This window comes from Leptodactylus fuscus, chromosome 10 (genome assembly GCF_031893055.1).
Source record: "Leptodactylus fuscus isolate aLepFus1 chromosome 10, aLepFus1.hap2, whole genome shotgun sequence".
Classification (NCBI taxonomy): domain Eukaryota; kingdom Metazoa; phylum Chordata; class Amphibia; order Anura; family Leptodactylidae; genus Leptodactylus; species Leptodactylus fuscus.
The window spans coordinates 23492333-23697625 of record NC_134274.1 but is presented as its reverse complement, the minus strand read 5'-3'; the positions used below and the strand labels follow the sequence as shown (position 1 = coordinate 23697625).

The 205293-nt window shown below is 42.7% G+C and overlaps 3 protein-coding genes across 4 annotated transcripts; 1 reads left to right on the top strand and 2 right to left on the bottom strand.

Moving 5' to 3' along the window:
• Window positions 1-7078: 7078 nt before the first annotated feature.
• WBP1L (WW domain binding protein 1 like) lies at window positions 7079-47166 on the bottom strand. 2 transcript variants are annotated; one of them, XM_075257563.1, is made up of 4 exons: window positions 46978-47166; window positions 14689-14791; window positions 12572-12733; window positions 7079-10613 (listed from the first exon to the last, which is right to left on the bottom strand). In XM_075257563.1, exons 1-4 carry the CDS (start codon window positions 47041-47043, stop codon window positions 9904-9906), a joined length of 1041 nt encoding a protein of 346 aa, XP_075113664.1. In that variant the 5' UTR covers window positions 47044-47166; the 3' UTR covers window positions 7079-9903. The 2 variants fall into 2 exon arrangements, with proteins under 2 accessions (XP_075113664.1, XP_075113665.1); XM_075257564.1 differs by lacking the exon at window positions 46978-47166 and adding an exon at window positions 22717-22921.
• Window positions 47167-69894: 22728 nt separating this feature from the next.
• SFXN2 (sideroflexin 2) lies at window positions 69895-101108 on the bottom strand. Its single transcript, XM_075257567.1, has 12 exons — window positions 101019-101108; window positions 92880-93059; window positions 87030-87200; window positions 82987-83085; window positions 82089-82164; window positions 80106-80191; window positions 79206-79266; window positions 76798-76864; window positions 75885-75934; window positions 75200-75249; window positions 72293-72340; window positions 69895-70104 (listed from the first exon to the last, which is right to left on the bottom strand). The coding sequence occupies exons 2-12, from the start codon at window positions 93038-93040 to the stop codon at window positions 70005-70007; spliced, it is 969 nt and encodes a 322-aa protein (XP_075113668.1). The 5' UTR covers window positions 93041-93059; window positions 101019-101108; the 3' UTR covers window positions 69895-70004.
• Window positions 101109-101262: 154 nt separating this feature from the next.
• On the top strand, window positions 101263-124121 carry ARL3 (ARF like GTPase 3). Its single transcript, XM_075257584.1, has 6 exons — window positions 101263-101390; window positions 106861-107004; window positions 107642-107758; window positions 108799-108849; window positions 110316-110501; window positions 122886-124121. The coding sequence occupies exons 1-6, from the start codon at window positions 101388-101390 to the stop codon at window positions 122931-122933; spliced, it is 549 nt and encodes a 182-aa protein (XP_075113685.1). The 5' UTR covers window positions 101263-101387; the 3' UTR covers window positions 122934-124121.
• The last annotated feature ends 81172 nt before the right edge of the window (window positions 124122-205293 follow it).

The following is a 205293-nucleotide window of genomic DNA, read 5'->3' as shown; positions in this document are numbered from 1 at the left end:
AGATATTTTTTGAGAATTTTTAAAAGCAAAACCATAGAAAATATTTTTTCATACGATTTTTTACAGCCATTGAGGCATTCCGATAACACAGACTGAGCCATTGTTACCATGCAGCGATAAACCACTGAAGACGCCATCATTGAGTTGTCACAAAAGAAGAATGATATGACTATTATGCAATAGGCGCACCAAGGCCAATCCAATTTGGACACATTATTCACAGCATGTAATGAAAGGCGGATGATATAACCCAGACCGCCGACTTCTGAGACCGCGTTGTTCGTCTCTTCTCATGTGAATTCTCTAAATCTAGTTTGAAGCAATCACGGAAACCGAGCAGGATGGTAAATGACAACATGTCCTTGTTACACGTTCAGGTTTTCTAGTGCGTAGCGGCAATGGCTTCAGGGGGCTTTAAATATTAACTCTTTGGTGGCCAGATACTGTATTGCCAAGCACAGTCTAAAGGGTTTTCAGGGACATGCTTCATTTTCATGTAAAGTACAAACGGTTCTTTGGGCAACAGCTATAACTCATGACCCCATATGCTAATGCGTGTCTGGGTGCCCGGCAGCGGCATGCATTAGCAAATGAATCAGGCGAATTGAAATTTAACAAACACAAATCGGTCGTGACACCGCACCCCATTCACATTAAAGGGTTTTCCAAAATAAAAATATTGATGACGTATCCTAAAAATATTTCACAGAATTATCAGATTGGTAGGAGTCTGAAACCAGGCACCGCCATCGATCGGCTGCTTCTGCAGAGAATGGAACAGGAAGTGGACAGCTCTGTTCTCTGTGTAGTGGTGGAACTGAGTCACTGCAATACCTGATCTGGCCACTGTAGAGAGAACATAGCTGTCTGCTTCCTGCTCCATTCTCTGAACATCAGCTCATCAGCCGGGGTGCCGAGTGTTGGACCCGCACTACAAATCTAAAATCAATGACCGATCATTAAGAGAGGTTATCATTGGCACCCCCATCAATCAACTGCTTCATCAGCTGATACACAGAGAATAGAACAGGAAGCAGACAGCGCTGTTCTCTGTGTAGTGCTGGAATTGAGTCGCTGCCACTGATCTGCAGTACCTGATCTGGCCACTGTACAGAGAACAGAGCCGTTTGCCTCCTGCTTCATTTGTTGTATGAGCTGCTAATCTAACATCAATATTTTAAAGCCCAGAGAACCCCTTTAAATATTCTTGGGTTCAATTGACATCCATTTAAGGCATATGGACTCAATAAATGACTTACTAATAAACATTATTGATGAAAACTGCCCTTAGCAAAGAGAGGGTTACCTAAAGGTTAAAACCCATGAGCTATATCTATAGCGTTGAACTGACATGCTGCAGGCCGAAAACTGTCAGAGCAGCATGTGGATGAGATTTTGTAAAATATGTGCCTACAGCTGCCTACAGTGTCTGCCTCGTGTGACCCCGAACAGTGTCAAAACCTAGGACCAGAGGATACTCTATTACTCTGCTAAATTCCATTCTTTGCAAAATGATAGAAAATATCTGAGCGAGTAAATACCCAGGGGGGTCATGCTACCTGGGGAGAGGGCCAATAAGTGCTGGAACCTTCTGTCCTGTAAAGGGTAAGATGATGACCTTTCCTCTGTTCGCAGCATTATTCAATTATTACAACAAACATGATGCTAGGGACACCGAGTATGGCTGGTTATACAATAAGTATACTTCGATGTCTTACTGACATTAGGTACACCTCAGTTTTTGTGGTGTAAATCGAGTGTTTGCTTTTGCTGACTCAGGCGCCTGACTCACCCAACTGTGTCTGACAGGATCAGATTCCATTTACACAAAGGCGTTTGTGTTGTCTCATTGCTATACCTAGAAAGCCTAAAGAATATCTAATGAGATTCTAAGAAAAGAAAGATTGTACTTTGTAGTCACAGGACATACTTATTATCAGTGCAAGACTTTCAATAAAACCCTAATGTAACAGGCGTGCAAAGTGGCCCCTTCAAAAGGTACTGTAAGTGGGAAGTCATATCATATTCATAAGCTTATACGATAATTTTAATTTTTTATTTTTTTTGCAGTTTTCACTCTGGCCAGTAGAGCAGTCTCAAAGAGAAATACGCTGTTTCCTGAGGTTCAATTGTCAGCTTTGTTGTACAGACTGGGACAGAGTCTGCAGATTGTTGTAAGTAGATAAGACTCACTATGTACTTTAGCCACTCTGGCCAGTAGAGCAGTCTTAATAAAAAGAAATACGCTGTTTCCTGAGGTTCACTTGTCAGCTTTGTTGCACAGACTGGAACAGAGTCTGCAAAGAGTTGGAAGTAGATAAGGCAGGGTCTATAAAACTAACTATGCACTTTAGATACCTGTAGGCTGTCTGGCTGTCAACTAACCTTGTCTTCAGACCCCAGATTATAATTAGTGGAGGTGTGGAAACAAACAATTATGCTCACCTCTCCTGAGCATCCTCAAGACGTCTGTCCCTCCCTCGGGGGCCTTTTGTGGCAAGAATCACGTTGAATCATCCTGTGTGACACTGAGGCCCAATCACAGACTTCAGTGGTCCCCTAAGGGTGAGTGACATCACCCAGGAGGCCAGAAGAGACCCCGGAGGGAATGTTAGATGCCACGAGGATGCCCAAGAGAGGGAAAGTGAGCATAACCTGTTTCTTCATCTCCACTCATACTCTGGGGTCTCGAGAGGCCAGAAAATAAGTAAGTAGTTTGTGAGTGACAAACCGCCAAAGTTTCAAGTTTTGGTTGGGCTTAAAACTTTTGGGAAATTTGAGTTGAATTTCTTTTTCTTATTTCTAATAGGATCCTATGATTATGACTCTGCATTGAAGAATAATAGGCTATGTCTTCACTACAGATAAATGAAGGTATGGGTTTTTTTTTTTTGTTATTGTAGCAATATCAAACTGTAGTGATTGTTTCCCTTGTTGGTTTCTAACAAAAAACACATTTAAAATCACATATGATGATGAAGAAATAAATGCAAGAACCACCAACCCAAAAATACTTTACAGGTTCTACAGGCAAGCTCACCTTCTTTGGTTCTCCCTCTCCCCCAACGGGTCTGCCTCGGTTTTCCCCACGTTAAGTTCCTCTGCCGATTTCCTTGCAGTCTTATGTGCATCTATTAATTTACTGTGCAGCGCCTTTCTCTCCGCATTTTTCATGTGGAGTGGGGAACAGAATGACCTGAACACAGATGTGAACCGGGCCTCATAGAAATATTTGTGACTGTTCTGTGTTTTTAACCCACTCCTAGTTTTGGCACACAGTCACTGAACCAAACACTGACTGTGTGAAAGCAGCCTAATAAGTATAATAGGGAATTGCATTAGGAATAATTCTCTGATACTGTAGTTACCAAAACCGATTTGTAAATGGGAATTAATAGTGGAGGGTTTTGTAAGAAGAAAAAAAAAGTCCCTGCTGCCGCTCCTTAGGACCGTCACCATATAAGAGGGCCCCAAGAAGTGTATGGGATGTCATAGTACAGCTCTATACAATGAGGTTGTCCAGAGCTGCAATATCTTGTGTACATGATTTATAGCAACCTTTATGAATGGAAGGAGCTTAGAAGCAATTATAGAGACATTAACTGCTTCCATACTGGACCAGTCAGGGCTGGGGCTAGAACACGTAATAATGGTGTTATTGATGTATTTATTTTAACTTTTTTTTTTTTTTTTTACATTGTGTCCCCACAAGGTCATAATATATCTCTGGGGGCATCTGATCACTTTTTTTTGTGGGGGAGGCTGATATCCCCTGTAACTGGGGCTGGCACATTCAGCATCAGTTGCAGTACGTATACAGCCTCCTGCACCTTACTAAAGAGCTGATCTAAGTCCTGTAGGACTCAGCAGCTCTAACAGGCTCTGTGATCCCGACAGATCACGTGACTGCTGGGTCAGAGAGTGGCCGCATCATGGCAGCGCCCATAGCTGTATACACAGTGATCGGGTAGGCAGGGATGATAAAACTTTCCCTGCCTTCTCTCTGGGAGCTCCAGCTGAGGTTACAGCCGGCTCCCCGTTTCAGCAGCTGCACAATTTGTTTATATCAAGTTGATAAAAATCAGTCCATGGTTATGTAATGAACACACAGCTCGTTATAGTCACAACACATTCAGACATCTGCCTGGTAACGAGTTGTTCACCGCACCTGTGTGTACATCACATGACCATGGACTGATTTTTTATCCATTAGGAGTAAGCAGAGTGAATGACAACAAGCAAAGATCTAGAAAACTGTGAAGAATTGACAAATAAAGCATATTGGAACTTTTTATTATCCTAACATTTCTCTCAAAACTTATCTGAAATTTGACAACCCCTTAAAAAAAAAAAATTCTAATCTCATAGTGACTACTACATAGGTAAAGTTTCACTTAAAGGGAAGCGGTCATATTGATTTGCCAGCATTATGTTATAGAGCAGGATTTGCTATGTGGATTGATATATTTTATGGAAAAAGTTTTGTAGAATTTTTATTTATACATTCCTGCTCATATTGAGCTTAGGAGTCCAGTGGGCAGTCTTAAAGGGATTCTAGCACTAAAGCAACATTTTTTCTAATTACCACATCGGAATAGCCTTAAGAAAGGCTATTCGTCTCTTACCTTTAGACATGGTCTCCGCGGTGCCATTCCTTAGAAATACCGGTTTTAACCGGTATGCAAATGAGTTCTCCGCAGCAATGAGGGCGGGCCCCAGCGCTCAAATGGCGATGGGGGCGTCCCCACTGCTGCCTGAGAGCTCACTCCAGCGCTGCCTCCATCTTCAGCTGCAACCCTGCCTCTTCTGTCTTCCGTCTCAGTCCAACTTCCGACGCCTGCGCAGTACGCTCCTGTATTGAACTACAAGAGCAAGAGTGGCCTCCCAAAAATGGCTGCCGGCCACTCTTGCTCTTGTAGTTCAATACAGGAGCGTACTGCGCAGGCGTCGGAAGTTGGACCGAGACAGAAGACAGAAGAGGCGGGTTTGCAGCTGAAGATGGAGGCGGCGCTGGAGTGAGCTCTCGGGCAGCAGTGGGGACGCCCCCATCGCCATTTCAGCATTGGGGTCCGCCCTCATTGATGCGGAGAACTCATTTGCATACCGGTTAAAACCGGTATTTCTAAGGAACGGCGCCGTGGAGGCCACGTCTAAAGGTAAGAGACGAATAGCCTTTCTTAAAGCTATTCCGACGTGGTAATTAGAACAAATGTTGCTTTAGTGGTAGAATCCCTTTAACTACTGAGTACAACCGCCCACTGGACTCCAAATACCAGAATGAGTATTAATTTAAATGACCACATGTCAGGTTCGCTTATATTTTCCTACATACCTATCAATCTACTCAGCATATCCTGCTTTTTAGCCTGCTGCCTGCAGCTCAGCTTTCCTTTATACTGTAAGACATAGAATACAATACTGGAGATCCTGACAATATTTCATAGGTGACCCCTTGTTGAGAGCCGTCAGTCATTAATTTGCTACATATCCTGAAAAACAAGCAATGTTCAGGGTGTCTGGGACATTTTGTTCTATAGAATCCAAGCTATGTGATCGCTTCCCCTCCCAGTCATCTCAGCCTTCACCGACACTGGCTGTTCAAGGTACAAAGTGATGTCTGTTCTTTGGGTTGCATGTGAACTTCAGACGTGACCTTCAAGTGAACTCACCAGACAATTATATTTTTGTAATAAGGAAATAAAGTGGTTTCCCACGATGAACACATTCAGTACATTCTTGCACCCGAGCAAGTTTTCACGGTGGGCTTCGGCTTTATAACAGGCCAGCAGGGGGATTCCGAAGATAATGCTCATTTACTTAGCACCATGAACTCAAACAGTGTAACACAACAACGCAAAACATCCTAAAAATACATCTACCACAGGACACTGGATAACCTGCCGATTGGTGGTGGTCCGACCATGGGACTCCCACTTATAATAAGAACAGAGGTCCTGTCCTCCCATCTGGAGTGACAGAACAAACATGCATGCTGAAGTTCCATTCTCTCTCTATTGGACAGTCCTTAACAGTCAAGTTGTTCATAAAATTCTAGGAAGAGTAACAGGAGCAAAGGCTCAACACAGCTTTACACCCAAATAAATCAAAATCAATGGGACAAACCCGCTTCCCCCATGTATTTAAGAGGACCTTTCACTTTGCCGGTAGGCACCCTGGTGCTGGAGATAACAGTGCCTTTAGATTTGGCACCAATATCCCTCCACTGTCAGAAGTGCGAGCCTTACACCCTAGCATCATCACTGGGCTGTGAAGAACTTTGGAAGAGTACTGTCAGGAAGGAAGAGGGGCGTTCCTTACCGCCCAGTAATTATGCTGAGTTGTAAGGTCCTCTCTTCTGTCAGTGGAGAGATACCAGTGTTGAAATTAAAGGCACCATTATCTCTAGCACCATCAAATGTAACCTTTTGGATGGCTTTCAGGATAAGTGGTTGTGTGCATACATGAATAGCAGCATTATTTCCCACCATTATATGGCACTTTGTGCAATTTACCCCTCTGTAAGCTTTCTCTCTAATTCTTGGATGTTTGTAAGCTGGGGAAGGGGGGTGAGGGGAGGGGAATTGCTTCCTCTAGAAGTCTCAAAGACAGTACATGAAAACCAAAGTTTCCATCTATCTCTAGCACAACCTCATAAATAAGAACATAGAAGACAACAGTGCTGATGAAAATAAAGCACTTGCAGTGAGATAAAATACTTACTATTGCTGCAAGAGCTTCTCTTTTGCATGGGCCCTCCTCCCCCTCCATAAGCTTCCATGGGAAGATATAATTTGATACTTAAGAGGCAGATGTAGCAGAAATTCCTTAGTGAATATCAGTTTAGGATGGAGGGGGAGGAAGAAAAGACCATGATCAGTGGAGAAAGTAGCATTTTTGTCTGATAACATATTGCAAGGTCTCTTATATTATCTTGTACAACTGATTTATGCAAGGGTTGTCGAAAAGATAGTGACCATTACACATTATAGCACCTTATCTAATAGTGTGCATGGTACCCAGGGCTGTGAATCCTCAGCAAGGACAAAGCAACACAAAATACAATGCACAGTTTTAATCTCAAAAATTTCATTTTATTGTCCAACAAAATGACGAAATCCAGTGCAAGAAAGTTGTCAATGTTAATCCATGTTGCCACAGATATTTTAAAGCAAATATCAGAAGTGCACATTCGTTTACAAAATAATGTAAAACTAAAAATTTTCCCTAAGCATAGAGCAGACAATGCTCAATATAGAAATCAAGAAAAAAACAAAAACAAAAAAACTTGCACTTTCCATGAGGCAATTTGTAACATTCAACCTTCTTAATGGTGTCGGTTGACAGTAACAAGTGTAGAACGGTGACAATCTTATGGATATAGACCCCTCGAGTACATTTTCTACAGAAAATTCCCCTCTCCTCTGGAATGGAAGGGAATGTTCAAAAAAAAACAAAAAACAAACAAAAAAGTCGTCTATAAAACTTACGTCCTTAACTAGCAGTAACATCTTAACCTTACGGCATGGAATACATACTCACATAGGCATGCATTTCCATAATAATCACTTTGTGACCACACTACAACATTTTTACCCTTTTCATTTAGTGGTCAATGTAAAAATTGCATTGGCTTTTACATAACACAAGAAAATACTGCTCCAAAAAAAAAAAAAACAGAAGTTGCTGTGCTCATCTTGGACAATGGATGGAGAGCTGGTGTAATAATCGGACATACAGTGTTGGCCAAAAGTATTGGCACCCCTGCAATTCTGTCATATAATACTCATTTCTTCCAGAAAATGATTGCAAGCACAAACTCTTTGGTATTAATATCTTCATTTATTTTGCTTGCAATGAAAAAACACAAAAGAGAATGGAAAAAAAAGTCAAATCATTGATCATTTTACACAAAACTCCAACAAATGGGCCGGACAAAAGTATTGGCACCCTCAGCCTAATACTTGGTGGCACAACCTTTAGACAAAATAACTGCGAACAACCGCTTCCGGTAACCATCAATGAGTTTCTTACAAGGCTCTGCTGGAATTTTAGACCATTCTACTTTGGCAAACTGCTCCAGGTCCCCCCTGAGATGTAAAGGGGGCCTTCTCCAAACTGCCATCAAGAGATCTCTCCCCCACAGGTGTTCTATGGGATTCAGGTCTGGACTCATTGCTGCCACTTTACAAGTCTCCAGTGCTTTCTCTCAAACCATTTTCTAGTGCTTTTTGAAGTGTGTTTTGGGTCATTGTCCTGCTGGAAGACCCATGACCTCTGAGGGAGACCCTGCTTTCTCACACTGGGCCCTACATTATGCTGCAAAATTTGTTGGTAGTCTTCAGACTTCATAATGCCATGTACACGGTCAAGCAGTACAGGCTGACACTGTTGTACCCTCGGACTGCAGGGCAGCTTGAACTTATTTGGATGTTAGTTGAGGTTCTTCATCCACCATCCGCACAATCTTGCGTTGAACTCTCTCGTCAATTTTTCTTTTCCGTCCACATCTAGGGAGGTTAGCCACAGTGCCATAAGCCATAAGACAGTTCTTTGGTCTTCTTTCTTTTCTCCATACTCAATGTGGTACTAACAAGGACACAGGACAGAGGTTGAGTCAACTTGAATCCAATTAGTGATTTAGTTATTGCCACCACCTGTTAGGTGCCTCAGGTAAGTAACAGGTGCGTTAAATACACAAATTAGAGAAGCATCACATGATTTTTCAAACAGTGCCAATACTTTTGTCCACCCTCTTTTTATGTTTGGTGTGGAATTATATTCAGTTTGGCTTTTTGACAATTCTGTTTGTGGTTTTCCATTGACGACAAATTAAATGAAGATAATAATACCAAAGAATTTGTAATTGCAATCATTTTCTGGAAGAAAAAGAGCATTATCTGACAGAATTGCAGGGGTGCCAATACTTTTGGCCAACACTGTATTAGCCAAGTCCGCTCTAGGCAAGAACCAATGCTGGATCATCATCAATGTGACTTCGAAACCATGCAATAATCTATGTGCGCTACAGAGACCACGTGGAGGGAGAGGCATCCATTGTAGGTTCTAAGCAGACCAGCTGCTCTGTATTTTAATATTACGTCCATCTGAGAAACCCAAAAACTTGCAGCTTTTTTTTTTAATTTTTTTTTGTTTTGAGTAGCAAAATTGGGGAGAAAAGCTTATAGTTAAGGCTAGAAAATGACCCATTTTGTACAAGAACTAAACATTACCTACTTGGAGGTAAAACGTACATGTGGAATTTCAAGACGTAACCAAGGTGTCAACTCTTGGTGGACAAGATTCGATTAGGTTACTTGTAATTGATAGTGTGTGCAAGAAAACCTCCTCCTCCCCCTTGCTACAGAAACACTGATATACCCACAGCACCTCTGGATTGTAGATTTTTTTTTGAGTACTACACTGGTGTATACCCAGTACCCTTCTTCTGTCCTAGCCACAACTCTTCCAGTTTACGAAGCTCCATTTGCATTGTCTAATCTGGGCATCTACTCTTGCTTTCGATTCAACGGAGGAATCATTACGATGATTTCTTCTTCTTACAATAACCTGTATTACGAGCGATAGAACCAGGAGACAAAACTTCTGGTTATCGATTAGAATTACATAAAAACCAGACGTTCCTCAGGCTGAAGCCTCCACCTGTACTCTTCGAGCCCCAGCTTCTGTTCTTATTGTCCTAGTCTTCCATCACCAAAATTATCCTTACCAAAGCCCATCTAAATAAAGGCATTAGTAAAGCACTGGGCGCGTTTCCTTACGTCAGCTTTGGTAGATCATTTCCAAGTCTTTTAAATGTACAGGGCAATGGAAAAAAAAAATTAAAAAACTAAAAAACAAACAGGTGGAACAGTCTCTTATTCTTCTGTCTTTAAGGACATTGCTTTAGCCACGAGAACTGCTACTGTTATGAGAATTTGGAGAGTCCTGTTCATTAATCGTGTTTAGCAAGCTCAAAGGCTGACGTGGCAAAGGCGGTTGGTCATTACTATCACAATGATCAAAAATCCCTTCTTCTTCGTCTCGGTGGGGACGAGCGTCGCAAGAATTGCAAGTGTCACAGAAGTTTTCTCCCGTGTCATCGATTAAGCCATCGAGCTCTTTAAAGTCATCGTGATGGCCTCTATTGCACAGACAAACTTCAATTCCAGAGTCACCGGTGAACCTCCGGTGTCTCCCAGGGGTCTTGTCTTTGCCATCAAAGAAACCACCCTGATCAAAGCTGTCAGAGCTGTAGTCCTTCAAGAGTTCTTTAGAATCTTTGTCTAAAAAGGACACTTGATCGGCCATTTCATCTAACTCTGCACCACACGCAGGGTCGTTGGAATCATGGCCATTTGGCTTGTTTGCTACTCTTTCCAGACACGTTGTAGAAGGTTCACTGTCCACAACGCTGGGTGGTCTGGTGCCGCTACAACCTGCTGCAGCTGGAGAACTTGTTTGGCTGTTCTGGCTGTTTCGCACAACATCGGCAGTTCCTGTACTCGAACATGCTGCGACACATTGTTGGTGTAGAACAGTGTATGGTGGAGGTGGGGTAGGAGGTCTGTTCACCACTTCTTCATAAGGAGGTAGCAGATAATTTGGCAAGAATCCTATGGACGGAAAAGAAACTAGCGTGAATAATGTACAGTAGTGAGACATCAATGGTACACAAATCCCAAAGTGAACATGCCAAGATAGCCATTATGCAAAGTCTATTGTCCAGAAGTAAATAGGGAGCCTGCTCCGGACCATTGTGTCTATCACCCATGCTCCATCTCCAAAATACAAAATGTCACAAATTATTTTAGGCTTAGTGGTATGAGTTGGAATTTCAAGATTAAGATTTTCTTTTTAATGTAGATAAAGCGGAAAATCATCACCGAAAATTCTTGAGAATATTTAACATAAAAACTTGACTTGAACAATTCATCACTTGTTTATGACACTTTCCCTTTGAGACAACACCTTGCATGTGATCCACTCCAGAGTATCTCTATGAATTGTATTCTATATAGTATTATTTAGTGACCCAGCTCTGCAGAATTCATTTTTCTGATGCCTAACCTGCACAGACTTCACTAACTTGCACAAATATGTTTGCTGAAGCCTCATACCTTTGACCGGGTCTAAGCAGATCATGAAATTTAGACAGGGCAATACTTTAGCAAGGTCATAATCTGATCCAGTTTACTGCATACCATGGCAATGATACCAAAGGGTCACTCCAGGCAAGACTGATGCATGGTGTTATGCCTAGTACAGGGCCAGAGGGAGTGCTGCGTGACATTTCATCTATGGGTTATGCACCACTTCCCTTCGGCCATGTACGAGTCATAATACACTGTTTTGCCCAGACAGACCTTTCAAGACAAGTTAGTTAAGAGGTAACCAAGTGTTTAATTGGAATAGGAATCCTGTCACTTTGCACATGGTATCAGATATGACGACCGCATATTATATAACAAAGAGCGTTGAGCAACTTCATATAGTGTTTTTTTGGAAAAAAATAAATAAAAAGAGTATAAAGTGTATTTTGTTCACCTAAATCCCTTCTCTTTTTGTACGTAGGAGTCCAGTGGGTGGTCCCACTACCCCACCAGACAATGCATACAGTCAACAGTCACTGAAATTATTAGTGGGCATGACAGCCCACTGGACTAAGCATAAAAGGCTTATTCATCCCTCCATTGTCCCCTGCAACACTTTGCCCTGTGCCCCCCCACCCATCCCCAGTCCACCCCCAACTCTGCCACTCACAATCCAGAGTCAGTCTTCTCCATTCACCTCTGAGCTCATGAGCATGGTGGCTCAGTGGTTAGCACTACTGCCTTGAATCTGGGCTACGTATGTATAGAGTATGTTCAACTCTGCGGTATCCTCCATGTACTCCGGTTTCCAATATGGCAAAAACATAGAGATAAATATAAAAAAAATAAATAAAAGAACAGTTGACCCTTGTGGGTGTTGTGGGAGTGGCGCCTATATAGCCGCCACTAACTCCCCTACTCCTTTGTGTGTGTAAAGTGCATTACAAATATTTGTCTTTAGGTCATACCTTCCCATATGTAATCGCCAACCCTTCCAAGACTTCTCCTGCACACTCTCCATTCTACCCCCATCTACCATCTTCATCCCCCTTCCCTCATATAGGGCTCACAATCTACATTTTTCCCTATCAGCATGTCTTTGGAGTATGGGAGGAAAGCCACACAAACACTGGGAGAACATACGAACTCCTTGCAGATGTTGTCCTTGGCAGGATTCGAACCCAGGACCCCAGCACTGCAAGGCTGCATTGTTAGCCACCATGCTGCTCCATTTTTGTGCATTTTGTATGTAAAACACCATGGAATAAATAGCGCACTAAAAAGAGGAGGGATTTAAATGAATAAAATAGACTGAATTTTGCCCCATAAAACTAGATATCAATTTGCTCAGCTCCTGCTCTATGACCTGCTGCCCGCGGATAAGAATGGATGTACAACGTGACCGCTTCCCTATAAAAGTTTTTAATGGCCAAATGATTCTGAGCACAAGAAAGCTAGGATGAATGAAAGAAATGACTTACGGAAGTAAAATGGCACAGAAGAGTAGCTGTGAGCTTCCCGATAAGCTATGAGGTTGATCTCGTGCTGCCGCTGCTGTGCTTGCAGCCTGTGCTTGGCTCGCCGGTGATGGCATACACAGCAACAGCTGAGGATTATGATTATTGTCCACACCAGCCAAAACCCTGGAAGAAAGAATAGAAAGGTAAATCAATGGAAAACAAAGGGAGAGAAACTGCGCTTAGTTATTAAGTGTCTACGATAGGTGGGACCACCAAAAACCCCAACGATATGCAACTGGTGGAGGTTTTATCTATAAGAATCCCCTTATAAGCAGCAGTATTAAGGGGGCAGACAATCCGGGCCACATCAGATAGGACAGGTCCTACTCCTGCCCTATTTTGTGGCCAATGCTTCTGTGGCTCTTATTCATTCAATGAAAGAAGCCGTGGAAGCACAGGCACCACACAAGGACATCCCCGTGACCGCGGAGCTTTTATCTCATGGCAGGCCAATAGCAGCATGGCTATTTGCAACCGGCCTAACTCATATATATGGTGTAAACAAGTTAAATATGTCCCATGGCAGATCAGACATAATTTTGGAGCATAATGCAAGTGTACGGCAGAATCAGAAGGAATAGCTGTCAGCTAAACGGGCCTTTGGCCAAAGCTACTTTTGGCTCAGTTCACACTAGCATCACAGGTTTTTACAGAATCTGTGTCAGTACTATTTTGTTATGGATCCTGGAGTGTCTATCAGGTTTTTCTTGTTACTTTTAGTTGGCAGAATAAGGACTATGCTACTCTGTCTAAAAGCAACAAAAACCTGATGGAACTGAACCTAACAGTGTGAACACAGCCCTTCCAACAACAGTATTTGTAGCCAAAGCAGGCACGTAATAGAATGCTATCTGCTAGTTATGTAATGCTATTTATGTAAGTAACTTGGCTTTCTGTGTAACCCATCCCTAATGCTAGACCAGATTGACATTTCACCAATATCTACTATATGTCCTTACAGCCTCGTATTACTTGTGGGTTGATGGAAATTCTTCCACATTAAGCGCAGACTCTACTTTTATACCAGACATCCACCTGCTGGCATATCATATTCTTTAATCCGCGGTCACATCAATGTGATTTTTCGCCTTGCTGATACCTTCGCAGAGGAATAATATATTATTACAGGGAGCGTGTTTATAGCTGGATGAAGCTGTTTGCTGATCATGAGCGATGCCTGGAAGTGTCAGGTCTTGTTTACTACATCTGAGCATCCAAATACTTTCTACACCCACCACAGATGGAAGCATGGAGGGGGGGGGGGGGGGTGCTTAAAACGTGCCCCAACTCACTTTAGATCATGTTACATTCTGCCCAGAAACAGAAGGGAAGTTTAGGAACTTAAGCGGACACAAACACACAAATAATATAGTACTTGTACCACAGTAGCCTAATGAATGGTGCCTGATAAATACTGTATATTACATACATGAAAAGACAAAAACAGAGAGTGAGAGATGAGACAAAGCAGGGGAGCATGCGAAGGAAGGATAGAGAAAGAGAGAGCGCAAGCATGCCAAGGACAGCGAGCGAGAGAAAGAGAGCGAGCGAGAGAATGCATGCCAAAGAGGGATAGCGAGCATGCATGCCAAGGATGGATAGCGAGCAAGTGAGCATGTATGCCAAGGAGGGATAGTGAGAGAGTGAGCATGCCAAGGAGGGATAGCAAGTAAGCATGCCAAAGAGGAATAGAGAGAGAGCACAAATGCTAAAGAGGGATAGAGAGAGAGTTAGAGCACGCACATGCCAAGGAAGGATCAAGAGTGAGAGAAAGAGAGCACGCATGACAAGAAGGGATAGAGAGAGAGTGCGCGGGCATGCCGAGGAGTGATAGAGAGAGAGATCATGTGAGAGAGAGCGAGCGAGCAAGTGATAGAGAGAAAGATAGAGAGCGAACACGCTAAGGAGGGATAAAAGGAGGAGTGTGCGAAGGAGGACAGCAAAAGAGAAGGCAAGAGGAGGAAGAAAATGCACAAGCAAGAAATATTGAATTTAAAAAAAAAAAAAAAAAAAAAAAAATTTGATATTGGTGGAAACATTACAATTTTAGGGAGTAGAAAAAGGAGACTCAGACTTACACCATAGTTCATAGTAGTAGTTGCAACACTGAGATTGTCCGCAGCAGTGACCCGTTTCACATATGTAACTCTGATTGTTCACTCCGATGCAGGTTTCCTTATCCTATAAAAGAAAAAAAACCTCAACGTAAATGTATGGATATAAAGAAAAAAAGGATTGTAGGAGGACCTCTCACCACCTCCAACAAGTCTATTTACATTACTTAATAGCTGCTGCTCCTCTAATTCTAGCACAGTTGAAATTATTTCCCTAGCCCCCTCCATTCCTGAGCTATCAATGCTTTTAATTTTGGTGCCTGTTATGTTACTTAGGCTCTGTAGGGTCAGGAGGGCAGTGTCAGGCAGGAGCAGACAATGGGTGTGATTCTGAGCTCTGACACTGGCTGCCTCTGATTGGAGCTCAGAGTCACGCCCCCTACCCAACACCGCCCACCCGATATTACAGAGCTTAAATCATGCATCGGCCACCAAAACTAACGGCAATTGTTGCTCAGGAATGGAGAGGGCTAGAGAGAAAATGCCAACTGTGCCGGAATCAGTGAAACGGCACCTAATAACAGATGCTAAATACTTAAATTGAATAGTGAAATGGAAATGGTGAAAGCTCCGCTTTAAAACACAGTAAACACAGGCTACTAAGGACTTGTTGGCACAACCATATAAGATTACAGCACCAATAACAAGTCCTACATGGATGCATCAACTAAGCTCTGCACTTACTGTATGGATTCATACATAAGGATTTTTGATTCATACATAAGGATTTTTAACAGAAAACAAAAAAAAAAATCTTTCAAGCATGTTGTAGAACAAGCAGTTTTGTAACACGGATGTTTTATACAACATTTACATACTGAATGTTTTACGATGATGCTTTCAACTGATGACAAAGCCTGCAGGCCCCAGGGGAAGGGAACGGGGCGGGTAACAAAACAACATAAGACAACAAAAATAAAAATCCCACACATCACACTGCAATAATCTTAGGAATAAACAACTGAGTTTTCCAATGGCATCACCAGCAGACTGATGTGCGTCAAGCGGAAAAGAAACGGCTCCCTATGGACGTGGCCTCTGACAACGTAAGAAAAAATAATAAATACAGAACAGCAAAAACAAGCAATTTCATGAAACAAAAAAGGAAAACTTCAGCTAAATAATACAGAGCCATAAAAACAACACCACAAAATGATGTTTTCCTGTCCAATTCCGTTATATCAAATAATAAAACTGCGATGAAATGATGGAAGGCAGTGATCCGTGTTTACTGGGCCCACAGGAAAAGAAACACTATTGTTCTATTTAGTGGCTGGTTTACATAGTTTGGTAGGGCAGTATTATCTACCACCATCATCTAGCACATACCAGCCAAACCTAAGGCCCTATTCACATTCAGGTAGTCCGCTTGGTGGCAAGTAGCACTTTTCTCTCCACATGCTTCATGCAGAAAACGCATGGTCTATGGGGTCCACAGGTTTCCAGAAAGTCCCCAAGTGGACTCTCCAAGTGGAAACCCAAACGCAGATGTGAATCAGATCCAAGACAAGCACCGGTATACAACCCTGTCTTGAAGTGCTTGCCCACAAGATCAGGGTTAAGGTTTGGTTAGATGAAATGCCTTGACCCGTCTTGGAGGGGGCGCCGTTTCTCACCAAACCCCAATACAACAATGTTTACAGACTGATTTTTCAGTCAAGTTTAATACTTTTTTTGATCAAAAAGTATTAAACTTCTCCATTCCATGTAGTGTGGTGCACGGGTCTCCCCTGAAATGCTATGGGGGGTTGGTTGTAAAGTTATAGATGGTTCATGAAGTGTAGAAGCCTGGTGAAAATGGAGAGAAAGGCCAATCAAATCCCGGTTCCTGGTGCTCAGAGTATCAAGGTTCAGTTGCACATGTGAGAAGATGAACCAAGGACAGCCCCAAAAAACAGAGTTAGGAGGAGCCCGGAGTGAAGTCAGGAGAAGGTGTACATGTTCTAAACCAGGGGTAGGGAACGTACGGCTCTCCAGCTGTTGCAAAACTACAACTCCCAGCATGCATACTTGCCCTGCTGTTCTTGGAACTCCCATGGAAGTGAATGGAGCATGATGGGAGTTGTAGTTTCACAGCAGCTGGAGAGCCGAAGGTTCCCTACCCCTGTTCTAAACCATTGAAACATGGCGAGCTGACCATTGGGTTCCACTGGCCCAAACTTAACACCCAAGGAAGAGAGAGACTTCAGAGTTTGGGACAATTTTGGGTGGTGTTGGGAAAAAAAAAAAAAAATTCAGACGCAGCAAAGATCCTCTAATTTACTTTCCAATGAATTAAAGGGGTTGTCCCATCACAAGGATCCTATCTATACTGTTTGTTAATGTGGATGTAAGACTTTTCCTAAATACACTGCTTCAGCAAAACTGCTTTGTTTGTCCACTATCTCACTTTATTCATTTTTTTGGGACACATCCCTTGACTTATCTGCTCATAAGTCAAGTGATGTATCTGCTGCTCTGAGGGGGAGGGGCTAAGTGCACAGGAGCGAGCCTGGAAGGGGGGGGTAGTTTACCCTTTGGGGGGAAGGGGCCGCCAATGTAGACCAGCATCCGCTGCAATAGAGAGGCAGATGCCGGGGACGGTTAGATGCCGACACAGGTGCCTGCAACATCGCTATGCTTCTGCCCTGCATGAAGCCAGCAGTGGCAGGAGCGATGCTGCTATTCCAGGGGGGGGGGGGGGGGTTGGAGGAGCGGAATAACAGCATCGCTTCTGCCGCTGCTAGCTTCATGCAGGGCAGAAGCATAGCGATGTTGCAGGCACCTGTGCCGGGATCTAACTCCCCGGCATCCGCCTCTCTATTACAGCGGATGCCGGGTCACATATTCACATATGCACAGCCAGCGGCAAGATGCCGCTGGCCCTGCGTGCACACTCGTAGACCAGTCTAGCCTTCACAATGCGAATACAGACCCGGTATCCGCTGTAATAGAGAGAGGCAGGTGTCTGGTCTGTATTGTGAAGGCTAGACTGGTCTATGAGCATGCACGCAGGGCCAGCGGCATCTCACCGCTTGGCTTTGCATATGTGACCCCGCCCACCAATGACGCAACAAAGCTGGAAGACAGAAGATTTTATAGCAACGAAGACTGGTGAGTATGCGACGTGGGAATACCCCTTTAAAGGATCTTTACTGCTTCTGACCATGGCTGTTGGCCATTCATGAAGAAGTTGGAGTCAGGCTGTGGAACATAGAGAAGTCAGAGTAAGGGTGAATTCACACTGAGTAAACGCTAGCTTATTCTGAACGTAAAACACGTTCAGAATAAGCGGCGTCTAAAGCAGCTCCATTCATTTCTATGGGAGCGGGGATACGAGCGCTCCCCATAGAAATGAATGGGCTGCTTCTTTCACTCCGTGCAGTCCCATTGAAGTGAATGGGGAGTGCCGGCGTGTACGCTCCGGCATGAGCAGAGCTTGCCGTATACGCCGGCACTCCCCATTCATTTCTATGGGGAGCGCTCGTATCCCCGCTCCCATAGAAATGAATGGAGCTGCTTTAGACGCCGCTTATTCTGAACGTGTTTTACGTTCAGAATAAGCTAGCGTTTACTCAGTGTGAATGCACCCTAAGGCTGGGTTCACACCCGCGCTTAAACTCCATTTGGGGTTTCCCTCCCTAAACCAGAAAAATGCGGAGAGAAAATCCTTTTTGGGTGCAAACCCTTCAGACCCCATTATAGTCTATGGGGTCCTCAGGCAACCACTTTAAGTGGATTAGATTTGTGTTAGGGGGGACCCCAAGTGCACCCCCTGAAAAGAAATCCAAATGCAGGTGTGAACCTAGCGTCAGTGGTTTGGCCTACCAACTCCAGTTTCTACGCTATCAGTTTTCAATTTTATAGCCCGTTGTATCTTTCCCAAATTTTGGTAAAGAACTTTAAAATTGTTTTGTTTTTTTGCCCCGACATCCATCTCCGGCACATTCCACTATCATGGTGGGTATAGAGGACAGCAGGATGAGAGTCGTGATTGTTACATGGTAGACACGTGACCACTGTGGAGTTCAGTGACCTTCTGAAGGGCAGCGTTCGCTAGTTAATGGTTGCCAACCTTTGACCTAAAAACGGGACAGAAGCCTGAAAACAAAGCACCCACACGGCTACATTTTTGCCATACACGATCTGATTCTTGCACTACAACAACCTGTAGGTTTGCCCTGTTTATTCTATATGTTTGTTCTCGCGAGTAGACAGGTCTTATACAATTGTAATCTTTTTTGATTGAAGAACCTTGTAGTATAAGCCAGTAAATAAGTAGAAACATGCACAGAAACAAGGCGGCCTGCTGAGATGTTATAGGCGAGGAACTTTATACTGAAGAACATGTGTTAGGGAAAGTATGTCTGATAGGAGGGCTGGAAAGGGCTGCTGTGCTAAATGTGCAGTTCAGAGAAGGTTCGGGACAAATACTTGGCAGGGATCCTATTCCCGATTGGGAACCAGCAGAGTCATTCGCTACTGTTCCCCTCGCAGGCCACGGCCTATAAAATTATTTACTTTCTTATTTGGATAGTGGCTGCTGAGCTCACCGAAAGTCACAGACGGATCACAGGGCAAGGTCTTTCAGGGTGACCCAAAGTGAGGTGTTTCGCTTCGTGAGGGCTGTTTAACCCTTTGCTGCCAGGATTATGTTAATATGATTTAAAAAAAAAAAAAAAAAAAAAACAACAATGTAGTGTTTAATGGAGGCACGCTCAGATAACTTGACTCTTCTTAAAGGGACACATCAGCTAACTGCAAACGTCCACCGAAATTTTTTTTTAAATGACTTATGTAAAAACACATTTTTGGGTTTCTGTCAAATGGGTGTAGCATGGGTGGGACCTGTAACTTGCAGCTGTCTAGGGAGGCAATTTTGTCTTTGTAGATCACATGTTCGCCAGGTCAGACTCCAGTCAGATTTAGGGCTTGCTTTATATTCTTATTCATAACCCACTGAAAAAAAATAAAATATATATATATATATATATATATATATATATATATATATATATATATATATATATATATATATACATATACACACACATATACATATACACACACGCACACACTTGAGTGGTAAAAGTACCCTAATAGCTGCAGTTTTTTTGTTTTGTTTTTTGCAAAGTTGCCCCCCCTAGTGTATTTATTATTATGTATTTTCCTGTGTAAATTCTGCCAATTTGGCCAATCAGCACGAGTGTAAACTATGAATGCGAGGCAAAAAATTGTGGGTCAGATCAGACTTTCCCAACTTGCTTTCATCTATCAAGTCCACACGCCCTTATCGCTGAAAAACAGCCTGTGAAAATGGATGATAAATTAAAATAATAAAAAAATCTGTGTTTAGAGGATTAAATAAAAGCACAAAAATAGATAAGGTCGGGTTATATCAAACTACAAACATATACCAAACATTTTACTGTTGCTTAAATGACAGCATGGATTTTTAGGGGACACATAGGGGCACCTTTATTATGCCTCGTACACCAATTGTCTGACATACAAGGCATAAAAGGTCACCAGATTATGCACAAATTATGGTTTTTCATATCTACGTTATCTTTGCCGCACCCCTGAAAAAAGGGCAGTTTTTTGATTCACGGCCCCAGAAAAGTAGGGCCCAGAAGGGATGCCCCATATTTATGAAGACGCATGCACCTGATCAAAAATGAGGTGCACCCACCGCTGTCTGAGACGTTCTGAAGAGTGACATCATAAATCCAATGTCGTCATATGTAGAAGACATATCAGTGGTCCTGGGGTAACAATCCCCATTGTGACTGTCACCAGTGATCTGTGTACATACAGTAGACAATTCACATTTTCCCTGCAGGTCTCGGAGCTCCCTCTGCACTGAGAATCTTGTGATGTCACTGTGGACATTATGGGATTCCCTAACATCCATCCACCTCTGTGCTGAGAATCCCTGTTATGTCATTACTGACATTATGGGATTCCCCATCATCTGACCAAGCGCGAAACAGCACGGCACTCAATATGAGCGCGGTGTTCAGGTTGGTGACAGACAGCTTATTATTTCAGTCTGTGTACCAACTTGATCCGACCCAAGACACTGGCTCAGATTAACTAGCTGTTGAACCGTGTACACTTAAGCAGTGTGAAAATACAACACCAGTTTCATCACAGTGACTGATACCGGATGTTAAATCTGGTGAAACTTTAGGCTGTCTAGTCTACCTTTAAACCAGTTATTAGTTGGGTAAGGTAAGGAATGGCCCCTTTGACAGTACAAGGCTACGAACCATATTCTCAGGAGAGGCGTATTATCAGGAACGCCCTTCTGACAGGGAAGAGCCATCAGTAACTGCACTTATAGCTCTTGCCCTGGGGCACAGAATGGGAAAGCCAATAGAGCGCTGAATTCAGCGCACTGTCCACTTTCTAGCGGTGTATAAAACAGCATGTGCCTGAGGACATGAAAAGTCCTCTTTAATGTCCGTTGCTGTCATCCGTCAGAGGATGACGGCAATGGACATTAACTGCAGCAGAGTGACTGACACAGAGCAAGTCACACTAATATAAAATAAGTGGACATTTTCTTCCATCATCTTTGCTTACTTCTGTAATAGAAGAAAAAGTCCTGAATAAAGGACGTTAGAACATGACAAAAGAAAACTTCAGTCATGTATTTTGTACATCAGAGTGAATGCAGAAGGACACCCATCAGAGGAGACTCTTATTTAATGCCCGTTGCTCTTATCCGGTATGGTAGTGTGAACCCACCCCAAGGCTGGTATTAGACTTAGGTGGACAAGCTGAAAACTGCAAGATATATACACACCAGTGTTTAATAGTGACCACTATAATAAATCTGGACTACTGTATACAGGAACACACAGCGCCAAACTCAAGCACAAGGACCCGTTCCTTTAACCATTACGTTATGTGTTGTTATTGTCAAAAGAATCAAGAGCGAGCATCTGTCATGGCTCCAGACATGTCCGTTTTAGGAAATACTTCTACTCCCCATAGAATAAGCATTAAGAACTTTCCAGCACCGTTTCTTAGAATTCTGCATTGTGCTGTTCCTCTCTTGTTCATCCTAGAAATTTGTTACAAGTTGGGGGGCGTGTCTCTATAAAGTCTCACAACGTCCAATCAGACTGCACAGGGACACACCCCTTTCACAAGGGTAATGGTAATGCTCTGTGTCTACGTACTCATACATTTCAAGGAGGAACAACTGAGGAACGGCAGCACCAAGAATTCAAAGAGAAGACAATTAGGATTGTTATTTCACCGGGAATACAAGTACTTACTATAAAAGAGGGGCGAGAGTTCCCCTTTAAATAGTGACCACAATCTCAGCCAGGAAGAACCACAATGCAAGTAACCCCTTAGGTATAGCACCGAAACACATCTCCAAGAACATTATACATAGAACATTAGCAAGGCTCACCGGCGCCCCCTACATGGCGCTAACTGTTGAACAGGCATATATAAAGAACCTCGTGTGGCCTCCTCGAGCTGCCATTTCAGTCTCCTACAATTCTGAGAAGCCTTTCCATACATAACTGTGAAGGATGAGCTCAGCAGGTCTTTTTATTCTATTTTCTTCCATCCAGATTTGCACTTTAGGATCAGTGTCCCTTTAACAGGTCGGCAGGATCAGGTCATATAAGGGCAAGTTGTTCGCAAGTAAAAGCAGAAGACGGCGGTGGCTGTAATAAATGCAAGAGCTGATTTTGCAAGATGTGAAATTACAGATGGAGAGAAGACGTTCTTGTAATGGAGCCAAAACCTATGCATTGTATTCCTATTATTGCTCAAAAACTGGAATAAGTAAGATAAGTGCCTACAGACAAGTGTCTCTGTGACGGCAGGGGGGGGGGGCGACCAGAAAACGCTTGCTTATTGTCTGTGTACGGCGGAGATGGCGCAAACTTCCCTGAAGTTTAAAATCCAATCCGAGTCCGCAGGGCGACGCAGACGGTTTCCGAGACCTCGAGTCTTGTGTAGTCTGGGGGGGATGGGGGTCCTTACCTGTCTCAGGCCTAGAAGAAAAGGCATCCTGCAGTCTCATTCTCCACAGCAGCGTGTGATCTGACAAAGACCTCCAGCAGCAACGTTTCCTCATGTGTACTGGGCAGCCGCGCCGCCGTCGTATTTAAACAAGGCCTTTATTGGCAGGCACTATTAAGTAAACAGGGTCCCGGGACACAGTATGCACTGGCTGTACTCCCCTCCCTAGCCTGACAAATCGGAGACAGCTGCCAAGCTGGAAATGACATCACTTTAGAGGCCAAAACAGCTGTTCATTAACCGCTTCAGGACCAGCGCCGAGAAGACAAGTTATCTAACACGTGCATGCGGAAGGAAACAAGGGGACTGGACGTTCCCATAACCCGGCTCGTTGCAAATATCACTTACATAACAAGGTGAAAAGTAATAGTGCTTATGGCAAGCTAAAGGAGCCTTCATCCCAAACACTAGAATATTAGATATAGACATATTATTGGTGGTACTGAAGGGTTAAACAGCCAGAGTCCGAATTATCAATCATAGCTACTCTCCAGCAGCTTGTGAACAGAGCACTAAACCCAACCACTATATACATGCACGTGAAGTATGCGGCAATATACTGCTCATACATGTACAGAAAGATGTGGGAAGTAAAACAAAACAAACAAAAAAAACAAGAGCAGACCAGAAATAAATAAATAAAAAAAAAAGTTTAAAAGGGAAACTTTTATGGAGGATTTAGTCCACTACTGTAATGTATTTAGCCGAGATATAGAATAGAATATATACATATACACACACACATATATATATATATATATATATATATATATATATATAAATACACGCGCACACACACACTATATACAATGTCACAGGCACAATATACTCTGAACCCCGCACACCCTCAATGCAAATGGCTTTCCAGGAGTCATAGGAGTGGAGGCCTGATTCCCTAATAACACCCATTCCAGCTTGACTAACAGGGCAACCAAGATAATCAGGGGCATGGAAGGACAAAGACGGATTGGCATATTTGTGGTTATTCAGTTTAAGTAGACCTTATCACAATATACGAACACATGAAAGGACAGAACACAGTGCACAGACGTGATCTTTTTACTCCTAGGCCAGTGACAGTAACAAGGACACATTCTCTATTCCTAGAGGAGAGAACGCTTCAGAATTATAGATGGTGACTCTTTAGTGTAAGAGGAGTGACATGATGGTCCTCACTAGCACAGGATGTGGTGATGGTGGACTCATCGTGCAAGCTCAAGGCGATCCTTCAACGGAAAAATATATCATTTTAGACTTTTAGTAAAAACAAGTGTATCCAGGGTTTTATACACGTTGACGGATTTGAAGTTGTGTTGGAAATATATCTCAGTACTAGAGGTAGGGATTCCCAAGAGGAAACTCTGTATGATTCAGGTGACCCTATCCTATCTATTGATATGGACGTTCTGGTGAATAACATGGGCTGTGCCATCAAGTATATTAAACCCCTTGCCACAGGATATGGAATAAGTGTCTGATCACTGGGGGTCCGATCACTGGGACCTCTGCCAATGAGAAGAGAGCATTGCCTCCTCCTAATTTTATTTGTACAAATTTGTGGTTAATGAGGACATTTCACCACCTTCACCCATTCAAGTTACTGGCATCTGTTAATAGTTGCTGCTGCACGGATTCCAGGACAGTTGGAATTTTCTTTCTATCCCCCACCATTCCTGAGTAATAAGCACAGTTAGTTTTGGTGTCTTTTGTGCCATTTAGGCTGGTCTTACATGGCCGCAATGCAAGTCCGCAAATAGTCCGCAATTGAGGGTTTTCAATTGCGGACACATTATATTCAATGCGGCTTCCTACACCACTGGATATTTTATCTGTGGTGTGGCCAGGCCGCAACCGTGGCCCGCAATTTATAGGACATGTCCATAATGGCCGTGAATTGCGGCACTGCACGGACTCGCCCATAGAACTCTATGGGCGAGTGTGGCAGGACACGGACGTCTGTGGAGTCTATATTGCCGATCAGCAACTAGCGGACCGTACATTCAACACGGTCGTGTAAGACCAGCCTTTAAGGTCTGTAATGTTAGAAGGGCGGGGTCAGGCAGGGGGTGTGACTGAGCACTGACACTGGCCGACTCTGATTGGAGCTCAGAGTCACACCCCTTGTCTGCTCCTGCCTGACACGGCTCCCTGACAGTACAGAGACTAAATAGTATATCAGGCACCAAAATGAACAGCATTGATTTTTCAGGAATGGTGGGGGCTAGAGAAAAAATTCTAACTGTGCCAGAATCAGTGGAGCAACGACTATTAAATTATATAAAGGCACAGCATTTCCCAGATCAAGCTACAATATTATGGGTCCACATCAATGAGATCCATATAATATGGCCATGTGCTGACGTGTACAGGTAGAGCACGTTGTCCTCTCTGGTCCCGAGAGGAAACGGGGACCTGACAAAATACTAGCGAGTACCGTTCCCTATTAGAACATCTTATGGGTCCTTTCTGGTGACACCAAGTCAAGTCAAGGACACATCTAGCTCCTTAAGGGTTTCCAGGTACCTTTGTTTCTAGTATAAGGTTCAGTACATCTAGTACAGGCCCATTGGTTCATACGAGGTCACCTGGTGGAACCATTTGGTTATACAATAAACTTAAAAAGGTCACATCACACCAAACAATGTACAAAAGGTCAAGCATTAGGTGTTGGTACAAACAGTCCTTTATAGCCTATAGCATACTAGTTCTGACATGCTAGATTTGGGAAGGCTTTCATAGAGGGAAAAAAAAGTATTATCACACTCATAAACAACATGGCAGGAGACGGGAACAACAAAATAGCTGACTGGATTAGAGAGGTTGGTCGGAGTTTAACACGTATACCCTATGCATCAGTTCACAAACAACTTTCTGCATTACATGTGCATTTTCCACAGCTAAATCCCAGGAATGCATAAGACGACCTAACAAACCCCAAATACATCAACATGTTATGAAAGCGATATAATGAGGGCAAAAAAATCCTATAAATCACGTGGAGACTGCGTCAGAAAGACGGCGAATGTTGTAGTGAAGGGTCCTGGTTATGAGATCAGGGCACTAAGAATACGGGGTTAAGACCGTGGCCAGTCAGATGGCATTGTTCATACAGTGTGTGCTGCTCCCCCAAAATGTACCCTATATTCAATGTCTGCTAAGAACCTGCCCAAATGCCCCATCAAAACTTGGATCCCAAACTGAGAGATCGTAGCTCCAGCTGTTTATCGCCACGTTTAGGCATCAAAAATATTGCTTCCCGTATTTCCTTGTGGTGAAGGGGCGCTGAGAGAGTATCTTTTGGACATGACCAACCTTAGAGGAGCTACTTTGTACTCTATAGATAGTAACCACTAAAGAGTTTGGAAAAAAAGTAGCTGCTTTCTATTAAAAACAGTGCTACACCAGTCTACAGGTTGTATGTGGTACTGCAGATCAGTCGCATAACCCGTGAATGGATGGGATACAGTTTCTGGAAGATAGCTGCCATGTTTTTCCAATCGTAGATAACCCCTTTAAAAACGGAGTAGATAAGCTGTGACATTGTCATCAGTAGTAGCTGCAATGATGGAGCACTATGGGTATTATTTACAGAAGTCTTATCTTCTGTTGTGATCCTCTCTGATCCGTTTGTAAGGCAGTAATTTCTGCAATGAAAATCCCTATGGAATTCATTAGGCCCTGTTCACACGGAGAGTTTTGGCGGATTTTGGTCCAGAGAGTGATGCGGGCCAAAATGCGCCTGCCACGACTGTTGCGGCTTTCAACAGCCGCGGCTTCCCTCTCCAGAGTAGGCTCAAATGAATGGGCCTAGTCCGGAGGTTACTGCCATGAGGCGGACGCCGGGGCTGAGTCCGACTGAAGAAAGGACAGCTCCTCTCTTTTTTCGAATTATGACGTGAATTCAGCACCATAATCCGCCGCCTCTTGCCCCGGGGCCTTAGTGTTTCTATGATTAGGCTTAGTGGCCAGAGTGAAAATTACAGGATTTAGTTCATTTTTAATATAGATAGTGACATGTAAAATTAAAAAATGAAATTATCGAAAATTTCATAAAACATCAGTCATTAGTCCTGCTTGGAGCACTTTTCTCTATGCATGTTTCGTGCAGAAACCACACGGACCCCATTATAGTCTATGGGGTTCATGGGTTTCTCCAGTAATGCGTATAGGTTTCCGTCCGAACGCAGATGTGAATGGGGCCTTAGTTTACTAAAAGCTAAGTTTACACACAATGAATTTTTTTTTCACCGATTTTACTTTGTGAAGAGGCTGAAAATCACTACAGATATTGGCCGCAAATCCACAAAATATACCATAGTGTTTTCCGCAGATGACCTAGAACATAAAATCCACACCAAAAATCTGCACCAATTCTGCAAGCAAGATGGTGGTAAAACTAGTTCTGTATCTACATCATCCAACATGTCTGGGTATAGATTATATGCACGATACAATGTAACAATCTTATCTTGATGAAGTGTATTAGTACCTACATGTTATGGCAAAACAGAAATTAATAACAAGTACAATGTCAGAGACGGATTGAGCGAGAGGAGCGCCTGTTATGTCAATAGAGGATTGTTAGATTGGGCGTCCTGAAATAAAGGACAGTGCGTAGCCAGCTAGCGCGACAACGTGTGTAGCCACAATAAGGTTCACAATGGATATTTATAGAGAAAACATATTTGGAAGTCCTGGGAAGTTTCCAGTAAATATTTAACAGAAAATGAAAGGGGAAGGGAGGTAGTCACCGACAGGAATGATAACAGAGGATAAATGGGCACGGCCATGAGAAAATCAACTGGACGAAGGCAAAACAGCGATTGTGCCAGCTCGCAGCAGGTCCCCATAACAATGCGAACTTTTATATGGTTTACATAGAGCTAAAAATAGAGGGCATGGATGGCCATAACATCAGACTGGGGTGGGCCATCACCGAAATAGGCCCCGTTACATCAAGGTATGATACGGTCTGTTACTAAGGTAATGGCCCTGAAACACCAAAGTGGGCACTGACATAAATAAAAGGAGAAAAGTAAAAAAATAATTCAGTTGTTTCGCCCCTTGGTATAAAAGGCAGAAATTGAGTCCGGGTCAGAATCATGGAGTCCGGGCCAGTTTTCGGTAACAAAGGTTATCAATTCAGACTTCGAAATACGAAGGTATCTACAATTACAGATATTGTATAACTAGATACATAAGTTGTGACGTGTTTACTGCCATAGGAAGACAATCGCTTGCTTTACTGGCCATATAGGAGTCAGAGTCAGTGCTCCAACCTCAAATGGATTGTTAATACTGATGACCTATTCTGTGATCTGTGCAGGTCCCACACCTGGCCCCAGCACAGATCAGCCGCCAGGCGCAGGAAGCATTTGCATTCTGCTTGTATGCAAGTAATAAAAGCGGAGCTGCAACCCCTTCCACAATATACAATACAATATAATGGAGGTTGTGAGGAACATCTGACCTGTATGGGGTCCGGCCCCCCCAGATCACACATATAAAATATCCATTTGGGGCCAGAAAATCCCTTTAATAAAATGAATTTACAGTCATTTTTTCGTCTATTTTCCTATGGCATCACACAATATCCCTTCTTTGTTCTACCTCCTCCATGCCAAGATTCCTCCGGAAGAAGGTGACTATGACACCGCTCCCGACCGTGTGGGCACAGAAGAGGATGTCGTAATAGTCGTTTGTTCCCACACAAGGCCACTAACAACCACTTGTATCCACATAAAGCCACACAAATATTTGTGCATGTACACTCTTGTATTCGGTACATAGTAATAGTATTTTTATATCTTGGCATCGTCATTGGATTGCACAATTATTATATCCACGTGACGCTACGTCCGTGTGTGAGCCTATGGCAGCATATACATATAAGAAGTCCCTACATATCATGCGTACCGGTCACTAATATATACAGGCATTTATCGTATAGGGTAATTGTGTCCCATAAAACAGAGGAAAGTCAGACATGATACAACCGAGTCCAGTAATAACTCAATAGACAAGACGGGTTACTTAGTAGCTAAATACCTGTTCTGCCAAATTACAGGTAGGAATGACGTAAAGCAATGTGCTGCAGGCGCTGTCTAACCACACGGGCACTAAGTCATGCCGCATTCAGATAACCACTTGTGACATTTGGCGATTGAGTAATGTCCATTCGCACAGTGCAGGGTTGGCCGGCTACAGGAATTTGGGAATCTCACGCATGGAAATATAGAAGCATGGGCTGCCGCAAATTTTTAAGATGAATGCTCAGTCCCTTCCTCCCGAACCAACCCCTTGTGACAGCCGAGTGTTGTCAGCCCCACTGCCTACAGGAAATTATTCAGATGACTTTCTAGTTATTCCAAATAGCAGCATGCCCCATGTTAGAGCCACGACACACTATACACTCCATGGTTATTCCTCATGGCCACGTCCGTGAGATCTTCTATTTTTGCATATCCCATACACTAAACAGGACATCAAGGCACCTGTGACATCATAGGGATACAAAAGTGAGGACAATTATGTCAGGAAGGGCAACTGGGTCTGGTATTGCATAGGGGCTGCGGCCTGGTCTTTGGAGGGAGCTCCAAAATGTTGCAAAGGCTGAATCACCTTTCAGCATCATCCCTTACCCCTCGTTCACTTCTGCATTGGTATTCCGTCCAAGGAAGTCTGCATGGGGATCCCCCCGGAGGGAATATCAAACGCAAGTGCAAGCGCTGGTGCAGTAAAAGCACACGGACCCCATAGACTATAATGGGGTCCGTGTGCTTGCCGCAAGATCTCCACAGGTGTCTCTCTGCGTTCACCCCAATATTCTTTGTTCTGAAGTCTTAGGATATGGTGTTGAACCCGACCTCTCTGCTGTGAGCGTTCTTAGTCCTGCTCTAGCGGTTGAGACGACATTAGTGTGACTTTGGGACATTAATCCCAGTGGAGGGACAGAATAAGGACATCGAGATCTTGACTACTGCCGTTAACTAGGGTTGATCCGATCTTGAGATTTCAGGATTGTTTTTAAAATCTGACTTTCGATCACTTTCCAGCTGATCCCAATTGCGATCCTGAAATTTGCTCGATCGGGATCCAATCTTTCCCGATCGCTCAAACCTAGGCAATGCTTCTCTATGGGAAAAGTCACTTTTAGGGTTGAGCCGATCTTGAGATTTCAGGATCGTTTTTAAAATCTGATTTTCGATCATTTTCCAGCCGATCGTGAAATTTGCTCGATCGGGATCCGATCTTTTCCGATCTTGATCGCTCAACCCCACTGTTATCTCTTCACCCCATTGGACCCAATTTGCAAATAGAATCGGGCTGGGTTCTGTTTTAAATCCCATTATAGTCAGTAGGGTCCATTGTACACTGTTGATGTCCGTTGTTCTGACCCTCTGACGGACCAGAACAACTGACACTGCGGCCGTGATGTGGCTTGTAGATAGTGGCAGTGGGCTGGCGTTACAAAGACACCAGGGATAACACACGCAAGGCACTTTTAGATACTAAGGGTGGTTTTAGGGGTGAAAAGATGATGACAGCATGGGGTCCATTTACTGTACACCCCGAATACCCTCCATGTGATACAGTCCGAAATGAATAACGTTTGCAAGGTTCTGAGTCACCAGCTTTGCAGTTAAGAAGCAGAAAATGTAAAATCTTTAATCCATCTTTATTAATTTTCTTTAAGTTTTTAGTTTGATCATTTTTAAGGGGGAAACAGATTTACTGTATTGCAAAACAAGCAGCTGCCGGTGACCAGTCTGAATAGGGCTTTAGTTTTGTTCTAAATCTGATGGGTGTGAATACCTAGGACAGCTCAACTTATTGACTCAGGAATAGCTGGTGCTTTTTTTTTTTTTTTACATAAGAACTCTCTAATAGCCTGGTAAGCATACTGAATGTTTATTTAGGGGTTTATTTACGTCATAAATTTTTTAATAATTAGGTTTCATGTTGTGCCCCTTAAGCAGACGTAGATGACTGTAAGTCAGTGGTGTCCTACTGATCGGGCACTACAATGCTTCTGCTTAGAAATGAAATTATGACCCAGATGAGGGCACACAGTCTGAGACTAGGTTCACATCAACCCTGGCTTCTACATCCTCGGGAATGATGGAGAGCCCGATAGCCAAAACAGCGGTTACCTACGGACATTGACAGATCCCATAGACTATAATGGGGTCCGTGTGCTTGCTGCGCACTGCCTTGCAAGAATCATGTGGATAGGACAGTAGATGGTGAGCTACTTTCCTGTCTGCAAGATCCCTGAAGGAGGGACCTCCCTCTGTGACAGCAAGACAACAGTAGTGTGAACCCACCTTGAAAGGTCACGGCACCTTCGGGTTACCCACATCCTTAATTCTATTATGGTACATTTGCCTCCATGCCAGATTTACAATAAGAAGGAGCAGTGAGAAGACTTTCCCTACTCGGCCAACAATGGTTAGTACAAACACAGAGTCAGCAGACGTGTAATGAGGTTTGAGGCATTGCGGCTATTTCAGCGATATTGCCTCATACTAAGTGGTTAACAAAAACCCTCCAAGACGAGAAGACAATAGTCAGGCACCAAGTCAGTAAAGCCACATGATAGCGACCACGTCATAGGGTATTACTCAACACAGGACGCCCGAGTAGGAAGAGGGATGGAGACAAGAGACTTTCTACTGAAATACCACTTTATACACACACACACATTATATATATATATATATATATATATATATATATATATTTATATTTATATTAGTCACACAGTAACTACACATACCTAAATATACACAGAGACTATCTATATACACACACACCTTTGAGAACAGCACGGATTTTCAGATTTCTATATTAGCCAGCTTTTTTGGGATTTCCTGCATTTACTTCTCATATGTAATTACTACAATAAAGGATCTCCTTCAATAAGTCTTTGAAAGGTCTTCCAAAACTGCAACATTTTGTGAAAATTGTGACACAGCACCCCCACCGATCAGCTCAGACAGCCACCACATCTGCCCAGTGTAAGGAGATGAACCCCAGTGATCTGAACTACATGGCGTATCTTAAGCATAGGATTTTGTTGGTTTTTTTTTAACAATAGGACTCCGTATAGGTACTAATTACAAAAAATAAATAATAATACACGACTACACACATGGTAAGGTTTTGTTCAAATCTGCGTTGCAACTTGCATCATAATCGCAATCCATTCTGCATGGTCAAATCCTTAGTGTGATGGATCCCATTCTTTTACATTGGGTCTTTCCAATTGCACAGGTGCCTATTGTTTTATGGTAACGTTTTATTGTGAGGTGTGAACATAGTCCAAAATAAAGACCTCAGATCTTTGTAATGCAGAGATATGTAACAACTGTGCGTTTCATGTAGCCTGAGGTTGTGCAGTATTTATGTAGACACCATCTTGAAGGAAGAATGGCAAATACTGCAAAGCAACCAGGTAAAAACAACCAATCCCCTATGGAGTGCTCCGCACCAAGTGCACGGCAGCAATAACCGGATACAACCAGAGCATGATATCAAAGCGTTTCCCTGAATCCATAATGAAACTAGACATAATATACGGCAGGGAAGAAAGACTATGAACAAGAGCAAGTTATTCATTTATATACCATGGACATGGGAAGAATATGCAGATCTGACTTCCATGATGTAATTAGGATGCCAGTGCCTCAGGCATGCACACCAATAGGGGGCGCTCACTGAGGATGTGCAAGTCTATCTACCATGATGTAATTAGGAAGACGGCCTCAGTCAAGCAATCCAATAGGCTCCATCATGGAAGATAGACTTGCACATTCTCAGTGAGCGCCCCCTATTGGTGTGCATGCCTGAGGCACTGACTTCCTAATTACATGATGGAAGTCAGATTTGCATATTCTTCCCATGTTCCTTTGCACAGTGGAGCACTCATGGCTTAATAAGACTCCACACACCTAAATGGTGGTCTCTCCCTATGGAGTTACGATATCCCCCCTCCCATACCATGGACAGTAAGTCAGTCCCATAGACCGCCGATCCATTCAAAGTAGTATGGGATAGTCTTTCTAGTGTAAGGGTAAGAAAACTACAATAATAATAATTCGAAGGGCTGTATGGAACTTGCTCAGACCCACCAGCAGACGCAGCTTGTATTCTGCTGACAGATTTGCAGGGTTATTATTAGCGCTCTCGTGTGGTTAGCGATGGCTTCCAATAACATTATCATTCATAATTGATATTTACACCACTTCCTCAGGTTATCTGGACTAGCTTCTAAGATCCAATTGTAACTTGGGTGGACACTTCCCACAAACCACAACACAACACACCTATAAAGTTTTGTTTGCCACCACTATATCCATAAGTCATCTACTTCTCCTTCTAGATCCGAAGTGTGACATCCATTGTAGATTTCCCAAATTTTCCTGCCTTGCACTTCTACTGTTACCATTTAGGCTCAACACCGTGCGCCAGCTGGAATGGAGCAATGGTGTCGGATACACACGACTGTGGTAACCATCACTCAATTCAAGGCGGGGACACAAGAGCCTCTTTTCATGATTGCTGGGGATCCCAATAAAGAGATCCACTAGTGATCCGGTACTCATCTGATCGCTGATAAAGGGGTTGTACCGAAAAAAAATGATCACGCCTTCCGTGCACTGCGACAAGAGGGTTCACCACACCTGTCCGAGGTGGTTTCTTATCCACAGGTATATTAGGTTATTCCTAGTAAAGGTGACCTGTGAAGGCATTGACGTCCTCGACCTTAGTCCTTGAAGGAGCCTGCGCGGTACTCTTGGCACACAGATACAAGTCGCACGCCCACATTCTGTTTTATTCTAGAGTTTCATCACTTCTGTTATGGCTTTCAGAACGTTTCCAGATGGTCTTGTTTGTGTATGGAAGCCGAATATTCCACAAAATCTGCTGCTCTAGTTCAAGATGTTTTTCTGAAACATACAAATAAAGGGGGGCACCACGAGGAAGCTGTCGCCGGTACAGAAGATGTGCACTTTTATCAGCTGCCATGAAAACACGAGTGTAGTGTAAAAGAGAAAAATATAAACTGATCAACATCTCACATCACCCGATTCAGACTCCAGCAGAGGAAAGATCTACGAATGACCAGCCCACCCATATAATGGCTAGCACACGGACCCTCCATGGTCCCATACACATGCCCATGGGGGGGCTCCAAGTCCAAAGCAAAACTCAAGACAGGTCCTATTATTATATTGGTGGCCAGTGCTCAGTAAAGGAAATGACTGAGTCCATGCAGGGCATAGACGACATGTGCGTGTCATCCATGTACTGTCCATGATATACTTCCACATACCCATACATGTAAAAATTAAAAAAAATAAAAATGATTCTCCCTCAGTTTAAATACATCAGTTTGATACAGAAAACTTTGTAATATATTGTACTAGAGATTTTTTTTAAAAAAATGCTTCTTTCTCCACTTATCAGTCTCTTTTCCTCCTCACCATCCTTCCTAAAACAGTTACACTCATGCTGAATCCATCTTGGTCTCCCAAGATGGACTGTCAACTCAGTGAAGGTTCAAGTTACATGTCTATGGAAAGGGGGGGGGCAGAGATAAGCAGACATAGAAGCTTTTGCAGCTACTAGTGAGTTTTCTAGCTCACCACAAATGCTTTATCCATCAGTACTTGGATTGATAGTAGGTGTTGGGGAGCAGAAGATCTCTTTCCTTTGTTCATTTTACTGCAATTAAAAAAAAAATAAAAATGCATGCAGGTCTTAATTAAAAATAGGCATGCAGTTACTGATTAAAAAAAAAAAAAGCACAGTGTGAATACAGCCTTAAGTTATTTCCATCATAGTCCTTGAGGGGTCCGTATATCTCACCATGCTAGAACCACCTTCCATCTCCCCGACGGCTTGTTCTGCTGAAATAATTGATGAAGGGTTTGCAAATGTAGTCGCCAGGGTGCACAAGGGGTGTTGTGTGCATTTCAAAACAGTACCTTCACTTTCTGTATTAATCCAAAGTAGTCGCAGTCATGTGTAACATGATAAACAATAACAGACATGGAAAAAGAGGAAGAGGCCAAGAAATGCTTGCGCTCGCTTTTATACAGGCGTTGGTGTTATAATCATTGGCACACCAAGAATGGGGGGGGGGGGGTAACGGGAGTGTCTACGGGATATCCACGCCAGCTTTTGGGAAAAGACCCATCAATAAAGCCAAGCTAGGTAGGGATTGCAATTGTGGGGATCCCCAAACCTCAAGATGGGAATACCCACTTTAGAAGTCTGTAATGGACAGCAGCAGACCCACCAGTGGCAAGAACAAGTCGACATTGGCTAGATTGTGCTGCAGGTTTCATGGGAGATGAAACTACAATTAAGGCCTGGTTCACATCTGCATTTGGGGAGCCAGCCTGGGGATCCCCCCCAAACGGAAACCTATACACATTAAAAAGCGATTACCTAAGGAAACCCACAGACCCCATAGACTATAATGGGGTTCATGTGGTTTCCGCACAAAACATGTGGCGTGAAAAGTGCTGCTACTCGCTGCATGTTTAGTGCAGAAACCCAGCGGAAACCACATGGACCCCATTACACGGAAACCCGAATGTAGATGTGAACCGGGACTAATATGCTGCTTGTTCAAAACCCGGATTTACAGGATTTTTGTGCAATATGTGGATGGGATTTATAGAAATACTTCGCCGCTAGCCGGTGGCGTGCAGTCCTTGCCTTAAAATGACATGGTATTAGAAGGTGGACCTTCACTTTTAGGGTACATTGCAAGATCATAGTCATTACAGTATGGCAATGTTGCTATTAAAGTGTCTGCTATTGGATCTCATCCATAAAGAGTAATAAATCAGAATGACATTTATTGGACGTAGGCGCTTTGTGTTGTGCTGTCCGGTATGTGAGCAGACGGCGGTGGTGTGCACTCGGTTGTGAATTGATCCCATGGTTGCACTGCATCCTCAGTTGTTGGGTGTAGACAGCCTGCTGGATAATCTTCTTTGTAAACATGAGCCAAGTAAGAAGAGAGTAAGCAAATATGCCCTAAGCAAATCCACAACAAATCATCTCTATGCCACAAACTGAAGACTAGCACGATCATGTTGCCGGTCTTACACCATCCGCATACACAAAGCTACATACAAAGTCCAGTGCTCCACCAAACACGAAAATCACACCTTGAAGCTAGGCCATGCATTGGAGAAAGAACAGCTCAAAATGGCCTCCTGAACGCTGGAAGACCCTGAGCCGGGTCCGCAGAGATCGGACACTTATACCCAACCCACAGGGCAAAGGATAAGGGGTCATAACAGCACAACCCCCTTTAAGGTAGACATGCTCTAGTAAAGGGAGCCCAATTGTACTCAATTGTCAACAGCATATTATAGGACACGTCTTAGCTCTGTTATGGAGGTCACTTTTGTAAACTTTTAAGTTGTATGCAAATGAGGCAGTTGGTGCACTGGGGGCGGGCCTTCTGCTGCCTGGAGCGCTCCTATCTTAGCAGTGTCCCTGGGGCTGAAGGCCACCCCTGGTGCACCAATTGCCTCATTTGTGAAAAACTTCAAAGTTCTAATTCTCCAAACCTACAAAGTTGACAGAAACAAATAAAGTTTATCACTGTAATGCAATATTGACAGCTGAATATACTTGGAGAAGGTGGTAGACTCCCTTTAAGAAGCAAATAACACCAAGGGTCGCCCGCTTTAGACCCTCCTCTGTGTGCCAGAACCAAAGGCTGTCACCATAAAACTATGAAACCAATGGCCACCTTGCGTGGGTGAGTTTTGGTGGTGCCAAGTTAACCCCTTTAAGAGGACCATTCGTATTAAGCTTCACTCGGCACAGCCAACCCATTCCAGTGGGACCATCAACAATCTAACTTGTATGGAAACAGACTGAGGCTTCTATGACAGATCTCAGATTAGACGGAACAGGTTGGATTGTAACATTTTCGATCCTTCGTTCGCCAGCGGGATAAGCAACTCCAGATGTGTCTGACAGCCACTAAGTCCCTATTACAATAAGCAGGGGAGCATGGCTGTCCGTCAGACACTACTGATGTGTATGGGCAGCTTTAACCCTTTCCACAGCAGAGCACAAACAAGTAGGAGTATAGCGGCATAATCAGCTTGTCCCATTCTTCTTCCTCCCAACACTTTTTTTGTACTGTATATTAAGATCATCCTATATCATCCGCTCATTGTATGAAAGAAGGAGTTCTTTGACTCTTGCCTTAAGTAACGTGATGTACAATCTGAGCTTTGTGTCCCTGAACGCGGAAGTATTTTGATTGTTGTTGTGGAAACCTGTGATGTCGTAATGACATCACGCATCTTCCAATGTTACAAGGGGCAGAGGGAGGGGGGTTAGAAGGACACAATCTACATATATACATTCATTTCTGATATACATGTTTTGCATGGGCATCACGCCCCCGTCATGATAACTACCAAGTGCCCTTATTATTGTTCCTGGAAATGTACAGATTTTTGGCATATGCTTGCTTTGCATATACCTGGGTCAGGGGATAATAACACTCCTTAGGGCACCTTTGCAGGCGTATGGAGACTTACAAGCCATTTTTGCATATTCCTGTCATTTTTGGGAATGAAGAATTACATCTATCTACATTGGGGTACAAAAAGAGCACCAAAATCTACATAGAATAAAGATCCTACGTAAGACTTTTTGAGCCAATTTGACGCATCAGTGACCCGCCAAGCAACTAGACGACTGCCCTAAAAAGTTAACATTTTCTCCCATTATCTGGAAATTCTTCAGCCCTGTTTTCATGTAGTTCCAAACCGACACAGCCGCCATACCTATGACGAGTACCACCACATCAACAATCAACCCTAAAAACACCAGTTTGGTGTGACTGGCCCATATGTAATTTTTTTTTAGTCCGAGACCACAGGTTCCCACTGTTTCATACATGTTTGTCTAGTTCAGCCTCAACCCATCCCACCGGCCTCCACAATGCTCTTTTCAGTTTGACCAAACGACCCCCATCTCCAAACTTACAAAGGAAGGGCATCCATCACTGTCGCCTTATCACCTCCCCCATGTCAATAAAAGAAGGAGGTCTGTTTACAATCCCATTATTCCTATTTTTTGTCAGTCCCACACCCAGATTTTAGTTGCCTTTCCCACGACAGAGACCTATTTAATGAGAACCCACACAGATTAAGAAATCCCATAAATGCATGAACTAAACAAGGACCCTGGAACAATATGCAAGATCCTTGCTCAATAAACTACAGTTCTAGGGCCTCATTCACAAAATGTTTGTCAAAATATTCACAAATTGTTTTTTTTACTATAAGTAAATGTAAGAAACTTCTATAACATGCAACATATACATAATATTAATGCAATAGATCCTGCTGCTTTCGTCCCTCCAAAACTGACATTCACCCTGGAGTTTACCAAGAGATATATTAAACAGAAGTCTATGGAGAGAAGAGTAAGCAGGAGAAGAGTGAGGGTCCATTCGCCCGGAGGAAAAGGTAAGGAATTTGGTGTGGAATTTCAGTGCTAAAAAAAAAAAAGCCTCCCATTGACTTCAATGGGTTCCTTTTTTTGCACGGAACCCATTGAAGTCAATGGGAGGCTTTTTTTTCAGCACTGAATTTCCACACCAAATTCCTCCGTGTGAATGGACCCTGAGAGAGGAGAGACACAGGCACAGACAGAGGATGCTGGTGCTAAATGTTAGGTTTCTATCTCACCCCAAGTGCTTTATTTCCATCAATTCATGTTAGCGGTGCTCTATAATGCCGTATAGGATACTCCTGCTGATTCTGTGACTTAGACAGGCAGATTCACCTTGACTTTTTGGGTGCCGTCTATGGGAGACAGCTATTCCCTACCTACCAGCTCAGGGAAAACTGGCAATTAGATATGGAGCCTGTAGAGGGGAATACGGAGAATCTGCAGAACACAAGGTATATAATGGCCAGAAATTGAGTTTTTTCCTATACACACACACACACACACACATATATGTATATATATATATATATATATATATAATATATATACACACACACACACACACACACACACACACACATTGTACTATGAAATCATGCAGTTTTTTGAAAGTTTAAGGGGTTGTCCAAGAATTGGACAAATCACAGTGGAAGCCGGAGATGGAGAAACATTAACAAACCCCCAAAAAACATATCATACTCACCTGTCCCGGTGCTCTGGTGTCTGCTGCTGTTTGATCAGGTGTTCCGGTATCGTTTACCACCAGAAGTCCTGCACGGCATGTGACCACTGAGGCCAAACCATATCCTCAGCGAGCACAGCAAAAGGACGTAGAGATGTATACGAGTGACATAACCGGGTCCTTCTCGGCCACCCCTGACCTCAGCAGTAACACGCAGCGCAGGCACAGGGTGCACCCAGACAGAAGTGGCAGACATTGGAGCGCCAGTGCGATATCACTTTTTTTATGGTTCAAGTTCCTCAGACTCCTGTGTTTTGGCCAATTTCTAGAGAACCCCTTTAAGCACGCTTTTAAAATGCAGGGTGTTACAAGCTTTATCACTGGTGTTTTTCTTCCTTAAAGATTTATAGTGTGAATAATAGTGAACACAACCCCCAGAGATTCTGTACACCATTGTGAGAAACTGAAGCGGTTATGAAAAAAAATTATAATCCAGAGATTTGCGGAGAGAGGTATGCACAAACAATATTAAATGTAATCTTATTAGGCCACGAAAATTGTGTTCACAAAAATCTGAGGCGGATTTGAAGGGTAATCGGAGTTAGAAATCAGAATGGATATTTTAGCTTTGTTTGGAAGCATGGATGAAATCCGCACGCAATCTGCTTTCAATAAGTGACATCACTTTCCCCCCATGCCTCAGTGGTTAGCACTGCAGGATTGCAGCGCTGGAGTCCTGGGCTCGAATCCAGGCAAGGACAACATCTGAAAGGAGTATGTAAGTTTTCCTTGTGGTTGCATGGGTTTCCTCCTGCACTCCAAGGAAATATTGATAAGAAATTTAGATTGGGATCCCTACTTGGGACAGTGAGTGATGACTACACAATATCTGTAATGCGCTGCAGAGTATGTTGGCTCTATATATGCAAGCAAAATAAATACGCAGGCATCATGATTCCCACTTAAAGGGGCTCTATCAGCAAAATTATGCTGTATGAGCCCCACATATGCGTGAATAGTAGAGATGCGTGAGTACTATTCGAAACTCCAGTTTCCAATAGCACGCACCCATAGGAATGAATGGACGCAGGGGGTTAAGCGGCCAGCCGCCAGCAAAGACTACAGTAGCTCCGGAGGGAGCAATACTGCGCACGCTGCAAATCTGAACCAATTGGATTGGAACCACCGGAAGAAGACGATGAATCTGGGGAAGAGCCAGGACCAGAGGGCGTCGCCAAAAGAAGAAGAGGAAGGTGTGCCAGATGATGACAACAGATCGTGCACGACCGCCACGCGTGCACGCTAAGGTATGATTTACATATATGTTTTTATAGTTCTATTTTAAAACGGGGGGGGGAGGTTTAAAACAACATTTGCGGTGCCTGAATAGCCTTTTTAAAGGCTATTCACGCATATGTGGGGCTCATACAGCATAATATTGCTGATAAAACCCCTGTAAAACAATACACAATGGAATATACATAAGAATCCATGTGTACATATACTTAGGCCCAGTTCACATTGCATTCAGGTCAATCCGTTCCTTCGTGCACAGACAAAAGCTTAGCAGTTTTGTCTCCACATTATTCTTGCGGAAACCACATGGACACCATTATAATCTATGGGATCCGCTGGTTTCCTAAGGTAACCACTTTTATATTAGGTTTCTGTTTGTGGGGAGTCCCCAAGCAGACTCCCGAATGGAAACCCGAGTATACTGCTGTATAAATCTGACAGTAACTAGTAACAAAACCATCTACAGACAAGAAAAATAAATTACATAATGAGCTGACATAAGATAATATTTTCATCATAGCCTTTGTATACACAACAAATATTACATCTGAACTATTTTGTTTGTCATTTTGGCTGAATTTGCAACAAAAAGTCCTAACAAAGTCTATGATGCAAATGTGAACATACCTTAGGCCTGGTTCACATCTGCATTCGGGGAGTCTTCTTGGGAACCCCCCAAACAGAATACCGAAAGCATTACAAAGCAGTGAGCAGTGAAAGCACACGGACCCCATAGACTATAATGAGATCCGTGTATTTTCCACACGAGACAAAAGTACTTCAAGCAGCGCTCTTCTCTCCGCATGATTCGTGCGGACACCGTGAGGAAAACACACAGACCCCATTATAGTCTATAGGATTTATGTATTGTCAGTGCATTTAGTATTCTGTTCAGGGGTCCCCAAGTGGACTCAATACCGAACGCAGATGTGAACCGGGCATTAGACATCGTGTTTTCTGCAGTCATAGCGGATCTCCCCTGTGATCAGATACGGGAACAGGACGACGCATTATTCACTGACACATTGTAACAAATTTTCAAGGAAGGAAGGAACTTTGTGATGTGCATACATTTAGCACCCAGAGGACTGTCTGGATAGGATACAAGCCTGTGCATGCTCGGTACAGGAGATAAACAAAGTGATCCGGGGACTACGTCCATAATACTGACTATAAAATGTAGAGATAAAACTCAAGGCTGGTCCCATACACAGCTATGCTTTGGTGAGTGAGAAAATATGATCCTGGACTGCACAGTGTCAGGAGTCCTGGACTCATAGTATCAAAGAGACTCACAACATTGTAGATCCCATATGCAAATCTGGGTCACCACTGGATGGTGTGCAGTCTGGGAAATATAGACAATATAAAGATTATAGAGTTCATTTATGAAGACTGGCATTACTAACACCAGTCTTCATAACCCCAGAGTTGGAAGAGGATAAGCCCCATGTAGGATGAGGTGAACGTCTTCTCCTAAATGCAGTGTAGTCTGCCAGATTTCTGGTGTAAATGATGAAAAATTCGCATGCCAATGACCATGTTTTTTTAGTGCCAAAATTTGCAATCTTTTATGCCTTGTACATTAAGAAACTAAATCAGGGCCTATGTTTTCCATATTATAAATAGCCATGGGCAACTGGCCTAAAGCCAGGGCCCCGCGTTGTTAATACGCAGCATTTTAGCTGCGGCAGAAATACTGCGGCAAAAAACGCTGCATATTACAGTACCTGCAAAGCGGATGGGATTTTGACTATTCCCATCCGTGCATTGTAGAAAAAAAAAAAACTGCATTGTTTTTGTAAATGGCAGCATGTCAATTATACTGGCGTTTTCTGTATAGGTATAATAGGGACTAGTTTGCAGAGGAAACCGCCACAGACTTTATGTGGAAAACGCTGCAGAAAAAAAAAACAAAAAAAAAACAAGATGAGTCTCCGCCATGGCCTTTTCAGATGTGACTCGCTACATGGGGCCTTAGCTTAAAGGAGATTTCCTGGACTACAACACTGATGGCCGATCGGACCAACTCTCGGCACCTCTGCTGATCAGGTGTTTGGATAGGACGTGGCTTCAAACAGCCCAGCAGTCATATGAATGGAACATAAATTGGCTTGCTATCCATAGGATAGGGCATCCGTGATTGATGTTTGGGGGTCGGATAACTGGACTCCGCACAGATTAGCTGTTTCAGTAGCCGGTGCCCACATTGTTGATGAGGTTGGATAAAGACAAAGTCCAACCTATAACCCTACAATCCCTACAGTGTTGATCCAGGGGAAGGCAAAAAACCCCCATGAGGCTCATGCCAATTGCCCTATTTCAGGGGAAAAAATTCCTTCCCGACTCCAAATCTGGCAGTCAGTATAAAATCCCTGGATCAACGTGTCCTTAAAATCTAGAATCCATAACCTGTTATATTTTTCTCTTCAAGAAAGGCATCCAGGCCTTCTTTGAACTTGTTTAATGAATCCACCATCACCACTTCCAGGGGCAGAGACTTCCAGAGCCTCGCTGTTCTTACTGTGTTCTTCTGCTCTGTGTCCACCAAAAGTTGCTGCAGTGGACACGGAGCAGAAGCAGCTCAGCTGCTATTCAAGAGATGGGAGCAGATCTGTCTCTTCTGCCCAAACAGCTGATCAAGGTTTTGGACCCCCTCATATCAGATGGATAGATCATCAATAAGAAACATGCACCCCTTTCAGAACAGGGCCACATGTGGCACAGTCACAGTGGGTTACCATCAGCAGAATCACCAATATGTAATATACAGCACCAATGCAGTGGATAGGATTTAAAGGGATTGTCCTGTATAGGATACGGATTGCTGTGGTCTCCATTACTTACCAAGCACAATTCCGTACATTGTATACTAGCTGTTATCAGTCTCAGAACATTCATTGAATGGGACCGAGCTGCAGTATGGCCATATTACCAATGGGTGTGAGAAGAGGAAGTGGAGCTCAATATCACAGTCACAACCCCACTAAACAAATCTCATCCACGCACTACTGCAATGGTTAAAAACCAACTCAGTTACTGGAGTAAGGTCTCATTCACATGTCCGCTGCTTCCTACCTTGCTCATATGTGGGCGATTGAGACACTTTTCACGTGAATTTTTGAGACATGAGGTATTCCCATTGTTTTATGTACAGACCCACAGTCTGCGAAAAACCACTGTGATCTGAATAAACACATTAAAATGGATGGGTACGCATGGCGCCCATGAAAACTATGGATGCCCTATGTGTGGACATGGCCTGAAACCTGCAGAGAAAACCGGCCAACTTCAGTTACTTTTAGTTGCAGGCAGAACCCATTACGTGTGGCCTTAGCCTAAGGCGGCTTTCCCACATCCATTACACGGGAGTATTTTTGCAACTTTATGCAAGCGACCTAAGCCTCGGCAGATTGACCTCTAAACACACACAAGCCATCGGCCATTTCTTCAGCTGTGCAAAACAATAGGATGGACTTTAGTGCTGATGTGTGAGCTTTACACAGCGCGGCGGCCCACACGTACCTAAGTCATGTGGTCTCCTCTCCTGGTACATACATCACATAGGGCTTCAGATATCGTCATAAAAACATCTCCAGAAATGCAACGTAAAATAAACAATGGCTTAACTCTTTATTATAGTCAAACACGCCGTATCACTGAGTCCCAGAACCGGCTGATGCAAGATATTTGCACTGGTCAGTGATAGGGATGTGACCTCCACATAATAAGTCCCTGCACAGCCCTGCACTCTATCAAAGGGAAAAAAAGAAAACTGCAAGAAAATTAAAGGGGTTTTCCGGACTTATCTTAAACAAGTGTCAGATTACTTTTTAATAAACTTTTAGTTTCAATTTCTTAACATGTCATCTTGTTCTGTGAACTAAACAGGATGATCCCTTGTACATGTACACGGTGACAACTAACTTATCAGGCCGGGTCACATCTCCGTAGGAAACGCCGCCAAAAATCGGTAGAGAGAAATCCTGCACGGAGTACTTTTCAGGATAAAAATGGCAGAAACTCCATGCTCAGGTCATGTCCACCTCAAAAACATCTCCAGAATACGCCGTTTCCTAACCATGGAGACATTAAAGACACTTATTGTTGCGAAAATTCATTCTCACCTTGACTACTTACTAATCGGTCTTCCCCTCACTAAACTCTCCCCTCTACAATCTATTCTGAATGCAGCGGCCAGGCTCATCTATCAGGCTAGACGCTACAGCGAGGCCTCTGGTCTGTGCCAGTCACTACAGCGATGCCTCGGGTCTGTGCCAGTCACTACACTGGCTGCCTATTCATTATAGAATAAAATATAAAGTTATCCCCCTCCCCCACAAGGCTCTCCATAATGCCGCAACTCCCTACATTTCCTCCATCATCTCTGTCTACTGCCCAACCCGTGCTCTCCGCTCACTCAATGACCTAACACTTACATCCTCTATTATCAGAACCTCCCACGCTCGTATACAAGACTTCTCCTGAGCTGCACCACTTCTCTGGAATGCTCTACCCCGGACAATCAGATTAACTCCCAATTTCTACAGCTTCTAGCACATCCTAAAGTCACATCTTTTCAGACAGGCCTATCCCAATTCCTAATCTAAACCCTTCCGCAGTTAGAATCCCTAAAACTAACGCTCCCAGATTAAACAACAGGATAGAATAGAATGCTCTAACAGCAATAACATATGGAGCCCGGTGGGAAAATCTCTCCGTGCAGGACTTTTTCGTGTAACGATTTTACTGCGACAGAGACTGCGATGCAGCCTAAACTAACAGAGGATTATCTAGGAAGACTAAAACTTTAGCAACCCTTTTCGATCGCAACTTACTACATGTAGCAGGTTTGGATTTTCTACCAATGTTGGGTGGCGATCTCAGCAACTTACAGGTTGCAGTCACTATAAGCAATGTAGTCGAGAGACATTGAAAACCTATGTTGAACAACTACCGGTCACCTTGTAGTCTTGGGCTATATTCACACAGCCAATGTCCAAAAATGGACATTTATCACTTCATTTTAGTATGGGAAGGGGGGGCTCGTTTTACATTGGAGTGTACGTGAAAATGGACATGTTCTATTTTGTCATGGTCACGTGAATAGCCCCTGAGCCCCTGTTGACATGCACTGAATTTAATGCAGTCATGTGATGACTGTTAAAAAAAAAAAAAAAAAAAAAAAAAAAAAGCACCATCACACTGTCATGTGAATATAGGGTTATAATAGAGGCCTTTCCTCCTATTATTAGCATAGGTTGTGTATCTGGATGTAAAGAAGAGTATTCACATTTACTGACAGCAGAGACCTTAAATGGGTTATGTCACGAAACATAAGATACAGGATAAGTTGTTGATCGGTACGGGGCTGACCACCGAGACCCCCACTAACCTGAGAAATGGGGGTGAATGCAGCAACAGGAGAAGCGGCAAAATCCCTGTTGGATGCATATGCACCCCCAACTCCCATTCACTTCAATGGGAGCGCCAGAGGTAGCGAAAGCACAACACTTGGCTATCTATGGCACTCCCTTGATGCGGATGGGAGCGGGCGAAATCATAATAGGGGGTAAAACCCCCCCTGTTCTCAGGATCGGTGGGCAGTGAGACCCCCACCAATCAGCAATTTACCCTATACATAGAGGATACGTTTTGTGGCATAACCCTTTAAAGGGGTTTTCTGGGTTCAGCATATTGATGATTTATAATAACCTATATCTGATCGGTTACGGTCCCACTCTCGGCACCCCAAGCAGTCAGCTATTCAGCCATACAGAGAATTATAGCTTTACTTGTCCCATTCAAATGTCAGGTCTGCTCTCTCTTTCCCGTTTTATTCTCGTCCATCAGTAGTCACCTTCCTTGGTTCATCAGGGGTTGAGGTCACCCCATCAGGGGTACGGGGTACATGAGCATCCAGAGATGGTATCAAACATTTATGGGGCACCTGACATATCAGTATACATACTTCTGTACTCCAGTAAATAGCAATACTGGAGCATCCTCTCTGAGAAATCTACATTGTGCAGTTCCTCTGTTATTCCTCCTGGAAACGCATGAGTAAACGGACAGCTGCATGTAGGGTGTGTCTGTACGTTCTCCAACCAGTATCAGACTGTGAAGGGATACGCCTCCTTTGACAAGAGGAGTGGTAAGAGGAACGATAACAGTTGTCAAGGTATACATTTCCAAGAGGAATAACAGAGGAACAACAAAGTTTTAAAGGAACTTTAACTTCCAGAATTGTTATTTCATGGGGAATGCAAGCTATGTAGTAACAAAGTCATATCAGGAAAGCGGACAATCCCTTTAAGAGCCAATATAGAAAATAAAAGCAAATGTTACTGGTACTAAATACGCAACACAAAAATATAAATAGTCACGCAATAGAAACCACAAAGCAACGACACAGAATAATCACACGCACAATATGGCGGCTGAAACTTTGACGCAAAAAATAAAAAACACGGTTAACGGTGGCGACCCTAGGAATGTACAGAGCGGCAAAGTTTTGGTCAAAATTTCCAGTGGACAGCACCACAAAAACATGGAATGTCACCAAGGGCTACGTCAAAGGCAACGGTATAGATGGGGATCCATCACCAACACAAGCCGTCACGTTGTACAAACCATCATGTCACCCCCAGCCTGACACAAACAGCCTGCTAACACTGTGACATTCTGTCTGCCTGTAGAGGAATGTGCTGAGCTCTGTCCTCTGCACCACTTACCTGGGGCTCCATACTGCCAGACGTGCTGCTGGGGACAGCCTGAGACAGCAGGACAGACATCTTCATGTCCTTTTCCCTTTCTTGTCCCTGGCTCCAGTCCTTCCTGTGCGTGCTGCAAGACAACAGCCCGAGCAGCCCGAGCAGCCCTGCAGCAGCAGCAGCAGCAGCACACAGCCCACAGAGGCCACCTAACTTGGACCTACACTCAATCACCGCCCACTTCCCCGATCGCTGACGCTGATTGGACAAAGCCGGGGGATGCATTTTAAAGCTAACAAAGAGCGCCTCGCTGATTGGTGCGTACCGGCATGGGAAGTTACCGTTGATTGGCTGTCTTACTATCCCCGTTGCACCGCCATATTGAAGGTGGCATATGAGGTGTTTTTGAACGATGTTTATATTGACTTATTCGTAATTGTTAGATGTGTGTGCCTCTGCGTGCACCCATAAGGAGACTGGGTTACCTCTACCTCAGGACGTGGGCATCACGTCACGCCATGGTCTTTATTAAGGCGTTTAATTCACACGCTGCGTTTTTGGTGCGATTTGTGCCAAGACAGAAGAATATTATACAGTCAGCTAAAAATATAATAAACGTGTGTGCTAGGGCATAAATATGATATGTAGATTTTCAATAGATCAGGGCAAAGACACTGGGACAGATTTAGCAATGTAAGTATAGTGTACAGACCAGACGCCATGTTTGTGAAGCCCCTGTGCCATAGAAATGTGTCGGAAATAGTGGGCACAGCTGGGGTTTTTAGTGAACATCTGAGTCATCAGGGTGGGCACCCAGGTATCGAATTTGCAACGTGTTGCACTGAGGACGAGGCAGGGAATCGGCCTCTAATACTAGAGACTGGCTCCGTAACATGATGGAGGTTTGGGGAATGGCGTTATTCTTGCTGTCGAAATGGTGGCAGCCTTGATGGAACCCAAATGGGTCCAATTATAATTCAGTGAGGCCCAATGGGGGTATTTGGATTCACGGGTGTTGTCTTCTGTGTGTGTTATTTGCTAAGGGTTTCTGCAGGGGCATAACAAGGGGGTGCAGAGGGTGCAGTCACACCGGGGCCCACAAGCCTTAGAGGGCCCATAAGCACTGGCATCAGTATTGAAATTGCAGCTTCCATCTCGCCCATAAGCCAAGGAGACCCACAAATTCCCCTAACCACACTAAGGTGGATTAAACTCCTTAGCACCTGTAACCATCACTATCAAGAATTCGCTGTAGGGATGAGGTAGGGGTCCACAAGACTTTAGTTACACCACTGGGTATCACATTTGCAAAGCTACAGCCCAAGCCACATCTCATGCAGTAGTCACCCAGCACTGCTGACATTGGATGCCTAGTCAAGCCAATCCGTAGGCACTGCCAAGTATCCTGCAGCAGCGAGTTTATCGTTAAGAAAGGATCAGATAAGTGGCGGTCTGGTTTTCAGTCCCCCCTACCAATATTAATATTATAAGGAACTGCTCAAAGGGGTCAGAGGTGAATACCCTGCAACACCACTGTATGATGGTACGCTGTGAACAAGGAAGAGACTGCCGCGCCAGAGCCCCTTCAAAGGACAGGGCTGCTAGAGTCGGACCCCCCACTTAGTTTCATACTTATATGGCGCTAACGTATTCTGCAGTACTTTACAGATATTGTCAGTAATTGTCCCATGTAGGACTCACAATCTAATGAGGCCATCAATATTCTTGAATACCCCCCACCCCACCCCATAACACCATTACCACCGTGTTTGTCTGTTGGCATGAAGTTGTTAGGGCTCATGCACCCGACCGAGTGTGCATCCAAGTTAGGGACTGAGTTTATCGTGGAATACAGTTGAATGATTCACGTTTATGGGGCTTCTGGATCCACTCCATTCCGATAACACAGAAGCCCCATAGACGTGAATAACACAGAATGGAATGGATCCGGACACCCCATAGACGTGAATGCCTCATGGAATGCACCCCGAGTGTCATCCAACTGCATTACTTAATAAACTCAGTCCACAACCCAGATGCTTAGGCCTGATTCACATCTGTGTTCAGTATTCCGTTCGCAGAGTCTGCTTGAGGATCCCCCGAACGGAATACCGAACACATTAAAATGTGGTGAGCAATGAAAGCACATGGACCCCATAGACTATAATGGGGTTCGTGTGCTTTCTACACAGTGTCCGCACAAGTCATGAAGAGAGAAAAATACTTCATGAACTACTTTTCTCTCCACATGATTTGTGCGGAAACACATGGACCCCATTATAGTCTATGGGGTCCGTGTGTTTTCATAAACTCACCGCTTGTCAACCGTTCGGTATTGCATCCCCAAACGGAATACCAAACGCAGATGTGAATCAGGCCTTACTTGGTTGTGTGAATGAATTTCCTACAGCTAAATTCTGCAGCATGTTCCTTTGCAATAAACTGTGGCAAAAAAAAAACACCCAATATTGTGGCTGCGACTCACCTGCAGGGTTCAACCTTTACACAGCAATAATGGACATAATTGACACAATAAGTGTAACTGGGTAACTAGGTGAGATAGTAGCGGCCTCTCTGCTGCTTTCCAGGAATCTCGATATTGTTAATATAATAACAGCGTTTATTATTACAGTTATATTCATTCATTCTATAGGGCTTTACCTTTGAAGAGGGTTTATATGCAAAACACCCCCCAAAAAGTACAATAGGGTAATTTATTGACCAACACAATAATAGAGACCCCTGCCCACAAGGATGTTCTTTAGGAATCTTCAAGATATAGCAATTTTTTTTTCTCAATCACAGATAAGATAACGTATCTCTTAGACTGATATATTCTAACATGTCCTTTTCTAATCTCTTCTGGAATTTCTTTCCATCTTGACACATTATTCTCTACTTCATTGCCTCGGTTCATTAACCAGGGAGGATTAGGATCTATTTATATACCTTATTTGTAGACCATGTGAGGTTCATATATACAGTGTTGGCCAAAAGTATTGGCACCCCTGCAATTCTGAGATAATACTCTTTTCTTCCAGAAAATGATTGCAATCACAAATTCTTTGGTATTATTATCTTCATTTAATTTGTCTTCAATGGAAAAAACCAAAATGAATTGTCAAAAAGCCAAATTGGATATAATTCTACAGAAAACATAAAAAGGGGGTGGACAAAAGTATTGGTACTGTTTGAAAAATCATGTGATGCTTCTCTAATTTGTGTAATTAACAGCACCTGTTACTTACCTGAGGCACCTAACAGGTGGTGGCAATAACTAAATCACACTTGCAGCCAGTTGAAATGGATTAAAGTTGACTCAACCTGTGTCCTGTGTCCTTGTGTGACCACATTGAGCATGGAGAAAAGAAAAAAGACCAAAGAACTGTCTGAGGACTTGAGAAGCAAAATTGTGAGGAAGCATGAACAATCTCAAGACTACAAGTCCATCTCCAAAGACCTGACTGTTCCTGTGTCTACCGTGCGCAGTGTCATCAAGAAGTTTAAAGCCCATGGCACTGTGGCTAACCTCCCTAGATGTGGACGGAAAAGAAAAATTGACGAGAGATTTCAACGCAAGATTGTGCGGATGGTGGATAAAGAACCTCGACTAACATCCAAACAAGTTCAAGATGCCCTGCAGTCCGAGGGGACAACAGTGTCACCCCGTACTATCCATCGGCGTCTGAATGAGAAGGGACTGTATGGTAGGATACCCAGGAAGACCCCACTTCTTACCCAGAGACATAAAAAAGCCAGGCTGGAGTTTGCCAAAACTTACCTGAGAAAGCCAAAAACATTTTGGAAGAATGTTTTCTGGTCAGATGAGACAAAAGTAGAGCTTTTTGGGAAAAGGCATCAACATAGAGTTTACAGGGAAAAAAAAGAGGCCTTCAAAGAAAAGAACACGGTCCCTACAGTCAGACATGGCGGAGGTTCCCTGATGTTTTGGGGTTGCTTTGCTGCCTCTGGCACTGGACTGCTTGACCGTGTGCATGGCATTATGAAGTCTGAAGACGACCAACACATTGTGCAGCGTAATGTAGGGCCCAGTGTGAGAAAGCTGGGTCTCCCTCAGAGGTCATGGGTCTTACAGCAGGACAAGGACCCAAAACACACTTCAGGTCAGCACTAGAAAATGGTTTGAGAGAAAGCACTGGAGACTTGTAAAGTGGCAGCAATGAGTCCAGACCTGAATCCCATAGAACACCTGTGGAGGAGAGATCTCTTGATGGCAGTTTGGACAAGGCCCCCTTCACATCTCAGGGGGGACCTGGAGCAGTTTGCCAAAGAAGAATGGCCTAAAATTCCAGCAGAGCCTTGTAAGAAACTCATTGATGGTTACCGGAAGCGGTTGTTCGCAGTTATTTTGTCTAAAGGTTGTGCTACCAAATATTAGGCTGAGGGGACCAATACTTTTGTCCGGCCCATTTTTTTTAGTTTTGTGTAAAATGATCAATGATTTGACTTTTTTTTCATTCTATTTTGTGTTTTTTCATTGCAAGCAAAATAAATGAAGATATTAATACCAAAGAGTTTGTGCTTGCAATCATTTTCTGGAAGAAACTGAGTATTATCTGACAAAATTGGGCCAACACTGTAATATATATATATATAGTGCCGAATGTGGGAATGAATCCCATCAGGGGAAGTCACCTCAGTGGTCTTTGCACATGTAGCTTACTAATATAAAATGGGCATAATCATTTATGATGTGGCCGTACACGTATGAGCAAAGTCAGTCAAACCCAATGATTTTGGTGTCATTGTATTACTATCTTATGTGTATGGGGGTGTGCTGACTCTCCGGTAAGATGCTGAGAAAAAGATGGATTGAGCATGTTGGGTTTCAAAGTGGAGAGAAGCCACTGCCGGAGGACAGGCGAGTTATTTCCTTCTTCCCATTGAAAATACATGTACACTTGGCTGATCTGATTGTGCATAACAGTATGTGTATAGGAGGATTGGGCAGAGGTGTCACTTGCAGCACCTGGGTTCCAGTGCAAAAATTGTAATGGGGCCCCCAGTAGTCATGTCCTATCTATAATGCTGGCATCTTCTTATATTGTAGAGAGGCCTTTGGGCCCTCTGAGGCTCCAGTAGCAGTTGCGACCGCTATACCCTGGTTATATGAGTGGTTGTATAAGTATCTTGACTCCACATTCAACTTTTTTTTTATGCAGGCAGGAATCGGAGCTGGCTTTTTTGCAAGTAGTCCTAGGCTTGTGGTATTCTAGTAATTGGGCACTGACATGCCTCCATCAGTGCTGGGTTGGGGTGGCCATGACACCTGGCTTTGCAATGTGGATGCTTCTCTGTTGTAGATACCATAGTCCTCATGGACTTAATTTAGTTGCATCCATACAGAATCATTGGCCGATTCGGCTTCCAGAAAGGACTTGAACACCAACTGTGCGATGACCTGCACAAATTGAAGACACACACATGTATATACTACATCGTAACACATGATACAGCATAACCAATAACCCTTACCATGCCAATTGTGCATGGTGGTGCACTAACCTGCTACTTATAGATGGAGTCAGACCAGGGATACCCTGCCATTTGCAACGGACTATTACTATTCAAGGTGTGCATCTGTATCACTTTATACTCTAAGCTAAACATATGCCTTAATGACACGTGTACACCAGCCCTTGGCTAGTAGATTGCACTCCTCTCTATTGTGTGCTTGTCCTGCATGATGATAAAATAGCACCTTGATTGCCTCACATTCATTGCTTCAGTAGATCCACATGGAGAATTGTGCAAGATGCTCTCCCAGGATTCCTGGAATTACTCTGGGCTGCATTCTCGCTCTATCCCTCACTTAAAGGGGTAGCACTCCTCTCAAATTTCAGATTACAGAAATACGATCAAATTTAGGTATGGTAAAGCACACTGTTAACCTTGCCAGTCCTCCTTCCCCTTACCACACTTGTTTCTACTTAGTCTCCTTGTGCCTCATAGAATACACAGGAATGTAGTCTCCTTAGTGTCCCTACACAATATCATGTCCCCTTAAAGACCCCTACACAGTATAATGCCCATTTGGTTTCCCTACACTTTATGATGCTCCAAACACAGTGTCAACTATCTAGCCCTCCCACACAGTGTAGCCTCCACTCAGTATAATGCCCCCATACTGGGCACCAACACATAGTATAATGCTCCCTCGTTGACCTCCATGCAATGCTCTGTTAATGGGCCTCACATGGTATAATGTCAATTGGGCCCCCCACAGTGTATAATGCTCCCTCAGTGACCCCACACAGTACATTGCTCCCTGGCCCCCACACGGTGTAGTGCCTCCTTCAAGCTCCTTAATGCCCTCTTAGTGGCCCCTACACACAGTATACCTCCAACTTATACCCCATAATGATAAACCTTCAGTAAACATAAAGCAATACTCACCTTATAGCAGGTTTTCTCCTCTTTGTGACAGCGGCTTGGAGCAGCAGGCACAATGACATCAAGCTTCACGCTGTAGAGACATAGCGTGAATGGTGGAGCAGGGAGCATCACTGTTGTGGTCAACGCTTATCTGCGCCCTGAGAAATCTGAGACGTATGTACTGTAATCCTACTATAGACAAGCGTCGCATATGCTACAGGATATACTATAAATGTCTGATAGGTGCAGGATACAATTATCTATAATATGAATACCTCTTTAGATCTTTGCATAGAACACCAAGGCAATGACTGACAACAATCGGTAGAATTGTGCTTCTCAATAATAATGATCTATCTACTAGATTTACGAACCCTAGTACTATAGGGCTGCTGGCGTGTATCTCAGGGCTGTATTGTACAGTCACTTTTTCCATGGCAACACATGTACCTGTCAATCACTTCTTCTACTATTCACTCGGCTGAGGTTAGATAGGCCAGTGCAGCAGAGTAGGCTGCAGCAGCAGAGCCTGGGCGTAGTCGGTTTGTTTTCTTGCAGAAATCAGCTGACTTGGTTTAAAGGGACAGGATGTGGGAAGTCCTGTTTAGCTATTTTGCTTCCCTATGAAGAGTTTTGCATATGTGCAGACATAACACAGCAATGGGGCATTTCCCCCTGTGTATAAATCTGTCTGCCCTGAAAGCTTCTGTTCTTTTCTATTGCTATAGGGCTCTGCGTTTGCTGGATGATCCATGCAATTTAATATAGACCTTGTTCACGCTGCAGTCTATTATTATTCTGTATAGGTATTCATCAAAAGCAGGAGAGAAACCTACAAAGAGAAATATTATTATCGGTGCTGCCGTCCTATCGAGGCTTTCTGCTAAGCCTATATTCACACTAATGTGGTGCAAAATTGCTCTGAAAAGCGTCCAATTGTTTGCGATCGTTTTGCACCCAAGTGAGGCCGTTTTCATGGACCAATTATGCATTACAGTGTATGGAGCGATCCATGATAATGCACAAACTAGAGCATGACCTATTGTAGACGCTCCGTTACAAGGGACTGTCAAAATATCGGTCATGTGAATGGCCCCCATTCACAGACAAGAAATGAATGCAGCCGTGTGAATATAGGGTTACATATATTTTAACGTTGCATTACAAGGGACTGTCAGCATCAGTTGAATGAACAGCCCCCATTCACAGGCCGTGTGACTATGGGGTTATATATCAGCACATCCAACCCATTCACATGCACACTTGGCTTGGTCGAGCATGCATGTGTTCTCAATAGGAAGAGGAGAGGAAAGAAAGCCGTGGCAGATACAACTAGCAGCAGCTTACTTGGAGAAATCCAACTGCACAATCCTTATTCATACTTGCAAACTCTCCTTGGAAAAGGGGTCACACCTCAGCATCCTGTAAAAGTGGGCACATTCTGCATACCCAGTGGAATGCTCCTATCATGGTTATGGCCATATTATGTATGACACAGGCACTCTATGTGTTGGTAAAAGGTATAACCAGAACATGTTGAGCCCATGTCACAAACAAGGGACAGTTCTTCCCCCAAAAGGCCCATGACCCAACCCAGATTTAATAGGATTTTTATTGATTTATTAATATTTTGTTCTACACTGTGTTTTATAGATAGGTTCCTAGGAGCCCTGACAGTGTCATACACTATGTTTTATAGATAGGTTCCTAGGAGCCCTGACAGTGTTATACACTATGTATTATAGATAGGTTCCTAGGAGCCCTGACAGTGTTATACACTATGTTTTATAGATAGGTTCCTAGGAGCCCTGACAGTGTTTTATACTATGTTTTATAGATAGGTTCCTAGGAGCCCTGACAGTGTCATACACTATGTTTTATAGATAGGTTCCTAGGAGCCCTGACAGTGTTATACACTATGTTTTATAGATAGGTTCCTAGGAGCCCTGACAGTGTCATACACTATGTATTATAGATAGGTTCCTAGGAGCCCTGACAGTGTTATACACAATGTTTTATAGATAGGTTCCTAGGAGCCCTGACAGTGTTTTATACTATGTTTTATAGATAGGTTCCTAGGAGCCCTGACAGTGTCATACACTATGTATTATAGATAGGTTCCTAGGAGCCCTGACAGTGTTATACACAATGTTTTATAGATAGGTTCCTAGGAGCCCTGACAGTGTTTTATACTATGTTTTATAGATAGGTTCCTAGGAGCCCTGACAGTGTCATACACTATGTATTATAGATAGGTTCCTAGGAGCCCTGACAGTGTTCTACACTATGTTTTATAGATAGGTTCCTAGGAGCCCTGACAGTGTCATACACTATGTTTTATAGATAGGTTCCTAGGAGCCCTGACAGTGTTTTATACTATGTTTTATAGATAGTAGCTTGTCAATTATACCTTTGTAAATGCTGTTTTTTTCCATATATAATATTTTTCCAAGTATAATAAGGACAGAAACTCTGCAGACTTTCTGTAAAAAGCACTGCAGAAAAAAACCAGACACGTTTCCAACGCAGTCTTTTCCATAAGGTTTTTCACCTGCGGCTTGCTATTTGGGGTCCTTAGCTTTAAAACAATTCATACCAAACTTGTTTGTCCAAACCTGAACACAAAACGAATCTTGAGAGGTTCACCCATCTCTGGTGTATATTGGAGAATGGCTATGTATGGAGTTTCCTAATAACTAGTATACTGTAGATTCAGCAACGGTGAACCTAAAAGATTGTCAAAATGAAGTAGTCCGTTTTGGTTGTCACATAAAATCTGAGGTTGTAAAATATTGTTATAGCCATCTTTTTTTGTGTAGGACATAGGTGAGTCTGGTGGGATCACTTTGTCTTACATCTCTTCTCTCTCCATAGTGTTGTCAGCATTAGAGGAACAAGGACATATTTTGCTTGAGTCTCCTGGTTGCTGTTCATGGTGTACTTTATCAGACGTGCAGCTGTGTTATGGCCCAGCAATGTATTTCATTGCCAAGGCATGCAGGAAACAGGAGACGTGAGGTGGGTGTATGCGGGACCATGTGAAACCCCTTTAAGTCATCCATGTATGTCCCTATGGAAGGTTTTTCATGGAAGTGGTAGAATTTATCAGATTCCACCCATAACAGAATGTTTTGTTGGAATTTTTCTTTGCAGCTGAATTCTTATTTTTCTTTCCCTATTAAGATGTACTACAAAAACAAAGCCAAGAATGGTTACAAATGGAATTGGACAGGGTCGTAACTACTGGGGTACCAAAGGGCCCGGGACATTAGGGGGCCTGGTGAGTCCCCTGATGTGTTTTTTTTTTTTTTTTTAAATAGGCAGGTACTGAGCCCTATTTACTTACCAATTTTCTCTCCTTTCAGACCCTGGAGTATAATGATCAGAGGGACAGGGGAGATGAGGAAACATATAAAACACTGTTACATACCTCGCCTTGTGCTCTGGAAGCTTCAGGTCTGTTTGGTGTTCCAGGCCATCGTCATTATGCGTCGCGACACCAGCCTGGGTCAGGTAACGTCTCGTGCAACATTAAGGGGAATGCGGCAGAGCCTGCGAGAGGTAAGTTACATATGTTCTTTATGTTAGCCTCCCCTGGGTCTCCGATCATTATACTCTGGGGTCTGAAAAGATGAAAAGACTTCACAGTATAATAACTGTGGTCCATAATGGGATATAATAGTGTGCAGGGGCTACTATGGGGCATAATACTGTGTGCAGGGGCTACTATGGGGCATAATACTGTGTGCAAGGGGTTCTATGGGGCATAATACTGTGTGCAGGGGCTACTATGGGGCATAATACTGTGTGCAGGGGCTACTATGGGGCATAATACTGTGTGCAGGGGCTACTATGGGGCATAATACTGTGTGCAGGGGCTACTATGGGGCATAATACTGTGTGCAGGGGCTACTATGGGGCATAATACTGTGTGCAGGGGCTACTATGGGGCATAATACTGTGTGCAGGGGCTACTACAGTATATTGTAAAATCAGTTCCAATAACTTTGCAGACAATAGAGAGATCATATATAGGGCAGGCACACATCAGTAAATAAGCTTCTATAAACTGTACGCTATGTATACTCATTATATTGTCTATATACATGTCATGGAGTTTGCTAATGTCTTCATTAAAGATTCCACGGCTCTGATTTTGCTCGCAGACCTCTTTTTACGAGCAACTTGATAGGACACTTCACTGGAAACGTGATAGGTGTTTAGTCTGCAGCATGTTGTGTAACTGGAGTGCAATGTGCTGCTTATTTTTGCCAAACACCATTTCACATTAAGATCACTGGATATTTATACAGCCCCGGCTGGGAAGAGGTGTGCCGCTGGTACAGGCTGCCGAGCCAGTTTCCTTAATTAACAAAACATCAAGTAAATATACAAGATGTCCCAAAGTGACATATAGATAAAGGAATACATAACACAATGCACCGCACAGCACCAAGTCATCAAACTGGAACATTGAACTTGTATGTTTTTGTTTACTTTGGCGGATTGAAATGTTCCTTTTTTAGTGAACACAATTATTATTATTATTTTTTGTATTCAGTTCAATTCTGCAAAAATATGATCCAAAGGGAGTGAATCTATTGTAACCCGAAATTCCCCCAAACCCATAGTAATGTCATTTGGGAGATTTTAATATTAGCAGAAATCTACATTTGTGGCCACAAACCGATGAAGCAATGCAGGGATAGTCATTGTTTTATCAATATGCAAATCAGCCTGCAAGTGCATCAGGGGCGGGGCCTTATTTGCCAGATTTGTGTACACACATATGGGTGTCTGTAGGCAAATCAGCAAAACAGGCTTGCCCCCAGTGCACTTGCAGACCGATTTCCATAGTCATAGGAAGATTATTATCTCTGCCTTGCTTCATGGGTTTAGTCATTAGTATCTGATAGGTGGGCGCCCGACACCTGGAGCCTGCACTAAATAGTTAATCAGATGGATGGCGCTGGAACAGCTTTACTCCTATACAACAAAAAAGTGCAGAGCTGCAATTCCCGACACCACCACTATTGAGTGAATACATACCACCCACCAAATTTCAGGTCCTGTCTTGCTGTTCCAGTTGGCAGGAAGTATGTTCCGGTTTCAACTCTGGTGCAGGTTAGTTGAATACAAGAATGGTAAAGCAGAGACTATGGGGGCAAATGGAGGGGAGATTAAATTATGGGGGCAGCTGGAAGATGACAGTAAACTGGGTGCAGATGAAGGGAGACATTAAACTGGGAGCAGATGAAGGGAGACATTAAACTGGGAACAGATGAAGGGGGAAATTAAACTGTGGGGGGAACTGGAGGGCAATATTTAACTGGGGGCAGATTGAGGAGGACATTAAACTGGGGGAAGCTAGAGGGGGGCATTAAATGGGGGGTAACTGGAAGAGGGCATTAAACTGTGGGGGTGACTACAGGGTGGCACTATACTGTGGGGGCACCAGGAGGATGACATTATAATGTGGGGCAATGTCATGTTAGGGTGACTGATAGGGCAATATCCTGTGTGGGGACACAAAGAGAAACGGATGAGAATGGGCGGGGTCAAAGTAGAAGTGGGTGGGGCTAAACTTGTCACATGACACATTCTATCCCTCTTTCTGTCCTTTGAAAGTTTGGAGGTATGTGAATGGGGCTCCAGCTCTGTGCCTATTACTTGAAAAGGAGCAGAGCTTCTTCCATTCCTGCCCTGTGCTGTAACTTTTCAGCATCAGGGCATTGCCAGATCAGCTGATTGGTGCGGGGTCCGGGTGTCGGACCACCAGAATCACATACTGGTGACCTATCTTGTGGATAGGCTCATCAGTATAAAAAGGCATGTAGGAGAGAATCATCTCTGGGATGTGCGGGGTAACATACCTGATGAAAAGTCTGGCAGTGGCTTATTCCCAGTTTTCCGCTGAAACCAGATGCATGCTCAGCTGAAGCTGCACATATATAGGAGTGTTAAAAGGAATGAGTGTGAACAAGGGTTTGAAAGCTGTATTGCATCTGTGTGAACGTGTCCTTATTCTTATAAGCGTATATAGCAAATACTTTTCCAAGCCGCACACTTTGGGCATGGCGCTCCTAAGCCTGGTGGTGACGCCTGTAATCTTCTATCACCTTTCTGTCACTGTCATGTTTGTGCCCCGATGTTATTCGAGTAAATGTTCCAGCACCTACCTTTCAATCATCCATCAGATATTCTGCATTGTTCCGTATCCTTAAGTCACCTGTACAACCCATGATACATGAGTCATAGAGAGAATAGAAAAATAGCATCATCACCCAGTCATCTGTCAGGCGATGCCTGCAGCCCAGCCGGTAATATGCCAACCAGCCATTTATCATCCAGCCAACAATTACTGAATGTTTACCATGGTCCGCCTAACTATGGAGACAGGAATTGGTTGGTAATGTATTAAAATCTGCTGAATGATCATACATACTGAACGTTCATTTATGGGATGTAGATTGACTATAAAATTAAAGGGAGTCTCCATGTAATCATGTAATAATTTATAGGGCGCTGTTCAGACTCCTGAATATATTTGGGTCACTGCTTAAAAACTGAGGGCACAGTCTTTGCTCTAGATCTAATCCTTTCAAACTACACTAAAATGTTGAGAGTGGCTATTGATATGGCCAGGGGAATACAGCAGACTTCCAAGAGGTAGAAGGATATGGGGGTGTGTAGGGGACAATATCAGGGGGTATTGCATGGGGGGCATATTGTGGTGGGTGTACCTCTGGTTGGAGATCCTCCCACACACTATAGTCCCTCCGGGTCCCACACAGTATAATGCTCTGATCAGGGCTGTTTTTATACATTAATGCCCCCTCCCATAATTTAATGTACCCTCCACATAATGCCCCCTTAGTGACTATTTATTGAATATATTACATACAAAAAAATAAAACTTATACTCCCCTAAACCACATTCCCTTGGAGATGTCTGCAGGCTCCAATTGCATGGATCTCTCTGGCTCGGTACTCATCGTGCCTCCCTGCCATAGACATCATCAGCCGAAGCTTGACTGGTGCAGTATGAAGCTGATGGCTCCTGCTCCACCATTGTATTCAACTTTATCTGCATCCTAAGAGTTAAAATCGCTACCTGCTGCCCAGAACAGTGGGACAGCACTGGAAAAACAGCACAGTCCTGCTCGATCCAGGCCGGATGAAGAAGCCCCACTACCATATGACCCAATGCACTGTTTGCCCTATGGTTAAAGTGTCCCTGATGGTGCAGCATGGTACCAAAGTACTATTGCCTCCCCTTGTTGATAAATAAGTAGGCCCGAAGCCTGCTGGAGCCCAGGAGAGGTAAGTAACAGTGTTTTTATGTTCCTTCACCTCTCCTAGCCCTCCGATCATTATAATATAATGAGTATAATGATAGTGGGGTTTGTGGGGTTTGCAGGCCTTACTTACCGATCCTGGCTCCTGATCACAGCCACCTCTGCAGAAGGGGAAGTGCAGGCGGCCATGAGCAGGAGTGAGGATCGGTACAGTAAATAGGGCCCGTTACCTGCTGGAGTTACTCCAGCAGGTAACGGCCTATTAAACAAATCTGCAGTGGTAGCAGCTGCCATCGGGCCCCCTAATGTCCTGGGCCCTGTGGAAACTGCTACCGCTGCTACCCTGGTAGTTACGCCCCTGGACACAATCTACAAGCGACATGTCCTGCTACAGGTACTCCATTGACTTCATGCCACTGTTCTCCAAGACTATGTGGTGCACCTCCAGATGGCAATGAAGTTGAAAATGGAAATTTATCTTCTTGAATGATGAGTTCCACTTTCGTCCTAGACACAAAGATAGTCAGAGATTGGACTGGAGACCAGAGGGCAATGCCATAAAGAAACTTTCACATGGGAAGGTTACACTGGTCCTACTCCTAGGATTAAGATGTGGAGTGGCATAAGGTATTGTAGTTGGACTAGCCTAGTCTTTATTTCAGGTACAGAAATACCTTGGCATTACATTGATTTGGTCATGATACCAGTGGTACGGTAAAGAGTTTCAGGACCCTTTTTCCAACGAAGTAACACCTGGCAGTCTGCATGACCTAAATATGCCACCATGGCTTGTAACATCTCCAGACTTGTCTCGCATTGGTTGCCCATTGCAAAGGGAGCTGCCAACAGCTATGGGTCTCCTAGGCTTATGGGACAGATTGAAGCTGCAACCTCAATACTGATGCCAGTGCTTATGGCTAAGGCACCTAAGGCTCCTGGGCCCCAGTGCAACTGCACCCTCTGCACCCCCTCACGTTACGTCCCTTTGGTTGAAGACTATATCTATCATGTAGGCAACTCTCTGTCCTGTTATAAACAGCCATTCCCTACACCAATACGACACATTTTAAGAAAACACCCTTTACTCAAAAGTCAAATAAGTTTGGACTTTAGCACTTTGAGATTTCTTGTTTACAAGCCATGTTGTTCTGGGATGTCAAGGACACATCCTATGACATCAATGTATTAAAGGTCCTCTGTCAAAATCAATAATTGTAAAGTCAGCCTCACATTATAGAGCCAAAACCTATAAGATTATAAGAATTTACTACGAAATACTAAGCAGAGCTTTTCTGGAATGAAATAGATGATAAAATATTCGTTATAAAATGGCTACAAAATGTTATTTTAGTTGGGAACATATTGGAGAAGTCTTGTTAAAGCAAATAACTTACTTTACTGAAAGAGAGGACAAGGCCCCTTAACCATAATAGGTACATTGGACACCATAGAGCGCTATTGATTTCCAATATTTTGTAGCAATATGGGTGGTAAGATCAGATTTCACGTTTTTTTCATTGTGTTCAACATGACATGAGCCATTGTGTGCCCTGCAATAACACTGATACAAGAGCAACCTGCCCGGGGGAATGAGTCATGAGCACTTATCGATGTCAGCTGTCATGTTGCAGCAGTGTCAGTAGTTACTGCTGAATTGAACGTCATTGCATTCTTTGGTACAGGTTGAATGGGTTTTGATAATGGATACCAGTCCTTACTTTGTTATGGACTAAATACAATGACCAAGAACTGCCCTACATATTTGTTGTGTGATGATGTTCCCATATAGTTATACAGGGCAGATCTAAGGCTTGACAAGATGCAGATTTAAAGGCGTTTTCCAGGAGGAACAATTTTATGGCCTATCCTTAGGATAGGCCCGATGCTATCTGGTCATCTAAGTGATTAGAGAGATGGGGGCTCCCTTTATCGTTCCAGCACCACCTTCAACTCCCTTCCCTAGGAGATGTTTGCAAGATGCAATGAGTTGCAAGTCAGCTTACCAATGATGTCCAAGCTTATTCGGTAGACCCTAATATACATAATTGGTATGAACACATTATGTATCCCATACGGTGCTTACTGGGGGAAAATAGCTGTTCTAAGTTAATCGTGTATTAAGCGAGCAGCCCAGTTTAAGGTGGACTGGAGGCGGGTGAGGGTGTTTGCTGGGAGGCCATGGAGAAGGGTGTTGCAGTAATTTAAGCGGGAGATTATGACGGTACGGACTAGCATTTTAGCAGTTTCTGGGGTGAGGAAGGAGTGGATTCGATGGATGTTCTTGAGTTGGAGGCGGCAGGAGGTGTCGAGGGTTTGAACGTGCAACTTTAAGGATGTTTCAGAGTCCTGGGTTATCCCAAGTCAACAGACCCATGGGACAGGGGTAAGTGTGGTTCCATTAACTTTGATAGATGGGTCAGGTAGAGGGGCCGTACAAGGTGGAGCGAAGATGATGAACTCTGTTTTCTTCATGTTGAGTTTGAAAAAGCAGGAGAGGAAGGAGGCTACGGCCACTAGACACTCTGGTACTCTGGCCAGCAGAGAGATAATGTCTGGTCCAGAGAAATATATTGGGGTGTCATCAGCATAGCAATGGTAATGAAAACCATGAGATTCTATGAGTTGGCCCAGGCCGAGGTGTAGATGGTGGAATCTGCCCCAAATCAGCATCAAATTCCCATGTGTAAATGACCCCTAAGGCTTCCTGCACACAACCATAGTGGTGTTTACAGTCACCAATACTGCAACATGTCCACATGTCATCTGCAATCATGGATGTGCTAAAATACTTGTCAGATCCCTTACACTTGTCTGTGCCGCAATGCGGGCAAAAATAGTATATGCTTTATAATTTGTGGTCCTTCAAGGCCACGGACTCACAAAAAATGCAGATATCTATATGGGCCCATGGAAATGAATGCATCTGTGCTTTATAAAGGAGACCTAAGATGTCGTGAGACGGCAGGTTCTCCCACGTACCTGACTAGCAGACTGATGCCTTCAAGTATCGTGATTTAGCAAATACTTGTACAAACTAAAAATAATACGTGGCAGACATTACCAAATGTTACTAAGAGGTAACAGGCACACAAAGTTCTTTTTTTAGTTGTCAGTCAATGACCAAGAAAGTTTATACCACTATTGAAATGGCCAAATGGCTGAGGGCCATGATTCTGTTATTTAGCAGGCTGGGAGATCTTGGTGTACAGGTACATTGTAGCTGACATTGCTGTCTGGATCTCTGGCTTCTTCTTATTCTCTTAAGAAATCTCCAATACAAGTTGGAACAGGTGGTATCTCGGAGCTAAGACTCATTCCATCTGGACTGCCTGAGGACTACGTCTTAGTAATAGAATTGGCTTTTCTTGACTTCCAACTAACACGAATGGCCAAACATGTTTCTAGATGTTATCACTTGGGCTGGTGAGATATAACAGGATTACACAGCTCCAAGACTTGGTGAAAACCACAATGTCCTATATGTCTGTGCAAGGAAAACCTCAAATATCTTCATAGACTACAAAGTCCACATACTCAAAAAATCTTATATGGTGCCTGTAATGGAGCCCAGCATGGGAGTTCTGCTCCGGGTGACACTGGGATATTGGGAAGGGGAGTACAGAGGTAGCAATTGCTACCAGGCCCTCAAGTTTCAGGGGAGCCAAAGGCTTCTCTGCAACATAAGAGATAGACAGCACATGGTAGGAGTGGCTCCATTATATACATTACATTGAGACTCAATAGCTTCAGGTTATTTCCCGGTCTACGACATTGTGTATTTTGCAGAATATATGTATCACAGTGCCGTTTTCTATATCTATCTTGTAGATTTTTTTCTTACTTTTTTTTGTAGACTGTTGTGCTCTTATGCATTTTTTTTTTCACTTTCTGCTTTTTGATTCTAATTGGTCATGCTAGGATTTCACTTCAATCTTTGGCCAAAGAACATGGCCTACTTCTGCTAAAAATGTAAACCAGATCTTAGATCTTTTTGAAATATTCATGTTAAGAAGGATTTCTGTTTGCTTTAGATTTCAGATTTGTAGCAGCCACAAAAGACTTATTCAGCGATACAAAATTTTATATAAATCTATTATTTCATCCGGGGTTGTAAAGATCCCACAAGAAAGATCCGGAGTTCAGAAGGCAGGTTATTTCATGTGAAAGCTAACAAGCTCAGACGCTTGTTGGAGAGGGAAGATCTTAGACTATGGAAGGTCATTGTCTGAATACATTTAGGAACATCATATTTCTGGAGATAATGAGGAATGGTTTCCTTCTCTGATACGTGTCATGAAGGCCTACCTAGTCTTTCTAAATATATAAAAGCATATGCAGGTCGCATTCGTCCATTGAGGTATTCTTATCAAACACAAGGAGAATAAAAGGGATGACTAAGTTCCATTAGACTTAGTGGGTGGGTAGGTGGATAGGTATGTACGGGTGAACTAAACAACCGCCTTGTCTAGGAACCACACGATCTGGATTACTTGGAAACTTTGCTTCTGAGCCAGTATATCCAAGGCTATATTAACAACATGTTAGATATTTCTACAAAAAAATTTAGAGATCTACTTGCCTGGTCTAGAACTTTTCAACCAACTTTGTATAAATAACCAGTACACCGAATATATATAAGCGTCGCATAATATCTTATAATAGAAAAATGCTCTTTTCTACACTTATCAGGCTTCTTTCCACCAACCCCTGACTCCTAAGCACTTCCCTTTGAGATCTCTGCCGAATTTTATTTCAGTCTTCCAATGCAGAGTGTTAACTCAATGAAGAAACAGATTGCATGTTTCCATAGAAGTCTATGGATGAGGGAAGACTAATGTGAGATATCAGCAGTAAAATGGTGCTGCAGCTAGTAGTAAGTTTTCTCTCTCGTCCAAATTTTAATCATATCAATACTGTTCAGAACTTCTCTTGTATCCTCTATGCTACTTCATAGTGAGTAAGGAGCAATTTCTCCTTGTTTTCTCCATGTGCAGTGTATGGGAGACACCATAGCAGCTAGTCTCCAGGGATAACATAGAATAAGGAGAGCTTGCATAGAGGAAAAATGCTAAAAATGAAGAGTACAAGTTATATTATTGCTATTATTACGCCTCATGTATATACGTGACAGTTTATTCCGAGCAGTCATCGGAAAGTTTAGGTTTAATTAGAACAAATTAGAAATGGAGGGCAGAGTTTCTGCTATGCCAAATCTTTTCTTTAACCAGACACATTATAAGCGCGTTCCCTTTTATCCTTATTCGCCCTTTCCCAATATCCACTGATACCATCAGAGAATATAAAGCAGATGTTTATCTACAAAAGCTTCCTCCTACTTTACTGATGATTCAGCAGATCCCGGAGATGGTTTTACAAGCCAACTCTAATATATTACCTGAGGTTTAGTCACCAGAAGGATTACCAGGAGTCTGATACTAGAAAATCCACAGGAAAATTCTAAATGTGGGCAAAGGTTTATCTTAAGTAAATATACACTGCGGACTATATAGAGTCTATATCTTCAGTGCCCACTATATAGACACTATATCTACACTGCCCACTATGGAGACACTTCATTTGTGAAACGCTGATATTCCATTTTCAAAAATTTGTCAAGGACTTAGGATTTTTTCCTAATAGTGCATATATGTTGTGAGAAGGTGACAGGCAAATCCTGGGAGTGAGTGGAGGTGCCTGGGTCTGTCCTGGAGAGCTGAGTTTTGGTGAGACCCAATTGGGACTTGTTGTGTTTTGTTTTGTGGCCAAAGGAAGCCACTAGTGCATTTAGTCTTACTCTGTATTAGTTAGAGCTCGGAGGAGCAGGACTCCATGGTGGTGGTGCCATTGGCTGGATGTGTACATCTAAGTCACCATCATCTCTGACATTGTGAGGTTTTATTCCAAAACTGTGGCAAAACTGCTTTTTGGAAAATTACAACAAAAACAAGAACATGACCACAATGTGCAAACCATGCACAGCAGGCAATCCATACTGAAAAATCCAATCCGTACATTGGGCAGATTTCCCATTCCGAACCTATTCAGGAAACGTGATTCCTTGCATTATAGTGATCTATGATACTTGGAGTCCTTCCGGCTCAGTTTTCTGCACTATGTACAGTACAGGACAGTAGAGCCATGAGAAGATGGGGACTCCCAGCATCACACATCACTATCATGGATATTTGGATCAGAAAATCTACCTGAAGTATAGACTGGATATTCTGGTCTGGATTGCCCCCATGGTGTCTTATGGTGCAAGATGCGGCAAAGGAAGCTGCACCTCTACCATATGTGGCCTCCTGAAATTCCAATTTTACATCTTTATTTTCATGTAATGTATTAGTTTAAAGGGCTTATCCACTTTGCTTTGATAACCTATTCTTTAGATAGGCCACCCCTAGCCTGTAAACAATGCAGGGAGCTGTAGTCCTCTGAAAACACCTATTTGGCGGGGGTCCAAACAATCAAATCCCCACCAGTCTAAAGCTGATGACCTACTTTAAGGATAAGCATCCAGTTTAAAAAAAAAAGAAAAGTGGATAACCCCTTTAATAAAAGCCTATAAGGCACTGAAAAAAAAGAGCTGTGGATTTTATAAAGGTGCTGCCATCCTATAATGTTATATCCCTATTACGCATGGTGCAGGAGAGTGATGTGTTGTAGTTTACTATACAGGTGCCGTGATACGGTGGTGGTTCTGGAAATGAGACCCCCACCAACCAGGGATACGTCGGGTGGGAAAGCACCATTATATAAGCTGTGGCTTCTATACTGTCTTCTGTACCATTATGTAACCCAATATGATGGAAAAAAAAAAAATCTGAAAGCTTTTTCTCATTTTTATACATTTGATCAAACTCAGTAATTTCAAGTAACTCAGCAAGTTGCGAGCTAAGAAGCTTTACAACTAACTAAAACCCAAAGTACAAAATCCCTGTGAACACCGCTGGTTTCGCCTGCACTTGAATGCACTTTCTATGCTTTTTGCAAAAATAAAATAATCAGTATTATTTAAGGGCATTAAGAGTCACATGACCTAAACACGAGAGAGAAAAAGCGACTTTCACAAATCTGTACGTACAACTCTCAGGATTCTGTTATACTAGATACTCCTGTTACAGGACATGTAAACATGGAGGTCAACGATTCCATTGTGTTCTGGGAATGGCCTTAAGAATATTTGCCAAGATTTGGCCAGGAGCTCCAAGGACACCATTATGTTCAGGATGCCCCTGACAATAACATGCCCCCTTCTAAAGTGTAACACACTACCTTTATTGTGTGTGCAGGAGGATTACACTGGGCCCAGGAGATATGCTGACTCTTCTGGGACCCTGTGAGGTCATCCTTTTTTTTGGAATAGGGATAGTTGCCAAGTATACCTATAAAGAGAACCTGTCACCAGGTCTGAAAAGCCCAATGACTTGCATTACCTGATCGGCGCTTCCCAATCCAAAAACATTAGCCCTTTTATTGTTGCTGTGCCCCCAGAGAAACCATTGTGTTACTGCCCACTTGGCTAGTAAGCCCTAATTTATATCCACAAGAAAAGGGCCTATATCTTTGGAATGACTGAACAGATTTGGATAAACAAAGCGCTAAAATGCTCAGGGGGACAGCACTTGTTAGATGATGTATGTCATTGGATTTTTCTGATCTGCTGACACGTCCTCTTTATAATGGATGTCTCCTGCCGAAGGGTGTAACTACTAGAATAGCAGCGGTAGTGGCTGCCACAGGGCCCAGGACATTAGGGGGCCTGGCGGCAGCCACTACTGCTGCGTATTTTTATTTGCTCTTTTTTTTTTAATAGGCTGTTACCTGCTAGAGTAACTGCAGCTGGTAACAGGCCCTATTTACTTACTGATCCTGGATCCTGCTCACGGCTGCCGGGGCTTCCTCTTCTACTGAGGCGGCTGTGAGCAGAAGCCAGGATTGGTAAGTAAGATCACAGACTCACAAACCCCACAGGGGTAAGTAAGGTCTTTTAAGACCCCCAAGTATAATGATTGGAGGGTTAGGAGAGGTGAGGGAACATAAAAAGCACTGCTACTTACCTCTCCTGGCCTTTGGCAGGTTTCGTGCCTTCGGGATGCAAGACCAGCTCAAGTGTTATCTCTTCCATCAATGAAGATGGCCACCATTAGCAGGGAGTGCGCCGTAGCCCGGGAGAGGTAAGTAACAGTGTTTTTTCTGTTTGTATCCTCCCCTGGGCCTCTGATTATTATACTCTGGGGTCTGAAAATGTCATGCTATGTCAAATATTCACTTTGAGGCCCTGCCATTCCTAGTTACGCCACAGCTCCTGCCTTATGAAGTGGGAGAAAGATGTGTAAACAAAATGCTAACATAACAATGCGATCCAACGTGCTCCTAAAGCAGTAACACTGAACTCAGAACATGGCCAGCTATGGGGCCCCATAATGCAAACAGCTATACATCTATATATCTCTACTGATCTTGGGACACCCAGAAGGCCTAGACAATACACAAGCATATGTCACAGACCGTAGTACATTACTAACCAGTTCTGGCACTATCCAGTACACTTACAGATGAAGACAAGGCCAATACACTTCGGTTCACTGCACATGCACAGGAATGCAAGCAGATCTGACTTGACTCTATTTTGACCATAAACAGATGGTGGAGTTTTTGGCCGGCGCCCAAATCATATTGTATATGCCTAGGTGGTTACATTTACAAAGGAAAAGCAGAGTAATTCCAAGAAGAGAAAGGTCATTTTTAACAGCAAAGTGGGTTTGTCAACCACAAAGTCACGATGGATTGCAACCAACAAGTGGGAAGGGTCCACACTTTAATGAAGTATATGACTTCGTTATTTTAGATGTCCATAAGGACTGCATTGTTTGTCTATAGCAGGGGTCAGTAACATTCGGCTCTCCAGCTGCAGTAAAACTACAACTCCTAACATGCTCCATTCACTTCCATGGGAGTTTCAAGAACAGCAGAACAAGTGCATGCTGGGAGTTGTAGTTTTGCGACAGCTGGAGTGCTGAAGGTTGTCTATGCCTGGTCTATAGTTTCTGCAGGTCCTCCTGATGGCAGACGGATTCTCACAGCATCCTTGTCTACTTGTGACCTGTACATCACACCATACATACAGGTAAAGCATATACTGATCAGTAAATGGCCTCCTTAGATAGACAACTGTTCCCAAGAAAAATTGCATTTAATACTCTTGGTATTGTAAAAAGAATCTTGTTTTTTGTTTTGTTTTTTTTGCATATTTGGTCAATATAAAGAATGACACTTCCTTCTATAACAAGACCATCATTTTATCTTCAGAAACAACAGGTTTCCCAGTTTTTAGGAGTTTATGTCTAGTGGTTACAAGCCTTTATTAAAATAAACAGATTGAATATTGTCTCCATATCGGTTCCGGATGGAGTCTCGAAGCTCCGGTTCTAGACTGTTCACGGCCATAGAACTGAAATAAAATAGAAAAGGTGTAAAGTACTTTACTATCTAACTATGCGCAAATGTCTTAAAGTGTTGTTTTTTGTGTTTTTTTAAAGGAAAGGAATAGCATAACACAACATAACATAACACAAGAACCAGTAGAAACCTACAAAACCCCTGCCACTCCAGTAGTGCCACTCTCATCTGTGTTTACTTGGCTGGAAAAACTTCTATCTTTACGACCACTGCAGCCAATTGCTGGACCTAGAGATATTTCCGATAGACAGACGGGGACGTCATCACTGCAACCACCAGGGACAAATAGAACAGAAGTGTTTAAAGAGTCAAGCCAATTTGAGACCCTAAATCACCCTCAGGTCCTAATAGACCTTATGGAAGGGGGGGGTGTTAGTGTCCCAAATTGCCCTGTTAATTCCCTCCGTGCCCGCAATTTAAAAAAAACCAAAAAAAACCCTTTATACTTACATAGAGATATGAGTTTGATGCGCCTCAGACTCCTCTCTAGTGTCTCAGGCATATGCACTTCTTCAGTGAAGCTAAGGTTGTGTTGCGAGTGGGACCAGAGCCTCCGCAAAGCTGTGTAGAGCTCAGGCCCTCTCCTTGCTACGCTCCCAAGTTCCCTGCTTCCGGGTCTCAGGAGGTAGGCCGGAACTTCCTCAGTGATGTGCAAGGGTTGCCAGTCTCCTCCTGAGCCAGAGTCGGGAGACTTCTGGTTTCGGCCTAGCGGCGAGCCAGAGCCTATTTAAACCTCTGCTGTTACCGACTCAGCCTGCCTGACATATCCTTTGGATTTCCAACTGTACTACGCTGCCCTCTTGTTGACGACCCAGACCGTACGACTATGATTTACTCTCTGCTGCCACCTTCTGACCACCCGCCTCAGCCTTCTACATCCTTAGACTTACACCGCAACCCGAAACATCTGATGGTAAGAGATCTCAGTGTGTGGTTTACCATAATTTGTGATGCGCTGTGTGTTTGGTGTTTCCCAACCTGTACCGCTCTGTCTAGAAGTGCAGCAAAGTCCATCCCCACCATCTGGGGCTCTGGTGAACACCATTGTGCGGTTGGGGTTGGTGCAGCCTGGGTGGTGCTGGACACACGGCATTGTGTTAACCATTTAAATCAGTGTATCTAGTACTGGTTCTCACTTTAGCTCTCATCTGCTATCCTAACAGGATTAGAGATGAGCGAACACTGTTCGGATCAGCCGATCCGAACAGCACGCTCCCATAGAAATGGAAGCACCTGTGACGCTGACTTTGCCGGCGGCCGGCCGGCGTCACAGGTGCTTCCATTCATTTCTATGGGAGCGTGCTGTTCGGATCGGCTGATCCGAACAGTGTTCGCTCATCTCTAAACAGGATGTATACCTCGGCTTTACTGCGCAAGCGCTGGAGGTATGGGACATGCGCACTGTGCCGGTGTGAGGAGCACAGCAGCAGGATGAAAATATAGCTTTTATTTTTATTTCGGACACAGATGACTTTATTACAGGGTGATCTGGGACACTAAACCCATGGTCCATAAGGGCGTGTGGTTGGTTTAGTGTCCCAAATTGACCTGACAGGTTCCCTTTAAGAGGTAGGGGAAATTTATGTTATACCATTTACTTCTTTTGTTTATTATCACAGAAAACTCCTTTAGGTTAAAGCTCCACGTAGCGGGCTGCAGCAAAAAACGCATAGAGAGAAAAACAGCATTGGAAACGCATCACAGTTTTTCCCGCAACGCTTTTCACGGAAAGTTTGCTGAGTTTTCCACTGCAGACTTTCTGCTTCAATTATACCTATAGGGAAACTGCCGGCGTTTAGGTCATTAATATCAGATCGGTGGTAGTGTGACACTTGGCACTACAGCTGATCAGCTGTTCTCAGCACCTGACACACAGAGAATGGAGCAGGAAGCAGACAGCTCTGTTCTCTGTGTAGTGGCCAGACTAGGTACTGCAGATCAACTCACAATCCCTTGAATAGGAGCAAAGCTGCAGTGACTCCATTCATCCACTACACAGAGAACGGCGCTGTCTGCTTCTTGCTCCATTTTCTGTGTATCAGCAGCTGAGAACAACTGATCAATGGGGGTACAAACAAAACTGAAAATAATAAAATTAATATATAACAAAAAAATCTTTAAAATAAATGATATATGTCAAATAGAGTCACAATCTGATGAATTATTAGAGGAAAGGTTACCATCGCTGTGGAAACAAGGAGCAGGCAGCAGGAACCATGAACAGCAAGCTGTAAAACAAAAGACAGGTCATTACAATGCAGAAAAGATCCCATCTGCTTAAAATCCTATCTATAGGGCAATAAAGAATCCATAAAATGACAAAAGTCAATATCACAGAGCCACAAACGTTTAATCCCATGGCTAATAGCTACGTAGTGTGACTTGAGGAGTCCTAGATCTGGATCTACCATCTACTGGGCAATGGCTCAAAATTTCTGTGTTCTTACATAAGATTAACATATACTGGAATTATTAGTATAGTGAAGGTAGATAGACATCATTGAAGCAGCGCTGCTGTACCTAAACCCATCGCTACTAGAGCGAGTACTATTCGAAACGGCCATTTAGAATAACACGCACCAATAGGAATGAATGGACGTAGCTGGCACGCAGAGGGTTAAGCGGCCGGCCGCCGGCAAAGTCTGCATGCCGGCCGCTTCCATTCATTCCTATGGGTGCGTGCTATTCGAAATGGCCGTTTCGAATAGTACTCGCTCATCTCTAATCGCTACGCTGAGCAGTGCAGATCCCGGCACGGTACAGCTGATCTGCACAGGCCCTGGGTGTCAGACCCCTTCAGACCTAATATTGATGGCCCATCCATAGCAGAAACTGGATTACCCCTTTAAAGGCATACCGCAGTTTATAGTCCTACAACAGCTGATGGACTCATATGGTCATAAAGCAATTATTCCCATCTAGAAACATATTCACTAATTCTATATTTACTACGGCAGGAAAAATCTATATATATAAAACTCAAAATCTGTATTTTTCCGCTCTATACAAATCCACAGTTCTTGCCCGATTTGGGAGAAATTTGTCACGCTCCCTCTCTACCCACAGGAGCAGAATACTGCGGACGTCACATCTCACTAGCGTCCTCCTGCCATGAGATTGGGGCCCCCAAAGTTAGGCCCTATACATATAATGGGGAAATAGGAAGGTAAAAGTGCTGAGGGGGAAAACAACAGTTGTGACTGACAAGCACGGATTATAGCGACGGCGCCAAAGAGTCGCTGCTAAAGGGGCCGCAGCACCACACACAACACACAAACACCATATAAACATCACACAGACAGCACACATACACCAACCCACAAGCACAACACCACACAAATACTACAACACACAACAAAAACACCAGAGCACTCTAGACACACACAACACAAACACCACCCCGCAAATACCACAACACGACCCAATAAATACCACATGCACACCACACACAAGGACCACACATGCACGCAAACACACTCAGATGGGTGAACCCTACGCACACGGATGCACAGAACACATGCGTACTCACACACAACTACCGCACGGATGGACACTTGCACTGCGCATGCACAAACACATGTATCACATGCGCACATACACCCATACATATGCACGGCTCACACACATGCATGCGCACACATACATACATACACATGGATCACACACATGAACACACACATACACGTACACATATACACGGACCACACATGTGCATGCGCACACGCATACATACACATTGATCACACGTGTGCACACATACATGCATGCGCGCACACATGCATAGATATACATGGACCACACATGCATACATACACATGGATCACACGCATGCACACACACATACACACACACGCACTGACAAAACACGCCTGGTATCCTTAGTGGCTGCTTACACACTATAGTATTCTTCATGGGCCTCTCGGCCATGGATTTGGCGGTTCAATAGACTAATTTGTGGACAAAGCTGTGAATTTTGCAGTCTCCATAGAAGTCTATGGAGCTGTAGAATCCACAGTTCGGAGACCCATGAAAAATCCTATAGTGTGCACGCAGCCTTACTGAGCAGCCATACTGGTCAGGAGAAAACTGCCCCATAGTAAGGGCTCGTTCACATCTGCGTTCTGCTCTCCGTGCTGCAGGTTTCCGTTTCCTGCATAAAACAGAGGCAGGAGACGGAAACCTGCAGGAGTCTCTCTCACCCATTCATTTGAATGGGTGAGAAAGCTGTCCGGCTGTGAGCGGCGGTGAGCGTTTTGCGCTCTCCGCCACGAAACCGGGTTTTTTTAATCCGAACACAGAGTCGGACATGCAGTACTCTGTGTCCGGATTAAAAAATCCGGTTTCGCAGCGGAGAACATAAAACGCTCACCGCCGCTCACGGCCAGACCCGGTCTGTGCTTTCCGTCTTCTTGCATGCAGAAGACGGAAACCACAGAACGGAAAGAAGAACGCAGGTGTGAACCCAGTGTAAGACTGTCATTATTATATGTGAAACTATACAGGAGCTTTCATCACTGAGGTAAAGTGAAAGCTGAGCTCTGATTGGTTGCTATGGGCAACTCCACAAGTCTGGCTGTGAGGCGGCTCCTTCAGGTCCTAGTAACACTGTGTGAGAAGAAATGGCTGATTTTAGCTAGCATAACCAACAAGCTCACATATTGTACTGGTCAGTAATAAGAAGCAAATCCAATAAAAGAGAGTAAATACCACTAATGACAAAAGCGTATACAAGACCAATGCAATGTCAAATAGGTACAAAGTCTAATGATATGGATTTTAAACCTACTAAAAGCTCAAAGTAAAGAGGCCAAGGCTGGCGAATCCTACAATAAAAGGGTGTCCCAAGTTTCGATCAGACATGACATAATCATTGGCTTATGGGTGAGGGAAGGCCGACTCGCAGCTGAGATTATTCATTGAAGGTGAGAAAACCTTGTAGGTCTTATGGTCGGTATATACAGGGTTTAGTATAAGTATATATAACATACTGACAATAAAAGAAAAGTCGGGAGCCTAACTAGAACATTTTTCTTTTCAGAATTTTTACTAGCAGAAAATAATAAAATTCTTTAATAAACAATACTTACAATCCACCGACCAAAGTAATTTGCAGAGGAGCATGGAGAAAATGGATTTTCTGGTAGAAAAAAAAAAATTATGTTAATAATAATAATAATAATATACACAGAATATATATATATATATATATATATATATATATATATATATATACACAAAATAATAATACATGAAATAATAATGATTATATACTATATATATATATATATATATATATATATATATATATATATATATATAATATGTTATAATATTATATTATTATATATATTATAATAAAATAACGATGAAATTATATATATATATATATATATATATGTGCACCTTTATATAGAAAATAATAAATATATATAAAAATATATATATAAATAAAAATAATAAAAATAATATATATATAAAGGTTGAGATCTTAATTATTCATCAGAGAATTCCTCTCCATATCAGATACATTTCGCCAGTGAAGAGAAATTTAGGGGTGACAAATATAGTAGGCAAGGTTGCATTCACCTTACATTTGCAGTGTACATTTGGCGTTGTCACCGGGAACGCTCAGGGCCTAGACTTGAAATGGATCCACTGGCCCAGAGTGGTTTTATAACATATTGAAATGGTTGTTCATTCCCAGGAATTGTGATAAAATAAGAATTTAGGCAATACTTATACGATGAATTCCCCCGCCACTTTACCACTTACCTTCATAAAGGGAAACGCCTCCAACCTTTGCATTAGAATTGGCAATAGTACTGAAATTTAAAAAATGAAAAATAATTATATTATAATATTCAGGAATAATAAAATTTGCTATTACTGAAGAATCACGAAAAAAAAATATCTATCTATCTATCTATCGATCTATCTATCTATCTATAGGTGAAAACTAATGATACTGTCTGCTTATGATCTGTCAAGGTTTGTCCCAATCTGCCAGTGTTCAATGAGCCTGGAGTGATGGCGTCCGGTACGATACAGGGGACAGAGCTTTCTGCTCCCAGCCCTGGATTGTCTATAGGATAGGTGTCGGACACTGACTGGTCTAGGGGTGCGCAGAGAAGGGTAGGGGGTGCTCAGCCCCCCACCAATCAGATATTTATGGCCTACACTCAAGATCTGGCATCAATCTCTCCCCTACTTCTCTCTAATCTACCTAATGTGAATTAGAGAGTAATAGAGGGACACAGGGCAGAAAGTGACTGCAGGATAAGATTACATAGTCTGTTACCGTGGAGACACATAGGCCTATAAAGGAGCTGTAGACAGAAAATGTAGTAGTCTTTTATTAAAGGGATTGTGTATTTATTCTGCCCAATCTGGCATGGAGAGACATAACTGCATGCTGGACAGGACAGTCTCTGCGACAACCATCCAATGCCCAACAAGTATCATACTCCGGTCCTTGGACGGACGCTGTGCCAAGTAGTGGCTGCCAATACCAGATTGGGCAGGACAGTTTTCTCCTTTTAAGACTTTTTGCAAAATTGCTTCATTGTTTTTTTTGTTTTGTTTTATACATTGGAATAATAAAAATATAAACTGATTTTAAAGGTGACCCTTCCCTTTAAAAATGACTGATACTAGATCTCCTTACTATGCCAATAACCATACTTACTCATTCCAGGGGCAGCCATGGCGATTCTGGAGACCACTACCTGACTAATACCCTTGATGGCCGCTTTCTGGAATCACAAATATAATAAAAGATATAAAATTAGCACAAATATAATATAATAGATACATAAATTAGGGTGTAAAGCAAATTCATCCTTGTCCTTTAAGGGCTGAGGTGGAATAAATGGACAATGGACTGACAACTATAAGCCTACGGTATTCTTTATCAACTGCAAAAGGCACAGCATATATGGACAGTATAGGGACAGAACATGATTTCTGATGTCCTATTTGAGAGCAGGATATGACAGAGGGTAAGGAGCTGAGCGCTGTGATATATAGGGTTATAGGATGCAGAATATTTCTGAAGAAAAAGCAGAGTAAACCCTGACAGGCCTCCTAGAAGAGAAGGGAGTCCTGTTAACCTGCCCACCCACAAGGATCGACAGCCTACATACTGATAAAGGGGACAGTACTGTATATATATATATATATATATATATATATATATATATATATACTTAGATTAAGGGACAAATGAAGTCCTGGATTACGTGTGAGACAAAGCACCAACCCCGTAATGTAACTCCAGTTTTCCAGTATTTGGAGCAACCCATGGAGTGGTGCTATGACTAAGGGATGCAACAACATGTCCCGAAACGTGTAAGCTGATATTTTTTCTTCTGTCTTGTTCCTGGAGCATGTAAGATGTTTCCTTTTTATTTTTTGATAAAGTAAAAGTTATATTTTATTCAATGGTTGCTGGACATACTTTTTTTGTGAATGTTTGAACCCATATAGTGGCTGGGGTGGGTTCTCTGTTGTACGTTCACGATCCCGAGCTTGCCACGAGGCTCACGTGACCACTGAGGCCATTGAGGTCGCTAGTAAGGAACCTATGACATAAGTGAGTGATGACACCAGACCCTTTCCAGCGCAACCACTGATTGGTCTCAGCGGTCACATGAGCCTCATAGGTTCCAGCACTGCAATGGAAAGGGGACTGGGGGCAGACAATGGCCGCCTGGGGACAGGTGAGTATGCCTTGTTTTTTATTTTTTCACACACCTCAGCTACCCCACAGGTTCATCCAAATCCGGCCAACCCCTTTAATATTATTCTTACGGATTACTGTTTTTAGACAGTATGTTGCTGAGTTCACACCAGCTTTCGGTCTCCGTATTCAGGTTTCCGTCTTCTGCCGGCAGAAGACGGAAACCTGTCAGACCGTGTCTGGCCCTGAGTGCTGGTCAGTGTTTTATACTCTCTGCAGCGACACCGGTTATTTAAACCGGACACAAAGTCCTGCAAATGAATGGGTTTGAAAAATGCCTGCAGGTTTCCTGCCCAGTTTCGTGCAGGAAACGGAAAACTGCATAACAGGGAGCCCAGGTGCAGATGTGAACAAGCCCTAACTTCTTAACAATACTGTTAGTATAGGTGTGAAAGGTTCTGGGTTTTGCATTGAGACAGCACTACGGCATATTATGTGTCGTATTATCTGGCATGCTTCTCTTTTATCTACATTACTTTGCACTTTTTGCAGGTGTGTGCTGCCCTCTACCTATGAATCACTGTAATAACGCGGCAGGTACTTCACACTGGCAATTCAGTTTGGCTGCACTGCAGTAGAACTATAGGTACAGAGTGAAGTCTGAATTTCCTAGAACCCCCTACGCCTACTTTTAGCTCCAAGATGCCATGCACGGGGGAGGGTAAAACATTCCAGCACCGTTTTGTTGACTGCATTGCACCCCCACACCAAGTCTTTGAGCAGGTCAAGATCATCTTGCTTCTCCTGCTATAGTGACAGTTTCAGTGGCTGTGTGTTCTGCAGCATATACCTAGAATCCTTCCCTGTACATATAAGAGTTATGTGATGGCACGGCTGTCAGGAAAGTCGGGGTGCCCTGATAAATATTGCACCCTAACAAATCTGTCTACCCCTCTCCAAGCCCCGATCTCTCCGATTCTCTTTGATTTTTTTTTTTATGAGAATGTGAACAGGAATTGTTACCATTGAGGAGCCAAGAAACAATCTTTCTTCCCAGATAATTAAACGGGGTGAGATTAGAAAGAAGGGTTTTCTATATTTCCAGAAACGGCACCCAATATTGTAGCTCAGTTGCATTCAATTGGAACTGCTATTGGGTTGGGTTAACATCAGGTATGTAGGTATTAGGTAACATCAGGTATTACAGCTTTGCCCCATTTTAGTTGAATACAACTGAGCTACAATATCAGGTGCGGATTCTGGAAATATAGAAAACCCTTCTTTCTAATCTCAGTCACCCCATTTAATTTTCTGGGAAGAAAGATTGTTTCTTGTCTCCGGAACCATCAGCGTTGAGTAATATTTTGTACTTACACATTTTACAGCAATAAAAGATCTCGACAGGAAGTTCTTACCCTCGAGTGCCCGAGCTTGTTATCATTTTCATCTGTGACCGCAATACCATTGAGAATTTCCCTGTAAAAAAAACAACACAATTTCACACATCTATCTATCTATCTATCTATCTATCTATCTATCTATCTATCTATCTATCTATCTATCTATCTCATATCTATCTATCTATCTATCTATCTATCTATCTATCTATCTCCTATCTATCTCCTATCTATCTATCTATCTATCTATCTATCTATCTATCTATCTATCTATCTCCTATCTATCTATCTATCTATCTATCTATCTATCCATCCATCTTGTCCATATGCATTGCCACCCTCATTGCGGCAAAGAGTTGATTTACATATTGACAAGAATAGCGAAATTTCGGCAACGGTGGTGCCAATTTACAAGTGGAAAACACTGTTTGATTAAGGTGACTGTAACCTATCTATCTACAAGACTGGATTGATATGTTGGGTTCTGGTGACAGAATCCCTTTAAATTTAGCTTAATGTTTTTGATCCTACAATGTTCAGACTATTATTTGCCAGAATTTGTTGACTACGAATGCGCATTTAGGGCAGCGCTGGTTCTAATAATACAATGTAAGACTCCAGATGTTCTTCTTGGGAATACAGTACGAGAAAACAGCATAGTAATAACCATTACTAGAGATGAGCGAACACTGTTCGGAACAGCCGTTCCGAACAGCACGCTCACAGCACGCTCCCATAGAAATGAATGGAAGCGGCCGGCACTCGGGGGGTTAAGCGGCCGGCAGCCAGCAAAGTCTGCGTGCCTGGTGTTTCCATTCATTTCTATGGGAGCGTGCTGTTCGGATCGGCTGATCCGAACAGTGTTCGCTCATCTCTAACCATTACATGAATACAGAGATACCTTTGGACCGAACTTACTGTTGTCTCATCATAGGAATGTTCACACAATTGGCAGCGGCAACAGCAGCAAAAGGAACCCAACGTGCAATCAATGGCGGCGCTTTCTGAAACGAGAAAAAAAAAAAAAACATATATTTTGTAATAATGATCAACAAAAGAGCCTTAAAGGGGCTTCTGGGCATTTTATATTGATGGTCCATCCTCAGGTTAGGCCATCAATATCTGATCTGTGGTGGTCCTGGCGGTGGAGGTGATGAGCTACCACCGGGCATTGGACTATACAGTGGACGAAGCCGGAAGCAAGTGGCTCTATCCAATGTACAGTGGCTGTTAAGGATTACTAAAGCTTAGCTCTCATTCAGGTGAAGTAGTCAGCACTGCCGCTACACAGTGGACAGAGCCATGTGCTTACAGCTTTGTCCACAGTATAACTCCGGCACCTTGCTGTAGCTGTTAATGGCCAACCCGTTGGGGCGTGGCAACCACATACTATCCTATATCTTCCTAGAAACCATCAAAAAGTTGCTGTTGACAGACCTTTTATTTTTTATAAGGCATCCCTGTCTTGTCCTTTTAGAAAAGGGCTGTTGTTCTGGGGCAACGAGTGACATGTGGTATTGCCTTCGTGTGGTTTGACCTCCACCAATTTTTTATTACTATTTCTCTACGGTATAGTATATCAAGCAACATGCAATTTTGTTTTTAGTATGCTCTTCTGGCCGTCAAAGAACACAAATATCTGATAGAAAAGAATGGAAGTGCGAACAGAGCCTTAAAAAGGGTTCTGTGAAAACATTATTGAAGTAAAAGAGGCGCATGGCACAAGAAGATAAATAATAGTTATACTAACCTCACCAATCCGTTACAATCAGTGGCGTAACTACCGGGGTAGCAGCTGCGACAGGGCCCGGGGCATTAGTGGGCCCCTGATGGTTTTTTCTTAAATCGGCCGTTACCTGCTGGAGTAACCCCAACAGGTAACGGGTCCTATTTACTTACCGATCTCCGCTCCTGCTCACGGTGCCTGTGTCTCCCCTATTGCCGCTGTGAGCAGGATTGGGGATCAGCAAGTGAGGCTGCGGGCCTGCGAACCCCACAAACACTGCTATCATTACACTCTGGGGTATTTTCAAATGGTCAAATGTTTGCAATGGGGCCCAGCCATTCCTAGTTCCCAATGCTGCCCGTCCCCCACTGAATCCTGCTTCCTGTTCCTGAAGCAGATACCTGGGCTGCATTGGAATGGCACCTTAGCCCCTCTAAGGCCACATGCACAAACCGTAGTGTGCAGGCTGATCTAAATTCTGATGCTTTGTTCCGATAGTTATAGAGCAGTTCCTATAATAAAAATTGTAAAGGATCGGAGCTTCGGTCTGTGTATACGAGGTCTTACTTGCCTTCTGATGGACGACAATGTAAATGACAATGAACCATACACCTGAAGAAGGCCACAGTAGTGTCTGAAACTATTGTGTTACCAAAACGTGAACTTTTTGCTCCAGGTTTCCTTAGTATATAGCTGTAAATGTATACATGAGAGCAGGTTGTTCAGTTAGATATTTGATACCGCTCAAAGTAAAACTGTACTATATTTTGCAGACAACTGGTTAATGGGTCACTTAAAGAAGGACCTACTAGATGACTTGTAGGGTTAAAGTTTAGTAAATCTATGTAAGTAAGCAAAACCTAGCCTAAGTAAGGGGAGTACATTACTTACAAGGGGAAAGAAAGGACGGCACAACAAACACTGTTTACTGTCACGTCCTCCGTACCAAGACCAAAAAGCTCGAACTCTTAAAGAGGACCTTCCACCACCTCCAACTCTGCATCCTAAGATCTGCTCCACTGATTCTGGTGCAGTTGGAGTTTCTTCTCTAGTCTTAACTGTTACTGAGCAATTTTTTGCTGATCGTTTTAGCCCAGGGCCACACATCACTGTGGTGAAACTAACAAATGTGATATTACGGGAACTTTTTTTTGACATACTCTTCATTTCCATACCTTGGTATACAGGTTAAGTCCAACAGCAGTGGCCAGAGCAGTTCCAGTGGCCGTCACGTAGGCAACCCCAATCTGGCTGCAAGTACATAGAAGACATAACATACGTTTAACCCTTGGCAAAGTTTTAGCAAAAATGTTCTTAGCTTTATAAAAGCAATAGGCCAAGGCATAAATTTTTTTGTGGGAGTGCCGAGCTATATTATATAGGTGCCTTTTTGTATCACCGAAGTCATCGTCAGCGGGCTGAGGGTCTTTGAAGTCCAGGGATTAGTTTTTAGGGCCCTTTTCAACTCAACTGTAGTTGCATCAGCCATCTTCTTCGGAGTGGCCTGCTGGGGGAGTAGCATACTAGCCAGGGACAGGAATAGACTTGACAGGCTGAATAGAAGGGCTAGCTCTGTCCTAGAGAGTCCCCTGGACCCAGTAAAGGTGGTGGGTGATAGCTCCCATCCCATGTATGAGACCGTGACAGCACTGGGCAGCGCTGACAGTGACCGGCATCTTCACCCCAAGTTTGAGAAGGAGCTATCGGAGATCCTTGCTCCCAACTGCGGTCAGGCTGTATAACCAACATCAGGCTAAGTGAAGATCACTCCGCACAGAGAACTAAATGATCCTGAGTCTTTCTTTTTCTTCTTAGTTGCTATGACTCCAGTATCTTTTCTATCTGCTATTCTGAGCTTGTATGTGTTCTTTCTTGTAATATATTACTGTATTATCCATGCTGCTGTAACACACTGAATTTCCCCATGGTGGGACTAGTAAAGGATTATCTTATCTTATTTCAGATACTTGGGAATTCATAAGTAAGTGGAATAATAAATAGCAAAGAGAGAAGAAGCCAAAAAAACCTTGTCGGAGAGTGATAAGCACCAACCAAACAGAGGTGAGGACTTACCCAGGGGTGATGGGAGAGGCCGCATTTCGGTTGGTGTAGTTTACAAGGGCATTGAAAGACTGGTTAACCCACTGCCAAAACACTACTGCAGGAACTGTCCTGTATAATGGTACAAGAGAGATAAAAGAAAGACAATGTATAGTGAAAAATAGAAGCTAATACCATCAAAATAGGTGACCATTGGAGGTTACATGCGATACCATGAAAACAATGCATTGTATACATATCCCTACTGCCAGAGCTACTTACTATCAATTGTTCTGTTTGTGAGTATATATATATATATATATATATATATATATATATATATATATATATATATATATATATAGTATATTTTTTATTCCTTGTACACCAGTCTTAAGTGTGATTTGGGGTCTACCTTTACCAATCTGAAGCAACATGGGGGACAGGACTGGTTCCAACCACGTGAAATCCATTTCTCGTTGTATTCACTAGGGGACACAACACCATGGGGGTATAGACCATGGCGCTCTGTCCTCCAATGAAATAAGTGAGAAAACCTAAATTCACATCACTAAATTTTAAATTTTGCTCAGAGTTCATTTCTGTTTTGGATACGACTGGGATATATGGTGCCTCGACCACTGCAATAACCATAGATGCTCTCTGATATTCTACTGGATCCTGATAAAAATGTATACCTGAACTACAATATCAGCATGATCTCCAATAACAAAGTTAAAATATTACATGTACGGAATATTTGTTAACACCAACCGCATTAGTAACGGTAATATCCCAACCAGACAACGTGGCCAATGATTAACCGGGCCGTGAGAAGGGAGCTGTGGACCGACATCTGATAAACAGCTGGGTATACATTGAGGATTCACATAACATATCTGTAACCAACCCCACTAGGTCAACACACATGACAGATATCGATTTACTGAACAAATTAGAGAAGACCGCCATCAGGTTTACAGGCAGCTGTAGGGTAGGTCCATTATAGGGAACTAATAGGATTACATTAGGTAAATACTTATTATCGGAATGCCCTTTAGTATAGGAAGAGAGAAGGATAATCTTGTAGGAAATTCTATTAAAGCACTTTTTGAACCATATGAAGCGATAGCATATTGTTGTGATATACCATCACCTCCAAAGTGGTGGAAGTCCAATTGCCGTGGTCCCCACTGAATGTAGTGGACAAGGACTAGTTAAGTGCTCTAGATTTGTCATAAATTTACCAATACAGTCTAAGGCCGGGTTCACACGATGTATTATGGCACGTAATGTGGTACATAGACGGCGCGGGAGCTTTTGCGGGCCGTATGCGCTCTGATTGTTTTCAATGGGAGCCGGTACCGTATACACGGCGCTATTTTGCGGCCGTGATTTTGCAGCGGCCGCAAAATAGCGCCGCGTATACGGCCCGCAAAAGCTCCCGCGCCGTCTACGTACCACATTACGTGCCATAATACATTGTGTGAACCTGGCCTAATGCTAGGTTCACACTAGTATTCGGGTCTCCGTTTTTTGGCTCCGTATGGGGACCCAAAACACAGAAACCCTGTCCGCTTAAAAATCGGATACACGCTATAATGGAGTCCGCCGGGTCTCAGCTGGTCTTACTGTATATTGAAACCGGCAGAGAAAGTCTTTGCAGGACTCTTCTTTCTGCAGATTTTAGGTGGATTCTGTGGAAGAGTCTCCAACACTAGTGTAAATCCAGCCCTAGGGATACATTTTTTCCAAATTTATGGCCCTCAGTCCCATTGTGTGAAATGACTTTCTTTGTAATGTATCTTTCTGTCTGTATTTCAACCCTACAAATTGTACAGCGCTGCGGAATATGTTGGCGCTATATAAATAAAATTTATTATTATTATTATTATCAAATATCGTATGAAGTTTCATAAATTAGATGTATCTATAAGTCTGGCATGAAATGTTTCTCCTATTCATGCTACCCAGTGACTGGAGTGAGTTTGCGACAATTTTTGCAACTTTTAAAAAGTCAACAACCAAACCCACTTTTGGAACTTAAATTTAGAATTTTATTTGAATTTTGAAAAACATTGAGACATTTCATAATAAGCCTTTGATTTAATTCTTGGAAATTACAACAAACAGAAAATAAACCCCCCTGGAACATTTCCCAAACTTTTACAACTGAGTTGTATTTCTAATATTTTATAAGTTACTTCTCGAAATCTCTCGGACTTAATTGCTGAGGCCCTAAGGTAAAGATTAAGGAGCCAATAATTTTTTTTCCAAGGTCAAACCAGACTCTTCTAGATTTTTTGTATACAACATGGCATAAACACAGTACAGTATAAACCTAGTATAGTAAATATCCCATAAATAAGATGTCAGGATAAAGAGAACCAGATATATTCTTTACAACATCATGGACATGGGTAATTCACAGGAAATGGCCCAATAGACAGGCATAATAACATTAGGGGGAGTATTTCCAGGAATAGTTATTACTGTTTTAATCTCAGGACAACAGATTACTTCTTCTAATACAGTAAAGCCTATGCATGTGCGTAGGATTTCGCAAAGGGGGGGGGGGGGGAGTAATGGGGGAGGAGAACACTACCAAGAACATATACTGTACACATAGGCACACTGTAACACATATACATTGGCCTACACACACACATTTTATATATATATATATATATATATATATATATATAATGCATGTTGCTTTTGTAGATTTTGAGAAATTTTAAGTCTTATGCACATGAGGCTTTTGGTGCACTGGGGGCGGGCCTTGAGCTCCTTGGAGCACTGCTATTGCCACTCAGATCACTACAATCTCCTGTCTACTGCAGAGAGAATTGATCCTCCCACTGCTATGACATTACCCATCCTACCTGAGCAGCACTCTCAGTGCTGAAGTCCCGCCTCCAGTGCACCAACTGCCTCCTTTGCCAAAAAATTCAAGCTCATTTTTCTCTAAATCTACTAAACTGACATACATAATTAAGGTATATTATTTATCACTGTAATGTGCTCTGTAGTATGGTGGTGGCAGTTGAATATACTTCGGGGAAGTGATAGACTCCCTTCAAAGGGAGTCCCGTTTTTAAATAAAAGCATTGAAACATATATGCTAATCGTACCTGAACGTGCACCATGGGCGGGGATGCATGGTGCAACGTCAGCTTCGGGCACGCCTACCTCTTCTGTCTTCTTGTAGTGACGCCCTCTGGTTCCGTGTCTTCTTCCATCTTCTTGTCTTCAAATCCTGCGCCTGCGTAGTAGCGCTTCCCTCCGGAGTGCTACTGCGCAGTACACTCGCGAACTGCCATTAAGTAAAATGGCGAGTGAGTCTGCACAGTAGCGCTCCGGAGGGAAGCACTACTACGCAGGCGCGGGATTTGAAGACAAGAAGACGGAAGAAGACACGGAACCAGAGGGCGTCACTTCAAGAAGACAGAAGAAGCAGGCGTGCCTGAAGCTGACATTGCACCGTGCATCCACGCCCATGGTGCACGTTCAGGTATGATTAGCATATGTGTTTTAATGCTTTTATTTAAAAACGGGACCGGGGTTTAATATAACATTTACGGTGCCTGAATAGCCTTTTAAAGGCTATTCACGCATGTGTGTGGCTCTATTAGCATAATTTTGCTGATAGAGCCCCTTTAACACCGGCCCCCATATTGCCAAGAATCCACTTTTCTTTTTTTTTCTTTTTATGTAGATTGTGAGCCCCACATAGAGCTCACAATGTACATTTTTTCCCTATCAGTATGGTTTTTTATTTTTTTATTTGGAATATGGGATGGAAATCCATGCTGACACGGGGAGAACATACAAACTTCTTGCAGATGGTTTTTTGTCCTTGGTGGAATTTGAACACCAGGACTCCAGCGCTGCAAGGCTGCAGTGCTACCCATTGAGCCACCGTGTGGCCCCTAAGGATCCACCTTTCTATGATATGTTGGAACTGTGCACTAGTTATGTCTCGAGATAGCTAAAAGTCATAGTTATGGACATCCATAGTATTCACAGCACATATAGCTGGGAGTCAAAGTGGACTAGTGAGTGGATGACAATACCTGTAAAACTGGAGCATGCATCCAGTGATGGCCATCCCTCCTGGAACCTGGAAAGACATTCTTCCAATGAGGTTCATCTTGTCGCCGGTGTCAGGGTGGAAGGCAGAGTCGTATAGCTTCTTGGCATAATGAAGTTGTTCTACACTGGTACCGGGTGGAGTGACACCTGCTCTGAACACAGAACACACAGTCTAATCTGGTCTAAAGAGAGCAACAATTCATCAATATGCAAACATTTAGGCAAGAGTGGAAAAATGCTGCAAAGTAAGAATCAAAGTGTTAATAGATTCATTTCATCAATTAACAAAATGCAATGAATGAAGAAAAGAGAAATATAAATCTCATCAATATTTGGTGTGACCTTTGCCCTCCATCAGTTCTTCTCAGTATTTGCAGACAGTTTTTGGCAGAACTCAGTAGGGAGGTTGTTCCCACCATCTTGGAGAACTAACCACAGATATTTTGTGGATGCAGGATTGCTCCAATCCGTCTGTCTCTCATGTCATCCAAGACAGACTGGGCGATGTTGAGATCAGGGCTCAGTGGAGGGGAAGGGGGTCATCTAATCACTTCCAAGACTCCTCCTCCAAAAGGGCAAAGGTCACACCAAATATTGATGGGATTTAGATTTCTCTTTTCTCCGTTCACTTCAGTTTGTTAATTGACAAATCACTAATGACAATTTCCAAGAATCCATCATAGAATAAAACTGTAAAAAGATTGCAAAGCATTAAAATGCAATATATACAAAGATGATAGAAGTAAGGGTTAGTTCACACGGTGGAAACCTTTTCCACATGCCTTTGTGGACACAGACTGATCAAGCAGTGCTGAGATAATCAGCTTTTTATGGATATGCAATTCAGCCTGCAAGTGCACTGGGGGCGGGGCCGGTAAGCAGTTGGAAATGTTCTCCATCGCCTCTGGAATTGGTGCTCAAGGTCTTCCCTTTGGTCATGGAAAAATAACCAAAACCAAATGTGGACCTGAATGTAACCGTGAATTTGTTCACGTCGGTTATTTCGGTTCAGTTATTTCAATATGGGCGAGGTTCTGCTTGGATCCAAACACTTCCGAACTGGAACTGCTATTATTATACTTTGGGGTCTCTTCATACCCCAGAACATAACATGTGGAGGCCCAGGGGAGATAAGCATACAGAAAAAAAAACAGTGTTAGGCTGCCTTCATACGGAGTAACGCCGGCTGCCATTCACAGCCGTACACGCAAGCGCTGCGAAAGGCTCCTGAACACTTCCCATTCACTTCAATGGGAGCGCTCGTAAAGCCGGCGTTACGAGCGCTCCCATTGAAGTGAATGGGAAGTGTTCGGGAGCCTTTCGCAGCGCTCGTGTGTACAGCTGTGAATGGCAGCTGGCGTTACTCCGTGTGAAGGCAGCCTTACTCACCTTCCCTGGGCACCAGGCGACTCACTGTCCTCTTTGGGCTTCCTGAATGAAGTCAGATACTGATAAGGCCTGTGACATGGCGTTGTGATAATTGCGTCTTTACGTCACAAGACCACATGATTGCTGAGGGGTTTTATTGACATCCCTCAGGAGGAGGAAGAGACCTAAATGGAATAGGGAGTTCTGTCGGAGCCCGGGAGAGGTGAGTAACACTCTTTATTATGTTTGTTCACCTCTCCTGTGTCTCCCCTTATTATAGTCTAGAAATAACAGTAGTTCTGTTCAGCAAACTTTGTGATCTGAATCTCGCACGTTTTGGCCAATACATATTCAGTACCTCCTGTGCCCCCCAAAAGTAGTGAACTGTACCGGAGGATGCTGATAAAGTTGATTATAAAGTCGATTTATAATGGGGAATTACTTGCCGTTGGTCCCCAGGTTACAACCCATTCGCTCTCATTAGAATTATAGCCTTTAAGGGGTGTGGCCTAAATCATTGTCAATAATCTGGATTTTTATTTCGGTCATAGTCGACCAGCTATAGTCACCATTGATAGTTTTATCCACTATTAAATCTGATAATTGAGGCCCCGCCCCTGTTGCACTTGCCGACTGATTTGCATATCCATAAAAATAGGATTCTCTTTTCGTTATGTCATCAGTTTGTGGCCACAAAGGTCCGTTTTTATCCCCCTCCATGGCAATATTATTGATCCGGGAGGCATTTTGGACCAGGATCAGAATAATGGTGCATTTTACAAGCCATAAAATTGTGTCGGGCCCACTACGCGTTGCGCCCGCTGCTACCGGATAACCGGTTACTATATGGCTTTGGCGCAGTATAACTATTTGGCGTTAATATTGTTAGATATGATAAAGGACTTTGTTACATGGATTTAATTAGCTGAAAAGTGAATTTCTAAGTGACAGCGCCTCTGTAATGGAGGCCACAGAAAAAGCTGATCATTAAAATCTGACAGGTTTATTGATCTACCCGGCACTCGAGATGTTTTGATACCCAGCTGTCCTTGTGTTGCCTAGCAACGCTCTACCTTCATTAACTCCAAAAAGTCCAGAACAAATTCACGGCACACACGTCGCTCCCGGACTAATTCCGATTACTCAACGGTTTCCTTTGTTTTCAGGCGATGTGAAGGGAAATCTGCCGCCTAGTCATGGCAGGGTCTTCAGGACTTTGCTGCGTATACACAATTGCGGTACACATTAACCCTTTAACCGCCATCAACGTTCCATTATTCACCTTCTGTAAAGATGGAGTCTATGGGTGAATATTTTAGTGCCTATCCTACCAATAAAATATGTAAAGGGAACGTCTCAGGTCAATTTGGGACACTAAACCACCCTCAGACTGGGGAGTTCAGTGTCACAAATTGCGCGGTTATAAATATATACGCAATTTTAAAAAAATAAACCTTTATACTTACCCAGAGATGAATCCGATAAGTCTCATCGGACTCATCTCTGGTGCTCCCGGGGACTGCGCGGTTCCTCAGTGAAGCCAAGGTTGTACACCCCAGTTTCACTGCGCAAGTGCGAGAGGTATGGCGCATGCGCACTAAAGCCAAGGTGTACTCCTCCGGCTTCAGTGAAGAACAGCTCCAGTGCGAGGAGTACAGTGGCGGCGGCGGGGGGAGTATAAAGCTTTTGTAAAATTTTTACTGTGGCACGAATGGCTTTATTACAGGTCCACAAGGGCTTGAGGGTGGTTTTGTGTCCCAAATCACCCTGACAGATTCCCTTTAATTTACCAGCCAAATGTGGTAGTCTATTTTTTTTTTTTTTTTTTAAACTGTTTTTCAGGAAAAATTGACAAAAATAAGAAAATGTATCATCCTGCTTTGCCTTTATATTCCACTTATGTATTTGTTTAAAGGGAGTCATGTCCAAAATGCCCCCCAAACTTCTTAAAGATATGCAAATCAGCCTACAAGTGCACTGGGGCGGGGCCTGAATTGCTGAACATGCCTACAGACAGTTGCAAGTGCTCTGGTGATCCACTTGAACTTCACCCTTTTAATCATGATTGACATTTTTAGATTCTGCTCGAGTCATAATCTTCTAAACTTTCCAAAGATGCCTTTCTTATTCTGCATTGCAGCTCCATTTTCATGAAAATCAATTGTTATGCAAATCAACTGAAAAAGAAAGGCGTCTTTGGAAAACATAGAAGTAGCCCTACAAGCTACTGTCATTAGTTTGATACTAATTTTCCTGCTGACAGACTCCCTTTAAAGGGGTTTTCCAGGATTTTGATAATGATGGGTTATCATTAAGTTCGGCTATTGATATTAGATTGTCAGGGGCCAACACCCGGTAACCCAGCTGATCGGAAGAGGTTTGAAGAGTCTGCGGAACTCAGGCCAGTACAGTTTACTCTTTGGCGGCTGTGACATCATGTTCATAAGTCACATGGTCTGTTTGCAACACAGTCCCATACAAGTGAAGGACTTTAGGCTGCTATACAATATAAGGGTGCATGCACACTACGTAACGCCGGGCGTGTATGAGAGCCGTACACGCCGGCATTACGGCAGACTGCCGAACACTTCCCATTCACTTCAATGGGAGCGCTCGTAACAGCGGCGTTTACGAGCGCTCCCATTGAAGTGAATGGGAAGTGTTCGGCAGCCCTGCTGTAACGCCGGCGTGTACGGCTCTCATACACGCCCAGCGTTACGTAGTGTGCATGCACCCTAAGGCTGCGATTGGCATTCAATATAGAGATCTCTTTGATCGGCTGGGTTGCCGAGTGCTGGATCCCCGCTGATCTGATATTGATGACCTATCTGAAGTACAATTAATAATTCCTGGAAAACTCGTTTAATGATCGGTATCTGAAGATTTCCATTCCATCAGGACGATCCTCACAGCTGGTGTTTAGCATATTCCACCCCACCTGGTGAGAAGAGTCATTGTGAGCCTTGCAATATGCAGCACTATGAGAATATCAATATCCACCACTTATATCTGCAATAATAATAATTTTTTTCACAATGTGATCCCTGCTATTTTAACCACCCATCATTCATTTTCTCCTTTATTGCTATGGTTGCAAAAATTTGGGACAAAAGATGGTTTTGAAGAATTTAGGGCAGCAACTGCACTATGGAGGAGCAGATGGTGCCCATGCAAAATTAATCTGTATAATTCGCTGGTAGGTGCATAGTTCTAGCATTACACAGATCTCCATCACAAATAATTCCTATTGTGCCATAGATACATTTGTTACCATTAGAATACGTATATACAATATGTATGTGATATTTAAAGGGTGTACAGGTGAAGTCTCATGTAATTCTTACTGACCTAAGAGCAGGATTTGATAGAGAGACAGAATCCAAGCTTTTGATACATAGGGTTATATGATTTGGAGGATTTCTAAGTAGAAATCAGAGTAAGGGAGCCTTCACACGGAGTAAACGTACGTGTATTTTTGCAAAATACACGTGTAAAAATAAGACTCCCATTGACTTCAATGATATTTTTTACACATGTAAAAATATGCCTTTAAAATGTAATTGAAGTCAATGGGAGTCTTATTTTTACACATGTATTTTGCAAAAATACACACGCGTTTACTCTGTGTGAAGGCTCCCTAAGGGTGAGTTCACACTGAGTATACGCCAGCTTATTCTGAACATAAAACACATTCAAAATCAGCGGCGTATAAAGCAGTTCCCATTCATTTCTATGGGAGCCGGCATACGAGCGCTCCCCATAGAAATGAATGGGCTGCTTTTTTCACTACGAGCGCTCCCATTGAAGTGAATGGAAAGTGCCCGCGTGTACGGCTATCTCTGCTTATGCCGAGCCCTACACGCGAGCACATCCCATTCACTTCAATGGGAGCGCTCGTAGTGAAAAAAGCAGCCCATTCATTTCTATGGGGAGCGCTCGTATGCCGGCTCCCATAGAAATGAATGGGAACTGCTTTATACGCCGCTGATTTTGAATGTGTTTTATGTTCAGAATAAGCTGGCGTATACTCAGTGTGAACTCACCTAAGGGTAAGTTCACACTGAGTAAACGCTAGCTTATTTTGTAGAGTGAAATTACACTTGTAAATTTTTCTATCCCATTGACTTCAATGATATTTTTTTACACGTGTAAAAATACGCCTGTAAAATGTCATTGAAGTCAATGGGAGTCTTATTTTTACACGTGTATTTTTACACGTATATTTTGCAAAAATACACGCGCGTTTACTCCATGTGAGGGCTCCCTAAGTCCCAACAGGACTCCTAGGCGAGACGTTGAGAGTCCTGATCCCCGCCCACACATTGTGATTGACAGCTCTCTCTATATCAGTGTATGTGCACAGAAGACTGTCCAATCTTCTATAGATGGCCGATCATACAGATAGGCCATAAACATACAAACCCTGACTACACCTTTAATAGTCTGCGCGTCTCTGAAATTACCTGCATGCTTCGACAAGAGCTTTTGCTCTGTCCAGCTCTTTCTCTGACACAACCACCGTTCTGGGGTCCGTAATGTTGAAGAAGTGCTTCAGTCTGCCCATGAACGTATTCTGGTCCCATCTTGGGGCATCAATGTTAAACTTCGAAACGTCGACTTCCATATTGGTAAATCTGAGTTATCTAAAGGGGAAGAAAACGTTAATAGGGACAAAAATAACATGTTGAAGACTGATGGCAAAAGCCGCAACCACAATCCTCGGCCATTGCCTCTAGGTCCATATCATCAAGCATATAGGCACGTCATGTCTTGTACGTTCCATTCACACATGGCAGTCTTTTGCATGAGCAAAAGACAGTTATGGGTAATCCGCAGAACATTGTTTATTAATCCATGTCAGATGAGACACTATTGTGCCAAATTTACATATAGCTGCGTTTCGTACTTTTGCCTTATCCGTACAACTCTCATAAAGATTCCCTTTACTTTCAAAACAGATCAAAACCTTTCAATGATCTTATTGTGATCTCTTATAACTGTATAAGTCATAAGCAAGTGATTGTAACATTATATGATTGGGATAATAAGTATATGCAGATCCAGGAGACGTGAAAGTCGCAGATGTAAAAGTGTTTACCCAACACCATGACCTCTACAATACATGCGGCTATGCAACAAACTCAGATCTATAAGTTGTGACTCAAAGATAACACAAAGTAAAGGACCAATACGCCAGAAAGGAAGGCCGAGTTATAGTCAAGGCATTTTAATGCAACCAAATTGGCATATACAGTGCCTTCCTTACAGTACGATTATGGGACTACCCAAAGAAAATTGAGACAAATATCTATTATTTCTTTATTTACACATATGTATACACATAATCGCACATTAGTCCCTTTCCACAATGCAGCTTAGTATTTAAAGTTTCTATGTAAAGTTTTATTGAGGTGATGCAACTAAAATAGCATCAAAACTGCATTAAAAGGGATGTCTGGGAAGTTAAAGAAGACCTTTCATGACCTCTACAAACCCCAGTTCTTAGCATCTTCTGCTCCACTGATTCTAGTACAGTTGGAATTTTTCCTCTAGCCCCCGCCGGTCCCAAGCAATCAATGCTGTTAGCCTTAGTGTCAGATATTTAGGGTCTATACTGTCAAGAGGGCGGTGTCAGACAGGAGCAGACAAGGGGTGTGATCCTGAGCTCTGACACTGGCTGCCTCTGATTGGAGCTCTGAGTCACACCCCCCACCTGACATCGCCCAACTGACGTTAGAGAGCTTAAACAGCACACCATGCTAATGGCATTTATTGCTCAGGAACGGTGGGAGTGCTTATTAACAGATGCCAAGAACTAGAAGAAATGGTGGAGGTGGTGAAAGGTCCTCTTTAAACTCACCTTAATTCATCTGGTGGTTTCTTCCCTAACCCAATTCATTCCTATCAGCCCATGCACATGACCGCGATTTCCTCGGATCCATGTATGGACCAACAGTCTGTGTCGCAAAACTCAGAACACGTCCTGTTCCTGTCCAGTTTTACAGCCATACTCATTGACCCCCAATGAATGGTCCTGTGCACGGGAGGCATATAATGACAATTCCGGCCAGCGGCTCACGCACGGTCATGTGTATAGGACCCAACATCGAACTTCAGCAAATGCTAAATATATTGAATAAAAAAAAAAAATCAGAGGGCCAAGAAGGATGATCATTTCTTATCTGGAGAATTAGAAATGGACATGTATGACGACTGAGGGACCACGTGAAAAACTTAAGTATGCATGTCCCATCAATATCAATAGGCCTGGGTGCAATCCATCTGATTCGGATTGTTCAATGGGGCAAATTTAGGCTGGCGTATTGTATTGTAAAAGGGTTGGAAGCCAGAATGGAAATCTACACTAAGTAGTAACTGGTGTACATTTCCATTCTCACGCCAGCAAACTAACATGCCAACATGCTGTGTATTATATCCAACAAGGGGTAGGGCTTGTCAGGACAGAGCCGGACATGAGATTGTGTAGACAAAAAAATTAGACAAAATTAGTAAATATGCCCCAACGTAAACCGCCCCCTATTGACAGTTGCAGTCAATCCTAATTCACTGGGTTGCTCTTAGTGTATCTACGTTTTTTTTTCTGTAGATTCATTCCCAGTTTGGCCTACATGGTATCTGCATAAAAATACAAAAGTATATATAAAAAAAATCTAAACTGGACATTTTTCTGTTTCTCTGCCCTATGACATTATATCTGTATATAGATAAGGCAGGGTTGAATTACTTTGGGATTATAGATATGGGACTTTTGGACTATAATTTACCTTGCGAAATAATTAATGGAGAATAAGCAAATGCTAAATGCAACATACAAGAAAAAGATACAAAAACACACTGGAACATTGACCTTTGGGCTGTCATTATCCAGATAAATTATGTAGACAGGAGAAGATGCCAAAAAGTCATGGCCTAAACTAACCTGGTCTGTATCTGTGTGATTCAGAGATCAACCTGAAAAAGGTGAAAGCTGGAACTACTGATTCAATGTAAAGAATCTATATCTCTATCTTCTATCTCCTATCTATCTATCTATCTATCTATCTATCTATCTATCTATCTATCTATCATCCTACTAAAAGTCCTGGGGTCACAAGGAGTGTAGTGGTAGTGGCTTCGTTGCCAGTGGGATCGCTTGTGGCTATCCAGCTGTGTTATACATTAGCAGTGTATTGGGTGGGACTACCGGGCTTAAGCTTTTTATGGCCTATCCTCAGGATGGGTTCAGTCCCCTGTATAGGGGCCAGGTGCCACTATATAGGGGATGGTGTTTTCTGCTTCCGACCATGTAATACATATAAGACATCTGCCAGTCCCTCCACCAATCAGGTATCCTCAGCCTCTCCTGAAGACAAGCCATAAAGAGCTTAAGCCGGACAACTCCTTAAAACAAATCCCAACCACACAATGCAGAAAAACCCCACCGTGAAAACTGTTTTTTTTTTCTGCAGGTTTTGAACCTGAAGCAGGTTTGGCGTGATTTGCATTATAAAGGTTGAAAACTGGCCTATCCAGAGTGGTAAAAACCGTGCCAAAAACCAGCCCCTCCTTTATACTATAGGACAGCAGAGCTGTGGTGAAGCAGGGACTTCTGTCATCACAAATCACTATAACGGGGATTTTGACACTGAATTTGAAGCAAAATCCATCTCAAAACCTGCCTGAAATCTGCTACCCATACATTTCAATGGAAGGCAGTAACTGATTCTTTCTGCTAGCTTATGTTCTCGTCTCGCAGAAAAAATAAGCGACCTGATTGTTCTTCAGGCTAAGGCTCCACGGGACGATCTACAGCACTGAAAAACCGCAACAGGAACGCATATCAGTTCTTCCCGCAGCGCTTTGAACAGAAAGTTCTCTGAGTTTTACTCCGCAGACTTTCTCTTACCATTATATCTATGGGGAAGCCCCTGGCGTTTCCGTAGATATAATTGACATGCTGTGAATTCCAAAACCGTGCCAGTACCACACAGTGGGTATGGGATTCACATGAAACCCACCCTCTTTGCAATTACTGTAAAACGCTGTAGGCAAATTGCGGCATTTCCGACCCGTGGGGCCCCGGCCTCAGACTGATTTCACCTTAAATGAAAGAGAGGTGCAAAAAGTCACCTTTTCCTTTGGCACAGAATTTGTAGCTGAATTTGTCAAGATCTACTTGCGGTATTTGGCCCTACCCTATAAAGGCAAAACACAACGTCGCTCTTCTCCAAATTCTGCATCAAAATCCTCATCGGGTTTTTACAAACAGAAAAAAATCTACTTCAAATTCCTCTGTGTGAGCGCCCCCTAATGCAGGGAGTCTGGAGTTCCATATGGAAATTGGGTCAGAATTCATCCAATGTATGGATTAACAACAATGGGATAGAAATATTTTTAATGGGTTTGGAGAAAGGACACCTGTTCTAGATTTTAACACCAAGCAAAAGACTTGGCACGTTGTAAGAAACAAATAAAATACAAGCAATGCTATCTATATCTGTAGTAATGCCTGCACCTAACTGTCCAGTATCCCACTGCGGTTATGTAATCATGTATATTTCATGTATATATGGTGCTGCTATATATATACACTGTATAAAAGGTACCAGCACCACTGCTGTTATTATGTATGCATGTATATGTGATGTATATATGCTGTTCACAAGAGAAAGAGAAAATATTTGCACCACATCTGTAATTATAGATGCTCAATATTATGTATGCAGGTGTGAAGTATGGTACGCAGAACACTGTATATACTGCACCTATATCACTGCTGTTATTATGTGTCCATGTAAACAATGCTGATCACAGATAGAACCTATTTCACTGCTGTGATATAGGTGCTGGTCACTCTTCTATGTATACTGCACCTATATCACTGCTGTTACTGTGTGTGTATGTATACAGTGCTGGTCACTCTTCTATATGTATATACTGCACCTATATCAATGCTGTTACTATGGGTGTATGTATACAGTGCTGGTCACTCTTCTATATGTATATACTGTACCTATATCACTGCTGTTACTATGTGTGTATGTATACAGTGCTGGTCACTCTTCTATATGTATATACTGCACCTATATCAATGCTGTTACTATGGGTGTATGTATACAGTGCTGGTCACTCTTCTATATGTATATACTGCACCTATATCACTGCTGTTATGTGTGTATGTATACAGTGCTGGTCACTCTTCTATATGTATATACTGCACCTATATCTCTGCTGTTATGTGTACATGTATACAGTGCTGGTTACTCTTCTATATGTATATACTGTACCTATATCACTGCTGTTATGTGTACATGTATACAGTGCTGGTCACTCTTCTATATGTATATACTGTACCTATATCACTGCTGTTATGTGTACATGTATACAGTGCTGGTCACTCTTCTATATGTATATACTGCACCTATATCACTGCTGTTATGTGTGTATGTATACAGTGCTGGTCACTCTTCTATATGTATATACTGCACCTATATCACTGCTGTTATGTGTACATGTATACAGTGCTGGTCACTCTTCTATATGTATATACTGCACCTATATCTCTGCTGTTATGTGTACATGTATACAGTGCTGGTTACTCTTCTATATGTATATACTGTACCTATATCACTGCTGTTATGTGTACATGTATACAGTGCTGGTCACTCTTCTATATGTATATACTGTACCTATATCACTGCTGTTATGTGTACATGTATACAGTGCTGGTCACTCTTCTATATGTATATACTGCACCTATATCACTGCTGTTATGTGTACATGTATACAGTGCTGGTCACTCTTCTATATGTATATACTGCACCTATATCACTGCTGTTATGTGTGTATGTATACAGTGCTGGTCACTCTTCTATATGTATATACTGTACCTATATCACTGCTGTTATGTGTACATGTATACAGTGCTGGTCACTCTTCTATATGTATATACTGCACCTATATCACTGCTGTTATGTGTGTATGTATACAGTGCTGGTCACTCTTCTATATGTATATACTGCACCTATATCACTGCTGTTATGTGTACATGTATACAGTGCTGGTCACTCTTCTATATGTATATACTGCACCTATATCACTGCTGTTATGTGTACATGTATACAGTGCTGGTCACTCTTCTATATGTATATACTGCACCTATATCTCTGCTGTTATGTGTACATGTATACAGTGCTGGTCACTCTTCTATATGTATATACTGTACCTATATCACTGCTGTTATGTGTGTATGTATACAGTGCTGGTCACTCTTCTATATGTATATACTGTACCTATATCACTGCTGTTATGTGTGTATGTATACAGTGCTGGTCACTCTTCTATATGTATATACTGCACCTATATCACTGCTGTTATGTGTACATGTATACAGTGCTGGTCACTCTTCTATATGTATATACTGCACCTATATCTCTGCTGTTATGTGTACATGTATACAGTGCTGGTTACTCTTCTATATGTATATACTGTACCTATATCACTGCTGTTATGTGTACATGTATACAGTGCTGGTCACTCTTCTATATGTATATACTGTACCTATATCACTGCTGTTATGTGTACATGTATACAGTGCTGGTCACTCTTCTATATGTATATACTGTACCTATATCACTGCTGTTATGTGTACATGTATACAGTGCTGGTCACTCTTCTATATGTATATACTGCACCTATATCTCTGCTGTTATGTGTACATGTATACAGTGCTGGTCACTCTTCTATATGTATATACTGCACCTATATCACTGCTGTTATGTGTACATGTATACAGTACTGGTCACTCTTCTGTATGTATATACTGCACCTATATCACTGCTGTTATCTGTACATATATACAGTGCTGGTCACTCTTCTGTATGTATATACTGCACCTATATCACTGCTGTTATCTGTACATATATACAGTGCTGGTCACTCTTCTATATGTATATACTGCACCTATATCACTGCTGTTATCTGTACATATATACAGTGCTGGTCACTCTTCTATATGTATATACTGCACCTATATCAATGCTGTTACTATGTGTGTATGTATACAGTGCTGGTCACTCTTCTATATGTATATACTGCACCTATATCACTGCTGTTATGTGTACATGTATACAGTACTGGTCACTCTTCTATATGTATATACTGTACCTATATCACTGCTGTTATTATGTGTGTATGTATACAGTGCTGGTCTCTTCTATATGTATATACTGCACCTATATCACTGATGTTATGCGTGTATGTATACAGTGCTGGTCACTCTTCTATATGTATATACTGCACCTATATCACTGCTGTTATGTGTACATGTATACAGTGCTGGTCACTCTTCTATAGGTATATACTGTACCTATATCACTGCTGTTATGTGTACATGTATACAGTGCTGGTCACTCTTCTATATGTATATACTGCACCTATATCACTGCTGTTATGTGTACATGTATACAGTGCTGGTCACTCTTCTATATGTATATACTGCACCTATATCACTGCTGTTATGTGTGTTTGTATACAGTGCTGGTCACTCTTCTATATGTATATACTGCACCTATATCACTGCTGTTACTATGTGTGTATGTATACAGTGCTGGTCACTCTTGTATAGGTATATACTGCACCTATATCACTGCTGGTACTATGTGTACATGTATACAGTGCTGGTCACTCTTCTATAGGTATATACTGTACCTATATCACTGCTGTTATGTGTACATGTATACAGTGCTGGTCACTCTTCTATATGTATATACTGCACCTATATCACTGCTGTTATGTGTACATGTATACAGTGCTGGTCACTCTTCTATATGTATATACTGCACCTATATCACTGCTGTTATGTGTGTTTGTATACAGTGCTGGTCACTCTTCTATATGTATATACTGCACCTATATCACTGCTGTTACTATGTGTGTATGTATACAGTGCTGGTCACTCTTCTATATGTATATACTGCACCTATATCACTGCTGTTATGTGTGTTTGTATACAGTGCTGGTCACTCTTCTATATGTATATACTGCACCTATATCACTGCTGTTACTATGTGTGTATGTATACAGTGCTGGTCACTCTTGTATAGGTATATACTGCACCTATATCACTGCTGGTACTATGTGTACATGTATACAGTGCTGGTCACTCTTCTATAGGTATATACTGTACCTATATCACTGCTGTTATGTGTACATGTATACAGTGCTGGTCACTCTTCTATATGTATATACTGCACCTATATCACTGCTGTTATGTGTGTATGTATACAGTGCTGGTCACTCTTCTATATGTATATACTGCACCTATATCACTGCTGTTATGTGTGTATGTATACAGTGCTGGTCACTCTTGTATAGGTATATACTGCACCTATATCACTGCTGGTACTATGTGTACATGTATACAGTGCTGGTCACTCTTCTATAGGTATATACTGTACCTATATCACTGCTGTTATCTGTACATATATACAGTGCTGGTCACTCTTGTATATGTATATACTACTGCACCTATATCACTGCTGTTACTGTGTGTATGTATACAGTGCTGGTCACCCTTGTATATATCTCTATAGGTACTGTACCTGCACACCTCTGCCTCCACACTGCCAGCTCCTTCCCTAGAGCATGCACTACTACCCATTCACTCAGCCCTTCCGTCCACGCTAGCTACTTGGCGCGTCATAACCAATCAACAAACAAGGTTTACACCTCCGACCAATAATAAGACAGCACGGGACACCGCCCACTTACACTGTACCCGTACTTTTCGTGCATGCGCAGAATATACCTACTGTCACCTACAGTCAGGTTTATAGGCGGGGAAATGGGCGTGGTTAGAACGGGTGTTTAGGCAACCAGTGTTCGCAGCGTGACACGCCCCGCGACGTTACGTGTTACCAGCGGCTTGGGTGACGTAGTTGCCCCTGGTAACCTGGAGAGTCCTGAAGAGGATGGTGAGTGATGCGGAGCGGGGTAACGGGAACCGGAGCTGTGGCTGGGGGATGAGGAGTCCGGTGTGCCGGGAGGGCACGGGGCCCAGGGGGCTGTGTGCCGGGAGGTGGCGGCATCTCCAGTCTCTGGCGGAGGAGAGGGCTGTTCCGTTGCTGGGACGCCATGATGCTGAGGAGGGAAGGGGCAGCGGGGACACCGTTGGCTGCTCATCCTCCCAGTATAAGCGGATTACATGTCAGATAGTAGCCGGCTCTCATCTCCTCGGAGCTTCATTCATGGCTGGGGGAGGATCAGTGCACAGCAGCCATCTCCTGCTCTGGGAGAACTACAAGTCTCAGCATGGCAGGCCTAGACTATCAGCAGATGCTGGGAGCTGTGGTCCTACACCAATCAGGGGACAATGCTATAGGGAAGGGGTAGCTAATGGCTGGTATATAGTGTGCAAGTAATAAAAGAGAAATCAGAGTGCCCTGCAATCACTGTAAGGCTGATGACCACTATACCTAAGTCATATACCACAAACCATAGCACAAGTGCAGCCACAAGGTCCTTGTGTTTACTGCTGTTTCCTGGGACACACTCGCATTTTCCCATTAGAAGCAATGGAAGTCTATGTGTAGCCTCCAATTAGTGGTAAATGTAAGTGTCCGGGAGCACCATGTGGCAGTACAGTAAGGGGAGGGACCCACTTTATAGCTCCCTACTGTGCTAGGCCACTGGTACTCTAACTCTGATATTAAGCTGTGTATTTGTACAAAAATCCAGGCATTTTTATTAGAAAACTATCTGCGTTTTTGTGCAAAAATACACCATGTGAACACAGATTTAGTTATAATTAAATGCAGTTAAAATCATTTACCCCAAAGTGACAGCACTGCGCCCAGGGGCTATGTGCCTCACAATAAGGTTACTAATAAATGAGAGAACCAAAAACAAAAGAAGAAAAATGACTGCAGCACCAAATATAGTCAAAGTACAAAAAGCTTTATTAGACAAACCATTTATGTTAAAAAATTATTATACAAGGGAGGACAGCATGCCAACAGACTGGAGAGGCCGACTCAGCTAAGTATGCGAGAGTTTATGTACATGGGTAAGTATATGGGTAGTACACGGCTGAAGGGAGAGCCAATGGGTATGTAAAAAGGTCAGCAAGTCCAATAATGACATAAATTGACTACTATAAGCATCATAAATAGTAGCTATATATATTACACAGCAAAATGCAACAACTGTATATATAGAGACGTGACACAGAGATGCCGACAAATATATGTCACACCGTCATATAGACAGATGGTATAGTAAGCGCCAACAGATATACAGCTAATAGTATAACCAGTAGTAGTACAAAGATGTAAACAGATGGGGGCGCATAGTAGTACATAGAAGTCTAATATAAGTCAGTGACTATAAGAAAGTAAGTACCTAACAATGACCCATTCCCCAATCCAAGAGAGGACCCATGAAATCAGTGTAGCAAGTAAAACATTATCAGGCAGAGACGGAGCTCCGGAAATCCCCGACGCGTGTTTTGGCGCTAGCCTTCTTCCCCAGAAGTCCTCTCTTGATTTCATGGGTCCTCTCTTGGATTGGGGAATGGGTCACTATTAGGTACTTACTTTCTTATAGTCACTGACTTATATTAGACTTCTATGTACTACTATGCGCCCCCGTCTGTTTACATCTTTGTACTACTACTGGTTATACTATTAGATGTATATCTGTTGGCACTTACTATACCATCTGTCTATATGACGGTGTGACATATATTTGTCGGCATCTCTGTGACACGTCTCTATATATACAGTTGTTGCATTTTGCTATGTAATATATATAGCTACTTTTCATGATGCTTATAGTAGTCAATTTATGTCATTTTTGGACTTGCTGACCTTTTTACATACCCATTGGCTCTCCCTTCAGCCGTGTACTACCCATATACTTACCCATGTACATAAACTCTCGCATACTTACCTGAGTCAGCCTCTCCAGTCTGTTGGCATGCTGTCCTCCCTTGTATAATAATTATTTAACATAAATGGTTTGTCTAATAAAGCTTTTTGTACTTTGACTATATTTGGTGCCCCAGTCATTTTGCTTCTTTTGTTTTTGGTTGTATCAATAATGTGACTTTTGGGGCCGCCTGGTTACTCTGACCCTTATGTGGGAAAATACACTATGTAATGATGTTGTGATTTCCATATTTTCCATGGTTGTTTTGTAATATATGAGAGACCTGGAGGTCCTTTATTAGTACCTGCATATGCCTTACAGATTAGTAGACTTTTTGTGTGAGGCATACAGGAGTGAAGGCGAGGGTACATGATGGTTTGATTGCTATTAGCATCAGGCACATGGAGTTACTAAAACTAAACTCCACCAGGTGTCTGCCAGCAATACTAATAGCAACTCCAGTGTGTGTGTGTTGGGGGGGGGGGGGGTTGTTCTTTTCTTTTTTTTAGGATTAGTCATGGGCATCAGATTGGTGGCAGTCTGATACTCTGCACCCCGACCATTTTGCCACTGCTCCAGCAAAAAGACAAAGAAAGTCTATTGAGTGGGAATTGAAGAGTTTTGAACACTTTTACATTGTTACTGCAGCTCTACTACACTGTGTAGTAGTTTATCTAGGGTACTGTAGCTCAGCTGTACACTGTGTAGTGGCCAAGCCAGTTTACTGCCACTTGGCTCTGTACACCGTGTAAAGGGCTAATTGGGTTACTGCGGCTCAGCATTGTACGCTGTCTAGTGGCTGAGCTGGGTTACTGCAGCTCAGCTTTATACGCTATGTAGTGGCTGAGCTGGGTTACTGCAGTTCAGCTCTGTACACTGTGTGGTGGCTGAGCTGGGTTATTGCAGCTCAGCTTTATACGCTATGTAGTGGCTGAGCTGGGTTACTGCGGCTCAGCTTTGTACGGTCTAGTGGCTGAGCTGGGTTACTGCAGTTCAGCTCTGTACACTGTGTGGTGGCTGAGCTGGGTTATTGCAGCTAAGGTCTATACACTGGAGCTCATAAACACTGACATTCTGGAGAACTCCTTTAGGTTCAAACTTACAATTTTACAGAATATTGTGTCCATTTGGGGATGTAAATGAGATTTTACACAATATCTAAAATAATCTGACCAACAATGAGTTGATATTAATATTCAGAATCTCATTGTCCCCTGTATATTTCCTCTATAGTGTCTTGCTCTATTTCAGAGGTTATTAGGGAACTACTAGTTCTGCACTTCCCTTCTATAATCCTGATAATGGTTCCATGCGGGCTCTTCAGTTACCTCTGTAACATATGGCCATGGCACAGAGCCGCTACCTAGCTGATCTATCTACTAAACCATCGCAAAGTACTTAATACCTTTACTGGTCACGTGAATTGGATTTCAAGATCAGATAGAAAGCCAAGTCATTGTATGTTTTACAGCCAAGCCAGTCTACTAAGAGCTGTGTTTCACAACGTGTGTGTACTGGGCCATATATGGAGCAAAGGCTGTGAGTGTAAGAACTCCTTGTCAGAAATAAATAGTGTTTTCTATCCAAGAAGCTGAAATAGGATATTTTGTGTTGCATTGGCTGCTTTTAACATAAAAGTAACTATTGGACTATAAGACTTTCATCTATAGTATTTTGGAGCAGATGGTTATACATAGCCTGACCTCGTGGCTTTATATACAACCAGGCCTAGATAGAGACTTCTGACTGCAGTGTTAGCAAGTCAGTGACCTGATCATATGGGGTCAAATGAGACTTGGGGTGATCGAGGGATCAATAGATATCAAGAGCTGGGAGGTGGAAAAAAAAATAAATCGTACTCTCCTGGCCCCGGTGCTCCCAGCGTGGTCCAGTCCTGCTTCTCAATGTGATACCGCTCGCTGGCTGTGACGTCCCAAATTCCTTCCACTGAAGCTGCTGATGGGCCTCAGCTGTCATGTGACCACAGCGGCCAATCAGTGACCCCGGGATGCCTTAGGTAGCGATGTCATGTGCCCTTTGTTGAGGCTGCTGATTGGCCTCAGCATTCACTTGTGGTGGGGAATTCTGCTGGGAGGTGCTGGAGCGCCTGTGAAAGGCGAGTATGATGTATATAACAGTATGCCGACTTTTGCAGCAATATGCCATTTCTGGCAGTGTTCTTTTCTTCTCCATCCTGCCTTTGTATACCAGTGCAAACACATTGAAAGAACTGCAATAGCCATTACCTGCTCAGTCAGTCATTGTGCGAGGACAAGATTGTATCTGTATCCGCTTCTCTACTGTTGTGCATCAAATAAAAATTGCTTTGTGTAGGCCAAGCCCAGAAATTTTCCAGTTTGTTGCAGCTTTTGTTTCTTGTTTTATGTCTCTATTGTAGAATTAAGGTGATGGACGGGCTTTATAATCCGTTTTGATAAAGAAATAATTTCCTTTTTTTTTTTTTCTTTGGGATAATAAATAATGTAATTGCGTATTAAAATAAATAAATGAGAGTTGGAGAATAACTATACAAAAAGCTATGTGACTAGGGATTGGTGAGAAGAAATGTATAATGTTCATGTATTTATGTATATTTACATTTATGTATATAAATTTATTTTGGAGTTTTTTGTTTATTTTTTATTCTGTTTCCTGTTAATAAATATTGTGCAAAGTGTTGTGTTGTCTATACCGACTGGTCAGATCAAAGCTTAAAGGGGTTATCCAGCTTCCAAAAATTATCTGCAAACACATCCACATCAGTGCTAAATAATCGCCGTTCCTTTATCCACCCTGTACTTTATTTTGCTTGAGATTTCTTGCATCACTGTAACCCCTCGTTCACATCTGCGTTTGTATCCCGTCCGGGGAAGTCTGCATGGGGACCCCCCGAACGGAATAGCAAGTGCTGTGCAGTAAAAGCACACGGACCCATAGACTACCTTCCTGTCTGCATGATACCTGCGGAGATCTGGTGGTAAGCACATAGAACCCATTATAGTCTATGGGGATCCGTGTGCTTTTACTGCACAGCGCCTGCAGTTACGTTTGGGATTCCTTTCGGGAAGGGAAGGTGGGTTTCCCATGCGGACTCCCCCAAACGGAATACAAACACAGCTGCGAGCCAACCCTTATTTACATGCTACGAATCTGTGAAGAAACTACGTTTCCCATGGTGCACCTCCCTGCTATCACTCCCTGTGTTTGCTCACAGCAGACGGAATAAGCGTCCAACTCCGGGGACCTCAGATGTTAGAGTGATTTATTACCTGTCATTTAATTGGAGGGGAGAGCAGGCAGATGCATCATGGGAAATGTAGTTGTGAGGATTTTGGCAGTGGATCTTTTTGCAGATCGTTTTTGGGAGCTGGATAACCCCTTTAAGTATTTTAGAGGGTCTCTGGTTGCTACAGCAACTACTCCATTTTATTTAATTTTTTTTTCTAAAAATGAAGTATAAATTATACAGACATTTTATGAAAGGAGATTTAATTCTGCTTTTGTTTATCTCCTAAGGGTCTGCTGTCTATTTTGCGTAAATTGAAAAGTGCTCCAGATCAGGAGGTACGAATCCTTCTCCTGGGTCTCGATAATGCAGGAAAAACCACATTGTTAAAGCAGCTAGCATCGGAGGATATTAGTCACATCACTCCAACGCAGGTGAGTGGCACTGTGCCATTTTGGTGAGTCAGTTCATGAAAATTTAGACTTCTATAAAGAGGACCTTTCACCACCTCCATCATCTTTCGACAGATGTCACTCCACTGATTCTGGGACTGTTGGAAATTTTTCGCTGGCTCCCAATAATGGTTCCTGTTAGCGTCACTGCTATAAAGTGGGTGGTCTCAGATTATCTGCTCCAGCCCAGGACCACCCAAGTGGCTGTAGAAAGATTGATTGGAGCGCTGGTTCCAAAAAATTAATTATACTCATTTCTCAGGTCTGCAAGTAAATATCCAGCTTCTTAAGCCTTGCCCTGGGACTGTGCCGTTTTGGACAGGGTTTTGTAAGTCCAGCCTTTTCCAGGCTGAAACGTCTCCTTGGCAGGTTTGAGGTATAGAATGTTACAGGTGGAACTCAGTCTTCTGAGAGCGCAAGGAGATGAAACTTTCCTATAATAAGACATATTAGATTTCGTAAATTGACATGTGTTGATGCTGTCAGTCATTTATTAATGTCACTAGTTTTAGCAATGAAGCGTTTTTTTGTTTTGTTTTTTGTTTTTTTCTGTAACTGCTGAGTAACCTCATAAAATGATCACTGACCTTCTTTTCCTATTGTTCTTTGTTGTTTTTAGGGATTTAATATCAAAAGTGTACAATCTCAGGGGTTCAAACTGAACGTATGGGACATAGGTGGACAGCGGAAAATCAGACCGTACTGGAGGAACTACTTTGAGAATACTGATGTTCTTGTAAGTGTCTTTGGATAGTGGTTTTCTTTTTATGTAAAGGGGACCTGGGAGTCGACTTCAGTGTATAACCCTGCTTGTGTTAAGTCAATCCAACCCATGTCAATAAGAAACAATACTTATACTAATTCTCATGGAAATGTGCTTGGGCTCCTCTAGTGCACCCTGCACGTTCTTAGATGAAGCTGGGGCAGTTCACATTGGCCTCGCTATTATTAACTGAACCTGAGGTGTCTTGCTGGATTTTAAAAACATGGCTGCTTTCTTCTTCTTGGGCATTAACATCACATTCGTTGGTCACATGGCCATGCTGCAGCTCAGTCCCATTCATTTTAATGGGATGAATCTGTGGCATTGCCATGTGACTAACTGACATGATGTCACTTGCTGAGAAGAAGAAAGCAGCCATGTTTTCTAATCCTGAACAAGTAAACAACCCTGGGGTTGACAGGCTTGCCATACACAAGGTTGCAATACTAGTCCACCAGTCCGTGCTCTTCGTTTAGTGTCCCGGGAGCTCCTGACTGTCTCCGTGTACTATGAGTTTTGTTCTACATTGCAATAATTCAGCTTAAGACATGTAGTAGTTTCATTTATATATCAAAGAAAAACCATCAGTAAAAAAAAATGAGTAGGTTCTATTCTGTTGGGGCAGTGGCCTCTATATGTATCTGTATCACCTATTGATGTTAATGATACATTACAACTCATATGTATGATTGGTTATTAAATGGGAGCTAAGGTGAGACTTGTCCAGGTTATTATACTCCCTGGGATTACCATCGGTCAGAATTTTATGGCTTATTCCATAAAAATCTCTGGTGCGAAAAACCCTGTAAGGAAAGATGAAGGAAGTGAAATGGAATAAATAGTTTCATGGTTCTCAAGGCGAAATAGCCCCATAAGGCATGAAGTGAAAAGTCACGTGATTATTAACCTAGTGCTAGTGAACACCTTGGCTTAGTTACTATAAACCCTCCCTCAGACGGTTGTATATACAGAGGATTGTTAATAAAGGAATCTCATGTTTTCTCTTCATTTAGATATATGTCATTGACAGTGCAGATAGAAAACGCTTTGAAGAAACGGGTCAGGTTGGTATTGTCTTTCTGTTTTATTACATATTTGTGTTGGTTGTACTGCGGTTTGATTTTCATGCACATTTATGCATTGCATCCCCCATTCCTTCTCACTGCATGTCCACAATGCACATGTATTTAAGTCTTTAGGACTGGGCCCCCAAAGCAAAGCACTATATTTCACTGTTTTTATCTGCCCCATATAGATTGCATACATACAGGGGGGTGGGGAAGGTATGTTCAAACGGCTCTCAAATCAAATCAAACAAGCTTTATTGGCACGTCCGAATAGATATTTGGCATTGCCGAAGCTAGTAAAGTGTGTGTGTGTGTGTGGGGGGGGGGGGGGTTGAATTCAGGTGGGTGACTGGTGGGTATGGGGGGGGGGGGGTTTGGGGTATAACAGTCTGTGGAGTCTCACCTTCCTCTTCGTTGGTGACCGCTGGACACGTATTGGGCAGCGATCTCCACAGTGGCCTCCTCTTCTCCCAGTAGGATGTAAAGTTTCCTCTTCTCGTCTGCAGATATGAAGTCTGGGATGTGGGCAGAGAGTCTTTATTTAGACTCCTCATGTAGTTATGCAGTCTAGAAGAACAGACCAGTTGGTTTCTTAATGGTGGAGCCCCCTAGTGACACTAGATTCACATTAGTTTTGGCCTTTCCCTTGTTCTGTTCTGTCAGAACATGGTTACACGGTGGATGAGTTTGGATGAAGACAACGATCCATCGAATCTAACCTGTAACCCTCCAGTGTTGATCCAGAGGAAGGCAAGAAAAAATCGCCCATGAAGCTTGTGCCAATTGCCCCATGTTAGTAGAAAAAATTCCTTCCAGACTCCGGTCTGGCAATCTGTATAAAACCCTGGATCCTCAGTGTCCTTCGCTAAATCTAGAACTCCTAACCCAAAACGTTGCATAGGCAGACCACTACAACGGAGGTCATATTTGGAGTCCAATAGAACCCATTAATTATTATGGGGTCCATCCGGTGTCCATTCTTTAAAATATATCCCCTGCTGCCCAGGACTGTGGGATTGAGATGAATGCTTACTGCAATATGAAAGGATGTAACCAGCTGCCAAATGCACCTAGTACAGGACAAGCATGTTGAAATCCACCATGCCTGATCCTTGTTTCCCATGAAGACTGCTGATCCTACATTGTTGTAAGCACAGGACCGTGCAGATCAGGAACAGAAATCTCAGAGCAGTGCCAAAGGGATTGGCGCTCCATAAGCAATATACTGGTTGTCCGAGATCACAGATACCACTAATGGCATCTTCTCACATGTGACTATGACTTATTAGAATCTCCCTTGTCAGATTTCCAAATTGAAGCTTTTGTATTGGAACAATCTAAGGATAAAACGGTTCTCAGGACAGTGAGACCATACGTATGATGGTTTATACCGTGCCTGGGTATCTGATACGTAGACCCAAAATAACTCCTATCCAATAATTTCTTACCTCTTTTATTTTAAGGAATTGGCCGAACTTTTGGATGAGGAGAAGTTGAGTGGAGTCCCAGTGCTGATCTTTGCTAATAAACAGGATTTACTGACAGCTGCACCAGCCTCCGAAATAGCTGAAGGCCTAAATTTGCACACAATTCGAGACAGAGTCTGGCAGATTCAGTCTTGTTCAGCGCTCACAGGAGAGGGCGTACAGGTGAGTGACACATAGGGGGAATGTGGTGCCATAGACTGCACTAACAGAGCTCAAGGTTTGCATTACCTAATAAATGTATTTTTTTTAATTTATTTATTATTCTTAAAATACTTGGGGCTTCTGAAACTTCCAGTGCACACGATTTGGGATGTGAAGCATAGCTGTAGCTTCTTTTGCTGACAACTGGTCCTCTCAGTCCACCCCCCAAACACATGTGCATGTTTAATGTGTTCCAAATGGAAGAAGCGACTGGGCTGCTGCCAAACCTCTCGTGGTGTCTTCTTTCTACGGAGAGAAAACGGATGTGGCATGTTCACATCCAACAGCCTGGTTCTACTTTTCTCTAACATCTACCATCAGCGACACCCCCATATTAGACGGTTGGTTGTGCGGAAATTTGTGGGGTCATAACACCCCTCTCATGATTACAATGAACAGAGGGAAACCCTCATATTAGCATTGTCAAGAAAAGTCATGTAATATGAATCTGGAACATCTAAAAAGTTGTGTTAACGCGTACCAACGGTTATAATGAACATGTATGAATAGAGAATGTAAATATAAGAATCTTCATAATATATCTTAAGGAGATCTGTTTCCTTCTCCATTCTCCTCCTCCTCCTCTTCAGCCTGTTTGTTTACATAGAATCCTATCCAACTTCCACATAGAGCTTTATGGAGAGGGGAAGGGGATGAGGAGGATGTTAAGTTTATTGCCTCTTATCTCCAGCATAGCAGTAGTAAAAGATGTTCCTCTCAATAGTAGTGTAGTAGCAGCAGGGTTTTTTTGTTTTTTTTCTTCCAGAAGCTTCCTTCTCCCCCTTCCCTTCTCCATAGACTGATATGTGAAAAGTAACTTTGAATTATATCTTCTTTTATCAAATATGCTTCCTTAAAGGGGTTGTCCCATAACAAGCATCCTATCTATACTGCTAGTTTATGTGGATTTAAGACTTTTTCTAAATGCATTGCTTTATCAAAACTGCTTTGTTTGGCCGCTATCTTAATTTATTCACTTCATTGTTTACACTCAGTTTCTTTGGCACAGGGCTTATCTGTTCAGTTCCCAAGTGACCTAGCTCCCTGCTCTCAGGGGGGGAGGGAGGGGCTGAGTGCTGGCAGCAGCTCTGAGCTGTGTATCTCTGACAAGTAACAGAGCTCCTCAGATAGGGGAGGGGGGAGGTGAGAGCTCTGGGATTACTGTGCTGTCTGTCTTCAGCTCATCCACTTATCAGCCGGTTTAATTGAATTTGTCTAATAATGGCTGAGATAAGGAGTCCATTACCTCTATATGTAATGCAAGCTGACTCAAATCCAGCTCTGCTACATTACCACCAATCCCTCATTACTGACTGCAAACATAGCAGATAGCAGAGCAAGTGAAACCCCGCCCACCAATGTGCCAAGCAAACCAGGAAATGAAGAGAGCACACAGCCTGCAGGTTGGTGAACAAGGGTTATGGGAATACCCCTTTAACCGGTTATGAAGCAAAGTTTCTTATATTCACCTTTACTATTCATTTCAGAATTTTTCTTTTTTTACTTTTTGATATGCTTTTATCTAGAAGTATAAAGTGATATGACATTGCACTACACGGTCACTGAAGGGAAAGGTTGTTTCGTGAGACTGCCCATGTCCAATTGCTCTATTGGTTATCATAGCGGGTGCTACTTCAGCACAGACCCCAAGACTTTTGTGTCGGCTCTTTGATCAATACGATCGTGCTCGGTAGGTTAGTATGATCAGGGCAACATTTGCAATCATTAAAAGAAATAAAAATGACTCAGTATGGGTGATTTTAAAAAAATATACAGTATATATATTTATATATGTGGCTCAGTGAATCACTGGCTGAGATGGGTCACCCTTGCGGCAAGTGATTGGCTGAGTGGTCATTTCCTGTGTGTCAAGAGAGTCCAGGAAGCAAAGACCAGAGGGGGCACTGGGGAGACCAGTATCATAAGACTGCAATATGAAGTCTTAAATCTTCAACATTGTCCTGAATTATCAACGACGGCTATGCCAGGTTGGCCACACCCAATAGCAATTCTTTGTCAGGGTGGAGAAAGCTGCTAATAAAGGTCTCATACACTCATTTTACATGTATGTGTCTATATTTCTACCTCCATATACCTTTGTTTTCATACAGAGGCTTATGGAGATATTTTCAGTTGGATTTGACGTCACATGCTATAGTATGGAGAGATTCTATCTAAAAGGGTTCTTTATAGGGGAAAATAACTTGCATACAGCCTAATGTAAAGTCCCAGTGGCTCAATAGGAAGTGCCGCTAATTTCATAGTAGCCCACGAAATACAGGGACGCTTTGGCCACCAATTTACCTGGGAATGGCCCTTTCCCATCCGGAAAAACCCAAATTGCCCACACCTGGAAATAGTAATATACGGCTTTCTGCACACAACTTTGTATATTATGGAAAGAAGTGTCTTATTGGGTCATTTGAATGGGATTTCTCTTTTTGTGAACACTCCGACTCTATAAAATAATCACTATGGAGCAACAAGAGTGTTTTGCTACTGTTATCTCCTTGGAGCAACGGCAACGCCTTCATTGCTCCAAAAATGTAACAAGACTGTGATTTCTCTGCAGCGGTGTCACCCATCTACAAGGATGGGGGACGCTCTTTGATTCGAACGAGCCTAATTTATGTATCTGCCGGGCTGGGTGTTAGTGACAGACCCCCTTTAAGGGCATGAAATGACGTTTAACCCTTTGAACACCGTTTCCAGCACTTGTGTGTAGGTACTTGAATATATCGACATAGCAGCCAATATCATGTGTGAGTAACTCTTCATATACTGTCCTATCCATGCCCTAGTATCTCCAGTTTTTAGAATATTTTCCTTTTTTCCATTGTGTCAGCCAGAAATCCACCATCTATAGTAACTGTAAGTAAAACCTTATGGAGGATCCTTCATCCTATATCGTACATGAGATAGCACTTGCATGTTTCAGACCTGCCGTGTCGTCTTCACCCCCTAGTGCAAAAATGGAGATCTATACATTTCAGCCCACTCAGGACACTCTGTTCCTATGGGAAAAGCAGAAGCAACAGGGGAAATGAGTGGGAGGCGGTATACAGGCGCAGCGTGCAGGTAGCGCAAGGATTTATACAAGCACATAAAATCTGACCAAATTCTGCTAGAGCGTGTTTATTACCTGTATCTGCTTTACCATCCTACACATGGCATTGACCCCCCATAGGTGTACGTTATATGTGACATCTGCATATTATAATGAGCCTTACAATACCGCGTCATGTTCCTACTTCGTCTAGTTCCATAAAATGCAATTTTTTATTTTTTATTTTTTTGTCATCCCATATAAAAGTGGTGACAAAGAAGATGGGATTCATTCACTGACAATAGTGCAGACACATTTTTCAGATGTGGAAATGGCTGTTCACACTAAACCTTCCCCTGCAGCCTGGCCATTATGTTGTGTCTGCCTTTCTCCCATGGGTTCCGGTGACCCGTACGCCACTGTCTGTCTCTACCTCTTGCCATTGTTTTCAGCCCCAGTTGCCAATGATCCCAGCCTATCTCCTTGCATTAGATTTGCTTGCCTTTGTTCAGTGCTGAGCGCGTCCGGTATACAGTCTATGACCCAGCACATACGGCCCCTTTAAGCTTCCCCGCATCCCACCTTTCTTTTTTTTTTTTTTTCCCCTTTATGTTGATATCAATCTGACGAACAGCTGGCTGTCTCTTTTGAGCCTGTCGCTGTGACTGCCTTTCTTGCTTTCACTGGCTCCACAGCTGTCTGCGTGTCTCTATCGCGCTCCCTCCCTTTCTCACACAACCTCTCATCTCCCCCCCCCCCCCTTCCCTTTTCACACACAGTCTGTCTCTGTGCTCCAAATAGGTTTACCATATTGATAAAGGATTCTAATGAAAAATACATACAGCGCGCCTGCATTACAGCTCCCTGGCACTATGCATTTTTCATAAGTGTCCTCTGTTTAAAGGAGCGGCTTTATAATAGAAGCTTCAGTGTGTGCTGTGGATTCCAGCTACGACTACAGGCGTCTTATTGGCCCCAGTGGGCAGAGGAAGAAACGGCATTGCTGATGGTTGCCGAAGTTGGGATATCTGGGGAACTCATCCTGAGCTCTGCGGAGAGGTCCTTCAATTGTTAGCCCCCTTGTATAACCATGTGGCTAGCGTCTAGTTCATGTAGTATGTTCTCAGTCCGCTAACCGGTTTACTGCAGTCTGGTTAGACCATGAAAGCTCCGTCTGACTTCTATAGGCTTTCATATCATAGTGACCCTGATAACCGGGGCAAAATAGGCAACATTTGGTAATTGCTATATGGCATGACTTGCAGGGACCAGGAAGCCATTGCAGTGCATCTATTTTCTTCTGGCCCCAAGCCTAAAGGCCCTGTAAAGGGAGTCTATCATTTGACAAACTCATTTTCAACTAAAGGCGCATTGGAATAGCCTTTAAAAAAGTTATTCTACTCCTACCTTCACTTCTTTGATTCTCCCTGTGGTTTCTTCAAAATTTGGTTTCTTCTGGTATGCTAATGAGGATCATGGAGCACCGGTAACGATCCCCCAGCGCTCCGAGCACCCCTGCATCATATCTGTCCACCACCCCTTTCATGCTTGTGCTCCGTCCCCTCCTCCTATTCTCCAGAACTTGTGCTTGTACAGGCCTCTGATGTCACGCTGTACACGCTGGAGGGGTGGTGCTTGGAGCACTGGGGGAACGCCCCCGGTGCCACGTGATCCTCCTTAGCATAACAGAAGAAAACGAATTTTGAAGAAATGGCAGGGAGAATCCAAGAAGTAAGGGTAGGAGTAGAATATCCTTCTTAAAGGCTATTCCAAAATGTCTTTAGTTGAAAATGAGTGTTACAAATGACAGACTCCCTTTAACACGGCCCAGACACTCTTTCTTGATCATTGCTCCATGTGAATATGCCCTTGTTCACAACAAACAAGCAAACACAAGTCTGGCAGCAAAATGCTAGTGTGTGTGTGTGTGTGTGTGTGTGTGTGTGAACAGGATACGGTGCAGACAGTAATGGAATTGTATAGAAAGGACTCCAGGCTCACATGTACAGCCGGATCTGAAGTTGATCTTAGGATTTCTGCTTGGCAGTAGATCCACACAAGGATTAGGCCAATGTGCAGTCTGTAAGGACAATGTACATGTTCATTTTTCTCGCAGATTTTTCTTTTCTGCTCTGCCTTCCCCTCCCCCAGCACTGTATGAGATCTATTGACTTGCATTGTATGAGGAATGATCATAGGTGTTATGAGACTTTCATGGGAATACAGCCTAACATCTTAGGTTGTTTCTCTTGACACGTTTTGGCCGATCTGCTGTATTTATCTAATTTTCAGATCTATGACCTGGATCCTGGGCACCATATAGGCCTGACAGACCTGGCATGTCTATAGCTTTAGAGTCACCACATAATCTCACACATACTGACTCTTAGAAACTCTGGTATAGCCGATTGGATGAAATATCTTATATATCAGACTGTTCAGCTCTTCCTGCTCTATAACATGCTGCCTGCAGATTAAGCACTTCCCATATGACTAGTAAAGTGCTGCGGAATATGTCGACGCCATATAAATAAAACTTATGATTAATATAGCTATTTTTGGCTGCTCCCATAAGGGTCATTCAAGGCTGCGCACATTGTCCTATATGTAAAAGAAAGGGCGAATAAGAAACCTTCCTGACAATGGCCGCACTTCCTTCCTGCTGCTAAGACGGTCTTTGACAAGATGTTCCAGCCATACGATCGCTTTTCCTTTAAGAACCCGGCTCCCATGACCTCTTGGGAGGAGCTGTGTGTCAAGGAAAATGCATTGCAGGCCCTTACTAGGTAACTGCTGAGAGCAGGCTTTGTATACGCCTTGCATCTTATTTCAGCTCCATTGCTGTAGTGCTGGGATTCTTGCCTTAATATCTACTTGCTCAGAATGCTGCTGACTGTCTCCCTGGCCGCTGTCCACGCTCTCCCAGCTGCCTCTTCCACACGTCCTCTCCCAATCCATCCTCCACTCATTGCCAGTGGGGCTCCCTCCTCCCTGTCCTGTTTTAGGCTTCCTATCAGGTTATCTAAGGGGAGCCTGCCTTTGCCAGTCTTTTGATCCCTACCTATCCTACCCGAATAGTAGGAGACAGCCGCAGAAAATTAACTCCCGCCATCCTGCGTAGCACTTGCTTTTCCCTCTCATATGGGCTGTTATGGCTGTCGTAGCACAGTCGCATAAGCTGTGTTCACCACTAGGTGGCAGCAGAGAGATCTTTAGATTTGCAACCTTTTCTGTCACTTCCAGCCTGCAGGGTCTCATTTGCTCTTTGCTCCTTGAAGTCTGAACAGCAAGTTGAAGCTTGTACGATTCTGCAATTTATTTCTTTATTTTTTTTCCTTTTACGTTTTGCTTACTTCATTATAGAGGTCTCCTTTTAATCTTTGGGGCTAGCCATTACTATTGTCATGTTGTTGTTGTCTTGTTCTATGCCTATACATTGCATTTTATGGTGCTCTGTAACCTAAAGGCGCACCACGTAACCTAAAGATGCACCACGTTCCTTAGTATGGGGGCCACAGAGTGAGATCGTACTGCTGGAAGGGGCCACCATTTTATTTTCACATAATGGCAGAATTTTTCAAACCATCTACTCTAGTTTACTGGCATAGATTGGTGTTACTTTTTGGTGCACGGGCTTGTATGTGTGAGCATATTGCTCACCACTTTTTGCAAGAGTAGGCAGACCATAGACATCTCGGTGGCCATATTTATTTTATCTCATACCAGGAAACTGACTTAAAGAGGACCTTTCATGGTCCGGGGCACAGGCAGTTCTATATACTGCTGGAAAGCCGACAGTGCGCCCCCTCCCTCTGCTCACAGTTCTCGACCATAGGCAGGGAGGGGCGTTCCTCCCCACTCACACTGTACAGCGCGATAGGCGCTGCTGTGAATAAGGACGTTCCTGACTGACTCAGGAACGCCCTTCTGACTGTAAAGAGCTACGGTACTGGCACTGATAGCTCTTTACCCGGGGCACAGATCGGGAAGTGCTGAATTCAATGCACTGTTGGCTTTCCAGCAGTATATAGAACTGCCTGTGCCCCAAACCATGAAAGGTCCTCTTTAAGTTTTACAGGAAATCTACACTAGATTCTTGACTATAATGGGGTCCATGTGGTTTCTGCACAAAAAATGCGGAGCGAAAAGTGCTGCTTGCAGGAATTTTCTCTCCACATATTTTATGCTTATAGGAAACGGAATGTCGCAAACGTGTGGAGCGGGCCTTAGCCTTACTATAGATGTATAGCATTGCAGCCTTTGTTTTAAAGGGGACGTATTAATAGGGCTGAGAAATTATGGCCTTAATCAAAATTGCAATTGATCAGGAATTTTTAAAGTATGATTATGTGTTGGGCAAACCACCCAAGATTTCTCAGGGTGGGGGGTCGTTGGGTGGGTTTGTTTGGACCAAACTTGTCTGACTTGGAGCTGATATTATACCCTGAGATGTCTTCTAACTCCAGAGTCTAATAAGTAGAGGCTCAGGGGGGTGAGCAGACATAAAAAAACAGTGTTGTCTCTTCTGTGATTTTGCGCTGCTCCTGGCCTCCTGAATGATGTCAGGGACCGCTGATATGACCTGTGATTGGGCCTCAGCGGTCCCTGATGTCATTCATGAGACCAGAGGAGAACAAAAACCGGCGCTGGAGCCCAGGAGAGATGAGGAGCACTGTCTTAGGTTTGCTCATCTCCCCTGGGCCGGCACTCATTATGAAGAGATCCCCGAGTTTAATAATCGCAGTTCTAGAAGTGTTTAGTCCGAACAAAACTGCAGGCAAACGCTCGCAAAATACTGTAATAACCAAACTGAAATAACTGACATGCACAAAATCACGTTGGTTATTTGGATTGACGGTCGGTTTTGGTTATTTTTCAATGAATTACCTGTCCCTATGTATCAGCTGTTATCATACGTCTTTTTTTTTTTTTACTAAATCCTAATCTCTTTGAACTCAGTTGTTCCATTCCTCAATACGATGTGTCCTTATGCAGTCTTCCACTGATTTCATTGTATAGCAATGTTGGAGCATCTTGTTTGAACTCTGTGCCGTTCCTCTTCTGCTCCTGCTGGAATTGTATGTATAAATCATCAGCTTGGGCGTTTCCACTCCCTTTGACGATAGGATGTGTCCCTATACCGTATTACACTGGACACAGACTGGTTAGTGACAGAAACATTGACCAGAGGATTAATGATGCCCAGTTGTCATGTTACTCATAAATTTCCAGTAGGAATAACTTGGGAATGTCACAATGCAGGGTTCCAAGAAAAGACTACAAGTATTTACTAGAACAGACAGACAGGTCAGAAAAACTGATGGATTCCTTTAATCCCGCGTGCTGTGTCCGTGCGTTATCCATGTTTCTAACGCTAGTTACACTGACCCTTTGTTTTCATAGGGGCCCATATACACTACCCTGTATTATCACGGGTCTGTGTAGGGGATAAGAGCCTGCGCCAAAACTGAGGACATGTCCTATTCCCGTCCATTTTGTGGGCCAGGCTTGTCGAGGAAATGTATCGTTCGGTGGAGGTCACGAATATCTCCATGTGCCGCCTGCGCCGTTTTCTGACATACACCCATACATGCACACATTCGTACGGCTTCCTTAAAAAACCTGCTATTTATTAAATGTGTCTGGCGTTCCATGTTGTGCTTATTTCTGCTTCGGCCTGGCAGGGCTTTGCACTGATGTCGCAGTGAACTGTGATGGTATCACTGTGAGATATCATTAAGGCTGACAGATATCGAGCGCTGGAGACTTCACGCGTTTCAGACCAGCTTGTTATTCCAGGCTTTTATTGCAACTTTCCTCCCTGGATTGTCATGCTCCAGTCTGCACGGCGTCGTACCCAGCTTCTCGGTCTCTTGCATTTAGTCGTTCAGTTTAAGATCTGACATTTTAGGAAATGAATACCCAAATAAGACTATGCAGGTTCAGGGGCTGGGGGATTCGCAGTAGGTGTACAGATCTCCTCCTCTGGCCTTGTCCTGGGTTACACATTGGGTATATGTTTATGTGAACGCTTTGTTAAAATGCCGATATGCCTCATTCCTTCACCCTGCCCTCCCCACGCACCTCGGGCCCCCCCTTTATAGGCGCTGTGCCTGTGAATGACTGCTGATTACTCCCTTTTTCTGACACTAATGTGCAGCACTCCATAGATTTCACGGTATTTGAGCAGACCGTATTGTTTCATGGATCTATGTGATGGATGGATAGATGAGCCGACTACTCCGAAGGGGTTTTTTTTGTGCTGCAGACCTATGGTCGCTTATGGAGTAAGTGTAGGAGTAGGTGTCAGCTGATCTTTATTGTTTTTAAGCTGCCTCAGCTGTTCTGGTTCAGCCAATAAACCCACATTGAAAATTAATGAAGGGCCAGGTCTCATGTTTGGCATGATGGCTCCTGATACGGGCAGATAGATATCAGGCTACAGGAGCATGGGATGACTTCATTCCAGAGACACATCTGATACTTTAGCAGATTTCACTCCACGCAACGTTATTCACCGCAGCGAGGTGGCAGATGAGAAGATGCACGGAGGATGGATATTTTATTGATTATAATGCCGGTTAATGGTGAATGCAGAGAATGTGATGTCACCGTTTAACCGCTTCTTAGGAATCCAGTTTCACATGGTGGATCTCGTAGCAAATAACTCGCCTGCTTGACTTTAGACATAGAATATTTATTATGTGAGAAACAAATGGCCTATTAAATGACTTCTCGGAGATGGTTCCTATACTCTAACATGGTTAACATTCCATTTAGAGTAGTGGCTATACGCCGAAGATAGCTTTCAGCCAAACTCGTACAGATACGGTCAATCCTCCCAACTGCTCCATACACAAGCACAATCAACTTATATTGATTCAATAGGGTCGTCTCAATAGGGAGAGGAGATTGAGACTGCCGGACATCCCATGTGGTATCATGTCTTCTCTGAGCACACAGGAGTTGGCACAAAATTGTAAAAGGGGTGTGACCTAAATCATTAATCATAATCAAGATAAGATGTCAGATTAATTGTAATTCCTGATTATCGCCCAGCCTTACCATTGATTATAATGAGGACCGTCGGGTGTTTGTACTAAAACCGCTGGATTTAAAAAAATCGGCCTTGCAGCAACTTTTTCTTCCTAGCGATATGACTCCCTCCTTCCTCCCCGTTGGTTCACAAATGTGAACCCAGCCTTAAAGGCTCATTCACACCTTTTTCTGTTTGTTGGGTTTTTGTTTTTTGACTTGTGTTTGAGTACAGGTCTTCACAGACCCCAGAACCCTCCATATTTCAAGGTATGTCAGAAATTCTCATGCTTGCAGAGTTGTTGGATGTTTCCGCAGCTTATTACTCCGCCACATCTTCTGCAGATCTGTCATGTAGCCTGTGCTGCCCTTAGATGAAATAAAATACATCAAACAGAATCCCGAGATCCCAAGGCTCCTGTGATTTTATATATTTCAGTATATTTTATATGTAAAGGTGATATTTAAAGGTACAGATTTTCCTTTTCCACGGTTTATCCCTACAGAACGTGCTCGGTATAATAATATCATGTCACTTCTCCTTTAAGCTGGTTACCTGTGCCAACCTATAAATCCACTTTATGGGACAAGCAACCAGCATTAACATTAACACAGCAACATCTTTAGTGAAGCGCCATCTGTCACCTCCTACATCCATCCGCCTCCATAGTGGCTGAGCTCGTATTGTTCACTATAGATTACAGAAACTCAGGACTGTGATGTAAAATAATGTTTGTGAGTGATAAAGGGCAAGTTTTATCCTATGTGACCAGGGCCATCACCTAGTGATCTAATGCCCCCCGCGTTGCGGTTATGCCCTATAAACCCTCTGTGATAATCCAAAGGTTTTACATGAAGCCGTAGACGTTGGTGTTCCCGTACTGTACTGACTGCACTTACTATGCTTCAACTGTTTTATTTCCTATGTGTCACCGATATTTTATGGGCTTTGTTATGGAAACTGTGGACGTGGGCAGATTTTTGTACTGTATTGCTATACTGTGTATTGCTGTATATTTATCCATTTTTCATTGTATATAGATGGTTTTTATGTTTTTTTAAAGGGGTTTTTCAGAACTTAAACCTTCTTTGAGTTCCAAAAACTTTCAACTTGTCCAGAAGTTTTTTTTACGAAAGTCTGAGGCCCCCACCCATTGTTGCTTTGGGCTGTGTTTCGGCTCCCCTTGGAGAGGCCAGTTTAGTGGTGGACGTGGTCATAGAAAGTATGAGTCCATCCAATGCTTTGCTCCCATCTCGAGCAGAGCTGAACGCCGTGACCTATATTTGGTAATGGACTAGATTCGCCAAATTTACCATTCAGCATCTGTCACATTTCCTGGCTGCCTATCCACCTCTAAGTTGGAGTATTTTTGAGGCAGAGTTTGACTTAACATGTTCCATTTTCTTAGAAGCTAGCCCCCTCACTTATGAGAGGCTAGCCCCCCTTTTTTGTCAAGATTTAAGATGTGCCTAAGATGCTTCATTTAAGCCAGAGTCTAGTCCTAACCACGGTAGTAAATCTGGGCCACTATTCTTGCTCTTTTGTTCTCTTGGGGGGGATCTGAGCATCCAGAAACTCAAAACTTCTGGCAACGTTATTTGGCGAAAGGTTTCCAAAATTCTAGATATGCTTTTAATATTGTTGGCCATTAATTCTTGCTTTATGGTGTTCTGTCTTCAAGACCTCCACCGATCAGCAGAATGAAGAACCTGATCACCTCATCAGGATATACAAAGGCACATTCCTCTACATATGGATTGTCCATGACTTGTCAAAACTTAGAATATAAATTTTTGGTACTGTAAAAATTTGTTAGTAGCAAAATTTCTAAATGTAAAAGCTGCACATGGAGACTTATACGAAACATTTAGGCCTTGGTGCCTAGACTAGAGTCATCTCTTAGCGTCCAACTCGCTGCTTGCTCGATAGGGAGTTAAAGTCGATGTCTTGATCGGAACCTCCTTCAGATCCTTTGGGGGTGACTGTTCAATCCATTGGTAGTTCAGTCACTTTGTGTCTGGTTTTAGGGGTGGGATATCAACCCTAAGCCAGTCAATGACTTGTATCCAATTTGGCCATTTCACCAACTATTGATATTTTTGTCCAAGGATATAATACCAAGTAGTTCCGAAGATATAACTGTATGTACAAAACCAAAATCTGTGTCTGATGTGGATTAATCTTGAAAGCCTACAGAAATTGACCTGTAGGGAAGTCATCTTCTTATGTGACGTCTTTTCACAAATTTCCCTTTCTTTTGTAGGATGGGATGAACTGGGTCTGCAAAAATGTTAATGCAAAGAAGAAGTGATAGACTGAAAACAGTAATGGATCCTCTCAAGACTGCTACACCAACTTTCTATTCACCTGCAATGGACTCGGAGGTCACAGCTAACTTGTCTTTTTGCACCAGTTCCCGATTAAACAGAAATAATCCCTATACGCTGGCCAAAAGTAGCTCATTCCAAACAAAGCATGTCTACACTGTCTTAGCCTACTTGCCATGTATTTAATCTTTTCAATGAAAGTCATGTATCTTTAGACTCCAGTGTAACTGAAGATCGACTGTAGGTGTAGAATAGGGTCTTTGTTCCATGCCTATTGTACCATTCAATGGTATCGGCAGGCGATGTAGGAATGCTTTTTATTAGTAGCTGCTCTGTATTAAAGGCCAGGTGACTCTACACCATTGGAGTGCAAGGGAATGGATGGTATTAACATTAGGTTACCATGAGAGACATTTTAGTATCTTTTGTAGCCACGACTGTTTGTAATCCCAAGGACCATATTTGGCCGCTCATTAGTTTTCTTCCTTTTCCGCCTCTTCATGTTTAGTCACCTTTCACTGGCTAAAAAGCAATACTTGTGATTGGAGTAGACTTGGTGTAACCCAAACCAACCACTTGGATATCCACTCAAATTCTACATCAACAATAATACCAGAATCAGATTTGCCAGTTTTTAGGAATTCCTTAATTCCCCCCCCCCCTTTTTTTCTGCTCTACGTAACTGGACAGATCCAAAAACACACTAAAGCCTTAGCTTAATAAACTGGTGCAATGGTGGCCATCTTTGTAGAGCTGCAGCGCCTTTAGTCATATAGTATATCAGTAAATGATGATCTTAATTTTTTGATGGGTTGAAATTCTTTGGTTAGAATACGTATCTTGTGTCGTCATCCCGATATTAACATTAAGCAGTTTTTGAGCATTTATCGGAATTTTAGATTTTATATTGGACACTAGTAAACCCACCAAAGTCTACAGTTAAAAGTGAAATAATTGCGTTAAGTTTCCCCCAATTTTTACATGATATTTTTGACAAGACCAATCATCCTTCTAAGGTCCAACATGCTGGAATCCATGTTGCTGTTTGACAGTATCGTCTGCTGACATGGATGATCGATCATTGAATTTTTCCCTAACATTATAATGAACTTTCAGTTAAAGTGTACCTAAACCTTTCAGCAACTTTTTGATTTCCTGGCAGCTTTATTTTTTACCATAATATATGTTGTAATATATAGCGGCCTTGGGCTCCTTTCGTTGAAATCCTACAAAGAAGCCCCTTCTTTAATCTCTCTCTTATTCTTCTATTACCAGCTGTGATCTACACACTGCTTCCTATATGGGTGGGTCAAATATCTTAGATATTATAAAATTTAAAACCGTGTATTGGTGTCATATGAAAGCTTAGATTCTCAGCTCTAATATGACACCAAGATTGCAATTCCACCTACCTATATCAACTATCACCAATTTGGATTGCCATATTTTTTTGCAGCTGCTCTTAATCTAGACTGATATTCTTGATATCTCTGACTTTGTGTCATATGGTAATTTTCCCTATGGCACAATAACCACTGTTCTAAGTTTTATAATTCCCAAAATATAATCTGCCTCCGCTTTCCTGCATTGCACAGGAGCCTACCCTTCCATACAAATAGTGAGAGGACTTCTGCTGGGGGTAGAAAAATACTGTTAAGAGTACAGAAGAGACAAATTGGATTTTGGTGCCGGATTTCACAGAAAGGAGTCCAAATTTGTTAGTGACTTTGTATCTGCTGCCTAAGAATCTGAGGATCCTATATAGACACTAACCAGATCTCCTAAATTCCCTTGGTTATGACTGTGAGATTGGACGTAACGTCAGTCATACCTTGAATTTCAGTTCTTGGGTGGTTCAGCTGTAGGGGCATTCCTAAATGTTCTCTACATGACCAAAGTTTTCCTGGTACTAGATGTTGAATGATGTAAGATAATAGACACTAATAAATGTATAGCCGAGAGGATGAAACGGGGGAGGGGGGGAATAAGTGCGGAGAGTTCTTGGCTGACAATACCATTCCCAGCAGCTGTGCTGATGTCAATTGCACTTTTTGGTTTAGAACAATTGGGCCATTGTACCCTTGGAAAAATCATGAATTTTGTCCAGCTCTTGGGTTGGTGACAGATTTCCATAAGCCCACTCCCTCCTGGTACGTATCCTCTCTTCTACACATTCTCCTGCCCCTTCTTCATACCCGGTCGGTACACTGCGATGATGCACAGTCGGATTGCTGTTTTTTTTAGAGTATACTGTATAATAATCACAATGGATCTGTCGAGTAGGAGACAATTTACATATTTATTACGTGTTTCTTGTGTGCTGAGAAAGGGACGGTTATTGTTGAAATCAAGTCAATTCCAATATGCACGTTTCGTGTATGTTATCATTTACATGGATTAAAGCTTAAATATTTCCAATATGATACAGCTTGGCGTTATTTGTTGGATTGATTCGCCTCCAGTCCATCATATCCATGGATCTATCGATGGATGATTGAGTTGTGGTTTGGAGAATAGCATGGTGCTTGATCCATGGCGCTGTACGCTTTTATAGCGAATATCTGGTCGCCAGATCCATGAGAAACCAGATCCATGGAATGATGGACAAATAAAAGATCTTGGTGATGATCAGGTGAAAACCTAAGAGATGTCCAAGTCCATGGGTCTGTGAAAAAAAAAAAAAAAAATGGCATCCATCATGTGGGATTCAAGACTAACACAGATACCTCACATCCACAAAATTCTTAATAAGCCCTTGAATGGGGAAATTTCGGATGCAATTTTTTTCAGCCTAAACACACAAAAAAAACCCAAAAAAAAAAAACCCACATACAGGCGTGAGTGTCCAAAAGGTTCAGTCAGGTGACTTGAGCTCTGCAGATACATTTCTTCTGTCGTGTATTCCAGGAACTTTACCCCGCATACATGCCAGATGTAGGGATTAATGTGATGTGAACAGAGCCTTATCTATTTTTGAACTTTACAGATCTCCCACACAACCCCTATGAGGACAAGTCTTCTGTAACTAGGGGTCATTTCCACCAGCTCAGCAGATTACTGAACTGTATATACTTTACAAGCTGATAGAAAATTCTAAGTAGTTCTAACCCTAAATCACTGTTAGTTTTGTGTAACTTGTAATACTTATAGTTTATCATTCATTACATTACAGTTGAATTGGGACTGTAACACAAAACTTGAGTTCAGGTGATCTATAAAATGCCCCTTACAGGTAGGCAGGCTGACAGAATGGCACCATGGTACATTGTGAGCCCTACATGTGCCTCACAATCTACATTAAAAAAAAAAAAAAAAAAAAAAAAAGTGGATAGTTACTCATAAGCTTGGGACAGTCATGTGACCGTCCCAGGGATATTTTGAGATTATCTGGTGATGATCTATTTCCTCCTTTCCGGAAACGGATCGTCACTACTGCCCCCTTCCCCAATCCACTTACCATCCAGGCTTCCTCCAGCGAGACGGCTCCTCCCTCTGTAATGATTCTGCAGGGTGTGTGCCGCTGCCAGTAATTCACCTCTACTGGGCACCACACATGCAGTAGAGCTGGAGCATCGCTGGAGGAGAAGCGCTCACACAGACGAATTTGGTACAGGAGGAGGAGGAGCCGTCTCACAGGAGGAAGTGCGGAGGAGAAGTATATGGGTTGGGCTGAGTAGGTAGGGAAGGGCAGGATAGCTAGAGAGACTGGGGGGAAAGGGCAGTGAGGAAGGAGGGGGAAGTAAGGTAAGAGGGGTTAGTGAGGAAGTTATATATTAGGAAGCTGGAACATGTAAACAAAAGTAGGAGATACCAGAGACTCCCAGAAAGCACTCAAAACACGGATAAAGGTATATGGGTGCATTTATTAACCCATTAGTAGCACTAAAAGACATAAAATAAAATTGCCCAGAGGATAACTTGGCAACACCTGCAACTTCCTCAACTTACATACGACCTGTCCTTGGTGTTTCAGTGTCCATGTTGAGGAGTTAATAATTCTCATAATTAAATTTTTTGATTTGTTCAACCAATGGATTTATTACAATATTCGGATTGAGAAGTTTTTTTTCTTCTCTACACTGCACATAAGGACAAGTTAGGGTTTATCTTGCCAAGATTTTGTTTTGCCTCCTAGATCAATCTGTCAATTTCTTATGCTCCCACCCTTCCTTGGCATAGTAGGAAAACATTTGACGGACTGAAATCCACAACCAAACCACAAAAAGACAAACTTATTGTAAACTTCTCATGACAGAATATCGTGAAGTTATGTTCTGGAAAAAAAAAAAATCTGATCATCACGTGACATGTATGGATATGTTCAGCCAAGGGTAAGGAAAAGGAAGGACCCATCAGTGTATGAACCTTCAAGATTGATATAAATCAGATGGTCCCAACCTGTTGTAGGACATGGACAACTTTTAGGCTAAGGCTCACCATTGCGGAAGATTTTGCTGTGGTTTTTTTGAGCCAAGGCCAAGAGAGGATTGAGTAAAGAGGAGAAATATAAGAGACTTTGAGATTTTTCCCAGTCTTTCTGTAGCCACTACTGAGGTTTGGGTAAAAAAAAAAAAAAGCAGCAACGTGGGGTCTTGTCCTTAAAGACAACAGGTGGTGGTCTACCACACAGTGTGTAAATTAGAAAAAATTATTATAGATGTTAATAATTGATCTGACCCTTGTGTAAACTACTAGTGATATAGGTTTGACCGTAGTGTCAAGTTCTTCTAATGTCATGACCTCCTTGGTGCCACTAATGCATTATAGTACCAACAGCTGGTGGGTCACACATCCAGTAGGCACGAAAGCCAATGGTGGTTGGAGAACCTTGGAAATCTCATACAGACCATTCCAGACTTGGCTGCAGCTGTGAGACTTCACTTGATGCAACTTCAGAACAGACCTAATCCCATCTTCCATTAAAACCAGTCTTCTATTTGTAGATAATTGCAGTTTTTCTACGTGACGCTGCCTCACAGTTGAGGAATTCATGTCTGCTTAGAACTACCGCTAAACCAGTTTAATCTGTGGGATCTATGCCTTTTAAAGCATGACATACTTGATTATTTTGAAGCGCATATGATAACATGTTGTTACACCAGGATTCCTGCCTTCATGGCAGTCACATAGAATAATAGACTGGTGGGGCCTCCATTTACAGTCACTGCACTTATTTTCACGGTAGAACAAATAAAACCTACCTAGGTTTGTTTAGATGTGACCTGCTGCTTTCATCTCTGAAAACAACTCTAGTTGGTAGAAGCCTTGTGTGCTCAATCGCGTGGTGTGTAAAGAGGACTCGGACAAGTTATGTTTTGTTAAGTATGTGCACGAACAAGTCTATGAGAAAAATAAAAACTACCCAAGAACTGTACGTAGTGGAGAGGCCCTAGGACTCTTACATTTCACATACTGGGTATTAGCCTGTCCACCCCAGTGCTCCACCGCTCCTGTCCACCCGGTTGCTCCACCGCTCCTGTCCACCCGGTTGCTCCACCGCTCCTGTCCACCCGGTTGCTCCACCGCTCCTGTCCACCCGTTTGCTCCACCGCTCCTGTCCACCCGGTTGCTCCACCGCTCCTGTCCACCCCGTTGCTCCACCACTCCTGTCCAACCCGTTGCTCCTCCACTCCTGTCCACCCCGTTGCTCCACCACTCCTGTCCACCCGGTTGCTCCACCACTCCTGTCCACCCGGTTGCTCCACCACTCCTGTCCACCCCGTTGCTCCACCACTCCTGTCCACCCCGTTGCTCCACCACTCCTGTCCACCCCGTTGCTCCTCCACTCCTGTCCACCCCGTTGCTCCACCACTCCTGTCCACCACTCCTGTCCACCCGGTTGCTCCACCACTCCTGTCCACCCGGTTGCTCCACCACTCCTGTCCACCCGGTTGCTCCACCACTCCTGTCCACCCCGTTGCTCCTCCACTCCTGTCCACCCCGTTGCTCCTCCACTCCTGTCCACCCCGTTGCTCCACCACTCCTGTCCACCCCGTTGCTCCACCACTCCTGTCCACCCCTGTCTTTTTTATAAAGAATAAAACTATTTCTTGTCTGTTACAATAGGAACTTTATCCCAATACTCTTTGCGATATCAACAACTAGGAAGACTACAGATGGCGTATACATCAAGATACATCTTGTAGGTAGCATTAAAAAGCAGAAGCACATGACTGTATACATGTATATACACATGAATATATTAATAAAGTGTTATATATCAGTATGGATGTGCACAAATTAAGCTCCTTATGTCTTTCTGTACTCGTTCCATATGGATTCAGTTTTGCTATATGTGACCTCTCTATTTATACCATATGCCTTTCATATGGCGTCCGTCAGAAAGCTACGAGTTTTCAGACATATTGTAAAACATGCATTTTCAATACAAAATACAGCACTACCTGCAAGCTGTGCATATGTTTTATATAGAATTGTTTGTACAGAACTAATGGTCGGACCTCCACTGACTTCTGTGCTGCATTTTTTTACTTTCCACATGTAGAAATACTGAGCAGTCGCCCACAGACAAATATTTCCTGCACTATCCGGGACTTTTCCATATGGAGCACAGGCAGATCCAGAATGTACATGTGTTTACGCCTTAAAGGGAAACTGTAGCTGATTTATGTTGAGAGCGCTGGGAGAACGGAAGCCCAAAAGTCGCATGGAAGTGAATGGAGCACACTTGTATTTCATTCACATGTGGGAGGCTTGCATGTCCGTCCTCCTGATCACTGAAGGTCCCAGTAGTCGGACCCCAGCGATCTGACGCTTACCACCTATCCCTAAAGTGTCTTTAATAGCAAAACCCCTTCAACTCCTGAGGTCATGTAAACCACTAAACGTAGGACTGCACAAAGTGAAGAGCAAGTCGGGGGCCACACGGTGACTCAGTGGTTAGCACTGCAGCCTTGCAGCGCTGGAGTCCTGGTGTTCAAATCCCGCCAAGGGCAAAAAACCATCTGCAAGGAGTTTGTATGTTCCCCCCGTGTTTGCATGGATTTCCATCCCATATTCCAAAGACATACTGATAGGGGGAAAAAATGTACATTATGAGCTCTATGTGGGGCTCACAATCTACATTAAAAAAAAAAAAGTGAAGAGCAAATCTATAAAAATATCCGCCGATCGCTCTGTTAATCAGCCGGTTTTTCTTAAATTCTACAATTTTTTGCAGCTATTTTAGGGAGAGTGCACTGCATGTGCCATAAATTATAATTAGCACTTAATGTTCTTCATTAATCTAACATACCAGACTTCTGAAAGCTGATACCTGATGGGAAGTTGTTATAGCAGAACACCGCCATTCTGTGAACCAAACCATATGATATATATTATTACATACATGACAATGTGACCATCTCTTACATGTTTATAGTTGAGCACGTACCATCGATCCCGCACCATTTACTGGCATGGCATCAAACACCAATGTGATGGCCATCATCAGCAAGGGAACCATGACATGAAACCACGAATGGTCATGATATTCTCCCATATCTCTTTTGGCATTTCTATTCCTTCTATTTCTCACCTGCATTATCCTCTGAAGATTAGTTTCGTCCCAGGGCATGACGCTCCGTGTGCCCGTATCACTGCTGAGGCCTAATCACGGGTCTCATTGGTGACCCTGGGCACATGACATCACAGGAGAGCGCCAGACGTCACCGAGAAGGAAGAGAGACAGCGTGTCCCGGACAACATGAAGAATGAATAGCTAATATTGTATCTATGCCACAATTGGGAAACCATGCTAATGTGGGTGAATAGGACTAAAGTGCTACATTAGGGCAAATATATAATAACTGGGATACTTCTGATCTTTGGGATACAGAGCAATGTAATGAACCACACAAGGTTACTCTGGAAAATATCCATTATCAACTTTCTGTCCATATTTTCAGTACAAAGTGTTCCTTGGATGAAACAATGTCCTTCAAGGTGAGCTTAAGTCCTCAAGTGCTGTCTCTTTCTGAAGTTATTTTATGCGGCAGAACTCTGTTTCCATTGTTATCATTATCCTGGTGCAAATCCAGTGTAGCTGCAACCCGGTCCTGGTCACTTTTTCTTCCAGAATTCTCACTCACATTACACTTGACAGCCTTCTCCTTACTTCTCTTCCATTCTAGTGCAATCCTACAGACTGCTTGTATCGGTGCTGAGGCTGCTGTAATCGCAAGACTTTATTAATTGGATTTTCCAGGCTTAAAATATGGATCCTAAAGATGGGTCACTAGTGTCAGATCTGTGGGGGTCTGACTTTCGCCACCCCCAATGTTTAACTGTTCTCTGTAGCCTATACACAACATGTGGAGCAGGACGCAGGAAACACTGTTCTCTGTGTAGTGACGGAATCATTGCAGTTTTGGTCTCATTCAAATGAATAGGAGCTGATCTGCAGTACCTGATCTGGCCACTACACAGAGAACAGAGCTGTCTGCTTCCTGTCTCATTTTCTGTGTATCCGCTGCTTAGAACAGCTGATCAATGGCGGTGTTAGGTGTCGGACCCCTACCAATCTGAAGTTGATAGATTATTAATATTTTTAGCCTAGAAAACCACTTTATCAATTGAGTTACCTCTACTGTGACACAAAACTCAGCAGGGAGGAAGCAAAGGACTGCAGTAATCCAATTTTTCTCCTGCTTCACCTCATACCGAGAGTGTTCAATCTGATTTTTTTTAAAAAACTCAATTTTTTAATTTTATATTACAAGCTTGGGTTCCCTAATGCATGTCTTAAGAAGTTTTTTTTTTTTTGAAACTTGTATTTTTTATTAACTTTTCAGACAAGATATACCTTAAAAAGTTTCTAAGTAGCTAAGTGGTGCCATGCTATAATTGTACCATCACGTGTCACTCTATATAGGGATGATCTGTATAGCGCTTTCCTGTTTTACAGCTTATGTAACAGTGACAACCATTTTCCATCAGATTAAGTGTAAAAAATCCCTGTTTCTGTTTAGTCTTGTAGTGTGTCGAAGTTTCCAGGATGTCGGTGTTTTATTGTATTGCTTAATACAGGTTACATTAATGCAAGTAAATGGACTGGCCCCTATTATGTCTCCAGCAATTGTGTTTATGGAAAGATCATGTGGTTTTTGTATCATAGAGGGATTATTGCTCAATGAATCACGGTTTATGTGCATCTGCTGTCTTGTAGAGAAGGAAACCGGAGTGATTTGACTTATGCGGTTATGTTGCTTTTTGGGCTTGATGTTCAATATCTGATTTCTGGAGCGCCACCATTTATTCCAGCTGTCAAAGTGGGATATTCGTATATAGCAAAGCTTAATGCAGAGCTTTGGTTTTGTCAAAAGGAAGGGGAATACATGGAAATGTGCAAATATCGTATTGTATGCTTGTTGCTCCATTACATTTTTTTTTTATACCAAAGCATAGGATATAGGGTACAAGTACAGATCAGTGGGGGTCCGACTGTTCATAGCCTAACTGATCAGGAGGACGTCACGTGTTCTGAATGGAGTGGCATACGGGCAGCATGTATACCGCTCTGTACGTTTCAATGGAAGTCCTATACTTTGGCTATCTCCACCACTCCTATTGGAATGAATCCGGTGGTGATTGCACTGCCCGACCCCAGCACCATGACTCTGAGAGGTCGGACCCCTACTGATCTACAAGTATCCCCTTTCCAATGGATAGGGGATAACTTGCCTTTATGGAAAAACTCCTTTAGACTAAGACTTAAAAAAACATGGCTGCTTTTTTTTCCCTTCCCCCTATCAGTATGTCTTTGGAGTGTGGGAGGAAACCCTCGCAAACATGGGGAGATCATACAAACTCCTTGCAGATGTTGTCCTTGGCAGGATTCGAACACAGGACTCCAGCACTGCAAGGTAAACTGGATGATGTTGAGATCAGGGCACTATGGGGGCCATATCATCACTTCCAGAACTCCACCTCCAAAGGGCAAAGGTCATTCCAAATATTGATGACCTTTACATTTCTCACTTCCTCATTCACTTCATTGTGTTAATTGATTAAAAAAAAAAAAAAAAAACTATTAACACTTGAATTTCTGAAAGTATTCTTAGGATTGGCTCCCACAATTGTTACTGCATAGGGTGACAGCAATGGACATTAACTGTGGCAGAGTAATGAGCCTCCATCTGTGTCCGTTCCCATGCATACATTGGGGTGAATACAGACAGAGCTGACGGAGCTACATCTACATCTGCAATGGACATTAAGTATCGGTAGTGTGAACTTACTTTACATTTGCTTTAATTTTTTTCTACCTAAACCTAACACAGTCACAAAACCCCAATATACAAGGCATAACATCCCATGGCCTATTCACTGCAGCAACAACACTGCTCACATGTCGAGTGTGAACATTTCAGATCCATTCGATGATCGAGAGTCAACATCTGACATTATTTGATAGCATTGTAGTAAAATAAAATATTCCACATGCCCTCTGCCTGGTATTTCCTGAAAATTAATTGAAGAATTTTCCTGGATTCTAGAATGAAAGAAGATCTGCAAAATATGAATACAAGCCTTATATTCACCACCATCTAACATGAGATATCCATTGTCTCACAGTAGGACCAATTTAGACTGGGCCTACGCATAACCACTTCCCCTTGAACATCTGGCTATCATCTGGATAAATGTATCATCTCTACTCTTAACATGCTTAGATACTTTGCTATCACACTGACATATTGTATTCATCGTACTCAAACGGCAACCTACCACTGCCGTCATGCCAGTAATGTGTATGGGCACCTCCCGATTCTCCACCGATAAGGTGTTGGATCACCGTGCACCTTTTATTCATAGGTTAAGCCACTGCCAGAAAAGAGTCAGACTGGATGTTAATCTCTAGTATCTGTTTATATAGTGTTGTGTTCATTCAATAAAGAGGGGTCCATAGCAAGCATTACAATGGGATCCCCTCTTTGCCCCGATGTATCCTGTCTGAAGAATGTTTCCCTCACCCAATGACTTTAGGATATAAGTATAGCATGGTCCTCTGACTGGTGTTATCCTCCAGGTGAACTTTAAGAACCAGCATATGGCTAGTCCTGATCTGAACCCCCCTTTTTCATGGACCCCATAGCAACTGCCTGGTGTGCCTATATGATATGCACATCTCTGCCTCTTTATTGACCGTGAGATAACATGTAAATATGAAGACTTCTTAGAGAAAACGGTCTCCTGTATTTTATATTGAGAGAAGAAGAGAAACTTGCTAGAATGTAATAGAAACTACCTTGGTTATAATGGTAAGCCAGCATGGCGGGGTCTGTGGGATGACCACATCTTTCCTGGTTTCATTATGAAAGGGTGAGAAGAAGACATCTAATTGTAATGTAGTGACCAATAGAAGGTGAAATTGATCTTTTATCCTTGGCAAGCCCAAACATTTAATACATATTGTACAGCTACTTTCCACTCGACATATTTTGGTGGTCTTTTCCATGTAAATACCACCAGTATTGTAAGTACATGATACGGTGATCCAGGGCTTTCTCTGCCTTGTCATGAGCTGCAACCATTCGACTGATGCACCAGAGGACCCTCCAATGGGCTCCAATGGGTGGGTTAGGTAGAAGTAGAAGAACTTCCTATATATTTCTCAATCCTTTTGTAGCCATTCTTGGCTTTAGATTTTAAAAAATCTGCAACAAAAAAAAATCTGCGTTTCCACTACATGTGTCCCCGGTCTTTAGGTGTTTTTTTTGTTTGTTTTTTTTTTACCAGAAAATGTGTATTCTGTATAAATGGTCACCTAGCATTTTACTTCTATACTTCCTTCAGCCCCTCCTCCTCTACAACCATTCAATGAGACCTAAGTGGATGAAATGTTTCCACGACCCCTTGTCATATTGCCGCCCCCCTCCCCACCCCTCCAGAAACTTAATTGTGGGAGTTCTGCTGCTGAGAACCTTCTGTTTACCGGGAGGTTGTTGCATTGTACATGACAAAGTGGCCATTGAAATCAATGGATATTAGCCTTGACAATGAGTAATGTTGTAGGACTAAGTAGCTGAGAAATGTGCTGGATGAGGCTTTTTCCTTTAGCTAGTAAATGATGTAGGGGGTGGGGGGATCCCTACATAAACATACTCTAAAAAGGTCCTTGAGATTTAGAAATTTTAGGCCCTGTCATTAAGGACACTTATATGGAGATTATACAGTATATACATTGATAAATAAAAAATAATAATGATAATAATTCTTCAAGTTGCTGGAATGGAATGAACTTTTTATCTGTGAATGTAATGATGATATATATATATATATATATATATATATATATATAGTGCGACTACAATAGTACAGTGCAAGAAGATGATGGCAAGATCTGTACAACTGACTCTTTGGTACACTGTTGGGCGCTTCTGACCTGGATAATATTGGGCATGGAGGTATACAGGTTTATTAAGATGTTGCAGCTGGGCTTGTAGATCCGTAACACCCATAGGTTACCAAAACTAACAGCTAGGTCAGAGAGGCCTACATGGAGGGCAATTAGTCCAAACAGCCATCCTGCTACTATCTGTTTAACCCTTATTATGGTATGTATCGTACACCACTACCATAGACATATCATTATGATAGAAACCATGGTAGTACTTAAGGGTTAATAATGCGCCCCATCTCAAAGTCTGTTAACCGGACAAAATGTCTGAAGTGTGTTGTCTAACATAATTACCAGTCAGGGTCATTTTTTCTAAAAGGTACACTACCCAAAAGTAGCCTCTTAGATCTTTTTATACAGCAGTGGTGGAAGTACTTTTTCGCCCTCTTGTGGTAAGACCCAGTATATAATGGGACCACACCTGCAGTCAGTAACCTATATGCCTATATGTATCTGGGTGCGGTATTGTCAACGAGATACATAATTCTGTTCTTACATTGGTTGGAGTGTATTTTAGGTTGTGCCACCAATAAGCCTTTTGCCATGGCCAGTACCAAAAAATATATGGGGGTGATGTAATCAGGCAGTGATGTTGGTGAAGTCTGTTCTGGACCTGTTTCCTACTGCGAATGAATGAATGTATAGAGGATAAATCCTGGATTTGATAGGAATCTTGCACTTCCCACATGTGTTAATATGTCTTAATATGCAGAGAATGAAGGTGTATCTGTACAGAAGGACTTATTCCATACACTACACTGAACATTTTATACCATTATAATGTGACAATAATCCCTATAAAGGAGGTATATTTGGAACGTGAAGCAATTAACACTTTGTCATAGTAAGGTTCTGTGCAGATGTTATACAGCCGATCCCCTGGCAATTAACAGCTGCAGGTTATAGCGTGCACGTGATGGCGGTATACTGGAATGGAGGTGTTGGAGAACTTGACAGAGTGTTTTGCACGGGCAAAGTGTGGCGCTATGTGGTGACAAGCTGGAATGTCGCAATAAGTGGAAAACATCTGGTCAAAATTCTAATTTGCGCACATCTAGAAGAGAGTGATGAGCATAATGTACGGAATATACGTAACGGATGTTATATATGTACGGATTATCACATGATGGGAATCGGTTGTTGCTAATATTACTATCTTATCTGACAAGTTTGGTTGATTTAACGGGAACGGGGCCACACCATGACCAATTGTTATGTTAAAGGTTATTTTTTTTCAAGAATTTTTTGTTTTCAAATTTCTATATTTAAAAAAAAATTCTAAAAATCTTCCAACTCTTGCCACTAAGCCTAATATTAGCCTATCACCAGAACCTAGCTTATCAGCACAGCCCCACAGAAGGATAGGTTAGAGTGCATTGCCAAGATATTACCTTTTTTTTTTTTTTTTTGTCAATATGCAAATTAGTAGTTTGAACCAATGAGGGCCTTGCCATTGTACCAAAGAGTTCTTCATTGCTCCAATGGATATTAATTAAAAAAAAGTGATATTTCGGGAATGGAGGAAACAATTCTGGTGACCCTAATCTATCTGCCGGGCTCGGATGTCATACTAGGTTCTGGCGAGTGACTCCCTATAAAATCTTGTCCAAAAATTCTGGGTGAACATTACCCAATGTTTATGTGTAAGAAGGGGAAGCTGCGTATGGTAGAAATCTAGAACATATTGTTCCGTATTACACGTAATGGTCTAGTACGAGATCCTGTAGAGCTGGGTTGTTATGGGGATAATATACGGTACATTATATTGGAGCCTGCTGACGGTTTGTACTGTCACAAAGTCTACATAAAATTTCATTGTCTGTTTATATACATAATGATAAACTATAAGACACGGGAGAGGTTTGGGTTACAATAGCTCTTGGGCAAAAAGTTGAGTAATTATGTTAACAAGAAGTATTGTTATAAGACACTATATACAATTAAACATAAAAAAAAAACTTTTACAACCAAAAATATAGGAAACCTGGGATTTTAAAAAAGGTTCTGCTCTACAGAATAGGCCGAAAGAGAATGGCATGGTACAACTAGTGGTTGGCTACTTTTCCATCTTCGCTTTTGCCCCCATAGGATAGGTCAGAATTGAATACAAAGTACAGCCTGTTATATACAGTGGTCAGGCAATACGTCCCTACAGACTGTATTGTCTTAAAAGGAGCCTATCACCAGAACCCCAAAACTCAGATAGATAGGTTAGGGTTACCTTTCCTCTTGAGATATCACTGTTTTTGTCAATATGCAGGTTGCGCTTTGGAGCAATGAGGGCGTTGCCATTGCTGTAGAGAGGGAAGCCGAAAATGGGTCAACCTTATTGCTCCAATTAGCTCATTTGCATATTGACAAAAAAAAGCCCATGTCTCTGCAACGGAGGGAGCGACTCACAAGAGGAAAACAATGTTGGATTCGGGTGGCCCTAAACTATTTCAGTAGGTAAATGACGGACACTCGCATGAGTCAATGTAAAGACTCTGGTCACTGTAGGCTGGAAATGTAATGGAGCTATATGGGTACAGGGTTTTTGGGGGATGTTTTAAGCTAAAAAAAAAAGTGCATAAGGATGCAATCTATTGTAAGACCTCTCTAAAACAAGAGGGGACCTTGAACCATCCCAAGCCTCCAAGTCAAAAGGTCCTAAAAGGCTCAGGGAACATGGCACGGTACATCCTTTAAGAGGTAAGACTGGACGTATATAGTCTATGGGTGGTCTGGAACTGGTTAATGTTCTGTGACGGATGAGAACAATGGACAGATGAGAGATGGACCCCACCCTGGATATCTGCATTTAGTAAGAAATGACAAAAGCTTTCTCCTATCATGCTTTTACTTGCATGCAGGACTTTCTTCAGTTACAAAAGTAACAAGACAGAAGGAAGTGTCCATCATGTTTTTTACATAAGAGTCCATGGGAACAGAAGGGGCTAGGACTGTCGGTTAATGTTCATTCTGGCCAATCATAAAATTATTACAGATTGCGACTCTACTTAGCCACGTCCACGTTCAAGCTGGAAACACAATAGTATAGAGCGTGGCACCCACAGTGTGAATGGAAGAAGATTGGTGGGGGTGCCGGAAATAGACCCCTTGAATGTCCTATGGATGGGTCAGCCATATCTGTTACCCGGAAAACACCTTAAAGTTTCAAGGCAGCATTAGTTTGGGTATCATCACTGCGCTGGATTCAGTAACTTTAAGTCTCAGGCACTGGGGGGCCACAGCTCACCTACCTGTACATTAGACCTGTATTATTAAATCAGACAGACAAGCTTTCCCTCCATAGCTATTGTGGGATTATGAGTTGCGGCTTCCTAACAGCTTGAGACACAGCTTGCTGCTTCTTCTCTGTGCAATGCTAAAAACTCTGATCTAAATTAAGTCGTTTTATTGAGCTGTGATATAAAATGTGATAGATTTTGGCTGGCGCGTCACCCCATTCCCATGCATGAAATAGTTAAGAACGGCACCATAAAACAAATCTCCATTACTGTCCCATTTTTGATCATCGCTGACATGTGGTTTTACTAGCTGATATAGATATGACTAGGGGACAGACGCCAACATTCTTGGGCCTTTATGGGAGAGTTCAGGACAAATTTAACCACTTAGTACCCGGCTCATGTCGTTTCACAAGCACCCAATTAAAGTCAGCGGTTCTAAAATAACAGCCAATGTTAAAGGGGTATTCTGCCCATACCAAGTGATTAACATATGACAAGGGTATGCCTCCAATTTCTGATCTGTGGGCCCAAAAACTGGTGTGTGGTTGGTGGCTGTAGATGCCACTTTATACATGGCATTACTACTAGAAATGGGTGAACCTCCCAAAATTTGTGTGTTTGGATGGTTTGTTTTGGGTCAAACAAGTCCGTATTGAACCCAGAGTATAGTAGGTGGAGACCCGGGAGAGATGAAAAAATACAAAAAATTTATACTTTTCTTCCCTCTTTTGGGCCTCCCTTGGCGTCCATCCCTCTTGCTCTCCTTTAAGATGCCATGCATCAGACATGGACACGATAGCGTCATGACCCCAGAACACAATAATTTACTACAATGCATTTCATGGTGGCCATATTGGCTTGTCTGAGATGAATCTCCAATTTTATGGTTTCATTAAAAACCAAACAATCTGGAATATTCGGGTCGAACTCAGCTCGCGACGAAGCCTTTCGCCAATCTCTATTTACTACCAACTACACGATTCCATCATCACTGGGCAAGCGTAATGCCCTATAAGCAGGGAGGGCACCATTTTTAATGTTAGGAGTCTTATTAGGTCTATTGAAATAAATTTTTACTTTTCTGGAAAACCCATCAATCTTGCAGTCTGTATATTGCCTATACATGTGGTCTTCATTACAATTTTGTCCGTCGATGATCTCCCAAATAAGCCACTCTGAATGTTCGTAGAACGACCTTTGCCTTATGAGATATCAATTATATATATATATATATATATATATATATATATATATATATATATAAAAAATCAGCTTTATATTTATAAAGCTGGTACATAGTTATTGTGGAATCCTGTTACAGATCTTGCATTGAGACCCAGAAACTTCAAGCTATGTGTGTGCCCGAACTAGTCCAGATGAAATGACAGGATACCATATGTTGCGTGTCAGCTGGATTTCTGACAGGTACTACGCAGGCACTTAAATAAAGGAGCTATTAATACCATTCTCCGATTTACGTGGACTGTACAAGTGCACATATCTTGGCAGAAGTTGAGTTATTTCTCACTGCATTAGCATGAACCACATAGCCAAATGCAGTTGAAACGAGTGTGTTAATAATATGTTGTTTCTAGCTAAGAAAAGATTGGCTACAATTTTCTGCTGAATTACAAGACTGGAAGTCTGCTGTGCGTAGGAAAATATGTCACCCCACAGTAAGTTCATGCAATATCTACATATACCGTGTATATGTATACATAAAAATAAATAAACCTTCACTTCAGGCAAAATAAAGTACAGCCTTAACTTTAGGCAAAAGAATGTCAACCAAAACCCTGCTCGTCTGAGCACTAACTAAGCAATAAATACGAACTGTACATGTGGTTTACTACCAACCATACGAGTAAAAAAACATAGAGCAATACAGTCTCACCAGACTCTGTGTGTCAGGACAGACCCAGCCACTTCCTCTCACTCTCAGGATGCGCCATAAAGTGCACGCTCTGCAGCCTTTTATGTCCCAGTAATGAGTCCAGGACCCACACCTGGGCCGAGGCCTACTCAAGTCCTGCCCTGGACCCACACTTAGATCAGAAACCTGGGGCTGATAAATCGGGACTCCAGCACTCTGCCTGTCACTTTCTCACATAACCCCTCTCCCTTTGTTTGGACCTGTATGGGCAGACAGTTTTGGCCATTATACAGTGGGTCCTAAATAGGGCATCAGCATTCCCCTGCATTTTGCCTGTTCCACAGGAACCTACCTGAGTAGGAAGTTTACACCAACTCAAAAAAACTACAGCATTGTGGAAAGGGAGTGTTTAGCCATTAAGTGGGCCCTAGAGTCCCTAAAGTGCTACCTCCTGGGCCGACACTTTAAGCTGGTCACAGGTCACTCCCCTCTGACATGGATGTACCACACCAAGGAAGAAACGCCGGAGTTACCAGATGGTTTCTGACTATCCACCATTTGAGACAGGACTGCACCCAACCCTACATCAGAGGTGTCAGTATAAATCAAAAATTCTTTTGTGAAGTCAGGTGTGACCAAAACCGGCTGTTGCATAGAATCAACTTTACCTCCTGGAAGGCCCCCTCAGCCTCTTCACTCCACTTGACCATTACGGAACTCATTCCCTTAATTAGGTCTGCTCCATAACTGTCTATCGCCTGTAAACAACCCCACAATCATGCGGGGCATATACAGAGAAGTACTGACCTGTTCTAAAGTGAATAAAGCCCTTTTGTTCCTATTTAGCTCCACACAAAACCATTGTTTATGCTGCAATCTCTCACTCTGCACACTCCTCTCCATAGACTTCTGTGTGTAATCCGAGTCATGTGACTTGCAGTCCATTATGATACAACTATAGCAGAATTATGAGAGTGAAGGTCAGTTTAGCAGAGAGAAGAGCAGGAAAGAAGCCTAATATGAGCAGAAAGAAGCAGAAATGCTGCAAAGATTCCTGTTTGTACTATTCATACATGCAAAATATGTTGACATTTTTGTGACCTTTTAGGTTCAGTGATAAAACACTTCTAGTCTTTTGCACCAGATACAACAAGCTATGTCATTTCCCAGTGTGATGCACCTTGTGCTCCAACCTTCATCATTTCCTGTCATCAGTCATATGACAACACTTCCTATCCCAGCGACCACTAAGTCTAGTCTTCCAACACATCTAACAGCAGTGATGACAGACAATATTTCTCAAAGAGGCCTAAAAAGAAACATAGCAGGGAAGTTCCACCCATGACCCAGTTATAGAAAATGGTTGCCAAGTAGGGAGGATGCATACTAGAATGAGGGAAATGAAATGCACATTAGGGTTTTAATTTTTATATTTTGAAAAATAAAAAATTACCTTTATTTTTAAACCTCCTAGAACCTTATGGAATTGAACCCTATGGAATTGATCACTAGTACAATATACTGCAATACTAATGTTTTGCAGTATATTGAGAATTCCATTCACTTCTATTGCAGGCTGCAAATGGTTCCAGTAATGGGATCCCCAGTGAACAGTATGATGTCGAATGCTCCTTTAAGTGGATGAAACTGCACCCACTTGATCAGGATTGTAAGGGCATCTATACATTGTAACTATATAAGGAGGCCTGTTCAATGACAGAATAAAGTTATGGTCAAAGTTGCAATTCTTGTAAATTTTTGGCCTTTGTATGACGATAATATGTATTGCCTCTATGGATTTGATCACAAGTACAATATACTGCAATACTAATGTTTTTACAGTATATTGAGAAATCTATTCACTTCTATACCAGCTGCAAATGGGTCCAGTGATGAGATGCCTAGTGACAGAATAAAGATATGGCGAAAGTTGCAATTCTTGTAAATATATGGCATTTGTATGAAAATAATATGTATTCACTCTATGGATTTGATCACAAGAACAATATACTGCAATAATGTTTTGCAGTATATTGAGAAATCTATTCACTTCTATACAAGCTGCAAATGGATTCAGTGACAGAATAAAGTTATGGCCAAAGTTGCAATTCTTGTAAATATTTGGCCTTTGTATGACGATAATATGTATTCCCTCTATGGATTTGATCACAAGTGCAATATACTGCAATACTAATGTTTTTACAGTATATTGAGAAATCTATTCACTTCTATACCAGCCTCAAAGGGGTCCAGTAATGGGATCCCCAGTGAACAGACAGAATGATGTGGAATACCCCTTTAAGTGGGTGAAACTGCACCCACTAGATCAGATTACTAGGGCACCTGTACATTGTAAATATATAAGGAGGCCTGTTCAATGACAGGATAAAATTATGGCCAAAGTTGCAATTCTTGTAAATATATGCCATTTGTATGACGATAACATGTATTCCCTCTGTAGACTTGATCACAAGTACAATATACTGCAATAATGTTTTAACAGTATATTGAGAAATCTATACAAGCTGCAAATGGGTCCAGTGGCAGAATAAACTTATGGCCAAGGTTGCCATTCTTGTAAATATATGCCATTTGTATGACGATAATATATATTCCCTCTGTAGACTTGATCACAAGTACAATATACTGCAATAATGTTTTAACAGTATATTGAGAAATCTATACAAGCTGCAAATGGGTCCAGTGGCAGAATAAACTTATGGCCAAGGTTGCCATTCTTGTAAATATATGCCATTTGTATGACGATAATACGCCCCTATGATATTTGGCTATCAGTATTCCCCCACCTGTGGCTCTCCAGCTGTCACAAAACTACAACTCCTGGCTTGCTCTGACAGCCACAGACTAGATAATAATATTTGCGCAGGTAACTTACCATGCCATGTAGATTTCATTAATGTAAATGAAGGCCTGATTTAGCTATAATGTATTTATCTCGTCTTGCTATAATATAATTTATCTGGAGTTTTCCCCCCACAGATGCTGTATGTGTCCTGATTTATACATTACTGCCTTATCCAGATGGAATACGATTCTCTGTCTTCTCATGTAATACAGCAGTTCAGGCCGCTTAGCTACCCAAATGGATACAAAACCACAAAGAGAGAAAATAGCTGTTACAATATATCACCAAGTGACTGATAGAACAATGCTGAGAGTTTTCCATCTGGCAGATACGGAACCTCTAAGCTACATGGAGGCACAGACCTAAGGCATCAGCACCGGGGTTCAAGTCATGGCAATTTGCAGCTTTGTTACGTCTTTCCATCTATCTTATTTTATGTCTTTTTTGTAGTTTTATTGACCTATTAGGATTTATTGGATGATTATTTATATTATTGAACTATTTAGAGAGCAGGCATATCACTAGGAAACACCATCACCATGTTATCGGTAGGGTCTGATCTCCGGGCCTGAGAGTGAAGGGCCTGCAGCGTTATGTTAACATCTGGGCTGCTTTTATTTCCGTTGTTCTGGTTTTTTGGAGGATCAGAACAACAAACACACTGACTCCAATGGTGCCCAGTAGACCCCACTAACTATAATGGAATCCATTGGGTGTCCATTGGTTTAAACTGCATTGTGTAGGGCAATGTGTCCTGTATTTTTTTCCAATGATGTCTTTGTAGAGGTCTACATCTCGATGGTAACAGACAACAATCATTGTGTAGTCTGATCCTGCACCCAAATTTCCTTTTTACTGTGTCACCAGGCAACACAAGTAGAATAGCTTTGTGTAGGGCAATGTCTACGCTTTCTTTTACCCAATTATCTGTTTTTTTCAGGGAAACTTCTCTTTGCATATTTTTGTAAATGAACTTTTCAGCAAAAATAGGAATGTGCTAGATAAGCTTGTGCACTTGTTTCCTCTCTCCATGCCGGTCTCCCACCATCGCTTTACTTGGTGATTGACGTCCCCTACTACCCCCATATCAGTCATTGCCTAAAGGTCCAGTGTGGGGCAGCATGGAGAGGGCAACCAATGTAACAGCAGGAGTGGCCATTACCCTGGAGCACTGAGAAGGTTGAGAAAGGGCCTCATTGCAGATTTCCATTGGGGCCCTGGTGTGTGGGGTTACGGTGATCTAAGGCTACATTCACGTCTCCATTGGAGGCTCCATCGTAGAGTCCAATGAAAATCAGCAGAGGAAAAAATCCTGCATGGTGACATTCTCCTCCGCCGACGGATTCCATTATAGTCAATGGGATCCACTGGGCTCCGTGTGTAACCGCTAGGTCAAGGGTCCGCCCAGAAATGCAACGCTAGAGTGAACCTAGCTTGAGTTCAGGATGGAAAGGTTCGAAATCCAGATGTTGTGGCTGTTATACCAATTGATACCGTCCTTATATCCGGCCACATTGTATAGCACCAGATGGTTGTACTCTTCTCACCTGTTTCCAAAGTGCAGGAATCTTTAGTTTTATTCTCTTTCCCCAAATTTCTACTACAACTTCACTTTTACACCTCAATGGTTCGGTACTTTCCAGTGCACAAGAAATCAGTTTTATCTCTTGTCTCCTTAGGAGGATCCTGCCAGCACGGAGCTTGCGGCAGTAATATCCAAGCTTTCACATTCTCCTATTTTCTATTAGGTCTGAATTATTCCTCGCAGCAGCCGCTTGATATGTGACTGAGAGCGATCGAGCCAGAGATAGATAATTTATGATACAATTAGTCATCGGCAGGGTAGCCGTTTTGAGGTAATCTCCTGTGATCTCTCCATACCCCTCGTGGAGGTTGTTTCTCGCTTATACAAGTCCATTTATTAAACCGGTAATGGCTTTTGCTTATGGAGACTGGTCAGTAAGGAGTTAAAGACATTGATAGTGCTAGACACTGGGTCTCTGCATAATCAGGTTCCAGCTGAAAGGAAGATGGTGACACTGGGATCAGACCCCGGCATACATTGACAGCTGAGGTCAGGGCTGTGGTCTTCTATACTACTCAAGCACCATCTTGCAGGTCATCTATATGCCTGGTTGGAATTCCAGAGATGTCCCTGGCTCATACACTGTGATTACCAAGAATCAATGCTGCATATTAAGTGTCGGCACTGGAGACTATGCACAAAAATGAGATTCTCTTATATACAAGCAACCTTAAATCCTGTGCATAGCAGAATAAGCCTGGTAGATCTTCAAAGAAGCCGTTCCCCGACTCCCCTTTATCTGCTTTTGTGCAAGACTGCAGCCACTGCATAATGAGACGAATCTGAATACATTGCTGTCCTTGTCTGTTCAGTGCCGGGTCCAGAAAGCAGTTATTGTATATTCTGGGCCGGGCCATCATGCTAAGCCTGATATACTTTCGTATTACGTAAGTGCGACGTACTATTACAGGGTTATATAAAAAAATAATCCATTGATAGCAGGAAATAAATTTCCCTTTGCCCAGAGAATGGGTTATAGAACATATATACATTTACTAGTCTTGTAGATTTGGCAGGGCACAAGATTCTCTATAAATTGGAGATGTCGGTATCCTGTAGTCTATCTCTAGTGCATACTAGTGTTGAACGGCTCTCAAAAGACAAGGGGTTCCTTAAAGCGTTGCAATATTTTCGAACAGCTTTTGATTTTCTAGCACTATATGTGTTATCAATAAATTGTGTAATCTACTTAATTAACAAATTTTGGCTCCTTTCTATGAAATCTGGCACTGAAATCCACTTTCTGTCTCGTTTCGCTCTTGGTATTAGAACTCCTCACTGCTTCTGACTCTGACTGCATATATGGGGTGTATAAGGCGAGGTTCACACAGTCACCGAAGTCCTGTAAGGCTGAAGCCGCACTTGTGGAAATGCAGCTTTTTTTGTTGCAGATTTTGTTGCGGTTTTTTTCAGCCAAAGTAAGAAATGGATTGGGCAGAAGGGAGAAGTATGAGAACTTCCTATACATATCCCATCCAAGAAAAAGGTTTGGAATCCAGCCGGATGAATAAGATAAAACTTAGCTTTTATTCAAGCAATTCATAAAAAACTTGTCCAAAAAATTCAATGCAAGTGTCAAGCCACAGTCCGGCTGATGCGTTTCGGTTTACAAAACCTTAATCATAGCCTATGATCGTCTGCAGCCTCTGCATTTAAACAGACCTATATGCACTTGAGAAAGGGCTAGTGCCCGAAACGCGTAGTGCCTTGTCAATAAAGATTCTTGAAGAATTTATGTGCAGCTGGTTTGTGTGTGCCTTACCCCACTCCTCCGCTATCCGATTGGTCTTGGAATTTGAGGGCCACCTGTACATTTAATTTTTTGCGAGCCTTGGCTGTCGCAAGGGGACTAGCTGCTGCTACCACGCTTTAATTTTGTGTGCTAATAATGTTGTGATTTGTCACATCACAACACAACAAGGTAAGGGGCTTTAATTTATGCCTATTGCCTCATCTTATCGGGAATACTACACTATTGGCACTCGGTGTCTCTCTCTTTTCTTTATTCTGTAAATCATGTCCCTGTCTACACAGTAAAGCTTTATAGTGAGCAATAGAAGACTGGAAATGCAATTGTTCCCAAGTGGTCTATGGATTTCAGGAAAGTAATTTTGCATTTCTGTTTCCATGATTTTTTTTTTTTACCCCCTATCCATTTGTCTACCACTCTACAAAGCTTGCCAACTCAATTGAGCAATGAATTTAATAAGAAGAATTTATTAAACAGAGGAATATCCAATATATATATTTATATATATATTTATATAATGTATTGTGTTAGTTCCCAATAAGACAAGAATTTAGTTTTTTTTATTGTTTTAATAAAAGACAGGGTGAATGGATGTTAATAATGGAAAATAATTGGTCCGGATAGACGGTGGTAACATGCTCTCTGATGAGTTTGCTCTGCCCCTAGTGATAGATTTTGACATGTTTTGATGAATGGCTCTGCTAATGGTCGGGGCAGGTTGACCTGGCCTGCCCTCATTTTCTTCACTTAGATGATTATTAGAGGTTACTAGTCAATGACATTTACTAGACTGGATAGGGAGGTTTTTTTTCCTTGCTTTTGTTTTTTGGCAATTTACTATGAAAATGTGTAAAAAAAAAAGTGAAGATCTTGCCCATAGGGACTGGTCCAATCTTGGATTAGATGACTTAAATCACTGACTTATGTCCTAGAGAAGGGGTCACTGTACAAATATCACAACAGGATACTAGGTTTTATCACCAGGGTTAGAGGTTTATTTTTCTCCTACAATTTCTTAACCCCTTGTTGACTAGCGATGCAGTTTCTTTTTAGGAATACCATAAGGTTTTCATCTCCTATTAGCAAAGAGGATGAAACCTACCAAAGCTCAACCCCCTTTCTACATGCGCCCCCATATCAACCACATGGTTCACATTTGTAGAATGGCTGGTTGAAATTCTCTGGTGCTCTCTGTAGACTCCATTAGGTGTTATTTACGGCACGCTGCATTCTGCCAATAGAGACCTCAGACTGATGACATTGACTGATGGGCTTCAGACCACCTACCATGATGGTGTCTGCAGGGTACTGATGGATAGGTTGTAAAGCCTACAATACCAGCAGTAACATTATATAGGAAAATGGCTCATAGTGGTAAGGAGATGCCAAAGGTGAAGTTTCAAATAAAGGAGTCCCCTGGTGTTATCTCTTCATTACTTTCTCTCTGGTAACTGGAAACACCTAGTTCACCTCCCAGTTACAGCGTATTAGTCTCGGCAATTCACTGTACATTGTACATGTCAGCGCAAATCTGCATAACTCTTAAAGAAGCACTCCAGTAAAAAGAAAAAAAAAAGAAAAGTCCCTCCCATTTGACAATTAGTCTGTATGTAATATAATGTTATTGAATAACTTAGTGGTAAGTTTTCTGTGAAGTTATGTGATCCTTTCTGGAGCACTGTTCTCTTCAATGCTCCTCTGATGAAGTGTTTCCTATATGACCAGCAAGTTAAACTATTAAAGGGAGTCTACCACCTTCCACAAGGCCTTCCACCTTGGGAGCACTACTCCTGCTTCTAGAGTAGGATGGGTGATGTCATAGTAGTGGGAGGATCAACTATATGGGGTGGGGTCAGGCAATAGAGGCTAGATGTCCAAGTGTCAAGAGAAGTGCACTAGAGAGCTGAAGGCCCGCCTCCAGTGCACCAACTGACACATTTTCATAAGGCTTCAAAGTTGTTTTTCTCCAAATCTACAGAAGTGACCTAACCTATCTATCTGCAGGGCTGGGTTGATTTGGTGGGTTCTGGGGACGCACACAGGTTTGAGCCCTGATCATGTCCAGTCCAATCATTAAAAGTTGTGCAAAAAAAAACATTTTTTGTTTCTACAAATGTAGATAAAGAATTCCAACCCCCAAATTGGGGAATGAAATTGTAAAATGTTCTAAAACACAACTGTCTTGACGTCCGTGTAGACTCTGCACCTTATTTTAGCCTGGCTAAGCTAAAATAGTAGGAAAAATGATGTGGTAGAATTTTACAATTATTGTAATCAATCTTTGATTATTACAAGATACAGGTCATTCATCTTGCTGTCACTTTGCGCTTCTCCGTGTTATCACTGATTAGCTCCCTCATCCAGGCCCGAATATCAACCCTATTTATAATACCGAAATCCAATGCTGTGCTGCTATTCAATGTGAAATTAATATTTCATGGCTAAAAAGATAATTCTTATAAAATATTGTGCGATCAGAGCGGATTATAACAATTTCTGTGCGGCCATTGGTCTCTGATGTTGCTTTCATAAATAGAAGTGTTTTTGGTTTATTTTCGGTACATTGTAGCAAAATGTAGAATTCTAAATTCTATCAATATTTGGTGTGACCTTTGCCTCCCATCAGTTCTTCTCGGAACACTTGCAGACAGTTTTTAAAAAAACTCAGCAGGGAGGTTGGAGAACTGAAGCACAGATCTTCTGTGGATGTAGGCTTGCTCTAATCCGTCTGTCTCTTTATATCATCCAAGACGGACTGGATGATGCTGAGATCAGGGCTGTGTGGCTCACTTCCTTGACTACTGATCCAAAGGGTGGTCACATATCGCTGCTATCACTTTATATATCTTTTCTGAACATAATTTTTCACACCTGGATCAAAAACAATCAGTAACTGCCTCACACTCAGGGGTGAACCTGCCCTTTACGACGCCCGAGGCAGATGATAGAAAGCCGCCCCCCCCAGGAGGGGGTGTGGCAGAGTGAAGGGCGGGGCAAAGCAAAGGGGTGGGGCAAAGCAAAGGGGACGGGGCTTAGCAGCGTTTGCAGGGAGAGAGCAGGCAGGGAGAGGACCTGCTCTCTGCCTGAACGTGAGAGGAGGTCGCTGGAGCAGCCAGCGGCCTCCCCAATCCACCGCTCGGTGCTAAGCCAGTCCAGGACAGCTTGTCCTGGACTGGCTTAGGTAAGCAAAAATGCCGCCCTCCCTGGGGGCCTGGCATAGCGCCGCCGGAAGTGGTCGCTTCAGGTCGCCTCATGGGTGGTGCGGCTCTGCTCACACTACTGCTTATCTGCCCTTGTACACATTATCCATGTGTTGCGTCCATGAATCAGTGCATTTTCTCCTCTATTTCCATAACTTTTCTTCCATTTAATTTTACCCGGAGAAACCATGGAGAATGTCTGAACTAAGGTCACAATGAGGATCCTGTCAACAGAAGGAATTGAATTCACTGCTCACAGGAAATGAGAAAACTTCATTTATTTACTTAGTTTTACCCCTGAAATGACTGTTAACACAATATGCCCCTAGCTATGGACTCCGTATCCAAGAAATAGTCCACTTATTAGTTAATATTAATCATTAATATGTCTAATCCTTTTGGAAAAAAGTCTCCTGTGGCCAATAAGTATCTAAAAAACCAATGTAAGACTGGATTCACACACACACTGTTTAGGTCAGGTTCTTGTGATTGTTTTTATTTTTTTTTTATTTTTTTTTGCCGTCAGTAGGAATATAATAGAGTATTGTCCGTCTACAAGCCATGTATAATGCCACCAATCGCTTTGGGATCCCTTTTACTTTAGTATTTGGATCTTAAACATTCCAGGTCATTCGTCTTTTTCAAGACATTTGCAGGACTTTGCACATTTTTGAGAATCAAAGCCCAGACATTTACTTCAAAAAGTAGAAGAAAGAGAGAGACAAACCCATTAAGCCTCATAAAACCGTCCTTGGAACTATACCAAATTATTTTAGGTCCTCCGTCAGAGACTCTATTTCCTTTCTTCCAGACATTCAGAGAGATAATAGGTGGCAGATAATGATCCTTTATGGTACTTGACCAGACTACTATGTCCTGATAAAGGACTGCACATTGTCATGGCTGCATCTTCTGGTTCAGGACTCTATCTGGTAAATGTAATATATCATATATATCTTCCTGATATACCGGGAGCTGTTAAAAGGGTCTTTACCAGTTATGTCCTTTTTTAGACCTGGAAAAATCTTTAAAAAAAACACTGCATGAGTCAAGGTTTCTGAGGGCCCCTGGGAGGCCGGGTCTCAGTGGGTCCTTAGTGGCAGTACTAGTTCCTTTAAAAGCTGCTATAGAGAGGGCATCCAAAATTGGGTGTTCTTTGCTGCACACCTGATAGAATTGCAGTATCCTGACTCTCGTTTTCCCACGTAATGGCTTCCTTATGCCCCCACACAGTATAATGGTCCCTTATTCTCCCACATAGTATAATGGCTTCTTTATGCCCTCACACAGTATAATGCCCCCTTATTCCCCCACACAGTATAATGCCCCCCTTATCCCCCCACACATTATAATGACCCCCTTATTCCCCTACAAAGTATAATGGCTTCTTTATGCGCCTACACAGTATAATGCTTCCTTATCCCCCCACAAATTATAATGGACCCTTATACCCCCACACAATATAATGCTTCCTTATGCCCCCAAACATTATAATGCCCCTCTTATTCCCCCACACACTATAATGGCTTCCTTATGCCCCCACAAAGTGTAATGGACCCTTATTCCCCCACACAATATAATGCCTCTTTTCTACTCCTTCTTATGTTGGCTGGGCCCCATGTAGCAAACAGTGAGTACATTTTTCATCATTACTCCCAATTCTTAGCTACCTGAACATGCAATGGTCTGCCTCTTCTCTCTGCCCAGACACCTGTGCACATAACCCTACTAGTGCTGGCAATGACACAAAGACATGGTGGGGAGCCCACAGATCTTGCAGCGGTGTGTAATAAAATGTGTACTCGCCGCTTGTTCCATGGGCCATTACCAAGGCAATGAGCTCTTTCATCAGTATTGATGGAGGTGCTCATTGGAGGCTTAGTGGGCCCTCAGGTGCTCCGGAAGCGGATGCTAGCCTTCTATGCTGGACAACGGCCTTCAGATCTCCTACTCAGGGCACTATACCGTATATTGAGTACTCTTCATATGGGAAACATCCCGTAAGAGACAAACTCTTGTTCTAAGTGGCTGGTTCCCAAATCATCTCCAAATGGGGTTGTCTTCCATGTGAACCTCATGGCCCATCATAGTGTTAGAAACTGGGCCTGCCGGAGAATCCTCTAGTGGCCTGATTGTAAAATCTAAAGTTTGGGATAAAAACCTACCATGAGCCCATTGAGGTGCATAGGTATAGTGAGTGCGGTGGTAGGAACCCAAACTGGGCCTTAGTGCTTGAGGTTGTCCCTTCTACATAAGAAGACATTAACGTTATATATGATACATATAGATGGTGGAACCAAGAACATCAAGTTACACGTTCTTGTAATAAGCTTCTCGTAAGAAGATACTGGATGGGATTGTACATTGACTTCCATCAAGTGAACATTTTCCTATTTCTGAAGAAAAGTACAACCAGAAATCCTATTCTCTGTGTGTTTGTGCTGTGCTTTTCGCCCTGCTGTTAATACTTACATTGTAGGACCAATTGCTCGCACTCCCACATCTACTCAAGTGGGAAAAAATAAAAATAGAGCTTATCGGAGCCGGAAAATGTAGGCCTCAGCTCCCTAATGCCTCTTTCAAAGCCCTATTAAGAAGCAGATTGTACCACGCAATGGAAACTGTTCCCCTCTGTGATTTGTCTACGTCTCTAGAACAGTCATTACTTATACATTTCCTTTTTTTTGACAAAATGACAAACTTTCAGAGTGCGCCAAGATTAAAGGCACGTTTTATTTGTTCCCCTTCTACGGTATGGGGGGTGGGGTAAGAATATTAAATATCTATACGTAGGCTGTCTATCATGTCTGTAGTCACCCTACTTTAACCTCCATTGTTATCTTCTTGACACAATTACTATTGAAGCTATGTGGCCTCGCTGTGACCAGAAGGGTTTTAGAAGAAGATCTCATGTTATCGGATGTGACCATTACGTGACCCCTTCTGAAGTGCAAGGAGAGGCTTCTGGAGCAATTTGGGTTGTAGTCAAAATTTCAAGTTAGAGTAAGAGGGACACTTTAAGCACGGAAACAGTAAAAAATCTCCTATTGCTGTTATGCTGATTTATATGTTTCCATGGTAACAGACTACAAATAAACAGACCACAAATTACGTTATTTTACTAGCCCATCACGTGTAGGCCTGCAGTAAGACTACAGAATTAGATTCCTCCATGTTCATTGTCACCCCTGCTGGGAATTGCATGCGGTACGACAAACCTTAAGGATTGGGGGGAGAGAAATGGTAATCATATTTCTTGTTCTCCTATTGTTTTTCAAGGCCCTTAATCCATTTATGTCGGAGGTTGAAATGTTTGAGTTGTGAGCTATGAGGCTGCCGTTCCAATAATGGAACTCCAGGCATAAACGGGTTAATGGGATGGTAAATGTAGAAGTACATGGAGAAATTCTTATATCATTTCTATAAACTTCTGAAATGTTCATTTTCAAAAAAATCATCTCCTAATCCTGTGCTTTTAGAGTTCAGTCTTCAGGAAACCCAAACTGGTCATAAACTAGGGAACCCCCCAATCTTAAGGACTGGATTCCAAAAGTAGGCAGCAGAATTGTGTCATCTGACTAGACTGGTCTAATATGGACGATCCTAGAAAAGTTACAATATTTGCTATAAAAGAAACACACATTATCTTCTACATACTTGGTGCCTTGTATTTGGCCATGGACGAGATCAATCAACCCACGTATATGACTGTGTATTACACGGATCAGTGTATGGACCAACAGTCCGGGCTGAGAAACTCAGGACAGGTCCTATTGCTGTCCGGTTTTGCAGACATGGAATGAATGAGGCCACAGATGCACTTTCAATCATGGCCAACAGCCAGCCCACAGCTATCTGCAAGAGGCCTTACAGTATATCGGCATGAAGAGGACCTTTCACATCCTCTAGCACTGGCGGTATTACATACAACTAGGAAGCTGACAGTGCGCTGAATTGAGCGCACTGTCAACTTTTCCAGTATATGCCCGGTTGCAGGAGATATTGGTGCCATTAGTTTCGGTACTCTTATCCCTCCACTGTCAGAAGGGCGGTCCTCAGAGCTCAGAGTCGTTGCTGGGTGGTAAGGAAGAGAGCAGGGGTAGCGTTCCTCACAGTTCAATGGGGACGCTGAGCTTTAAGGCCTGCCCTTTTGACAGTGGAAACTAATGGCACCAATATCTCTGGCACCCGGGCTCATACTGGCAAAGTTGACTATGTGGTGAATTCAGCTCCCTGTCGGCTCTCTAGGGAGGAAACTTAAAGGAATTTTCCTATGAACATAACCATATATAAATTTGTTAACAATTACAAGTTAAATATTTTTGCAAATAGAAATAATTGAAAATTTAGCTGAAAATTTTGTTAACAAATTTAAATCTGGTTATGTTCCTGGTAGATGTCCCTTATGCTCACAATAGATACAGGAGACCCTCTTTTAGCAGCTGGCAGGGACCAAACCATCAATTTATTAATTTATAACTTATTCGCTTTTACACACTAAATGTTTAATTTCCCAAACCTTCAAATTTACATGTCGGTGAGAAGTGGTCACATCCAATATACATTCTCCAACAATTTCACTAGATCTGTTCTGACATGTCTGCTGGCTATGCTATAGAGAAGAACCCTTAGAGCTTATCAGTTCTCCTTAAATCCGCCACTGGACAAATATCACTATGTAGCACACCTTTAGGAATTAGCATTAGCCTCAGGGTTCGCTCTCAAGCCTTCATGTATTTTTCAGAGCACAGGCAAATAGAGATAACATGGTTATTCATGTGCAGAACATACCTTAGATGTAGAATTGACAGGACTACAATGTATGTGCTGCCTGACCACAGAATGACAGATGGGTGAAGTCTAATGACCTTGAAAGCCTCTGCTTCAATGTCAGAGAGAGGATTTTGTATTGTCTTTGTTTTTCGCCACATGTATATAATGTAGTTACTATCTATCTATCTATCTATCTATCTATCTATCTATCTATCTATCTATCTATCTATCTATCTATCTATCTCTATCTATCTATCTATCTATCTATCTATCTATCATCTAGCTAGCTATCATTTATCTACCTATCTATCTATCTATCTATCTATCTATCTATCTATCTATCTATCTAGAATCCTTTTGTATCAATATATCTTCCCATATTACTATACTTGTTTTTTTGTTAGATTTTTAAAGCCATTAAAAAAACATAAGTTAGAATTTGCAATTTTCATTCTTAGCTTCCGAAACCTGTGAGTTGCCTCGTGGGCATTTCTAATGAGTTACCCTTTATTTAGTAGCCCAAGTAAGCAGAGAGTTGTGATGTAAGGTACTGTAGCCATAGTACGTACAATGGTAGTGATTGCACCCAGACCTTGGTGACTTGTGCAGCTGCTCTTCAATATGAGACAAAAGGGACCGGCGACATTACTCTCATACATCGTTCGTTCCTTACTAGCAACCATTGAGGGCACTGATTGGGAGAGGTGAGTATGTTTTTTTATGTTACACCTTTCCCTGGCCCACACCAGAATTTGCCCAATTCCTAGATACCCCCTTTAAGGCTAAGTTCACACCTGCACCCTATTTCCGTTCAGAGTTTCCATCCCCAAATCTGCTTAAAAAATATGGAGAGAAGTCCTGAAAGTAGGACTGAAAAAAAACGGATTGGGTCCACCGAGTTGCCGCCTGTGAAAGGTGGAAAAATTGCAAAGTGAAAAGTCCTGCACCTTTTTACAGGCGGAAACCCGGTGGACCCCAATCCTTTTTTAAGCAGATTAGGTTTCCATTCGTGGGGGTCCCAAAGCAGACCTCTCGAATGGAAACCTGAACACAGGTGTGACTTCAGTGTAACTTCAACATGGTTAGCAGTGGCGTAATTAGGAAGACCCCGAACAACTACCCACACACACACTATTATACCCCCTAGTGGCCCCTGCACAAAATATTATGCCCCATAGTGACCCTTGCACACAGCATTATGCCCATTGTGGACCACCCATGAACAATTATTATACTCTGGGATCTTTTCAGACCCCAGAGTATAATAATCGGACATCCAGGGTAGGATACAAACATAAAATACAATGTTAATTACCTCTCCTGGGCTCCTGTGCACTCCCCGCTGATGTCGGCCATCTTCAATGATGGACTGGACGTCACGTGAGCTGGGCTTGCATCATGACACATAAGGACACAAATCCCTGTGGCCTACGTGACTTCTAGGACGTCACAAAGTAGGCCTGAAGCCTTCTGGAGCCCAGGAGAGGTAAGTAACACAGTTTTTTATGTTGTCTCACCTCTCCTAGCCCTCTGATCATTATACTCGGGGATCTGAGAAGACCCTCGAATACAATAATAGCAGTGTTTGTGGGGTTCACAGGCCCATGGCCTTACTTACCGATCCCAGCTCCTGCTCACAGCTGCCTCCGCAGAAGGGGAAGTGCAGGCAGAAGGAGGATCGGTAAGTAAATAGGTAAGCAAGTAACGGCCTATTAAAAAAAAACATGTGAACACAGCCTTAGAGAAGCGCAGCATTTATGACCACTAATATTGTCTGCGTTATGTATTATTGGTATATTTTTCCTGTAGAATACTTGGAATCAACGTCCTCATAATAAAGGTTTTGATCAATTAATCCTGCGCAGAATGATATGATGTTGAAATTATGCAAAAATATGCAAATCATCTCATAAATCAGCCCTGACAATGATTTATTGGAAAAACAAAAAGTTGCCCACAATAGCTATAATGTTGTATGAAAGGCGTTAAAAGCAACATGCTCATGACAAAATGTCCTCGGAGCTGCAGCATTCGATCACATGTCTGCCCCCTGTGTTTCCATTCCTGCATTCAAAGGAAGGCTGAACAATAGCCAGCATTGAGATTCTGTAGCCATCACTCCTGCTCTCCCTTTTTTTCATGTAGTCTTAGCTGCTGCTGAAAAATGCAGGAACAAACAAAGGCATTTCATAAAGGTCAGCACAGTGCGCCATGATGCAAACTGGTATCTAAAAATGCATAAGCGTCTTCTCCCCCTGGCAACCTTGAGCACAATACCCATGTTTATATGCCTTCTGGTTTGCTCGATAAGGGGGGGAAGAGCCAAACATATCACAGATATCGCCGTTCTATCTGTACAAGAAATGTTCTGAAGTTAAAAAAAAAAATCCAAACCCACCATTATAAAATTTGATGTAGTTTTATGTTGCCGGGCTAAAGCTGCTTCAATTCTAAGCCGTGTCCTTGGAAAACAATTACTAACCAACCTGTTCCAATAATGATGGAAAACTAGATAGGTTGGCTTTGTTTTCTTCTTATTGTAACACAAAAAGAATCGAATAAAACCAAATATATCAAAAATAAAAAAAATCAAATAAAATTAAAACATGTACATAATACACAGCAGCTTCAAGGGCATGTACAGAATATCGGTGACTATAATGAGGCTCCCCTGGTTCCTGGCTGATGTGTGAAACCCGTACTCATTAGAGGGATGGTCTTTATTTCCTCTCTCGAAAAAAATCTTGCAATTATGGCTACAGAATTATGATGCATTGCTATTGTGTTGTTCAGACTGAAAGGCAGCAAGTCACCGACTTGTGAACCAGGAAACAGGGACTGACGGTAAATTGGCATGTCCTAAATTATCATCTAAATTCTAGCACTCAGTGTCAGTCTGCTGCTTCACAAGCTAACATAATATTGCATTTTATTAGAATGGGCATGGCTTTAAAGGGGTTGTCTAGGAACTGAAGGTAGTTGATACTGACGACATATCCATAGGACACCTGGTTCCGATACCTGGACCCCGTCCCGATCATCTATTTGGCAACCCGGCACACCGACCTAACTAAAAAACTGAGATGTGCTTCGTGGGTTGCAGAACGCCTCTGGAAGTAAAGTTACTCTCAGGAGGACTTCCTCATGTATAAAGAGGCAGTGCTCACATTCAAGAACGCACTCACCTCTGTAAAGCAGGTCTACTTCACCACACTCTGTCCTATCCTGCAACCCCAAATAGCTATTCAATACCTTCAACTCCCTCCTCCGTGCTCCTGTGCCTCCTCCGACGTCACGATCTCAGCTGACAACTTTGACTCTTATTTTAAAAGTAAAATTGACACCCTCAGAGACATTCCCACCCTACACCCCCAGCAACCAATCCACCCAACTGCTCGGAGCTCTTCGTCTTTAACCCGTTTTTCCACCATCACTGATGCAAAGCTCTCCAGCCTAATCTCTAAATCCCACCTCACCTCCTGCGTGCTTGACCTGATCCAGTCACATCTCATCCCCAAACTCACTGAAGTCATTACTCACTGAAGTCTCCGGCCCTAACCCATCTCTTCAACCTATCCCTAACCAATGGATCCTTCTCTTCCGCTTTCAAACATGCCACAGTCACACACCTATACTTAAGAAACTGCCCCTCCACCCATCCTCGCCGGCCAACTATTGTCCCATCTCACTGCTCCCGTACGCCTTAAAACTGCTTGAGCAACACGTCCACTCCGAACTCACCTCCTGCCGCCTCCAACTCAAAAACATCCCTCAAATCTACTCCTTCCTCACCCCAGAAACTGCAAAGATACTAGTCCATACCCTGATAATCTCCCACTTAGACTACTGTAACACCCTTTTCCATGGCCTCCTAGTGAATACTCTTGACCCCCTCCAGTCCAACTTAGGGTATGTTCACACAGAGTTTTTTGGAGCAGTTTTTGACGTGGAATCCGCCTCAAAATCTGCCTAAAAAAACCCAGCTGCTATTGACTTCAATGGGAGCCGCTTGCTTCTTTTTTCTGCTAGCTAGTAGCGGAAAAAAGAAGCGAGCTACCCTATCTCGCCGCAGATTCTGCGGTGCAAGGCTCCCTCCCGATTAGGCCCATTCTTCGGGCCTAATTTGGAGCAGAATACCGTGACAGGATGCTGGTGCACTGCTTCAGCATCCCGTCGCAGCTAACCGGAAGACACCGATGAGTTACAGACAGTAATGAAGTAGTGATTCATCCGCTTCCCCACCCAACCACTGTCTTTGCTCCCAGTGTCCTGAGTAGTGAGTTCACTTACATTGCACCTGTTTCTCCTTGAAGACTCCAGGTGAAGGGGGGGGGGGGGGAGTATACAGTGGGGGCAACCCAAGGGGGATAGCGTATAGCCACCCTCAGGGAATTTTCTCAAGATAAAAGCAAATTAAACGTAATAAATATCAAATATTATCTTCTATTCTAATCGTAAAATGAATATTACAATTTATATATTTTTCTAATTATTTATCTTATATCTTCATAATTATAAAATGATTACAAATTATTTTTTATAAATCTATTTTATTTTATATCATAATTATAAAATAATTACATTTATATATTTGTTATCATTCTAATTGATCTTACATCATAATTATAAAATAATTATGACCATTTATATTTTTTAATAATTTATTTTTCTTATCAGAATTCTAAAATAATTACGTTTTATATATATATATATATATATATATATATATATATATATATATATATTTTTTATAATTTTCTTACATCATCATTATAAAATAATTACAATTTCTATATTTTTTTACAATTCATTTTTCTTATCTTATATCATAATTATAAAATAATTATGACCATTTCTAGGACTGAACACACAATGATTTCCTGACGCTATAGCTTTCGGTATAATAATTCATTCCATTATATGTCATTAGACTCGGGTAGTGAATCGGAGGGTTGTGTTTGCTTTAGAGTCGCACTTTATAATATCGGATATTCATGTGCCGTGAATGAACTGGCTGGATATTACAGTATTTCCAGAGGTCATTGCCTGTTTACACAAGCCGAATGAAAGAATTTCGAGCTGAAATCTGGATCTACTTAATCCACTCTTGCCAATGATATGCTGTCACTCCGGCAGGTCACATGGATACGGGAGCCTTCTGACAAGCTGAAGGGACTCCATGCCAACGAAAGCAAAAGGTGGCCGCAGCCATCCGCCCTTAAAAAATGCATGGCGGGCCCTCATTTCCTTCGCTCCCCAGATGTCTACAGCCCAGGACAGATGTTCCTCATAAACCCTTCCTGATCAGTGTCACCAGGTCCCAGTATCCATCCAGAAACCCTTGTGTCCTTCAACAGACACCAATTTCCTCTTACCAGCTCCTCATTCATCTTCCTCCCCCTGACACCATTTCACCAAACTCCTAATACTTCTCCCCAAGCTGCAGTTTTAGAACTCGAGTTCCTTATTGATGCTCTTTCCCTCCGCACCCCGGTAGTCCATCAATATAATAATAATTAGTTTAGCTTGTCAGATTTCCCAAAGCATTCTGGGAAATCATTAGTAATTGCTTCACTAAAAAAAAAAAAAAAAAAAAATCGGCAAAAATTCTTTTATAATCTTTGTATCAAATTGGTTATTTTTAGAGGATTGTAATGGGGTTAAGAAGGAAAGGATCGCCGTCTGATTCGGTGAAATTTCTAATCGTTGCTGAATAATAGGGTTTAGTCGCCCTGCAAATGCGATAGAGATGAATCCTCAGCTGCATTAGGTATGGTAAAGAATCAATAAAGCTATGCGAGACTGCAGTCACTTAGCATCAGGGATGGTTGTGCAAGATGCTGCGCGATAAGTGATGTTACATGCCATCCGTTACCAAGCTGACTATCATGGGGGAAGGGGAACAGAAGTCAGGAGCCACAGATTCATCTATACTGTAAGTGGTGGAGATGCAAATAACAAGGACTTTGTGTAAAAAAAAATGTGTATGTGTGTGTAAGAATATATATATATATATATATATATATATATATATATATATGTATGTTTGTGTGTTTGCGTATATGTAATAAGTGATAGTTGTGCATGATGCTGTGTGGAAGGGGAACAGAAGTTATAAACTGAAGATGAACAATTATACACTGTATATATCGGAGACGCAAATATACAGCACTCTATGTAAAAAAAAATAAAAAATTTTTTTTTTATATATAACATATATATATATATATATATATATATATATATATATATATATATATATACACTCACCGGCCACTTTATTAGGTACACCTGTCCAACTGCTCGTTAACACTTAATTTCTAATCAGCCAATCACATGGCGGCAACTCAGTGCATTTAGGCATGTAGATATGGTCAAGACAATCTCCTGCAGTTCAAACCGAGCATCAGTATGGGGAAGAAAGGTGATTTGAGTGCCTTTGAACGTGGCATGGTTGTTGGTGCCAGAAGGGCTGGTCTGAGTATTTCAGAAACTGCTGATCTACTGGGATTTTCACGCACAACCATCTCTAGGGTTTACAGAGAATGGTCCGAAAAAGAAAAAACATCCAGTGAGCGGCAGTTCTGTGGGGGGCGGAAATGCGTTGTTGATGCCAGAGGTCAGAGGAGAATGGCCAGACTGGTTCGAGCTGATAGAAAGGCAACAGTGACTCAAATAGCCACCCGTTACAACCAAGGTAGCCAGAAGAGCATCTCTGAACGCACAGTACGTCGAACTTTGAGGCAGATGGGCTACAGCAGCAGAAGACCACACCGGGTGCCACTCCTTTCAGCTAAGAACAGGAAACTGAGGCTACAATTTGCACAAGCTCATCGAAATTGGACAATTGAAGATTGGAAAAACGTTGCCTGGTCTGATGAGTCTCGATTTCTGCTGCGACATTCGGATGGTAGGGTCAGAATTTGGCGTCAACAACATGAAAGCATGGATCCATCCTGCCTTGTATCAACGGTTCAGGCTGGTGGTGGTGGTGTCATGGTGTGGGGAATATTTTCTTGGCACTCTTTGGGCCCCTTGGTACCAATTGAGCATCGTTGCAACGCCAAAGCCTACCTGAGTATTGTTGCTGACCATGTCCATCCCTTTATGACCACAATGTACCCAACATCTGATGGCTACTTTCAGCAGGATAATGCAATGCCATGTCATAAAGCTGGAATCATCTCAGACTGGTTTCTTGAACATGACAATGAGTTCACTGTACTCCAATGGCCTCCACAGTCACCAGATCTCAATCCAATAGAGGAGCATCTTTGGGATGTGGTGGAACGGGAGATTCGCATCATGGATGTGCAGCCGACAAATCTGCGGCAACTGTGTGATGCCATCATGTCAATATGGACCAAAATCTCTGAGGAATGATTCCAGCACCTTGTTGAATCTATGCCACGAAGAATTGAGGCAGTTCTGAAGGCAAAAGGGGGTCCAACCCGTTACTAGCATGGTGTACCTAATAAAGTGGCCGGTAAGTGTATACTGTATATATATATATATATATATATATATATATATATATATATATATATATAGTGATATACATCAGTGATAGTTATGCAAGATGCGGTGTGATTTTTTCATATATTTGTGTGTTAAGAAGAAACATGGCCACTAGCTCAGTGTTGCCTCCTGGATCCTCTTGGCTGGTTAGATCATATGAACCGACTTACTAGAATTAGCTTCTAACTAGGCGGACGCACAGAGGAAAGAATCTAAAGAACACCAGGTGGCGCCATAAAAAGTGTGTCACAGAAATATCTGGATTTTTTTTTTTTTAGATTACAATTGAATTTTTGACTGTGTTCTATGATTTCCAGAAGCCTGTTTATGGGGCTTTTTAGAGGTGTTACTGTGTTAGGGAGCATTCACACGATGTTACGCTCCGCTCATTCTGAACGTAAATTTCGTTCAGAATGAGCGCGTAACAAGAAACTCCCATTGATTTGAATAGGTGCCGGCATACGCGCGCATTGGAGGCTTTTTCCCTATTGCGTTCAATCTGATACGCGCATATGCCGGCACCCATTCAAATCAATGTGAGCTGCTTGTTACGCGCTCATTCTGAACAAATTTTACGTTCAGAATGAGCGGAGCGTAACATCGTGTGAATGCTCCCTTAGTTTAGTTTTATTAACTAGATATATGTCCAGAGAATAACCAGGGCCTGACAAACTAACACTGTCATACTTGTAGACAGTCCAAAGGGTGTAGATAGTCAAATTTTTTAACTCCCCACCTTCCAAACCCTATAACATTTTTATTCTTATGTTCACAACCTCATATGAGAGCTTAATGTTTGTGGTACATAATGTACTTTGTAATGGTACCAGTTAATATTCCATTGGAAAAAAACTGAGAATAGGGTAGAATTGGGGAAAAAACGCATCATTCTTACAAGCTTTGCTTTTACGGCCTGCATTCTATGGGTCAGTATGATTCCAGAATCTCCAAATTTATATAGGGTTTTGTTTTGTTTTTTTACATTTGAACCCCTTTAAAAATTCCAAAAACATTCTTCTTGTAGTAGCCATATTCTGACACCTGTAACTTTTTTATATTTCTATGCACAGAGATGTTGAGGGGGCCCAAGAACGGAATACCGAGCCAGGCCTTATGTGTTCTTTGTGTTGTTATCAGTGGAATAACAAGCCATCCCTAAAGTATATGGCCGCCATCACAATAGTTGGGCATCAACTGGATATCTGTTCCAATTGCCCACAGTACAGACAATATCAAAGAGAAGCAATGTGTATGGCTGCCTTAAGTATCTGGCCTACAGCATGGGCTTGTAGTATCCGGCAGATAATCCCATGCATGTTATAGGATTGTTGGGTCTTGTGTTTATTTTAGGGCCCAGCTGTGCTCAGCTCTGGTTTCCTGTCTCCATTATCTCGGCTGTCCATATAATGTTTATCTATACAATGATAACAGACTTCCTGGAGTGAGGGAAAGGTCACAGATTGGGCCCAAACCGCACTTACCAAGTCTATTTCGGATCATCTTATAAGGGCCGTGTGACGTATTTCCCCAAATCTAGTTTAGAAAGGGCATGTATTCTCCTTTATTGCGATCCCAGTGGTTGCATCTTCCACGTGGAGCTGTGAATAGCAAAAATAAAATCTGCAAAAATAAATCTGAGCCTTTTTCAAGGTCTTTTCATTGTAACTGGGAAAGCGCAGATGTGCAGATAATGGGTTTCACTAAATCACGAAACGCGTTGGTAAAATACCTGAAAAACATTCCATCGTTCTCATAAACAGGTGTAAGGGGCCAAGCCATTGTAGAGCGCTCTGCCGCAGTCTGTCTCCTGCAGAGCACTACTTCAATGATAATAGAAAGAATACGTTCTTATCTTCGCTTAAGGTGACCAGATGGCTGAAAATGATAAGGAGAATATTATTCATTCAGCTCTGCTTCTGTTCTATGCGAAAGCCTGAAAATTTCTGTGTACATGTATCGCCGGACATAAAAAAAAATACCGGAGATGACTATAATGCTGCTTTGGCCATCTGGTTGGGTGAAACATGAACAATACACATGCTAGGATGTACGAAGTACCATAATAATATTGATGTCAGTACTTTCTACTTGCTATGCCCTATATAAGAGGCCCAAAGGGTTCCTCTTTCATGGCCCTTCAACAGATTTAGGATCCTCAAGTTAGAAAACGCTGCAGACCCACTTGTCATTCATTCTGGTCAACATGAATGTGGTCAACTTGGAAAAAAATGGAGGACACCCCTTCCCTTATAGCAGCAATGTAATGTTTCCTGGTAATGTGTGGCATGTAAGGTGCTGGTTTTGGGGCATACATCAGGTATGGCTGACACCTTCTAGCCTTGACTCTAGGCAGGGCCGTAGCTATTAGGGGTCCCTACTAGACCATGGAGCCTAAAGGAGGCCCAAAGGTTTCTCTACAACATAAGACGACACTAGAATTATACATAGCTCATGGTAATGGAGAGACCTTGTACACATTTTACATTGTGGCCCATGGGATTAAAATGACATTTCTTCTGGGGGTATATAGCCCGAGTTGTCGTGCCCAAAGCAAGATTAAGAGGATTCTATGTGTGAAATAAGGGAGAGAGGAAGAGTAAGATATATAAAGGGATTTTCTAGGACTTACATATTAATGCCCCCCCCCCCATTGGCAGATCAAAAAATTCTATTTAGTCCCAAGATAGGCCCCCACACACAATATACAATCCCCTTTTTTGGCCCACCACAAAATATGACACCTTTTTTGTCACACCAAAAAGTATATGGCCCTCTTCTTTTTGCTCCTACACTATATGATCCTTTTTGTATGTCCCCCACAGTATTTGACCTTTTTTATACCATCACAGTATATAACCCCTTTCTTATGGTGCCTCACACAGTATGTGATCCCCTTTTTTTACCCAACAACAGTATAGGACCACTTTTTATGGCCCCTACACAGTTTATGCCCTTTTTTTACCCCACGACACAGTATATGATCCCCCTTTTTATGACTTCCCCCGCAGTATATGTTAGGCTACTACCGATTGTATTGTATAGGTAGCTGCCGATAATATACCATACTCTTGTTCAGGCTCTTCGCTGCCTCCTCCAGGGCAAGTAGTGCTGACGCTAAACCGTCCTGGCATCCTTCTGCGTCGTGACATAAGACTTTGTGTCTCCTTGCATGCTTACCCGAAGCATTGCCCCTTCTTATATACAACGCTATTTATGTATCACCTAAAACACCAAGTCACAATTTTAGTGCAAAACGGCGACTTTTTTGCTTCGGCACCACCTTCACCACTTTTTCAAAAAAGGTGGCAATGGTGGCCAGAAATCTGGTGAAAATGATGTGGGAAATATACGAGAGCTACGTTCCAGGGTGACCCCTGGGATTGGTATCAAGGGATTTGCTGAATTCAGTCGATCGTGCCATGTACGTGTAGTTTCAGGCTAGGTTCATATCTGCTCTGGAGTCTCCTCAGAACCCGCCAAAGATCAGCGGAAAGAAAAATCCTGGACAGAGGACTTGTCATGGTGAAAGCAACGGACCCTGTTATAGTCTATGGTGTCCGTGGGCAACCCCTGTTTTTAGCGGTCCATTTCTCCATCATTCGGGTCCCCCATTGGACCCAAACAACGGAGAACCCGGAGCAGATGTGAACCCAGCCTTATCTGTTTTCAGCTATCGCTATTATGTTCATTTTGCAATGGATGTTTGACGAACCATTTCAGTTTTCGTGTATCTGCAACTTTACAGCAGCTGTACCATATTCTCTGCCCACTTTCATGTGCTAAATACCTGATGCATATTTCACCAACCTCTTCTATAGGCTTTTGTTTGGTTCACATGCTGTGACTCCCATTCTCGACATGCCACCTGTCCTCTACCACCAAGCCTCCGAGATCAGCAGCGCCTTAGATCTTTAGACAAAATGTTTCAGGCACCCCATGACCCTTGTGCTTTGTCCTGCTTTGTCGTATGGTAAATACACCAAAAGTCAAACGTTCATTTATAAAACGTAAATGAATACATCCATTGTATTCATTACAGTGTATTAAAAGAGGCAAAGCAAAAAGTTCTAGAATTCTGAATGTAACACTTGAGATAACAATATCTAAACTGTCCCCGACATATTGGTTGTAACTTGCACTACATTGTGTCACAGACAGATGGCACAGTTTTCAATAGTCATCCTGGAAACTCTCCTCTAAAATGACCCATAAAAGCTTTATTTTTGCTGGACAAAGGCCAACAACAAAGAGAGGATCAAAAAGAAAGACAAGAAATATGCCTCTGATGTAACTTTGACTGGGCCTCTGTGTTGTCCGGCCAAGAGACAGACAATGATATCGCTGATAGACTCCCAACAAGGACACCACAGACAATCTCTCTTCTTCTATCCCTCCTCGGAGCAGTGAATTCTTGAATGTTTTATTTGCCGAGGTTGGTGTGATATGGAATTCGCCGTTGAAGAGAACCATGGCTCTGTGTTACTTTCCTCGCCTCTTGTAGTAGAATTTGCTTTGATGTTTCTCCCTCGTCAGAATTGTTTTTGAAGGGCGAAGCTGCTCCTTTTATGATAGGGAAGTTGTTTTGGCATTCTGAAGAAACTTGGGGCCTATTTTGAGGTTCAGATACTTCCCAACCTTAGCCTGTTTGTTCAAGGTTCATTAATCTTTGAGGCTGAAGCGCGGCTTTTTTGTTGCAGATTTTGCTGCAATTTTTGAGTCAAAGCCAGGAGTGGATTGAGCAGAAGGTAGAAGTATACGTTTCCTATATATTTCCTATTCCTTTTGTAGCCAATCTTGACTTTGGCTCAAAAAACTATCTGCAAATCTTAAAAAAAAAAAAAGTTGCATTTTGGCAACGTGGGGCCTTAGCAGCGCCGCACCTCTCATGAGGCGACCTGAAGCGACAGGCGGTGCTATTCTGGGGCTCTGAGGGGGGGGGATGTCCTGGACTGGCTTAGTGTCTCTGTCACCGAGCGGTGGATTGGGGCGGCCCTGTGGACGCAGCGCTGCTCGAGCGGCCGCCCCTCACGCTTAGCATAGAGCAGGTCCTCTCCCTGCCTGCTCTCTGCCTGCTAACGCCACCCGCTCCGCCCCCTCAGCTCAGCTCGGCCCCCTCCGCTTGGTTCCGCCCCCTCCTCCCAGGAGGGGGGGGGGCGGCTTTCTGACATCTGCCTCAGGCGGCACAAAGACTAGGTTCACCCCTGGGCCTTAGCTTAATATTTTCACTATGTGCTATATTGTTGGGGCATTAATGTGATATATTTTTAGACTTTCTAGACTAACGTTACACAACCTATCTGCATTACACCTAAAAATATGCCGTATGTGGTGCCTTTTGGTGCAAGAAATCACATCTTAAGTCACTCCCTTTTTCAATAAACCATGCCCCTTAGTCCGATAAGGCTACGTTCACATCTGTGTTGTATCCATATAAAAAAATTCTTCAAATATTCTAGTTTTTATACTGGCCACCAATGACTTGCTTTCTGTAGCTCACTTATCAGCTTTGCTGTGTACATTGGGACATTGCACTCCATTGCAGTGTGAATCCAAAATTGCTGTACAAAAAAGTCCTGCAAGTCTGTTGAGTTTTAAAGAACAGACCCTGGGCAGATCCCATTCTAGTTAATGGAGTCTGTCGGACTCCGTATGTGACCACTGTTGTAGAAGTCAATGCTAGTGTGAACCTAGCGTCAGTCTTAAAAAGTGTCTAAAATTTTTGCTAAATGTATTGTGAAGCATTTACGCAATTTTTATGGATTCTGCCATATTTTTTTATTTTTTTTTAGTAATCCTGATTCATTGTCTTAATATAACCAGTGACGTTCCCAGTCTGACGCCACTGACTGACCTCGGAAGCAGAACTCTTGCCTAACACTGTACAACAGCACTGGATATAGGCGACTATGATTTTATTTTATTTTTTTACAGTTTTTTATTTCTTTTATTTAAACCCATCCCCCCACCCCTGGACAACCCCTTTAAAGCTAATGATTGCACAAAGTATGAGAGCGCTTTCATGTCTAGAAGATGACTGGCATTTCTTATCCATGTGGGAGACAAAGCAATCTACCAGAGGTTGAAGATCAATGCTAGGAAATCAATAAAATGTAAAATAGTATCTTCCTCTTATTTCATATCTATTGCTCACCCTAACTTATACGTAAACTGTGCAGAGCTATAACCAACGTACATACAATAAGCAGAGCTCCGATATGATCTCAGTATAATACGTAAATTCCATTGACCTCTGTACAACGGGGTTGATATCCTGTAAATCAATACCTGACACTTTAGAGAGCCTTGGGGTATGTTCACATGGCAGAAAATGGATTCTGCATACGAACATACCATACAGCTAGCCACAACATAATGTTGATGTAGTGCTCCAGCATCCCGTCGCGGCGTTCCACTCAGTGTGAATGGACATCATCGGGAGGGAGTCTCACGTCACGGACGCCACAGTAAGATAGGGCATCTCGCTTCTTTTTTCTGCTCCTACTATTTTTACAAACATATTTTATAAAATTTTATTTGTGTGATTATCCATATAAAAAAAATCTTCAATATTCCAGTTTTTATACTGGCCACCAATGACTTGCTCTCCGTAGCTCACTTATCAGCTTTGCTGTGTAGACTGGGACAGAGTCAGTAGAGGGTAGGCGAGATTTATTTCCCTGCTAGAGATCTTGGGTAATGCAAGATAGTAACACTATGCTATATACTGTTCTGTATGAGATTCACCTGCCTTGCTCCTCTCTGGTTTCTAGGTGTAACTTAAGGGTACTGCGGCCCATTAAAACATTTGTAATTAATGGGCCTCCACTTACCATGTGCTATCTAAAATATTGTTGTCTTATGTTGAAGAGTCTATTGGAGCTCCTTTGCGTCCATGGCCTGGTAAGAATTGCTACCTCTGCACCCCGTATAGCTAGACCCCTCTTATGCCTGGTTCACATCTACTTTTGGTAATTGGGGAGTCCACATGGGGACCCCCCTTACGGACTATCGAATGCACTGGCAAGCGGTGTGCAGTGAAAGAACACGGACCCCATAGACTATAATGGAGTCTGTGTGCTTTCCGCGAGCTGCCCTTCATGAATCATGAAAGTAGATCACAAAGTACTTTTGTGTCCGCATGCTCCGTGCAGACACCGCGCGGAGAGCACACAGACCCCATTATAGCTTATGGGGTCCGTGTGCTTTCACTGCACACTGCTTGCCAGTGCCTTCGGTATTCCATTCAGGGGGTCCTCATGCGGACTCCCCAAACCGATTGCCAAATGCAGATGTGAACTAACCCTTAGGTGCTGTACTGAAGCCTGTAAAAATCTATCAGACGACACAGAAAAGCAGTCTGTATTTTCAAAATGGCCGCCCTAGGAAAGTTTTTAAAAAAAAAAAAAAAGACTTCTGTTCTACATACTCAATCATTCATACACAATCATACGTAGAGGTTCCCTTTAATCCATGACTGTGGTTATCTGCCAAATGAGAAACACCCATTCAAAATATGGATGATACACTCATACCAACATGCCAGGACAATCCAGGGAACCTGGCTGCAACTAGATGAGTTATGTAAACCCTGCCTAAGGCTAAGGCCTCACGTTGCAGATTTTGTTGCGTTTTTTTGAGCCACAGCCAATAATTGCTACAAAAGAATGGGAAATATAGGAATATATAGGAAGTTCTTATACTTCTCCCTTCTGCTCAATCCAATCCTGGCTTTGGCTCAAAAAACCACAGCAAGATCTGCAACAAAAAAAGCTGCATTTCCACAATGTGGGGCCTTAGCCTAAATGTTCATCCTGGTAACATTTATTGAATACAATAAAGTATATTTATCCCAGGACAAACCCCTATGTATGCTATTCACACCTGCAAAAAAGAACATTCCAATGGCCTAGGTGCAGAAAAAACAAGGACTGACACATAGACAACCAGTGACTAATGTACAACAATATGTCAATAATAAGACCAATTTACAATATAAAAATTTCTTCTAATAAAAAAGAACAAGGGACAGAATTCCTTCAACTTTTTTAGTGTTTCTACCACATTAAAAAAAATAGTGTCCAACACTTCAAAACCAAATGCTCACATGGAAGCCAGAACATAGCAGCCATATGTGCTTATTAAACATCTTCTTCCAAATCCATGAACATACCTCTACTCTTCTGACTACAAGGGCGTATGTTCATCCATCCATGAGCGTTAGTGGTCAGTCACTAATAACAGATGATAAGGGCAGGCGTCCATTTACTATCCCGGTGGCCAGGGGTTGCATACAGTAGTATGGCCATTTTAGACGCATGAATGGTCTGTATTTTCCATAAGGTAACAATTTCCTTTCACCAAGAATAAGGCCACAGCTCAAAGCCTGCTGAAACAGCCCTAGCTCATTCCATTTTTCCAGTGGACATTTAGAGCTGGCACCAAACTTTGACCCATGTATTGATTGTAAAGGATACTTCACCAATCCTTGCTTGAAATTAGTAAAATATACTCTACTCCTGGCAACACTTAGAACTGTGCATGGTGAACTTGGTATTAGTACAGCTGCTCAGCACTGGAAACACAATCCGTAATGTTCTTGATTTGATTTGATGGTTTGGAGGTAGTTTGCAACTAAGTACTAGATGTAGCAAATTATTTTTATACAGACTTATACAAAAGCAATATATTGAGCTGCTAATGGGGCAATTTTAGCAAAGCAGAATTTGGTCAATAGTGAGACGTGTACTGTGTAATTGTAAGTACTTTACCCAACCATTCTGCATCTCATCTAATATGTTTGCAAGAAAAATCATTCAAAAAAAGTTTATCCCATCTGGTGATGACTTTCTTGATCTCTCGCTGCTAGAATATTCAATTTGTATCATCAAGTGGCAAGTACATAGCAATTACATGTAGTATAGGGTGAAGTACAGCATTCATGAGCCGAGTCAGATGCCAACTTAGTAGTCGTTGCCTAAGGCTCTGCTCACATATGGGTCAGTGCCATTTCTTCCATAAAAACTATAGATTCTTTGGGGCCAGTTTAGCCTACTGTGCACCACTGATATCTTCTGTGTGATAAATCCCACAAAGCGTTGTAGCTTCCATTTATAACACAGATGGAATCATCAATTCATTTACATTCATAAGTTAAAGGGATTTGTGTCGCCAGAAAATTACATATTTTTAATCCAAGATTTCATGTTAGTCCTTGATTTCTAACAATTTTTGATGATATTTAAAAAAAAAAAAATCCATACCCTTTAAAAAAAAAAGTTCTAAATCCTGCAATTTTTACTCCAGCCACTAAACCTAATAAAATACTGGCACTTGCCAATTCTGTAAAGTTTTCATTTGCATGCAGGACTTTATCTTCTATTACAAAAATAAATAAACATGAAGGAAGATACCGTCTATCATATTGTTTACTTAAAGGGGTTGTCCCATCACAAGGATCCTATCTTTACTGCTTGATAATGTGGATGTAAGACTTTTCCTAAATACACCGCTTCAGCAAAACTGCTTTGTTTGTCCACTATCTTACTTTATTAATTTCTCTGTTGACACATCCCTTGACTTATCTGGTCAAAAGTCAGGTGATGTATCTGCTGCTCTCAGGGGGGAGGGAGGAGGGGCTAAGTGCACGGGAGCGAGCCTGGGGGGGGGGGGGGGTAGTTTACACTATGGGGGAAGGGGTCGCCAATACAGACCCGGCATCCGCTGTAATAGAGAGGCGGATGCCGGGAAGTGCAGACACCGGCACAGGTGCCTGCAACATCGCTACACTCCTGCCCTGCATGAAGCCAGCAGCGGCAGGAGCGATGCTGCTATTCCAGAGGGGGGGGGGCGGAGGAGTGGAATAACAGCATCGCTCCTGCCGCTATTGGCTTCATGCAGGGCAGGAGCATAGCGATGTGCAGGCACCTGTGCCGGCTTCTAACCCTCCCCGGCATCCGCCTCTCTATTACAGCGGGTGCCGGGTCTGTATTGCATTGTGAAGGCTGTACGTCCGATGCGTAGCTGCATCAGGAGCGCACACGCAGGGCCAGCGGCATAGAAGCAACGACTTCTCGCCGTTGGCTTTGCATATGTAACCCCGCCCACCAATGATGGAACAAAGCAGGAAGAAAGAAGAATTTACAGAAGCGAAGACTGGTGAGTATGCGACGTGGGAATACCCCTTTAATCAATGGGAACTGACACTGAATCAGTGTGTTTCCATTCTCTGCGACAGTTTAATGTCCGTCACCATCATCCTATGACTGAAGACTGCAACGGAAATTAACAATGGTAGTGTGAACGCTTACAAAATCCAACATTTGGACTATTTTCCTATGTGTAGGCTTTGACAATAGAAAGTCCTTCAATTTCTTGTCTACTGCCTGCTTGTGATATGTCCCCAGTAGCGATCCTTAGAGCCAGCAAATCCTACCTGACTATTAAAATAACCTACACCACAAAAATAATACAGGTGCTGTATATCAGTCGCCACCTGAATACCTAAAAAATCTGCGACATGGGGCATCGCGCGGCCCCGGAATATCTCCTCTTCAATCCAAACCTTCCCTTTGTTTGTTTTTCATTACTAAATGTAATAAAATGCACATTGGTAAAAGATCTGAAGCAAACATGGAGCGTCGAGGGAAATTACAGCTAAGACTTTTATTCCGAAGAGTTTATGACAGGATGCAAATAATATAATTGAAGTAAATCGAAGAAATAATTGGCGGCATCTGGAAGCATTCACGCCAAAGCGAGACACTTTGATAAGTCACTCCTGACTCTTATGTGTGACTAATTCATTTCTGATGTATGAATGAGACCGAGCACAAGGTCTGGGATTAGCATGAGATCCAGTCACTAATAACCCCCTCCAATCCCCTCTATAACCTCTCAGATCACAGGTGATAGGCAGCTGGAGCCAACAGTAAATAGGGGTAAATTTCTAAGGGGCTCCCCATTCAGCACCATTCTAAGACAAACTGGCAGCTGCAAGGCCGTAAAGGCTTTGAGTGGAGCGCTGTTGACATCACAAATGCTTGGAGGTGTTGTATGGTCAGGTTACGTATGACTATTAGGAGGCGTACAGCTGTACAGCAGCTGTTAGTCACATATACAATATTGGTCCATTACTCAGAAGTCCTAGGTGGCTGAATAACGGAGGAATCAGAGCATGAAATGCGTCTTGTCAGGACATCCCCATGCTAAAACATTCCAGTCATAACGCTCAGGGCTGATTTTTGGGATATTTTAATAGGTTTCCATAGAAAAAGTTAAGGAACTACTCACTAGTTGGCGCGTGTCAGTGTAATATAAGTAATCTCTCACGTGCCAAGAGTCTGCTAAACTTCTCGTGGTCACAAATGTCTTCTGGTTTTATTGAGGTTAAATAAATGCAGATCATTTCCCAACTTGGAATTTTATTTTTGCAACCTTTAGTGTATCCGACTGTGTACAGTTATGGCCATGGATCCGTCCACGTACATAAAGATAGACATGAATATACGAGTACAGTAAAATGCAGGGTACAATGTCCTCATTGAAAAGAATATACAGTGTTATATATAAGATGTAGAGGATGAGGTCTTGGAGATGATGATATGGCCCTCACAGAGCCCTGATCTTAAGAAAACAAGGCGTAGCAATAATAATTAATAAGATTAGTGCGGGGACCTTAGATGAAGCCTAACTATTACCATTATATAGTGTGCAATAATGCAAGGGGGCTTAGCCCAGAGGTAGCAATTGTTTTCAGTCCCTGACCCCTGCCACTTAATATATACTATGTGCTATATATATACTACTATTCTATATAGCACAAGGTAGGTAGGTGGCCCATTACCAATTCTGCACTGTGGCCTGGGGGGTTCAAGCTACACCTCAGCTGCAATACAGCACCCAAATAACTGCAATAAGTTGTCAGCACCGCACCTCCCATGAGGCGACCTGAAGCGACCACTTCAGGCGACCTGAGGCGACCAGGGCCCCAGGGAGGGCGGCATTTTTGCTTACCTAAGCCAGTCCAGGACAAGCTGTCCTGGACTAGCTTTGCGTCACTGAGCGGTGGATTGGGGAGGCCGCTGGAGCAGCACTGCTCCAGCGGCCTCCCCTCACGCTCAGGCAGAGAGCAGGTCCTCTCCGTGCCTGCTCTCTGCCTGCTAACGCTGCTCCGCCACACCCCCTTCGCTCCGCCCCCTCCGCTTCGCCCCGGGGGGGACGCGGCTTTCTGTAGTCTGCCTCGGGCAGTGAAAAAGGCAGGTTCACCCCTGTAAGTTGTAGTATGTAGACGCACAAATATGCATAGTAAGTACATGTAGGCATGCACACACAAGTGCACACATATAGATATCCACTCACTACATGCATACATACAAACACTCATTACACATATACACTTACATGTATGCACACTTACTGCATATATGGACACATGCCTAGTGCATTCACACATACACACACCTACTACACTCACTACGCACACAAGCACACGCATTACAAATATTAAAGGGGTTTTCTTCTGACTTACTGCAGACTCCTTAAGATAGGCCACCTATTAAAGATTGCTGGAGGTTTGACACCCAGGCCCCCGGACAGGCAGCTGTTTTAAGAGGCTGCAGCATTCGGGTGACCAAGCACAGCACCATACATTTGATATCACAGCTCATCCTATTCACTTGGATGGGACTGAGCATGCGATAAGACCATGTGATCAATGAAAGTGACCTGTGAAGGAGAAGCGGTGGTCTGGGAGCCCCCCAACCCTCCAACCATGGAACTTCAATGACAAAGTCTTGGAAAATCTCTATAACTGCAGGTGAATGCTACCTATATACTGATGACGCCATCTAATACACCGATCATTGTCTCTGTGAATAACTTAGAAGAGATTTTCTCCAGTAATGTAATTTCCCACTTCTTTATTTACTGGTGGACTGGGAATGGATTAATATCATAGTCTTATTTATTCCACATCTGTTCATCGGATCGTCTTCTCTTTATCATAAGCAACCTAGTGGGGACATAAACATTGTAATAACCTCTATTTCTGGCATCTCGAGCTGCACATCTCATCTGAGTGGAAAGGTCACCATTGGATTAATATACTGGCCGCAGTACAGAAAGTTTCTCCAACAAGTTTAACTAAATTCACACTGTCTGATATCGAGATGTGATCCTGGGAGAGACGTGAGCGCAGAGTTGTGCTCAAAATATTCATCTAGGATCATAAAACCGGCAGAATTTCTCCTGTGTTAGCATTTTTCTTAACAAAACTGCAGAACCATCTTCATTTTATGGCAAATTTGAACATTTGTGCATTAAAATCCGACCATCAAAACGAGAATTTTGTAGGTCATTCCCCGACATCCAATTAAAAGGCGCGGTTATGGCCATCGCTGAATTTCTAATACTTTTAATATGGAGAGATCCATGGGTAATAAATATTTGCATGGTCTATGCTTCACTCTGGAGGTAGGAATGGTTTTGCCCTTCAAGCGGCCCAGGATGAGAATAAACGCATCACTGCTATGCAAAGCAAAGGCGGCGGTCCGCAGTATTGTATTGATATCTGACCCCGAGCAGACCATGGCAACGAGTGGAGGGTATAGCCCCATAACCCATAAGCACGTAGTCAGGGGTGAACCTGGCCTCTCTGCTGCAAACAATAGATAGGCGCCCCCATGAACACCTTTTTTTTGTTCCCCACTCAATATATGGGCCCCCTTTTTGGCCCCTAAAATATACGATCCCCTTTTATAGGCCCTGACTGTATATGAACACCCTTTTTTGGCCCCCAAAAGTATGTGATCCCAGTGGCATAACTAAAGTCTTGTATGCCCCGGAGCAATCTTTTGTCCGGGGCCCCCTACCTCATCCCTACAATGAATTCTTGATAGTGATGGTTACGGGTGCTAAGGAGTTTAATCCACCTTAGTTTGGTTAGGGGAATCTGTGGGTCTCCTTGGTTTATGGGCCGGATGGAAGCTGCAATCTCAGTACTGATGCCGGTGCTTATGGGCCCCCCTAAGGCTCCTGGGCCCTGGTGCGACTGCCCCCTCTGCACCCCCTCAAGTTATGCCTCTGTATGATCCTATTTTTTTGCCCTTTCCACAGTATACGAACACCTTTTTACCTCCCCACAAGACATGAACCTCATTTATTGGGCCCCACAGAGTATATGGCCTCCTTTTTTTTGGACCCCCCCCCCCCCCCAAAAAAAAAAAAAACAAAACAAAAAACAAAAAAACATTAAATCTACATGAAAAATGCAAGCAAATAAAATTGACATACTGTGTTTTTCAAAAATGCAGGTTTTTCATAGCAATTTTTCCCCCACAATGTGTGGTTGGAACCAGCCAGCATCCCGTTCACTTTGGTGGTTCTGTAAAATGCTACATTTTGTCTGCTGCGTTTCCCCAACGCGGAACCTGAAGGGGTGATTTAGTCAGTAGCATTTGGTTCTGAAGAGGTATTTTGTCTCCATAAGAAGACTACCTTTGTAGGCCACCTTTTGGAGTGCACACTCTTACAGACCAAATATGTTCCACTAAGAATTCAGGGGAAAGAATATGCAAACCAGTTCTCCTTGATGGAATAATGAAGACTTCCTCTCTAGTGCCATCTTTCGGAAGGTAGCTTTCTAAAGATCAATACCTGGTTTTCAAGAAACAGTAGCATTTATGACCTATTTACTAAATAGGTGCTGGATCAGTGGATGTCCGACTTCTAGGACCCTCATCTCCCAATCCCAAGATAATGAGGCCCTCTGTTCTAATAATTGGTGATGTCTAGTGGATATGTGATAGAAAGTTAGACCGGAGGATCTCCATGGATCTCCAAGACCAGGTAGTCCACGTTCTGGTGACTGCTAGGGTCCATTGGATAGGTAAATGTGTCTGACTGACATAACCCTATAAACATACCTAGGTTTTACGTAGCCATTGATATGTCTTTCTCCATTACATAAACAGAGTAACATCCAGCCATGTCTGTCTCATCGTGTCCTATCTAGCCGTGTATCGATGGTTTCCGGTCTCTTGGGAATCGGGGTGACAACATTTTGATTACAATGAAAAGAACATGACTTCGATGTCTCGTGCAGGTTATTGCATCTGTCATTGTGATCCTATGTGGACTTGGGATTTTTAATATGGTTGAAGGAAAGTTTGTGCACTTTCTTGAGTAATTTGATGGCGTGGAAAGATGGGAGATATAGCTAATACTTTGGTGTACGAGGAAGGTCATATATACTGGAAGCAGTCACATTTGTCATCACGTAAATCTCAAGGTGTATGTGTATTTCCTGTGCTTGCGTGATCTGATATCGCTTTGAGAACATATTGTACACCGCTATACTCAATCTCCTGCAGTATATGAGGATTGTGAGTCTCTATTGAGCGTATTTTATCCATTTGACCAATGTGACGTGTATATAACAGAAATATCAGAAAGGGGATCTTCTCTAACCGTTCTAAGCGCAGGATTATGGTCCTGTCCCATACTCTGAGGCCGCCATATAAGAGCCTTACTACGCCATATGCCTCTGATTTTACCAATTTTCCATAGGTAAAGCACCCAATGAATCATGGATTGGCGGTTTTCTACATCCACCGGGTCTCCACTGTATAATGCCTTACGCATCCCTATACACAGAAATATAAAAAAGTTATGGGTTTCAGAATATTGCGACTTAAAGAAGGTTTTTTTAGTGCAGAACTTTGGACTTTTTTTTTGCAGAAAAGCAGTTTTTTCCAATGCCACTCCATTCTGAATTTCACTCCATCTGCGGTGGGAATGTGCTAAATTTGGTATCCCTGGAATCATACCGACCTATAGAATACAGGTGGCGTGTCATTTTGACAGTAGAGTGAGCGTCGTAAAAACAAAGCCCATAAGAAGATTGCAAAAAAGCAGTTTTTCTCCAATGTCACCCCATTCTGAATTTGACTTACAAGTACATTGTACGATAAAAGTCAATGGATGTATTTACATTGTGTTTTTGGCCGTTCTCGCAGCCAGACATACTGTTCCATGCAGTGACGTAACTAGGAATGGCGGGGCCCCGTGGCGAAGGTTTGACATGGACCCCCCCCCCGACCGACGCCAAACCCGAAGACCTCGACCGAACCCCTCCTGCGCATTCCTACACGTTCTATTATGCCCCATAGTGGCCCCTTCACACAGTATTATCCCCCATAGTGGCCCCTGCACACAGTATTATCCCCCATAGTGGCCCCTGCACACAGTATTATCCCCAATAGTGGCCCCTGCACACAGTATTATCCCCCATAGTGGCCCCTCCACACAGTATTATCCCCAATAGTGGCCCCTGCACACAGTATTATCCCCAATAGTGGCCCCTGCACACAGTATTATCCCCCATAGTGGCCCCTCCACACAGTATTATCCCCAATAGTGGCCCCTGCACACAGTATTATCCCCAATAGTGGCCCCTGCACACAGTATTATCTCCCATAGTGGCCCCTGCACACAGTATTATCCCCAATAGTGGCCCCTGCACACAGTATTATCCCCCATAGTGGCCCCTGCACACAGTATTATCCCCCATAGTGGCTCCTGCACACAGTATTATGCCCCATAGTGGCCCCTGCACACAGTATTATGTCCCTTAGTAGCCCCTGCACACAGTATTATCCCCCATAGTGGCCCCTGCACATAGCATTATCCCCAATAGTGGCCCCTGCATACAGTATTATGTCCCTTAGTGGCCCCTACACACAGTATTATCCCCCATAGTGGCCCCTGCACACAGTATTATCCCCCATAGTGGCCCCTGCACACAGTATTATCCCCCATAGTGGCCCCTGCACACAGTATTATCCCCCATAGTGGTCCCTGCACACAGTATTATGTCCCACTGTGGACACCCATAAACAATTATTATACTCTGGGGTCTTTTCAGACCCCAGAGTATAATAATCGGAGTCCCGGGGGAATAAAAACATAAAGAACTACTGTTTCTTACCTGTCCCCGGCTCCTACGCTGTCTTCTCCGCTGCCGTCCTTCTTCAATGACGTCGGACTTCACATGACCCAGGACGCAGGCCGGGTTCATGTGACGTCAGAGACGTCAGGAAGGAGGCCTAGCAGGATCGTGGAGAGGTAAGTAACAGTGTTTTTTATGTTTCTTACCTCTCCCGCTCCGCCAATCATTATACTCGGAGGTCCGAAAAGACCCCTGAGTATAATGATAGCAGCAGTAGCGGCTGTCACCGGGCCCCTAATGTCTCGGGCCCCGTGGCAGCTGTCTCTGCTGCCATGGCGGTAGTTATGCCACTGATTCCATGGGTCACTTTAACATCAATCAAAACGGATTTGTATCCGAGTGACGGCGTTAAAAATGGACCAGTGGGTTGGGTGAAAAAAAACAAAGAACAATGAAATTCATCTATTTTTACAGTGAAAAATCGGTGTTAAAAAGTTAACAATGGATTATTTCAACGATTTAACATATTTTTTTCCAACGTTTTTATGCCTGAAGCCTTAAAGGGAAGCGTCCTAGGACCTCTCATAGGACGTACAATCTTATTCTAAGTCTGTATCTGGTTTTCCTTATTTTTTAGTCAGTAAGATGTTTTTTTGTTGTTGTTATTTTGCTATTAGTGTGAATATTGTGAAGGCTGGAAACAAACAGCGGCGCGGCGCGAATTCAAGGACACTCTGGGGTGTGCTAGTGAGTGATTGAGGAAGGAGAACATTGTCAAAAAAGCAGGTTTGTGGGGAAAAGGCTGAATCTTCCATAAATCAATGGCTGGAGTGTTATTTTTGAGTCGGTGTTGTTTTTAGTTAACTGCGGGAGCGCCTTAGCTGATGCTTCCAATATGTTACTTACAAGAAGATTGGAATTTCACATATTTCAGGAATATACCCCATGTGAAAATGAATTTTGAATGAATGATGTATCTGTAGGCCTTTCATTTACTGAGCTATCTCGGCGGATTTCAGGAAAGATCAATTCTCACCAAGCCATTTGCGGCTGACAGAGTTGAACATGCAATAGGTCAAATCAAAAGGGCTTCATTCAGACGCTTTGCATCGGCTTTTATCATCAGATGAAGCTGTTATTACTGTACGCCCAGGCATAGGGTTTATATACAGGAACTGCCGCACCTCCCTCTACAAATACAGTATTTTAGGATAGATATATAGCATTTTATTTTTGTATTTTTTTTTTCAAAGTTATTTCAATATTTTCGATGTAATTTGTCTCCTGCCCTCATTCATCCACCTCTTATGCAATTTAATATTATAGTGTTTCCGAGGACCCTTTGCACGTCATTTTTTGTGTCAATTTTTTGGATCGCTAAAGATTCCATAAGACAATTTTTTTGTCGTGGCTATTATTGGTTACATATTTTTACTTCTTTTTCTAAGCCTTTTTTTTTGTATCTATAGAAAAGCATATAGGAAAATACGTGAAAATGCATAACCCGTTTCACAAAAATGCCGTTAAAAGAACCAAAAACCATAAAAAGGCACATCAAATTCAATAATTTCATAGGCAACATGGTGGCTCAGTGGTTAGCCCTGCAGCACTGGAGTCCTGGGTTCGAATCCTGCCAAGGACAACATCTGCAAGGAGTTTGTATGTTCTCCCCGTGTTTGTGTGGATTTTCTCCCATACTACAAAGACGTACTGATAGGGAAAAAAATGAACTTTGTGAGCCCTATATGGAGCTCACAATCTAGATGAAAAAAAAATCAATAATTTCCATTTGTATAGGTCACATTTCATAAGGAAATAAGGACTAAAAAATTATTATTTTTGGACTCAGGCTACTTTCACATGGGCCAAAAACACCTGCACCACATAACACCACACCCAAGACCCCCATGGCATTAGAGCACCATTGAATCCTATGGTACGCAAACTCTGATTCTACTAAACCACCGAAGGTCTGAGGGTTGCATCTTTAATGCCCATGTGGTAAGGGCAAGGACACCCTTTCAGGTTGTAACTATGCAGTTTTTGAAGCCAACACCAGGTATGGATTCTAAAAAAAATCTCAAAGTGTGTCCTTAATTTTCTTGTATTTTTTGCCAGGCCCACGCGTTTGTCACCTCCTTATAACATTTGCATTTTCTAGTTCCAGATCATTGTGGAATGGAAATACAGTTGTGAGTTTTAGTGGTCCATGCTTGGTGTTTTTGCTCATTTTGGATTATTTAATGGCTCTGTAATGGTTAAGCGGCCCACAGGGCCAGAAGGTCTTTCATGGACTCAATTTCTGACCCACAATGGAGCCCCAAAGGTCCAGGATAGACAATCCCATTTGGAACTGACTTTGGAGACAATCACTTTCTGATGAGTTGGTTCCTATTAGATCATATTGATGATATGTCCTGTATGTAGAATGATATTACATCATGTAGAGCGCACTTACAAGTGGACAAGGGTATGTTCTGTATGGATAGGAGGAGTGGGCCCACAGAATACTCCCCATTACCATTCATTCCAGCCCGAGTATATGGCGTTTTATCATTCTAACCTAATATGGACTTCCTGTAGTCGTCTTGAAAATTTCAACCCACTCTAATCTTCCCTTGGATCGGCCAAGTATAGCTAGCTGACGCTGTCTTATTGACATTCCTAAAATCTCCCTGCAGACATAAGATCCTTCATCATGCTCTGAGGCCCTCTCATATCTGACAGAGCTCGCACTCCATTCATTCCATCTACCAATGTACATTTATACCAAATGTTCCTGTAACATTACTAAGAGGAGGTTGGGCCGCTCTTGTCAGCAACAAGTGATTCTTGTAGGGTTCCCTGTGGCCTCTCAGAAGCACTAGATGTTTCAGATAAGCCGTACATTCCCAGACACATGTGATCAGACATATGAAGAGGATATTCAACCCTACCGACCCAATAGTCCTCTCATCATCCTGGGAAACTGCAATGGTCAGATCCTATCAGATAAAGTCAGGGTCGTGACCGAACATCGCAATGACAATCAAATAGACACATTTGTATCTTCTACAACTTGCTGTTTTCTATAGGTGTCTTATCCAGTGATGCTTGATATACTTCACCTGAAACTATATACATATAGATACATTCCTGGGATATGTCATAGATGTTTGTCTTATCTTACTAACCCCAATAGGGTTCCAGTCTTCTCTATTTTGCCAGGTTGGCAGAACCGACCACAAAAATGGCAAAAAAGTAATGGACTAACGGATTGTAGTCTATGAAGCTTTATAAGGACTCCCACCACGAGAGGCCGGGATGCTACACGTCTGTCATTAGACTACCCCTTTAAATATGCCTTACTATAATATCCTGTGTCTGTCGAAGAGTCAGTAAGGAGACCCCTGGGAGCTCCAAGTCTCCGCCGCACATGTGTAGGACACTGAAGTTTCCCACAGCCTAAGGGAGTGAATCTGGTAACAACATTATATTAGTCAATTGCTTGTTACAGTTTTTACTAAAAAAAAATACTTCTAAAAGGAAAGAAAAATCCCAAATGTGTAATAAATATTCACTATTTTTATACATTTGCACAATGGCATTGCAAGCCCCAGTTATTGGTCACCACTTTGAATTGTATCTGTGTCCTCCATGTCCACCAGTACCCAATGGTGTGCTTAGGTGTCTTTAGAGTCCCCCAATACTGTGTATACCCTTTATAGATTCTTTACATCCCATGAAAACTCAACCCAGGAACGTCATCTAACAGTCTAATGAGTCTAAAGTCTACTACAAGGGTGTTCATGGTTCTCCAATGATTGCTCAGATACTTTGGAGCATATTTTTGGTATGGAAAGTTCTCCATTAGAGATGAGCGAACAGTGTTCTATCGAACACATGTTCGATCGGATATCAGGGTGTTCGCCATGTTCGAATCGAATCGAACACCATGTGGTAAAGTGCGCCAAAATTAGACACAGGAACTACGACACCGGGGGCATTGAAAAAAATTGGAAAAAGTCATTGGCTGCCTAAATCAGGTGACCTCCATTTTAGACGAATAGTGGATTTCAAATCCGGGTCATATGAGAATGTGAACTTTGTGACTATGAGACAGGGATAGCTGTACAGGCAGGGATAGCTAGGGATAACCTTTATTTAGGGGGGAATGTTATTAAAAATAACTTTTTGGGGCTCTATCGGGTGTGTAATTGTGATTTTTGTGAGATAAACTTTTTCCCATAGGGATGCATTGGCCAGCGCTGATTGGCCGAATTCCGTACTCTGGCCAATCAGTGCTGGCCAATGCATTCTATTAGCTTGATGAAGCAGAGTGTGCACAAGGGTTCAAGCGCACCCTCGGCTCTGATGTAGCAGAGCCGAGGCTCCACAAGGGTTCAAGCGCACCCTCGGCTCTGATGTAGGAGAGCCGAGGGTGCACTTGAACCCTTGTGCACCCTCGGCTCTGCTACATCAGAGCCGAGGGTGCGCTTGAACCCTTGTGCACACTCTGCTTCATCAAGCTAATAGAATGCATTGGCCAGCGCTGATTGGCCAATGCATTCTATTAGCCCGATGAAGTAGAGCTGAATGTGTGTGCTAAGCACACACATTCAGCTCTACTTCATCGGGCTAATAGAATGCATTGGCCAGCGCTGATTGGCCAGAGTACGGAATTCGGCCAATCAGCGCTGGCTCTGCTGGAGGAGGCGGAGTCTAAGATCGCTCCACACCAGTCTCCATTCAGGTCCAACCTTAGACTCCGCCTCCTCCAGCAGAGCCAGCGCTGATTGGCCGAATTCCGTACTCTGGCCAATCAGCACTGGCTAATGCATTGTATTGGCGTGATGAAGCAGTGCTGAATGTGTGTGCTTAGCACACACATTCAGCTCTACTTCATCGGGCTAATAGAATGCATTGGCCAATCAGCGCTGGCCAATGCATTCTATTAGCGTGAACTGAGTTTGCACAGGGGTTCTAGTGCACCCTCGGCTCTGCTACATCAGATTGCTACATCTGATGTAGCAGTGCCGAGTGTGCATCAGATGTGTAGTTGAGCAAAACTGACTCAGCACTGCTAAGTCTCTGCATTCGCATAGGAATGCATTGGCCAGCCTTCGGCCAATCAGCGCTGGCTCTGCCGGAGGAGGCGGAGTCTAAGGTCGGACCTGAATGGAGACTGGTGTGGAGCGATCTTAGACTCCGCCTCCTCCAGCAGAGCCAGCGCTGATTGGTCGAGTTCCGTACTCTGGCCAATCAGCACTGGCCAATGCATTTCTATGGGGAAAAGTTAGCTTGCGAAAATCGCAAACTGACAGGGATTTCCATGAAATAAAGTGACTTTTATGCCCCCAGACATGCTTCCCCTGCTGTCCCAGTGTCATTCCAGGGTGTTGGTATCATTTCCTGGGGTGTCATAGTGGACTTGGTGACCCTCCAGACACGAATTTGGGTTTCCCCCTTAACAAGTTTATGTTCCCCATAGACTATAATGGGGTTCGAAACCCATTCGAACACTCGAACAGTGAGCGGCTGTTCGAATCGAATTTCGAACCTCGAACATTTTAGTGTTCGCTCATCTCTATTCTCCATATCCGTGGTCATGTTTTTGGCCATCAAGAGTAGCTCAATGCCACCAATATTGTGTGGCTGGCACTGTTGTCTTGCAGCATCGGGATCCTCAGTTCATATCGGATCTAGAACAATAGCCCATATTTACTAACACGATACAGTGTGAACTTAGACTACATTCACATCTAAGTTGAAGTTTCCGGTGCAGAGTTCAGAAAAATCCCTTAAAAAAGTCTTATAAGCGTGATTTTTTTTGTTCAGATGTCTGTAAAAAAATGGTCCATGGTGGACCCCAACATAGCCAATATGATCTCTCGGTATCCGATGTTATCCGTCAAAAGGTGGACCGTTTTTCTGTTCTTGCAACGTACCAGAAGAACAGGTACCCAGACACTGAGACTTATACCCCATCCACATGGCTGAGTGTGCACCCAATGTGGGGCCGAGTTTGCTCTTAAAGTGGCATCCACGTGCATTCCTTGAAGCATTCAAAGCTATGGGGGCTTCCGATACATTTTGCTCCGATCGGAACAGAATTATTTATTTTATTTTGCTCACTTATATAGCGCCATCATATTCCTCCGCACTTTACAGATACAGTCAACACAGTCCCATATAGGGCTCACAACCTGTCCCATATAGGGCTCACAATCTACATTCCCTATCAGCATGTCTTTGTATCAGGATAGATTGTGAATCTCCTTGGCTGACAGGTATCAGTGCTAACCACTGAGCCACCATGCTGCTCTGAATCAGAAACCCCCGCATGGATAACGAAATGCACTCAGAGTGTTACCCGAGTGCGTTCTGCTGCAAACTTGTCCTCACATTAGATGCACACTTGGTCGGGTGCATGGGGTCTTAGTCTAAAACTGCACCAGATTTATCACAGTGACTGATGCAGGGACATCTTTGCACTGTGTAGTCTATGTTGTTTAATGTGTGCCAAAATTTTGGAAAATTTGTTGCATTTAAACCATGCGCCCCTTTCCTGAGAAGGGATGCCCACTTATCGAACAAATCTGAAAGTCAAATTGGGATAAAGAGGTATACCTATGCCGCCTCTGCTCTAATACAGCATGGTGTGAACACTCCCCCAGCTTGTCTTTGAGGTTTTCCATCTCCTACCTTATACACTTTATATAAATGCAAACCAGAAATAGAAATTGACTATATATGTGCATTTCGCTGCTATGAAATTCATCTCCATTCATTCGTCTGACATGGGAACAAAGATAACCTGACGCTGCTGAATCCTGTCTGTATGGTACGTGCGGGTGTATGGAGGTGCGGGTGTATGGTACGTGCCCATGTCACTGGAGTGACTACACTAATCTTACTAATGTTTCACTCCGCAATGGAAAAGTTCTGGTAATTGCCAATAGGACACGGGAGCGGACGTCATTGTGGCCTTAATATGTGACTGCATAGTGTAAGTACAATGTCAAGGCAATGGTGACCAAAGTAAATATGTGACGCACCATCCAACCACACATTCCCCTGCCGTGGACTCAATGAGTCGGTTATCAGGCAGATATATTGCCCAGGAGATTGGGGCTTCTTCATATAGAGGTCTCAAAGAGGATGTTTTCCCATATGGAGGAACTATGGATGGCTAACAGTACGCCCACAAAGTCTAGACAAATGAAAAGGGTCACTAGGTTTATGCCAGCGGGAGATCAGCACAATATACAGTAGATTATTAGGTACGGCACAAGCCGAGATATGTCTGAGACTTCTCAGTGATGTGCATGTGCTGTGAAGTTGTCAGGGGCTGGCTCCCCCTTCACCCGCTACTGATTGACAGCTTTTTTCCTATGCATAGTAATAGGGAGAAAGCTGTCAATCAGCAGTTTGATAGCGGGGGGGAGGCTGATGCTCATGAAAAAGAAGCTACCAGTGCTCGGCTCATGCTGCACCTAATAAACACCATACTGCCGAGTAAGTGATACACCGCTATAATCTTGTTTCCGTCACAATCTTATGCTGCTCTCAGATAGAGCTACAAAGACCTGGTGACAGATTCCCATGAAGGATGTAACAAAAAGGGACAGGGGTGTCAAATTGAGAGATTGAGATCCCATTCTATGTAGTGCTGAGGGGACCACATTTGGAATACCGTGTCCAGTTTTGGAGACCCCCATCCACAAAAAAATATAGATAAAATAGAACGAGTGCAAAGGTAGGATACAATAATGATGAAGCATCAAACATATCGGGGGAGGCTTGAAGAAATTAATCAGGGAATATGTTGCCAGAAAATGGCCATTTATATTATTTTAAATAATTTTTGTGAGGTTTTTATCTACATCTAAAAAGAATCTTAAAAATCATGCAATTCTGACTCTGGCCACTAAGCCAAATAATAAGCTGAAACTTCGTTTTCTGTAGGAGATTTATTTGCAGCAGTCAACTCACTTATGAGGACACTGATGGTCACAGCTATCATGTATATGTAGAGAAGACACCAATCACAATAGATGTCACATCTTGTCTCCTCCTATCATTGGTTTGAATTTTTTTCAGGAGAGGGTACTTGGCTTTGAGAAGGTTGAGTAACACCATACTAGATGACCATGAGCCCAACCATGGCTGACCACTACTCCCCCCCTCCCTGTTCTCCTCCACCGTATTTCTGCATCCAACAACTTTCTCTCCCCAGTTCACCTTCGGCTTTCCCCTTAAATGACTTATTTCCACTTGCGTTACCTTCTTCATCTTCCTTGAGCTGAGCAAATAAAGAGCAAGTATGTGTAATTCCAGAACAAATCCTAGAAGACACCGAGAGGGAAGTGACTTGGACATAAAACTTGTTACATTATGGCCTCTCCTTGCAGCACAGGATGAGGTTTTACAATCCCTTAGAAGTCATTCTCAGGCGTTGTCGTATGGAGTGTCCTGATTATGTCTGCATAAATATGTGTATGGTGCTCCTTATAAAATATTAATATCAGCCACACTACGCAGAATAGACTATTAGCTCCATAGACGTCGTCCTCTGGATGCAGCCTGGAATCCGCTTCTTAGAACGCACAATTGCATTAGTCTTCTATTCTATGTATCTTACACTTAGTCATGAGCATATTCAGGCAGGAATGAATGCGAGATCCGCCCTGCATGAAGTAACTGTCAGTGCCCCCGGCGAATTTATATCCTTGGCTAAAATCTTCAAGGAAACGAAGGGAATCCAGCAGTCCTATATCTGTCTACAGTTAACCGTGCATGTGGCAAATAAAATATGCTGAGCAGCTGAATTCTTAGCATAGGAGATACCGTAATCTGAATGCAACAGCAGCCGACTTCTGCTTATTAAGAAATTCCTTGAAGGCAAACAGCCTACTTTTTTTTCACTTTTTTTTACCGGTCACCTGGAAATGTAAAAAAGATTTTTCAAGGAGTAGACGCCATCATCTTATAAAAGTGCCAGAGATAGGAAACTTAGATTGTGAGCCCATTGGAGAGAGACTGATATCAATGTTGCACTTAACATACCCTGCTGCTGACTATGTTGTTGATACACTATGTGATCAAAAGTATCTGAACACCTGGCTGAAATGACTTACAAGTTGGTGGCGCCCTCCATCGGTAATGCTGGATACAATATGGTGTTGGCCCACCCTTAGCCTTGACGACAGCTTCCACTCTCGCAGGCAGACGTTCAATCAGGTGCTGGAAGGTTTCTTGGGGAATGGCAGCCCATTCTTCCCGGAGTGCTGCACTGAGGAGAGGTATGGATGTAGGTCGGTGAGGCCTGGCACAAAGTCGGCATTCTAAAACATCCCAAAGGTGTTCTATAGGATTCAAGTCAGGACTCTGTGCAGGCCAGTCCATTACAGAGATGTTATTGTTGTGTAACCACTCCGCCACAGGCCGTGCAGTATGAACAGGTGCTCGATTGTGTTGTAAGATGCAATCGCCATCTCCGAATTGCTCTTCAACAGTGGGAAGCAAGAAGGTGTTTAAAACATCAATGTAGGCCTGTGCTGTGATAGTGCCACACAAAACAACAAGGGGTGCAAGCCCCCTCCATGAAAAACACCACCACACCATAACACCACTTCCTCCGAATTTTACTGTTGGCACTACACACGCTGGCAGATGACGTTCACCGGGCATTCGCCATACCCGCACCCTGCCATCAGATCGCCACATTGTGTACCGTGATTCGTCACTCCACACGTTTTTCCACTGTTCAATCGTCCAATGTTTACGCTCCTTACACCAAGCAAGGCGTCGTTGGGCACTGACCTGCGTGATGTGTGGCACCCAATCACCTGACCACGTTCGAAGTCCGTGAGTTCCGCGGAGTGCCCCATTCTGCTCTCTCACAATGTCTAATGTCTACTGAGGTTGCTGATATGGAGGACCTGGCAGTAGGGGGCAGCACAATGCACCTAATATGAAAAACTGATGTTTTTGGGGGTGTCTGGATACATTTGGTCACATAGTGTATATCAGCTATGGTAACTATATCTTATATTTTCTGATCCTAAAAAGAAGTTTTTTATGATTTTCTTCCCAACACAACTTCTTAGACTTAACATGGTTAATGTTAAAGGGATTTTCAGAGATTTTGATATTAGAGGAATACTAGATTGGTGGGATCCAACACCCGGCATCCCGATGATCGACTGATATCAGCAGCCATGTAGCTTCGGGTACAACTAGACACTGTTTTGAACATGGTACATCTTTGACACAATGTGACGTATCTAGTTTAGGCTATAATTTTTGACAAGTGTGGGGAAGTTAGCTCGGTACAAGCAGTGGTGCGGACCCAAACAGTCCAGACAGGGACACAAAATATGCAGCAAACTGGTTTATTTAGAAAAACATAGGAAAGTAAATAAACCTTGACTTCAGGCACAAAATGAGCAACACAAAATACAGCCTTAACTTCAGGCAAAAACAAAAGTAAAAAAATCCTGCTCGTCTGAGCAACTAACTAAACAGAACAGATAACCTAACTATACATGTGGCTTACTTCCAGCCACATGAACAAAACAAGTGCAATATTGTCTTATCAGACTCAGGGTTACAGGACAGAACCACACACCTCCTTTCACATCATGGAACTGCAGTGGAACGCAGGAGCTGCAGACTTTTTCTGTCCCAGTATTGAGCCAAGGATCCACACCTGGGCTGAGGCCTACTCCAGATCCGCCCTGGGCCACACATATGTCAGAAACGTGCGGTGATATATCTGGACTCCAGCATTCTGCCTGACACGTTCTCACACAAGCTAGACATGTAGATGTGGAATCTAAGAAAAATGCACCAAAATAGTTAAAAAAATTTCTACCTCTAAGCTAACTAAAAGTGGTATAAACATAGACTAGATAGTCTACAGATATACCAAATTTGTCCATATGTACACTGCCTAATTTCTGGGCCACGGTATACAGTATACAGTATACAGGTTACTGAAGCTTGGCTCCCATTAAAGGAGTTGTCCAGCCCCAAAAAGACATCCAAACACTGGGAAGAACATACACACTCCTTGCAGATGTTGTCCTTTACTGGATTCGAACCCAGGACTGTGTTAGAGTTGTGCGTGCATCTTTCCGTTACAATGGATGATGATGAATGAGCCATGTCTGCACCCATTCATCTCCCATTTTAGTCTGTTGGTCTAAATCTATGAGGAATTAGAACAATGGACTGATGTGAATGTAGCCTAACAATAGGTTGTTAGACTACAGAAATACCTAAGGAGCGGAGCTACTATTGTGGTGCAGATCCAGCAGCCTTGGAAAGCTCATAGCGATAACCGTACAGAGACAAATGACGCTCGTCTGTCGGCACTAACATGATCCAGTTATTAGATATCCTATAGGGGTTCCCACCCATTCTGCTAGACTCTGGAATGTCAACTCTACCTAGAAACATAGAGGCGAGCAAAATATCAATAACCAGGCAGATTTATCATTCCTTGTGTGTACAACAATGGATGACAGCCTCTATGGGAAGAGAAAAGAGGGCACGGTATCCATTATCCGATGAAAATGAGGATCGAGAAAATCCTTGGAACTAGTGAACCAAACGGAACCAATATAGAACATTGTACAGATTATTTTGACATAGATTTATTAGCAGAAGTCCCTAAAGATATACAATAGTTATAAAGCGGAACTAAACTTTCAGACAACTTTTGATTTTCCGGCAGTTTTTGTGTCGTTAATACATTTTGTAATATACTTTATTAACAAGTGTTGGCTCCTTTGTGTGAAATCCTGCATTTATTCACTCTGTGTATGGTCTTGTGTATAATTCAGAGACAATAAGGTTGGGGAGGGTCACTATATTGGGGAGGGTCACTACATTGGGGGAGGGGGGTCACTACATATGGCTATATGTAAGGCATTTAAAAGGTAGAAACTTGCTTTTGGTGTCATATGAAAGAGCAGAAAGTTGCATGAATCCAGAGATATCACTGGCTGAAAACACAGTTAGGATTGGCGTATTTATATGCAGCTGAATCCATAATGTAATATAAAAGATGAGAATCTCGTCTTTCATATGACACCAAAAGAAAGTTTTCACCTTTTATAATGCCTGAGATCAGCAAACTTTTGACTTGGCGGGCCCCCTTGGCATAGTGCCTTCATTCCTGGCCACCACACAGTATAACGCCCCATTTACACACACAATAATGTCCCATAGTGGCCTCCAGATAGTATAATGTCCCATATTGTCTCCTGTACCACAGTCTTATGCCTCATAGTGGCCCCTGCACACAGTATTATTGTCCCATAGTCGACACCCATGTACAATTATTATATTCTGGGGTCTGAAACCCCAGAGTATAATAATCGGAGACCCAGGGGGTTAATATAAACATAAAAACACTGTTACTTACCTCTCCATGGCTCTTTTGTGGTCCTTACTGATGTCGGCCATCTTCAACAACGTACGGGACGTCACGTGACCCGTGCCTGAGTCGCCCCGGCAATGTGATGTCAGGGACATCACACAAGTAGGCCTGAAGCCTGCTTGGAGCCAGGAGAGATAAGTAACTCTGTTTTTTATGTTCTTTTACCTCCCCTGGGCCTCCGATCATTATTATAATAATAGTGTTTGTGGGACCACGTCCTTACTTACCAATTACCCCGCACCTGCTCACAGTGACCCCCGCAGAAGAAGCAACGCAGGCGGCCATGGGCAGGAACCAGGATTGGTATATGTAAATAAGGCCTGTTACCGGCTCGTTACCCCAGCTGAAAATAAAAAATGCAGTGGTAGCAGATACCACCGGGGCCCCTAATGCCCCGGGCCTTGTGGCAGCTACTACCGTCGCTACCCGGGTAGTTATGCCCCGGCCTTGTCTCAGACAACCTAACCATCCCCGTGTCATACCATCACTGCCTTCTGACAACTATTTCCCAGGTTTTTCTATGCACTTTTCTAATGTCTTTAAGGTGGTAAAGGAGACCCTTTTGGTTGCTCAGGGTATAAATTTTCCTAACTTGTATATTGTTGTGATGTGACATGGCGACGGTTGTCCATTATTCAGCTGTATCCTATCAACATACTGTAATACTGGGGGCTGGACTATCCGCAGACACTATAGTTAATGGTGGATACTAGAATGTCTTTTTTTATGCCAGCAAGGGGGTCAGGGACGTAGCTATAGGGGTGCAGATGTAGCAGAATTATATAGAGCACTTGGTAAGTTGGGCACTGTGACAGATTTTGCATTGGGCTCACAAGCTTCTAGTTATGTCTCTGGACATACAAGTGCTTAGATAGGGAATCAGCCATATTGGTTGTAGCCAAAAAGTAAAGTTATGGGGACAATTGCTTCCTGCTTTTTGGCTGAATGTATAAAAAGCCATGTGACATGACATCTTCCACCCATGCCGTGCAGGGCAGGCCATATCAAAACCTCACCAGTCCTGGATAACACATCCAACAGACAGAGAAAGAAGAGGCAGAATAGTCGGCTATTGAAATGAGGTCAGTGAAGCCGCTACCCACTGGTATAACAGAAGCAACATTTACCCAAATTCTGGAGCCAAATTTTGGCAAATTTTTCTGCTGTAAACTAAGCCAACTAATAGGAGGGGTAAAGTAAGACTAGATACGCGATAATGCGACAGATTTACCAAACAGCATTAGACACTTTGTTAAACTTTTAGGGCCCGTTCACATGGAGTAAACGCGCGTGTATTTTGGCAAAATACACGTGTAAAAAATACACATGTAAAAATAAGACTCCCATTGACTTCAATGACATTTTACACGTGTATTTTGGCATGTATTTTGACATGTATTTTTACACATGTAAAAATGTCATTGAAGTCAATGGGAGTCATATTTTTGCCAAAATACACGTGCGTTTACTCCGTGTGAACAGGCCCTTAGATAGTAATAGTAAATCTGCCCCATTAGTATCTCCATTGTACTGTGGTATTGTGTTATCTTATGATTTGTTAGCTCTGACCATGCGGAAATAGAAGACTGTAGGTAGGAGCTGAAATGCACATTTTATGTTCTCCACCTTCTTCAGGATATAGGTTATGTTACCTTTGTTGCTGTAGCCATATGCTTTTGTTTGTCTTGTACATGTTTATATACGGAGAGACCATCAGGAACACCCGCAGTCACGCTCACACCCACACACATGTTGACCTAGGCCCACATCCTGGACTGAAACATATCGAACACAAAAATCCTGCTTTGACGGCTCTTTGTAAGCTCAACCCTACACAAGAGGCTTCCAGTTCTAATGGGATGAAGAATATGGCAGCAAAGAAAAAATAATCATATTGTACAGAACCCGAAAGTCTATGAAGATGGTGGAGAAATCACTATATAGGTCTATACTGGATTGAGAGCAACCTGATCACCACCCTTATATTTAACAAGTTCATGGACTGCAAACATCAAATTTTTACTGAGACCTTAATGGGTTAATATTTAATGTAAAAAGTCAATGAAATGGAATTATCCTCTTATTTTCCTCTTCAATAATTCAGATGTCTGATGCCATCCAACTAAAGCTGGCCATACTCTATGGATTTCAGATGGCTTTTTTTGGAATTGCCCTGTACTTTAATCCAGGACTTAAATGGTTACTAACTTTTTATCAAACTTTGGACCCAAACTAGGCATTATCCTACATAAACCTTGCCTGAATCTAGACTACCGGTAAGTTTTTATTTATTGGATGTGCGGTACTTGGTTGACATAGACATTTTTTTTTTTTTTTTTTTAAAGAATAGTACATAGTGGCAATGATCTCAAAATGTTGGGTTCCTTTTCATGGGGTTGTTGTCCATGAGAGGGTCCTGGATAGTATTGAAAAAGATATGTGAGTATCCACCGATATCTGTCATGCTATTCATGTCACAGAGAAGCCCCAACCAGCTTAGGTGGTGATAGAGTCGCCATTTTGGATTTTATGGAAACAATTGGGTGTATATGCATAGGGATAAATTTAACAGCATTCTCACTGATACTCCAAGATCTGCAGCCTCCGGGGTCAGGTAACCTTTGCAGTCTGTGATTGGCTGGTCAGCCACTTCCTGTGTGTTAGAGACTGTCCCAGGACACAGGAAGTGACAGCACAGAAGTGGCAGGATCGGTCAGATGAATATGATTTTTTTATTTTTTTTCTTCCAGCATTCTGAACCTGTTTTTAGCTGGCCAAGCCCTTTAAGGCCTGTAAATGCCCCATTATATGAGAATCCCTACAAACTGTTGTCGAGGCACATTTTATCTCTGCCTGTAAATGGATTCTAAAACCATTATTTCTAAGGCTGGGAAGATAAAAGTATAAAACATCCCGCTCCCAGGCCTGGTGACAGTCTTTTTGATTTATCCTAGGTAAGATGTTGCTATAGTCTTGCCATTGTAATATATGCAGAGTGAAGCTTCTAAATATTTAGCTCTGGCATATTGTACAGTTACCGAGTCTCAGAGAACCTGCCGAACCGGCTGAGATAATGGGACGGATCATTTAAGATGATATAATGACAAAAATATAGAAATAATAATGAGATCAATTCTTTGTAGCAAGGGTCAAATCTACAGACAAAGAAAAGAGGAGAAGAGATGAATGACTAAGCCTATTGAAGAAGGAATAGGGGAGATGAAGGAAAGGCCAGGAGAAGTTGAGAAAACAGCAGAACATTAGTCCACTTAATGTCTCCTCTCTCTGTCTGTAGACAATTCATCTTTGTACCCCCGCCTGATCCTATTAAATGTGACATCTACCCTGTCTTTTCTGAGACCACGGACCTCAAAAGTCAGACATAGTTAGGACCACTAACAGGATAGTAGTATAAAGATAATGTGCAAATGTTATAATATTGATATAGGAAGAGATTATGTCATTATTTGCAAGTACAGTACTGTGCAAAAGTTTTAGACCAGTCTGGGGAAAAAATGCTGCAAAGTAAGAATGCTTTCAAATAAAAAAAAAGGGTTAATTGTTTATTTTTGTTAATTAAAATAAAGTTGAATGAAAAAAAAAGAAATATTTGATGTGATGTTTGCCCTTTGGAGGAGGAGTCCTGGAAGTGATGATACGGCCCCCGCAGAGCCCTGATATCAATATTATCCAGTCTGTCTAGGAGAACAGAAGGAAACAGAAGGATTGGAACAAGCTACATCCACGGAAGTTCTGTGCTTGGTTCTCCAAGGTGGCGGGAACAACCTCCCTGCCGAGTTCCTTCAAAAGTAGTCTGCAAGTGTAACAAAAAGAAGTGATGGAAGGTTGCGAAACACTGAGTTATGCAGATTTTTATCATGTAACTGAATTGTTACTGTTTCGCTCCTATAAATGTACATTTTAATTGTTCCTATTGTATAAATCCACCTTTGGCTTTCAACACTGCCTGAATCCTTCTGGGCATGCTCTTCCTCAGATTCAAGCATGTCTCAACCAAAATCTGATCCCAGGTCTTTTCTTCACGTTCCCAATGTTGATGCATACTGGTGGACTCACTTGGGTACAAATACAGCTTTTTCTTCGACTCTACCCACAAGTGTTCGATTGGGTTGAGGTCTTGGGATTAATCCAGCACCTGTACTTCATTGTCATTGAACCATTTCTTCATTAATTTCGACGTATTCTTTGGGTTGTTGTCCTGCTGGAACACTATGTCGTCTTTTTCATACCCATAGTACTCAAGTGCATGAAGTAACTCATCTTGTAGGATACTCACATATAGCTCAGCATTAAGATCACTATTAAGTATCGCATGCCGTTGGTTGTGAAATAACCCCATATCATCAGGCTTCTTCCACCAAACATGACAGTTCCTTCAATTTCTTGATCTGTTAGCTCCCTTGTCTCTTGTTTCTTCCAAACCCATTTGCACCCATCAGAGCCCAGGCTATTGACTTTCGGCTCATCGTTCCAAATCACCCATTTCCAATCTTTTCCTGTCCAGTTCTCGTACTTTTTTGCAAACTCAAACCGACACTTCTTATGACAATATTGAAGTTGAGGCTTCTTCACTTTCTTCAGGCAACCATTCCAGACTTGTTCAACATGCATCACACGGTGCTTGCATGGACGTCTGTGATCTCACTATACAAGCCACCTCCATTGCCGTGTTTGCCACAACAGAACTGATAGACCTTGCGATGACTTGTTGGCTTTGATATTTTACTTGGACACCCACTTCCTGGCCTTTGAATGGATGGACAAACTTCATTTTGTATTTGTTGAACTGTCCTAGAACTCACATGATGTAGTTTGGCAATTTTCTTGGTGGAGAGGCCGCTATCGATGAGCTGGATGATGTTCTTTCTTTTTTCTTGGGAAATCTTCATGGCTGATCCAAGAGATAAATAACACCACCCTGGTTGCTCCGAAAAGCTAAATTGTATATTGAGAAAAATAGCAATATCTCAACAATAGAGGCAACAATTCACAAGGGGAGATCTCCATTTGATTCAGGTCATAATAACCTATCTAGGTGCGGGTCAGGTTGATCTACTGGGTTCTCGTAAGACTGTCTAGTGTATGAGTTTGCACTGGCTAAGTCTTAAACCGTATTGGTAAAATTATTCCAATGGGACGTGATACTAGGACCAATGTTACGTATGGTTTTATTTTAAGATGTGATTTTGCTTCTTCAGAATCCTTAATACACATCACTCATCTAATACCCCCCATCAATCACTCTTTGGCTTGAATGGCCTTTCCCTCCTCCACCCATCCCTTTATGTTTATCATGCCCCTTCCATCTTTCAGCAAGCCCATCGGGCTGAGATTCTTCTCGCAGACATCATCCATATTATTTCAAGCCAATTGTCCACGGAGAAGGGGAGAATGCAAACATTTGTCAAATGCGGCAAAGTCATGGCCTGCCAATGTGAGACACACCTTAAGTAAACAGGGCATTGCGTCCTGCTTGTCAAAGCAACCACATAAATTACGTCGGGAATTCTGGACTTTGGGGCTTTATATTGTGTAAGTGGAAAGTGTCAGGCTCAATAGATGAAGTGCATGTGAAGGAGTGATGAATAGCGAATTATTCTGGTCCATTGATATGTATCACTAAAACTAATGAGCCAAGATTATCCATCAGCAACTTCCAATGGCGGACTCCCCTGATTCAGGCTTATTGCTGGGGTCTTACGTCTGGGGAAACAAACTATGACATGGCGGACATTGTTTTTCATGGATTCCCTAGAGTAAGAAAGCATTACGGATGGGACGTTTAGGTTTAGATGAAAATGTATATATAGATAATAGAATTCTATATAGCCAGAGAAAATGGCAACCACCCCAACGTGACTGATTTGCTTCTGTAAGGCGTTGCCAGGTCATGTTGAGATTTGTAGTTCGTTGGCAACTTACAAGGAGCAGAAATTGCCTAAGCCGAGCCTAAAACCAAACATTTAGCAACAATCTTGAGTGGGTGTCAGGCACGTCGTCGCTTTATGCCAGCAGGATATTGCATGTCCACACTTCACTATATTGTGATGCAATCTGGGTCATGAAAACATTTCATGTCACTATGACAGCTGAACTAGTGACTTGTCTGCTGATGAGACCAGACAGGGCAAAAAATACTCAATGTTCAGCTGCATAAATATATGTTCTTATCCTCATGACCCGCCAAGATTTCCTAAGATGGATCATATAAAGTACTGTAACTCTGTCCTGACTTCTGTGCATTATACATTTGTGACAACTGTACTGGATCCATTTTCAAGCAGTTTTCAATTAAAGGGGTTGTCCAGGAATAGATATTGATGGTAGGGGTCAATATCCATCACTCTCACCGATTAGCTGCAGCATCTGCTGGATCTGCAGTATACGGAGCTGGAAAGACACAGCTCAGTATACTATGTAGTGCCAGTGACTATGCTCCCATTTATTTATTCATCCACTATTGGACAACCCCTTTAACTCTGACCTATCGAAATGATATATACTGTGGTCTGTTAGATTTCTGTTGACATTTTAGTGTTTTTTTATGGTAATAATAGTGCTGTATACTGCGCTAGTGCTCTATTTGGTGGAAATAAGTTAAAAGCAATGGGTTGACTTCATGAAACTGAATGTAGTTTCAGCCTCTTAGTGTTTGGGTTTATAAAGAACCAATCAGTTGATCAGACATTTATAACATTTGGGTCCCCACATTGCGGAAACGCAGCTTTTTTTGTTGCTGATTTTGCTCCGTTTTTTTTTTTAGCCAAAGCCAGGAGTGGATTGAGCAGAAGGGAGAAGTATAAGAAGCTTCCTATATATTTGCCATTCCTTTTGTAATCATTCTTGGCTGTGGCTCGAAAAACCGCAACAAAATCTGCAACAAAAAAAACTGTTTCCATGATGTGGGTCCTTTCACCCTCTCTTTAATAGGTGCCACTCTACTGATTCTGATGGAGTTGGAATTTTTTCTCTAGGCCTGACCGTTCCTGAGTAATCAGTGCTGTTAGTTTCAGCACCCAATATGCTAATTTAGCTCTCTACTGTCAAGAGGGCAGGTGTTGGGTGGAGTAGACAGGGACCTCCCATCTTAGAATAGAAGCCTAACCTAACAGATATGATTGCTCAGGAATGGTGGGGGCTAAAGAAAAAATTCCAACGGTGCCAGATTCAGTAGAGCAGCACCTACTGAAGGATGCAAAGAACTGGCATTGGTGGAGGTGATGGAGTTCCTCTTAAAAATCTGAATTTCATACAATTTTTCATCAAAAACTCAGTTGTTTCTGCTTTTTTTCTACATTACATACACTATGGAGCTCGCCTGACTTACTCTATATAGCATCAGGTCATGCATATATTAGGTGACAACTATAGATCCCCATGATCCTGTGATCTGAAATTGTCAGTGGTCTTCTGGACCTGTTCTAGATCCCTCAAGAATATACTGTTTTCTTTTAAGGACAGCTAGTATGATTTGTACAAGTAACAAGTAACCAAGGACGCATGCTAAGAAAGGTGGTGGTTCGCAAAGTATAAAAAAAATATTGAAGAAGTTTTACTTTATCATGAATAGATTTGCTACTTTTATATTTTGGTTGAAATGCCCTTTAAGTGTTTGTCTTCATTCGTTTGACGTGAGAGAAATAGAAAACCGCTATTGCAGGTTAACAGTGTCATATCAGAGGATGTTGTTTGGCGCTGAAGTGTGTTCATATATATTTCATCATATAATGCGGAGAATATAGATAGAATCTGAAATGTTAATCAGGGTTCATATTCGTTTAGAAAATGTACGAGAAAATGGATGGAAATACCCAGTTACCATGACAACTAATTTTAATGTTCTCCATTTGAATGAAAAGTAAAATGTATGTTATTCTATAGGGGAAGGAAAGCTAAAATCTGACTTTGTAATAGAATGTGAAAGGTTCACCTGGTTTTCTTTTTTACTCATTTAACGTTACATAGACCAAATTACTGACACATAATGGTTACCAAGTATTCATCTCACTCGGCAAATATAGAAACTGGTAACATTAGGACTGATACACATATTACTCATACATATGTTTTGGAGGTTTTCTGCCCACCTTCATGCTCAGATCTTGTATTATTTATTAATCGTTGAAGTCTGTGGTACAGCTTGGGTTAATATCAACATGGCATCCAATGGTATTACGTGGTCTAGTGCAATGAAGGAATTCATTTAACCATTCATTGTAGTCGGAGAAGGAATTAATGACAAGTTACCTGGTGGTCTAGGGCACTAAATAGTTAATGTGCGCATCCCAGTTGGTCTAGAGGTCAATGACAGCATCCGTGGTGGTCTAGAGGTTAATGACAGCATCCCTGGTGGTCTAGAGGTTAATGGCAGCATCCCTGGTGGTCTAGAGGTTAATGGCAGCATCCCTGGTGGTCTATAGGTTAATGGCAGCATCCCTGGTGTTCTAGAGGTTAATGGCAGTATCCCTGGTGGTCTAGAGGTTAATGGCAGCATCCCTGGTGGTCTAGAGGTTAATGGCAGCATCCCTGGTGGTCTAGAGGTTAATGGCAGCATCCCTGGTGTTCTAGAGGTTAATGGCAGCATCCCTGGTGTTCTAGAGGTTAATGGCAGCATCCCTGGTGGTCTAGAGGTTAATGACAGAATCCCTGGTGGTCTAGGGAAGTATGAGATTAATATCAGAAACTCTGGGGACCATTATTGGGGATCTAGGAACCACTGGGTACCATAATTAGGTATCTAGGAACCATTGGGGACCATTATTAGGCATCTAGGAACCACTGGGTACCATAATTAGGTATCTAGGAACCATTGGGGAGCATTATTAGGCATCTTGGAAGCATTGAGGACCATTATTAGGCATCTAGGAGCCACTGGGAAGCATTATTAGGCATCTAGGAACCACTGTGGACCATTATTGGGGATCTAGAAACCATTGGGGAGCATTATTGGGGATCTAGGCACCAATGGGGACCATTATTAGGCATCTAGGAGCCACTGGGGAGCTTTATTAGGCGTCTAGGGCCACTGGGGAGTATTATTAGGCGTCTAGGGCCACTAGGGAGTATTATTAGGCATCTAGGGCCACTGGGGAGTATTATTAGGCGTCTAGGGCCACTAGGGAGTATTATTAGGCGTCTAGGGCCACTGGGGAGTATGATACTTTGTGGGGGTCAGTAAAGGAGCATGCTGATGGTAAAAGATCAATTTTTATATGTGCTAGGTAGGAGCAGCTGGGTGGGGAGTACGGGATAGTGTAGCTTTGCGGATGCATTCAGATGGTGGAGTTGAAACTGTATCAGAAAAGATTCCTGTAATTTTGATGTGGCGATTTCACACTGGAAATTCTAAGCTTAAAAAAAGTCAGAAACTGCGACTTTTGTCTTTTATTTAGCAGGGATGCTCCAATTCTGAATAAGTTGGTTGTTCTATGCTTTGGATTAAAAAATGGCTTCTTACAGGGAACAATACAACATGTTCATATGTACAATAAGTGGACATTAGGTCTGGATCCATTCGCTTTTATCAGTCTAGAACAGAAGGGTTAATAGGACTCAGAACATTCCCCCGCAAGACTAAAGGTGCATTCATTGCTCATGTTTTCTGGACGCCTACTATGGAAATGCACTTTGTGAATCTCATTGACTTCCATGATTACACCTTTAGGATAAGGGGTTTATGATTTCAGGAAGTGAGCAAGTCTCATTGCAACAAACAGCTAAGTAACCAGTCTAGACATTTGTAATTACTGGAATTTTTATTGCAAACACTGGCATGCTCATTTTATGTAATCATACTTCCATTACCAGAGGCTAATATTTCACATTGTACTTCACTATAAACAGTTAACTCTTTGGTATTTGCTGCATTTTAATATCTGGCACGTTCTCTGAGAAGGAATGGCGCTATGTGGTCACACTGTGAGTGATGTGTTTCTAGTGCATCGAAAACTGCACTGGGTAAACAAGGTACGTGTCTGAATCATCATTGGGATCTTAGGTACTGTAGATTATATGGTCCTGGTATGTGGAGACCTAAGCGTCACATCCTTATATATGGGATTGTTGACATCGCATTCCAAAACCACTTACCTATCTGTGAACGTTTCCTTTTCTAGTAGTTCACAGCATTTCATACATACTGTTTTGGCAAGTCAGACAGCTTTCTTAAGGATATTGGTCCCTCCTGACTCTTAAATGTCAGGAGAGCGTAGGATCGGGCATACTGAGTGTAGGATCGGGCATCTTGAGCATAGGATCGGGCATACTGAGCGTAGGATCGGGCATACTGAGCGTAGGATCGGGCATACTGAGCGTAGGATCGGGCATATTGAGCGTAGGATCGGGCATACTGAGCGTAGGATCGGGCATACTGAGCGTAGGCTCGGGCATACTGAGCGTAGGATCGGGCATACTGAGCGTAGGATCGGGCATACTGAGCGTAGGATCGGGCATACTGAGTGTAGGATCGGGCATATTGAGCGTAGGATTGTGTATATCAAATTCTATCTTCCCTACTTCTTTCATCCAGGGGATAATGTGCCACTGCAGGAGGTATCTTGAAGCAGCTTACTCAGCTCCTCCTCACTGGAGACATGCATGCTTGGCAGAACTGAGCATGTTTGTTTAGTGGAGTCAAAAGGAACAGCTGAATGAATGCGATAGCTACTGAAGGTATAGGGGCACCTTTCATTTCCCCATCATCTGGAAACATGGATTCATCCAGGAGCTTACCGATGATGAGCAGAATTCCAGAGAACATGTCTCTACATGTCCAGAATCCAATTTACATTCATTACACATGGTGAACTTAGGTTTGTGTTTGGCTACTTGGCCAAGGAAATCCAAGCCGTAAAAGAAAAACCCTGATGAATTATTCCTTCAAGGGCATAATGTACCTACCTACCTGCTACCAACTTTGGGTCACATGACTGGTGCTGCTCTTCTCCATGTACAAGCAGCAGGTGTACAGCAGAGTCAGTCATGTGACCCAGTGTCAGATACAAGACGTTCAGTCCCTGCAGCACTGCGAGAATGTATAAGTGATATGGAGACTGGTTGTATATTACTACACTATGGAGTCCCAGTCTCTCGACCACATTCAATCTGGAAAATATGGGCAATGTACAATTTTGACTTTCGGACCGTATTTGCCCGTGTGCCTTAGAAGGTTTATACTAGGATAACAAAAATACGTCTAATATTTCGGCCGGGCTCCATTGACAGGTGTAATGTTGTCTGTTGGAGAAAGCAGACAAGTTCTTCTTTTCCTGGTGCAATCCCTCTTCAGTAATGATTCTGCTAATTTTTCAAATTCAATTTTTTCACAAAATGTTCAAACAGAGCAACAGATGTTTGACATTTCTGTGCTCTCTCCGCTTGTCCGGTTTCCACCCACACTCCCCAAACTAAGGAGATAGCCGACTTGACTTGCTATGAAAATGGCTGTAATGTGTGTCCAGTGGGATCACAATCCATGTACTACACGATGTACTAAACACCGCCATGTAGGTAAATGAGACATCATTATCTCCGCACAATCCATTTGCTAATTATACTTGTGCAGGTAGCTATTAGTCCAGCTTAGGGTAGTCCATGGCATTTCAGCTAGCTTTACAAAGTAAACAACCCGTCTACCTGAACCTGTCGCCGGCTCGTATTCACACTACTGCACAAAGATGCCCAGGGCACAGGCCGGTGAAGTAAACCTAGCTTAATCCGAGCAGGCACTAAAGCACCATGTGAAATTTACAGGTGATGACAGACTCCCACCTACTGCTGTTCCACATAACACGTGGGCTTTGTGAAGGTATCAAGTATAAAATCAGCCCCGAGTCTCGCTCCCTAAATAGCGGCCATGTAAAGCACTCCCACCACATGTGCAGATTAGGAACAAGTAAGTGGTCACACACAAGTCTACTTCACATAAGCTGCGAGTTTGGATTTTTCTCCTTTTGGAGATTCAGTTTCTGAACCGGATTCCAAAAACCACTTGGTTTTAATAGGAAACAACTGGGGTGGATGAACCCACTTCAAAGGAGTCTACACATGGCGGAAGGGGAGAAGGAGAACAAAAAGGTGCTTAAACCCTAATCAAATAACCCAGTAAGAGTCACCAGCTCTCTATAATGAAGCCAAGTCTGTCCTTAATAACGTCTTAAGAATATCACACCCACTGCTTGCATAAATACGTTGTTCCTTACTGCAAAAATTATTCCTCGTGTCCCATTCTTTTCCAGATTTGCATAAGGCTTTATAGTAAAAAAACGGCCATCACTTGGCTGCACGAAAGTCAATGAAAACCTATGGACCTAGTCCCATGACCATCTTCTTAATGGACTGTGAAGAGTCAGCCAAATATAGGACGTTCCAAATTTTGACAGTTTTCACAGATCATTCGATAGGATACGAAACTACCGTCAAAATGGGCCAATCCACTAGGGCAGTGATGGCGAACCTTTTAAAGACCGAGTGCCCAAAATGTAACCCAAAACCCACTAAATTATCACAAAGTGCCAACACGACAATTTAACCTTAATACTGTGGGGATCCACAATTGCGGACAGTTACGGACCCACAAATTACTGTCACGTGAATGGGGTTTTACAGAGCTGTCAATGATACAAACAACTTTGCACTGAAATGTAAAGGTCTCGGCATTTGGTACTTTTGAACAATTAATATTCACTATGTACATTGCACAGGATCTGTTTTATATGACCGTGCAATGTTATTACAGCCTGTACTAATATCACGTCTGCTATAAAATGATACTGTGTGATATAAATAGTGAAGGGACACCACACAGCACAATCTTCCCCACGACCATACAATCCCCCACAGTATTATATGGACGACTTTGAGCCCCCACACAGTATTATATGCTCCACAGCAGCCCCCACACACAGTATTATATACTCCCCAGGAGCCTCCCCCCTACACACAGACAGTATTACACTTACCTGAAGTCCTATGAAGAGCAGCTGGGTGTCCTCCTTCTTTGGACTGCAGGCGCTGATGACTTAAGTCATTGCGCCTGCACCGGGGAAGGGTCACACTCTGCAATCAGTGTAGGCCACGGACCATGGCCTACACTGACAGCTTCCAGCTATATGTGCATTTGCACATACAGGTGAAAGAAGCGATCACTCACTAACGGGGAATCCTGTACCAGGTTCCCCATTAGTGAGTGATCCAGGCGACGGTGCACGCGTGCCATAGGTTCACCATCACAGCACTAGGGTATGTGGATCCACTGTGCTCTTCTTGTAGTTGTCATGATCCAACCAGGAACCTGTACTGGAAATAGTTGTATGCTTACACGTGTATTGGTTTCTGGGCACAGGATTACAACCATTTCTCAGCATTTAAGCATGATAGCTACACACAGGCATAGCCTCAGATCAGGGGAGGATAACCTTTGGGGAAATGGAAATCTTGCAAAAAGCAGGGTTTTAAGCCTTTGCAAAATTTATCAACCACCTTTGCCTGGTAGAAGAAGATATTGTAACAACCATTGCTGTTGGCTTTAGTTAAGAAAATGTTCATCATAACCATAGTGCAAACTTCATACTGAGACAGAATTGCCATGCCTTCAATTGCTCAGAAAATTGAATATAGAGGTATTACCATTTTCCGAAGGCGGAGTTCATGCACTTGAGCTCTACAGAACTGTGAGCTTTGCATAAAAGGGGTTTAAAAAAAGCAAAAAAACCAAGGGCCACATCTGTGACTATGTAACCTAACCCCATTG

Excerpts from the sequence above, each read along its gene's own strand:
- WBP1L (XM_075257563.1), bottom strand. The coding sequence starts at position 47,043 with ATGAAGATGTCTGTCCTGCTGTCTCAGGCTGTCCCCAGCAGCACGTCT. Across the intron at positions 12,734-14,688 it reads CTACTACTATGAACTATGGT|GGTTTTGGCTGGTGTGGACA; the intron begins GTAAGTCTGAGT and ends TCTTTCTTCCAG. Across the intron at positions 10,614-12,571 it reads TTCTGTGCCATTTTACTTCC|GATTCTTGCCAAATTATCTG; the intron begins GTAAGTCATTTC and ends TTCCGTCCATAG.
- SFXN2 (XM_075257567.1), bottom strand. The coding sequence starts at position 93,040 with ATGGAAGTCGACGTTTCGAAGTTTAACATTGATGCCCCAAGATGGGAC. Across the intron at positions 80,192-82,088 it reads GACTTAACCTGTATACCAAG|AAAGCGCCGCCATTGATTGC; the intron begins GTATGGAAATGA and ends TTCTCGTTTCAG. Across the intron at positions 76,865-79,205 it reads ACAAGCTCGGGCACTCGAGG|AAAGCGGCCATCAAGGGTAT; the intron begins GTAAGAACTTCC and ends TTGTGATTCCAG.
- ARL3 (XM_075257584.1), top strand. Across the intron at positions 107,005-107,641 it reads GTCACATCACTCCAACGCAG|GGATTTAATATCAAAAGTGT; the intron begins GTGAGTGGCACT and ends TGTTGTTTTTAG. Across the intron at positions 107,759-108,798 it reads TTGAGAATACTGATGTTCTT|ATATATGTCATTGACAGTGC; the intron begins GTAAGTGTCTTT and ends CTCTTCATTTAG.